The sequence below is a fragment of the Equus quagga genome, unplaced genomic scaffold (assembly GCF_021613505.1).
Source record: "Equus quagga isolate Etosha38 unplaced genomic scaffold, UCLA_HA_Equagga_1.0 HiC_scaffold_35_RagTag, whole genome shotgun sequence".
NCBI lineage: Eukaryota > Metazoa > Chordata > Mammalia > Perissodactyla > Equidae > Equus > Equus quagga.
Genome location: NW_025793616.1, coordinates 993,196 through 1,261,514, shown reverse-complemented (window position 1 = coordinate 1,261,514; position 268,319 = coordinate 993,196). Strand labels below are relative to the sequence as shown.

General features: G+C 36.9%; 1 protein-coding gene across 1 annotated transcript; it reads right to left on the bottom strand.

The window, feature by feature from the left end:
- Positions 1–24,993: 24,993 nt before the first annotated feature.
- Positions 24,994–245,583, bottom strand: LOC124232230 (neuroligin-4, X-linked-like). Its single transcript, XM_046649192.1, has 6 exons — positions 244,831–245,583; positions 146,605–146,664; positions 142,916–143,068; positions 39,150–39,335; positions 33,881–34,670; positions 24,994–25,843 (listed from the first exon to the last, which is right to left on the bottom strand). The coding sequence occupies exons 1-6, from the start codon at positions 245,300–245,302 to the stop codon at positions 24,994–24,996; spliced, it is 2,511 nt and encodes an 836-aa protein (XP_046505148.1). The 5' UTR covers positions 245,303–245,583.
- Between the last annotated feature and the right edge of the window lie 22,736 nt (positions 245,584–268,319).

Here is a 268,319-nt window from a genome sequence, read left to right as displayed (position 1 = left end):
AACAATCTTGGCTCCACAAAATTATCTCAACTTACCACTGAGTTTACACATAACTCCTTTAATGAAATCTGTATAGATTGAAATGCCTTTGGCTAAAAGTAACTAAAATCTCTGGTTCAAAATGGCTTTAACTATGAGAACAATGTATTATCCTAGAAAGCACTAACTACCAAAGGGCTGCCACATTGACAAATCCACTTACTCAATGATATTTGCAAAGACTCATGCTCCTATCTTCTTTCCACTTTGCTGAGTTTCCACTTTGCCATGTTTCTCCTCAAGGGAAAGCTCCTTTCCTTTCCCAAGATGGCAGCCTCAGTCATACACACCATTTTGGGAAAATGTAATACATACCCATTTCACATAATGCCTAGGACTAGAATGGAAGCGATCTCCTCATACCTTTCCTAGAATCCCCCCAAAAGAAGTTACTTAAATTTTCCATTGGTTTGAGACTCTCACTCCTAAGGAATCTCAAAAAAGAATGGTGAGATCTCTGAGAATGGCTTACACCAAGAATAACCATTCTTCGATCAAAGGAGAGGGTCATGATTCTTTGGAACATGTTAGGATTGGGTTCATATTGAGAAATGCCAAAATCATGAAAGAATATCTTTTATTTGCCTCTTCAGATCCATTATCTATTCTTGTCTCTCCCTTGAGGCTGAACTCGATGGATTACATCAATGGGCTCCTCACATAGCTGGAAGCCGGGTTGGTAATTCTGATGGAAGTTTGCGGCAAGAAAAAGGAGGTCCCTGTTTCTAGATCTTTGAAGTGGCCTTTGCAGAATTTTTCAGAAGGTCACATCATAGCTACCTCCACTCAAAGCCTCCTCTTTCAGGCACTGATAGCCTCTCTTTGTTCATTTCTTTGGAGCCAGTAACAACTCTACTCCTGCTAGCCTTGGGTTCCAACATTAACACTTGTGGTTTCACTATTCCCTACAATGTTTTGTAAAGAAATCCCCCTGTGATGCCACCGACTACAAGAGTTCCTCCACAAAATGAAATGGGTCTGTCTTTATTTATAGTTTCTTGATCTTGGGTTTTGTGTCTTTCCTACTAAACTATAACTTGGAAGTACTCTATCTGAAGCCCATGATGTTCACATTTTTGTATGTATGTACTGGGCTTTTTGTAAAAGGCCACCTACTTTTTAGTTAAGGAATAATCATGGAGATACATGCCAATAAAGCTCTTAACCACAAGATGGAGTTTGTATATTGTTTCTTAAAGTTTAATATTGCTTATTATAAATATTTTAAAGTCACGTACATGTGTTATAGAGACTTGGCAACTGTACTGGAGTCAGCTTTACTGAGAAATATTGATTTATAAATATTCTTGGGGCTGGCTCCATGGCTGAGTTGTTAAGTTTGCATGCTCTGCTTTGGTGGCCCAGGGTTTTGCTGGTTCAGATCCTGGTCACAGACCTGGTACTGCTCATCAAGCCATGCTGAGATGACATCCTACATAGCAGAATTAGAAGGACTTACGAATAGAATATATAACTATATACTCAGGGCCTTTGGGGAGAAGAAGAAGAAAAAAATTGGCAACAGATGTTAGCTCAGGGCCAATCTTTAAGAAAAAGAGAAAGAAAAGAAATATTCCTCACTCATTACCTTTAAGCATCAATGTTTCCTGTATCTATAACTCTGAATATAATTCAGCTTAATTACCAAATTATTTACTGTTTAAAAGAGCTTTCAGAATCCATTCCATCACGACCTATAACTTAGGTATGGCATCTGTAGGGTATTACAAACAAAAAAAACCCATTGCTATACATTTACGTGAAAAATGTCTAAAATAATTGAGATGATAATCAATAGAATTAGCATTCAATATAAAATACACATTAGAACGCAAAGCTTAGAACAAATGTTAATAGAAATAAATAAAAGGAAATAATTATTCTAGGATTAATTTCCAGCCAAATAAATCAAGTTGCCTTGCTAGACTTAATGAATTCAAAATGCAGAGACCCTTATTTTGTGAGTAAATTAATATTAACTTTAAGGATTACTATGATAAAAAGGAGACCAATTGTATACACTGTAGAATTAAAGCCCACACAACAAAATCTAAACACTACCATCAAGGGAAATCATAAAATGAGGCCAAACAACCGATTTTAAGGCTTAAATTAACGTCATCTAACAAAAACATGTTCATATAACCAAAACATGATTAGTTTTTGGATCAAAAACTTTTGAGAACGTTTACAGAATATAAATTCTTGCTAAGGAGGTGAGTGATAAATGATTTGGAAGGGTTTTGGAGGAAATTACTTTTTAATGACAAAGACATGAGGAATGATTTCAAGGTTATTTCAGGCTCTGTTCTCTATTTTAACAATAGTTTAGAGAATAGGTTAATGTTAACTCTTGCTTGATTGGACCTAGACGTGGTTATAGATAAAGACAATACAGTAGAAAACAGCTGGAATTTATGTCAATCTGATAACTCTGAACTAGTTCAGGGGTCATTAAATGCTGTGTTAATCAGATGAATGTGCAACAGGCCTTTGAGATACTGTGCTGTGTTTAAGTAACACTTAAATCTTCTATTCTTCAATGTCACTTCTGAAATTCTGAGTGCAAAAAATCACTCTGTGTAATAAATTAATTTATTAATTACAGGAACTGGTGTGGATATGTCTCCAGCTTTTGTCCTTCAGAGGAAAATTCTGTTACACCAGAAATTATTATTGCCATTTTGGACTATCACATTCAACAAGCCCTGGTGTACATAAACCATTAGAACTGCCTTATATCTAGAAAGCAATTGGCAATCTTTTCTTTTAAGTGGTTAGATAGTAAACACATTTAGCTTTAGTTGCAAACTACTCAACTTTGCCATCTTAGTGAAAAGGCTACTGTAAATAATATGTAAACACATAGGTATAGCTGTGTTCCAATACAATTTTATTTATAAAAACAGTGAGTGGGTTGTATTTGGCCCCTGGGCCTGAGGTTGCAGAACCCTGATAGAGAAATTGCAAAAATCTACAATTCCAACATCATTTTGTTTTTATAAGAACTGGAAGTGGAATGGGAATTGCCTTGTTGATTAAAGAGAGTTGGAACTGGACCCTGTGCTCCATCAAAATGAGTGCTACGCATTTCCAAAGGAGGCTTTAATCTCTTATGTAATTTCAGGTATTATATGCTTACTCTCCGTAATTTCTGAAAAGCTCTTCAGTTTTCACTAAATTGCATTCTGAAATCAATCATGTGTTAAGACTTACTTGGAAGTACCTTTGAAGAAGTTCCAGTGATGAGTGTACTTTGCTGAATTTTCACAATATGTTGTAAAGACTGAATTGTATTCTTAATGTATTAGCAACCACTGAAGACAGGAACAAAGCACAAAGCAGTCAGTGCATTCTTGAAGACCAGGTTTCCCCAGATATCGTGCTACTGCATTATGTTTGCTAAAAGCTTGTCACCAAAGTTCCTATGACAGAGCAAGAAAGCACTAAGGGATCCATTTTTGATAAGGATGATCTGTCTTTGGAAAATTTTTTTTCTTGGGAGGTGGTAGTTTGTAAGCTCAAATGTGGAAGAAAAAAATAAAGCATTTTGGAATATGAACACTATTTTTAATAAATCCCAATTAGGAATATATTTGATTTATTTTTTGTTCAATATCTACCATTCCAAAATGTACTCCTTTTAACGTAAAGATATTATCAATATTCTCTTTAGCAAATACTATGGGTGAGAAACACAGGGCCTTTGGTTACTTTCACCCTTAAACTATTACTGTGCACCATGATATATCATATGTGTGTGTTTGTGTGTGTGTCTTCGTGTTTGGTTCAACTCCCCACTTCTGAACTCTCTTGAGAAAAGTATTCTTAGGCTGCTGGGATCTCTACCAACAAGTAGAGAGGCTCAGAGTTACCTTCAAATTATTTCTACTACAGTGACATTAGCACATATGAAAGTCCATCATCCTTGATTAAAACTAAGAACAGTCTTGACTTACACTTCAGAGTTCCTGCAGATCATGTTGAGTCTGAAATTTTACATTATACCCTCCTTTCTGGCTCCCGCTGGGGACATTTCCTCAGCATGTCACAGGAATTCTCCTCTCTTGGCTCGCCTCTTGGTTACTCCACCTATTATGATTAAACCAAGTAGACAATGAAATATAAATAAGTAGATTGGGTTATGTTTAAAGTTTTCAACCATGAGATATGTTGACATAATTTTACTAAGTTAAATCTTAGTTTTATTAGATTAAGAATGTGGAGATTCACAGTGCTAAAAATTATCAAATTATCATCCTCTTTCTCAACTTGATCTCTGGAATTTGAGAGAGAAAATAATCAGATGCTCTTTCTGCAGTTGGAGTATTGTGATGTTTTGAGGAGGAAAAATGGGCTCAGCTCTGTTATGCAAGGAATACTTGTGCCTGGCTGGTTTGGAACAAACCATGTGAGGGACTGGCCCAGTAGCACATTGGTTAAGTTCACAGGTTCCTCTTGGGTGATCTGGGGTTGGTTGGTTAGGATCCCAGGTGCAAACCTACACACTGCTTGTCAAGCTGTGTTGTGGCAGGCATCCCACATACAAAGTAGTGGAAGATGGGCACAGATGTTAGTTCGGGGCCAGTCTTCCTCAGCAAAAAGAGGGAGATTGGCAGCAGCTGTCAGTTCAGGGTAATCTTCCTCAAAAACTAAATATCAAAATGACTGTGTTGAATTTTAAACTTGTTCTCCTTTTATTGGTAAGACATATGGGGAATGGTCATGGTGATTTGCAGAATAAACCCACTTTTTAAATAGATCCATCTGCTAAACTTCAGAATCTGTGAATATGTTAAGTTGAGTGGCAGAATGGCATTGAGTTTGTCAATGGAATTAAAATTGTTAGCTGACCCAAAGATAAGGAGATTATACTGGAATATTTGAGTGGGTATGATGTGATCACTTCCCTAATACAGAAGAGGGAGACAGAAGTTAGAGTCACACAGACGACACTGTGAGAAAGATTCAAATGACCATGGTTGACTTTGAAGATGGAAGCAGCCATGAGCCCAGGAATGCAGGAAGCCTCTAAAATCTGGAAAGGGCATGGAAACATATTCTCACCTAGAACCCCAGGGAAGAAACTCAGAACTGCCAACATCTTGATTTTAGCCTTATGAGACATTCAGAATGCCAGAACAAGACATACACTTGTACTGGTTAAGACACTAAGTGTGTGGTAATTTGCTACAGCCACAACAGAAAATTAAAGCAGTCATCACTGAGCCTCATCCATGCCCTCACCTTCCCCCAGAGACAAAGGTTAATGATTCGGTGGTTGATGATGATGATGGAACGAGATGGGATGAGCTTCAAGGTGAATGAGGAAGGTAAAGTTATTTTCTACAGTGGAGAACTGTCTTTCTTATTTTCCTTTCTGGAATCACTCATCCACCCATTGAAATGACACTAGTTTCCTTCTAGTTACAATATTTCGTTAGGAATCTTTTTTACCTTATCATCAAGGGTTGAGTGAATGATTCAGTTAGGTCAACGTATTGATGTCTCCCATCTCACATCTATTAAATGGCTTATTAGTGGGAACAGACCATGGACTGAAGTAGATCTATCAGGAACAAGCAAACTCTGAGATATCTGTGAGCACAGCTCCAGGAGTTCAGGGCTCCAACTGAATGCTGCTTGGAAGGTCTTAAATAAACACCACCTGTGGAAAAAGGCTGCTAATAAGGTAAAAGACACAGGAGAGATGATTCTGACTTCCACTGAAGTTAATGAATTCAGTTTCATATGAATTTCATATAAAGGAAAAGCAGTCATGTGTAAATGTATTTTAGGCAGTAGAATTCACAGGACTGAAATTGAGGAGAATTCTGAGAATTTCAGATGGAATCTTAGGTACCTGCTATTTGCTAAAGTGAGTAGTACTGTTCTCAGTCAAGTTGGAGACATTCCTGGTGATGTTGTTCATCTGAGGTAGTGAAGGCCTATGATAGAAATCAAAAATGCATTCAAAGCTGTGCCTGATACATTTTTATGTCTGTCATCATTGGCTACCACTCACATTTGACTTCTCATAGTTAGTCCTGTCCTATGCAAATAAATTTTTATAATTTGGAAGAATGAATTTTACTGTAGCTTTGGATTAAACACAAAACAGTTCATCAGGATGAGAGTCAGATTATAACCACTGATGGGAGTTCTTGGCTGACTGTCACTAATCAACTCTTTATGTAGAGAGGATGGTATGCAAGATGTTCTCAGCAGCTCATTGGAGAAAACTTCTGGGTCTCATCTTGGTTCTATAAGTAACAAAAGGAGAAGTGAAAGTGAAGAATACGTAGATTGTTTCCTCTGGAACACTTGAATCTCATAGATCAGGCTGCTAGCCTTCCTGTATCTGGACCTTAGTCTCCTCCCTGTGGATTTGTACACTGCTTGTCTGGATTCTAAGGAAGATTACATAAATATTCAACGCATCATTTATGAAATGATGTTTTGAATGTAGTAGGAGAAAAACCTGGTTTTGTCCCTTGAAGAATCTCATTTTCTTTGCATTCAGAGAAGTGTTGATTGTTTAAAGAAAAGATTATTATCATAATGGTGATGATATTAATAATGGTGGTGGTGATAGTGATGGTGAGGAAGATAATGGTGATGATAATGGTAATGGTAGTGATAATGATGATGGTGATATGATGATAAAGATAATAACTGTGATGATGATTGTGGTAACGGTGATGGTGATGATAATGATAATGATAGTGATGATGATGATAATGGTGGTGATGATGATGATGATGACAATGATGATAAGTATTTGGCAAGGAAAGGGAAATGTATATATGTATATTCATTATATATATATATATATGTAAAATATGTATAGGAGGAGATGAGATAAAATGAGTAGAAAGTAATAGCCAAGAGAATTTAGGAAAAAAAGGAGTAGAATGAAGGAGGGAGGGTCCCATACTGTTAAATATTGCTTAGCACCCAGGAGAGAGCTCCCTAGATAGTGGTAGCATAAGCTGACCTGTTAATGCACACTTTTGTCTAATGTTTGGGCTTCTAGTTTTTCTGAGTGTTATTTACATTCCCCAGATGATGGCTTGTTAAAGTTTGTATTCCAAAATCAAAACCTTTGTGCTGAACACATTTACATATGTTTTGAAGCAAGCCGTTCAGCTGAGTAGAGAATCTCACAATATCCCTTGAGTGAATTACTTAGAACTTGGAGAGATCCTCTCTCTCCCCACTGTTTCTAATATCTTCAGAGTTTTGTTTGCCTCTCTTTGAGTTGACACTGTCATTGTAAAGTTTACTTGAGAACCTAAGAGAATATTGCCTATGTCTGCAGTAAAATATCTTTTTGATATACAAATTTGTAAGATGAATAGGTTTAAAAGACTCCCACAGTCTTAGTCCATACAGGATGCTATAACAGAATACCATAGATGGATTGGCTTGTAGACAGCAGAAATTTATTTCTCAAAGTTCTGGAGGCTGGGAAGTCCAAGATCAAAGTGCTGGCAGATTCTTTGTCTGATAACAGCAAAGCTTGTTTCTTCATTCACAAATAGCCATCTTCTCACTGTGTCCTCACATGTTGAAAGTAGTGAGGGATCTCTCTGAGGCCTCTTGTTTAAGGGCACTAATCCATCATGAGGCCTCCCCCCTTATGACCTAATTACTTCCCAAAAGCCTCACCTCCAAATACTGTCACGTTGGAGATTAGATTTCAACACATGAATTTTTGTGGAACACAAGTATTCAGTCTATACCACCCACTGAGCAGGCTCATTTATTTTGTAATTTCATTATACATCAAATATGTATATGTTATCCTCTCTTGCAAGAAGGAGTGACATCTTCATAATATAAGTTGTTAATGTGTTCAAAGAAATTGCTTCTTTCTTGGACAGCAGTGATTTCCTTTTAATCAGTACAAGAGAGCAGCTGTGAAAGGATGTCACTTTTGTTGTTAGACTCTGACTTCTTTCTTCCTAGCCCTCTTTCTATCACCTTCTCCACTTATAAGCTTTGATTAGTTAAGCACCCATGTCAGGGAGGTCCACACAACAGGGAAATTAGGGTAGCCCCTGGCCAATTGTAATAGACTAAATGCTTCTTTCTCCCTAAAATTCATATTGAAGCACTAACTCTCAATGTCATAGTATTTGAGGCAGAGGCTTGGAAAATAATTAGGTTTAGATGAGGTTGGGGTCACCATGATGAGTCATCATCCTTATAAGAAGAGAGACCAGAGCTCTCTCTCTCCACACACACAAACAAGAAATCGTGTGTGTACACAGTAATATGGTGGCCATCTGTATGTCAAGATAAGAAGACCAAGAATGAAACCCTACCTTCCAGACACCTTGATCTTGAGGCTTTCATGAGGCTATGAATAAAATCTGGAACAAACTTATGCAGATAGTGATTATGCTCCTTTAATCAAACTTACTCTGGTAGGTGATAGCACTCAATAAAACATTAAATATTTCCCTTCCTTTGGAGTTAAAATCTCTTGTTCATTATGGCTATATAAGGTGAATGCAACTAACTACGTCAGAATCATATAGAACTGAATCATGACGAGAGAGCTTAACTCACTTTAGCCCATTAAATAGCAAAGGAGACTCTGTTCTCATTTATATTTCAGTGGGATCTATCTGTGCAGACCACAAATGTCATTACTGGCATTTATCAGGAGGATAAGAAGAGATGTTAAGAAAGAGGAAGAGGGCAGTTTCTTTCAACTATTGCAAAAGGCAGGAGGAGAGTTGGTCTAAAATTTCAGCACAAATGATTTAAGGAAATTTCATTAAAAAAATTGGCATGAGGAAGTGTGGCCAAGTTCTGGGAATCTCCATTGTGAGTTATGTGGAAACAATAACTCATTCATTTTCAACTTCAATTTGATAAAAAAATGAAAGATGTATCATTGCCATTACTCATTGAATAAAAATAGATGTTGAACGATATTAAAGTTTTCTATCATACAGTTTCAGATTATAAACTGTAAACTTAAGAAACAGAAAGAAAAGTTAACTTAAATTCCAAAGAGTTAGTCTGAGAGAAATCAATGAATAGGTAAAGTTATACTTGGCCCCTGCTTCCTTACTCCATTTCAATACATTTGCTAAAATTATGATGAGAAACTAGAAAATAATTGAAGAAATTAATTCATGTGAGAATAATTTTTCAGTAACTTTGAAACTTAAAAGAGGGCCATTGAGAGGAAGTAGTTTCTCATGAAAGTGTCCACTTGTTAATAATGTGATGTCAGACATATGTGTCTTATCAATCGGAATAGGAGATGGGGGCAGGGCTTTCTTCAGTGCTCTGCCCTAGTAACAAACAACGTGATCAAAAATACTGTTTCAAAGGAGTTACTAAGTTAAAGGAATCATCCCATGGCCATTATAAAAATAAAAGCCTATCATGATAACTTTATTTTCTTGCAAGCATGGATTATTCTATCATGAAACAACAGATTACACTGTTGCTATCTGTCCAATTCAAAACTGCATCAAAACATGGCATATTGTAATAATTTGGCTTTCTCAGTCCATCCATGATCCAAAAGTCATACTTGTGTACAATTTTGAAAAAAGCTAATTTGATTTAGGAATGAATATAGTCACCAGGACAGCGGAAGTATACATAGCTGTATTTTATAAACATCTCTTGTGTGTTCATACTTAATCACCATGCCCGTTGAGTTAACCTTCTTCCATTTACTCAAATTTAGTTCTCCCACTAAAAGAAACTTTAAGGGTAGATTCATTCAGCAATAACAAGACAGAAATCCCCATTAAAAAAAAAAAATCATGAACTAAGGATTTGAGTAGACATTTCTCCAAAGAAGAAATAGAAATGGCTGCTAAACGCATAAAAAGATGCTCAATATTGTTAGTCAACAGGGAAGTGCAAATCAAAACTACAGACCCAGGGTGGCTGAAACTTAACAGCAACAAAAAAAGATGGCAATGTGTTGACAAGGATATAGAGAAATTAGAATTCTGATACAGAATTGTACTGGTGGGAATAGAAAACGGGGCAGTTGTTTTAGAAAGCAATTTGGCAGTTCCTCACAATGTTAAATTCTGAATCCTCCACTTCCACATACTACTTGAACAATGAGTTTATTTAGAAATGACATCTAGGCTCTTCTGACTCTGGTGGCAAGGCCTTATTCTCTGGGTTTTAAATACCATATACTCTTGACCCTTGTGAATTTTACCTCTTCTCTGAGCTCTGTTGTCAGACACTTGACCTAAGCACTCAGATATCTCACAGGAGTTCCTATTTCTCATATATACAACAGATATTTTGATTTCTTCACTGGAGTCCTCTCCTCCCTTCCTAATGACAAGAATGCATACTTGCTTCTGGTCATTAGTAAACTTTTGGTGTATTCCCTTCCATACTGGCTGTTGTCCATCCAATAGCAAGCCCCTAAGCTTCCGCGCCCACAACGTATGTGAAAACCATTTGTTTCTCTTCTTCTGTATCATTTCATGCAAGCAACCTCTTCTCCTCATGGGACTGCTGCCTTGACTTTAAACTTATCATCTCACTGCCCATTTTGCCCTCCCTACTCATCTTCTGACCTTTGCATTGCTTTCTTGAACTGTTGATGCATGCCTCATGTCACCATTCTGTTTAAACCAGTCTTTCCCTGGTGACTTTATAGGAATGTATCAGTCTCTCACCAGGACTACAAGGTCATAGATTTGGCTCCTGCTCACATTTGCAATCTCACCATTTGACTCACCCTCTCCCTCTGTACTCCAGTCCCCGAAAATTTCCTTCAGTTCTTTTTTTTTTAAAAAAAGATTGGCCCTGAGCTAACATCTGTTGCCAATACTCTTTTTATCCTTCTTCTCCCTACAGCCCCTCAGTAGCTAGTGGTATATTCTAGTTGCAGGTTGCTCTATGTGGGCCGCTGCCTCGGCACGCTCCGATAAGTGGTGCCATGTCCCTGCCCAGGAACTGTACCAGAGAAATCCTGGGCTACTGAAGTAGGGTGCACAAATTCAACCATTTGGCCATAGGGCCAGCCCCTCCTTCAGTTCTTCTTCAGTTCTCTGTAGAGATCCTGACCTCCTCTAATGAGTCCCCTTGTGTTTAGGCATTTCCTCCCTCCCTGCCGCTAAACATTTACGAGATGGTCTCCTTTCCATCCTTCGGAATTCAGGTCTGCCAAACTGTCACTTATCCTGGACAGTTCCAGTCCAAGTATGCAAGCCACTCACCTATTTTATTCCATCACCAAATCCTGTACAATTCAGAACACCTCAGTTTGAAACTGTGATTATTTCTCCTAATTCCTGTATACCTTCCTGTATACCTTCTCCACCACCTGCAAACTCTTCTTTTCTCTGAAACTGAGTGTGTCCCAGATGCTAGCATGAAATGAGGCACATAAAAATTACTAAATAAATATCGCCTGAACAGACTGATTTTAAGAAACAGCCTTTGGTATAAATCTTTTAACTCTTCAGGACTTTAGCCTCCTCAGCTGTAAGAACAAGAACATCTCCTAAAGGAGCACAGGAGTCAGTATAATCTAACGTAGTATGGAATTTCCAATGAAAACTGTAACCAAAACTAGGCATTAGAGATTTTATGGAACACAATCTTTCATATGATGCAAAATCCATGTGTCCCAATTGAGTATTTTACAGACGTAATTCAATTCACTCAAGAGCCATAGTTAAGAATGACATATTTGTGTATATTCCCCTTCCCATCATTTTGAAATAATAATAATCTTTTCCTAGAACCAATTTTACAATAAATAAATACAATAATTCTCCAATTTGTGTTTAAAGCAGTGAAAATTCCCCAATTTGAGATGCTGCAAATTCCCAATATGTTATTTTGGAGATTTTTTTTTTTTAAGTTTTGCAGGATGTACCATGAATCCAAGAACAATAACAAAATAGATGTTTGTATACTTTTGTCAAAAGTTCTACTTTGCTGCTGATTGAGAGTAAAATCCAAATTGAGTTGTTGCTTCTGTTTCCTCTGGGAAATTGAATGAAAGAAGTAATCATTGTGCTGGAAGGAATTCTACAAAACCATAGGATTGTCCTCTTTAAAATAAGGTCAACTGTTATATGGCTCTATAAGCAGTATGGTAGTAAGTGCCTTAATAAAGCCTCTGGAAATATCGATGGAAAGCCTTGTCACCCAAGTTATATTTCCCATGTCAACACACTCCCTGTGTCGCATTATCCACCATCCTTTTGTCATCTTTTCCACCTCAAGCTTTCACTGTCTGCAGACAGAGAATGGATAACACCACCTACTGGGTCACTTGCATGGCTTCACAGAACACATTGCATTTATTTGTGCTTTTTCTCTGTAAAAATATTTTTTTCTGGTTATAATATTGATACACATGGAGTCAAAAACTAGGGAAAGCTAAATACATTTATCTTATTATTTACATTATTTATATGACATTATTTATATCATAATCCTAAAAGCATATGAGTGAGGAAAAGAAGAATGTAAGTAACTTATCCAACATTAAACAGCCAGTAAATATGGGAGCTGGAAATTGAAATTAGTCTGGTTTGAGACCAAGTTGTCTCATCTCACACATGAGAGAAGAAGTGGATGAAGAGATAGTCACAGTCTAATGTTCTTATAATAACACCTTTTCAAAGACCCTGATCAACTTCATAGAAAGAATTTTTAATGGCTTTGTGAAACATATATATATGTAAAATGGTATAATGTCTATATTTATATTAATAAATAAATAATATAGATTTATTTATATATTCACAGATATAAACACATATTCATTTACCATATACATATATGTTTTAAACATACCACACACACATGACTTCGCCATACATAATACAGTCTGAGTATATGTGTCTGTATGTGTGTACACCCTCAGCCAGTAAAAATATTTTCTAGAACAATGAGCAGAATTTAGCTCTTGGTTTTCCTCCAAGAAACAATAAAGATGTAGACCCAACTCCATTGAGGAAAATTGGCCTCAGTGCTATAACCTTTTTACATTCACAAGTAATATCTATTATGTTGCTAGAACAAGGATGTAAAAATGAGAGATTTGCTACATTGGGCGTCAACTTATCTCTAACCTGGTATTTATTCGGCTTTGATGGAGGCATGATGCCGTTATCTCAACCAGAAGTTTCAACAAGATGCTAATATTAAAAGACGAACTCTGCACCCCAAGTATCTTCTTTTATCGTATTCGTATAGGCTTAAGTTATTTTGAAATAAAGGATAAAGCTTGTGCCTCATTCAAATAGAACAAGGAGAGTAAAGATTTATGTTCAAATACTGTCCATAGCATTTACAAAAGTAAATCAGCACAAATACACAATTGCTAATGTTTCAAAAGAAAAGTTTATATGCTCCAAAGACCTTATTTTTCCCCACAGTAATTGGGTATGAATGTGTATATGTATACTGCATATATGTGGGTGTGTAAGCAATATACGACCTGTATTACATAGTATATATGTGTCAGTATTTTAGTATAATATATGAATATATAATTTAATTTTATATGGTATAGCCAGTATAACAGTATGATATATATGTACACATATATAGTATACTATATATGAATATATATGTATGCACACATACATAAATACTTCTTACTGATCAAGAAATTTAAGGAAAAGATTCTAATCACTCTTTGTTCCATAAAAATCTTGCAAATCAAATATATACAAATCATATATTTCTCCATCTCATCACTTCTTTTTATCCTTCCAGGGAGATTATTAGGATTTAAACGTTCTCATATAGTGTGTATGTGTGTGTACATGTGTCTGATAATCATGCTGATGAAATTTTAGCAATTTCTCTTTAACAGTCACATCTGTTTCCTTTAAGATTAGATGTACCATGTGTGAAATGCCTCCTGCCTATTCAATACATCTTTCTCCTAGTTTGCATAGTAGCCTCCCCTAAATCTAGTTCAGTATTATATTCTAAGTGTTCTCATACTCTCTTTTTCCTTACAGTGTGTCTGCACAGTATCCCAAGAAGTGTCTTTCCTCCAAAGGGAGATAAAGAAAACATGCTCTGGTATTTCTTATATATTCCCCCAGGACCTAGTTGAGCGCTAGATATAAAGATACCAAATGAATAGAGAAAAAATGAAAAACAAATGATGTCAGATTGTTAGAAGAGTTCCTAGAAGTTCCAGGATAGAGTGACAATACCACTTTCTTGAAATACTCTCTGGGAAAAAATTTGAAAAAGAATCAGATAACGTAGGACCTTATGAGATTATGAGTTTATAATAAATTCTCAAATCTGCCATTTTGTTTTATCTTTAAGTGGATCCTGGGGTGAAAGCAGGGCAAACACTGTCCCTCATTAGCTGATAAATGCATGGAAGTTAATTAACTTGTCTAAGGTTGCTTGACCTTTATTTGGCCAGTGGAGGAGAAAAGTCAAGGCTCCCTGATTTTGGTCCATGCCTCCTGATGCCTCAGTCTTATTCAGATATCCCTTGAAGGTTAACTAATTAGCTTCCTTAGCACAATGCTCCACTACTTTCCCTTGGGAGGTTGAGTGTATATTTATTCCCACTCATGATAAAGGAATACTGCTTTTATTTTACTTATTGATGTTTCTCTTGTGCTTATGCATTGATAATAGAAAATACATGTTCTCAAATTGTTGGCCTTATTTACTATTCTGCAAGAAAATGCCTCGTCATTTACTCTTCTGTGCACACATTTTAAGAAAGACCAGTGAGACCACTGTTGGTATCAGCATCCACTCCAGCCAAGAAACACAGTACCTATGTTCCTTATCTTAGGCTGCAAAGAAATTTCCATTCATAGCTCGGTCCTAAATAAGGGATCAAAGTAGTGCCGCAGTGAGGTGCATTTTTCTTTTTTTCTCTCATTGGCACACTACAGATTAGATAGTCTCTACTATGTATGCAAAGGGAGGAGGCTAACAGCTGGGTTTAGACTGAAAACATGCATAGGAAAAACAGATTTTCTGCATAGCAATATTTAATATAGAAAACGGCATTTCAAGAACTGACTGTTAACACTCTACCTTGCTAGTACATTAGGCTAGCATTAACTGCGTGTGTTTTGTTTTTTCATTAAAATGTAAAAGATGTTGTTCAGACTACAAACTGCATTACACTTTCTCTTCAACACACTTCTCTTCAGACCACTTTTGACACACATCCATTCCAACAAATTTGCAGTCCTCTCCAATCTGATTCTTCTGGCTGGAGGAAGTGGCCTTCTAGTCCAAACTGGATTTGTTATTGGAAAGAAGAAATGGACAGATGGCCTACTTTTCTTCTCTGTCATTTTGACCCACCACTGTTCTTATGCAGTAATCACTTAAAATTTAGGATGAAACAGAATAAGGTTCATGACAAGTTTACAAGTATTCCTCATACAAAACTCCATTCTGAGGTGATTTTATTATTACAGTTCAAAAGAAAATAAAAAGAAATATGCTATTTCAAGTAGGGTGTGTTTTAGGATGTAGAAAAATGATGTGAAGTGCAGAGAACAGAAACATAGGTTTGGATTTTGTAGAGGTAGAATATTCAGCCAGAATACTACCCATAAGGAGTTCAAAGAAATGTTAATTGAAGGGATAAAGTATCACTGTTATCCACTTATTTCTAATTTCTTCTCTTAGGTACCCTTCATTGGAGCTCATGATATTAATGAAGCACATCAACACACTACAACAGGAATAAAATCTAGGGGTAAGGGAGGAGTTATGAAATCTACGAGCATCCAAATAGTGCTTGATTTGTGAAGAATCTTTGTGTGTAAATGATGATTTTTCTTTGATTTTGGATGTTCTTGAAAGTTAAAGAGATCTGCCAAATGAGGGTCATTACGAAGATAAACTGCACCTAGACCAGGAAACTTCAATCAGGAATGCTCCTTTTCTGGCTCTCTCTCTGCTTCTTCCTTCCTTCTCCTCCCAAGGCTGTGTGTTTTCTTCCAAATCATGACATCTTGCATTTGAATTGATCTTGCAACTGTAGATACCCTAACCAAAAGTCATTGAATCTCTCTGCCTTCACCTGTACTTCAAACACACCCATTCTGTATTCCTGTTCTGTTTTTATTGTGAGAGTCACTCATTGATCTGGATCATCATCATTATTATTATTATCACCATTATTATTTTGTAATGGAGGTATTGAGCTTTTCTAACTGAGCCTTCCACAAGCTATACCAATGGGGAAAAAGAATTGACTTTTGAAAAACTGATTAAAGCTGAGAAAATCCGCCCCCACTTCCTCACACACACAATGCCTACTCTCCCTCTCTATTAAGACAGGAAATAAAAGAAATAAAATACGCATGAAATTGAAATGTTGTCCCAAATTACATTGAATTCAAGACAATTACTATACCATACAACTGTGTAGAGGTGTAGCAGGGGGGCTCCCATCTACGATAAATAAGTGTGATGTGGGCTCAGTCATACACTGTTTACTAAACGGATCACTGTGGTATTTGCTTATATTAATTGTAGGTGGATTGATAAAATAATGAAAGTCAAATTTCTGCTGAGAATTCATAGAAATATCGTATTATGTGGTTCAAATTTTTCTCTCAAGTAGGCAGTCAATAGAGCATGCTTTGGTCAATGAGAGAATTAAATATAAGGCAGCTATTGCTTCTTCATGTAAACACCAAGATGAGAATCCATACATTCTAGGAAACTTGGCTCCAAAATGTATGCTTTTTCTATTAAATTATTTCTCCAAGAGTTCCTAGTGTTCAAATTTTTTCAAAGAATCCATAAATCCGAGCGTTCAAAATCCTTTTGAAGACAATGGTAAATGTAAGATTTAATTTTCATGGCCACAATGAAAGTCACATTTCCTCTGATTTTGTACGCTAAAACACCTACAAATATGGCATAAGTTTGAAGTCACAGACTATTTCTTCTACATCAGAGAAGTCAAAATCATCCATTTCTCTCTTCAGCCTATTGCTGGAACAACATTTCCAGGGGCCATTTTAGTCAATAACTGTCATCTGCTAATTTTTTTATAACAGGAATGGCAATATGTTTTTCCAGAACACACAAATCATCCAGCACTCACATACTTTTGAAAGACATGATGTTGGTTGTTATTTTTGTCATCCCAATAATCAGTACAAAATACAAAATATTTCCTCTCCTCATTACCTATCTTACATATTCCCCCAAATGAAGCAAGAGGCATGTCTTAAAATGTTAGTTTGTGCCTTATTTCTGTTAATGCATAGGATACATGTAAAACTGATTGCAGAACAACTTGGAAGAACAAGCTTAAAATGTCTTACGTGATGGGTAGCATTTAGGTCTGTAAAAAAAATGTAACCAAAGGAAGTCAAATGTAACCAGATGCCCTGCAAATTTCTCTTTCTATAAGGACTATGCCAGCACATAAATTAGAATGGCAGACGTAGGGAGAGACAGGATGGAAAACACCACACATAAATACACGATAGACGTTAAAGGGTGATTAATTTTCCTAAATGACAACTTAAACAAAACTAGTTTCTTTTCCAGAAACTTGCATCTGGTCTCAGTCAGGGTCTGATTGTTATTCCAATGCTCTCAGGACAGTAGAAGGAGCTTCAGAAACAATCATGCAGATTAGCTACTGAAAGCAGATCAGACAATAAGGATGCTTGATGTGGCATAAATCTGGGGAATTGGCGTTTCTGCTGCACTTGCATGGGGACAGCTCAGTGCCTTGGGCTCAAGGGGTTCTTCTCATAGCCACATACTTCAAAAGCATGTGCTGAGGCTATTTAGGTAGCCAGTACAGGAAAATCTCTGGCTAAAATCAGGTTTCTCTTTGCTCTCACATCATTCAAATGTCACTTCTTTCAAAATCTAATTTTATCACACGTTTGGTAAACCTTCTGCAGAGGCACGCTTTTTTTTTTCCTATGTGATAAATTATTTACATGATGTGATATTATTATTCCTATATTATTCCTACTTGATAAATTTGACCGTCTCTCCATTTTACTCTGCATCGTTAATTTGTCAACTTCCATCTTCTGTATTCACCCATTCAGGTGAGATACAGGTAGAGCAAGCATTGGAAAATGTTATTTCAGCAAAAATTAGATCCTAGTGTTTAATCACACAAAATGAACCTAATATCATAAGAAAAACAACAGGCAAAACAGATAAATTGCTTTTTAAAATAAACTGATACTCTATAAGATTCTACATGTATTCTGAACCTAACGAGCTTGTGTGTACCAGTGTGTGTGGGTGGGTGGGTGTGTACGTGAAAAGAGTTTTAAAAGTTAAAGCTATCTGTTTTCTCAAGGCATGGAGAGATGATGGTGTTTTGGTTTTGTCTTTGTTTTTTTATTTTCCACAATTCCTCCAGGGGACATATGTTTCTCTACTAACCAGGTACATTAGAGAATAGCTGATGAGCACTCAAGAGCAAAACAGATTTTACACTGAAGCATAATAATGCTTCTAATATTTGAATTTGGCATGATCTGATTTCCCAGCTTCCTACTTTCCCATGGGACTTGTTTAGAGGTGTATTTTGAGGTACCAGCAATGTATCTTCCCATTTCATTCCTATATTAACAGAAACACTCAAGTCCCATTTCTTCCTACATCAACAGAAACACTCAGTCCTGCATTCAGGACCTGGCAGGAGGGGCTTAGAAGAATTTTCCTTCCAAGGCTTCTCCCAGCCATAACCCATGGCCATTTTTCTCAATTAGGAACAATCCACAGCCAGTCCTATTGGGAGCTTACGACCTCAGGAGCTAGTCTTAAGACTTCCCTTTAGTAGACTCCAACTGTTCCTTACAATGAGGCTTTTCTCCTTTTTTGACCAAATTTGGACCAGCAGACAGTCTCTCCCATTTTCTGTAAAGCTCTGGCCTCCAGGAAATACAATTTTTTGTAAATTTCCTAAGAATTTATGCTGATAGTCACTTTATAGAAAGGTAGGGTTGTGAAAGACATTCCTTTGTATATCCATTTCTTTACTATATGATAATGATAATCTGCAGAGAAAGTATCACATTTACTTCTCTTTCAGAATCTAGAGTGTTTTCCTCTTAATCAGGCAGACCAAAAGATATAAGGTAATGAGTACATTTTGAGGAAGTTCTGAGAGAGGAAAAATAGCCCTGGCATCTGACTGTTAGTAACTAGCCTGATAAGCAATGGCTAAGTCATGGGGGACCCTGCTCCATCTAAAAATAATTCAACATAATATCACATGAAGATAGTTCACAATCATCAAGAGATAAGACAAAAACAGGGACAGTCTGTAGCCACTAAAAGTGACCCAACATCGTATTTTATTCCAGTATATCTTTACTGGTAACTCTAGCCATCGTCTGTTCCTCTCACTTCTTGGATAAAGTTAATGATATCCAGTTATCCAGATAGCAACCAATCGAGAACAAATTCTTGCTCCATTTAGCCCTTCTACAACCACCCAGTATAAGCCAAAGCTCTTGTCTATCCCGTTTGAACAACACACCTAGGTAGCTCACTGTCTTTGTGTTTGCTCTGCCTTGGTGGCAAGAAGCTACCAAAGTTGACTACAAATGTGCTCAGGGTTGTCTTCAATCATTGCAGTTTGTCAGTTCTAGGATATGCAGCTTTAAATTTTTCTTTTTACTTTTTGCTCTCACTTCTATCCCTGTCCCCACCACCACTGAAAGGATGATATTAACTCATTTCTCCAACAGATTACTCTAGCTGCCCACTTAATTACTTTCTCTGCACCTAGGAACTTCTGATTCAGACCATCCCCAAGGCTACTTCTGGAGTGAAGCTTCTAGAATCTTTCTTCACAAAATACTTGGGGATAGTTGGAGACCAGTAAGATCTTTCTTTCTTTGAGGGCTTCTTGAAAATGTGGAAACTCTTGCCCACTCAATCTCTGCTGAATCAGAACCTGTACTGTAGCCCAATGTCCAGCACATTCTTGGAAGAGTAACACTTGAAACGTCCTGCTAACTATCAGAAATATGCTCACACCACTTTTGTGCAATCTTGCACTGCCTCCTTCTTGAATTCAGGAGAATGTGCAAACTCCATGTCTTATGATTTGAGGCATTTTATCAGCTGAATGATACGCATGTCATTGCCTACACCTTTCCAAACAACACCTTTCATTTTCCAGCCATGACAAAAAAGCCATGGTTCCCCAAACTTCCTAAGTCTTCACTTGAAAGTCACTATTTCTGTCTTCCCAGACCATCCACAATTCTTGTTGCATCAGCGTGGACTCTCACATATTTGGAGACATATGGTTTGGAGTAGCATTATACAGAATGCTCTCCACTCCTCCCCAGTGAAGTTGAGGGGCTGTATCTATACTTCTGTTGAGTACCATCTCCAACAGCTACTGCCACTATCATTGCTCTACTTGTCTGTTTTCCACTTTGAGTTCTAGAATGGAAAATCTTTTTATTTTTTTATATTTTTGAGGGAGATTAGCCTTGAGCTAATATCTGCCACCAATCCTCTTTTTTGCTGAGGAAGACTAGCCCTGAGCTAATATCCATGACCATCTTCCTCTACTTTATATGTGGTATGCCTGCCACTGCATGGCTGATGAGCGGTGCCTTGTCCGCACTGGGATCTGAACCGGGGAACCTTGGGCCGCTGAAGCCGAACATGCGAACTTAACCGCTGTGACTTGGGGCTGGCACCTTTTTATATCATCTTTAACACCAGCCCTACCACAGGGTTGGGATGATAGAGATGCTGGGTAAAAGTTTACTGAATGAATTAATGAGTGAGTGAATGAATTTATACATTTTTACCATTCCTCAAGTTATTCAGAACGGCCAAGAATGCATCAAACAGTGAAAAATAGAGTGACTCCCCCTCTACCTAAAATTTACTACAGATTCAATTTTAAATCTATGAAAATTTCCATAAAATATGTATGTACATTATATATATGTACATACTTATAAATACTGTTATATTTATAAAATATTTATATAAATATTCACATATTTATTTAGATATAATATATATGTATGTGATATATGTATATTTACATATGCGTTATCTATATAATCATATATACATAGAAGTAACATACATATATTTACTGTATATAATATATAAAATATGTATATAAATAAATGTAGAAAATATATATTACATATTGTATGCTATACACATATGTGATTTTATATATAAATAACTATATACAAATGTTTCATATAAATAAAGTTATATCATATATTTTATATCGTTTCTATATTTATTTATAATTATAAGTATAATTATGTTTTGGACAAAAAATATAATATATTGATTATTATATTATAAAAACTTTAAATAATATAAAATATATATTACTAAATTATTATTGAAATAGTATATATTTATTATTATTATTTATATATCATTCAATAATAATAATATATACCTGTGTGCCTTACACACAGGAAATGACTTGAGTCCAATATCTAAAACAACTCAGAGTTCAAATATAGTAGAAAGTCTCAGTATTTGCTGTTTTTCTTTGTCTTATAATTAGCTAGTAATACCATGACATACATAAACTTGACTTAGCAGTTTTTGCCATATCTCTTAGGTTTAGGCTCTGAAGATGCACTATCTTGCTTTGAATCTAAGTTCTGCTTCCTCACAGCTTACAGTTTCTGATTCTCAACTTATTCAGTTGTCAAATAGGAGACATACAGGTGACCGTCGATTAGGGCCATTGTGAATTTCAAGTTAGATGAGGAATGGTTACATGTACAGTGAGGGCTCCACAAATTAGCTCTCATTGATGTGATAGTAATTTTCTGCCTCTTGAGTTTTATTTGGTAGAATTTCTTGCTATCACTTGAAGATTTACTCAGATATGGCTCTCTGAAAACTTTAAGGCACTTTATGTCAAAGACAATTCAAGTGATATAAGCACGGACTGTGTTAGAAGTAATGAATCCAAGTGTTCCGTTTCAGTCAACATCTTATCATGAGTTTCACCATCCAGGCCTTCCTTTTCCAGGATCAGGACAGTAGAACTTCCCCAACAGTGGCACAAAAACTGTGCCAGGACAGAGCATAAGAAATCCATCTATTACCGACTGAGTTTTCTGTTTATAGGCTATGTGAGATAAATCACTTAGCTTTTTAAAATGATAAGGGTATTCAAAGAAGGAAAAAGCAAATAAAATAGGCCACCTCCAAAAAGGAACGGACGCATAATTATTTGCACAAGCATTATAAAATACTGTGATGCTTTATTATTAAAAATGTTGCTGAAAAGTTTATACATTTGCGTCCAGCCATATATATCTGGTATCATTACTTAAGGCAAAATTTAAAAAGAATTTCAAAGTAATAAGCAAAAAACTCATTAAAACCCTGCGTGCCTCTAAGGTCAAGAATAAAAGCCTAGGAAAGTTTTTTTGTTTTTTGCTTATTTTTTTCTCTTTCTGATAGATAGCAAGTATATTTTATTCTCATAGAACTCTATGAAGATTCGATAACTTCTTTCCATGTAGAAATAAGATATCATTTAAGGGGCACTAAATTGCTTTTGATCATAATCCTTTGTAAAAGCTAAAGTTATTCACTTGACAAGGAATCTTTTCTTTTTCCTTATCCAAATGTCACAAACCTGATACATTACTGTGCATATTGCTAGCAGAAGACAATTGGAAATACTAAAGAGATATGGGAATTCACATTAAAAACACACTGGACCAAACTTGATGCCAAGCATCACTTCCTTTGTGGTTTCGTGGAGAGCCTATTTGCCATAGCCCAGCTGGGGTAATACATAGCTTGCAGAAATGGCCTGACAATAGCTTTAGAAAATGATGAATGGGGTACAAAAATCCTATCATGACACCTTTAGCTGCAAGAAGACAGTGTTGCTCCACTGTATGCAAAGTTGGGATTATAATATTTCATGTATGCATACGTAGAGAATCACTCTCAAATTTAAACCAAGATAAACAACCGAATTTATTGTGTGACTTTTAGATACATTTCTAAGAACTATCTTTCTGCAGGGCATTTTTAGATACTCTGATATATATCACTACAGTTCTGGGTTAGGTGTTCTGTATGCAAAGGTGTGTGACGGGGCAAGGAAGTTGTTCTACCTTTGGAGAATGCCCAATTCAGCAGTGACTTTTAAGACTGGGTTTCTAGAATAACCACAGTCAAGCCCAGACACATTATCTTCAAACATCTTTGGCTACTATTTCCTGGAGTTGCAATAATTTTTAAAAGATGAATATAAAGTAATCATTGTTATTAATTTTCCTTCCATTTTATGACATTGAAAATATTCCTTAAAGAAAATTAAAGAACAATGAATAGATGACAAGGTGTTGGAGGATAAATCTGTGTCCCATGTTGCCAATTTATAATGGATGATTAATTTCCGCATATTATCCTGACAATGAAATTATCCAAACTTCCTGGAAAACCCATGCAAAACAAATTTAATGTTCTGTCTTTTTTGTTTTCTCTCTATAATATTCATTGATTGGTGACTGATACACAAACCCACAAAAAAGTAATATTTTCAGACAAGCATATGTTTTATCCCATAAATGATATAAAGAATAAAAAACTCTCCTTACTGATAAATAAGGGACTTAGTGCTTCAAAAGAAAAGGAAAGACACATGCTCCCCTTCAATCTGATTAGCTAAACTGAGCAGATACTTCACCAGCCAAACATTTTTGCAGCTGCTGGGGAACACAGAGACCTATTTGGTTGGCAGGGCAAGGCCCAACCAAAGGCAAGCTTTCTTTCCTTTTTGGCAGGGCACTAGGGTGGGAGGCAACTCTTCCTAAACATGTTCATAAAACAGGACTACTGAAGGAAATTTGCATTTTGTTTTTCCTGCTGTCGCTCTGCATATGTGTGTCTGTAAATCAAAAACTTCAAAGAGAGTCCACATTGGGGATCCATCTTTGTGTTGCAATTTCATGAAGGCTTAACACACAAAAATAAGTTTCCTATAAAAGCAGTCTCCTAAAAATGCTGTCACATGCACTTGTGCAACCTCAAAAGGGATAGAGCCCAGTCATACAGAGGGTCAGAACCTCCTGTGTGACACCACATCTTCCTACAAATGAAATGTGTTAGAAAACCCTGTGTCTTCGTTTACCACAAGTAATTAAGAAGGAAATCCTCCTTTGTCATGGAGGAAACAAAGGTGATACGACTAATGTATATACATATATTTATATACATACAGACAACAACAGAAAGCATTATCTTGCTAAAAGCTCTTTCAAACTGAAAGTACCAATAAAACCTTTTTTGTTTTTGTTTTTCCTGTGTGTTTTTGTTTAAACTCATAGCTGTAAAGGTTTTTTCTTTCTTTTACAAAGTTTCTTAAATATAGTTCAGGCTAGCAGAACATCTCTTTGCACAGAACTATACACATGTTGCTGCATAGTTCTTTTAGTTTAATAATAAAATTTCAAGTTTTTCTCTTTCTAGATTACAGCTCGATATGCCGAGTAAAAGCCCATAAACTCTTTCTTGACTTAAGTAGAGCCATCCATCATATGGCACATAAAGGACATTTTTCCAATCATAATTAAAAAAAGAAAAAAAATTGTCCCTGGCTGAGTTCCAGAAGTGTCAGCTTCTATTGATATGTTGGAAACAGGAAACATCCAGGTCCTTGAAATGGTGATGTTCTAGTCACACTAAGTGTTTGCTGGAGTGGTGGAGATCTTAAAGCAGTATTATAACAGCAATATATACTTTTAACATTTCATAGGGTCAGAAGTTGATGTTGTCATACTGGGAAATGCCAATGGGATGGGTCTGCAGGGACACAATGATGGCCCTTTTGCTTTTTTTCCTAAGTCAGTTGGATGAAAAACATTCCTTTTGTTGAGGTGTTGCTTCTCTCTTTCTTTCTCTCTTTGATGTCGCTGAAGGGAGGAGAAGAGGGAAGGGAGGAGAACAGCAAAGCTATACTCTAGTGGTTGAATGTCCATGGGGTAAATTTGTACTGTTTTGCCCTCCACTGAAGGTATTGAAAGCATGCAAAGGCTGCATCCCCGTCAGTGTGTTTGGAATCATGGTGATGGTGTTTGGTGTCATAAGTGGGATGTCATCTGGGGACCTGCGCAGTGTAAGAGTGTAGTCTGGTGGACAGGTGAGCCTCAGTGTGTCATGAGCTTGGAGGGATTCACACTCTTGATCGTGCTCCAGCTGTTTCATCTGCAGTGACATGATCTCTTCATTCTGGATGTGAGCAAGGTCATTCGTTGTATTTCTCTGGGGACTGGGACGCCTGTGAGTCTCATGGCGTCTCTTGTCCTTCTTGTAGTACAGCGCAGCAAATGCCAAAATGTTGAGGAAGAGTAACGATGCCCCTACGGCGATGGTGACACTTAATTCAGTGGAATAATCCCGTTTGGTTTCGATGAGGACAGTTGTGTCTTCCGGCCCTGTTTTATGAGGGTCCTTGGAGTGTTTGGGATTGTTAGCAGGAGTGATTGCTGGGCGTTTGGTTGTTGGCCATATCTTGGCAGGAGATCTCCGGTTTCCATAGGGAAAGGAGGTCATGTCAGGAGGAGGGACCTTTGTGGTTGTTGAAACATATTGGAATATCTCATTCAAGTTGTGCAAGTGAGGGACAAGTTCTAACCAGAAAGCCACTTTTGTAGCTCGATAGTGATCCCTCACTCTCGGTTTCAGGCCAATATGCAGATATAGCTGGTCTTTGGGGTTATACTTGGACCAGGCCACTTCCTCAAAGCGATTGGGTTTTGTGTGAATGAACTTGGTATCCTGAGGAACTGGCTGATTAGGGTCACTGAAGTCAGAAGGAAGAGAAAAGAGAAAGAAGGTCACATTCTTCCATGTGTGTTAAGTAAATCTCTTAATCAAATAAACCAGGAAATTATGATTACCTAATCAAACATGTGTATTGATGAGCACCAAGTACCCAAGTAGCAATAGATACATTCTGCTTTCATCCAAACAAGGCTACCATTTTGTCTTTCTCTTAAAATCTCCTCTAAACTTTATTTTAAAAATAATTTCTCTTGGAATTTTTTAACATTTTTGCTACTTTTTAATGTATCAAGTTACCTTCAACAATCAAGAAGGAAAACAAAATTAATCTAAGAAAAATTTTGGTCTCTCAACTTTAACTACTTTTAAGTCATAAATTCCAACCAACAGTGATTGGCCCCCCAAGGACATTTGGCAATGTCTAGAGATATTTTTGATTGTCGTAAATGGAGAGCAGTGTTATGATGGGTAGATGCCAGGGGCACTGCTGAACATTCTTCAGTACAGGACAGCACCTCACAAGCAATGAAGTATTCAATCCCAAATGTCAATAGCGTTGAAATTGAGACATCATCATTTAGAGGCTATTGCTCAAAGAGTGGGCATTCTCTTTCATGCTCAAGAATTGCTGCTGGGGTCACTGAATAGATATTGCAGTTTTGACAACTAAACTACATGTTAAAAATCCAATCAGAATAGGCTTTTGTAATTAAAAAATGCTAATAAATAGAAATATGGATTATTTGTTTCTTCTCTGTTTGAAAGAGAAATACCTATATCCTTGAAAATCTTTTCAAGACTGAGTCATGTAAGGGTCAAATAACATTCCACCAATTCTAAGAATTTTGGTAAGATAGTACTTTTAGATGTGGTGAAGTTAACATGTTTAGGACAAATAACACAATTCAAGAAACTGAGGGGTTTTGTAGATGTTAAGTGTGTTTGGCAATTATGAACCAAAGATTCGTCTTACTATTTATGTAAGTGAGCACAGACAGAAGTAGAATCATTAAAATTAAAAGATAGTCCACAAAACATGGTGCTTTAAACATCTTTGCAACCAACTCTTTCAAGTTAACAAACAACTACCCAAAGATATTGAATTCTTGTTTCTTCTATTTTTCTGTGATTGTTAAAGTGAACTGTAAAACACATGTCATCTTAATGTTTATTTGATTAAAAAATTTGAGACTATACTTGGAAAATGTCCCCTGGGGATAGGATTGAACATTCAGATGCGATGTGCAGACCCAGAACAAGCTGAAGTTGCAGCACCTAAATCTGTTTCTCTGGGTACTGTAACTTCTACCTTCTGGGTAACAACTTCTTGGCTTCACTTTTATGAAGTTGCCTCCAGCCACTGACTATTTGCTCATATGCCATCAAGCTGGGGTCTAGAAGGTCCTACCTGAAAATCTCAAGGTTATAGACATTACCAGGCATTGTGCAGGCTACAAACAATATACTTGACCAACATGTGCAACATCTGTTAAAGGAAGGACTTTAGTCCCTGTTGGATGCTCCCCAATTCACTTCTATGTATTAACCTCTGCTGCTCTCTCTTTACAGCTGTGAGATCTTGAGCAAGTTCTTTAGCCTCTCCCAACTTAACCTTCCTCACCTATAGAGTAGAGAAGAATATTGGGATTGGAAGCGATAAAGGTTAAGTAGTAACTGCCAAATTCCTGGCATACAGTAAGAGCTTAATAAACATCAACCCCTTCTGCCAATACGTAAATTAGAATACCTAAAAACTGCTTAGGGAAAGAGGACTATAAAGTAATACACTGTCCATAGCCACAGTATATATATTGTATTATACACTGTACTACATATTATATATACTATATACTGTATAAAAGTATACTGTATACTTCAGCACACAGCTGTATGCTGGATATGCATATAGAGATACACAGACATATGATATAAAATATGATTATATGTCTGGTATAGCAGAAAAAGAAAATTTACCTCATAACTGAGTATGCACCAACTGCTCAACTTTTATTTTACTAAAAGGATAAAAAAATAAAATATAAAATCACAGGTCCTAACTCCATGAGCTTTCTTATTTCTGTGTTCTTTTAGTAACATTAATGTATTTAAAAATAATCTGATTTTGATTTACTTTCTAAATCCTTATATGTTTTTCAAAAATGTTGGATTCAGTACGACACCTTGTTTCTTTTATTTGAGTCTTCTAAAATAAATTTTTGAAAAATTTCTATTTAATTGGAATCTGCTACGGCAATATTTCTGATCAATTTGCACTGCTCTAAAAGCAATGAAAGGCAGTGAGGATTCCTACTGTTGACATTTTATTGAGGAGCAAACATCTGGGAAAGAGAGTGTTCTGTTCATGTAGATGTTAAGCTATTTGTGACAGAATTTAGTGTATATTTGAAAGGCAAAGAAACAATTTATTTTGCTCTCAAAGAATAGAGTAAAGGGTTTTGAAAATCTAGATAAGTAAGCTTTAGCCAGATACAAACTATCTATTAAAGCTCTTGGAGATGCAGTCAGAAGCCATAAACCAAGATAAATTCACAAAGCTTACGAAAATCCATCATTTTCCCTTGTCAAACACTCCAAAGACAGTAAGATCTCTAAGTGTGATATCAGTGTCTTGTTTCTAGACTTCACTTCAGCTATGGTATGTTTTAATTCCCATGAGTAAAACTGATGATTATAACGAATAAGGACAGAAAGAAACAGATATATTTTCTCCCCCTAGAAAAAGGCTTCATGCATATTTTCATCCATATTTCCCAACGCCTAACACAAACATTTTCACCTGTCATATTTCATTTGAGACACCACCTTGGCAGTGGATAGTTAAATGTGTTTCCAAGATTTTGTGGTTCATTTTGTTTGCTAGAGATAGGCAATACGATTGATTTCTTTAAATGTATCAGTAACCCTTCTGACATGCTCCTAAATAGTATAAGGTTCTCCTTACATGTGAAAAAAATGTCATGCTTGACTCTTTCTTACTGACCTCTAAGAACACTACCCTATGCATCAAGAATATGTGTTCAGTGACTCCTGTACAACAGGTGGAGATGTTCTTTCATTCAGCTCAAAAAACTTTTTGGCAATAAAGGTACCTTTAAAACCCAGATTCATGCTGCAACTCTCTCTATGCCATTCTCCCTAAGTGCCTCTTTCTTGGTTTTGCAAAGATTTTGCAAAGGTTGAATATAAATTGATCATAGGCTACCAGAAAATTCAAAAGTAGAGATGCCATCTGAAAGCATATGTACACCAAAGTCCTGAGAACAAAGTCAAAAAATTGACATTTACATTGGTTTCATTGACCATTGCAAAACTATCCTTCCATCTCTGACTTCCAGTAGCATTTAAGGCCTTTGCTATATAATGCATCTTTTGATTGCTTAAAGTGCTACTCATGACCATGTCTTCTATAGAGGTAAAGTTTCTCTCTCGTTCCCTTTTTATGCACTTCTTCCCACAAAGATCTCAAATTGCATTGATGTTTGATAAATGAGCACTTTAATTCTATGGTCTGATCAGGTCTCATTTCCAAAGAAATTTTATATGACACAGATTTTAATTCTTTAAAGTTAAAGAATTAAATTTAAAGCCTTTCTGTAAATTTTGGAATCAGTTTTACCTTTTTCTTGACATTATTTCTCATTTATCAAACTCTCCAAGTCAGCCTTATTTCTATACCAGTACTTCAAGTCTTGGCCTACATTGTTCTTTTCCAGCAACATTTTGTTTAGTCTTTTAACCTGGATTGTCGAATCAGCCTCCAGGCTACAAAGGAACTCTCTTCTGTCCTTCCTCCTTTCTCATGCTTTTCCTCCCTTCTTTCTCTTTTCCTCTCTCTCTCTCTTTCCTCTCTCTTCCTTCCTTTCTTGCATCCGTCCTTCTTTCCTTCTCCTTCCCTCTCTCTCTCCTCTCTCTTTCTACCTTTCTCCTTCCTTTTCTTCTTTCTCTCCTTCCATGACTTCCACGTACACATTCCCAAGATTATTTTTCTGTACTCAAAAAAACACACAAAAAGTTAGCATAACATATGTACGTACATTTAAACCTAGAGATAAGGTCAGAACCACCAACTTTGGCGTGTATGAAAAAAAGCATCAGTGTATACTTCATCTTAGCAAATGTATGCACAATTAGGAACATCTCAGTGCTATTTGTGAGGTGTAGAAGACTTGAAGTCCCAGCAAATGATAAAGCAAGTCCTAACGCAACACAATCCTGTCTCTGAAGCAATGTGTTGTGATAGATGATAGCAAGATATTCTTATGATCAAACTCCTGTCTCTCTTGTGCTTACAGTGAGCATTTGATGTTACTGATGTGTCCCCTCATATTCTGTGAGTCATGCCCTGAGTCTGTGTTCTAAAAAACAGAGTTAAGCATTTCACCTGACATAAAGATATATTATTTATCCTATGCTGTTCCCTTACTGGAACCATTTTGGCTCATTTTCCTCAAGTGGACCACAGTGAAGCTTTCCCCCAGGGACAAGGATATCCTCCTCTGCACAGGGCTGATCAGGCCACTGCCCTATTTAAAATAAATAACTAGCAACTACCTTGTGAGCTGTCTCAACCCCTGACAAATACCTAAATCACTAGACTCTGTCCATCAGGTCAATTCCTTGTTTTCTTATTAGACCAATAGCCATTGCAACGATTTCCCCTATTTCCTTAAATTTGAAATTGCACTTTGCATTGCACATTAGAGGAAGTTCTGAGTGTCTCTCTTTAAGGATGACTTGGGTCATCCCAAAGACCTTCCAAATGAATTAATAAAATTCACTGCACTGATATCCCTAAGCATGATTTCAGCTCTGCTGCACATGGACTGCAGGAACAAAAATAGCTCCCATTTGGATAAAGTCCAGATTCTTCAGACCAACATCCAAGGCCCTCCATCATCTATATCCTGTTCCCTCAGTAAGGTCCTAGCTGAAGTTTTAGAATCTGGTGCAATCAAAACTATTCCTTCAAATTGAAGTCCTTTCTCTTTCCCCATCTGTTCCAACTACTTTAACACCTTTATGAAAACCAAAAGTACCCTAAACACTTACCACTAATGGACACATGAATATATTTGGTCAGTGAGTGATCTCAGGCTATTTGACTCTCCATGTTCATGTTCCTCAAGTGAGGGGTATGAACAATATGCAACAGGCAAAGTGATTTTAGGAAAAAGAGTTAGGGCATTAAAAAGCATTCAATAGCTGAATATTTTCAGGCCTGGTTCAGTCTTTGATAAGTCCTGGTCAAAGTATCCTTTTTTTTTCTTTTTTTAAAGATTTTATTTTTTCCTTTTTCTCCCCAAAGCCCCCCGGTACATAGTTGTGTATTCTTCGTTGTGGGTTCTTCTAGTTGTGGCATGTGGGACGCTGCCTCAGCATGGTCTGATGAGCAGTGCCATGTCCGCGCCCAGGATTCGAACCAACGAAACACTGGGCCGCCTGCAGTGGAGTGCGCGAACTTAACCACTCGGCCACGGGGCCAGCCCCTCAAAGTATCCATTTTGATGCTAGCTGTTCTTTATCATCTGATGACACTAATTAATTTCTTTTATATTTTCCTGTCTTCCCCCTCCCCCCCTTATTTGTTTTAAGCAGATTAGCCCTGAGAAACATCTGTTGCCAATCCTCCTCTTTTTATTGAGGAAGACTGGCCTTGAGCTGACATCCGTGCCTGTCTTCCTCTACTTTATATGTGGGATGCCTGCCACTGCATGGCTTGACAGAGTGCGTAAGTCTACTCCCAGGATCTGAACTGATGAACCAGGGCTGGCAAAACCGAATGTGCATACTTAACTGCTGCACCACTGGACTGGCCCCAATCTTTTCCTTTCTTTTAATGATGAGAAAGCATCAGCCTCAGAGGCTTTGGCAGGCAAGGAGAGCTAAAGACAATTTAATGGCTTTCTTTGGATTTCACAATTTTTTAAATTGTTGAGTTAAATTGATAATGAATGATACTAGCTTTCCATTTAAGAAAATCATATAAAATTTATTTCCAACACATGTAAGGGGCAAAAAAGTATGTGGCTTTAACAAAAGTAAGTGATGATGGTCTCTTTAGATAGCATGTAAAGAATGATATGTTTGGACACCAGGGTAGTAAAGAAAGAATGGCACCACAATGGTTTGGGAAATGCCCATAGGATCTTTTTGCTTTGAGAGAATGCAAAGCTTTGAAGGGCAGGCATCACACGTCTGAGTTCTGCAACACAATTGGGCTGGGTCTTGCCTTTAAAAGGTGTTATGAGTTGAACTCTTTACCTCTCAAATTAAGATGTGCTGAAGTCCTAACACTAGTCCCTGAGAATGTGAATTTATTGGAAACAGGGTCATTGCAGATGTAACTAGTCAAGATAAGATGAGTTCATACTAGATTAGGATGGACATCTAAATCAATAGGACTGGTACCCTTCTAAGAAGACAACTATCTAAAGACAGACACACAGAAAGACTGTCGTGATGGCAGAGGCAGAGACTGGAGTGATGTAGCTGCAAGTCAAGCAATGCTAAAGATTGCCAGTAAAGCTCCAAATCTAAGACTCATGGAAATATTCCCCTACAGGTTTTAGAGGGAACTCAGCCCTGCCAGAATCTTCATTTTGGACTTCTGCCATCCTGAAATGGGAAATAACAAATTTCTGTTGTTTTACACCACACAGTTTTTGCTACTTTGTTATAGCATTTTTAGGAAAGTTATAAACAAGAGTTACTAAAAATACTTGTTGACTTCACTTCAGTCATTTCCCTGTCAATGAAAGAACCCACTGATGACAGGCAAACCTCTCTCCTAAATGAGTATAACTTCTCCCTTCTCTGCTGCCCCTGAGAGAAACTTTCTTTAACCAAATTTTTAAAATCTGGTGGTTCAAAGTGACCATCCATACAATATATTTTCCACTCAAGAAACATGACATATTTTTATTAAGACAAAAAATATTCTGAAACCGTTTCCCACCAAAGAATATTTGGAATCACTGTAAAGAAAGGTACTGCTACACTCCTGAGCATAGGAACCTTCGGCATTTCCCAATCCTCTCAGGTAGAGCTTCATAAAGCTTTGCCACTGCAGGGCTGCTGCAGTGGGGAGCCTAAATCCACCATCCAGTATTCTACAGGTAGATTTACCACCCCTCAGAGCTAGGAGCATCTTCATTTTTAATTAAGTACAGGAGGCTCAACGTTAATGACAGAAGCACATGCAAGTATAACAGAATGATACCTCATTAATTTCCAGTTACGTTATTAGACAAGAGAAAATGAAAAGATACCATGATATTTGTAGCTATATAAGATGTTGGGGAGTCTTTTCTCTCATTATTTGCAAAGAATCTCCTCAGTAGAATACCAGTGGACCCTGTTATATGTGTAGCCCTTGTATATTTTCTACTACATTTAACCAATGATCTTTCCTTGGATATATAAATAGATAGATTGATATCTTGCAAATATAAATATATATATAATTTATATTTATTTATGAAAGAAATGTATATAAATGATTTATAAGTGAATAAATATATTTGTAAGGATATGTATACATATGACATAAATCTCATAATTATAGAGAAAAACTATATGGATATAGTGATATAAATATACGTACACACATATATACACACATGCATTATTTCTCTTCAGTTATAATGTAATTTATTTCATTCCTGTGGCTACACAGTAAGCACAATTTTACATGTGGCATGTGTGTTTTGATAACTGTTACCAAATGAGATAAAGTCCTATTTAGATTTGAAACTCTGGGATTAGCTTTCAATTGTATTGCCAAGTATGTCTAAATCCTGCCCCAGCAGGTAGGCAACACAGAATTTTCAATATGCAACTAGTGCTCTAGTAAAAATCTGGTTTGACAGAAAAGAATTTAGGTGAAAAAAAAACAAGGGCCCAAAATTTTGGGGAAAAATGACAGCTATTGTGTGTGCCTGTGAACTGTGGGGTATTCAGTCATGGAAACACACTTATATAGAGGAATCAGACAAACTACAAGGAGGGAGATAACCTGATGTGGAGAAGAACATACCCAGTTTTGGCAAAATTTGTCCAGTATGTCATGACCACTGCACTGAGCATGACATCATTCTTAGAGAAGTTACAGCTGAAAAGTTCAGTAGGGCCAATCATGGGGATCCCAAAGACATAGGGTACTTCATCGCCATGGGCTGAGTCTGCCCAGCTGGGCTTCATTTCACTTTGGCAGTGGTGGTAGAAGGCATAGAAATATGTTGGAGACCCATACTGAGCGTGCAGGTCAGCTGTGGCCACAGCAGGGGCCACCCACTGGTGATCAGTAAAGAGAGCTACCAGAGTTTTCCGTCGAGTTTCGGGATTTTCCTTATCTGCCCAGTCTGTGTACATGAATTTGATAGTCTCCCTCAAGGTGTCTTTCCCCTCTGGATAGCCATAAAGGTTGTCCACAAAGTTGGACACAGAGAAGTCAAAGTCATTGGGCGTCACGCCATCTTCATTGTCTACAATGCCGTCAACAAACTTCAAGCCTTCCCCCTGGTTGATGCCAAGCATGATGTCATAATTAAGGAATTCCCCCTGCTCCATCAGAATCTGAGGGTCGTCTGGAATGACATCCCCATCGATAACAGGACCAAAGGAAATGTGGTACGTAGCTGGGGTGATGGTCTGCTGAATAAGCTCTTTGTAGTTCTTATTCTGAAGGCATTCTACCATGTCCGTGGTATCCAGCATGTTGCAGCCAACTCTATCTGCCAATATCCTAGTGTACTTGGCAGGCTGATAGTTCACTGCCCAGCTGGACAAGGCAGTCCCACTCTGGATGATCGCCTTCTGGAACAGACCTGCAGGTGCAAAATTGTGGACATGCAAATGAAAACCCAAAAGATAGAAAAGCAGCTTTTACTTAGCAAAGAATGCTCTGATTGTCTCTCAGGCATGTGAATTTCTGGATACAGTGGCATTCAGCTCTTTCAGGATCTCTTTTATTCATTTCCATCTCATTTTCCCTACCCTCTCCCTCCTGCTGGACATTGTTTTTATAAGATGTTCTTACACACACACACACACAAATGCTGCTTAAGAAAATGAAATTTCATTTACATTTTCACTGCAGTAAAAACATGCAATATCTTTATCCTTTCACAATTCAGTGTAGTCCTTGCTTCTTCATCCCCAGATGTTATAAATAAAGCCTCTCAGACCAATCACATCTCTTGCCCCCTAAAAATAAGCTTTGTGGCAATAAGAGGTCAAAGGACATTTGTTTCACTGGCAAAACCACATACCACTTCATTACAGGAAAAAAAAAAATTCACTGAAATCAATTTCAGGGTATAAATGTAGGGATGTATTTCTATTTCCACCCTCAATATATTGGTGGTATTAAAATTTTATAGCTAAAATAAATTTCCTATTTCTACATATATCCTGACTTGAATGTCCAACTAAAATGTGTTTTTCAGAAATTTATTCATTTCAGAATTGTGTCAAATCAAAACCTAGACTTTTGTATAATTTATTCTGTCATATTTTTAAAAGATCTTTTTGGTGAGAAACTTGAAAAATCTTGAACAATTTTGAAGAAGAAAATTTTTTTTTAAAGATTTTTATTTTTTTCCTTTTTCTCCCAAAGACCCCTGGCGCATAGTTGTATATTTTGGTTGTGGATCCTTCTAGTTGTGGCATGTGGGATGCCACCTCAGCGTGGCTTGATGAGCAGTGCGACTTCCACACCCAGGATTCAAACTTACAAAACACTGGGCCACCTGCAGTGGAGCACATGAACTTAACCACTCAGCCACAGGGTCGACCCCTTGAAGAGGAAAATTTGAGGAGTAAAATTCTGTTTAGCTTAAAATTGTCAGTCAGATCAGTCTACTGCATAAATGTCTTGAAGTAAAAAGATAAAAACAAAACTGTATTTGTAACTACTATAGGACAAGAGACAATGGACTATAAAATCATGGCCTTCAATTTTGTATCTCTTCCTGCGCTTTCCTTGAATTCCAGCATGATCTAGCTCTGATGTCTCATTAGTTGCTGGAAGAATAAAGCATTCAGCTGGGAGACCACAAGTTCACACCCTGTCAATTTTTAAGGTAATGTAAGCAGTCGAGTATGAGGAAAACATGATTGCAATCAGGAAGATGTGATTCTAAATACTGGAGGATTGCCCAAAGATGACACACAAAACTGAGACTTTAAATTGATCTGGATTTGCCCGACACGTCATCAAAGTCATTTGGGGGTCAATTCCTCAGTGTTTATAATTCTGTTTGAAAAGTGCAAGTATTGACTTGTGTGTTTGGCGCTAAAGATTCATGTTTTAGGGCACTTTAAGGAAATGATGTCAATATTTGGTCTATTGAAGACATTCATAAAGTAAAACAACCAGAATTAGGAAAATGCTGCTAGAGGTTACGTTTTTTCCCTCACTCACAACTATTGGCCATAAGTGAGCTGGCAATACAGATATTGTGGTACGTTAGGGAAGTGGTATAACCCCTGATAAAACTCAAAAAATCAAATAAGGAGAAAAAAATCACCTATAATTCATGCTGGAAAATACAAGCAACCTTAAGATTTTATTGTAAATCTTTCTTGGCTATTCTCCCCACTGCATTGTTATGTTTTGCAAAACTGTGTCCAACATACGCATAGCTTTTACATCGTATTTTCCAGGTTATTGTATATTGTGCTTAAACACGATCCTTAAAACAGCCATCGTTCCTGTGAATAAAAGTACTTGTTCTTTATAACTTTGTCTTTTTCGTCTTTTAGCTTTGAATTTTATTCATTGCTAGGAGAATAGGGTGGTGAATATTTTCTTAAAAATATCTTTTCTCATGTGTATGCTGATTTGGTTAGACTATATTGTGAGAAGTGAAATTCCCAAGGCCAAGCATCTAGGAATTTTTGTAATTCTTGATTCTGTTGCTGGTTTGTTTTTGAAAAGCTGCTTTGCAGAAATGAGCCATGCAAGGCATTGTCTCAGAGTATAATCATTTCCAATCTGTTGATTTAAGTAATTAACACTCTTCCTCTAATTAGTTTTGGCTCATGAGTGTTTGATTACTACTGAAGTTGATCCAGACTACCGTTTAAATCTAGAACTGTGATTGTATTGATTGAGAAAGTCTATTTTCTAAAATGCTATAGAAATCAATATTATCAATGATTCAACTGATTATCCAGTTTCCTTTATTTTTAAATAAAGGATTAATGTAACTATAAGCATTTAATTCCAACTCTCTTTAGCCATTGTGAAATAATCTCTCACCCTTGATTTGGCTGACGGTTCCTTGTCTGTTTCCTGCACCAAGCATCCTATTGAAATGTGAGTTGTGAGTATCATTACTAGGCTGAAAATCTACTTGTCAAATCAGTGTCTATGATTAGTTAAAATTTTTACTCCAGGTTAACATTTTTATTTTCTTGGACCTGCTGAATCCCTTCAGAGGAGATGTGAAGCTCAACAACATAAGTTGAAAGTCAAAAAGCAGATGGTAAGTGAAATTCCAATTATGAGAGGAAATCCATTTCTCTGTTCACAGATATTCATGAATCCATAAGCCAGTTTATTCCATCTAGAAGATCAAGAGTACCCTTCACTCTTCCCCAGTTTTTAATAGTTAAATAAAAATAGTGGGAATAGGTGTGAATCCAGATTTAGGAAGTCTAGTTTCTTCTCTGGCTCTATAATGTGCTGTGTGACCTCAGGCAGGTCATGTAACCTCTCTGAACCTCAATTTCGTTTTCTTTAAATAACAGTTTTGGAGTAGATGAGTTGAGAGTTTCCCATCAGTGCTGCAATTCTTTGATTGTATTTTGTTAGAAGGCTACAGAATTTTTTATTTTTATTTTTTACCTTTTGATCGCTTTTGTAAGACTCTTCAAAGAAAAACTAATTCCTTTGAAGTTTCAAGTGCTTTTGATGTAAATGGTTCAAATGGGTATGGTATAATTCCAAACCATCCAATGACGCAGAAGGAAATATAACATAACCTTGATGATTTAGATTCTTATTAGGATACTCATTTATACTTGCCAAGCTATCCCAGGGCTGGGATTTCCTGTTTCGTATTTTGTGGGGAGAGCCAATAACACTTATTACAGTGTTTCCAGAACCAACTACATCAAACTTCTATTGACTCCTTTTTTAAATCTCTCATCTGGTATTGCTTGGAACTTCCATCACAACTGGACAAGAAGCAATTACCTTGAGTTAGTTCCTGGGTAAAAATCTCAGGCTCCACTGCAGGGCTGTGGAGTACATTGAATTTTACTTCTAAATGTATTGCATGACTAGTCTGAATTTTCATTATATTCATATGTTTTTGCTTTTAACCCTCCTTCTGCTTTGCTATCAGCAGTTTGTCCAGGATATTAGCAAGGCCATGGTGGTGGGGGATGGGGGAGTATGGAACATCTACAGAGGTAAGAATAAGGAAGTGGACCTGGTGGTCACATCCACGCTCTGCATGCTGGCCCCACCAAACAAGCCTCTCAGTTCCTTATGCCTCTAGCTTCCAGTTAGGTCCCTTGCTGTAAATTATGTTTCCCCGTAAAAGAGAGAGAGAAATGGAAACACTACTGTCTACTTCTACATGAATACAACATGTTCTTAATATTTCCAGAAGATTTCAACAATAAACATTGATCAGAGAAGTGACTTTTAAAATCCTATGAGAACAAGCCTTGTTTATTACAGAATCTCCAAATCTGCATCTATTATACACATACTGTGGATACTCTTTCAGATTATATTTACCAAGTTGAAATTAGAAATTAATAAATTTTAATTTATTGGTTGACCAAACAATGTCAGAAAGGCAAAACAACGTGTTGGCCTTTCTAAAGAAGTTATTTTGCTCCAACTGTTGTAACCAACACCTAAGTGTCAGAAATTGTCATAAATGTTAAAATAATTAACAATATTGTACTGTATATTTGCAAGTTGCTAAGATAGTAGATCTCAAAAGTTCCTATCACAAGAAAAAAAATGCTTTGTAATTATATCTGGTGAGGGATGTTAACTTTTTCTGATAATTTCTCAACATATATAAATAGTAAATCATTATATTGCACACCTGAGACTACTATGTTACAGGTCCTTTACATCTCAGTTTTTAAAAAATGGGAAGAAAGCCAAGAAGAGAATGTGAATACATGTCTTTTGCAGCATTTTCTGTGGAGTTTTCAAGAGACTTATGGCAACCTCACCTGGTTCGCATATTGAACCAGGCACCTTGGATGTGAACTGTGTGAGTTCATTCCTTGGTCCTGATGGTCACTGGCCCACATGAGGCTGCCTTTATTACCTTCTGAATAGTGGGACAAGGTCAAGAGACTGACACAAGAGGCTCCCGCCCCAGAGCCAAAGATGGTCACCCTCTTGGGATCCCCACCAAAGGCTCCAACGTTCTCCTCGATCCACCGTAGCGCTTGGATTTGATCCAGGAGTCCATAGTTGCCTTTAGCTGCCTGGTCACCAGTACTCAAAAACCCTACAAGAGAACACAGGATATTTTAGACTGTCAATCATAGAAAGCACGTGAACATTGTCAAATAAAAATGGCAAGTAATAGGATATATTGGAATATATAAGGAAGCCATTTTGGTGTAAACCTAATTCGGCCTGACCTCGTCTTTCCAAAAGGGCCTGACCGAGGCCATTGAGCACGCATTGTTTACCTGCTTTAGAGATTCCCTATGGCAACAGCAAAAGGCCCTGGAGATAAAGGTGCAACTTCCCTCCTCCTCCCAAGGTTGGCATCTCCTTAAGGATTAAGCATCTTTCCTTAGGCTAGAAACTGATTGCTGCGCTCACCTGTGAACGCCCAGCTCCAGACAATAGGCTTGCCTCCTGCTACACCCACAAAGATAGCAGACCCACTACCTGCTGTGTGCATCAAGTGCTGTGCAGACAGGGCAATCTTGTGACTATTGTGGGAGGGACATTTCAATCGTATGTAAAGCACTCTCTTTAGGAGCATATAACCATTCTGTACACCTCATTTCTTTGGTGCCCTTTCTTCCTTCGGGAAGAAAGGCCCCGGGCCATGGTCCTCAGATTTCAGCTCAGAATAAAGTCACCCAAATTTTCATTTACAGATTGGTTGTGGATTATTTTCTTCGACAACATTGCCACTATCTGAAAAGATACTTCATGGTTGACATCGTTCGTTCTTTTTTTTCCTATTGCAGGGGAGGAAGACATTTCCTCTTCCCAATTGTGGGTTCGTCTGGCCAGAGAACGAATTAAATTCACATGAGACAGAATAGCAAGAGAAAATTAAACAAAGATTTATGAGGAACCATGGCCTGGGGCCTTTGTTCCCAAAGGAAGAAAGGGCACGGAAGAAGTGGGGTACACAGAGTGCTTATACCCGCCCAAACAGGTTGTTTCACATACGGTTGAAATGTCCCTTTTACAATAGTCATGAGGCTGCTCTGTCAGCACAGTGCTTGATGGAAAGGGCAGATAGGTCTGCTGTCTCAGTGAACGCCGCAGGGTGGCAGGTGTGTTGTCTGGGGCTGGCGGGTCACAGATGAGTTCTGCAATTGGTTCCCAGCCTAAAGAAAGATGCTTAATCTTTAAGGAGATGCCAGCGTTGGGAGGGGGAGGGAAGTCAGATACAGGAGGTTAGCAGACGAGCACAATAAAATGCAGATTTAAGTCCTTGCCTTTGGTATTGATTAAGAGTTTCTGGAAAGAAGGTCATCTCCTTTCTTCTTCCTGGTACAGAGAGGGAGGCACCTTTTACAGATAGAGATTTACCTTACAAGTGTAAATGTGTCCTAACAAAGGGGAAGTTCCATTCCTCAGAGCCTCCTTCCCTGTCCCAGTTTATCAAAAGCAATCAGCCTCAAATAATCCTGATGCCAAAGAGACATATCTTGGGGTGGCCAATTTCAGGACCCTACAAGAGACACACACTCTCTTACTCAGATTCGGAACTATAAATATTTTCTAAAGCATTCTCCAAGTTTAAATTATTGAACAATCTTTAATCCGACTTTATGTCCAAATCTGCCTTGGATAAGCCTTCTGAAAAAGAAAGTTATAAAGTTTTTACCATTTCACATTCTTATTTGCCCCTACCCAAAACATACAATTATGGTAATTTATTTTTCTTTCCATGCCATTCACTCATTTAAATTAATGCTTATTAAGGTCCTCTGGCCACCTGCTGCAGTGTGTATATGAAGATAACACTGATTCAGGCCCTCAAATAGTGTAAATAGAACCAATTCCTTCATACACATCCCAAAGAAAGCTGACAGCATGCCAAGATGCTCTTGATGGTCAGCTCCTAAAAGCTAAAACATAATCAGTAAAGGATGAAGCCATATGCCAACTGAGGGGGTAAGCCTTCCTTCCCTGAGCTTTCCTGGGCACCTGTGGAAAATGCTCTATGTGAGCCAAGAGGGGATCAGAAATGAGTGGCCTGACGCAAAAGAAAGCAGCAGGAAGGGGTTTTTTGTTCTGAAATTACAATAAGGGAGACACAATCTTCTGGATTTTCAAATACAGGCAAGATGATAACTATCAGATTATACATTTACGGCACATCCCACAGATGCAGCTCTCTCTGAAATTCACAGGGATTGATGTAAGAGTAGCTATGATTAGTAGAAATGTTCAGACTCTACCAACCCCTCCCTTAATTAGTGATTACTAACTAGTGTTTCATGCCAGGGAATGTTCTATTGCTCCAATATTCATCACTAAACCTTTTATACAGTTTCTCACAAAATGAATCAGGCTTTGCTTGGGAGAAAAGCCCTTTTCATGAGGTTTTATGTCTGAAAGGGCTAATAATGGCAGTTTAGATGTCATGTACTAACCACAAGAGAAGCCTCTCTTCCCCCATTAAGGAAAGAGGTGATGAATTCTTAAAGCCTCCAGTAATTTTCTGGCAAAATTCTTCTGTCTTTAATTCACCTCCCCTCTGTCCACCTCTCTTCCTCTCTCAATCTCTCAGAATGAGTAGGTGAAGATTTGCCACATAGGTAAATAACTAGCCTTTATTAATCAGAACCGCTCCTCCCTTGTGAAACATGACTATTGTAGCCTCTCAAATGGCAGTCTGCTTATCTTTCACACTCTTGCAAATTTTAGTTCTTCTAACAGCATCCTATTTAAAAGTTTGATCTTTGCAATTCTGAATTCCTTCCAAAATGCCTGAGGGAAAAAGCTCTCCGCGCATCTCTGAAGTTTAACAAATGAGTATGGTTTTATTGAAACTGGTGTTTTCCATAGTTTCTGCCATGGAATCTTCATTTACTACAACATCCAGAGATTTTTTTTTCTTCTCTTTGAGTCTAGATGGTCAATAGAGCAGAGTTTCTATTGCAGGTACAGAATGAATGCAAGCAATTTTATTTTCTTCATGAAAGCAAATTTCTTTCCTATTCTGATTGTCAAAATATGGTGGTTGAAATAATCCAGACATATGATGTGTGTGTGTGTTTTCTAGCATGGAATCCTATGAACAACAAACTGATAGCTGCTGATCAATTTGGAAAGTGGCCACAAACCCCACCAGAGATAAGTGCTAACAGAAACTTCTTTATAAGTCTGTTTCCAGGGAAGGATGTAAATTCGCATACATACTCCAGATGAATTAATGGAAACAATCCCCTGTCTGGAAAACAAAAGAGATTTTAAACAAATGTCTCCTTTTATTGACAAGTATGCTTGGCTCTAAACCCTGTAAGCATTTCAGCTGATGAAACATTTGGTTTTTGAGATGTCTCTGAAATGAAGCTTGTAAATCATCAACCTCTCCACTCCAAAGGACTGAGTGATGAAGAGACATACAAAAGTGACCATTTAAATTTAGACATATTAGTGAATAGACATGCTCAGTTTCATTCAACGCACTGCAAGGAACAAAAATATATATATATACACACAAGAGATAGGCTCAGTCATTGTCGGTGATTTTAAAATGTATTTCATGGAAAAGATGCCTAAAAAACAGAAGTCATGGGCCAGTCCAGTGGCACAGTGGTTAAGTTCACATGTTCCACTTTGGCAGCCCAAGGTTCATGGGTTCAGATACTAGGCACAGACCTACACACCACTTGTCAAGCCATATTGTAGTGGCATCCCACATACAAAATGAAGAAAGACTGGCATGAATTTTATCGCAGGGCCAGTCTTCCTTGCCAAACAAAAACAAAAACAAAAACACCCAAACAACAAAAGCAAAACAGAAGTCACATTTCCCCCCTGTATGTTGAATGAAATGGGTGTCATGTAAAGATTAACATTCTATGTGGTCTTAAGATTGTTACTAGAATGGAGAAAGCATCAGGTTTTTGTGCTAGGTAATCATAATCTAAAGGCTTTTTGTTCTTTTGAATAGCAAGTCACATGGCTTTCCATGCACTGCAAATCAGTGCTAAGAAGTATCTCTATTTTTAGTTTTTATATTTCTTTAAAATGACATGACTAATAGCTGACCCTCCTTCTATTATTTCTAATTATCACATCAATATTGCACGAGATCAAATTCTCTTTCCAATGGCAGTAGGATAAATCTAAGACAATTACGAAGGACACCAGATTTCTACAGCACAAGTTTCCAAACTTGGGGCCTGTTCAATTATTAATGTGATTTCTTGCATTATTTTTATAAAGTGTATTATGTCCCCACACAATTATTTAGAGTGAGGCTATGAAGGAGTTTCAAAGAACTTTAGTTGAAAGTATATTAATTCACAAAACTAAAATCGATTATATTCTGGAAACGAATATAAAGTAATAAAGTTTATTACACAATATAGATCAAAATATTAAGAGAATGGTTAAATAAGTTTCACAGTGATAAAAGTTTGGGAATGGCCAGTCTACAACCAAAATCCCCTTGAGCCAACTTTAGATTCCTTTCAATGCACAACCTCATACTTAAACATTTCTCCAGATTTGTTGATGGCTTTCATTCAATTGGTTGAGTTTCTTAAATTCAGCCTTTTGGGCTTATTTATTAAATAGCCCATACACTTTGTCACTCCTCTGAGTCCACATCCCTGTTCCTTAGATAAGAACTTAAACTCACTCCTTCATCCTTGCTGCTTCTAATGCATTTCCACAGCCACAATCTAATCATGCCACTCCCTAATGAATAAAGATTGACAAAATCTATGAAAATCAGAACTTGAAGCCTTTGGACCCAGAAGTTCTATTTCTATGACTTCTTTCTACAAGAAAATCTTTATTTGAATGTACAAAAATAGCTTCCCAAGGATCTAAAATTTTTATTGATTGTAAATTGGGAGACAAGGGATAACAGCTGTCACACTTTCCTCAAAAAGCAGATTTGTTGCTTGAATTCTGTTGGTTGAATCCACGTGATGGGAGGTTTTTATTTGGTATAAAATGATAAGAAGTTATTATATGTGTGGACATAGAAACACACATAAGATTGCTCAAGAGAAAACAGTGAGTTGCTGAGTGTCATGTCATATGATCCCATTTTTATTAGCATAATAAAATGAGTTTGTAAGATATAAACTCTAGAAAGAAATCAGAATTAAGAGTGTTTATTTCTAGGAGTGTGGTTATAGAGGATTTTCACAATTTTAAATATCTGTTTACATTCTGTTCACAATTTATAGGTCCTTCTTTAGGAAGCATACACATGCATACACCCACAACATATCAATTGTGTTTTAAAGTCAAACTCATTAGTGGAACTTCCAAGGCCACTCCTTGTGGTCCCATCTCCACATCTCTGGCCCTACACATACCTGTTAGTTGACAAATCTACCACAGTATTTGTGAACTGCTCCCAGGTTATGCTTTGCACTCTATATCTCTTTGCCCTTTTCCATGCAGTCTCCTACACTGAGAATGATCTTTGTAGGACTGCCATGAGACTGTAAATGGCCTTGCATACACTGCCAAAATGTCTCTTCCTTCTGTAGATATGGCTTTACCCCAAGCTGCAACACAGTGCCTCCTGTAGACCAACCTCATCACCTGCCTGGTCCAAGGCACTACCATTTCATCTCTTTCCCTCCACCAATGCAGATCCCTTTTCATAAATTTCCTGATTGTCTCCATTCTCTCAACACAATAAATGCTTTAAATGAATTTCTATAATAGAGCATACTATTTTATATGAAAGATATCTGCTTGTAGGTCAGTAGCAGAATTATTGCTTGTGCTGGATTCAAAGTCTACAATGAAGCCTCAGCCATGTTACTTAAGATTTAAAGCCTGAATCTTTTCAAATGTGAAATTGAGAGGAATAACTATTCCAAAGAAGTGCTGGGAACTCATTGGACAACACACAGAAAAAAACATTGTGCCTGGTGTACAGTGTTAACTCAAAAATGGTCATCGAATAGACTGACTTCCTTGATATCAGAAACACTGCTATTTATTTCTGTTTACCTACACATAGTAAGCACTAAGAGGTGTCATTAGAATAAATGAAATGGGTCAATAGAGAAAATTGATTACTGGTCTACTTAGACTCTGCCATTAAGATTATGCAGATGATAAAGACAGCTATATGTTCTCTGACTGCAGATACTACTTGTGAATAATTTTGGATAAAGGTGATCCATATTTATTTTGGAAGGCAAAAAACTATATTACAACTTTTGCTTATGCTGTGAAAATTACGGACATGCTTATTCAACCAACATATATTTTGTGCCCGCAATGACCCAAGCAATGTACTAAATGCTGGGGAAAAATGATCCTTTATTTGAGTGAGTTTCCATGGATATCTTGAGAAATTACACAAAAGTTCTTTTTACATTTGTAAGCTTCAATTTGTTAAATGTTTTCAGCAATATGTTAAATATTGATATTTCAAACAATCTTTAAACATTAGAGATGAGAGTTACATTTTTTGCCATCAAAATATACTTATAAAACACACGTAAGATACATATTTTGTAGCTTTATGGTATTCAGTGCACTGTAAAGTGCCTGTAGGAAAAAAGTTGACTTATACAACACTATGTTACAAATATGAAACATAACTTTCATAACTCCTTTTTTCTTTTTCCAAAGATTGGCACCTGAGCTAACAACGGTTGCTAAGCCTTTTTTTTGCTTTTCTTCTTCCTCTTCCCAAAGCCCCCCAGTACATAGCTGTATATTGTAGTTGTAGGTCCTTCTTGTTGTGTTGTGGAACACTGCCTCAGTATGGCCTGATGAGCAGTGCCATGTCTGTGCCCAGATTCCGAACAGGGGGAACCCTGGGCCTCCAAAGCCCAGTGAGCGAAGTGAACCACTGGGCCATGGGGCCAGCCCCCGTAACTCCTTTTAAAGTGCACTAATTCAAAATATGTTGCTCTGTTTTGATATACTCTTCTATCCTCAACTGCACAACAAGCATGGTGATAGTGATGGTGGTCTTTTCTAGTACTTACAGTTAGACGCTATCTATGGACAGACAAGAATTAATTTGTTTTTATTTTTCCATAAGATAATCAAAACTGAATGAAATAAGGACAGTATATTCTTTTTCAACTTTGTTGAAATCCAACATCATCTACCAGCTCACAGATTCTTCTTCGGACCCATAAATATTCCCAAGCTTTCCAACATTGGTTTTCTCTGGCAAACTTGAAGCATAGTTAAGAAGATTTTTTAATTGAGAAAAATAGAGATCCTAGATGAAATAACACATATATGAGTAATAATTAAATTTGATGACATATAAAACAACATAAAATCCCAATGGAATTTTCACTTTCAGTAATAGAAAGGTTATTGAAGAAGATGATATTTTCCAGAAATGAGAGGGCAAATAGTGCAAATATTTTTCGTGTATCACAGGCTAAAATTGTCCTTTTGGTTGAGTGCTTTAACCATGCTTTCTGCCTTATTAAGTTCTCAGTTATATATTATGTTCATAAATGTTCTAAGATGAATGTTTTTGTAAAGTCCTTGCTATTTTTCTTTCCAAAGATGGCATAGCTCACATGCCCCTCACTCTCAAGTTCCAGTTACCCTCAACCAAAATGCATACTTGGGATGCCCTTTCCAAGCCTCACTAACATAGCTTTTTCCTTCCAGACTTGAAATGTTGTCTGATTTTGAGACTGTGGAAATTAGAACAGGGTTCCCCAAGTGCTGGTATGAGATCTTTGAAATTCTGCTTTCACTAAACATGAGAGACTCTTGATTTGTGAGCAGCTACAAAATCCCATTGTATCTCTTACTTACTAATGCTTATTGTCATAATTGCCATTATTTTGTCATTTTTGATAATTCTGTCCTAATGAGGCTTGGAGATGCAGGGAAAGATTTGCTGAGAAATTTGAATGGCAAGGACTAAGATTCCTCTCTGAAAATTAACATAAAAAACATTAAATAGATAACATATCAGAGCAGATACAGGCAAATTCATCTCAAAAAGAGGATAACTCTCTGTTCTTAAAAAAAGACTCAGCTTTAAACAACTCTCATTGTGCTGTTTGTCCACCTAAAAACTTTTACCTCACAAACGTTCATGGGCTTAAACAAAGAAATTATTCAGATTCAAAAACATTCACTCTTCTGTGTTCAGACAGGACGTGGAGTCCTGTTTGGTCCCTTGAATTTTGTCCATTACTCTTGAGTTCAACAAAATATCATTAATCTTCCAATAGCCAAAAAGTAGAGGCAGAACAAGTTGGAGACAAATGAGGAAAAAGTTCATATTTTATACTAATGAAAGTGTAATTGGAATAAAATATTTAACAGGCATATGGGGTTAATTTATGGCTCATTCAACACATCTTTATGGGTGCCTATAATATCCCAAGCACTAATTGTCCTTATGGTGAAAACACAGGAATGAATGGTATAAACTATATCTTTAAATGCCTGGAACTCTTATTCTATCATGGGTAGATAATAAACAAGTAAAAATTAGATCGTATGGTATTCTAGTTTACTATTGCTGCTTGTGGTAACAAATTACCACAAACCTAGTGTCTTAAAAACATATATTTCTTGTGTTAACACTTTTTGATTTCAGAAGACTAAAATGTATTTAGAGGGATAAGTCCTTCTGGCTTCTCTTACAGACAATGTGCTGCTTTCTTTTTCCATCTTCTAGGGGCCACCACATCCCTTGACTCATAGTTCCATCTTCCATCTTCCAAGTCAGTAATATAGCATCTTCTCTCCTCTGTGAACTCTGCTCCCAGCTTCAGATATTTTCTGGTTCTGACCCTCCAGCCTTCCTCTGGTAAAGAGCTTTTTGATTAAATTGTACCCACCTGGATACCTAAGGACGATCTTTCATCTCAAAAGCCTTGTCTTAATACATCTACAAAATCTCTCTGACCACATAAGGTTTACCACATAATCCCTCTTAACATATATTCCCAGGTTCTGGAGATTTGGATGTGGATATAGGTAGGGGGCTGTTGTGCTGTCTCTCACAGCTTGCTTGCCTTATGCTGGCTGAGGTTGGTACGTTACCAACAGTTCTATGACTACAAGAGGCTAGTTGAATCCAATGCAGGATTCTTTGAACTCCATGGTCGTATTTTCACATCTGCCACCATCACAAAAGGAAAATGTTAGTAAAACTCATTCAAACAATGCCCTGGAATGAGAGACCAGATGAATGTGAAAGGGCTTCATGTATTATAACGTTCCGTGTAAATGTGAGTTGCTATTCTTAATTTGTGCAGGAAAATATTTATTAAGGGCTTAGTGGTCATGATGATTATGAAAAGACAGCCAATAGCCTGTTTTGTTTAATTTACCTTTAGCCAAAGGCACAATCCCTTTTTTTTAAAGTAGTGAGAATTTACCCAATTTAAAGTGCTTTGGTATACAAGAAGCATTTCAAACATACTATACTTAAAATATCTTTTAGTTAAAATAAAGAAATAGGTGTGTGTGTATCAAACAATTTCAAAGCATAAAGCACAGATTCGTTTCACAACCACAACAGTCTTAAGGATGCCAAACTTGACAGACAAGGGTAGAAAGAGCTAAAAATAGAGACTCAGAGGGAAACATGTTCAATGGATTTCCCCTGGTGCTTCAGTCTGACGACTCCAAGCTGCATCTCAATATCTGACTCAGCCACATGGAAAATGAACCAGAGAAAGAGGTGCCACTGAGAACCTCCAGGGGCAGGTGTTATTTTCTCCTGAACTCATTTATTAGGGGGAGCTCTGCATCCTGCATTGTGTTAAGTGGATGAGCTGGGGCCATCCTCTCCTAGCCCACATGGTGCTTTGTCAGGCAGTCTGGGCTATCTCAGAATGTGGGTGAAGGGTACATCAGCAAGATTGTGGGTTCTCAGTAAAAATGGAAACATGTGGGCTCCATCCCAGACCACAGAATCAGAATCTCTGGTGGTACGATCAGGGAGTAGATACTAAAAATCAAAAGTGATTCCCAATTTGAGGAGAGCCATCTCTGTAATCGCATTTAGCAGCTGTAGCTTTCTGGGATTGATCTTTTAAGAATAAACTTAGAACATCCCAGATTAGTATTTTTCAAGGTAGGCAGTGATTACACATAATGGGCAGGGTCGCCCTTTAGGGAGGTCGTCTCAGAGGTCAGTATATTATTCTTAATGTCATGGGTGAATCTGCCAGCTTCTACAAAGGAAAAGCACGCAAAGCCTTCCTTCACTGCCTCCTCTTTTATCACTGACCCCGAAACAGCTCTTTATAAAGAGGCAGAAGGAAAAGGGAAAAGGTTTTTGTTGCTAGACATATAAAAATACTGGAACCCAATGTGTTTCTCTCTCTCTCTCTTTCCTTTTTGTGTTTTTCTTTTTGCTTCATGTGTCAGAAATTGTGTAGTCAAATTTATGTTCAACTAGGGTATCTGAACGTCTCTGTTCCTTTTGTCTCTATGTGATGGACTGTGCTCTGTTTTATTTGGGGTAAAGATGTATGGAGTACCATACTCTTGTGCTGTCTCAAACTGTCCTTAAATTAAGCTAAAGTTATATGAAGATATATATATATATATATATATATATATATATATACACACACACATACACACACACACACACAGATATAGATATGATAAGGTGTATACATATATATGTATATTTATGTGTGTACTATACATTTTGTTGTTTTTATCATTTCTAAGTGTACAGTTCAATGGGGTTAGATACACTCACAATGATGTGCAATCATCACCACTGTATATTTCCAAAAGTTTCTCATCACCCCAGTTAGAAACTCTCTAGCTATGTAGCAATAAGACCCCACTGGGGAAATACTTTGAATCATGGTACCCATATGAAGAGTTACCTACACACTGAGATAAATACATTTAATGAAGCATGACACCTGTATATAATCACCAATGCCACACTCCTACCATTTCTACTTGCAATGGACTGAATATTTTTGTTCTGTCCAAAATTCATATGTTGAAATCCTAACCCCCAGTGTGATAATATTAGAAGACTGGACCTTTGGGATGTGACTAGGTCGTGAGGCTGGAGCCCTTATGAATGGAATTACTGTTCTTATAAGAAGAGGACACAGAAATAGCCATGTGAAGATACAACAAGAAGTCCCCAGTCCTCACTCTGGATCTACAAAGGGTTCTTACCAGAACCCAAGCATGCTGGAACCCTGATCTTCCATCCCATAGAATTGTGACAAATAAATGTCTTATTCACAAATCACCCAGTCTATGGTATTCTGTCATATTATGCCTAAACAGACAAGGACACTATGACTGCTCTTGCTGGCCAGGAGATCTGAACATACATTTTTCTGAGGAAGAGCAAACATTCTTTAAAACTTACACAGTAGAACTCCGCTCAGAAGACCACTTAAAATTATTTTGTTGTTATTGTTGTTGCTGTTTTGTAGTCTACATTTACATAAGTAAAGCAAGTGTGAAGTGTGTTTACCTTAAGAGTAGAGACAGAAGCGAATTATGGGAAACAGAATACATTTTGTCAGGGCCAGCCTGGTGGCGCATCAGTTAAGTCCACATGTTCTGCTTCGGTGGCCCGGGGTTTGCTAGTTCAGATCCTGGGTGAGGACATGGCACCTCTTGGCAAAAGCCATGCTGTGGTAGGCATCCCACATATAAAGTAGAGGAAGATGGGCATGGAGGTTAGCTCAGGGCCAGTCTCCCTCAGCAAAAAGAGGAGGATTGGCAGTAGTTAGCCCAGGGCTAATCTTGCTCAAAAAGAAAAAAAAAGAATGTGTTTTGTCTAATTATCCAAGAGTGATTTAATTGATAAAAATCAAATAATATTCACTACCTTAGTGAAGCCGCAGGTCAGCCAAGATGCTTCTCCAACAACAGCAATTTGCTCAATGTGGAATCATGGCTAAATTTCAATTTGATGTCTCTGAAACAAGGCATTCCGTTCACTTTCCAATAAAGATCCCATTATGTTGAACATATTTTTTTTTTCATAGCTAGCTTCTAGACTCTTACACTTTTAGATGCTGTCAAGCTAAGTAATACATTGGAAAAGAAACTCTCTAAAATGGAAAAGAAACTCTCTAATTGACCATCACATTTAAGTATAAACTTCAAATAACACTTAACTGCCTTTTGCAAAACATCTTATAATCTACAAAATCTTTTTTACACATTATCTTATTTAATTGTGTCACTGAAACCAAGGATACTTTCAGTCACCAATACTTCAGCTTCCTTGGTTATGTTTGTGGCTGAACACATATATTATTTTAAGAGCATTGGGTAGCTCCAAATAGATGAATAACAATGAGTTGTTTCATAAGTAAACAGCTGATTCTCAGCCAAGTTTTTTTACACTCTTCTTCCCTGAGCTCAGATTTCTTATCTGATAAACTGGGTTAAAAGATTTTTTCTCTACCCTCCACATCTACACCAAACATTGTGAGATCTTTTAAGAAATACTCATACTTTAGCCCCAGGGGTAGAGATTCTGAATTAGTTTTTTGGGGGTAGAGTGTAGGCACATGTATTTTTTTTCAAATTTCACAAGAAATTTTAATGAAAAACAAGTAATATGGTCTACACAAATAGAGAGACAGCAAATACAAATAATGACATTGTCTCTTCTGTAATAAAATCTTTCCATTTTCTTATGTCATTTATACTTTATAAAAATTAGGTAAATATTCCTGTCCAGCTAAGTTTCTCAAAGTTTCACATAAAATCACCAGGAAGTCTTGTGAACACAAATGACACAGAGCAGACCCTACAGACCCTACCCAAGATTTCAGATTTAGGAGATCTGGGGTGGCAAGGAGAAATGTGCATTTCTAACAAGCAGCCAGTGTGATATCACCGGTAGTCTGTGAACCATGTTTTGATGATCACTGTTACAGAATATCTTGAGTTGTAGAATGGGCTGAATGATTCTTAATCATGCCTTGTATTTCATCCTACTGTATTTCCTATAAACTAGTATTTAATTCACAGGTTTGATTAGATTCACATTGTCCTTTGTGGGCATGAATACTTCATAGGAAATGTGCTGTACTTCATATTGTATCCCATAAGAAATTATATGGTGCCCAATTGTCTTATTATTTATTATCTTAAGAGTGATTTATAATTGTATTCAGGTGGCAACTAATCACACTGTATATTTTAAAAACCTGCTATGTTTCAACGGATGCTTTACAAACTATTGGTGATGATCTCCTTGATCTATGACTACATTTTGGGTTTCATAAATGGTGATTGCATGATATCACTTCTTCATTTATTAACTAGAATATCACTTTGACTCCTAAAGTTTTGTAGTTTTCTGAAATTCAGTATTTACAGGGAAAGTGAGAGAAAAGCATGATTCTTTTATTTTTCAATATTTAGAGAAATGTGATGTGTCCTAGTACTGTGATCAATGAGTACTTTTTTAGGGTAGTTTTAGGTTCACAGCAATTTTGAGAAGAAAGAACATAAATTTCCCCTATACCTCATGCCCCGAGACATTCACAGCCTTCCCTACCATCAACATCACTCACTAGAGTGATATCTTTCTCACCAACGATGGACCTACACTGACACATCACCATCACCCAAAGGTCATAGTTTACCTTGGTGTTCACTCTTGGTGTTGTACATTCTATGGATCTTGACAAATGTAGTATGATATAAATCCACCATTATAGTACCATAGAGAATATTTTGACTGCCCTAAAATTCCTCTGTGCTCTCCCTATTCACCCTTCCCGCCTCCCAATGCCTGGCAAATATGGATCTTTTACTGTCTCCGTAGTTTTGCCTTTTATTGAATGGCATAGAGTTGAAATGCTGCCTATTCAGATGGGATTGTTTCATTTAGTAACATGCATTTAAGGTTCCTGCATGTCTTTAAAGGGCTTGATAGCTCATTTCTTTTTAGCATGGAATAGTATTCCATTGTCTGGATGGATCACAGTTAATTTATACATTCAACTCTTGAAGACCTTCTTGGTTGCTTCCAAGTTTTAGTAATTATGAATAAATCCACTATAAACATCCATTTGAAGGTTTTTGTGTAGACTAAAGTTTTCAGCCTGTTTGGGTAAGAACCCAGGAGGGCAATTGCTGGATCAGATGGTAAGCATGTGGTTAGTTTTGTAAGAAACTGGTAAACTATCTTCAAAAGTGTCTATACCATTTTGCATTTGCACCAGCAATAAATGAGAATTTGTGCTGCTCCACATCCTCACCAACATTTGCTGTTGTCAATTTTCTGTATTATGGTCATTCTAATACATGTGTAGAACTATCTCATGGCAGTTTTAGTTTGCATTTTCCTGATGACATATGATGTCGACCACCATTTCATATGCTTATTTGCCTGTATATCTTCTTTGGTGAGGTGTCTGTTAAGGTCATTGGACCATAATGTTTTCTTATTGTTAAGTTTTGAGAGTACTTTTTAATCAGTGAGTTTTTATGTGAGTACCATGCTGAATGCATAGGTTGTTAAATACTTTTCTTGTTTCAGTTCAGCACACATATTATTCTTAGGGTTGTTGAAATTGTCCCATTGTGGCCAATGAGGGTCCTTAGACTTGACTTTTAGGGTCCTTGTACTTCTACTGTTTTCTTGTTTTATATATATACTTATACATATACATACAGATGTATATATCCAAATGCATATGCATATTAACTACGGTTTTATTTTGCTGAAATAATTTTCTGCTTTGTGCTCTTTGAAATTTGAAACTTATGGCATTAATGATTTATTGTTTAAGCAATCAGACAATTAGAAAAATATAAAATATCATGCCTCAAGGAAGAAGATATCATTGGAAATGGAATTCAGACAAATAGATCACACCTAAGGTATTTTATGATCTTGGAATATTTTCAGGAAGCAAAAAAAGGAACTAAAAGGATTGCTGTTGAGTTTCTGCAGCCAACTTTTGATCAACTGTACTTTCTGTAGCAAATCTGGGAAACCTTTGGGAGCAAATTATCTGTGGAGATGTAGCATGTGTCAACAAAGTTTAAGAAAAAATCATTAAGCATTAAGTTTGAAATTCAGCTTAAAGCAAATTTTCTATTTTATATGTTTTTCTAGCAGATGGATAGTATCAGTGAATCAATATTATTCTTGCCCATCTTCTCATAATTGTACCAAGGGGAGCATAAAGGTAGGTAAAAGAGAATTTACATGAATTCTTGCAGCAATAAAGCAGATCCTTCAATAAGTTATTACTCCTAACGTGAGTCTGTGAACTCAATATGACTCACATCTGTGTTACTTCCACCACCAGCAACCTGATAACAATTCTATTCTCTATCTTTAAGGCATCATTTGAGCTACTGTTTAAATTTCCCCAGGCATAGTGGAGGTTCCCACTAGATGTCCTACTTTCCTCTAAAACTCAGAGTTAAGCTAAACATCTTTCTTCCCCTCTACTGGTCTTCTTTGTGTCCCTATGAGTCCATATCACATAAGACACATATTTCACATACGACATGTGTCCGTGTCACAACCATGTTCCTAGCTCCCAGGTTGAAGCATTTGATTTTTCAAACATTCTATCTATTTATATTTTTGGCACTGTTTCTCTTTTTAAAGCCCCAATATTTGGTTAACATTTGGATGACACTTCTTTTTACCTTTAAAGCTTTTATTGCATCCATCCCTTTCTTTCCATTCCCACACTCATCTCTAACTCCAGAGAAAAGAGTTTTATCTACACTTTTATCACTTCCTGGTTAATTCGTTGCCCGCTACCCTATTCTAAATTTCCTGAATGTCGAGGCTTTTTTGTCACACACTAAATCTTGCTTACAACTTATTTTTCTCAGAATTTTTTAATAGTTGGATGTAAACTACTATGTAAACAAGGTTAAGCTCCCAGTCTTGTCTTACAAAGCCATACACACAATCTTTTCTTACCTAATATTTGTTCACTATTCCTCCTCTGTTAAACCATATTTGTCTTGTAAACTATATATTTTTAAAGTCCTATTAAGTGCATTTTGTGCTCTCGTTAAATGGATGTTAAGTTAATAAATAAATATCCTCTTAACAGGTGACCAGTGACCCTGTTTCCCTTCCAAATAGTCACTTTTACTCCACTGAAGTGATTTGAGTGGAGGAAGGGAATAGGAGTTGATTAAGAGGATGGCAGAGGTGATTAAATTTATAAGGATGTACACATATTAGACACTGCATGCTTGCTAGATTCATTTGTTTTTCAATAGACAAGGATTATGTTTGAAATGTTATTCATTGATTATACAACAATGTACTTAGCAAGAATGTGTGGCATACCACCATGGCAGTGACATCCAGCCAAAAATAGTGTCTCTGAGCTCTACAGAAGCCCAAGAGTACCATACCTTCCAGATAATATGGACAGAGGTTGCTAACATGAAATGGGAATCCCCTTTCAAAAACGTCATCTTAGCCTTGTCATAAAGTTGACAACTTTTTATCTTACTTGAGCTACTAATTAATCTGTTGAGTGGAAAATGCAGTGCATATTATTTGTCAAAATTTGTTTTAGAGACACAACCTTGTCTATTTTGAAAGACAATGTATACAAGATTTGGGGATAAACTATTGTATATTAACTTTTGTTTAATAGGTACCTTGTTATATATCCCAAAATTTTGTTAGCTGTAAACATGTAGCTTATTGATAATTTATAAAATTTATCATAAGCTAATATGTATAATCAGGAAATTGTTTGAGAAGACTCATTGAGTAGGCTTTTCTCTGTAGTTATAGGCTGGAATAAATCAATTCTTAGCCTAATATAATGTAGATATAGATTTTCTGAACAGAGTGCCTGGGGGTTGACTGGCAATAAGAAGTATAAGTGACAATTTACAATTCTTAAGTTATCAGAGGGCTAAATAAGCACTACTACAAGTGGGTCCATGGATCCACAAAGACCACGTCACGTGAGGGCCAGTTAGATATGCAAATCCTTGGGTCCCACCCCAGAGATACTGAATCCAAATTTTGGAGGATGGGCCCAAGAATCTGCATTTCAACAAGCCCTTCAGGAGATTTCAATAAAATACTGAAGCATGAAAAGCATTCATATAGAATGTATTGATCATAGAAATAATTATAACCCAAAATGATGAATCTGCATAAATATATTAAGCCACTTGACAAATAAACAGAGTATAGTTCCATTAACTAGATAAAAGATTTCAGAAAGAATGTCCTCAGACTTGTGAATACATATGACTGACTATATTCTGTGCTGTTGGGGGAAGCAGGATGCTCCCTCTTCCATTACCTGAAACTGATATTTGTATGAGGTCAGAGGGAATGAGCTGCAGGATAGCCATCTATCAATACACATTTCTCAATCTGAAAAAGGTCATTTACCAATATCCTACTGCAAATACTGTACTTATGGTATGACATTAGAAGCTTTTCCTCTAAAGACCTAAGAAGTCAAAGATACACTGCCCCATTTCTAGTCAACATTGTATTCAGATGCCCTAGCCAGTTCTGTTAAAAAAAGAAAAAAAAGTGTGATAGAAAATGAGGATAGGAAATAGTACTTATTGATCCTGATAAGTCATATTCTCTATTACATATGAAATCCAACAGAATTTAAAAATATCAAAATTAACGACAACATTAATAAGGTTTCTAGAAAGAACATCAACATATGAAAGCCAATATTATTTCTGTGTATCAGCAACAGAGTTTAGCAAAAAAAAATTTTTAAAGATGTCATTTAGCAAAGCAACAAAAGGTAAAAGACATCAAACAGTTGTACAAGGCCTATTTGGAGAAAATGTAAGACTACTTGTTAAAACTTTTCATCAAAAAATTTTGTCAAATATTGTCCAAAATTTTTCAAAGCTCATGGAATTGTGGACTTAAAATAAGTGAACTCTGTATGTAAATTGTATTTTTAAAACGACGTGGAAGTTTACTGTTGCCTGATTAAAAAATAAAAATAAAATTTAGAAAATTGCTAGTTCAGTGAATCGAAAGAACAATGGAAACTCATATGCTTTCTTTGGAGGATAAATGTGTCCAACCATTTAAAAAGTTTTCGTGTTAGTATGTATACCTAAATAGGCACATAAAATATAGTACAGTAAATCTCTTTCTAGGAAAAGAAATGTGCATTTTTTCAACAAGGGGCAAGCACAAATTGTTCATGGCTGCAATGTTTACAAAAAGCCCAGTTTCAGAAAAAGAGTGAAATATATTGTAGTGTGACCATAAGATGGGGTTCTATATAGTATCAAGCATAAATGAACTACAGTTTCAAGTATCACAATGACTGAAAAGCAAAAATAGTGTATTCAATGAAAAATGCCTGGTGAAGGAGAATATATAATGATCCAATTTATAAAATACCAACAACAGACCAAATTTAATGCATGATTAGGATCATGCTGGTAGTGACAATTTTGCAGCATTAAAACTTAGTAAAAAAGGAAAATGATAAGCAAGATTCAGAAAGGTAATTATCCTAGGGTACAACAAAACGGTACAGTTTAGAAGGGAGAAGGGATGGATCGAAAAATCTTCACTGTATTCTAATTGTATTTCAGATTTGGTACAGAGAGATATGCATTTAATTATTCATGCCTATGTATGAAATATTCCCTAATAGTAAAAGAGAAAAAAAAAACCCTAAAATTGGCTTAAAAAGCTGGAACCAGGACCACAAGAAGCAGCTAGAGGTATAACAAAGATAAATCCTTTCTGTATTTCAGGTCAAATCCAGCAGTTCAAAAACCAGCCTAATCACCAACCTTAATTTTTTCAATCCTAAGAAAGCAATGTGTTTAAATTTGTGATCTAGTTCCACATAAAATAATTGTTTATCTGGAATGAAGAAAATATGTATTGTAATCATTTAAGAGTCTTATATCAAAGGCTATTTCTCAGTGACTAGAACAAGTGAATCTAAACAATTAAGTCTCAGTTAGAATTTATAAAGGCATTTATCAAAATGGGTTTTAAAACTAATGTTTAACCATTCTCAGTTGCCATAGCTGGAGAAATTATTATTTACTGTAAATTTGGCCAGTGATTTCCAGACATAACTGGACACTTAGGACGTGTTTGAAAGAAATTTTTCAGCTAAACCTCCTAGAGATTCTGACCTATTGACTGTGCTGCTAGATTGGTAGATGGTAATTATTCAGTTTGCAAGCATAGCTAAGAGAAACCATACATCTTCTAAGCAGATTCACCTGTGTATGCAGAACTATCTTAATAGAGGCACAATTTTATTATCATTTTTGACACAGAGAAGCAAAACTCCTCTATGGAAAGAACTGACTTCCGCATAGTTTTTCCTTTTTTTTCTTTTTTGTGAGCAAGTTTGACCCTGAGCTAAAAACTGTTGCCAATCTTCTGCTTATTAGTTGAGGAAGATTGTCGCCGAGCTAACATCTGTGCCAATCTCCCCAATCTCCCCTTATTTTATGTGGAATGCCACCACAGCATAGCTTGATGAGTGGTGCTAGATTCCCATAAGGGATCTAAACCTGTGAACCCTAGGATACTGATGCAGAGTCCATGAAATTAACCACTTTGCCACTGGGCCAGCCACCATGGTATTGTTTCTTAAACCTCAAGCGGCAGAAGGTGAATTCCAGAAGAAGAGCAGCTTATAAATCTGCTTTAGCAGGTCAGTGAGTTTGATAAGTTGGAAGATGAAACATTCAGAAGAAAATCCCCAGTTTTAGAATGCCCAAAATGCAGTTATCAGAAGGGCTAGCAGATGTTCAATTTGGAAGGTTTATCTTCCCATTCGTATGATAAAATCCTCCCAGTTTCTCTTCAAATTATTAGTTAAACCAAATAAACACCACACACACCTCTTTATACACAGTTGTGTGGCTTCCTTTATAAATTGAGAACCTGTGAGTTTCTCATGTTGGTACCCAAGGTGGAAAACACACCACACATAAATGGAAGTAGAGAAAATTGGCTCCAGAAATAGCCATGTTAACCAGAGTCCTCATCCTTGTTCTACAAGAAATTTGGAGAAACGTCTGGGGAGGAGTTAGAACATCCACATGGAGTGAATCTTGGACTTGAGTCAGTGCTCTCTCCATCCACTAAGAGAATGTCCATTCCACTGGGCCAGATATCTGGGTGTCTTCTGCTCATGGCTGTATCCAGGTGCCTAGCATGGTGCCTGGTATACCACTGGTAGTCCATAAATATTTGTTGAATGAGTGGATTTTCGGGGACACAGAAGCCCACAATTATCCCTTGATCACACAATTACGTAATTGGGAAGATCACAGGTCAAGCCACATGTATTTCACCTTGACGTTTTTACAGAGGTCAACCATGAAACTTCAAAATTTGGTTCTCTAGGAGCTGAGGCTTTTTCCAGAACTACTTGTGAGAGTTTGTCCAAGTCTGTGGCATGTGTAGAGCTGCAGGCTGCAAGTTACATATCCAGCCTCCAGGACCAAGACACTCATTTGCTCATTTGAGTGTTAAGGACAGATTTTGGGTTCAGATTAGTGGGTAGGCAGGGTCAGAGATTGGGTTCAAGTTTCGGTTTGGATTATGATTCAAGTGAGAAAAAGGTTTTGAGTATGGATTTGGAATCCTGTCTAGGCTGGTTCATTGCCAAGAGTCAAGGCGTGAAAGGTAAAGCATGGAAGATCAAGAATCAAAGGTTAAAAGAGGTTTTGAGTATGGATTCAGATTCAAGTTACGGTAAGTTTATGTTTCTGATTGGATGTTGTGTTAGGACCAAAGGTCAGTGTTAAGATCAAGGGCTCATATCCATGTTAAGGACAGAGGTCAAAGGTTAGGACTAGGATCAAAGGCCATAGACGAGAGGCTCTCTTTGGGAGCTGGGTTTGAGTCAGGAGTCAATAGTTAAGTGTTATAGTCAAAGGTCCAGGGTAAATTCAAAAGTTTATGTTAAACTTAGTAGAGGGAGTTGGTTGACCTGAGGTTGGGTTCAGATTTGGGTTCAAGTTCAAGTTTGGGTAGGATAAATTTTCATACCCAGTTTCCAATTAGAATTTGAAAATGGCATTGAGTTCAGGTCCAAATTCACTGTTTGCGGTCATGAGTCAATTCCACGATCAAGACTCAAGGGGACAAAGTCCATGGCTTTGCTTCAAGGGTGCATCTTCTGGTTAGAGTTGGTAAGTATAGTTTTCAGATTTGGGTTCTGCTTAAGTGTCAGAGTCAGTGTTCACATCAGGGGTCAAAAGGTCAGGTTTCATATGATAGGGGTTACTGTCAAGAGTCAAAAGTCAGAAGCAGGGTAAATAACTTGCATTTAATTTAGGGATAGGTTTCACATTTGAGTCTGGGTTTTTGTAGATGCAAATTCAAACTTTACATATATATTTTTTATTGTAGTAAAATACCCACATAAAGCATAAAGTTTACCACTTTAACCATTTTAAATGTACAGTTTAGTAGCATTAAATGCCTTCACAGTGCTGTGCAACTATCACCCTGTCTACTTCAGGAACTTTTCCATCACTGCATATGCCAACCCAGTATACTTTACCTTTCTGTATGTCCATAAAGTAGACAAGTGTGCATACACTTGATCTAGATATATAAGCAAACAAAATGTACAAGTGAGAATATATGAATATATACATATGCATACAGATGTATACCCATATATAGGTGTGCCTATATACACATATTCTTATTCATTCATTCAATCATCATTTATTTTTTTTAAAGTATGAAATGATAATAAATGACCATTTCTTTAGGCAAAGACATCATTTGTATCTTTCATGTGTTCTGCTAGTGTAAACAAACCAAAGGTCAATGTAAAGAGAAAATTTATAAATGCATTTCCAGTGTCCCAGTATTAGGATTTACTTGAAAGCCCATAAAAGGTGTGTATAAGTGCATATTACACCCATTGCTAAAGATTGCCTCCTTACAGAACTAACTTTCTAGCTGGTAGGATGTTTCCAAATCTCTAAATTCCTCCCAGGAGAATTCTATTCCGGGATTACAGTTTTTCACAAAGTTTGGTTGTCTTTTATTCAACACTCTGACATAGACACATAAGTGGATGAAAATATATAAACATAACAGGTTTTGCTACTTCTGCAAATGGGAAATGCATAGACTGAGCTGGATCCCAGCAGATATACTAGAATACATGTATAAGGGGCAGAGACAGGGGCATGAGAGTCAAGTAGCTCAGGAGATTTGCAAGAGTTGACAGGAAATTTGCAAAACACTGCACACAGAGGAAGTGAAGGGGCAGAAGTCTTTCCTATAAATATGTAAATATTTAAATTTAGGAGTGCCAAAATATTTACAATAAGGATATTGTGAAAAATCTGATGACTCAGATGAGGCAAACACACATAGGCACACATACAGATACATAGACACATGAAATCTCTGTAGCCCTCAGAGAGTTGGTCTAGAGTCAGTTTGCTCTCTTACTTAAAAACAGGTCAAGACACTCATACTCCATCAAGTAAATTGGCTAAATTACTCTATTTACACAATGTCCATTTCCTGACATCTTTTGTGCTCCTAAACCAAAATTTACTTTTTTAATAATCTTTTCCCCAACAATCCCTTATTATTGGATGGTTGATCTCTTTCCACATTTCTGTTCATAAAAAGAATGCAGAGGTTATTAAGCTTTTCTCTTTTCCATGAGTTTTTTCTAATTATGGCTTTCAGTCATAATGATACGAGAGATAAGAATCCCCGTAGATGTTCTCAGTTTCCAGCTATGTTCCAAAATTAAAGTAACACAAGAAAAGAAATGTCAGGAAGAATAACCTAAAATAATTTGGTTTACTTAGCAACACTAATCGATTAGGATGTGGTGCACCAGCAAGCTACCCTGTTTTATATACCTGGGGCTCCTTCTGCTTGGATGTTAATTTTTTGAAGTCTTCCCTGGATGCTTATGTTTCCCTCCCAGGTAAGAGCATTGAAATACAGATGGAACCCCAAACTCACTTGAGAATGGTCAAGTACAGGTAGAAAAATCCAAAATGTCATCTCATCACATTTCCTACCTCAGCTCAGCCATCTGGAAGGTGATGAGACCACACTGTTGCAACATTAAATACACCAAAATACATTGTTTCTCATATATTTTTTCTATTAAAGGCTGCATTTCATTTAGGAAAAAACGTCATCTCTAATACTCATTTACAGAAATAAAAGTCATGCTTTTCAAGGACTAAATAAGAACCCATAACTTTATTTTAAATTTATTCTACTCTTTTATACCAGTGGTGGATTTAAATATCACTTTCATATCTTATAACCAAATTTGTATTATTATTTCTATTTTAGTCTAATTCTTAATTGAACTGAAATGTAAGACAGAATTTTTGAGGGCTAAATAGATCAATCAAATACTACCTTAGAGTTCATCTTCAATTTACTCTCTTATGGGAATCTTATTTTGTTTCCTTTAGTATAAAATCTTTTACAGGGCCAGCCCAATGGCCTAGTGGGTAAAGTCACACACACTGCTTTGGGCCCGAGCTTTGCCAGTTCGTGTCCTAGGAATCCTGGGTGCAGACCTACGTATCGTTTACCAAGCCATGCTATGGCAGGCATCCCACATATAAAGTAGAGGAAGATGGGGATATATGTTAGTTCAGGGCCAATCTTCCTCAGCAAAAAGAGGAGGATTGGTGGCAGATGTTAGCTCAGGGCTGGTCTTCCTAAAAAATAAATAAATAAATACAAAAAATAAAATGGCTTACTTGCTATTGTGCTATAGATAAATGAGGGAAAAATGTGGAATCATATCCTTGTGAAGATTTGGTGCTGCAAAGGATTTCTATTAATGTTCAATAGACTAACAGGAAGATATAACATGAGTTCACTGCTTAGATCCATTCTCTAGAAAAAAATATATATTCTTTTTAGCTGAGCAAAATGAGATCTACAATCAGAAATTACTTTAAAACAATTTCTTCCACTACTCTACTATGACCGACCATGGCACTGGAGAGGCTACTAAAACATAAAACACAAGAACAGTAAATCAACAAGGCCAGGCTATTGCTTGAGAAGTCTACTTCAGATGGCACAAGGTCACAGAAATCTTACATTGAGAAACAAAGATACAGACACATGTCTGCTAACAACATGACAGAGAAATATTCTGAAAAATGGGTCATTAGGTGATATCAACATTATGTGCACATAATAGAATGTACTTACACAAACCTAGAAGGTGTAGCCTATTACAATCCTAGGCTATATTGGAAAAGTCTTATGGAACCACCATTGTGTATGGGGTCTGTTGTGGATGGAAATATTGATGGACAGTGCATGACTGGATGATATACTAACACTTTTGAAATTTTTATTATGAGAGCTAGTTTAAAGACAGACCATTTCATACTCAAAGCATTTCCTAAGAAATTCCAATTAGAGAGTCAGAATGGCCTAAGCAAGAACCCAAATCAGCAAATTAATACAAGGGAAAACAAATATCAGAAAATTTCTGTCTATCACTTTGAGTTTTACAAGTTCGCTGTACTTACCCAGCTGTCTCAGGTTGCAATACACTTTGAATGCCACAGGTAAGGACATAGATAGAAGTTAATGGGACAATAAATCTGAAATTCAGTGAGGAAACATTGTAAATATTAACAGTGGATATCTGGGTTGGAACGTTAGAAAAAACTCATTGTAAATTTCTTCCTAAGAACATAGGACTGCCAAAGAATAGGATGCTCTCTAAAGGTCTCTCCTTGTTCTTCCATGTGATTGCAAGCTGATTAAAAATGCAAAGGCTATCAAAATGCTGATTTGTGAAAATGTATCCACCTTTCATTCACAGCTGGAAACTGAAGGGAAGAAAATTTAACCTGTTATTATCCAAAGGAATGGAGGAAACAATACAGGAATTCAAGGGAACTCAGTTATCAACACCCTTTACTGTGAGATGAAAATTGCACCCTAAATAGAAATATGGGTGTAACAAGTGCTGTATCACCAGAGTCAGTCAATTTCAGGGTGCAGAATTTTGAGAAAAAGGAAGTGCCTAATAATTGACAAGAAAGTTAAGAGATAAAAGGATCTTGGTGTTTTGAGTCTCTTAAATAAGAAAAGACAAGTAATTGGGGTTGTGGTCAGCCACATCAGAGATGAGTGGATAATTTATTTGTCCCTGACTCTAGGCAGTACCACGTGAGGATTATTGCTTAGACTGGGACAGGATGTGAAAATAATGGCAAAACCTTCCTCCATTGGGCTTTTCTTAGGGGAGTCTACTGGGTGAGTAGAGACTAGGCTGGTCTGGTGGGTGCCTAAAGCCAGTTGTCAAAGGTGTTTCAACTAATGTCAACAGTGGTTAATATAGAGGAATAGTAAGCAGAATTCTAAAGACCCCTCCCCAAGATTCTTGTTCCCCTGGTTACTCAAACATGAAGGTAGATTGTGAAGGGGCATTATAAATGTAATTAATGGTATTAAGCAGCTGATTTCAAGGTAAGCAGATGATTTTGGAGTGTCCAAGTGAGTCCAGTGTAATCACATGACTGTTAAAAGCAAAAATGGAGACAGGACAGTCAGTCAGAGAGATGCAACAGAAGATGGACAAGGAGAGAAGAGCCAGAAGGTACATCAGAACAATTCAAATCATTAGAGGCTACCATGTGGCTTTGAAGATAGTGGAAGGGGGCCAGGAAACAAGGATGGCATAGGGCCTCCAGAAGATGAAAATGACCCAGACCAAAAGCCACCAAGCAAACAGGAACCTTAACCACTTGGAACTGAACTCAGCCAACAAACCTAGTGTTCCTAGAAGTCATTAATCCCTCCAGTCTCAAATAAGGAACATAGCCAAGCCCACAGGTTGATTTAGACTTTGTGAAGCTTGACATAGAAAACAACCCAAGTGACTCAGAATTCTGCTCTACAGAATTGGAAGGTAAAAAACTTGCGTTTTTTTTTAAGCCACAAAGTGCAGATTTATTTGTTACAGTAGCCACAGCAAATTCATAGATGGAAGTACAGGCAGTGCTAATCCTGTGGAATAACTTCAAGTTGCAAAGGATGGGATTTGGAGGAATTACTGTTGGAAATTCTCAGAAATATCCTTCCAGGAATTCTGAGACTCTTAGTATCCACTGGGTAATGAATTTTCCTTGTAAGTTAAAGACACAATTTAAATACATAGAGTGACCATTTCTTACTAAATCACTGTGCCTACCCAATAAGATATCCACCCTGATGGAAAATGAATAACATGCATATCACCAGGTTGCCATAATTGTTTACAAATAGAACTATCCCATTACTGTATGCCTAACTGGTCATCCCTGGACTACATCTACAGGTACTGAAATAAGTCAGGTGGGTTTCAGAGGAAATCTGGGTACCATCTCTCACCATAAAGGTCATAAATGCATGATTCCATTTCTTCTCTACTTGATGGAGGAGGCCCAGAATTTCAGTGAAGAAGTCTGACTATTTTGGGGGCAACCTCCTGTGTCAACCCCATTTTTGAGTGAACGACTGTAGCTCAGATCACCTGACTCATCCATGAAATTTCTGTTAGGTTACAATGCGAAGAGTGGCTGTCAGTCTAACCCAGGGTGGAAGTCTTCCCTAATTTCTGCAGAACTCACAAAGAGTAGTGTTCCAAAACCCAGAGGACAATTCTGTATTTGTTGTAGTGGAGCAGTGAGCTGCTTTATGCTCTTGTTTGAGGCTGTCTTCTCCTGGCTGCCTTCACTCCTACCCTTCAACAGCACCACTGAGCAGCACCCTAAAGCTGCCCTTCCTAATCAGTTCACTTCAAAACAAACAAGTATAGCACACAAATCAACATTGATTAGGAATATAGCTGCATCAGTGTATATCACCCCAATCTCAGAAACTCTCTTGGTTTGAAAGAAGAAATCAGCCAAAGGAGAAACACACCAAAGCTCTTTTTAAGCATTAGTTTAAGCAGGACAATAGCAAATAGCATGGGAAAAACAATCAATTTGAAGCCAGAAGATAAAATTTAGGTCCCCATCTTGTTGATTAATGGCTAAGAACTCCTGGCAGGTTATGAAATCATTTTTTATCACGTAAAATATGAGGGTAATAATAATACTTTCACCACAAAGTTTTTGTTGAGGACAAAATGGGGAAAAAGACATGAGAAAGCATACTCAACGCCATAAACCCTCTGAAAGTGTTACCAATTAAAAGCATTAAAATAACCATTAAACCATTGAACCATTAAAATAAAAAGCAGGACTGACAATAATAAAAAAGGAGAAAGAATACTAGAAAATGTACTGGCATCCCTCTTTACTGTCCAATATTTAAGAGATATAATAAGTAATGATAAATTCGAAGTAGAGGGAAAAAGACAAGCTTATGAAAAAGCAGGATAATGCTGTGAGAAGACAAGTATAGTAGTAAACAGTTTAGAGGATCACTGGAGGCAGTGACAAGATTTATGAGTTAGGTCTGCAAGCATCCTCATAAGAAACCACTCTGAGGAAGCACTAATATTGAACTCACTGGGAATGACACTGAAGCAGAGGTACAGCATGATTCAAACTCCCAGACTATAATAAAATGGCATATGCTTCAGAAAGGAAAAGTGACATGTGATTCATTTTGTGAAAGGTTCCAGCAGAAGAATGTGGGCTGCCTGAATGCCTTGTTGGTCAGCTTGGAGCAATCAAATTTGGAAGTGAGTTTACTGAGGGTTAAAATGAATTTGACCTTAAAACACAACAGCATACAAACAAATATACCATTTCAGGGTCATGGTGCTTGTGTTGAATCAGGAAACAGGTGTCCCCAGAGAATGTAGTGGGTACCACATTGTAATTAACGTGGGAGATTCTAGGAAATAACTTGACTGATATTCATCTCTCTGTTCCAACCAGACGTTGCACAAACACACAGGAACATATCACTCATGAATTCTATACAATCAAGAGTTTATTTCTCCCCATTATCACTTTTTAAATCATGCATAAACCGTGTAAAGAAAAAGCAATCCATGCTGTACTTTGTGTTCATTCATGTTATCCAAGACCAGTAATCCTCAACTTTGGCACTATCAATGTTTGAAGATGGATAATGTTTTGTCATGGGGGTTGTCCTGGGCATTACAGCAGCATTCCTTGTCTCTGCCCTCTAGATTTCAATAGTACCCCTCCTTCCCTCTAAATGGGGCAACCAAACTTGTCTCAAGATATTGACAGACTTCTCTGGTGAGGAACCACTCCCAAGACAATTAGACATCTATTTATCAACTGTACTCTGGTAACTGCATTTTCATAAATGTACCTATCCTTTATTGAAAGTGTCGAATACTATTAGACAACTCAATTCTTTTTATAGACTTGGCCGTAAAGAAAAAGTAAGAGAGTATGACAGTACTGTGCATAGAGAATCAAATTAATAAATAGTGCTTCTATGATTTCTAAAAAATTCACTCAGGTAGGAAACATAGCAAAGCCAAAAGAAGTGGGGAGAGAGGAAGATTGACTTATTATAAGCACAAGTAATAAAAAAAGAATTGGACATTAGAGAGTGTCCTGAGGTGAAACTTAAAAAGAAAGTACATAAATATAGTGGATAGAGATATGTCATTTAGGATTAGGCAAGGATTCAGAAGCATAAGGGAAAAATTCCAGTGTTCCAGTCCGAGGTACAAAATGCATTGAAATTCATAAAAAGTATGAAAAAAGAAAATCCAAAATTCTTTAGAGAAAGAAAAGTAGGTTCAAGTGACTTTAAACCCTAGGGATGGCTTGATATTGGGGGCAGAAGATCTGCATTCCATGCAGGGAAAGAAGGTATAATGCAGATATAATGACATTTTGATGTAGCAGTCATTTTTCAGAGGCTGATGGCATTTCATATACATAATATATCACATAGATCATATAAAAACACACGTGTGTATGTGTTTGAGATGGTCAAATAGGGAAGTAATACAATTTATGAAAAGAAATGAACATTCTTCAGGAAGATATAGATGTCCTATCTTTATGTATGTCTTATCATTAGAATGCAGATGTTTGCAGAATCACTTGAGCTTGAAGATGGAAATAAGTGTCTGTAAGTAGAAAATGAAATAAAAGTGTAACTTAAATGCCTCTTAGGCAGATAGAGATTGAAAAGAACTTGAAGGATATTTTCTAATTTAGAAAACACCTGAGAATAGGTGGGAATGAACTGAACAAAAGAATAAGTAGACAGATGCATACTAATAGAAATGAAAGAAAACTAGTTTAAAATTTACTCTGAAAGGTAAGATATCAACAAACTGCACATTATATAAATTATTATTTTCTATGGAAATATTTTTTGCAAAATTCATAAGGTAAAGATAGATCTTTATATGACTTAATGGAAAATGCATGGATTACAAGACAAAATGAAAATGGCATTGACAGTTTACATTTAAGACTAACCAAAAGAAATCTATTATTATAATTTCACCTTTCACCTTTTGCTATATAATGGTACTTATACTGTACTAAGACTACAAACAACATAAACCTCTGAAATTCATGTTATCTGTCATGCTCCTTAGTAACTTCTAATGACAAATATGTTTATTGAGATGCCAATTTTTTATTTTAAAAGACAAATACAAGTTTAAACAACATTGTCCAATGCAAAACACTATAGTTTTCTTTCCTGCAAGAGACTGGATAAATGACTATCTCACTGAGTTCTCTTTATCTATACCATTTTACCAGCCTCCAATTTTCTTCCCTGCCTTTCAATCTGCCATATAATCCCAGAGCCAACATCCTATATTTTACATTTTTGTTAGGACAGCACATCACTTCTGGTTTCAATTTCTGTTCTGTTTAGCTAATGTTGTGTAACAAACCATCCTAAAATGTGAGGCTTAAGGCAGCAGTTTATGATTATCTGTCATGATTCTGTGGGATGTCTGGGCTCAAGCAGGAAATTCACTCTTGAGATCTCCCAGATTCTTCTAATCAGCTAGAATCTGTGGATGGAATCATTTGAGGGCTCAAGGAGGTGAGATGCCCAGGATGGCACACTCGCTTGGCTGGCAGGTAATTTTGGCTGTTAACTGAGAGGGCAGCTGAGGTTATCTGTGGGAACATGACACATGGCTCCTTATTTGGTTTGAACATCTTACAATTTGGTGTCTGGATTCCAATAGAAAGTGTCCCAAGAGGTAGCATTCTAAATGGCTTGAATAGGAACTGCATGGTTCCCAAAGAAGCTACCGAATCCAGCCACAGAAGGCCCAGCATCTTACTTCCAGAACATTTTACTGGTGGAGAACACCACTGAGACCAGCATAAAATGCAAACAGAGATGGTTCAACTGCACTTCTAAGTTGGGAAAGTAGACGAATATTTTGTGTCAATTTCTATCTATCACACCCAGTACGTTAAATCTGTTTAATCACTGTCATGATTCTGATAGATGGTAACAGAGCCTATAAGAAGAATTCACCTATTGACTCAGATAAACAGAATGCTGTGATCAATTAGTGATCTCTAACAGGTACAAGGACAACTGGCCTATCATTTGAAGACACTGATTTACTCTAAAGTTATCCCTGTATACACAGTGAACTTGAGAGTACAGATGAGTGATTGGCTCCCAAACTTCCTAAAATCATATGTGAAATCATACATACATTGTTGATCAAGAATAGAACCCATGGGGCCAGCTTGGTGGCATAGTGATTAAGTTTGTATGCTCCACTTTAACAGCCTGGGGTTTTTGTGTTCAGATCCCAGGCACAGATCTAGATACTGCTCATCAAGCCATGCTGTGTCAGCATCCCACATAAAACACAGAGGATGACTGGCAACAGATGTTTGGTCACAGCCAATCATTCTCATGGAAAAAAAAAAAAAAAAAAAAGGAATCCAATCCTCCATCAAGTAACCATGTGTGTTTCAACATGCTACATTAACCATAAATTTTAACTGCAATACTCTTGAAATATTTTAGATTAATTTCTATAGTAGTAATAAGGATACAGATAGAACTTGACATGAGTTAATGATTCTTTTTTTAAAGATTTTATTTTTCCTTTTTCTCCCCAAAGCCCCCCAGTACATAGTTGTATATTCTTCGTTGTGGGTCCTTTTAGTTGTAGCATGTGGGACGCTGCCTCAGCGTGGTTTGATGAGCAGTGCCATGTCCATGCCCAGGATTCGAACCAACGAAACACTGGGCAGCCTGCAGCAGAGCGCACAGACTTAACCACTCGGCCACGGGGCCAGCCCCGAGTTAATGATTTTTTTATAAATAAAACGTACACAACAGTATACACGGTCATCCATTACATTAGCAGATGCAATTTTTCATACTTCAACTCAATGAATGGAGTTTATACCTATTATGTTTTAGGCTCTGATCTAGGTATGACGGTTGGATGGATAGTGAAAAAGGGAGGCACTATGCATCATGGAGTTTACAACACAGAACAGAAGCCAGATATATACTAGAGACCAAAGGCATAGGAAAGCTGAAGTAGATGTACAAGGTGTTTGGAGGTTTAGTCCAGAAAACCTAAGGTACGGAGAATGAAGGAAAGATGACATGGATAGACGCAAATTGGCTTAACAAGAAATAGATCACTGTGAGTCTTGAACAAAATACATTAGAAGGAATACCAAATTATAAAGGTGATGCAAAGACATAAATGAGTTTTGATTATCTATTGTTTAAAAGATCATTTGGCTTTTCTAGAAGCCAATTAATTTGATGGGGCAGGAGACTATGTCTAGAAACGAATTAAGACATTGTAGCTGAGGTGTAAGTGAGAAGGGATGATAATGCTGGAGGTAGTCAGACTCTAATACCATGTTTTCCAATATGGTAGCCATAACAACATGTTTTTATTGAGCCCTTGAAATGTGTCTCATTTCAAAATGTGAAATATTTTAAGTGTAAAATATACTCTCAATATCAAGTATTTAGTAAAAATATGCAAAATATATAATTAATAATTTTGTCTCTATTACACATTAAGTTAATATTTTGGAAATATTAGGATAAACTAAACATATTATTAAAATTAATCCTACTGCTTTCTTTTTACTCTCTTTAATGTCTCTAATAGAAAATTAAAAATTACATGGGTAGTTCATACAACATGTTATAGGACATTGCTACTCTGGAAGAAATTTGTGGTTCTTAGATGTGCTGGTTTTCTATGGTTTGCAAAGGTTTCCAGATATAAATAAATTTTACAGGTTAATGCGTGTCACATAATGTCGGTCTATTTCCAGAAACTTTGGTGCTGATAATTTTTCTATATGAGAAGGAAATGGAAGCTCATAACAATAAAGGCTCCAAACTCATCTAAACAATGTGTGAATGGGAGCCCCTTGTGCTGAGCAAACAGTCCACAAAAGTGTGCTGTGGAGGATGATGGAGAATTTCTGAAATTGTTTATGCTCTTCAATCACTGTGACCCTGACACTTCTTATCATAACATGAACTATGGAAGTGATTGGAATGTTTTCTGATCTGCCTTCACTCTGGCAAAAACAATTAGCATTCTCCTGTATCCAAAATAATGTGTTTATTTCTTTCTTGATAGTGAAATTTACAATGATTCACAGTGTTTTGAACTAATTATTCTTTTACAGAGGATGGTCATACACTCATACATATGTATGAGTATTATCTGCTCCAAATTCTCAGTTACCAGGAATGTCATATTTGTTTATGGATTAATAAAACAAGAGCTTCCTCCTACTCCAAGATTTCGTAAGAATCTGGACCTTTGCCTTTCCTTTTTCTACTCCAGAATCCAAAAGCAAAGACTTGATTCATTTTTTATGACTTTTGAGCAATGTAACAATTTATCACATGAACCAAGAAAATTAGAAATACAAAGCAGTTTGTTTATCCTACCTGGCGGGCAGAGAATTGAATTTAGACAAATTAAACCCTGCTCTCCCTAGTCTGTTGGAAGGGAGAATGGTTTTGTTGACCAGTACATGACTTAGTGTTTGTGGATGACTCCATCCCTTCCCGGTATTTCCTACTAACAAGTCCAACCTCACTACTTCCCCAAATGCTTCAAGATGGGACTTCTGAAGTCCTGCCAGAGCAAGCAGAATGAAGCCTGACAATTAACTCCTGAATTTAGCATCTGAGAGCTCAACAGTTAATTTGGCAAGAGGAGTTTGATGAAGTGGTAAGGGATATATACTGATTGAAGTAGATTCAAGGGACAATATGAGGAGAGTAACTGAGACCTCAGGAGAACTCTTCAAAGAGTAGGAGACTTATGTTGTGAGAACAAAGAAATTGGGCCACAATGGGTAAGCAAAGCAAGGTAAAGTATAGTCAGGCACTGCAACATGATATTTTGGTCATTGATGGACTTCTTATATGATGATGGTGCCATTACATTAGTACCATATAACTTAATTGTGTGGTAGGGTATACTTTCAAGGTTTGTGCAAGTACAATCTATGATGTTCACATAATGAAATTGCCTAACAATGCATTTATTAGTACATATCCCCATCATTAAGGGACACACGACTGTATCCACAAATGGGAAAAATAAGAGAATGCTTATGTGGTGTTAGGTATGTCCAGTGGATATAAAGAAATAGATGATGTAGGATTTGAGGAAGGTTAGTGACAGCAATGTTTTTGAGTAAATGCAAGAAGGATAGGGGTTCCTACATAAGAGCATCCATGATTGAGTCTCTTTTCCTGTATTTATTGCATATTATTATACTGGGTGGCTGATAGATGTCTTTGTGAATGGGTGTTTATAATAGTAACATATATGCCACACAACAAATTATATTTTAGTGTGACTTATTCCAATTTCTCTGAAAACAGTAATATAGGAATGGTACCAAGGTGTATCAAAGTTCCCTGTTACATTTACTAATCTGTATTTGTTAAATTGATTAAAGCCATCTATTTTAAGAAATTGACTCCTATGCTTGAGGCTGCTGGCAAGTCTGACATCTGTAAGACAGGCTTGCAGGCTGAAAGCTCAGGTCAGATTTGATGCTGTAGACTTGAGGCAGAATTCTTTCTTCTTTGAAATATCTCTAGTTTTGTAATTAAGGACATATCTAATTAGATGAAGTCCACACACATTATACAGGGTGATATGCTTTACCTGAGTCAACTGATGTTAGGTATTAATGACATCTATAGGACACCTTCACAACACCACCTAGATTAGTGTTTGATTAGGTAACTGGGTACTACAGTCTAACCAAGATGTCACATACAGTTGAGCATCAGCCAGGATCAAAATGAAAGTTCCTTTGTTATAAGTAAGCTGTCCAAACTTGGATGCTGCTGGCCAGTTATTAACCAATACTGCATAAATAAATGCCTGCTGATTTTCACCTTGAAGTTTGCAATGACAGACCATACATCCAAGTGCAAAGAACATGCTACACTATACCCCTAAAGTAAATGTGTATCTGCCCCACACTCTATATTTAACTTTCATTTTTCCAATGTTATGTTGCAAATCTGGTAAAATCTCTGCCTATTTTTCTGCTGATAGGTTGACAGAGCAACAGTGGTAACCTTGGTGTACTCGTATTGATAATGTAAAGTCCCTGCCTGCCAGTCATGAGCTCAGTGATATTCTGAGAGATGTTTTGGGGACCATTTTAACTACTAGATATCTTTGAAAGCCTGGTAGGGGGAACTCCATCAAAAAATTGTGTCAAAGACACCATTGTGTTTATTTGAGGAGCACCTTCTAGAATTAAAACTTGAGAGCTTGCTTTTTCTTTTTTTCTTTTTTTTCCTGAGGAAGCATAGCCCTGAGCTAACAACTGTGCTAATCTTCTGTTTTGTATGTGGGATGTCACCAGAGTGTGGCTGGTGATCCAAACCCACATACCTGACCATCGAAGTGGAGCGTGGGGCTTAATGCACCACAGGGCTGGCCTGGAGAGTTTTCTATTTTAAATTAAATGTTCCAAATTCTGTTGACTATATGGGAATGTTGCTCTTCTCTCTTTCTAGTTTGGTAATGTAGTGAACAATTTTTATACTGGGAGCAAAAAGGTATTGCACCACTTGGCATATGTTTCACCATTGTGTCATCACCCATGATAGAAATGTCCTGAGGAGGCTGAAGGCAGACCATAGCCTGATGGTCTCACTCCTCTTTCCTGGAATGTGAGTTGGAATGAAAGTGAAGATGCTATGTTTGCCAACAGATGGGGCCCTGGAGAGACTCTGGTGGATAATGGCCATAGGCACTCAACTTAACAAAGTTATAATTTATGACCATGCCACAGAGCTTGGAGAAGAAGAGAGTATTGATGTTTTGCCAGGGATTCCAGGCAATGTGGACACGTGTTGTGAAAACTCAAATTCTGAACTCCATTTCCTCTTTAGTTATCTGGGAAATCTAGAGAGAAAACAAATTTTCTGGAGATTGTGAGGTATTTGGGGAATAGAAATGACTGAAGAATCAGCACATAGTATTCGTAATTCTTAGCCAGATGTTCCCAAGTTACTATTTCTCGGCTTCTCTCTCTCTTGCCTTACAAGTTCCTCAACTGGTAGCTGAGTTTTAAAAGAAATAGAAGCCATCTGTGACTCGTTTAGACTCCAACACTTCAAAAGTAGTTGGGGATTATTTGTGCCCTTTTTCTTCCTTCCTTTTAATATCCATTTTTATATTTTAATTGGATATACACAAGCAAATATCACAAGGGCAAGCTTCAAACAATACTACGATTTTACCAACTGCTGTCTTTAGATTCCTATCAGCAGTTGGCCACTCTTCTATCAGATAACTTGCTAGTGATTTTTTTAACCATTAAAATGCAGAAATATAAAATATGTCATAGGTGCTTTGAAAACTGATAAAAGTGTTGATTAATTCAATCAGGTATTTACAATACAAGATTATTCTAAAGCAAAATGTACAAACTTGGAAAGGTGTCTTTTGACTTTAGCACATCTAAAGCAGACCCTACTATTAAGAGTTTATCAAATTTTTTTAATGTTTCACAAATGAAAATACTTGCCATCTGGCAACACCTCCAAATTTAGCTCAAAACACCCAGCTTCTACTGTAACAATCCCTTTAGTAGCATAAAAGTGCCCTTTCTTTATCAATAACCGATAGAGAAATAGTTCACCGATTTTAGCCACAGCTGATGTGTCAGGCAACAAAATAAAAATATCCATTACTGACGAGAATTTCAAAGCCTACTCTTGTACAGATAGATATTTAAAGCTTTAGTATCATCTAAAATATATCTAATCATATAAATAAATATATTCTTTAAGAAGTAAACTATTTGCTGAACCAGTAGAAAAGAATGATAACTTCTATGCCTATAGGGAAGAAAAAAAAATTAGGCTCAGTATTAGTATGTCAGAGGAAACAAGTCCAGTCAAATAAAAACCAGTTTCTGGGGTTAGCCCAGTGACAGTGGTTAAGTTTGCTTGCTCTGCTTCTGCTGCTCCAAGTTTGTGGTTCAGATCCCGGCTGTGGACCTAGCACCGGTCATCAAGCCACACTGTGGCAGTGTCCCACATACAATCGAGGAAGATCGGCACAGGTGTTAGTTTATCAAGAGTCTTTCTCAAGCAAAAAGACAAGGAGGAAGATTGGCAACAAATGTTAGCTCAGGGCCAATTTTTGTCACTAAACAAACAAACAAAAAAACAAAAAAAACCCCAGTTGCCTGTGCTAGAATCAAAAGACACTCTGAAATAATAACCCAATATAATATAATACAAAACAGCCAAATAGTAACAGAGAAATATTTAGTTGAGCATTAACAAAATTTTAAAAATACTATTCTTTCAGAAACTCCTGTTATAACATTACTCTAGCAAAGAAAACTGTGTTAAACTCTCATTCCTAGTAATACCAGTCTTAAAAATTGAAAGCATTTCAATATTTATTAAATTAAAAAGTGGAATACAAGATAAAACAACAGAAAAAATCTTCTCTAAGGGCAGACTTACATACCACACTGCTCAACGAGATTTTAAAAAATGCTGCTTGTATAGTATATTTGTTTGCAATATGAGACAAGATATTTTCAAACAGTCAGGACATGAAAAGCATCCAGAGTCTAAGGAAATGAGCAAATTGTAGCCATGTGCCTTCTGAATATTGTCACCATGTACCCTTTCCTGCATATCATGAATAATGACTCCCACAACGCTGGAAATTAAACTGGAGAAAATAGTATGATCACTGGGATTTAAAAAAAAGAAAATTTTAGGAAGGAGTGAAAGTTTTAAAGATTATAGCATGAAAGTTAAAAGAGGTTGTGCTGATGTTTAGACCAGCAAACCTATTCTAAGACAAACACACATCAGGTATGTCACAAGAAGACAAGTTACCATTTAGTCCTGGTGTTTTTGGGGGCGGGGTAATGGCTATAAATTATATGTTGGGTAGAAACTGAACGAATGAGAAAAAAATTGGCAGTGATGGAACAAACTAAGAATCACCCAGACTGTCTCTCCCTCTCTCCTTCTCTCTCTCTTCTTGTCCTTTGATCACTTGAAATGTGCAAAGAATTAGTAGATTAAGCAACACCCAGAAACCATGGAGGCAGGACACACAATTTTCCGTGGGGAAGTAGACAAAACCTTTGAAAAACTTACATAAAGTGAGTAAACAATCCACTGTGTATTAGTTTTAGATGAGTACAAATTTAAACATGACAAACTATATCCTGATCTGTTTTACTCGTTTATTTCGTTATTGTATCTAACAGACACTTGAAGAGAAAGCCACTTTAGACAGAAAAGAACTGCCAGTTTTGCCATCCTATTATTGGCATTTCTTGTTGGTATTGTTTGTTAAAACATAAGAAAAACCAGTGTGTGTGTAAAGGGAGGAAATAGAGGGCGGCAAAGGGATACAGAGAGGAAGATAGAGAGAGAGAGAGGCAGAAAGAGACAAAGAAAGAAACAGAGACCCAGAAAGAGAGACAAAGAGAAAAAAATTAGTCATTTGTAAAGGACTCCTCAAAACTGCTTTCTCATGCATCCACAAGCATCCTTCCCAAGCCCTGGTTTTCAACAAATGCGAATTACTGACAAAAATCCAATACAGTCTACAACCACCTGTTTTAATGCACAAATAAATAAAATATTAATATATGCTTTATGTCTTCCTCTATTTGGCAAGGATCCTGCTTTCAAATGTTGCCAACATTAGCATCAGAATTCCAGGGAGAAACCACAGCGAAGAGTAGGGCCCAGATTTAAGATTTTTGAGGTATTTACATATGTATGTTTCACTAACTCTCACATTTAACGTATATGACATTAAGATATTGCCTTTGCATCAATATGTTCAGTATCAAAGCCCCCACAGTATTTCGCTCATTTGTTTTGCATGTTTTTGCTTAGGAAGAAAACTTGTCGTGATATAAAATATTCATTCAAACATTCTGAATTTCACACCGCTTCCCCACCAGTATCTCTCATATGTACACTAAAACATCCATTGGTCAGTTCTGCCTGATTTTCCAATCCTATTATTGGACCAAACAGAGCAAGTTACTGGTGAAGTAAAATTGCACATCTTGTAAAGATGGCAGGATTTAGTGAAGTTAACTAGAGAGCTGCAATCACCTGCTGAACTACTGAAAAACAGAGATGTAGATGAGTCACAAGTCACGCCCAAAAAGCAAACTGTGTCAACAGGGACAAAACAGCACTCAGTCACTGTGGGTTGTCTAAGAATTTTCATATAGTTTCATGTATAACTTAACTTTTCTTAAATACGAGAAAACTTAATTCCAGACTTAGAGTTTTGTCTGTCCCAAAGCATTTGAGACCAAATTTTTCCCTATGATAGAGAGAAATAGAAGGCCAACATTTTCCCTATGATGGAGGAAAATAAAGTGCTGGTTCTTCTCTTACTTTTAATGTGAGTTCCTTTTAAATAGGCTTTTTCTGGTTTTCATTACCCCGGGGTAAAGAAAATCACTTTTATACATTTAATATAACAATACTTTTTGTCTTTTCTCCCTCAAGAAAAAGTTTATATTTTACCAATGTTGTATACATCTGATGGACATGGGGAAAGCAGGTACAACAAGTCCTGAAAAATTCCCTCAAACTCAGTCTGTTGATAGTGGAGGGCATGGAGACTGAGGGGAAAAGATGAACATTTCTACAAAAAGAGCATACAAGCATTTGACAAGGGTATGTTAAATTCCAGAACTTTCACAGACTTCTGGACAAAAAGGAAGAGTATATTATTAAATTTATCAGACTAAGTTTAAACAGATATTATTTTCCCTAAAATCAGAGTTATTTCTATACCTATCTATCTACCCATCTATTGATCTATGTATTTGTCTATACGTACATCCACCCATCCACTCATCTGTTCCTCCACCCATCCATTCATTCAACTATCCATCCATTTCTCTTTCCATCTATCATTAAATGGAGGCAATGGAGACTGAGCAAGAACATGTAGAATGACTAGCATTGCAGAATGATTTTAACACTACATAATCCCAAACCCCCCTTTAAGTGCCATTAAGTGGATAAAAGCATGTTCTTGCTACCTGAGGTCTGAGGAGCTATGCTAAGGACATGGACTGTATGGCTGTTGCAGATCACACTGAATGCTTAACATATTATTAGCATTACCTTAAATATGGTTTTCCAAAATCATTAGGCCTCCTAAATTTTTAACGGAACATGAGTATTTGTACCATTTTGGCTCTTATTAAACATGGGTATCTTATCTCTTCCTTGAATTTAATTTTCTTCTTGTTCTTGCTTTGTCATGGTTTATTTAAGATGTGCCTATAGAAAATATAAGCAGGATGTCCCTATCCAGACAACATATTTGAGAAAGCCAACAGATATAATATATTGCAATTTTATGCAAACTGGATAAGTTTCATTAGATTTAGCCCCCAGGACCACCCAGGGTCAAACTGTAAAGTCAATGTTGTGAAGCTCCCTAAGCCAATTTTTTATGTGCAATTCTTAGGTTCATTTTGCTAGGTAATGGAATCCCCAGATGACAAAGGAGGCAAAGGTTAGTTGATCTTCCCCTCCACCCATATTCCATCCTATAATTCTTGAACCCAAATCTGTCATACATAGATGTTAGACTCCCTTGCAGAAACAAAACGTTTATGTGAATTGTTCTACAAACTTTCAAGAGATTCAATCTCTATCTTTTAAATCCTCTAACTCCCAAATCTCTGAGGACAGTAACAGTAGTGTTTTTTGAACTTTACAGTAGAGACCCAAAAATGAGAAATTCTCCTTAGTCAATGGATTTGCAAAGAACTAGTGGGAGTGATGGCATGGGTGTTGGGGTCCATGTCAAAGATATGGACAGCCCAGGATTTATATACCTTAACCATGCAAACTACAGAGATCATCTCTAAAATATTTTGGCCAATTCATATATCTTGAATATATTTAATTTTACCAATGAAAGTCCATCCTAACATTCATTATGACATGGCAAGTAATTCACGTCTCATGGAATGCATTTCTCACATGCTAATTACAAGCAGCTCAGTTGATTGCAACAGTGATAGCTGAAGGACCAGGGTATGAATTTTCTGATGTAGGGTTAGCTGACCACTCATGGAGTGTGGACATGCCATTAAAATAATAGTATCTTCCTTAAAATAAGCAGCACGTGCATAATATCATACTGTCTATGCTGGTTTTTTATTTTTTATCAACTTCTCTTTCAGGTTTATATATACCCTGTGTTTCACATCATAAAAACTACAGGGCATGAGACAAGGGTGGCAAATAAAACTGTCAGATGCTCCTTTAAAACCTAAATTTGAAATTTTGCAGGGGTTGGGGCTCAAGACCCGCAAGAGTGTTTTTGTTGTTTTCTTGGTTGTTATGTTCCCTGTATTGTCATGATTACATTTCTACTCCAAGGCACTACAAGCCTTCCTTGATAAAAGTCAGTCTGCATTTTATTGATAACAAAACAAGTTACCTATGGAGACCTGAGGTAATTAGCAATATATGTCCAATTTATTCCAGTGACAATATAATGTAGGTCATTGAGTTTGTAAGAGGAAGCAGCTTCTAATTATTATAGAATTTTCACAAAGTGCAACAGTATAGAAGGAATATTTTCATTGTAACATTGCCCATAAACAGAGAAGCAGTAAAGTAAATATAATATATCCATTAAGTTGAATATTAAGAAATTCTTCAAAATTATTTACTTCTATAAAATTCCCTCCTAAGATATAGATTATTTGTGAATAAAGCAAGTTCCAGAGCTGTATAAATAACATGGTTGCAAATTTGCAAAAAGACACCAAACCAATTCTGTATAAATGCACAAATGTGTGCTGGTGTGTGGTGTTACTGTACAAAAGCTGCATATGTTCAAGGAAAAGTCAGAAAAAATATGCAGAAAAGGCCAATGGAGGAACTTAAATGTGTTGTATTGCATTTCTGTATTGTTAGAACATGTTAAGGACTGAATATATTTTAAAGGACTCAGTACAATAATATCATAATGGCAGTTAGAGGTAATGAGCTATGGGAATGCCAAAGGATGTCCTGTTTTGATTGAGAATGAAGAAGAGTTTATCCTTTTTTGCTGGTTGTCTCTTAAACATTAAGTAAAATAATATAAACTGTAGGTCAGAAGCTGAATTTAGTATCTCTTCTATTTCCACATTAATTGGTAGCCTTTCAAAGATATGATACTTTAAACCAAAGTAATATCAAAATTGAGCAGAATTTCAAGTAAAATAGCCTATCAGAAGGGGAGGTTTTTACAAAGCAAGTCTATATTCATTTTTTAAAAGATGGCTTCATTTCATATCATTCCTAGTCAGGTTGCCATCTGAACCTTGTCATATGTTCCAAGAATTAGTTCATTATTAGTGTAAATTTTGTACCAATTTGCAGTTTCATATTTTACTGTGTTGTTTTCCATAACTTACAATATCATTTCAAAACTATTTTTTCCTGAAAGTGTTTAAACTTTTCACGTTAGCAATGTTTCAGACTTTAGGGGGGGATTTTTATTGTGTATAAATGTGCAATAATGCTATAGACTCTTCCTTGTGAAAATTTTGAATAATGATTTTTGTAACAAGAGGTTGGCTTTCAGAATATAACAGATATTTGGTTGACTTATAATAACAAAAATGAAAAGCTTTTGAAGTTCTCAGTAGAAACCATTTGTCACTTTATTAATAGAACCTTTGACTTTTAAAGTAGTTCTTATTAAAATAAATTATAAAAATTCCTTCAGAATTTCAGGTTTGTTTTCAACAGGGATAGATACGCTTTTAAAGACATGCTAAATTCTTGAATTTGAAATTTGAATAGAAAACCTACAACAGGCTGGATGGGTATCAAATCTATATTTTAACACCCTATCCTTTTAAGATCTAAAAATTAGAATGTCAACTTGTTTTATATTAGGTTCCATGACATTTTCTGAAATCTTCAATTCCATAAAAGTCAGCACAGCCATTTACATAAGATACAGGAGTTTAGAAAGAAAAAGCTAATTCTGATTTACTAAAATGTCAATGTCAATTTGAAATTCTATTATGGTTTGGAAAGAAGTTCTTCTCTGTGGATACTGAAAAAGATGAATCATTTCAAAGTTTACCCATAGGTTTACATTTTTTTTTAACCTGTGAGGTATCTTGACTTATCATCTAAAAGTCTTACAACAAACACAAACAATATTATGTTGAACTACTCAAAGGTAGTAGCCAAAGATGGGCTTAATTCAACAATGGATGAATACATAAGAAAGCAACGCCTCTCCGAGATATATGATAAGCCAAACAAAGAAATTTGAAAGGGTCATTCTCATTTCACTCCATGCTATCTTATATCTGTTTTCTCTTTTGTTCTGTATCAGGTTACTCTGTCTCTATGTTCACGTAAATATGAATCAAAAGCTCATTTTGTCTTGAATTCTAGGAAAAGGAGGTCCCAAACAATAATATCAACAAACATAGTACTTAACTATATTAGCCAATAAGATAATCCAAACTACATGACATTAAGTATTTATATATGTTTCCATTGAAAAGGAAAGCAGGGAGTCAAATAGATTATAATAATGCCTAATGCTCGGGTACCAGAACTCTCTAGTCAACGTGTGTGTAAATTGGATGAACCTCTTGATGCTCCATCTTATAAGGTAGGTAGGACAGGGGTCATTGCACTAGAAAAGTAGCAGAATATGTCACCCCGGGATACTGTCTTGGGCATAGGGATTACTTTGAGCTGATTCTTTTGAGAAATAGCAGACTAGAAGCTCTAAACATTGAATCTAAATTACTCTTTTCTTAAGGAAATTTACATTTATAAGGGTAATCTCCATTTGTAAGGGTGTCTCTCTCCCCATACCTGAAAGACAAGGATGGCTCAAATTCACAAGAAATTCTCATCAATGGAGAAGGCACCAAGTTAAATCTGAAAAATAAACCTTAATTTTCCTGGTCACCTCCCATAACTGGCATCCCCTACAAGCTTCTTTCATTTGCATTCAGCTGAGGATGGTATTTAAACCTGAATTCTAAGACACCTCTTGCAATTACATATTTCCCTGGTTATCTCTCATACGTATATGAGGTATACTTATCAACAAACTTCTGTTTGTTTCACCTCTTAGTCTGTCTTTTTTTACTGTAGTGGCCCCAGCCAAGAACTCAGAGGGTAAAGGGGAAAAAAATGATTTTCTGCTTCCCTACACACTCATTTTAAGACCAAGAGACCAAGTTCTGAGATATTGGGTAACTTTCCCAAGATCATATGAAGTCAGAGATGAGACTGTAGGGGATGAGAATTTGCCATCCAAAAGTATATCTCTTTGGCTTGATTTTTTTTTAAGGAAGATTAGTCCTGAGCTAACATCTGCCACCAACCCTCCTCTTTTTGCTGAGGAAGACTGGCCCTGAGCTAACATCTCTGCCCATCTTCCTCTATTTTATACGGGATGCCTGCCACAGCATGGCTTCCAAAGCAGTGCATAGGCCTACACCTGGGATCCAAACTGGTGCACCCTGGGCCACAAAGCAAAACGTGTGAACTTAACTGCTGCACCACTGGGCTAGCTCCTTGCTTGATTATTTTTAAGAACAAAAGACTGAAAGAATTTTTGACATTTGCTATAATTGCCTACAAGAATTTAATATAGAAGACTTGTTCCAGGAAGGAGCTAATACCATGGGAAAATTATAGTATAATATCAACTAGGTGTTGTAGACAGGGAGGCACTAACAAGGCCCATTTTTATCAAAAGTCTCCCTCTGGGATCTCATTGTCTATAGACGCCCACCAACAAACATTTGTTTTTCAAACATTTGCTTTTCCATCTCCAGGTGAACTGCCTTCCTCCCTTTTAACGTCCCAAACCACTACCCCCAACATCTTCCATTGTGTTTAGCTGAAGATGGTATTTAAGGTGGTTGGTTTGGCCATTCTGGCCAATCAGTTTTCCTGGCTTTCTCCCATAGAGAAATGTTATCAAACTTTGTCTGATATTCTCCTGTTATTCGTTCTCATGTCAATTAAATTCTTAGACCACCCAGAAAGATCTAAAGTTTAGACAAATGGTTCTTCCTAACACACAAGAGGTACAGCAATTTCAAAGCTACACTTTTGCCTGTGTATCAGGAGAGAAATAACACTATGTAAATTTGTTTTCTGTATAAAGAATAACAGATAAGTAATAATTGGATAACTAAAAACATAGTGGAGTATATTTTAAAAGAGTTTTAATATTTCCATAGCTTCCCTCTGACAACTTCTTAGCCCTCTAAAGAATGTTTTTAAAACAAAGATAAAGGAAGATTTATTTTAAGATGAACACACATAACTGCATTTAATAGACTGTGCAGGGAATACCATCTACAGTGGCAGAGGAGGGCAGCAATCCCAGTCCTAGATAACTTTTTGGGCGTGAAAACATAAATGAGAGGAAATTCCTTCCGTGGAGGAATCCTCAATTTCAATGGCTGGTAGTACATTTAGCTTATGGAAGTGTCCAGCATAAATCACTAAAATACAATGCAAAGTTACCAAAATAACAATCACTATACTGTATGCTTAGAATAGTATAATTTATTCTAGTCCTAGGTATCCTAAAACAGATTACAACTAAAATAACAGCTGGCTGCCACGTAAACAACGACATAAGAAAAAGTGAGGAAAGTTTGAACTGGCAAATTAATGCCTCCAAAAAGAATGCAGTCCTGCCATTGTTTTTCACTTTAGATGTGGGCTTTTTGTACTAACGTGTAAGAAAGATGACATAGATAGCTCTACTACTGCAATGCAACTTCAAAAAGAAGAGATAATTTATAGAAAAGGCCTTCAGTAATAATAGTTAAAATTTATAAAACTATGAGAATTTCCCCATTATCTATAGGACATTGTTTAATAAACATAGAACACTAAATAGGTCCAAATCAATTATATGTAGCTGTGTTACATGGACCATGAGGGTAATAAACAAATATGGTGAGTTGAAGGAAGACCTGGGCCAGGCTTAGTTGAAATGTCTCTTAAGAACATTCTGTATAGAGGGCCGGCCTTGTGGCTCCGTGGATAAAATTGCAGATGCTCTGCTCTGGTGGTCTGTGTTTGTAGGTTCAGATCAGCCATGCTGTGGAGACATTCCACATACAAGTTGATGAAGACTGATACAGATGTTAGCTCAGGGCTAACCTCCCTCAATCAAAATAAAAGAAAAAAGGAGGATGGATTGGCAATGGATGTTAGCTCAGGGCAAATCTCTCTTATAAAAAAAAGAAAGCACATCCTATGTAACTGCAATAGACTGAATGTATTGTGTCTCCTCTAAAGTTCATGTATAGAAACCTATTTCTCCAATGTGAGGCTATTTGGAGACAGAGCCATTTGGAGGTGATCAAGTCATGAAGGTGGAGACTTTATGAATGAGATTAGTGTTCTTTTAAAAGAAACACCAGGTAGCTCCCTCATCTCTTCCACTATATGAGGGCACAAGGAGAATTCAAGCCTTTATGAAACAGGAAGTGGAATCTCACTAGGCACTGAATCTGCCAGCCTCTTTGTCTTGGACTTCCACCTTCCAGAACTGTGGGAAATAAATTTGTGTTATTCATAAGCCAACCTGTCTATGGTATACTGTTATAGCGGTCTGAACAGACTAAGACACTAATTAAATGCTTTATCAGCATGAGAAAGAACTATAATAGGCCCATAATTTCCGTACAGTGAGTGCCTACAGCAGTGTTTGGCACATTTGACAATTAGCAGTCAATATATGGCATCACACAACAGGATTCTAATCTCTACATCGACCATGTTTTGTTTTGGGGGTACCCTAAAACATCAAGAGGAAAGCACTGTGGTGCAGGTACTTTATTTGGATGGAGGAAAATGTCAATTAAAGTAGCATGCATTAACATGTTTCTAATATGGCCAACTGGAGCTCAGTTCCTCGGGGAAATCTCTGAGGAACTCTGTAGAATGCACCTCAGAATTGCTCCAGGGTATAACAAGAAGGAGGCTAAATAAGGCATTTCTCTACCTGCACTTTTGATTTAGAGCCACCTCTCAACCACGCTGGTGTTATTTCCACTGCACTTCTGGGTTGTGCCTGCATATGATATAGTCATCAACAGCTTCAGAGGGAGCACTGTAAAAAGAGACCACTAGGGTACACGTTTTTTGAGTGTATGATGGTATGATAGTGAAATGTTGTGTTGAAACTGTCCACCAGGAAGGTGCTGAAATCAAGGCAGAGAGATGACTGGTAGACTACATGACTTGCCTAACAAATTTTTTCTCTTACAGGCATAATTACATTAGGTAAGTGCTAAAATGGAACCTGGGAGAAGGTAGTCACTGACCCAAATTCAAACTTTTAGTAATTGAGGCAACTTCATTTCAAAGTAATGTTTTAACAACTCAACGTAAAATGTGACCTCCACAAGGTAAAGGTGCATTAGGTATGCAGGCATTTTAAATAGTGCCACCGAGTTTCAGTGTCTCTGAATGACATGGAAAATTCTATATGTGTTACTCAAATCCCATAAAAATCCAAGAAGAATCTCCTCATCCCTGTATGACTAGACTTTAGTTTTAATATCTTTTTCAGCTAATAAAATTTGATGCTTCCTTGACTGTGAGGAGCCTGGGGAGGAATACATCAACGTGTAAAGAAAAACAAGCTACATGCCAAGGTCCCTGAAAATGTTATTGATCATTGATTAACTTCACAAAAACTAAAAGGTATGGCTTTGAAATTTTCTTCATAGTAGCTGTAAAAAAAAAAAAAAAATCCAGCAACATTTGTTCGTTGGGACTCTTCAAATGGTAAAATGTGATATATACTTTATTTCTATTACTCTTTTTCATATGCTGTCATAAAATAATACATGCAGTTGGGATCGTAAAGAAACAGATTATGAGAGTGAGTAAGAAGCTGAGTCATGCATCAGCTTCACTCAAATATTAATACTCACTTAGTAAACTAATAATTTTGATTTTCCACTCACACAGCTTAACTTTTCAGGCCATTCTCTGAAGTTTCTTTACAAATCTTTTCTGGCCCTAGGCCTTACAGCACTTGAAAATTCACAGAAAGAATAGATTTGCCATACAATATGTAAATATTATACTTACAGCATAAATGAAATAGCCAAAGAGTACACTGTACCTCGAAAGCTGTGATTAACCTGATAAACGAATGGCAATCAATAGAATATATTGGAGTATATAAGGAAACTATTTGCTTTAAAACTAATTCAGCCTGACCTTGTTTTTGCAAAAGGGCCTGACATGTCCATTGAGCAGGTCTTGTATATGTGCTTTATGTATTTACTATGTACCAAAGACAAGAACAAATGCCCTTAATAAAAATGCAACTTCCCCACACTGGCATTTCCTTAAGGATAAGTATTTTTCCCTAGGCTAGGGATGGATTGCTGTGCTCATCCTGTAACCACCTAGCTCAGGACAACTGAATTGCTATGTGCTGTGTCCATCGAGACAGCAGACCTACTACCTGATATGTGAATAACTGTGCTGTGCCAGCTAGGCAATCTCAAGACTGTTGTAAAAGGGACACTCCAATCACATGTGATTGCTCTTTGATGGTATATAACCACTCCGTACACCCCAATTCTTTCGTCCCCTTCCTTCATTGAGGAAGGAATCCCCTGGGCTAATGCTTACATATGGCTCATAACAAACTCACCCAAATTTTGACTTATAGATTGGTAATGGATTATTTTTGTTGACATACATTATACCAGATTGGCCTGTTATTATCAATAAACAAATATGCTTAAAACCAAATAAATACAGACAAATGTCTACATGTTACATTTAAATATATTCTTCAAAAATGCTTTTGTGCCATGTCAAAGGAGATAAAAGTATGACAACTATATAGAAAAGTTTAATTTTGAAATGATTGCTTTAAGAGAGTTTTGCAAACTAAAGTAGAACATACATGATTTAGTAAAATGTTAAAGTTCACTGAATTTCCAGAATCCAAACTAAATTTCTTTGGGCAATTGGTCATGGCACAAACTGTATATTAGGAAAGACTGTTGGTTATTTAAAACTTGACTATTTATTACTTGGAGGGAAAAGGCAGCCTTGTGATAAAAACTACATCTGAAAGTGGAGGAAAATATCTAGGATCATTTCCATTTTTCCTTTTTCCATAAAACACAGTATCACTGCACATTTTTCATCACAACCATAAATACGGAAGGCTGATCACCATGAATGCCATAAAGGTGTCTAACAAACTGGGGATAAATTCAGTCTGTTCTCTGAGAAAAAGCTAGCAAGGACTTGGACTGAGAGAATGAGGCCATTTTATCAGGAAGGAAGAGATAAGATACTACTCATGTAGGGTAAGTTTGATGCAATTGAGGTCTTCCATTCAATCCTTTCTAGTGCCTTAATGCAGGACAAAAAACTAATTTTTATAGCAGAAAGTATTGAGGGTTTAGTTAAAAACATTATAAAACTGATGATGTCAGCAGAATTTTATTTAAATCTTCATTATGCAATTCACTTTTTTTTTTTTATAAACCATCTAAGAGCTTTAACATGTTTCATTCTAAAAGCCCCATGTAGGGATAGGATAGGAGAAAGGTGTTTCTTTTCCCTCTGTATCCTGGCCCCCCACATCTGGTTTGTTCTGTGTGTGTTTCTTAGCAGCACATGAGAACTCCCTTATAACCTCCCAAGACCAAAAGCTAAGGAAGCTGAAGGAATTCAGAAAAAATGAAGTCATTCTACACCTTCTCCTTGTGGGCATGAAACCTCCTTGTCACTCATTCTTGCTCACAGGAGTCAAATGTCCACAGTTCTAAGACAAGTTTGCATTTTTATCTGTATCAGTAGTGCCATGCCTGGGTATCACTCATGGGATAGACACAGACACACAGACTGACTTCATCTCCTCATGCCTCAGAAACACACCCAAAGAAAAGCACTTGGAATTCACACAGAAAAAAATAATTCCCTGTAAAAATTTAAATGCTAGCTGTGAAGTATCATCAAGGGGCTGCTTACTTTTTGCTATTCCCAGGTATTGAAGGAGGTGTGATTTGCTAATGATCTGACTGCGCTTCCATCACACAACATCACTAGACTCTCCTGTCTTTACATTCTTAACTCCTGGAAGTCTAAAATTTACAGACCTGAAAATTGACTTGCAGTCTGGGTTGGATATCAGTGAGCATTTAAACCTGCTCTTGCCTCCAGATGGCAAAAGTTCATTTATCAATATGCATCCCCATAAGACTGTGACATGAGTCTTTGAGAGGAGGAGAAGCCACAAGCTTAGTGCCTGATCAATATTTTTTTGTCAATGAAGGAATAAATAAATTATGCTAAAAGGAAATTGGAAAAGCCCCCCATGTGGGAATTTATTCTGACTCTTGGATCACTTTACTATCCTCCTCTGGATGTTTCATTCTTCTCTGAAAGAACTGGGAATAGGAATAAACACTAAATGGACATTTGGATAGAAAATAAGCTTAGGGGAAAATAAGCTTAGGGGGAAACTGATCTTGCTTGCCCCTTCCTTCTTCAAAGTGTATGCTTTTAATGTGGGTTCATGTATTTTCAATTTGCCTACATGTCCTAACACTTTCTTCATTTTGTTTATACCAGTTGGATATGGCTAAGTTACCTTTGATTGTCATAGTGATCAGGACACATAACCCCAAAATATGGCACCTTGGCACATTGAATATTTTAAGCTCAAGGGATTGAGAAAGTGGCAGAAGCAGGAAGGTCACTCTGACCTCTCCTACCCCTTTCCCCTGAAACAGGTCAAAAGACCCTCATATGAGAGTTGCCCTCTCTATCTCTGGAGGAGAGGCTCATCCTTATCTCTGAAGACAATAGGATGCCAAGAAAGAATCCCAACAAACACGTCTTGCTAAATTTCCCCAAGTTTACTACACTTACCTCTCATTCCTTAACCTGTCATATTCCTCCATGACTGCACACTGTTCAGGAAACTCAGCACAAAATACTCAGGTTCAACTGTTTCTTCAAGTCTTCCTTTTCTTAGGAAGGTTCCTACATCTCATAAAACTTGTACTAACTAAACCCATATGCTTTTTTCCCATTCATCTGTCTTTGTCAGTTTAATTTTCAAACTCAGACAGGGACCATAAGAGGGTTGAGTAAAACCTCTTCCTCCCCTACAACTGAATGTTTGTGTGTGTATATATTACCTAAAATTTCAACAAATTTGAAAATAAAATCAATTCATATGAATGAATTCCTGCATCTGAGTGATCTTAGTAGTCCCTGGGGAGCTTATGAAATCTGACTTCCAAACATCCAGGAAAGAACAGATTGTCATTTTTAAAAAGGTACATTTTTAAATGACTAAGTTGTTCTGGACCTTATAAGGTCCAACCCATGAGATTTAGAGGCAGTTGAAGAATGTACAGGAAGTGCCATTCTTGATTCAGCAGGATCACCAACACAGAGCTGTGCCAGAGGGACCCTCACTCACTCAACATTTGAGGTTGCCCAAACTTTTGGGGAATTACCCTTTTGTCCTCTTCCACAGCTCCATCCACCTCTTCTCTCCAGACCTAACTTTGCCGTTGCTGTTACCTCAATGCCAACATGGAGTAATTTCACATGAATAGAATGACTGAGAAAGAAAATAAACATGTATTTTGAAGACCTTTCCAGGTAACAATAACTAAATTCTAAGAGAATCTTTGTCTCCTACTGGTCTCAATAGGAGTTTCTTCCTCTCTCTCCAGGAATCAAAGCATTTTCCATCAGAGTCTACACCATGTTCATTCCATAGATTTCTAAGAGGTCTTTTAACTACAATTCATTAATTAGCATCTTTCTAGGCAATCAATACAGATTTTACTTTGTTCCTCAAGCAATTTATAAAATCCTGTCTCTTCTTTAAGATTTTTTTCTCTTCTCTGGATCTAATAAGAAGACTCCTTCAGCTCTACCTCAGGAAAGGCACTCTACTTACCTTCCAAGTTTGAGTAATATGAATGACATATTTACATTTAATAATGTGTGTGTGTTAGCTGACTAGAAGATTCTGCTTTCAGCTGTAGCTTTTAACCTTGATAAGCCACAGCCATACTTTAATTCAATTTTCAAACAATATAATTAGCAATAATTAGAGCAATGATGATTGGGGAGGTTTTGATATTAAAACCTGGACTTAAAGAATATTAGAATGGCAAAGAACCAGAGCTTCAATTCACTCTAACTCCTCTTCCAAAATGAGAATCCTCTTTGTGCCATCTTGACTACTATTTGTTCATGTGCTGTTTAAATACCCCCAGTGATAGAGAATTTGCTGTCCCCTGAAGAAGTCTATCCCATGGCTGGAGAGCTCAATTATTAGAAATAATTGATATTTACTAGAAATAACTAATAAATATTAGTAATAATTATTAGGCATACAATTCATATTGTTAGGAATAATTACAGGAGACTTCATAGACCAGAGATAATCTTAGCATGGCTCCCCCAAATAATGGACGAATCATCCATGATTCGGCCTGTCGTTTACTTCCAAAAATCACTGTTGCCTAGATATTTGGATCATTTGTCTCATACACCAGATCAAAGCATCTCAGCAGATGAACTTTCCTGTCCTTTGAGGTGAATAATACCAAAGCTGAACAATGAGATCCTCTTCATAGGCACCCTCAGTGGGCCCACTCTCCTTCTCAGACTCTATCTGTTTCTTGCTCTGTGCTTTTCAGACAAACTGTTGAGCTTCAGGCCCATGTTTCTGAAACCTGGAAAAATTATAATGAATCGTGTCCACTGAGTCTTAAAAAAACATGAAGTTGCATTTGCAATGATTTTCAACCAGCTACCAGAAACCTGAAGTCATGTGTGTGAATCATCACCTCCTTTTTGACTTTAAAACAGTGCTTAAGAGAAGGATCAAGTCACAGTAGATTCAAGGATAATGCACTGTATTTTCATTTCCAAGAAATGCCCTCAGAAGGTAGATGTTAATTTAGCAAATGGAAGTACACAGATAGAGATGTCAACTGTGAGTCCTATCAGCCACAATTTCCTCAATGACACTTTCCTTTTTGAAGGGGATGACACATTTCATTAATCAGTTTCATCTCACTGAAGATAGCCTCAGTTGGATATGATTTGCACAATAATAGACATGACTGGTTTGGGGGAAATTATATTGAACAGAATTGCACTTTAAACAGCCTTCTTCCTATTTCCATTCAGCCTGTTCCATTCTGGGTCAAAGGGGTGAAAATATTAATTAAATAAAAACATGTGTCCTGAAAACAAAGACCATTCTTAGTAGTTGGAAAAGTGAAATAGGACATTTGTTCAATAGCAGAACTTTGATTTGTTTAATTAGAATGTTTTCCCTTCCATCAAACTCAAGCTCATCCTTAAAGGAAATGAACTGATTTCTGCACTGTCAGCAATTTGAAAAAATCTGTCAGATAATGACAATCTAGAGAATTGCATGAACACTGACGAATGGTAAAATACTTTAACAAACAGAAGTAGTGTATAAAGGTAACACTCTAAACACACATTGGTGTATGTGTGTGCACATGTGTATATGTGTGCAGGTATGTGTGTCCACATCGCCTTATGCTATTCACTGATTCATTACCAGGTCTTCAGACTTAAGAGACAAAAATGCAAACTACCAAACTAAGAATAAACAATTTAGAACATGTATACCATTTATCGTATTGAGTTCACACACATCTAGTCACTCTGTGCCTTCCCAAACTCCATGTATTTTCTTGCATTTACTCATGGAAACTGGTATTTTGCAGGTTTTTTTGCCCTGAGCTAACATCCATTGCCAATACTCCTCTTTTTTTTGCCTGAGGAGTTTAGCCCTGAGCTAATATCCAAGCAATCTTCCTCTATTTTGTAAGTGGGTTGCAACCACAGAATAGCTGATGAATGGCATAAGTCTACACCCGGGAACCAAACCCACAAATCTGGCTCGCTGAAGAGTGGTGCACTGAAATTTACTAATCAGGCCATGGGGCCGGCCCTTGAAACTGGTATTTTGAGACTAACTCCTTACTGTTATCCCTCCTATACTAAGACATGAAAGATTAGTCACTAGAAGTCCAAAAAAAGAGCTTACCATATACCTAAACAATAGTCTTTCATGAAACATATTAAAAGAAAAAAATTGGCAAAGAATTAAAGTTAACATAAAATTAATAAAGTTAATACGTCAACTGTATCTACTGCCTATTCTGGGAAAACTTGAATATATGATTCTTGTCAATTAAGAAGTCTACACACATGTTTGCTGATATACCAAATAGAAACAGAAACCCCTGAAAAGAATCCTCAGTCTGTGCAGGTGGTCACATCCATGGTTGGCTCTGCCAGAGTAACGGTGAGAAACCTAAGAAATCTCATGTCTGGATGAAAGAGTGCCATATTATCTCTGCATTAGATAACCATGTAAACATGTGTTTCTTAGTTCCTGCCAGTACTTGTGTCAGCATCCATCTACCATTAATCCCCTGCCCCCTATTGTGACAGCACAGAGCAGGGAAAGTATGCAGAGGAAAAGAAAACTTTCACAGAGGGGAAAGGTTTTAAAGATGACAAAACAAGATGACTGGTGAGCAGGCTTTAGAAGAAGACACTGGCCTATTTGTGTAGGAACGTACCTCCCTGACTGGAGTTAAGCTGTTAACTCTAGGAGAGTGGGGTGCATAATAAGAGGTATTATTTTAATCCCTATGGCAACTGGCAGTGACAGATGGGAGGCACAAGGAGGAAGAAGACACTACAGATGAAGTCTAAAACTGAGTTATAGTTCTGTGCTTATAATGTGTAATCTTGCTCAGGCTATTAAATATTTCTGTATCTCAGTTTCCCCATCTGTACAAGTAGAGTATATTTCAGAGTAAGATTACAAGAATCACATACAATACTCTTGGTTGAAAATCCTTAGAAATCTGTACAACTGAACACCAATATGAGGTGCAGTTGTTTTTAAGAGTAAATGCCATCAACCAAAGGGACATAAATGATTTTTACTTGGTTCTACATAAAAAACATAATTTATAGGAAAGTCAGCTGTAGTAACTGAGATAAGAGATCATTAAGTTTTCAACATATATGAAATGATTAGGTTTCAAATATATAAACAGCTCCCACAAACCAATAATAGAAATTTAAATTACACTATGAAAAATGAGCAATGGAAAGTGACACCTACAGGGATTTTAAACACGTGAACAGATTAACCTAATTTATACAAAAGGAACAAACTAAAATTATTATTGATCTACTGGGTAGACAAGGGGTCAGCAAACTATGGTCCCCAAGCCAAACCTGGCCTACCATCAGCTTTCGTAAATAAAGATTTATTGGAACAAAGCCACATCCATTCATTTACAAATTGTCTATGGCTGCTGTCACACTACAGTGGCAGATATGTGTAGTTGAGACAGAAACCACAAGTCTAAAATATTTACTCTCTGGCCCTTTACAGAAAGTTTGCTGACTTGGGATAGACACAAGCTACACGTTTTATAATACTGTGTGTTGGTAACAACGTGGTGAAGATGTACTTTCATATGTTGTGGTTAAGCTAAATTATTTAAACCTCTTAAAACCAATATTCCCACAGCTATATAAATTTAAAATAGCTATGAAATCCAACCCCTACACAAAGGTGCATGAAGTTTCTTTTTACTGTTTCCTGTTTTATAGCAGCAAGTGTTTGGAAACAACCTAAATGTCCAACCATGGCAGGCCAGCCAATGAATTGTGGTCTGTCTATATAGTGACTGTCATAGGACCTTTCTGTAATGAGGTAGATTCGTATGTCAAAATTTTATATTAATAAGCAGAAAAGGCAAAATATAAAGGATGATGTATTGCACTGACATTTAAATGCTATTTAGAAATGAATGTCTCCAGAAGGATCCTCTACACAAAAGGAACAGTGGTGGTTTCTAGGAGAACTGAATGAAAGGTGCATTGGAGTGCAGGCAGATCATTGTCCATACGCCTTGTGTTATACTGGAGTTTTAACCACGGGTACAATTAATTTTTCAGAAATAAGAACAAATACCTGGTCTGCTTAAAGGAAAAGCAGTTCAGGTCTTAACATCTGAAACACATTTGTGGATGCAGTGAAAATGGCAGGCTTAAGAAATAGTACATAAAAGAAAGACAGGGCAGGCCAATACAAAGTCATGGAATGAGTAAACGGAGGTAACATTACAGCTGGGGAGGTTTAAAGGAAAGTAAGAAAAGAGGAAAGGGATACTATGAAATTAAAGAGAAAATGAGCACAGGAATATTCCCTTCCCCAAATCATTTTGACTGACATAATGATAAATTTAAATTTCTTCGGCAGCATATAGTGGATCAACAATTAAAACAATTAAGCTGAGTCCATGCCAGTTCAAATTAACCAGAGGGGAAAAAGGTGTGTTTGTGGGCAACAGACTACCAATGAATCAAAATCCCCTGAAATATTGCAAAGATGTTGCACAAAATGAATTAGTTATAATTTAAAAGGTGTAGAAGGCTCATCATTCTACATGAGCCATCTTAGTAGAATTAACATTAGCAATTACTTAGGAAGACTAAATATTATATAAATTGCTTCACAAATGGTAAATATTGTTACATGTTTTATAAAAAGTGGCTGTTTTCTATTTCTTAGATGAAACTTCGTAGTTTTTAACTGTTTATTTTTTGTATTAGGGCAAGACTTTAACTGAAGCAATGAGCATGTCCTAGCTGCAGAATCCCTCCCTCTTTACTTTTCCCTTCTCCTAGAGCACACACTACCCACGAACAAAGCCAACTCCAGTCATTCCTGAGCCCACAACTGAACTCTGCCTTGGGGAACATATGTTGGCAAAAGAAAGAACAGGCAATTAAAAACCCAAGCAAACACAAAGCAACATCCATGCATTACTATGTAATTTCAAACAAAAAGTAGCTTCTGGTAGGCATCTTCCCTGAGGTTAATAATTACAATGTTTCCCAAAAAATAAAAATCTATTTTTATGATGCTACATTTAAGGTATAGACACATGAAGCTGTCCTTCAATTTTTTAAAATGTGTCCAATATCATTCCCTCGTACCTTTCTCATGAATATGAAGAATATTAGTAAACACATTTTAAAAAGATCTACATTTTCCTAAATAATTGGTCTTACATAGGGGAGCACTAAATTTACTTTAACAACACTAAAGAGAAATGTCCAACATTTTCCCATAAATCCATCTCTGTTCTAGTGAAGAAAAATTGCCTTTTATAAGGTAAATGATTACACAATTTAATTTGTTTTCTGTTTAATTACATACAGTCTACAAAAGAGAATGGAATAAAAGTAAAATTGTTTCACTATTCATTAGTTTCTAGATATGCCAGCCCTTATGGTGAGATTGAGGATTAAAAGAAATACTTGCTGATTTTATACTCCAATAAAGCTGGAAAAAAAAAATGCTATCAGGAATACAAGTACATATCCACACATATTGAGGAGAAGATTTCTTACTCAAAAATTTAACCAATATTCCTAGATAAATAAGTAATTTTCAAATAAACTAGACACTCTGGAATTAAAAAACATATTCTCTAAAAGATTCCTGATTATCACTGATTATCACCTACTTTGTGCAATGTTTTTATCCTCAAAATATTTCAAACTGTTTAACTTCTGAATCCATCTCACCCCAAAATTCTTGAAGCAATAATTACAACTGGATTTCAAAACAAAATTCGAAAAAAAAGCACATGATCAAGCATACTATCAATAGCATGCTGTATGCTAATTTTTGTGGATGATATTTTTAAATGTTAAGAAAGCAGAAAATTTGATTGGAAAAATTAACCACTTTTTTGGGTAAAAAACAGATTTAGTACTTAAGAATATTTATCTCTATTTAAAGAGTCTATGTTGATGTTGTTTTAATAGTTCACGCTGCATAATTTGAGGCTAGAAATAAATACTTATTGAATGCAATTCTTGTCACATAAAAACATAGTTTGAATCCTTTCACTGAAGCTACATGGTTCCCCATCTGCCCCAAGGATATTTTTCAATGATGATTCCCTGTCTGAAATTTCTTTAAAGTTTGACTTGTTCGGAGTAAGATTGCCTATTTAATGCCTGTAAAATGTAATAGTAATTTGCTGAATTCTGAACTACTCAAGAGAATATAGCTGCAATAAAATATTTTACATTATCTTTTTAAATTGTTATCTCCTACCTTCTGATTTGTGCTAAAATTAGAAGAAATCAGATATCTAGATCTTGTAGTAGCAGACCAGTAATTCAAACCAATGCCCTTATTGAGAACAAATTAAAATTTGCATGATTAAAACAATCTTTAAAAACATGGCAATGCTAAAGCATCCTTAGTGATTACAACCCCAAAATTCACAAGAAAGTGATGATCCAGGTAGCCAGACCACAAGGACACCCAGTGCACAAAGCAGCTTTTCCAATCTAGAAGAAAACCTTTTCCAATCTAGAAGAAAGTGCTGTAAGGGGCCAATGTCAAACCCCAGTGTCTGCTGAAGGCCTGCAATCTGATAAGTTCTCCTTAACATTTTTCTCTTTCTGTGGGTTTCACCCTCAGGTCGAGCATGAAATCCAAGAAAATTCAGGTTGCAGGGGCCTGCAGGCCACCTCAACAACCACTAAATAGTTCAGACAACAGCAGGTCATGATAGATGAATGAATCTTGAATTGCAGTGGATATGGGTTGTCTGCCCTGTAGGAAGATGTCATTAACCCAAGTATCAAGAGAATTAGTGAAATAGAATATAGGTCTGGAGAAAAGATAATTCAGAATGAAGCTTAAAAATAAAATTATATGAAAATACAAAAGTAAGGATAAAAACGGAGTCACAGGGATAAAGTCTAAGCCATCTTCAAGTAGCCTACCAATAAGAGAGATGAAGGAAAATATAGCAGCAATATTTTCAGAGGTAATAGCTGAGCAATCTCAGAACTTAAAAAAAACACCATTTAAAAAGGTAACCACAATGAGATATCACCTCACACTTGCCAGAATAGCTATTATGAAAAAGACAGGAAGTAATAAGTGTTGTTGAGAATGTGGACAAAAGGAAAGCCTTGTGCATTGTTGTTGGGAATGTAAATTGATGCAATCACTATAGAGAACAATATACAGGTTCTTCAAAAAATTAAAAATAGGGCTGGCCCTGTGGCTGAGTGGTTAAGTTCATGTGTTTCACTTTGGCCCAGGGTTTTGCCAGATCAGACAGTGGGTACATACTAGCACCGTTCATCAAGGCTAGTTGAGTTAGTATTGCACATGGAAGAACTAGAAGGATCGAAAACTAGGATGTACAACTATGTACTGGAGGGCTTTGGGGAGAAGCAGAAGATGGAGGAGAAGAAGGAGAAGTAGAAGTAGAAACTTCACAAAAGATTTTAGCTCAGGGTCAGTCTTCAAAAATATAAAAATAAAAATAGGACTACCATATGATCCAGCAATACCACTTCTAGGTATTTATCTGAAGAAAATTACTAGTTCAAAAAGATATATGCACTTCTATGTTCATTGCAGCATTATTTATAATAGCCAAGATATGGAAGCAACCTAAATGTTCATTGGTAGATGAATGAATAAAGAAGATATACACATACACACAATGGAATATTAGTCAGCCATAAAAAAGAACGAAATCTTCACATTTGTGAAAATTTGGATGAGTTCTATAGGGTATGATGCTAAGTGAAATAAGCCAGACAGAGAAAGAATACCATATGATTTCCCTTAGCTATGGAATCCAAAAAAAACAAAACAAATAAACAAAACAAACAGAAACAGATTTATAGATATAGAGAACAAATTGGTGGCTGCCAGAGGAGAGGGAAGTGGTGGGTCTAAATGGTTGAGAGGGATAAGAGGCACAAACTTCCAGTCATGAAATAAATAACTTATGGGAATCTAATGTACAGCATAGAGGTTATAGTCAGTAATATTTTAATAGCTTTATATGATGGCAGATGATTATTAGTCATATTAGGGTGATCATTTTGTAATGTAAATAAAGGTGAAATCACTGTGTTATACACCAGAAATAATACAATATCATATGTCAATTATACTTCAACTTTAACAAAGTTGAATGTAATTAAGGAATTTTAATCAGACAAATTAAAAACATATGACACCTAGTTGCAACACAGTAAAACTGCAGAAACACAAAGGTAAACAGTTGTAGAAGCATCCATGGGACTGAGATGTAGACAATGCACTATTTTCAAAGGAGTGACTATTAAACTCCGCTAAATTCTCTATAACAGCAATGGAATCCAGAGAATAGAATGATTTCTACGATGGCAGAAGGGAAATATTTGAAAATTAAATTTCAGTGAGGATGTTCTTCAGGAGAAGAGTATGATAAAGACATTTTCAGACAAGTTAACAGAGGTTTTCAACAGCTCATATGCTCTGAAAACACTTTTTAGGTCATCAGATTTTTTTAAGAGCAGGCTCACAGATAGAATTAGAGGCAGAAGGAGCAAAGTGATATAACTGTGGGGATATCAAAATAAGTGTTGACTAAATTAAATAAACACACGTTTGCTATTAGATATGTAACAAATACAAAAAATCAAATGGGAGTAGTAGTAGACAAGTTCGGTGGATGAAGATGGAGCTTCTGGTGCCCAGGGTTTTGCTGGTTTGGGTCCTGCAAGCAGACATGGCACTACTCGTCAGGCCACATTCAGGCGGCATCCCACATGCCACAACTAGAGGCACTCATAACTAAAATATACAACTATGTACTGGGAGGATTTGGGGAGAAAAAGCAGAAAAAAAGAGAAGATTGGCAAAAGTTGTTAGCTCATGTGCCAATCTTTAAAAAAAATATATATAAGAACAGTAGCTAACAACAAGTTAAATCAACACATGGTAGAGTGAAGAATCAAACCTAAAGTTAGTGGTTGAAAGTACAATCAAAAAGATAAACTAATGAGTTCTACCCACCAAAAAGTGAAGACACACATATCCTGGGAATAAAAATAAAGAACACCACTGTAAATAGATACAAGATAATTATTAACTTCTGTAATTTGATGACTTTGAAATTTTAAAAGAAATGGAAAAACTTCCAGAAGAATATAACTTAACAAAAGTGACTCAAAAATAAATAGAAAACCTGAATGATCTCATAACCATTTAAGGTATCAAATTGTTTGTTAAGACTCATGCCAAAAGAAAACTCTGTGCATAAATGGCTGCACTTGTAGTTCCAGAAAACACTGAGGAAGAAATATTCCCAATGATAAACTCTCCAATTATGTATAAGAAAAAGACGTATTCATCAATTTGCTGTAGAATAGTGTAACATGCATCCCAACGCAGCAAGAAATAAGATTAAAAAAAGGTTAAGCCAAGTCACTCATGACTAATATTCAGCAACATATAGAAAGCATAATAGACTGCTACCAAGTTGGCTTTATTCCAAACTACGAAGTTTCATTAAACTAGAATATGTAAATATATTCTATATATTCTGTAGAGAGATACAGATTTATATCAGACAAAATTAATATAGGATCAGAGTAAGGTAAAAAATAGGACCAACTCATTACATGTAGAAAAAAAATCATAATAAAATGCAACATCTTTTTACAAATATTTTAACAAACAAAGAATGGAAGGGAACTTCTCCTGAAAAAATTCTCAGGTAAGAGTCTTTGGTAGGTAGCATCCCAGCTCATTAAATGTTTGAAACACTGTCTTTAAAGTCAGAATCAAAAGAAGGAAATACCAGAATCTGTTTCTATTTGGCATTGAGCTGGAGGCCTTAGTTATTGCAGTAGGGTGAGAAAAGGAAACATGTATAAAAATAGTAAAGGAAATATCAAAACTGTTTTTATGCACAGATGAAATGTGTGCATGTAGAAAACCCCAAACAATAACAACAGTTAATAAATAAATTTGCTGTTTATACAATTAATATTAAAAAAAAATCTTGCATTTTGTAGTTCAGCAATAACAGTAAAGATTTTAAAAAGATAAACACTAATGATAGTTCTGAAAACATCAATTCCCACAAATCAGTTAAGCTGTGTGCAAGAGATTTATTCAGAACACTGTAAAATATTACTGAGAAAAAAATAGAAATACCTACATAAGTGTTAAGGATATCCCGTTTTTGTGAATTTTTCTATCAAATTAAAACATATCCAATAAGGCTGATCTGCCCAAAATGTTAATTCAATTCTTAATTAAAAGTCATATATTTGTTTGTTTCTTCTTCTAAGAGAAAATCGTAATGTTTATACAAATCTGCAAAGCTTTCAAACAGAAAAGAATAACTGTGTACAAGTTAAAACAATCTATTTTTCTGCAATCTTAATTATTTTTCATTTCCTAACAGTTGTAAGTTAATCATTTGAAAATAAAATACAATAAACTTAAGAAAAAGAAAAAATGCGAATCTTCAAAAATAGGTATAACTCTCTTTAAAAAAGAACAAGAAGAAAAATCTTGTTATACCGTATATTATGAATTATTATAAATACAGTGTTTAAGAAAATATGAACTTGGCACAGAGTTAGACAAAGAAACCAACAGAAGTTTAGAGATATGGGATACATCTTTTTAAAAATAAACGCTACTGAGATATTTAATTGACTACATGGAAAAATAAACTGTACACTCATACAATACAGAAGTATCAACTCTCTGTGGATTTTTAACATCAAAGACAAAAATAAACTGCTTGAAGGTAATACAGAAAGATGTGCCCCTCTCTCTGGATAGGAAAAGATAGTTTAAACAAAACTCCAAAATTACTAATCCTAAAGCAAAATATTCTAAAGTAAATATGTTAATTTTAAGAACTTTAGCTCATGAAAGGACGTCAATAAGCAGTTGAAAGGGGAGCCAGAGGGTATAAGATATTTGCTCTATATTTTGTTGCATAATTGTTGGAGCACTCTAACCAAAACAAAGCAAAAGAAAAAAATAGACAACCCAATAGAAAAATTGGTAAAAGACAGACACTTCACCAAACATGAAATACAAATGGCCAATAGATATCTGGAAACATCAAGAAACAACAAATTACAATTCCATGAGTTTCCACACACACCCGCTAGATTGGAAAAAAAGATAAAATTTAGGTCCGCCAAATCTTTGTGCAGATTTCACATCACTGCTGAAAACATTTATTTCCATATTGGAAAAGAGGTCAGCCTTGTCTAAACTAGAAAAGATTTAAACCAGCAATTCCATAACAAGTATTTGCCTCAGAAAATCTGTACTTATGAAAAATGAGGATGTGTATCCAAGAATGGTTATAACACCACTGTTTGCAAAAGTCAAGGCTGGAAATAATACACATATCTATTAACAATAAAAAGGAGGAATACCTTTTGATACATCCATACAATGTAATACGCCTCAAGAATTAAAAGGAGTGCAGTAGTTCTACATAAAGCAACAGAAACAGACTTTAAAAACATAATTGCACGTGAAAAGAATACCTCAGAAAAGAATATAAGGTTCCATTTGTTTAAAGTTCCCAAACACGTAAAATTTAACTATGTGATTTGGGGATGTCTATACTGATGGGAAAAGTATAAGGGAAAGAAAGGAAGTGATTTGCATAAAAGTCAGAATAATGCTCATCACCTGAGCAGGGAAAGAGCTATGACAGAATGAGTCAGGTACTTCTGTGAAGACTGAGACATTCCATTTCTTGACAGGGTTAATGGTTACTGGAATATTTGTTTTATGTTTTTATGTTGCACCAAACATTGATGCTGTATGAACTTTTCTATCTGTGTGCTATATTTCAGAGTTATTTTATTTTTAAATTAGTGTGAAACTAACTGCAATGTAAATGTTGACCAATTTACCTTCTACATCTGTATTTGTAGCTTCTCAAGGGTGTCTGTAAATTGTGCATCTTGCCCTTGAAGTAAATACAGTCAGGAACATCGCCACATCACTGGAGAGCTGTTCACACTAAGGGAGGAATCGTGGAATGACAATTCTGTCCTCCACAGCCAAAGAATCAGGAGAGATATTGGGGAGCTCCCATGTAATTTCCCAGGCCCTTCAGGCATTCCTGGGTTTGCATTCTTTCCTACAAGACCAGCAGTGATTGAGTGCCCTGAATCCCCTCATCCCCAGATGTCAAACTACCCTATAAATAGAGCTGTCTATTCATACTTCCACACCCATACTCTTGTCCATTGTGTTGTCTGAGTTGTATACGGCAGTTATTTTTTCTTGTTATATGTCTGCACGTACAATAATTGATTGGTACTTCCTAAGGAAAGTTTAGACAAATTGCTATTGTATCTTTAGCAATTCCTCTAGCCACATGAAATATTCAGTTATTTCTATCGAGACAATGTTATCAATTTTTAACTATTCAAAGGCACATTCAATAGAAAGCAGATTACCTAGGTTTTAAAATTGAGCTGGCACCTTCATTGTTTATTGGTGACTGTGTAACCGGACAAAATTACTTTGTAGATGCATTGAACAGTCAGGAACCATTTCATCAAACAGATTTTTAAAAGGTGAGGCTTCAAAGGGGCTTTCTCAAAATAAGTATAGTAGAAATAATAAGTCCATATGAATGCTGTCCCTTGGAATGGTCAATTTGGAAAGCTGTTTATGTGGCACTTAGGTTACTTAAAATATTTTGATTTTCTCTTTTCAATGTTCCTTAAGAATTAGTTGAAACAAGCTTACATTTATTTATATCCGTACCTTGTTTTTGAATTAGAATTGCATTATACCATGAGGTCACTGACCTTACTCAACAGAATCTTGGCTCTTCCCAAATATAAATCCCTCCTTAAGGATTAAGAGCTACCTCACAGCAAGATATTAAAAATAGGTTAGCATGGTCTCTGAAGCAATTTAAAGTGAGCAGAAACATAAAGTTTGAGCAGTCTTATTGTATTAGTATATTGCCTTCAAAGTGACTAATTTGTATATAATCATGCTCATTTGGAGTGTATAATTTCTGATACACTTGCCAAATTATATCAGTCTAATTATGTAACAGTCAGCACTCATATACCTTCAATGTTTCACTATTATTAATTTCCCAACTATCATCATCTTTCAGTAGATGAATGGATAAATAAACTGTGGTACCTCTAGAGAACAGAATATTATACAGCACTAAAAAGAAATGAGACATCAAACCACGGGAAGACATGGTAGAACATTAAATGAACATGGCTAAGTGAAAGAAGCCAATCTGAAAAGGCTACATACTATATGATTCCAACTACAGGACATTTTGGAAAAGACAAAACTATGGAGACAGTAAAATGGTCAGTGGTTGCCAGACATTAGAGTAGAGGGAGGCATGAATAGGCAGAGAAAAGAGAAATTTTAAGGCTATGAAACTACACTATATGATGTTATCATGATGGATAGATGTCATTATACATTAGTTCAAACCCACAGAATGTACAATACCAAGAGTGAACCCTAATGTAAATAATGACTTTTGAATGATAATGAGGTGCCAATGCAGGTTCATCAATTGCAACAAATGTCCCACTGTAGTGGGGGCTGTTGTTAGGCAGGGAGGCTGTGCACATGTAGGGGCAGGGGGTCTATGGAAAATCTCTGTACTTTCCTCTCAATTTTCTTGTAAATCCAAAACTGCTCTAAAAAATTAAATCTTTAAAAAACCCAAACATGTGAACACCAGACTTTGAGGGAAATGGAGATCTGAAGGAAACAAAAATAAGTCTCAAATAATCCCTGAATATACAGTGAGTATTTTGGGAATAAGAGAAAATGGTGTATCTATTACGCAAACGATGCTATGAAAACAGTTCCCCACAAAATTCTTAATTTTTTTAATATTACAATTACAATTTTATTTTATTTTAAAATTGTTTAAATTTCATTTTAAAATTTTAAAAATTAAAGAGGTACACTAGTTGGACATAAAAATTAAGCAGAATGTCAATTTTGTAGAGAGTAATACAAAAAATCTGAGAAAGTTAGAAAAATAATTAAATAGTTTAAATATCCAACTTATAGAATTTGGGAGATTTTTTAAGACAGGAGTGTAAAAAATAGATAGAAATTGCCAAGAAAAAAAATAAACCAGAACATTTCCCAATATGACAGGGAATGAGTCTCTAAATGGAGAAGTACTGTCTTCTGTTCATAAAAACCTCGCACCTACTTACACCACACTGGAATTTCTGAAAGAAGGTTAAGCCAAAGATCTTGATGTTTCAAAAAAGAAAACCTAATGCAAACTAAAGTAATTTACATATGAAGAAAGAGAATCAGAATTACATAAGAGGGGCCGGCCCAGTGGCTCATTAAGTACCCATGCTCTGCTTTGGCTGCCCGGGGTTCCCAGTTTGGATCCCTGGTGTGGACATGGCACTGCTTGCACACCATGCTGTGGTAGGTGGCCCACATATAAAGTAGAGGAAGATGGGTAAGAATGTTAGCTCAGGGCCAGGCTTCCTCAGCAAAAAGAGGAGGACTGACAGATGCTAGCTCAGGGCTGATCTTCCCCGCCCCCCCCCCAAAAAAATTATGTAATATATAAACAAGACAAGACCATGGACATATTCATTCTGACTTTCACACATGTGCTATTTCAACCATTTATTCTTTTATTCAGCAAATCTTTGCTGAAGACCTGGTAGGTTCCAAAGACTGATTTAGACACAGAGGACAAGGCAGAATATAATCTGATCAAGTTAGGTTAAACAATGAGTACATTAACAAGTAAGTATATAGTGTGCTGAGTGTGATGGATACAGGGTAAGGGAGGCAAGGGTCTAGGGAGCCTTTAGCTGATAAAATCCCTCCTGTAGAATGATTACAATTAGATACATCTCTGGCCAGGTAATACAGCTCCACAAACACATGGCTTACAGAGCCAGTCGAGGGCTGAATGTCAGGCTTGTTCCCTTAGGCTCCTGCCTTTCCACAGTACATAGACTGAACAAGCTTAGGTGCCTGCAGGTGTTCGTTTCTATGTATACTCTTTTTATTATTTCAAATTGCAAGAAGAGTGATTCTATTTGAGTTGCAGCATAATTTGCCTATCACCAAAACAGCAAGTCTGGGATCGCTTGCAATGAAAACACACATTTATGGAGCAGTTCTAGAATCAGGAGTCATGGCCCAGAATTCAGGGGTGAAATATGTTACCATCTCCCTAAAAGATTGGCACCTGTTTTAGGGTGGCATTCAGATCTAAGGTAGGAAAAAGTAAGAAGAAAGTGGAAATGGTCATTTATTTGTTTATTTGTAAGGGAACAAATTCAGACAAGACATTGTTCTTGTTAGGGACTGCCTCCTGTCTGCTCCACACATGCCTTAATATAAACAAAGTGGAAGCCTACCTCTCAGAGGCCAGCAAAGTGAGAGGATGGTGGCAAACTTTCTATTTACCTCTGATTTTCAGCTTATTCCTGAAAGGATAGGCAGATCTGTATGGCCATGGTACCTGCAGCTGACAGCTATGCTAGGAGATTCCATGAACTATTATGTTGATGAGCAAGACAGAAATAGATCAGGCAAGGGGTGAAATCACTGCACTAGAGACCTGCTAGTAAATAACTTGTCTTCCTCAGGATGTAGTTGTTCAGAGGAAGACATGAAGATTATATCCATCAGTGATAATAACAGTAAACAAGTGTGACTGGTGACAGCCATTGATTAAAATCCTGAGAAGACACGGAACATCTATTGTGGCTGATAATGCTACTTAGTTATAATTGAAACAGATGAGAAAGAACTACTAATTCCATGTCCAATGTGAAGACAGGCTTCTGTTTTGTTATTGTACCTTCACTTTAATTTCCTTACAGTTAATAATTTGATTCCATGTAATGAATAGGTCAAAAGGCAGGAAAAGAGAATTTTAATACATTTTGACTAGTTGGATTCTTTGACAACAGATGGGCTGCCTCATGAGAGATGCAGTTTTGTGAACAAAGGATCCTTACATGGACCTGTTCTTGCTATCTCAGTATACTCTAAGTCCCAAAGCAGACAACAGAATGCTATGAACAGTAGTGCTTACTCTTGGCCAAACACTCCTATAAACTGCATTGTCATCTAATCTAATTATCTTTACTGGTAGACCTTATGAGGCATTGAGAAACAAACAAAAAAAAACTAAGGTTTGTCAGACACAGAAAGATTAACTAACTTTCCCAAGATCCAGACAGAGATAGAAGTGCCCAAGCTAGGATTCAAATCCAGGGAGTATGGCTTCAAAATCTGTCCTATTGGTTCCTGAAGTTTCAAAACTTCCTCCGGGAAGGTGCTTAATGGGCACCAGTAAACATCCCCATATCTAAAACAAGGTTTCTCAACTTCAACAGTAGTGACATCATGGATTGAATGACCATTATTAAGGGCTATTCTGTGAATGGAAGGATGTTTAGCAGCATCCTTGGTTCTCTAGCCACTAGATGACTCTCCCTGACTTCAAATTGTGACAACCAAAAACGCCTCCACACATATCCAAATCTCCCTTTGGAGGAAAACTCATCCCAAGTTGAGAGCTAATGGCCTAGAATAATCATCCAATAAATGAGTAGGACAATGCTTTGACTTAGAGCATGTTGGCACTGTTGACTTTTGGAATCAGATAAGTTTTTTGGGGAGTTGTCCTGTGAACTGAAGGATGTTTTGAAGCATCCCTGGCATCCACCTGATGGATGACAGTAGCCCTCTCCACTCTCATACTGACAACCAGAAATGTCTCCCAACATTGTCAACCTGTGGGAGGCACAATCACCCATGGAAGAGAGCCATGGTTCTTAATCAAGGAGATAGTCCAAAGATACAAAACTTTCTAAGAGTCTTAAGCCTGGCTCTTCCATCTTTAACTCATCAGCCTCATTCAGGTTTTAACAGACAGAGAAAAGAATATGCCAGGGAGCGGGGCGGTTTAAGACTCTGGGGGGTTCCTAGAGAGGGGGCCCTGTGAGCTGTTATGGTGATGGAGCCAAAGATGGACCTTCTAAAAAGAAGCCTTCTTTGGTCATCTAGAAACAGACACTGCTCAAGAGAAACAACTCTAAAGACGAGGTTAGTCCAAATGGATAGATCCATCAGAACAAAGTTATGGATGGGAGTCTTCATTAGAAGAGAATTAACCCAGGTCAAATGAACTGCAGTTGGTAGGACCCACCACAGAACCCTGGAAATCATAAATGCCTCTAAAGTAAAATTCAGTTGTAGACAACTACTGTTCTCAGAGGATGGAAGCTCAGATTTTAACTCTACAGGTCATGTAAGTTTGCCTTTTTTCCTCATTTCCACTCTCCTCTTGACGAAGAAAGAAGTCAACATCACCCTCTTTTTGCTGAATATTTGCCCAATCTTTGTCTGGTGCCAGAAATGAAAGTGAAAAAAAGAAGAGACAGGAGTGACATGAGCAGCACAGCAGAGTGAGCAGTTTTCTTTGTCTCTCCCTCTTCGAACTACAAATAATTGGACATTCATTGGTCAACAAATGATATCCACACAGCACCTCAGGGCACCTGAGGGAACCGTGCTGCTATACTCGGAAGGTGAATGGACTCCCCTCCACCGATGGAGGTGGAGATAGGTGAAAAGTCTCTGACGAGCAGACAGGCTAGTGCCTTCAAGTGACTCTCTACCTGCCGATACGCTCATAGCATTGCCATGGTACTGAGGGCAGGCACGTGCAGCCACAAGGAAAGCCTCTGCTCAGTGTTTGTGGACAGGCCTGGTAATCACAAGGCTGGGAGGACCCGGGGCAGAAGTAGCACAGCTGGGTGAGATAACCACAGGCTGCAGTAGATAGCTCTGCTGTGCCCTATAGAGGACAAGTGAGGTCCTTCAAGACCTGATGGTTGCAGAGCTGTGAGTCTAAGTGAACCTGCTCCCGACCACTGTGAAAGCTCATAACACCACTGCAGACCCTAAGGAGGGAGTGTGTCTAGGTGGTCTGCAAGAGCAGGCAGCAGCAACCTGAAACCACCTTGTTGCTGTCCCCACAGCTCATGAGAGACCCTACAGGGTCCCTGCAATCACGAGGAGAAGCCTAGTCTGAGTCAGGGACAGCTGATAGGGATCCTGGTCAGTGAAGATTACATAGCTACTGCCCCCTCCTCCACCAGTAGAAGCAAGTGGAAGCATAACCAAATTCTGTCTCTGGGCTGAGGCATAAATCCATACCATCAAGCAGTACAAAAAATATATTAAGTCTCGAGAACAGAATGAAAATGACAAGTACCCAGAAAACAATCTCAAAGACACTGCAATCTATAACCTAACAACAATGAATTCAAAACAGCTATCATTAAAAAAATCTCAATGAGTTAAAAGACAATATACATAGACAACTCAATAAGTTCAGGAGTTTTGTTACAAAAGAGCTTGACAGTAAAAGAAAAACCAATCAGAAATGTTGTAGATGAAGAACACAATGGAGGAGATTAAGAAAAATCTGGACTATCTGGAAAGTAAAGTCGATAACACGGAAGACAGAATTAGCAATTTGCAGGACAGAAATATAAATATCTGACTCATTTAGGAAATGAAATATAAGGACTATAGGTATCACAGAGGAAGAAGAGAAGGAGAACAGGGCAGAAAGCTTGTTCAAAGAAATAATGGCTGAGAACTTCCCAAACCTGGGGAAAGAGATGGAACTCCACATGACAGAAGCTAATAGATCTCCAAACTTAATCAATGTAAAAAGACCAACCCCAAGGCGTATAGTGATGAAGCTTGCAAAAGTCAACGACAGAGAAAATATTAAGGGAAGTGAAGCAGAAGAAAATAACCTACAAAAGAACCCCCATAAGGCTTCCAGCAGATATCTCAGCAGATACCTTACCAGCTAGAAGAGAGTGGAATGATATATTCAAGACTCTGAAGGACAAAATCTTGCAGCCAAGAATACTGTCCAGTGAAAATATCCTTCAAATATGATGGAGAAATAAAAACTTTCCCAGATAAACAAAAGTTAAGGGAGTTCATCACCACATGACCCCCACTACAAGAAATGCTCAGGAAGACCCTCATACCTGAAAAAAAGAAAAGAAAAGGGGTTACAAAACCCAGAGCTAAGGAGATAAGTAGAAAGACAAAATCAGAATGTTGCAGCTTTCCATCAGAACAGGTTAGCAAAGGCTAAGTAGAACATTAAAGATAAAAGGAAGGGAAACACCAAGAATAAATATAGTCTTGTCATTTTAACCACAAACTCACTACACAAGAATGAAGAAAAAAAAAAAAAGATCTGACAATAACAACCCAGAAGGGGAAGAGGCAAGGGATGGAACAGTTTAATCTAAGGAAATAAGAGGCTATCAGAAAATGGACTATCTCATCTATGAGGTGTTTTATACAAACCACATGGTAACCACTAAACAAACAAAAAGAATAAGGACGCAAATTACAAATAAGAAGAAAGCCAATATAGAAAGCTACCTACCTGAATTGGTAGTCCAAAATTCATGGGACAAGAAACAAAGGAAATGCAAGAGAAGTGGAGAACAAGCAATAAAAAGGCAGCATTAGGCCCCCACATTTCAATAATCACTCTAAATGTAAATGGATTGAACTCTCAAATCAAAAGACACAAAGTGGCAGGATGGCTTAAGAAACAACACCCAACCATATGGTGCCTCCAGGAAACATACCTCAGCCCCAAAGACACACACAGACTTAGAGTGAGGGATAGAGGATGATACTGCAAGCTGATAATGAACATAAGAAAGCAGATGTTACCATACTTATATCAGAAAAATTGAACTTCAAGGCAAAACAGGTAAAGAGAGACAATGAGGGGCAGTTTATAATGATAAAAGGAACACTCCACCAAGAAGACATAATACTTATAAATATATATGTACCAAACACAGGCACACCAAAGTACATAAAGCAACTATTAACAAAACTAAAAGGAGATATTAACAACAATACAATAATATTAAGGGACCTCAATCCACCCCACTAACACCAATGGATAGCTTATCCAGACAGAAAGTCAACAAAGAAATTGTAATATTAAATGATAAACTAGACCAGATGGACTTAATAGATATATATAGAACACTCCATCCAAAAACAGCAGGTTACACATTCTTCCCAAGTGCACATGGAACATTCTCAAGGATAGACCATATGTTGGGCAACAAAGCAAGCCTCAACGAATTCAAGAGGGTCAAAATAAAATCAAGCATCTTTTCTGACCATAATACTATGAAACTAGAAATCAACTACATGAATAAAATTGAGAAAGGGGCAAAAATGTGGACATTAAACAACCTGCTACCAAACAACCAATGGATCATTGAAGTAATTCAAGGAAAAATCAAACATTATCTGGAGACAAATGAAAATGAAACCATTCCTTACCAACTCATTTGGGATGCAGGAAAAGCAGTCCAAAGCGGGAAATTCATTGCAATGCAGGCTCACCTCAATAAACAAAAAAAATCTCAGGTAAGCAATCTCAAACGACTCCTAACAGAATTAGAAAAAGAACAACAAACAAAGCCAAACTCACTAGAAGGAGGGAAATAATAAAAATTAGAGTAAAAATAGATGAAATTGAAACAAACAAAACAGTAGAAAGGATCAATGAAACAAATAGCTGATTCTTTGAGAAAATAAACAAACATGACAAACTTTAGCCAGGCTCACTAAGAAAAAAAGAGAGAATACTCAAATAAATAAAATTAGAAATGAAAGAGGAGAAATCACAACAGATATCACAGAAATGCAAAAGATTATAGGAGAACATTATGAAAAATTATACGCCATCAAATTGGACAACCTAGAAGAAATGGATAAATTCTTAGACTCTTACCACATCCCAAAACTGAAGCAGGAAGAAATAGAGAGTCTGAATAGATCAATCAAAGAAATTGAAACAGTCATCAAAAACCTCCCAAAAAATAAAGGTCCAGGAGCAGATGGCTTCTCTGGAGAATTCTACCAAACCTTCAAAGAAGATTTAATACCTATCCTTCTCAAACTATTCCAGAAAATTGAGGAAGATGGAGCACTTCCTAACACATTCGATAAAGCCAACATCACCTTCATCCAAAAACCAGATGAGGACAAGAAAAAGAAGGAAAACTACAGGCCAATATCACTGATGATATTATGAACATCGATGCAAAAATCCTCAACAAAATTCCTGCAAACCGAATACAAGGATACATTAAAAAGATCACACACCATGATGAAGTGAGATTTATACCAGGGATACAGGTATTGTTCATCCACAAGTCAATCAACATGATACACCACATTAACAAAATGAGAAACAAAAACCGTATGATCATCTCAATAGATAGAGAGAAAGCATTCAACAAGATGCAACATCCATTTATGATAAAAACTCTCAATAAAATGCATATAGAAGGAAATTACCTCAACATAAAAAAGGCCATATATGACAAACCCACAGCCAACATCATACTCAATGGGCAAAAAATGAAAGCCATAACTCTGAGAACAGTAACAAGACAAAGGTGTCTACTCCCACCATTCTTATTCAACACTGTATGAGAGTTTTGGGCCAGAATAATTAGGTAGGAAAAAGAAATAAAAGGAATCCAAATAGGCGATGAAAAAGTGACACTCCTGCTCTTTGCAGATGACATGATCTTATATATAGAAAACACCAAAGAGTTCATTGGAAAACTGTTAGAAATAATCAAGAGCTTCAGTAAAGTTGCAGAGTATAAAATCAACTTACATAAACCAATAGCATTTCTATAATAATGAATTAACAGCAAAAGAACTCAAGAACACAATCCCATTCACAATCACAACAAAAAGAATAAAATACCTTTGGGTAAATTTAACCAAGCAAGTGGAAGAGCCATACGACGAAAACCACAAGACTTTCCAGAAAGAAATTGATGTCGACATAAAGAGATGGAAAGACCTTCCATGCACATGGATTGGAAGCATAAAGATAGTAAACATAGTTAACATGTCCCTACTACCTACATCAATCTACAGATTCAATGCAATCCCAATCAGAATCCCAGTGACATTCTTTACAGAAATAGAACAAAGAATCCTAAAATTCATAAGGAGCAACAGAGGACCCCAAATTGTTAAAGAAACCTGAGAAAAAAGAACAAAGCTGGAGGCATCACAATCCCTGACTTCAAAACATACTACAAAGCTACAGTAATCCAAACTGCATGGTATTGGTACAAAAACAGGGGCACAGATCAATGGAACAGAACTGAAAACCCAGAAATAAAACCACACATCTATGCACAGCTAATGTTTGACAAAAGAGCTGAGGGCCTACAATGGAGAAAAGAAAGTCTTTTCAACAAACGATGCTGGAAAAACTGGACAGCCACATGTAAAAGAATGAGCATTGACCATTCTTTTTCACCATTCACAAAAATAAACTAAAAATGGATCAAAGACCTAAAGGTAAGACCTGAAACCGTAAGGCTTCTAGAAGAAAATATAAACAGTACACTCTTTGACTGCAGTATCGAAAGGATCTTTTCAGACGCAATGTCTTCTCAGACAAGGGAAACAACAGAATGAATAAACAAATGGGACTGGATCAGACTAAAGTGCTTCTTCAATGAAAGGGAAAACAGGATCGAAACGAAAAAACAACCCACCACTTGGGGAAAAGTATTTGCAAGTCACATATCAGACAAAGGGTTAATCTCCATAATATATAAAGAACTCACACAGCTGAATGAGAAAAAGTCAAACAACCTGATCAAAAAATGGGTAGGGGACATGAACAGACACTTCTCCAAAGAAGATATAAGGATGGCCAATGGACACATGAAAAGATGCTCAATATCACTAATCATCAGGGAAATGCAAATCAAAACTACACTAAGATATCACCTTACACCTGTTAGAATGGCAAAAATATCCAAAATCAAGAGTGACAAATGTTGGAGAGGTTGTGGAGAAGTAGGAACCCCCATACACTGTTGGTGGGGCTACAAACTGGTGCAGCCACTATGGAAAACTGTTGCTGACGAAATGAATACACGATCACTGGTTGCTGTGCAGTAGTCTTCTCCTCTATATCCCGAGCTAGCCGGGCTCTTTATTCTTCTAGCCCCTAAACAAAGCCGGCCTTTTGCCAAAGCAGTGAGTCAGCGACCTAAACCTGTGCAAGCGTCCCAAAATAATGACCTTTCCCCTACACATCTGTTCATAACAGGTTCCTTCATAATGTTTCAAACTCCCAAGATCCCAGGCTTGCTCCTTTTGAGGAGCTGTTAAAACATTCTTGTTTGCAAGCAATGTTTTCCCTGGGGCCTTGTGAGTTCACCAGGCAGAACATTCTGTTTGCAGAAAAGTCCAGCCAGTCTTGTGGATGTCTCGCGTGCAAGAACAGCCACATTTCATGCCAGGTCTCATTCAGAAAACAGTACAGAGATTTCTCAAAAAATTAAAAATAGAAACACCATATGACCCACCCATCCCACTAGTGCGTATCTATCCAAAGAGCTTGAAACCAGCCATTCCAAAAGTCCCATGCACCCCTATGTTAATATCAGCATTATTTACAATAGCCGAGACATGGATGCAACCTAACTACCCATCAATTGATATTTGGATAAAGAAGATATGGTAATACATACAATGGAATGCTACTTAGCCATAAAAATGATAAAACCGTACCATTCACAACAACATGTATGGACCTTGAGGGTATTATGTTGAGTGAAATAAGCCAGATAGGAAAGACAATCTGTATCACTCCACTCATGTAGTAGTTAAACATGTAGACAAAGAGAACTGATTAGTGGCTACCAGGGGAAATGGGAGGTGGGGGGTGGGCCCAAAGGGTGAAGTGGTGCACCTGCAACATGACTGACAATAATGTACAACTGAAATTTCACAGGGTTGTAGACTATCATAACCTTAAGAAAAAGTTAGAAAAAAAAAAAGAGAGAGAGAGAGAAACTGCGGTAGACTGAATTGGATAGTTCTGATCTGTGAGTGGCTAGAATTGCTATGCCTCATGCCTGCTATTTCAAAGATGAGGAAGCAGTCTACAGAATGCATTGAAATTTAAGCTATGGAAAATATAAATTTCCTTATCACTTAACCTATACTGAATAGCATTAGTTTTTACTTTACTGGAAACTGTTTTGGGTATCTATCTACAGGAGGATGGATAACTACTAACTACTAATGGGGTACTTTACACCAGACACCTACTAAGCACTGAGGGTTGGAATAAGACAACCCATGTGGTCCCTTGAATACCTTAGTCTCCTTTTAGCTGTCTTTTTAACATAATTATAATAAAGATTATATATCCCTCAACAAAACCAAACTGGTGGCTGTGTTGTGTCTTCTGCTATGTAGAATCTCACCATCAGACCTACCCATGAGACCTAGTAGTACAAGGATAATTTCATGTATCCTATGTCCCTTCTCTAAGATGCTTAGCAGATCTACAGAGACCATGAGATTGTCAGCTCAGTGGGAAAAGCCTCCAATATTCTGGCTAAGCTCTATAGAATGTCTTGCCTCCAACAGGGCTTATAAATAATTCTACCTGTTGGCAACATGGGAATCATGATGCAGACACTAGGGATGGCTGGATGGCAGACAGATAACACATTCACTATATTTTCACAATCCTTGTGAGCTAAGCACACTTATTGAGTGTCTCAATTCTAAAAATGTCTGAAGATGTACATATCATCACTATGTGTGTACATACCACTACTAAGAACTTAGTAAATCAGCAATAACAAAAATCATACCTTCTTTTTCTTTATTCTGTTTTTGGAAGATCAGCCCTGAGCTAACATCTGTTGTCAATCTTCCTCCTTTTTTATTTTCTCACCCTCCCCAAAGTCCCAAATGTAACATGAGTGCTAATGCATTTTGCAAAGTGGAAACTGAGTTCTGTAGTGTATAGCTGGAGAGGTCTGATCTCATCTAGGTAAGATGCTGACCAACAGCAAGACTTGGCCAGAGTTTAGGAATGAAGAGTGTATTTGGCTTTACCTAATACATAGATACTGGTTTGGGAACCAGCTGGCAAATGAACTGATGCTGAAGACAAAGGACACAAATTTTAGCGGACAGGACAAAAGAATTCTAAGGAGCTCCATGTAAAACACCAAAGATGCTCAACTTCAAAGAAGCTATGTTTGAGGGGGCATCAAGAAAGTGCTTCAATGAACAGGATTGGGCATCAGGCAGGGGTGGAACATCAGGTGGCTCTAGAATGAAAACAATGCATCTTGTTCTTTTGATCAGCAAGTGTCCCTTCTGATTTCCCCAACATCTACACCAATGACCATCTCCTTTTTTCTGAGACCTTGGATTGTAGCTCTTAATTCAAGAGGAAGTCAATATGCACCCGCTGTTTACACAAATCCATGAAGGCAGTGCCATCTATCAGACTGTATTTCTGTGAATGAAACCCTCTGTCTTATACTTAAAATTTATGTAAGCCTAGAACATACCTTTATTCATCATGCATTACATGCATAGATAGATAAAAGCATCCTGTCAAAGTGAAAAATAGTTAACCATCAAAGTGGCAACTGAGTTACTTCCAAAAGGATTCCCTCAAAAGTCAGACCCAGTTTAGTCTTCAAGACAGTGCCTTCATTGACATAAAGAAAAAGAAATCAAAATGAAATCAATAAAGCTTATCTGATGTCTACAGTTGTCCTAGAATCTCAGTTCTCAGCCTGTGGTTCAGGGTAGCCCCCTCAAGGTAAGAGTCTATCTTGGATGAATGTGTCTGGGACTTCCCTTTCGTCCTTACTTTTCGTCCAGCTTTTGCTGCCAAGTCCAATTTCTGTTATTTTTCTCCCCACTCCAGTCACTTAATTACTGGAAGATACCAGAGGGAGAAAGATCTATTTCCCACAGCAATGGGCTATGGGATGTGATTCATGGGATAAGGAAAAACCATTCTTTTGAAGCTGTGTCAGAGGTAATTAGAGAGTGACATTTTCAAGTACAATGTCCAAAGAATCCAACCCTGTGGACCTGCCCTCAGAAATAACAGTAAAAATCCAGGTCTCTTTTGTAACAGTTAATGAGGCAGGACCATGGAGGAGAACAGATAGTAATTGTATAGATGATAATTTCCTCGTAAAGATTTATCATGTTTATGCAAAAAGCCTGAAAGAAAATACTGTGTAATAAGATAATGTGGTTATTACAAGTCCAATTTGTTGCTCCTGTATAAGTTGTATGGGACTTGAAATTCTTTTTCTTGGAGTGTCTACTTTTTTAGGTGGTGGGAGAAAGTGTTGGATTATACAGAGTCAGATGCTGAGAATATTATATATGTATGTCATATATATATAAATATATTCTATTTAATATATAAAATATATATACATTGATATATTATATATAAATACATTTTATATGCATACATATAAAATGTACAAAATATGCAAAATATAAGATGTTATATATGAATTATACATACACAGATATATAAGAAGGCTCAGGAAAGTGTTATATGTATTAATAAACATTATATATATTTTATATATATTACTTGGAAAAAATATACATTTTATATATATATATACACTACATATTGTCATATATACATATATATGTATGTATATTTAATATATATGCTATATATTTATATATACATGTATGTATATATAGTATATATACCTATACATAAGTTCATATAGTATATATAGCATCTAGACATATATGCATATATATCTACATATATATATACAAAATTTTCCCAGTCTTCTGCCTGAGCTACTATTTCTTCTACAGTCTACTGAAATACCCTAACTTCTGCAACCTACTCTTAATTTACTACCCAAAAATATGTCCCTGCACAAAACAATTTCCTCTTACCTGCAGCTGGATCATGAACATTCTCATATGCAATGGGATAGAGAAAGGAGAGGCTTGGAGCTGGTCCTGTGGGAGTCAGGTGTGAGCACTGATGAATCATTCTAGTGGCTCTGTGTGGAACAGGCATGAGAGGGATGTGTTTGGAGAATAAAAAGGACCCATTTAAAAGGATGTTGATATTAGATTGTGTGGGAAGACGGACAAGGGAAGAGGGTGGAGAGGTGCAGGCAGGGTAGGGAGGAGGGAGAGACTGCATGAACACCCAGAAACTAAAATCTGCACTTTGGAATTCTTTCTCACAAGCTGTAAGTGGCTTTAAAAAGTTTGCTGAATTTTCATAACTAGAAAGAAATTGCAAAAAGGATAAAAGTAAAGTCTTTACTTTCATCCAGAGATGTGATCTGTGAATACAGGGATTTATAGTTTACATTCTTTTTAATAGATATAAATATTATTTAAATATGAAATTAAGATCACATAATATACACTGATTAATTTGAATTAATAAATTATTAAAAATTATTTTATTGGTTTCAAGTTGTCTTACAATGTGTAAATTTTAGGTGTACTTCACTACACTATTTTGGCTTTTTAAAACTTGGATGCATATTTTGAAAATTTTCTTTTGTTTTTCTAACTTGGTAGTCTTTCTCCAGTAAAAGTCTCTTAAAACTCCCTTTATCTCATGGAAAAACATAAATTAACAAAATTGAACCAAGAAAAAGTTAGAATACTTAGAGCAATAACCAGAAAGAGTGAGGGATTGGGGGTGGGGAGAGTGGAATGAAAAAGTTATCAAAGAATTATCTACAATAAATTCTTTTAGGTCTAGACCCATTTTGACAGACGACCCCTTTCAAAGTGTGGAATCATTCCATGTAAAGTACTGCGGAACATTGAAAGGAAGAAGAGTTTGAATGACAAAAATTTTAATTCCTTTTGTCAAGGACTAGCCAAGTATATGATTTGGGGCATATGACTCATGCTATTCAAACTTGGGTTTAACCACTGTAAAATTAAGATAGAAATAATCGCTAAAATTTATTTAGCCTTTGCTTGTGGCAGGCATCCTTATGAGCAATTTCTGTGTAATAACTATTTTAATTCTCACAGAGAATAAAAGAAGTTTTATTATCTACATTCTACCGATAAGAAAATGAGGCCCAGAGAGGGTAAGTAAATTTCTCAGTGTCACAGAGCTCATGAGGCCATAACACAATACCAATCTTACCACAGGTAAAGGCAAAAAGTTGGGGAGAGACACTTTTGAGCTGCCCCAATCTACCTTTGCTTAATGCTACATCTTGAAGCTATTTGGATTTCTTCTGATATTCTGTGTAACACACTCTTATTTAGGAATCTCAACATATAAAATCTGATGCGGATCTTTTTATCATATGCCCTATAGTGCCTTTTAAGAACAGTTTTATTCAAACACATTTCTCAGAACTAGCACTATTTGTAAAGAACTCTTTACTAACACTATTCCAAGGTGCAAAAATGACTTCCTATCAAATTAAAATATGTTAAAATGTTTTGAAAATGTGCCGAAAAATTATTTCCAGTTTCTCATGATTCATCAAAGCATAGTGGATTTTTTTTCTCCAGAAGCTAAAGTAGAATAATCCTGTGTCAGTTGCATTACAAAAATATAGAAAACAAAAATCAAAAAACAGATAATTTTGTTGGCCTAATTATTTAGAAAATATGAGATTCTTGACAACAAATAAATGTAAAATAAATAGATAAGTCGATATAGCAAGCAGTTTTAAAAATATTTTACCATAAATAAACATTTTACATGGTGCATTTAGAATCTTTGGTTTTAATTGTCATAGTCCCATTTTAACAAAACGCAAGTACATATATCTGTATCAGGGGATTATGTTGAAAACTCTGCATAATTTGCCTTCACAGTGCTGTAGAAATTACTGTGTCTTTCTGCCTTCTATTCATGAACACACTCTTCTCCCTGCTTATAGAGAAGGCTTCCCAGCAACAGTTTCTAGCACTGAGCTTTAAAGTAAAGAAAAATCCTAACTGGCACCAAGGTGGTGCTGACCCAACCCTCACTTCTCCCATCGATCTTTCCTCATTAGTCAGGAGCAGCTGGTTCTGCAAGAGGAGAAATATGTACATAGTTCTTTCTACATTTTTCCCACTAGTGCTATTTGCTCACCAGCCCTGCTTACACTTTGAACACTCCTCTGATTGCATAAGCTCTCCCAGCATTGTTTAAATGTGATAGGAATATTTATCACGCTAAGGAAACCTCAGTATAAAGTTCTGTGTCTAAGAATCTTAAAGCTGCCAATCACCTTGTTTCCTAATCCAGTCGTCTTAAAATCTTTAAGCATATTTTTGATGACCTAAGCTATACTAATATTTTTTAAATAGTTATACTATTATTGTCGTTTTCACAACCTTGTCCAAGACGAGCTGTGTTAACTCACCAGAAATAAGAGAACATAGGATTAACTTGTTGGATAATTAAAGTTTACTTGTATACGCTTCTGGCTTTCAAAAACTAGAATCACATACAATTGAAATCTAATGTTAAATGCATGAGAATCAGGTCTAATGACTGAAAGTAAATTCCAAGATTTCTTTTGTCCATATTATTCTTTTGCATTTCATGTTGTTCTTTAAACTTAAAGAGTACAAATCAAATGCACATGAACGTATCCTTTGGCTTTCAAGTGTATGTATAATATCTGCATGTTGCAATATTCTTGCCAGCTCTTGTTGAATGTCAGACCCTTCTCCAGAAAGTTGCTGACAAGTAGTGGTTGCCATTGGAAGGAAACAAGAAGTAGAAGAAAGAGGTAGTTGTACAGAACTCAGCCAAGGCTCTGCAGTTAATGTGGTACCTTCAACCTAGGAAGACTTGCCCCAAATTGTCAAAATCAGAGAACAAATTGTTCAGTATTGTCAGGTCTTAATCAGCCACAGAAAATACAACAATAACATGAAAAGTCAAAGACACTAGTATTGACCATCCCCATCCAAGCAAGGTCCCGGAAAGTGGTGGTCTGTGGTGTACATGGTACTCATAATACCCTCATCCCTAGAACGCAGGTGTCACCTGCCAATCAGTTATGGCAGTGCATTCCCTCGTGAAATCTGCAAATCTCTTTTTTCAGCATACTTCAATTCTAAGGTAGGTCTGATTAAAATTAGAGCCTGCCAGAGCATGTGCTGACCATGCATGATGTCTCATTTCTGCAACAATTATAATTTTGGGTTTCAGTTTCTTAGACAAAATCTAGCTCTTAATAGTCTATACTCCACTCAAAAGTCTCTGTTGAGACTTCAGCACTGCCTCCTGCTTCCATGGGCCTTGGGATATGTTTCTCAGATTATTCCATTCTCAGTTATCCAAGAAAGAGAAAAGCAGTCCATGATAACAGGCTGCTGGCCAGATGCTACCACTCAAGCATGACTGGGTACCGGCTTTGCCCATACAGCTAGGCTGTAGTATTCTCCTGTGGAACATACACCATTTCATGGGACAGCAACATCAGGCAAAACCACTAAATGATATTCAATGGTTCTTTGCCAGTTACAGCATAGGCCCCATCCAATTTTTCCTCCTTTTTGATAACCATCACAGAATTACCCCCATTTCCTAACAGTCTCCACTCCAAAGCCACAATTAGCTTCCTTGGATCTTCCTATATTCACATATGCAAGCCCACAATCCTATAAGTCCTTCCTGGCCCTCTTATTAAACAACTCCAATGGTGTGCATTCTCCCTTGTTGCAATAACAATCCCAACTTTGTTCAAGTAGAGAGCTATCTTTAGTAGCATCTGTTTGAAGACCACTGATATACCATCTGAGAAAATAAAGATAATAATGTTCTCGTAGGGTTTTTGTAAGAATGAAATACGATAATATTTGCAACTACTGGAGAAAGCTCTTGGAAGTTACCCAATGGGGGACAAATATGGTATTATTCTTAGTATATGAGTCTATGGAGAAATGTGTTAGCTGCTATTTGCATCCTTAAGTGAAATAAATCTACTGTATGTTGGGGACAAGAAAACACACTTGCCCACAGAATCTACAGGATCTCACAAGCTGTTTTAAACTCACCAAAAATTATGCCACTTAGTGAGGTCCTCTCACTCAGCTTTTCTCTAACATCAAACTTTCTCTCAAATTTTGACACAAATTAATTAGAACATGTGCTATACATAGCCCAAAGCATTAGCATCAACTCTATAGATGATACTATATTCTTGCTGAGATTAACACATGCAGGACAGCTCCTACATCTTCCAGCAGGCTCTGTAATATTAAGGCAAATGGTTTGATTAATTAGAGAAGAAGCGTAAGGGCCCTAAGTTTATAAAATAAGGTTTTTTACCTAAAAAAAAAAGTCCTGGCTGACCACAACTACTAAGGAAACATGTCTGAATAGTTCCCACGTGGCTCTGGAGTTAAACCACTTGGATTCCAGTTACATCTCCCAAGATCACAGCTAGGTTGCTACTGGGAATGCACTCAACCCCTCTGAGACATGGGGTACTGTTTGGTAAAGGAAAGAAAATGGCATCTTCTCTTTTTATTGTTTTTGTGGACTGAATGGAACATCAAAAGCAAAGATCCTTACAACAGGACTGGGTGAAAGAGTGGAAGATGTCATTATAATTAGTACTCAGTGTTAACATAATTTTGAAACACTTAAGGCTGTAGCTATTCCTTCTTAGACTTTGCTATGTATCATAGGCTTCAAGAAGGTAGATATCATCAAAAATAAAAAGAGAAAATCCTTTTTACTAAATAATTTTACCATACAAAAAGCAAGCAAGTTATCATAAAGGGGGTGGTTAATTACTTTGTCTGTTAGAGGATATAAATTATAACATTCTAATGTATTGAGTTGGAATATACACAAAATATGTAAACTTTAAAAAAAATCTTAATAAGTTAGCATAGCAAGGATGTTATAATATTATTGATTATTGGGATGTTTTTGCCTTTTTGTTGTTGTTTTGTTTTAACTTTTTGTTTCTCATTGGAATCTTTCTCCCTAAAAAATATTTTGGACATTGTGTCTTTTTTAGACTGTCAAGTCGTGCATAATTTTTAGTAAATCATGTTAATTGTGTTATAGTTTTTTCATTCTCATCTATCTAACCTGAAATTTCTATAATGTCTGTTTGATTTGGCCAGCAAACCCATACAGGCAGCAAAATTTCTTCACTCTTATCTTTTCGTCTCTTTAGATCAGATAGACATCTTAATTTTTAGAATAAAGATCAATTCCATCTTGGAATACAGTTTGGTAAATTCAAACATATGCTATCCATGCCCCTTCACAGGCATTCTACAAGTTTACATGATGAGTCTGACATATGGATTGTGTCTGAGAGGGAACCTTCAAATACTTGGCAGGCACTGAGCATTCAGGAAATACTGAATGCTGACTCAGATAATAGTTAAGTACATCTAAAAGGATGTTTTATCCAAAGAAATCTCCTGCCACAGCATACCAGGATTCTCATCTATGAAATGACTTCAAGATTCATCCTCTTACTTCTGAGCAAGAAGACATTCTAAACTTTGATTTTTAACCCCAGAAATATTTACGTGTATGGTGCTCTTGAGTGAAATCAGCAGGAGCATTTAGCCATGCAAAAGTTACCATGTAAACTATGTAAACCAAACCAAAGGGAGTGAAGAGATAATAGGGCCTATAGTTAATATAGAATAGGTAGAAATACGTGTGGTTCACTTTTCATACTTCACTAAGAAATAGTATAATCTAATGTGACTTAATATGAAAGATACAGGCTATCATCAAGAGAAGAGAGTCCTAAATTTCTTACAGCAAATTACTGATTCATGGATCACGATTATAGACAGTAATGAGATGTCCACCCGCTGAATGTGGGCTCTGATGAAAGGAATATTTGCTTGTTTTAGATCTGAGAACATTGAAGTAAAAAGTGTTTCATTTGGGGATAAAAAATCCACATCCCTGATGTGGACCCTCTCCGAAACAACTAGAAGAATGACTGGAGACCCTGGAAAATTTTTTGACAGCTATGGACTTTGAACATGAAAACCACCAAATGTATGTTGAGGTAAGCACCATGTCTTGCCAGAGTCCTTGGGAAGGCAAATTAGTGGCTAATTAAACTGAGTATAAACCAAAACCCTGTGAAAGAAATTAAGTGGATACTTTTTGATATGCACATGACGAGATCTAATTTACCTCCTGAAATGTCCAGTTTAATCTTGATGCTTCAGTCTGACACTCATTTTAGGTGGTCTACATTTATCTGGAAAGAGCTTTATTCTGTAAATCTTTGGAAACAGAAAACACAGGGAACAAGAACTTCATTAGACCCAAGAGTTTTCTGTTTTTAAAACCCATCTCGTGCTGGCCCGGGCAGAAAGAGCAAATTGGCATTGCTTAATGTTAAGTGATACACATCCAAAACAGAGTACATTACATTCTATTTTCTTATTGTGGAAGTTGTTAGATTTTGTTTTATAACGTTGTTTTAAGACAAAGGCAAATTTCACAAAATGTTCACTTCACTTCTAAAGGATAGGGAATATATAAAATTAATTAGCTAAGAAATTTGTGAAGAACTAACAGGATATGTGTTTGTTTATTTGCTGCATTGAGCTGGAGGCTCCCTAACATCAGAGAACATATGCAGTTAGTTGCCTCTTACAAACCATCATGCCACATGGTAGGAACTCAACAGGAATTTGTGTTAAATGCATGAGAGGAGACTTAAAACAATTAAACATTTTTAAAAACTTGAAACAAACTTTTTGTGTTCCACACCAAAAGCAAATACAAAACTGCATTTATTGATAATGAAAGCTGTCTTTCTTTATGGACTCATGTTCATTTACAGTAGAACCATATTTAAATAAAATTGAAGGGAATGATGAAGACAAAATATGTCACAATGTCCTAGATGTTTCTCAAAATGGATACTATTCATTTAGATGAGAATGAAAGTATCCCTAGTCAAAAATAGAGGGAAGTATTTCAGGCACATCTACTCATGGAAAAAATACAAGGTATACCAGGGAAATGGAACCAACAATGTTTCATTTGATGCCATGGTAGAAGAAGCGGTAGAAAAGGAAATGAGAAAGAAATGAGAGAAGCATAAAGAGTGGGTGAACAAGTGCTTTTCTTTCTCTATCACTTAACATTAAGCAATGCCAATTTGCTCTTTCTGCCCGGGCCAGCACGAGATGGGTTTTAAAAACAGAAAACTCTTGGGTCTAATGAAGTTCTTGTTCCCTGTGTTTTCTGTTTCCAAAGATTTACAGAATAAAGCTCTTTCCAGATAAATGTAGACCACCTAAAATGAGTGTCAGACTGAAGCATCAAGATTAAACTGGACATTTCAGGAGGTAAATTAGATCTCGTCATGTGCATATCAAAAAGTATCCACTGTCAGGCTAGGATTTCAGTCTGGCAAAAAAATGGCATTTGGATCAAGGGTTAGACATTTCAGGAACCACTCAAGATTACATATCCTGATATAACAATATAGTTGCCATTTTCAGTTATATTTTACCTTCAGACTACTAGTGAAGGTTTTTAAAAAATTTTTGTTTAAAAAGCAAATACTTCACAAGAGTCACACCAAAAATCCAAGACAAAGCTATGATGCAGATCCTGTAATGATGAATATACCCTGGATTCTCTTACTGTATGATGCACTATAGTGTTGCATTTGCAAATGAAATGCATTCTTACAAAAAAATGGACAATTACATTTCTTGGGCAATGATATTTAAGGTCATGTCAACAGTGGCTAAGACCACTAAACATGTCTTAAGTGAGTACCAAGTGTCCTAGGTTATTATAAAAGTTTTTGAGATGTGATGCATCTCTAAATGGCAGTCTTTGTTCTCCTAAAGTAGCATTTATGCTCTGGTGTGGAGCCCTGATGGTTGTCCTCAGGGCCCAATTGGCCATGGCTAGCTCTTATGTGGGAGGTCCTTGAACTGTTCTCAAGGCCATAGGTTAAAAATTATGAGAAATTAACTTGGGTTTAAGGGATGGAAATAGGGCCACCTTTTGTCTTACACTGATGTGAGGAAAGAAAATGCAAAGGCAAATTACTAATAGCTTAAGAAGCAACTGAAAATATGATAAAAATATAAATACTAAATCCAAAAGTGCAATAACAATTCTATTAATGAAAATCATCTATTTAGTCAAGAGTCACAAATTTTGTTATAACTCAAGTAAAGGTAAGTAGCAACTTTGGCATTTGGCTCAAAAACAGAATAATTTGAGGATTATTAAGAATATATTAAGAAAAGACAGAAAAGTCCAGATCAAAATTGAATCTCAAATGATGTTATCACTTTGAAAATAAGTTTATCTTCACAAATGGATTTCATTTGAATTCTGTTGCTGTTGAGGAATATTGCCCCGGAGCTAACACCTGTTGCCAATCTTCCTCTTTTTGCTTGAGGAAGATTGTTGCCTAGTTAACGTCTATGCCAGTCTTCCTCTATTTTGTATGTAGGATGCCATCTCAGAGTGCCTTGATGAGCAGTGCATAGGTCCACAGCCAGGATCCAAACTTGTGAACACTGGACTGCCAAAGTAGAGCATGAACTTAACCACTATGTCATCAGGTACGCTGCAATCCTGTGCTGTTTTACCGACCTTTATTTAAATGGTGCTTAACTGTGGCTTTGTAACAAGAAATTATATGGCATTAATAAATGACTAGCAAATTTCACTTTCCTTTCCTTTGTTAAAAGTTATCATTTTAATGAACTACAGGAAATGGATATGATGTGCTAACTACTGAAAGATGAGTTAAAACTCTTTCCCTTAAAGAATAATCCCTATTTTAAAATAATTAGTTAGGATACCACAACGTTTTTTTACCCCCAGAAACAGCAACAACTGTCCAATTGATATATATCAGTAAATGTTTAAAATCATGACTTTAGCAAGGCTGATGGTCATTTATATGTACAATTTGAGTTGACAATGAATTCATTGTTGATTCTTAAGGAATTAAAGTGAGGGTGAACAATGTTAAATACAAATAATCTGTACATTTTTTTCAAATTCTGAGCCATTTACATTTATGTGTAAGTCTAATAATTACAGTAAGAAAACACCATTTGCTAACAAAACAGCGGAAGCAGATGTAAAATGAAACATGTACGTGTGAGCCAGGGGCCCTATAAGTGGCATCCTCACAACATGGGAATGCTGCATGAATGCCTGATGGAATGGATAGGATTGACAAGTGGTTTTATATAAAATTATTTCTTTTCTACAAAGTCATAGCTTTAAGGAAATTTCTTAAATTAGGTCAATTTGAGGAGTTGACGTGGTAAAAGATAATGTTTGATGCTATGGTAAAAATGTCTCTGATTGTAGCAGAAAGGAAAAAAGAGATTCTTGGGGACAGTTTTGTTTTATTCATTTCAGGATGTTGTGGTGTCCGGACATGTTTTGTTTGTTTGTTGTTTTGTTTATTTATACGTTCCCTTTAAGAACTGGCTTCAAATGGAATCCTTTTATGAAATTTTAAAGAGGGCAGCTCAGTGAGGCATATGCCAGCTACAGACTTCATTTTTCCTGTATTGAGGTAAAATTCACGTAACATAGAATTAACCCTTTAAAAATGTACAATTGAGTGGCACACCAAAGGTTCCTTTTGCAGCCAGATTCACCCCCGACCTGAGGCATCTGCCCTCCATTAACAGAATAGACACCCCTGAATCATAACTCTCCATCTGTAGTCTTCTTCCATCATATCTCATCTCATATTTTAAATTGATGGAGATTTGGAGTTGAAACGTAATTCCAAATAAATCCCATGCATAATTATTCAAATGAGATAGAGAATCAAGAAGCAAAACAGCTATGATATTTCTAAACATAGATAAGGAACTGACATTTCCTCACTTGGTTCTTGGTTCAGTAAGAAGAATTCAAGACCACTGATACCAGGTTGATGTACAGGTAGGTATAATCTTAACTGTGAAGCACAGGTAAGTAACTGCAGAACTGGCACACACCTGGCAAGCCCCCGTGCCACTGTGTTGTTGGCTAACATGAGGAAAGACTTCTTTGCTGGCTGGTGAATGCTGCTGCCTCAAGCCCTGAGGAGTGATTCCTACTTGCTGTCCCCTCTCATAAGAACCCTTGAGGCCCGCCCCTGGATCTCCTTCATGATCCAGCAACCCAAAATGTTAATCCCTGGTTGAGTAAGTCTCAGGACTCAAATATACAGCCTTGCATCTCAAGAACTAATAGAAGGATTGGTAGGTTGATGCATGCACTGTCTCCTGCATTAAGTATTTTCATCATATATCTCAGTGATTTTTGTCTTTTGTCTTCACTACTTTATTCCCAATAGAAGGCATCATGTAGTAAACAGGAGGTTTTCAGTATATAAGTCATGAACAAATGAATGGATGAAATCCATCATATATTTTCCTTGGCAAAGCTAAGTTTGTAAGAGTAAGAAAAAAGTACCCTAACATCATTTAAGTTATACACACATAGCTCTCTTTTTTTCTCTCTCTCATTTTTTTTTAATTCAGGGCTCCCTATTAAACCTTCTGAACTTTGATTGCCAATTAATAACTGAAAGATGCCTTATCTATATTTTATTGACAGTTATGGGGAGTTAATGTCTTATGGTCAATGAATGAATTTGCACTGCAGTTTGGTCAAGGCTGGTCTTCCCCATAAGGCATATCAACTCCTGCTAAGCTAATAAATTTAGACTCCCAAGCCTACAGTGGCAGGACCAAATCCTCAATCAAGGTAAACTGGTTGAAATGAACCCATATTTGTAGACCGTTTGATGACACTCTGTCCTAGATATACTTCAACTATTACTGCATCCATAAGTCAGGTCAGTACAATGATTAGCCAGTCCTGAAAGATGGAGATAACAGTTGGGGTCAATATTGGATGGATTATCATGATAACACAGGACTTCAGGGATACAATAGATGGGCTGCCTGTTTGGGTAACAAGAATCATTATGCAAAATTGTACATAAGTGAGGTCAAGAACTAAGTTTTCGGAAACATAAATGGTAAGAAAGAGACAAAGGTGAGTTGCTGGTCTCCTTATCTGAAGTCAGCGTTATAAGTAATACAGAGCCCTTTTTCTTCAAAGTGCTGGTTGAAATTTCAAATGGAAATATCTTCTGGTTGGGTAGACGGATGCAAATGAATACTGAGTGAAAAGATCAGGGTGAGAGATGTGAATTGAAATGATGTCATCTTTGATGTGAGCATTGGATGCCTGGCAGCAAATGAACTCAAAAGAAGGATGAGTAGATCTGCAGATGACTGCAAGTGGAGAAAGTAAATTAGTAATGAAAACATTTTCAGCAAAGAAAATCCCAGGCCTGGATAGCCTGTCTGGTGAATCCTACCACTCACTTAATGGTGAATTAACACCAATCCTTCATACACTCTTTAAAAAGAAAGAAGAGGAGGGAACAATTCCCACTCATTCTGTGAGGAGAGTGGTATCCTGATACATAAAGCTGACAAAGATATCAACAGAAAAGAGCTGTATAGATTCCTCTTTGTATGAATATAGATGAAAAAATACCCCCCGAAAAAAAACTAGCAAACAAAATCCAGCAATATAGCAAAAGGATTATCACTGAGACCAAATGGGACTTATTCTGGAATGCAAGCTAGTTTAATATTTAAAAAAATGATTAATGTAACATATCATATCAGTAGAAAAAAGGACAAAAAGAACACGATAATATATTTTTTTATTTTTTTTATTTTTTTTTATTAATGTTATAATAGATTACAACCTTGTGAGATTTCAGTTGTACATTTTTGTTAGTCATGTTGTGGGTACACCACTTCCCCCTCTGTGCCCTCCCCCCACACCCTCCCCCGCTTTTCCCTGGTAACCACCGATCAGATCTCCTTATCAATATACTAAATTCCACCTATGAGTGGAGTCATATAGAGTTTGTCTTTCTCTGACTGGCTTATTTCGCTTAACATAATACCCTCGAGGTCCATCCACGTTGTTGTGAATGGGCCAATTTTGTCTTTTTTTATGGCTGAGTAGTATTCCATTGTGTATATATACCACATCTTCTTTATCCAATCATCAGTTTCTGGGCATGTAGGCTGGTTCCACATCTTGGCTATTGTAAATAATGCTGCGATGAACATAGGGGTGCAACGGACTCTTGAGATTTCTGATATCAGGTTCTTAGGATAGATACCCAGTAATGGGATGGCTGGGTCATAGGGTATTTCTATTTTTAACTTTTTGAGAAATCTCCATACTGTTTTCCATAGTGGCTGTACCAGTTTGCATTCCCACCAACAGTGTATGAGGGTTCCTTTTTCTCCACAACCTCTCCAACATTTGTCACTCTTGGTTTTGGATGTTTTTGCCAATCTAACGTGTGTAAGGTGATATCTTAGTGTAGTTTTGATTTGCATTTCCCTGATGATTAGCGATGATGAACATCTTTTCATGTGTCTATTGGCCATATTCATATCTTCTTTTGAGAAATGTCTGTTCATGTCCTCTGCCCATTTTTTGGTCGGGTTGTTTGTTTTTTTGTTGTTAAGCAGTGTGAGTTGTTTGTATATTATGGAGATTAACCCTTTGTCAGATAAGTGGCTTATGAATATTTTTTCCCAATTAGTGAGCTGTTTTTTTGTTTCAATCCTGTTTTCCCTTGCCTTGAAGAAGCTCTTTAGTCTGATGAAGTCCCATTTGTTTATTCTTTCTATTGTTTCCCTCAACTGAGGAGTTACAGTGTCCGAAAAGATTCTTTTGAAACTGATGTCAAAGAGTGTACTGCCTATATTCTCTTCCAAAAGACTTATTGTCTCAGGCCTAATCTTTAGGTCTTTGATCCATTTTGAGTTTATTTTGGTGTGTGGTGAAAAAGAATGGTCGATTTTCAATCTTTTGCATGTGGCTGTCCAGTTTTCCCAGCACCATTTGTTGAAGAGACTTTCTTTTCTCCATTGTAGGCCCTCTGCTCCTTTGACGAAGATTAGCTGTGCATAGATGTGTGGTTTTATCTCTGGGCTTTCAATTCTGTTCCATTGATCTGTGGACCTGTTTTTGTACCAGTACCATGCTGTTTTGATCACTGTAGCTTTGTAGTATGTTTTGAAATCGGGGATTGTGATTCCGCCGGCTTTGTTTTTCTTGCTCAGGATTGCTTTAGCAATTCGCGGTCTTTTGTTCCCCCATATGAATTTTAGGATTGTTTGTTCAATTTCTGTGAAGAATGTTCTTGGGATTCTGATTGGGATAGCATTGAATCTGTATATTGCTTTAGGTAGTATGGACATTTTAACTATGTTTATTCTTCCAATCCATGTGCAAGGAATGTCTTTCCATCTCTTTATGTCATCGTCAATTTCTTTCAAGTCTTGTAGTTTTCATTGTATAGATCCTTCACTTCCTTGGTTAAGTTTATCCCAAGGTATTTTATTCTTTTTGTTGTGATTGTGAATGGGATTGAGTTCTTGAGTTCTTGTTCTGTTAGTTCATTGTTAGTGTATAGAAATGCTACTGATTTATGCACGTTAATTTTATACCCTGCTACTTTCCTGTAGTTGTTGATTATTTCTAATAGTTTTTCTGTGGATTCTTTGGGGTTTTCTGTATATAAGATCATGTCGTCTGCAAACAACGAGAGTTTTACTTCTTCGTTACCTATTTGGATTCCTTTTATTTCTTTTTCCTGCCGAATTGCTCTGGCCAGCACCTCCAGTACTATGTTGAATAGGAGTGGTGAAAGTGGGCACCCTTGTCTTGTTCCTGTCCTCAGAGGGATGGCGTTCAGTTTTTGTCCAGTGAGTATGATGTTGGCTGTGGGTCTATCATATATGGCCTTTATTATGTTGAGGTACTTTCCTTCTATACCCATTTTATTGAGGGTTTTTATCATAAATGGGTGTTGGATCTTGTCGAATGCTTTCTCTGCATCTATTGAGATGATCATGTGGTTTTTGTTTTTCATTTTGTTGATGTAGTGTATCACGTTGATTGACTTGCGGATGTTGAACCATCCCTGTGTCCCTGGTATAAATCCCACTTGATCATGGTGTATAATCTTTTTGATGTATTGCTGTAATCGGTTCGCCAAAATTTTGTTGAGGATTTTTGCATCTATGTTCATCAGTGATACCGGCCTGTAGTTCTCCTTCTTTGTGTTGTCCTTGTCAGGTTTGGGGATCAGGGTGATGTTGGTTTCATAGAATGTGTTAGGGAGTTCTCCATCTTTCTCAATTTTCTGGAACAGTTTGAGGAGAATAGGTATTAAGTCTTCTTTGAATGTTTGGTAGAATTCTCCAGAGAAGCCGTCTGGTCCTGGACTCTTATTTTTGGGGAGGTTTTTGATTACCGTTTCTATTTCCTTACTTGTGATTGGCCTATTCAGATTCTCCATTTCTTCCTGATTCAGTTTGGGGAGATTGTAGGAGTCTAGGAATTTGTCCATTTCTTCCAGGTTGTTCAATTTGTTGGCATATAGTTTTTCATAGTATTCTCTTATGATCTCTTGTATTTCATTGGTATCTGTTGTGATTTCTCCTCTGTCATTCCTAATTTTATTAATTTGCGATTTCTCTCTTCTTTTCTTGGTGAGTCTGGCTAGGGGTTTGTCAATTTTGTTAATTCTTTCGAAGAACCAACTCTTTGTTTCACTGATCCTTTCTATTGTCTTTTTTGTTTCAATATCATTTATTTCTGCTCTTATTTTTATTATTTCCCTCCTCCTACTGACTCTGGGCTTTGTTTGTTCTTCTTTTTCTAGTTCTGTTAGGTGTCGTTTGAGGTTGCTTATGTGAGCTTTTTCTTGTTTAGTGAGGTGGGCCTGTATTGTGATGAATTTCCCTCTTAGGACTGCTTTTGCTGCATCCCAAATGTTTTGGTATGTCGTGTTCTCATTTTCATTAGTCTCCAGATAAAATTTGATTTCTTCTTTAATTTCTTCAATGATCCATTGTTTGTTGAGAAGTGTGTTGTTTAGTCTCCACATTTTTGCACCTTTCTCTGCTTTTTTCTTGTAGTTGATTTCTAGTTTAATAGCATTATGATCAGAAAAGATGCTTGATATTATTTCAACTCTCTTGTATTTATTGATGTTTGCTTTGGTTCCCAAAATATGGTCAATCCTTGAGAATGTTCCATGTGCACTTGAGAAGAATGTGTAACCTGCTGTTTTTGGATGAAGTGTTCTATATATATCTATTAAGTCCATTTGGTCTAATTTTTCATTTAATTCTATTATTTCCTTGTTGATTTTCTGTCTGGATGTTCTGTCCATTGGTGTTAATGGTGTGTTGAGGTCCCCTACTATTATTGTATTCTTGTTGATGTCTTCTTTTAGTTCTATTAAGAGTTGCTTTACAAATTTTGGTGCTCCTGTTTTGGGTGCGTATATATTTATAAGTGTTATGTCTTCTTGGTGGAGAGTCCCTTTTATCGTTATATACTGTCCCTCTTTGTCTTTCTTTATCTGTTTTTCTTTGAAATCTACCTTGTCTGATATTAGTATAGCGACGCCTGCTTTCTTTTGTTCATTATTAGCTTGGAGTATTGTTCTCCATCCCTTCACTCTGAGTCTGTGTTTGTCTTTGGGGCTGAGGTGTGTTTCCTGGAGGCAGCATATTGTTGGATCTTGTTCTTTGATCCATCCTGCCACTCTGTGTCTTTTGATTGGGGAGTTCAATCCATTTACATTTAGAGTGATTATTGAGATGTGGGGGCCTACCACTACCATTTTGTGTCTTGTATTCCGGTTTTCTTCAGTTTCCTTTGTTTCTCGTCCCATGGTTTAATCTGTTCTGATGTAGAGCTGCTACTCTCTGTTGTTGTCCTTCTACTTATCTCCTCTGCTCTTGGTTTTGTAGCCCCTTTCCTTTTTTGGATTTTTCAGGAATGAGGGTTTTCCTGAGGATTTCCTGAAGAGGAGGTTTTGTGGCAATGAACTCCCTTAATTTTTCTCTATCTACGAAAGTTTTTATTTCTCCATCGTATTTGAAGGATATTTTCGCTGGATAGAGAATTCTCGGCTGTAGATTTTTGTCCTTCAGATTTTTGAATATATCATTCCCCTCTCTTCTAGCCTGTAAAGTTTCTGCTGAGAAATCTGCTGATAGCCTGATGGGGGTTCCTTTGTAGGTTAGTTTCTTTTGCCTGGCTGTCCTTAGTATTTTCTCCTTGTCGTTGACTTTTGCTAGCTTCACTACTATATGGCGTGGAGTTGGTCTTCTTGCATTGATAAAGTTTGGAGATCTATTGGCTTCTGTCACCTGAAGATCCATCTCCCTCACCAGATTTGGGAAGTTCTCAGCCATTATTACTTTGAATAGGCTTTCTGCCCCTTTCTCCTTCTCTTCTCCCTCTGGTATACCTATAATCCTGACGTTGCATCTCCTAATTGTATCTGATAATTCTCGGAGAGTTTCTTCATTTCTTTTTAGTCTTGCTTCTCTCTCCTCCTCTGCCTGCAGCAATTCTATATTGCCATCTTCCAAATTGCTAATTCTTTCCTCCATATTATCGGCCCTACTGTTCAGAGCATCTAGATTTTTCTTAATCTCCTCTATTGTGTTCTTCATTTCCAATATTTCTGTTTGGTTCTTCTTTATCGTGTCAAACTCTTTTGTGACATAGCTCCTGAACTCGTTGAGTTGACGGTCAGAACTCTCTCTTAACTCATTGAGAATTTTAATGATGGCTGTTTTGAAGTCATCATCATTTAGGTTATATATCTCATTTTCTTTGGGATTGTTTTCTGTGTATTTGTTACTTTCTTTCTGTTCTGGAGATTTAATGTATTTTTTCATATTGCTTGATGTTGTTGATTTGTGCCTCCGCATGGAGATAGAGTTTAGTTGCTCCTTTCACTTGTTTCAGCTGCTGCGGTGGGGGAGCAGCTGTTTATACTGCACCAACCAGGAACCCTGTCCGCAGTTGCTAACTGGGCCTGGGCCCCTCCTCGTAGCCACAGTGGCCCTTTGGATTCCCTCCTCTGCTGTGGGGGCCGTCACAGGGGGGCTTCAGGCTGCTGGTGCCTACTGTTGCAGCCCACCTAGATGTGCTCTCTCCTTGGGGTCTGCAATGGTGTTATGGGCTTTTTCAGCGGCCAGGGGTGGGATCACTTATATTTGTCACTCCGTTGCTGTCGGCACCCACAAAATCTCAGTTTTCCTCTATGGGTCGCAGGAGAGCTATTGGCATCTTCTACAGTCTGTGGTTAGTACACCTAGCTATGCTGCTTTTGCCCTGGGGTCTTCCAGCCTTGTGGCTGGTGGCTGGGTGCCTTCTACTGGTGCTGTGCAGAGGCTTTCCCTAAGGCTGCTGTGAGCCTGTAGGGTTTCCCCCTAGGCTACGAAGCTGGGTCTCTGGAACTCCCCCCAGCCCCAGTCCTCTCCGAGATCTCCGGCTATCCCTAGTCCCACAGGGCGGGCAACGGCAGCTGGGGGTCGCCCCACCCTCTGGGATTCTCTCCGGGCCTCTGCCGGAGCCGTGATTGCTCGGCGTTGCCCCTCTGCTAATGGCAGACAGAGAGTTTTCTCTGCTGCCCGGGCGGAACTCCGGCGCTTCCCGTCCGGGTCGCAGAGCCGGCCTTTGAAACTTCCCCCAGCCCCGGTCCTCTCCGAGATCTCCGGCTATCCCTAGTCCCACGGGGTGGGCAACGGGCAGCTGGGGGTCGCCCCGCCCTCTGGGATTCTCTCTGGGCCTCTCCCAGAGCCGTGAATGCTCGGCGTGGCCCCTCTGCTAATGGCAGACAGAGAGTTTTGTCTGCTGCCCGGGCGGAACTCCCGCGCTTCCCCTCCGGGTCGCAGAGCCGGCCTTTGAAAGTTCCCCCAGCCTCGGTCCTCTCCGAGATCTCCGGCAATCCCTAGTCCCACGGGGTGGGCAACGGCAGCTGGGAGACCTCCATACCCTCAGCGACTCTCTCTGGGACCCTCCGGGCGCCGCAAACACCAGGCGGGGTCTCCCCGCCAATGGCGGGGAGAGACTCTCCCCACGGGCTCAGGTGTGCAACTCCAAAGTTTCCCTCTGCATTTAGGAGTAATTGCGGGGGGTTTAGGTAGGGTCTGGTCACCTGTTTCCACCGTCGCTCCTCTGTTGTGTGCTCGCTCCTGCCCTAGATGTGTGTAGATCCTCTGGGGGCGTCCGTTGGAAGAAAGCCGCTTGCGGGTACTAGGCTGCTCGTCGGGGTCGGAGAGTTTTCACCTATTTCCACATCCTCCCGGAGGAAAGTCCGTCCACCTTCCGATGTGTAGTCGCGTGGGTCTCTCAGACGTCCTGAGATGCTGTCTGGATATCCTTTGTCAAGTGATAAGTGTCCAAATAATTGTAGACTCGAAGGGGGAGAGACAAAGAGGACTACTCACAGCGCCATCTTGGATCTCCTCACTCAACACGATAATATATTTTAAAAAATCAAGTGAAAATGGATCAGGTCTAAAATAAGATCCGATAGTGTATAACTCTGAGAAAAAATATAGAAGTAACTTGGTGTGACCTTGGGTTAGGTAAAGACTTCTTTCACACTGCCCAATGAACAAAAAGAAAAAACAGATACATTGAACTTTATCACAGTTAAAAAGATCTGTTCTCAAAGTCTACCAGCACAAAAGTAGGGGGTGGAAAATGGGAGTAGTGGTGCCAGCCCAGTGGCATAACCGCAAAGTTTGTGTGCTCCACTTTGGTGACAAAGGGTTCGTGGGTTCAGATTCCGCATGTAGACCTATGTAGGACGCATGAAGTCGTGCTGTGGCTACATCCCACATACAAAATAGAAGATTGCCGGATATGGTGGCTTAGCAGCAATCTTCCTGACCAAAAAAAAAAAAAAAAACAGAGAGAGAGGGAGAAAAAGAAAAAGGAGTCAATATTTGAAAATTGTATATCTGATAAAGATAATGTATCCAAAACATGTTATTACAAACAAAAAACTAAAAAACACAACTTACAATTCAATACTAAAAAGATAAATACCCCAATAAAAATTGCACAAAGGATTTGACTGGAGAGTTCTCCACGGAAGATAGACAAATAGCCAGTATGTATGAGAAAACATGCTTAATATCAGTAGGCATCAGAGAAATGCACACAATACTACTTTATACCCACAAAGATGGTTATCATCAAAAAGATAGACAAGAACAAGTGCTAGTGAGGTTGTGGAGAAATTAGAGGACTTATGCTGGTAGAAATGGAAAATAGTCCAGCCACTTTAGAAAAGAATTTGGAAGTTACTCAAACAGTTAACCGGAGTTGTCATAGGAGACAGAAAGAAAAAAAAAATGAATGGATTAAAAAAAAGTCATATCCATATAACGGATTATTATTTGGTCATAAAAAATTATATAGTACTGATACTTGCCACAAAATGAGTGAACTTGAAAACATATTACTCAGTGAAAGAACTCTGAAACAAAAGACTACAAATCATACAATTGCATTTATGTGCAATGAACAGAAAAAGCAAATTCATCAAGACAGAAAGTATATTACTAGTTTCCTAAGTCTGGGGACTGATATATAGAACAGGTATTGAGTTTTCCTTTGGAAGGATGATAATGTTCAAAAATTAGATGACATTGATGGTGGTGCCACTTGATGTATATACCAAAGGTCATTGAATTGTACCCTTTATGTTTTTTATTTTTATTTTTTGAGAAAGATTAGCCCTGAGATAACATCTGCTGCCAATCCTCCTCTTTCTGCTGAGGAAGACAGGCCCTAGTCCAACATCCATGCTCATCTTCCTCTCTTTTGTATGTGGGACGCCTGCCACAGCATCACTTGGCAAGTGGTGCATAGGTGGACACCCAGGATCCAAACCAGTGAATCCTGGGCCGCCAAAGTAGAATGTGTGAACTTTTAACCCCTGCGCCACTGGGCCGGCCCCCTGAATTGTACACTTTAAATGCATACGTTGTATAGAAGCTATTTTAAATAAAGCACTTGGACAATGAAAATATGGAAGTGGAGACAAAACCAATCAGTCATTCACATGTTAAGGATACCAAGATTAAGTTTGATTGAGGATGCAGTAAAGGCCATTAAAACTATTTGGAGCACCAGAAAATATGCTTATGACATATGAGTGGCCCTTGAGAGAGCAGTTTTGATGAAATGTGATTAAAAGGGTGGAAGCTGGTTAACCTGGCATGAAAAGGGAATAAATAGACAAGGTATAACTAAAAACTGGCACTATGAAAAATAGAGATGCAGAAGTGACAAGGCAGTTTGCTTAAGATTCTTTTTGGGAAACATGTGAAGGAGACCAGAACAGCGAAGGTGGCCAGACCATTATAGCATGCATATAGCTCAAGTCTTGCAAATTTTAGTTCAAATGTTCTTCCTGCTGTGCATATAGACTGCCTTTATTTCAAACCATTTCTGTCTTATATTCAAAGATATGATGTGAATTCACCTAACTGGGTTTAGGCTATGACCAATGGCTGACCTTAAAGAGAAAGGCAATAGAATGGGTACTAGCAGTTAGATATCCAACTTGATGATAAAGCATTAGATCCATGGTGCCCAAGAGCTTTGATGTGACAAAAGACATTATTGGGGCAGATACCACCATCACTATGTACCACAGTCGACTGTCAATAATGATTTGATGGAAATGAATCGGCAACCAAGGACATGCTTCAGAGGACGTGCTTTGAGGAACAGAAGAATACACTGTAAGCATCATGTCACACTTTTTAATCTATATCAAGAGTAAGCACCCTCTGACATCTTTTGTGAAATTATAGAAGCTAAACCTGATGCATAAGTGGCATTCAGTTTCCTAATTCATTATGTAGTTTACCTGATCTGTATTTGACACCGGCTGGCCAGGCTGGAGGTGAGATCTTTGGGTTTTCTTAGACCAGGGTTCTCATCTCAGCTCTGACTCCAACAAGCTGTATCACTGTGAGTCCATTCCATCACCTCTTAGCCTTTGTTTCCTCTTAAGTAAGATAAAGGAACCCTTCCAAGGAAGTTTATGAGGATTAAGGGAAGTAACATCTACAGCAATCTATTGCTGGCCACACTGCAGGCTCTCAATGAGTTGGTGATAAAGTTTATAGAAAGGATTGTTTTGAAGCAAAAATAACATAATTCAGGGGCCAGCCTGGTGGCGTAGAGGTTAAAGTTCACACATTCTGCTTTAGTGGCCTGGGGTTCACCCATTCACATGCCAGGTGAGGACCTATGAACCACTTGTCAAGCAATGCTGTGGCAGACATCCTACATATAAAGTGAAGGAAGATGGGCATGGATGTTAGCTCAGGGCCAATCTTCCTCAGCAAAAAGAGGAGGATTGGCAGCAGATGTTATCTCAGGGCTAATCTTTCTCAAAAAATAATAATAATAAAATAACAATAATAATAATAACATAAAGCAGGCATGAGGCATCAAATTGTGGGATGACCCAATAAGTAATACCGTATGAGCTAAACTGAAATCAATATTTGATTGGAGGTAGAATCAGGCAACTGAAGCTGTAAAGATGGGCAAATTGGAGACAATTAATGAGGGAAGTGGTAGTAAGAGCTACAAATAAATAAATCCCAGGTATTTCCATCAGGAAACATCAGTGAGGAGATTTATCTTTTGTATCACAAGGCTTTGGACAATCATCATGAAAAAAAAAATAAGAGGCAGATTTGACAGGATATCAAGTTTTGGGTGTATATGCCTTCCGAATGACGAAGATGTATAGGAAATATGCTTGTAAAAGAGCATCTTTCTTGAAAATAAATGGAACAGCAGTTAAATCATTAGACTTATGTGAATATAAATAATTACCTTATAGGTATAATCATACATCTCAATATGCCTGAGCCAATCCCAATTTATTAATAGCATATTAATAACTCTCAAAGTGTCCTAGATTTGACAATAAATTATATAGCCAATAGCTAGAAGATTATGTTGCACAGTTCTGATTAGAGAAAAGATTCATATTTCAAAAAGCAAGCATGGTGGCCGGTCTGGTGATGTAATGGTCAAGTTCTCACACTCTGTTTCAGTGCCTGGGGTTCACAGACTCAGATCCCAGGCATGGATCTAGCACTGCTCATCAAGCCATGCTAAGATGGCATCATACATAAAACAGAGAAAGATTGGCAACAGATGTTAGCTGAGTGACATTCTTCTTCACACACATATACAAAATGCAAGCATGAAGATACTCTCGTTTATTTCACGTTACAAGCATCTTGTATTTATTTATTATTTGTTTCAATTAAGGTGGTTCAGTTTGGATGATGGTATTGGATAGATATTAGCCATTACATATTTGGCAAGTTTCAATTAAATCTGTGGATCAACAGTGATAGTAACACAATATCCAGAGATATCGATAGAATTGGAAATTATATGATGATGGGTGTACTGGTTGCCAGTAATGGGCTACGAAACTTCACAAACACAAACCCATTGGATCTGTATACTGTATGTATAATAACCTTGCAAGGGAGAAAATGCTGCCACCTTCTAGAAAGACTCAGAGGAAAATGAGCTGACTTCCTCAGTGTCACGCAAAAGACATGGAGTTGAGGGAACATTCATTTCTGTCCCCTCCTGAATTCTATGTTTCTTCCATGACAGCATCCTGCTTCCATTTTTACCATAATTCATCTTTGTAGCCCTCTCTATTAGGTAGGAAAACAACATTTGTTACTCAATAAAAAATAATAATCTCAAACAATATTTTTCCACTCTTTGAACAGAAAAATAGCATTTATGCATCCATTACTTTGAAGAAAAAACTCGACCAATAGCTCAACATTTTGCTAAAAACATATGCATTCATATCAAAAGCACTAATTGCAATAATCATCATCATAAATATTGTGCCATTTTATTTGATTTATTTGACCACTTTTTCAAATATGTGAAGACACATGGTGTAAAAACATTTTTGAAGGGCTAGCCCAGTGGCATAGTGGTTAAGTTCATCTTCTCCACTTAGGTGGCCCAGGGTTCACAGTTTTGGATCCCAGTTGCAGACTTAGCACTGTTCATCAAGCCACTCTCTGGCCCATCCCACATAAAATAGAGGAAGATTGTCACAGACATTATCTCAGGGCCAATCTTCCTCTCCCAAATTTTTAAACAATAGCAATAAAAATAAAATATTTTAGAGACCAATAACAGTGATTTACTGCAAGGAAAATGAAAATGCTGCCTAACAGTTTTCAACAGGACAGTAGGAAAGGCAAGATCCATGATGGAGATAAACTAAGTCACATTTTAAAATTTGTATCACCATGTATAAGCAGTACAGCAGGCACATTTCACTCCATCGAATAAAAAGGGGTCTGTGGTGTTCTCTGTGGTTCCACAGTAGCTCATTTCCAAGATGTAAATAGACTGGCAGAGAGATGCTAAACTGCTTCTTTTATTTCTATGCCACCTCTCTCATAGCTCTCTGTTATCTTACCATTATTTTTCTTTTAACTCTAAGTAGCAAAAGGTAGACAAAATTTTTCAATGATAAAAGTTTTAAAACCAAGCACACTTTTTCTTTTTAAATTAAGATGCATATAATTCCCAGAGGACTTTTCCAGATCTTCACATAACTCATGAATGGGCAAAAGTGAGAAGAGAGTGCCACGTAAAGCTACTGAATACGGTTGGGCTTTAGAGGGGAAAAATCAATTTTTTTTGAAATCTAACCTTTTAAGTAACATCCACACATCATACACACAAGAAAACATTTTGTTATTCGAACAAACTAAGAATTTGATCAATGTCCAGTGCTTCACTCAGTAAACAGTGCCCAGAGCTCCTCCTTGTTTTGATGATGCTACACAAGATCTGGCACATTACCTTTTTTGAAAGGGCTGTGTGCAGCCCCCAACACATGGCTGTCTGTCCCTACCTCTTTGTTACAACGGACTTTTTGTAAAAGATCAGGAAACCAGATTTCCTGTTTGAAACACTACTGGCCAAAGCAACTAGCCAGAAGTCTCCGGAAAATATTCGGAGAGGCACGCAATCATCACTCTGCCACATAAATGAAAATTGCTCCACAAAGGTCTGTCTCATAGAACCTATAAAATATGAAAAAGAAATAAAATCATGAAATGAGAATGCCCTTGACTCTAAGCCTTTTTGTTTTCTTTAATGTAAAACCCAACAAAGAATTTCAAGGACTCTATTAATGCTTCAAGAGATACAACTTAGAAAACATCTATGGAAGACTTGCATTTCTCAATTAGAAATACATTTTCACTACTCACCCCGTTCCTGGGGTCTTTCATAGGTGAATATTTTCACATGAATGAAAAAAAATGCTCATGATAAAATTAAAACATCATTGAAAACAAACCATTCTTGGTAATATTTGCCTATTTGGAGAAAACATTTTCAATCATATTTCTTGTTTGACAGACCTCCGTAAGTCTTTTTTATTTTATTTTTTATATTTTACTGATCCCACTCTGTGACATACACAACCCACTCATAATCACATTGTTAAAAACTTGATTTTCTGCACCATTTCAATGCATTTTTGCCTTAAAAATAAACATCTTTTTACATAGGCCAATGAAAATTATTCTTGAACAGTACGAGAGAAGGAAAAAAGACAAAAGAAGGCAAATCTCAAAATATTACCCCCAAATATTTATTTTCCCTTGCCCCTATTAGACAACAATAAATTAAACATCAAAACAATGGAGAGCCACTCCTGAATTTCCATGCACTTAGCCCATATCCTTCAACTGTAAATCACAAAATGTTACAAATTCAATGAGTTAAGTTCCGTTGCATGCAAATTCAATTGCCACATGTAAACACACAGCAATTCTTCAAGGCCCAACACACAGATAATCAGTTACATAATTAGGTAAATTATTTTCCTACACACAACTAATTAACCTACCTACACAAGCATAAAGGAAAGCTAACATCTATCTCTTACCAAATTATCACCCATTGCCAAATATGTTACCATACACATCACCTAAGTGTGTTCACTCCACAGAGCTATGTCAGCTAATAAAGTCTCCATTCTTCCCACAGAAAGAAAAGTAGTTTCAATAAAATTTCATTTGAATTTGATGACTTTGGAAGCTGCATTTGTTTGAGGAGAGATTGGGGTGAAAGAAATTTTCTGGATGAGTAAATATTCCTGGATTTAAAACTGCATACTAAAAAACAGACTGCACAGGCATGCAAGTATTAAGAGGAACAGACAAATCCTAACATGTGAAGTGAGCACTGTGAAGTAGAATTTCCTAGGAGCTGGAGTAAGGTAATTCCAAACAGTGAGTCCCAACAAGATAAACATCAAGACTTCATCCCTGCCTCTTGGACAGTCATTTGCATGACAGAATCACTCACCTAAAATCCCCAGCCGGTAGTTAATAGTTATCACGATGACGTTCCCATAGCTTGCCAGAATGCTGCCGTCAATCATATTGCCGGTACCCTCCATATAAGATCCGCCGTGGATATAGACCATAACTGGCTTCTTACTGTTCTGATCATGGGTGTCTGGAAAAAGAGCCAGATGTGGAAATACAATAAAGAATCATACTGATTACCTGACATTAAACAAAGGGCAAAGGGTACTGCTTACTTGTCCTAGCTTTGACTTGAATCAAACCCATGTCTAGTTTTGAACTATACACCTTGATAAAATTGCCTAAGGAAAATGGTCAATGTTATTATATTTTTTACAGAGAGAAATGATATTTTGAGAAGCATGTAGACATCTGAAGTAGTATGTATGCAAACGCATGTATCTAAAACACTAAAAATTAAAGGATTTAGATGAAATACTTATTTCCTAATTGGTGCTCAAACCTAAAAGCTGACTTAAATTGAAGAAGCACATGGCATCCGTTAAAAGATATATTTTCATTTATTTTTATTATAAGTGCCATCTTCAGTAAAAGGTGAGTTTACAGATTTGTTTTCAACTTGATAGGAACAAAAGAGGAAGAGTGAAACTATAAATTCTCATTACAGGATAGACGGTGACAGCAAACAATCAATGGTCACAAATTACAAAGAGGAAAGAAATCTGAAAAAGTGAAAACAAAACAAAACAAGATGTCCAAGCAAGTGGTTTTGCTCTAGCTGACTGATTGTAATATCCCAACATATTAAGGTGATAAAAAGAAAAGAGATGTGATAGAAATAGCACAAGATTGCAAGCTCAAGGCGACATTATTGAATGCTATATATTTTCACAGGGAATATAAACTCATTGTGATTTGCAACCAGTGAGTACTCTTAGCAATTACTTTATTATTTTATTGAACAATGATGTAAAAACAATATTTTGAAATGATCTGTGATGATAAAAATTCAGACACCGTTTGTCCATTTTAGAGGCTTCTTTCTGAAAATTTTATGATTTAACAATCTACCTATTGTTCATCATCCCATAGGCTTACATTTAATGTTTAAGAAGACTGACATCAACTATAATTACTTATGGATATATATCTATATATATATATACTTATATATGTCTGTATAAGTGTGTATAAATAATTTAAATATCTGTATGTTACCAAAAGAAAACCAAATTTACCCATGTACATTAATTTTCACTTTTTTGTTTTTTAAAGAAGATTAGCCCTGAGCTAACATCTGCCAACAATCCTCCTCTTTTTTGCTGAGGAAGATTGGCCCCAAGCTAACATCTATGCCCAGCTTCCTCCATTTTACATGTGGGATGTCTGCCACAGCATGGCTTGATAATGGGTGCTAGGTCCACGCCTGGGATCAGAATCTGCGAACCCCAGCAGCCAAAGTGGAACATGTGAACTTAACTGCTGTGCCTCTGGGCCAGCCACAATTTTCACTTTTTTATTCAACAGAGTTTTTATTATCCTAATTCAATAAGACACTTTTGAATTATCATAAATGAATTTAAGAAAATGAACCACTATCATATGGACAGTAACTACTAATAAAATGAACTATGATCATGATTTCAAAATGCGTTCATTAGGTGTCACAATATGGTGTACAGAAGGCAGGAGAAACCCCCTGGTCACAGTCAAGTACAGAAAAAGAGTGTCAAGCTGCCAATATGTCTGCAGATAGTTAATCCACTGCAGGAGAACTTCTCTTATTTTCCCACATAAAATTCAAATGAGAGGAAAAATCCTTTATTAATCATTTATTCATCGTAAGCTCTGTGGAATTTTTAAATAAACTGCTGTTTCTAGAAAGTGTGGTGTTTGCAGGATCCACTTGTCTCTCTGGCCCTTACTTTGCTGTTTTTGCCTTTATTTATTCTACCATTACCTACTGGTGGCTATCCATCATGGAAAGGAAATAAGTAGAGATTTTGAGGGTTGCTTTAAGGAGTTTCCTCGGAAAAATTTTAGGTTAACTTCTCTTACCTTCTGAGACACACAGAACAACTTTCTCCTGAACTTGAGGAAGTAGTAAAAAGATGCCGTATTAATTCAAAGTTAAAAAAAAAAGTCACAGGTCATTGGTATTACATGAAAACTAGATGGCATTTTAATGGTAATAAAGTTGCACTGAGAGCATTGCAAAAACAGATGCTACTCATCAAAAGGAAATATACTATAAAGAGTGAAGAACAAGACGCAAATTACATCCTTAGATGGTTTACACCATCTCTTATGAGGATAAGGAGAAGAGTTTTATACCTATATATATGAATACTGATAGAACACTGCAGGTGTTTTGGAACTCTCACCAAAGGAGAGGGTAGCTGCTGAATCAGGCACAGAATGTGCTAATGTGACCCCATCCAAAGATCTTGCTTAGAGAGCTGCTAGAGGAAGGGAAAGCCCTGTGAATGCAGGTAAAAAATAAAAGAAAATAATAATAATGTTAAGAGAAGACTAGGCATGAAAACAAAATTGGCAAATCTTTTCTTGGAGAGCCATTGATTTATGAAAGACATCAAAGAGGGGAGTAAAAAGAAGCCAATGATAAAAACGCACTTTCAGGAAGATTTTGGTTCCTGACAAGTTTAACTCACCACTCATTCTTCTTTAAATTGCCTTTCAGCCTGAGTACCACAGGTTCATCAAGAGGCCTCATCCTCTAACTTAAATAAATGAAGATCCATACATTTTACTACTCAGATGGGAGAAGTGTACTTCCACGCATCCTAGAAAGCTTTCCCAGCAAGTGAAGTCTTATGTTAGACTTTGTTTCTTTTCTTTCTTTATTCTGCTGAAGGAGTAGGATAGGATGTGCTGGTGGCCCCTTAGATGCCATGTATCTTCTATCTTTTAAAAAAGAATCAATTTACTTCTCATGGATAATTTGTCAAGCAATTTGGGATCCTTCAAGAAGAAAGTTTCCATAGTAACCAAACATTTTGGGGGGAAAAAAGTGTTTTCAAAATAGCCATGGTGTTAACAGAAAGTTGCACAGAGGTAGCTTTTTGGCCTTGTTCAGTTATTTGCTATCCCTATTTATTTTCTTTAAATGCCACTAAAAGGCAGTCCGAAAAGAAACCACCTCTCATTCAAACATTTTTTGAATATATTTCAGTGTGACTCAGGGAAGATTCTTTTGGAAAGCTATTTTGGAATCAGTATGTTTGAAAAAAAGACAAAGACTAAAATGTCAGTTCCCAAAGCAGTCCTACCAAGGTGTCTCAAAGAGTTTGTTAGTTCACAGAAGGAATGAAGAAGACTGAAGATCCAAAATACAATATTAACTTACAAAATGGCATTTGGAAGGAAAAAATGAAAGTATACATGCATGCTTTAAAATTCCATTGTCTCTTCTTGTGATCAAACCAAAAAGTAAAAAGAAAAAAGAAAAAGGTGGTGTTCCTTGTGATAGCATTTTCTTACTTCATATTCAGAAACAACATTTATACATCTTCTCATACGTGATTTGCAATCATTGACATGGTCATTGAGATTAAAAATGACAATAGTTTCAAACAAAACGAAAATAAAGAACACCAAAGTGCACTCATTTCAGAGAAGGGGAGGAAAAGGAGATGGAAATAATAATAATAAAAAATAGATATAACATCATGCATCAGTATTGAGCTTTGAAAAATCAAAAAATACCTTCATCTTCACCACGGTCTTTACTTGTTATACCATCTGCATTTTTCTTTGTGTTGGCTCCTGGGTCATATTGAGAAGGGAAAAAAGAGAATTCAAAAACAACAGGTTTGCAAAAAAATCACAAGAGAGAGAGCTACTACCCAGTAAAAGAAAAAAACTAATAACGTCACACAAAAAGTTGCAACTTCTTACATCTGAATTTCAAAAAAAATGGGTGATGCAAAATACACATAAACATAAATATGTCAAAAAGAACAAATTCAAAATGCTACTTGCAAAAATATTAGATATCCAGTGAAAATGCAGTTTGGAGATTAAAATGATACTACTGCCCCAAAAAAGCCAAGGTGAATTTTAAAAAAATTATTAAAAAAGAGATTTCCCACATTCTTAAGAGAAATGCATATGAAGTATTCAACGTTCTTCTAATTTTAACATGTTATAAACTAGATAAATTTTTGAAATGTCACAGACACAATTTGGTTAGGAAATTCTGTAATGTAATGTACATTTAAACAGTAAACATGGAAGAACTTTAATGACAATATCTCAAAATCAACATTAGTTTCATGGTAAGAACTTAAAAACACACTGTTTCAAATAAAAATCAGAAATATCACTAGTTAATTTAAATCACAAAGATTCACCTCTCACCAGTGGTTAGAGAAGACTACCCATTATTCACTCCTGTTGTGTACTATAAAAAAATCTACCACTTTCAGTAAGTATTAAGACAAAACTACAAATCATGTTGTCTGTTCCTGAAACACTTAGTAAATATTTGAATGTTATTGCTATTTGAATTTGTAAAAAACCGAAAACCAAAGTCACCTACCTTGATCATAAGCCTCATAGAAATTTCAGTGTAGGCAAAATGCAGGAAGGGTCCCTTAACCACACCAAAAGACTCTCATATGTTCTCTGTATGCAGCACACCATTTTTGCTTTTATGTTTTTCAGATACAAGAGGCCAAAACATTTATTATCAGTTGAAGTATTTAGATAATTGACTTAATCGTCTTCTATTATAGACAAACACAGCCCAGGTATGCGTATCCCAGTTCCTACAAATTGAACTGTCAATCAATCAAACCATCTTTGCCTTCCTACAGGTGCTAGGTTATGTGAATTAAGGGAGAGGAGAAACATTAGGTGTCATCCACAACACTTGTGTCTGAAAACTGTCCTTCAGTTCTACATAATACAAAGGAGCTTAACTATGTTTTGAAACCAACATTTGAAATTGCTGTTTTCATAGGTCAAGTAAGAGTTGAATATTGTCAATTTCAGGTGGCTTAACACTTTTTAAGAAGCAGACCTGGGTGGGTAGGAAAGCTGATGCATTGTATTTGATTTTGGTGGTTTAAATATTTCCACCGTGAACAATTCCAAGCTACCAAATAAAGTCATTTAAGACAGATCCGGGAACAGGTGCCCAGGATCCCTTGAGACTTCAGCATACCATGAGTTTTACCCAATCTGCCTAAAATAGAATCCTGTAGGAAACACATTTCTCCTTACAGCAAATTAATTTCCAATTCTGTAGAATATATCAGGACACTGATGTGTTAATCTATTATGGTCATTATCTTGATACTGAAATCTATTCATGTCCAAGAATTCTACTGCATTTAAATATCCTAAAAGAAACTTTTAAAAACATGAATATCCATCACATTAGCCTGACTGTCTTCTGAGTTGTTTTTGTCAGGATTTAGAACTATAAAACCTATTTCAAAGATCACTTGTGGACTGAATTTATGACTGAACGGTGTAAAAAAATCTAAAAGAGATGCCTTTCCTAGAGAAACAGGCTACATGGATATATAACAAAGCCATTTGTGTTAGAAAACAAGTCCCTCTCTTTTCTGAAAAACATTTCAATTGTTTCATGGAGGAAGATTTTAAGTTTCTCTAGAAACGTGTCACATCTTTCATTAAAAGTGAAAAGATTTTCAAAAAATTAAAGGCGTACTTAAAAGTCCTGGAAAAGATTTGGGAGAGAATGTGTTCCATGATTAAGCTGATTCCCTCCAAGAAAATGTGTTCATTTACAGTTTGACCATGTCTCCTTATCACAGCCTTCCAGAAAACATGCAGTCAAAATTGAGAAAGTCCTTCTTTAATTATTACTCCATACCTGGACTACGCCTTTCCTATGAGCCTGACCTTGTACTCCTGCCGTCTTCTGAATTTTCTCCTCATAAGTCTCTTTTCTCTTCCATGCTGCAGCTGGAAGCACAGAAGGGTGAACACTGGCCCAAACAAAGGGCATTCTGTAAGATCTGGGGTGAGTTAAATGCCAGAACTCTTTCCCAAGACCCAGTTCTCAAGGTTTTCAGGATCATCAGCAGTGTACAACATTTGAGTACATAATCTGAAATACTTCTGGGGGCAGGATGAGAGGCAGTGCCCAGGCAAACTTCCCAACAGACAAAGCAAAATACTCTAAATGTCTGTGATGCTTTTACACTTTTTATAACATGGTTACATCACTGATTAAGTAACAATCCAGGCTAATCTACCCTTTCTTTGATTCTTTAACTAATTCCTTCGTTAACCCAAGTGTAGTTTTCGACAGCTTTACTGAGGTATTATTTACACACCATAAGATCAGCTAGCCCAAGACTAAAATTCAGTGATTTTTTAATTCAATTAATGGATTTGGGCAACCATCAGCATAATCCAATTTTGTAGCATCTCTATCACCCCCAAAAGACTTCTGGTGTCCAATTGAAGATACTGCATATTTCCACCCTCAGTCTCACTAATCAAGTTTCTGTCTTCAGCGATTTGCCATTTATCAGCATCTTATATAAATGATAAATGGTAACTATAATGTGTAGGCTTTTGTGTCTGGCTTCTTTCACTTCATGTAATGTTTTCAAAGTCTTTCCATGTTATAGTACTCATCAGTACTTCATTTACTTTAGAGTCATGCACCTCGTAAGGCTGTCTCAGTCCATGGTGGACTGCATATATGATGGTGGTCTCATAAGATGAGTACCATACAGACTATGCCATCCATATTTGTGTAGTAGGCTATACACTCCATGATGTTTTCACAATGATGAAATCAGCTGACTAAGCATTTCTCAGAACATATCCCCATCATTCATTAAGTGACACATGACTAACATGGACAAATAATGTTCTGCTGTATGGATACACCAAATTTTGTTTATCCATTCGTCTGTTGATGGCCATTTGTACTGTTTCCACTTGGTGGCTATGATGAATAATGCTGCTATGAACATTTGTGTACAATTAGTATAATTTTTTTTTTGTATGGACGTATATTTTCATTTCTCTTGGGTAGATATCTAGGAGTGGAATTGCTATTTCATATGGCAAATTTATGTTTAATGTTTTCAGAAATTGCCAGACTGTTTTCCAAATCAGCTGCATCCTTATACTTTCCCATCAGCACTGTAAATATGTTCTAATTTCTCCACCTCCTACCCAAGACTTTTTCACTATCTTTTTTATTATTGCCATCCTAATGGGGGTGGAATGGTGTCTCACTGTAGTTTTATTTTGCAGTAAGATAAGGCCTTAAACACGCTCAGTATCTTCTCAGGTACTATCTCCTATGCTATAGACTATTGAAATATTTTACCCATTTTTAAAATTGGATTCTTTGTTTTTTATTATTAAATTCTAAGAGTTCTTAATGTTATTTTAGAGGCAAGTCATTTACCAGAAATACCATTTGCAAATCTTTTCTCCAAGTCTGAGGCTTCTCTTTTGGTTTTCTCAGTGGTATCTTTTGAAGTGCTAAAGCTTTTAATTTTGATGTGGTCTAATTTATTGATTGTTTTCTCCCAAAGCTTAGATAACATGTCTAAGAAATTTTTGCCTAGCCCAAGGACCCAAAGATTTTCTCTTATGTTTTTTCCTAAATCTTTCATGTATTTTGACTTAATTTTGGTGTATGATATGAAATAAGGGTTGACATTCTTCTTTTTGCATGTGGATATCCAACTGTCCAGACCATTTACTGAAACATTAAACTTTCCTCATTGAAGTGTTCTAACACTGCTGTTGAAAGTCAATTGACTATAAATGTGAGTGTTTATTTCTGGATTCTTTAAATATATTCCATTCTATATTTCTATCCACATGAGTACCCTACTGTGTTCATGACTACATCTTTACAGTACATTTTAAAACAGGGACTGATACATCCTCCAACTTTCTTCTGCTTTTTCAAGATAGTTTGGTTGTTCTAGATCCTCTGCCCTTACATACAAATTTTTGAAGGAGTTTGCCAATTGAAGCAAAAACATTTGCTGAGATTTTGATAGAAATTATTTGCCAAACCAACACTTAAAGTAAATTTATATAGCAGAGCCTGACCCCGAAACATAATTAGATATTGCCTTTAATGTTCTATGTATATTTAGTTTTTCATCCTTTTGTTCTTTTTCAACAAGCTGCTGCAATATTTGTCCTCTCAAATGTAACTTATCAAATGACCTAAAAACAAACCGAGCTCTCCTGTATATTTAATTTAGTTATAATCAGGAACTATGTAATACAGATACTAGAGAACACAGGGAAAGAGATTGTGCTAGAATTTATTCCAGAGTAAAGCAATCTTGTGTCTTCCAAAAAAGCCATTTTAAAATCCACACAAGCTATTAACTTTCTCCTCCCTCTCCAGGGCTGCACCTTCCACAAAATGCCAGAATAATACTCCTTTCTATGTAACAATTAACATCTCCATCAAACCTCAGCGGGTAAATGGTTTTAAATATTAAAGGAAATATTTAAACAACTCCAAACAAAAGTATAGCCAGTTCATTATTAACATTTCAATGTGGTTTTATAAATAAAATATCTCAATATCCCTGATCCTGAAGGATGTTCATTCTTTTTTATACCTGTTCTTCTAATGTTTCTCAGTTAGTGCTTTATCTACTTCACTTTCAAAAGTCAAACTATTTAAAATAGTACTTTGTATCCTAAATACAACGTGAACACTTTGTAGAGAATTCAGAAAAGGTAGACCACAGTGAAGGAGAAAACAATGTCAATGTAAAGCTTCATAGTCATGGATACTGCTCTTCACATTTTGAGGCAGGAAAGTAATTTCCTAATTCTCCTTTTTAATATATATTGTTTGTTTTCATTTATGTATATAAAACATCAAATAAAGTTGTGATACAGTGTTATGTGATTACATTCTCTATGCAAAAATATGAAGAAATGATAGAAAATAGAAAACCTTTAGAATTATTGCTCTTAACGTGAGATATCGTACTAAAAAAATGTATTTAGTGGTTCACATTTTTTGTTTATTTTATATTTTTTGGGGCTCTTAAGAGGGCAAATTCCAAGTTTAACTTTGCCTTGTTACTCTAAATACAAAAAGGGCATTTCTAAGCTAAATATCTTATTTTCAATACACTGGACATTGTGGAATGGGTTATAAGGAAAATAAACCCTTTCTTGGAAATTATAGATATGTGTGGGATTGATTAGTTTGTCAATAGGCCACAGAGGAAAATTCCTTTAATTTTCTAATCCAGTACTAGGAGGACACCAGGGCGTACTAGTAAACCCATTCCTTCTACAAACCTGTACCGACACTTTAAATATGCTGGCCATGGATAGGAGAGGAAGCAGAAAAATGTACTAATTATTTAAATTACTTAAAAACTTCACATATAAATTTTAACGTAAGTTCTAACCTCCTCTGGAACATAGCACAGTGAATCTGAAAGATAACGTGGAACATTTTATCTGTGGCTTTTACCCAATGCATATGCATCTTGAAAAATTGGCTTCTTAGAGAATGGTGCAATTTCTGCATTTGAAGTCATCAGCATAGCTGACATATTCCTTCACTTTCTTTTAATGAAATCATAGCACCTGAACAAGACCAAGTTTCACTCTTAACAATAATATTATGTAAAGCTGGGAAGCCTGTCTAATGCAGACTTTAACAAAGAGGCTTCCTGGAAACCAGCATTGGGAATGAACTCTCTTTTGTTATATGCCCTGGAAATGCAGGACCTTAAGATTTGCCACCAGTAGTGAAGTCCATTGTTTTGTAATGTGGGAGGAAGGTCTTTGGTGACTAGAAAGCTTTAGGACAAAGAACATCTAGAAGCTGAGAGTATGGAAATTGATATGTTTCAGGTCATTTGTAGAGATATACTTTGAAAAAATTTCAAAAAGCCATCCCTAATTTTGAAGACCTCTGCTCCAGGATATATAAAGAGATATGGAATTGCTGAGTCATAGGGTATGGTCTTGAGGTCAAATATCTATGATTCATTGCACAGATATTTATACTGTGACTCCTAGGTGCTGGACATTTTGCCAGCAAAATATCTAGCACATGTAAGTCACATGATAATTATCTGTAGGAAGAATTATGGTTATTTGACCTCAAGACCATATGTACTACAAGCAGAGGTACTTGTCATAACATCTATGAAGAATAATAAATACTGGTGAGAGAAGTATAGACTCTTCTGTGTACTGTGTACACCTAATTCTCTCCACGTAGTGTGTACAGCTAACTCAAGTATGGAAATCAGATGTTGCATTCTCTTATCTGATTTTTAGAATTGATATTAGATTGTAATTTGTCATCACAATTTATCTTGGGTTATCATTTCAGGAGAATTGAAGGCATATATTTGTGACTAAAGTAAAAACAAGGTCTAATTCTTTGTGATTTTCTGCTAGCTAAAAAATGCTTCAGTGCCATCATGAAAATAATAGGATTTTTGGGGGGATCCATTTTCTTCTTTTTCTCTGACTGGCTTTGGAGGATAAACTGAGAAAAATGAAAATAATAATTTTTCTTTCTTATTTTGCTGGAACTAGGAAGAAGTGATTTCCTACTTCCTTTTCTAGGAATCAAACTAAATCTAAAAGTTTATAGGTCTCTGATTTATGTCTGTGCCTCTTATTATAATCTCAAGGCATTACATGGCCTATGTAAGCATTTTTGTTGTGAATTTTGTTATCAAAATGTTTCTGTTCTCAGGAATAAGAGACAAATCCTATTAGATTTATATGAGTTGCCCTCATTTTTATAAAACTTTCAGCTGCTAGAATATATTACCACCCTAAACAATATCTTTCAGCTTGACATTAAATCACAATATACTTAAAATCTAGAGCTAATTTAATACTGAATTATGCTAGATTTTTTCAGGGGTCTTTATTTAGAAAATTCATGTTGAAATTGAAATTGGCTTTTATTTGCCCTGAGACACCTCCTGAAAGATTGTATTAAGAACAGACTCAAAACAATAACTCTATAGATATGTGTGTACATATGTATATATTACATAAATATATACATATTATATTCTTGCCATGAGATTCTGGAATATTTTCAGTTCGGTTGCATATATTTACAGATAAAAAGCTTTCTGTAATCAGAACATAGACTGCTGACTAATGGAGTGAATATCTATGCCATGTGACTTTTTGCTATGTGAGACAGGAATTATAGGGAGCTGGAACATTAGATGTGTCCTCCCTTTGCTGTCTATGTGAGGAATAAAGTGTCTACATCTCAGAGTAGCTCTTCTCTCTTTAACAATCAAATCAGTCAAGTGTCTTCAGCTTTCCTCACCTGTGTGTGTGACGGGGGGAACTAGTGTGTAGTCACTCCAAAAAGCAAAATTAGTGTAGATTTAGGCAAATTCATCCCAAACTTCACATTCTGAGTCTGTCATGCCAGAAAATTCAAAATCAAATGACCCCAATTAAGGCCCCTAGAGATATTGTTTTTAAGAATCACAAGGTCAGTCAAGTCATTGGAATGTAGTGTATTCTTACTGCAGATATGACTTTTTGCCATTTTATCCACTCTTGAACTTAGCTGATTTGCCACAATAGAACTATTCATGTTCTGTTCACTTAGAACTAATGGATGTAGAAAAATAAGCAACAAACATGTCAACAAGAAAACAAACTTAAAGGAAGTGTTTCTCATCCATCTTCAGTGTGATTATGTTCACTTTCAGTCAACACACTCTGTGCAAAGGGCTCTGTTTGTTGTTCAGAGTATCCCAAGCACTTCCCTGGGGAATTATGATACATTCCCCACCTGCTAACATCAGTTTTGGCCAAAAGAATGTGAATGCAAGAGACATATGTCACTCCTGAGCTGGACTATTATGAGTCATCACATTTATGCCATCGTGTTTCCCTCCATAACTAAATCAACATGTCTGGGATGGGGCTATCCCTTCAAGCCTTGGTCTTGGAAAGAAGAGCACATAGACTAACCAATCATCCCCAAATTGACACAAACTTTATAGAAGAGAAATAAGTTTCTGTTGTTTTTCTCAAGCTGCTAAGATTTTGGAGTATTTTGTTACAACTGCACAACTTAGACTAAGTTGGCTGTTAGAGCTATTTACTTCTCTCCTTGAGGCACTCATTCGTACACATACACATAAACATACACGCACACACAGCCACATATACACACTCAGCCACATGCACACTCCACTACAAGCACACTCTAGCACATAGGCTCCAACATTGTAAAATATACTTCCATCAAAGACATAATTTTAGATCAACTTGATGGCTTTCCATTTAGTGCATGTGCATGTCTCATTTATGTATTAGCTCCATAATTTTGTTTACCTGTCTTATTTATATATTAGCTCCATAATTTTGTTTATGTGTTAGAGAAAACTAACATTTTTGTACTTGGCACTAACTTTCATGTGACTATCGTGCAATAAAAAAATGAGAATGACAACATAGAGTATGAAGTACCTAAATATTTATGATGAGTAGGCAAAATACTATTATGATTACACGCTAAAATAAAGGCTGGGGAAATTTCAACTATTTCCTTTCATCTAATCATGAGGAAGTTTCTTAAGTAAGAAGGAGCTTAAAAGAATCACATGTCCAGAAATAGCACACACAACTCTCCTTCAAATCTTCAGGTTCTCCAGGAACATGTAACTATTGTCTTTCATGTAGCAAGAGTTACGAAAACTTTCTTGGCTCGTATTATTGCTGGTAGTGCTATTGTTTTTCATGGTTACCCAAATATTTACTGCACTTTTCTGCCTCCCAGATTTTGCTCATGCAGCATTCTCTTACTAGCTTCTGAAACTATGACTGCTCTAAACTCCCTGTCCTCAAACTCACTATCTAACTTTGAAAACCTTTGAACACCCAGTCCAAGTATGAGCAACTCCATTGCATGTTCCTCAGGTTCTACGCCTCAGGAGGAAGTCATCTCTTCATTAATGTGCTCCAAAAACATTTTTTGAGTGTCCCTGCGTACACTCTGACTTGCCTGTCAATTATGTGGGCATGTCAATTACATGCACCACACACTCCAAGGACTGAAGTGTATATGGATTCTTTACTGTGCAACAAAAATCACTCATCTGAGAAAGACCTTGATCAGGGAGGTGCTGAAGTGAATGCTTGCTGTGTTAGCACTAAGCCAGTCATAATCACTCCTATTTCAGATGGGTCAATGTTGATAAGAATGAAGGTAAAATTTTTGTAAATTAAAACCCCAATCAAGTTTTAAATTCAAGATTTCAAGGCATTTTCATTGATATTACAGTTCAGGAGCTTCAAAATCTCTCCAGGATTCAAAAAAGTGAGGTATGATATCTGCATTTTTTTTTCTGTTTCTGCTGAATAAATGTAAATTTTAGGATGGTTTTAGATTTACAGAAAAATTGTCAAGATAGCACAGGGGGTTGCCACATGCATGATACCCAATTCCCTCTGTTATTAACATCTAGCATTAGTCTAGTACATTTGTCACAACTACTGAGCTGATATTCAAATATGTTAATTAATTAAAGGCCATACTTTGTTCAAATAGCCTTAATAATGTCCTTTTTTTACCATCCCAGAATCCTACACTCCATTTCAGTCATCAGGTCTCTTTAATCTCTTCTTGGCTGTGACAGTTTCTCAGACTTTCCTTGTTTTCAGTTACCTTGAGAGTTTTGAAAAGTTCTTGCCAGCCATTTTGTGGAATATCCCACAAATGGGGCTTGTATGATGTTTTGCACGATTAGACTGGGATTATGAAATTTTGGGAGGAAGCCCACAGATGTAAAAGGCCCTCCTCATCAGTTAATATCAAGGGTGCATATCATCAACATGATTTATCACTGTTGATGTGGACTTGATCTCCTGGCTGAGATGTACTTGTCAGCTTTCTCCCCCACAAAGTTACTCCATATCTCCCCCTTTCAATATTGTACTCTTTGGAAGGAAGTCAGCATGCACGGCCAAACCTATCATTGCTCCATCACCTTAGGGGAAAGGATCTACATAAATTACTTGGAATGCTTCTCCATGAGATATTTGTCTCATCTCCCCCATGGTAGGAAGAATAATGTGACTCCTTCCTCAAAAGATCCACACCCTACTCCTCAGAACCTGTGAAGATGATATCATAGATGGCATCAGGGAATTAAATCTGCAGATGCATTTAGGAGTTATGATTAGCTGACCTTTAAATAAGGAAATTATCCCAGATTATCTAGGTGGCTCCAATGTAATCACAAGTCTCCTTTAGAGTGGAAGAAGGAGGGAGAAGTGAATCAGTGTCAGAGAGAGACTAGAATATGTGATACTGCTGGTTTTGCAGATCAAGAAGGGGGCAATTCACCAAGGAATGAAGATTGTCTCTGTAAATTGAAAAACACGAGGAATACATTTCCCCCTAGATCCTCCCAAAGGAAATTAATCCTGCAAATTGTTCTAGCTTTGGTCAGGGAGAAAGTTGGCTTCTGAGCTTTTTCAATATAGCCCATCATTGTGGGTTTTTTTTTTTTTAGCACTTCCTTGCTTTCTGTCACTACAAGATGCTCCAGGATCATATTGTATATTTCCTTTCCCATTTCTTGAATCAAACATTTCTCTAAAGAGGCCAGTTCTTTTTACCTGACACCTGCATTTTACAGGTCAAGAAGCTGAAGGAGATCAAATGAGATGACTTGCCTAAACTATGAAAGAACTAGTTGGTGACCCAGCTGATGTTTACATAATAGGCTTTACAGTATACAATGGTGCACATAAAACATGCTAGTTGATGATAGAATGAAATGTTCACTCTCCTTTCTTTCATTCTACTAGTCGTTCTGTTACTACAAGTGATTTCATTATGACACTATTGTTTAGTAAATGGCAATATTTGCTTCATACATGGAGGGAACTGCTCCATACACCTTGTAACCATCTGAAAAATTATCAGGAATATTTTTGCCCCCACTGTACGTGTGAGATGACTGTAGCAAAGAAAGCTTAAGTAATTTGGTCCAGGAGATCAAACTGCCACAGCTTGGGAATTCAAATCCAGAACCTAATGTGTCATGGTGACACAATGTCAGCTTTTTAGCAAAAAGTGAAAAGTATTTTATGCAAGGTGGTAGGTTAGTCTCCACTAAGGTGATTTTGTCTTGTTACCCTCAAAATAAATTATAAAACAAGGAGAAGAATAAGCCATTGACTGTGTGCTAGGATCTTTGGTGTAGTAAAGGAAACAAAAATTATATGGTGAAACAAATAAGGAGATGAAGGACAACTGGTGTTCAGGGAAAGGCAGAAATTAGGTGTCGGAAATTGTGGTGGAGAAGAGTGATGATGTTCTGGAAGAAGAGAACAAGAGTAAATGAAAGAGACCTGTGTGACTCAGGGTTGGTCTCTTACTCATCAGAATATCATTTATGAAATATAGCACAATCCTTAGGGAGGATTATGGCATTGAACTTGAAGAAAATATTTGTGTTTTGGATATAGTCCTACATGTTAGTGGTAAAGAGGTTTTTAAGTTATTGCAAGATACTGACCCCAAGGATGCATAATCCTTTGGTAAGGCTATATTCATAAGAGACTATCCAGCTTTATTAAACATGTGCTGATAACATCTAATTTACCTGAACTTTAATAATCATATATATTTACATTAGCATTTTATTGCTTCAGAAAATTATACTGTGTGCTGATTGTATGATGGGGTTTTCTTTATTACAAATGTTTAATCTCATAGGTTTAATGAGTCTAAGCCAATCAATTCATTCTATTGTAAATCCATCAAGCATTTACTTTGGGCCAAGATGTGAGCTTAATATCTCTCTAGGTGTTTACAGATTAATGCTAAACGAATTCTACTTTTAAAAGTGTGTTATTTTGAGATCCACATACTAAGTTATTGCTAGCTTAATAATTTCATTTCTTTGATAATTATATGCAATTTGAGGTATTTAGGAAAATCTTATCAGTTTATAGATTCCGTTTTTTGTTGTTATTACTATTACTTTTGTTGAAGAAATAGGGAATACTTAAATCCAGGTCAAAATATTTAACAGCATGAATAAGAATGAACAAGAAAGAGGTAAATAGTGTTCAAATATGCTCAAATGCTAATCTTTCACCAGGAAAACCCATGTTTCCTCCCATGCCCATAGTGCTTGCTGGTCAATATCCCAACTAGGTTTCAAGATTTAAGTAGAATCTCTTTTCTGTAGGGTCCTCTTTTAAAAAGCAACTTCCCAATATAGTCTTGGTGCAGCATCATCTGATGTGAATTTTCCAACTATAATACTCATGAAAACAAAGGAAAAGTTGTGAATATCACTGCAGACTCAGAGCAGCAAAAAATCTAAGGCTATATATGTTGGGTTTCTATTAATCCCATTAATGAGGATGAAGTGTGTTCAGTCTACGAAAGGATCTTCTTATGCCATTACAACATTGGGAATTGTGTACCAACCTGATAGGAAATAAATTTGGGAATAATTGGGTTGCCACTCCCCACATATACACTCAGTCACATATCCCAGAGATTAAGCGTCCCTCTGTACAAATAAGAAAACCCAGTTAAATGGATATGACCTAGACCTGCAAAGATCATGGAAGAGTCATCCTTTGATTACTTTACATTATATGCGAAATGTAATAGGACACCAATCACTTGATTAGGGTGTGCTATATAACATTCTTTCTCAGCTAACCTGAGTGAAATATTCTCCTGCTGGCTTTGAAGAAGTAACCTGCCATGTGGTAAAGGAGCTGCTGGCAGCCACTAGGAGCTGAGAGTAGACTTCATTGACAGCCAGGGATAAAGTGGGACCTCAATCTTACAAGCACAAGGAACTGAAATCAGTCAACACCTGCGTGAACTTGGAAGAAGACCATGGGCTCCAGAAAGGAAGGCAGCCTAGCTGATACCTCAATTGTACCTTTGTGGGACCCTGAGGAGAGAACCTAGCTAAGATATGCCCAAATTCCTGACTGACAAAAAGTGTGAGATAATAAGTGAACTTTGTTGTAAGCTACTAAATTTGTGGTAATTTATTACACAGCCATAGAAAATTAATACACAGGGGCAGCTGTGGTAGTCCTTTAAAGTGCATGCGGGGCTGGCCTGGTGGTGTAGTGCTAAAGTTCGCACACTCTACTTCAACAGCCTGGAGTTCACTGATTCAGATTCTGGATGAGGACTTAGGCACTGCTTATGAAGCCATGCTGTGGCAGGCATCCCACATGTAATGGAGAGGAAGATGGGCACAGATATTGGCTCAGGTCAATCTTCCTCAGCAAAAAGGAGGAGGTTTGGCAGTGCATGTTAGCTCAGGGCTAATCTTCCTCAAAAAAATAAAATAAAGTGGATGTATACTTTGTCATATATTCTCCCTCTCTCTCTGACTGCCATCTCAAGTTATATAAGGAATTTGTTTAGCCAACCCCATTATTTCCCTCAAATTCCAGGTAATGTGTTTTCTGTTAAAGACTCATGGAAGGCAGGACTTAAAGGAATGCCAGCGAGCACCTGCTAACCATCTGGAGTAAAGTGGTGTGCATGGTCATTTGGCCTGCCTGTCAGCTGTCATCCTGCAGCATGGAGGCAGCACCACAGAAAGAATTCCCATCTGTTCAAAACACACCCCAAAGGCCACCTCCATCTCTGCAATCCCAAGTGTGCATGTGCCTATTTCTTTATTAGAGTTAAAGAACATTATATATTCCATATTCCATGATATAACAATTACTTCCAAATACAAAGCAGATGAGGGGGCATAGCCACCATGAAGTTATTTCTGAGCACATGCATAAATTCCATATAAGCTGTTGATAAATCAAATTATAATATTATTGAGAAATGAAAGCAGTGACTGGTTTCTGTCTTAGTTTTCCTTGACATTTTGAAAATCTTTCTGTGATGTGCCTTGGTTGTTTTTCTTTGCTTCCTTCCCCCTCCTTTTTTTTTTTTAATTGAAGTTATGATAGTTTACAACATTGTGAAATTTCAGTTTTACATTATTATTTGTTAGTCATTTTACAGGTGCACTCCTTCACCCTTTGTGCTCACCCCGCACTCCCCTTCCCCCTGGTAACCGATAAACTGTTCTCTGTGTTCATGTGTTTGTTTATCTTCCACATATGAGTGGAATCATACAGAGTCTGTCTTTGTCTACCTGGCTTATTTCACTTAACATAATACCCTCAAGGTCCATCCATGTTGTTGTGAGTGGGAAAATTTTGTCATTTTTTTATGGCTGAGTAGTATTCCATTGTGTATATAAACTGTATTTTCTTTATCCAGTCATCAGTCGATGGTCACTTAGGTTTCTTCTACATCTTAGCTATTGTGAATAATGCTGTAATAAACATAGGGGTGCAAGAAACATAGGGATTCATAAGTCTTTTGAATTGCTGATTTCAAGTTCTTTGGATAGATACCCAGTAGTGGAACAGCTGGGTCATACGATATTTCTAATTTTAATTTTTTGAGAAATCTCCATACTGTGTCCCATAGTGGCTGCCCCAGTTTGCAGTCCTACCAGCACTGTATGAGGGTTCCTTTTTCTCCACAACCTCTCCAACATTGCTATTTTTTGTCTCGGTTATTATAACCATTCTAATGGCTGTAAGGTGATGTCTTAGAATAGTTTTGAGTTGCATTTCCTTGATGATCAGGGATGATAAGCACATTTTCATGTGCCTATTGGCCATCCATATAACTTCTTTGGAGAAATGTCTGTCTCCCCTGCCCTTTTTTTCCCCTCCCCTTTATTCACTTCTGTCCATCTGCATGGGTTCCAGGTTCCCCTCATTGAGATGCAATGCTCACCAGGATAAACACCCTCCATATTGCATGTGGAATGAATTATAAAGGCTGGAAAGACCAGGACTGAGGTCAGTAAAAGAAAGAGGTTTCCCATGAGACTGCATGCTGCCTTGTCTGCCAAGCCCAACTATGTCCTTTTGGTCTGTAAAAATAGAAATCTGGACTAAGAAGGGATGCTTCAGTGATGATGCAGCAATTATATTCATGCTCAGATGGCATGTACGTAGAGTAATAACTTGGTAAGGAGCAAGAATTCCTGCTTACAGCATGAATTCCGAAGGAACACAAATCATTCATTTAGCAGCTTGTGAGCAATTTGGAAAGACTGTGTTTTTACACTTGTTCATGCAGCAGACTGGTACTCAAGAGAATGCTGGCACAGGGCATCGCAGAGCTGTGGCAAGCATCCCCAGCCTTGCACATATGGAGGCAGGTAGACAGCTCTGTTCCACTCAGATGGCACACAAGCATCACGTAAATGAGGAGAAAAAGAGGGTTTTTTATAAAGATCAAATCCCTGTGCTTACAGGTGTATGACTCTACATTTCCATCCAGAGAAATGGCAACCTCCCTGATCAAAACATAATTTCATCACTATGGAGATCATTTAGAAAACACCACCAAATTTTCTAACAGCATTCCATAATGATGTTATGAATGAAGTGTAAAAGATTTGTAATAATGTGTGGTGACTGAGGCAATTACTTCCTGATGCTCCTTTTTAATAGCAGTGGAAGCATCCAACTGAAACAGAATATTTCTGCTTTGAATAGTTTATTTAGCTTGCCATTTTTTGAAACCTTCCTAAGGAAAGCAAGCCAGGTGCTGAAAGATAAACAATCTAAATTTTTGGAGGAGCCAGAACACTGCCCTTTCTTCTATCATTAGTGTAAAATAGTGCCACCTTTGTATTCCAACCCAATATTTGGAAAGAGAGAAATGATCTCTGACAACAGAAACTAAAAATCAACAGGTCCCATGTCCTATTAACATTGGTTAGGAAGTAATAATTATTTGCAAATACAGTCTTTTGGGCTGCCACTTAGTAAAAAGGGAGTTAATACAAACAATAATTTTAATTTTTGTCCCCAAATTAGAGTATCCTATATTCTTAGGAAGAATAGCAAGTTAGTTGCATTCTAAATCTCATCATATTTAACCATAGATCAAACAGCATGCATTTCATTTGACCTATTCCTCCAATAATAGTTTTAGAACTCCTGGATGACGATAAAAGCACAAACTGGAAAACAACAGTTAGAGAGGAAGTGAGTTTTGACTGTGGATCTTTATAGTAATGCTATGCCAGATAAAACTGCTCAGCTTGCATTTCTCTGCAGGCTTCTGGGTTCTCTCATGGCACCAAGAGAACAACCTTCAGTTTTCCAACAGGAATCAGTCAACATCATTCAGGTTTGAGAAGATTCAGCCACTTTGCTGTCTGAAGCAGACACACACCACAGTAATAGAAAGCTGGTGGCCAGCCGCTAAACTCCTTACTGAGAGAAAAAAACTCTCACTGCCTATAACTCTTGAGCATCTGGCATTTGTCCTCTCTCCTCCCACCTTCTTGGAAGTCTAAATCCAGACAAATGAAAGTATCCATTTCCCCATTTTACTATTGTAGTCCTATTTACTAAACAATGGACCCTGTTGATGTAAATTGCCTGTTCCCAATATTAAACTTCTCAAATGTCAACACTATACTATTGTGCATGATGGATTCAGGAATTTTTTTTTCATAACATATTCCTATTTAATTAAACCAAACTGAAGCGTTTCAATGCCAATAAAAACCTATAACTTTGAGTGGACAATTTCATTTTGTGGAAAGATGGGTAAATGGGATCACGTGATCAATATTATCCTAAGGGATTTAAAATAAAGCAAAGCTCAATGTTATGCAAGTGACCACTTTTTGTTTTGGTTTGTTTGCTCTAAAGGAAAAAGAGTCAACCTGCCTATCAGAATTGACTGAAAACGTGTTAATTGGACAGCTAAATAAATAGGTGTAACATGCACTATTGTTTTCAAACCAAACAATTGGGAAGAGATGACAGAAGACCAGCCAAAAATGAATTTGCATCTTTTATTGAGATATTATGAGTTGACAGCCTGAGTAAAATGGAGCAGATTTTGACCAGTCTACTGTGAAGGTAAATTCTATTAATGAATCTAACATGTATTGCTTTGTATACCAAGTTACAAAATACCTCATATGTTACCAAGAAAAGGAGTCTCTTGACAAAAATCAGAAGGAATAGATGACCAACCTCTTATACAAGCAAATGTCAGCAGTAATTATATCAGCCTAAAGATCAACAAATTCTTTAGCTACAGGGGAGGGACTTCAGTGATTCAATGAGTATTTTTAACGATACAGACTTAATGAAGTGAAGCAGCATAGGAAAACAAAACAGTATAAGCCACTTAGGTCGAATAGGTACATTATCAACGATGCTGATTTAAAACGTTAGGTTATTTGAATAAATAGATGGTATTCTCACAGGATCTTATTTGAAAACATAGAGTATGCCAAAAAGCAGCTTCATCATGTTGAATAACGTGCATATGTAGCTAGGTTTTGCCAGCTTTTGAAAAGAGCTCCAGAAACCTAGTCATAGGAAAATGGATTTTGTTTGCAATCTAGAGGTTGTTTGATTCTGAAGAATCAGGATAGGAGAGTACAAACTGCACTGGGATTGCCAGACCGCAAACAACTCTCAAGTATGCCAAGGCTGACATGACCAGCAGATAACGCAGACAAAAAATATAGTGGGGATGAAAACCATGAAGAGGCTCAAAATCATTTAGAATAAGTGAATTCATATTAATAATTCGTTAAGCAGATTAACTTACAAAGTGCCTATGTAAGGATAACAGTTCTTAGCAACATTCTGTGACCACTGCTGCAGACCAGCAGGCTAGTTTAACTTCATGCATCCCCAGGTAGCCTCATAGTTCTCATTTTAATACAACCTACTTACCTTTTTATGATAATTAATGAAATGATGTGACCTAATGGAAGATGTTACATAAAGGGACAGAATTATTATGCCTCCCCCCAAAAAAGGAATCCGTGATTGCCAAATGAGTAGAATAAAAAGTGAAAGTCAACAATAAAATGCCTCTAGAGGAACCAAAAGAAATTTAGCAGTTAAAATGTAAGATTTTAGTTAAAGACTATATAAGTTCCTTCCTATAGAAGTTTCACTGTAATAGGTCTGATCAACTCATCATCACAAGATGAAACTGGTGCATACGGGGTAATGAACATTTTGAAATTTGAAATATTAGAAAAAGATGTTATAGACACATTGAAACTGTCCAATGAGGCACAGAATATTAGGGTTTTTGGGAGGGTTTTAGGTATCATAGTCATACTGAATAGAAAAAGAGGTCTTTTAGTAAACTATTAAGTTAAAATATATGAGTGTAAATATACACATAAATACATGTAATAATTGAAGCATTGATAACTTGGATATATGGCAAATTTCAGTTTTCATCTCTGTGACAGATTTTTAATAGTCACCATTTGATGTGGACAATTTTGATGTTGACAATGTGTTCAAAATATTCAACTATGTGAGAAAGAAAAAATGAATATATGTTTCCCTAAATTTACCACAAGTAGATCATTAAGAACTCCAGGAAAATTAAGTATCTGATCAAAACACAAAAGCAATGGAATATGGAAGAAAACATTACTATGTTTAAATCCTGCTAGTTAAATCTCTACTTGCATATTTTGCAGGTTTATAAAAATGACGCATTCATTGCTAGGGATTTTTATTTTTAACGTAAGAAAAGCAAAGGGAATATTGTCTTTTTTTAGGAAAAGACATCTAATTAACAGTTATTTAAAAAATAAAGGACTGATGTGACAATTCAGTACGTTAATGTATTTGTCTATAAGTAAAATCAATAAACCTGATTCTAAACATATAAGATAAATTATAAGCACTGAACTTTAATATCAGATATTTTGTCTACGTAGACAATATGAAGTTCTATGCCAATTTCATACCCTGTTTAAAAATAACAAAAGACTTCAGTGAAAATATACAACTGAACTTGCTATAGGGTTAATATGATGGATGTGTTTACCTTCAGTAAAGGGTGAATCATTAAGGATTTAGTGTTAAGTGTATTCCACACATACCTGACCTTGGTTTATTGAGAGATGAATCATGGAGATATTTTATAGTGAAGAAAACACAAGGAACCCATATGAGACTATTGATCAAAGTAAATTCAATTTTGGAATTAGCTCAAAAATGTGCACTGGACCACAGCAGACTTAAGAATATGGAAGGCTCATACCCTGCTGGCAAGAATGAAAACTGGTGAAGCCACTATGGAAAACTGTGGATATTTCTCAAAAAATTAAAAATACAAATACAGTATGATCCAGCTGTTACACTTCTAGGTATTTATCCAAAGAACATGAAAACACTAATTTGAAAAGATGTTTGCACCCCTATATTCATTGCCGTATTACTCACAATAGCCAAGAGTTGGAAGCTACCCAAGTGCCCACCAATGGATGAATGAATAAAGAAGATGTGGTATTTATATACAGTGGAATACTACGCAGCCATAAACAAAGACAAAAAGCATGCCATTTGCTACAACATGGATGGAACTTGAGGGTATTATGCTAAGCAAAATTTGTCAGACAGAGAAAGACAACCTATGGTTTCACTCATTTGTGGAAGATAAACACAGAAATAAGGAGAACAGATTGGTGATTACCAGAGAGGAAGGGGGTTGAGAAAGGGTGAAATGGGTACAGGGTACATATGTATACATATGGTGACAGGTGGAAACTAGACTTTTGGTGGTGAACATGATGCAGTCTATACAGAAGCTATACAGAAGATATACACCTGAAATTTATGCAATGTTATAAGGCAATGTGACCTGAATAAATTATTTTTCAAAAAAAGAATGTGGTGTGGAGTTACTATTGTATATCCGGGCAAATTCCAGGAAGGCAATGAAGGTGATTTTATTTTGATGGTAGCTATAATTCACCCAGTAGTAAATGGAAATTCATAGAATCTCTGAATCAATCTCCCCTTTTATGGGATAAAGCATTCCCTGATAAACGAATAGAAGCCTAAACAACCATTCAGAGGAATAATATCAAACTCAGCTAACACTGGTTACAGGATAATATGAGAGAGGCACAAGGCACCCCCTGACAATTTCAGCCCACACTGATGATGTTTCCTTTAATCTTTTATTATTGTGTAAAATCTACAGTCAACACCTTAAAACATCTTTGTTACCTTAGTCTCTAATTGTCTACCCCACACATGCCAGCAGCTATTATACATTGTCTTATTCCTTAATTGCAGTCTTGATGGTTTTCAAGACTTGAAGCTTCTCGTGAGCTGTATCAAAACCTGTGCTACTTTTTGTAGCAATGGCCTTACCTGCACAGCACAATCTATTTTCTAGAAGTATTTTCTGCTTGATGATAATTAAATGTCACAACACTCCATGAGTTTTGAAGAGAGCAACCCAAACTTTAGCTGAGAGACCAAAATAAGATCTTGACCCAAAATGATCATAACTTAAGCCAGCCACTTATTTCCTGAGAAAATACATTTTTTGCTACTCTCTTTCTCAACCATATATGGTTTTCCAGTCATATCTTATTTAATCTTTGATCACACCAAGTAATTTCTTTTCAACATGGCACAAGGACTTTTCCTGAGCCAAGAAATTTCAAGAAAATATATAATAGTTTGTCAGTCAACCCAATGATTATATAACTGCTTAATCTCACCACTCTTGGGCATAAATTGAAGAAATAATGAATTTCTTCCATTTTAACTTATAATTATCTGAAGGACCAAGTTTTAACATGGAGGCCACAAACCTATACACTATCTTCTTTCCCTTTCCACTACTTTTGTTTCAAGAATCTATATGGCTCCCATTTCAGGACAGACAGTGAAAGTTGTTCTAACCCACACATGGAGAATTTAGTGGAAAACAGGCAACTCAGTAATTCATTTTTGAGCCATTAGACCCTAGACACACAGTCAGAATTCTGTGCAAGCTAGAAAATCTGTTTTTATTTTTTTTTATCATTGCCAAGATGGGGACAGTGATTGTCTGATCTTTATTTCTTAGGGTCACAGAATAACAGCCTTGCAGATACCATTCCATTCATCCCTCCTAATTCTTGATTCCTATGTGGCAAAACCCTAATCCTGGTGTAATCCATCTTTCCATCCAGTGCACACATGCACCTTCGCTAATGAACACAGAAGAAGGAAAACATTGACCCATGATGGCCAATCTCACTTTAAAATTATGACCACAAATCTGCAGTAGGTTCATTCCGGACATCATACTAAATTTCCTTAATAAATTTCTCTTAAAGCTTCCCTATACAACTTACACCTTCTACTGCCTCCTCTGGTCCTAATTCCCAGTCCCATCTTCAATGTTTGTGTATGATCTCACTTCCTACTACACTGAAAAAATTTTAATAATTTGAAGAGAAGATCCATAAACCCTCATCAACCTTTATTTGTCTTTATACCAATGACTACCTCAGCTTCTGTGCTCCCCTCCTTTCACTGTAGGTAAAGAGTAGGAACACAGTCTAAGGCTAACTGTCACATCAAATCCCATCAACTCTTGCCAACCCAACAATAAAAGACACCCCTCTTACTATAATATAATTGTTTTCCTCTTGTGGTATATTGTGTTATTGTTCAAAGTACCTTCCACCCATCTCTGTGGGAGAAATATATACTGAACATGTTTGATGGCAGGCTTGGCCATAAGACTTGCAGTGTCTCTCCCTGGGAAGAGTTTTACTGCCTAATCTCAGGGACATCAGGTATGCCTATTTGATTTGATTTAGTCAATAGTGCATGAATGGGATTTAACGGTGCCACTTCTGAAAGAAAACCTTGAGAACTCTGATGTGGTTCTGCCATGTTTTCTTTCCCTTTTGCCATAAAATCAGAAATGTGTCTGTCCCATGAGACTGTGTCCTAGAATGACGAAGAGATACAGAAGAGCCATAGCCATTCCCTGAAGAATATGTGACTTGAGAGATAGATCAACCTTTGTGATGCATGTCAGTGACATTTTAGGGATATTTGTTAATGCAGTACAAGTTAAACTAAACCGAAACACCATGCCTCTAGATCATTTCTACAGCATACAGACATGCTGTGAGACTTTCCATCTTAAAAGAAATAGAGTGAGTTTCTCTTGGGTCTATATATCCCTCCAACAATTGCATATTTCTGTACTTCTTTATAGACAATCTCCTCAAAATTGCTTCCTGTACATATATCCAATTCTACAACTCCTGTTTTCTATTAAACTTACTCTATCCAGGCTGCACCCAGCACTCCACTAATATTACTAGTGCTCTAGTAAAAGTTACCAATACCTCCAGACTGCTATGATCATAAGCTCCAGGCTTAGCCTTTTGTTATTTCTCTTCTCTGTCTTTAGAACTCTCCTGACATCATCACACCTTCTGATCTTAAATATCATCTGAGCAGACCAACATTTTTCTCTTTAGCACTTATCTCTCCCTTGAACTGTAGACTCAGACATCCACTCATCTATAGTATATGCCTCATTTGGTTCTCATATACATTTCAAAACCAAACTATCAAGTCTCAACTCATCCTCAAGATTCTCTCCACCAGCCCCTTTTCCAATTTCACTTGTGAGCATTGTTTCCTTTCCCACACTCACATCAAAAACTTTGGACTTCATTCTTTACTCCACAGTCCATATCTAAATCACTGGCAAAGCTTATTTTGAAAAACGTAAAAAAATCCAGGCACTTTTTGCAATCCACTGCTCCAATGTGCAGTCATAGTTTCTCATGTTGACTCTTGCTTTAGCCTTCTAACCAGTCTCTTGCTTTCTGCTCTTGCCTGTATGGGATAATCTCAATAAGGCAGCTAAAGTGGTCCTTTAAATACAACCCCCCTAGTCACTCCTCTGCTGAAATTGCTCCAATTGTTCTCCTTTTGTTCTCAGAATTAAAGTCAAAGTTCTTCACGACCTCGTTGCACTTCGATCTCTGTCACTTGCTCTCATTAATTGGTCTTCCGCAACAAGACAGGGCCTTTGCACTGGCCATTCAATTGGCCTGACACCTTCCTTGTATATCATAATGGTTTCTTCCCTCAACTCTTGCAATTCTTTACTCATGTTTTTCCTTCTCAGTGAGGTCTATGTTGACCGTTGTAATTCTGATTCTCTGTACCTTCTTTTATGTTTTCATAGCATTCATCACTTTCCAAGATAATACATAACTTATCTAATTCTTAGGTTCATTTTCCATTCCCTTATAGAACATAAATTGCAAGAGGCAGGACATTTTGTTTATTGAGTACATTGTTGCATCTACATTGCTTAGAACAATACCTGACATGTGGTAGGCACTAAAATATTAATTGAAAGAAACAATCAATGGTAAAATCAAATTTTAAAAGATACTGTACTTTGAATATTTTTTGGAATTATACAATATTGTACCGATGTGTACAGTGTAAAAAATGTTCAAAAATCTTAAGGAATAAACTATTTGAAAGGTCAAATTTTCAGGTTAGTTGAAAGAGAGTCATTTAAGGGTAAATCTAGAAAATGAACAGAACATGCTTCATCAAACACAAAAATACTTGAGAAGATCTTCCAAAGTTATTGAAGCAGAATTCAGATGGCAGCTTCCAGTCCTGTGGGTGGCTTTGACTAGATTTGCTCATTGGCTCCGTTTTTGTCACACGTGAACTGATCTTCCATTTTCTTTTATTTCTTGTCTATTTTTGTCTAATTTTACATGCCAACTGTGAATCTATATTCTTCCTGAACAGTTGTTTATCAGTATGATTAACTGCATAAACTCTATGGTCTTATAAGATTTGTTCCTTTATTTCTGCCACCTCCACCCTATCCTGTGCCTTCTTCTCTCCAACTTCATCCTTTTAGAGCCTTAAAAGTCTCTGATTCCTAAAAAGTTTTTGAAAGCTGGGTCTGAGTTTGCCAAGATTTTATTATCTCTTATTCTGCAGTACTGTGGGTCAGTAATGAAGCTACACATCTGAGAAAGGCTTTGAATGATTATGAAGGCAATCTCTGTCTTTCACAGGAGGACAAATGTTCACATTGCCTCAGAAACACGTGAACCTGTGCTGTTTCTCGTAGTTTCCAGAAGAGACATTATGACATTTTTCCGGGAGCCATACCATCCCAGGAAACACACTTATAATCATCTCATCTTAAAACCAGGGAGAGAGGGGCATGCTGTGAGCCAAAGACAGAGACCATGAGGGGAGAGAGAGGAGAGATGTTTAGGTGAAGTCTGTGTGCATGTGGATTTGTGGGGACATCTGTAGAAAGAAGGACTATTACTGTAGTTGACAGGAAAGATAGGACATGTCCAGTGGAAGAAGGCAGAAATACATGTGGACAATCAAAAGATGAATTGAAAACTACTAGGAGACAAATGGATTGGCAATGAGAAAGAAGTTATCATTGCTTCTCTTTTAAAACTAGAACATGTTCATTATGGAACTTTAGGAAATACAGAAAAGTAAAAATTAAAAGAAAGGACTACAGGTAATTGAACTGCACACAATAACCACTTTTATGTTTTATCATCTAAGTTTCTTGGGAGGAGAGTGGAAGATTTTAGACTTAACTAATTGAATATTTGAATATGATTCCTACCACACAGCTAGGGTTTTCCCTTTAAAGCTAAATTTTGAGAAATTTTGCTTTGGTATACTAACAAACAGAATCTGTTCTTTCTAAAAAGAAAAAGAAAAACAAAAACCTTCATCCAAAACACATAAAATGGATTAGAAAACATGGCCTCAATTATTTGGTATCTAAATTTTCCTTTTGTATTTCTTAGCACATGGAGATTTTTTGGTTTGTTTTTAAGAGAGCTATAAAGTATTTAAATTTCTGATTTAGAAATGTCAAGAAGAAAGCTCATGCCAATAACAGAATAAAACATGAATAAACAGAATAAAACATGCCAAACATTTACTCCAATTATATGCTTATATAGGAAAATAAACTAGATGGTTTAAACAAATTATTATAATCTTAAGATTGATAATTGTCTGTCACTTTTTAAATGACAATATTTATGTCAGGTTTAATATTTAGTTTCCTCACACATCTTAAGGGTTTTTAGCAAGGTATCTTTTTTTTTGAGGAAGATTTGCCCTGAGCTAACTCCTTCCAATCCTCTTTTTGCTGAGGAAGGCTGGTCCTGAGCTAACATCCATGCCCATCTTCCTCCACTTTATATGTTGGACACCTACTGGCATGGCATGCCAAGCAGTGCCATGTCCATACCCAGGATCTGAACTGGTGAACCCCAGGCCATGGAACTGGAATGTGCGCACTTAAAAAGTGCGCCACCTGGCTGGCCCCTCTGTGTTTTAACCGTGCTACGTTATGCGTGGTGTGAGTCATTGATGTTCAGGATGGTTCTGCTGAGAGATGTAACACATTCTCTACATTTCTTCTTCCTCAGAGATTATCTTTGCTTATCAATAGCCTCTACTTTTTTAGACATTCAGTGTCCTATTATTTTTATCCTTTGCAATTCTCTTTCTTCCATATTCTTAGCCCACATTCAGGCCATACACTTTAATGTTGGTCTCATAGTCTACCTATTATCTCCTGTACTGTCTCCTGTGCATGCCTTCTTCAGATTCTCACTGTTTTTTCCATGAGTGTGCCACTTTAATATCACCTTTCACTGTTTAAATACTGACCAAGACAATAAACAAGCAAATTCATCCAATTTTTATTAAGTAAAATCTTAGAGGACATGTCATTTTCAGGCATCACTCACCAGCTCATCACTGACATTCTGGAGTTATCCATAAAGGGACATAGCTTTCTGGTGAGTGATAGCTTCCTTTGTTGATGTGTACTGCAGGGAGATATCTTGTGGTCTTCCTATCCCTCAGAGATGCCCATTCTCATTTCCATCATCCCTTTATTCTTGGCTTTTTCTGGTTGCTTGGATTGTTTCTTTTCTTCCATCTTACCTTTGCTCTATCATTTTCATATAATGGTGTTGCCCTAGTACCTTGATGCCAGAGAGGACACACACACAAACACACTCCTTCATTCTGATATTTCAGTTGGCTTGAGCCCATTAGAGTAGAATTCCACTGCATCGTTGTTTGTTTCTTTGCTATCCAGTTCTACACCAGGTCATGGCATATCTCCAAGGCTTTTCCCAGGCAGGCTAGCTCTCCCTCATACAATTACCTCGTATCACAGACCTCTGCCCTCTCCGTTCACATGGCATGATATGGAGGGTTTGGAATGACCTGCATTTCATGTTATCATTTTTATGATGCCATAAATTTCTAATCATCATTCTGTTTGCAAAAATTTAAAACATATGGATACAAAGGGTGAACATGCTCATGTTGGAACTGCTCATTTAAATGAACACTGAAATGATAATCTTCCTCACTTGTTTTATTGGATTCTGTAACGCTCCAAAGCTAAGGAGAAAAGAAACTGACTTTGGCTCCATTTATTTTGATTAAAAACTAAACCAAAAGAAATGTCCTTTTTAAAATCCCAAAATAGTCAGTGGCTCATGCACACAGCTTTACGACATTTTGCCCTCTCTGCAATCCATGTTTTGAAATCCAGTCTATTTGTGTTTGTCACACAATTTTATGTTGGCCTGTAAAATCTTCTCTCTGATTAAAGTCTACAGTCTTAGTAAGGGAGTATTTGGCAGCATGGAATGGAAAGCCAAAACTTAGGATTTTAAAAAAGAAGAAAGAGACTTATTTTTAAGCTGACAAGAAGGTCACAAGAGATGATTGTAGGTCAGCTGCTCAACAATGCCTACAGGACCCCAGGCCATATCTTTCTCTCATCACACCTCCATGCTTGGCAGTTGAGTTTACATCCGTGTCCTCATGCTTGCTGCTCCTGATCTTATGTCCATCTTATGATGAACATGTAATTCACCCAAATCCAGGTAATGTGAAGGGAGGTAGTTGGTGCAAGATGTTCAGGTCTCTTTTATTAGAAGAAAGAAAGTTTGCTTAGAAAGAGTGCCTATAACAGTCCACAGGTATTTGCTTGGCCACATTCATCACTGATGCTGCTCTGTACCACAGACAGGTTGGGAAAGTATATTGGGCCAGCTGCCCAAGGTCTGTCTAGTTCTTAGGACTGCTTTGCTCTAAATAGGAAATTCCATTTTAATGCTTGAAGGTCAGTGAACTAGGATTCAATCATTTTTCTAAATTAGCGCATCCTTCCTCTGAAAGTAACAGCGTAGATGAACACTGCATCACAAAAGCATGAAGCTAAATTACACAGATTTATTTAACATCCAGGAATGAAAGACATACAGTTATGTGCTAAGGAAGACACAGAAGAATTAAAGATAGTTCTTGTGCTAAAAATGGAAGAGATAAGACTTAAGAAAATGAAAAGTTGAATAAAGATTAAATAGAAATGAAGATCCAGACAAGAAAACATTATGAAAGAATTAATAACCATCAAAAGTAATTGTACAGTTAATTGGTGTTACAAAGTGAAAGATCAATAATTAATATCAATTTTTCCCCATAGATTTCAAATCTCAGAGATTAATCTCACAGAAAGTAAAACTGAAAATTTAAGCAATGCAGCAACAGTTTAATAAAAATCAGCTGGAATATATAATGATCTGTAGCTCATTCAGAAATATAATCTATAAACCAATTTTTATCCTTTTAGAGAGGGTTACATGAGTTACACTCATACTGTTTGTGACTATAACAAGACATGCCCTTTGGTGAGGTGAGAACTTTCGTGTGAAAATTTAGAATAATTTTCTACATACTGAAATGTAAAATGAGAATTTTCTGGATACCTGACATAAGATATTCCTCATGGTTATACATCTGTAAGATAATTAAATAACTGATGGAAAATAATGATGTAGGAATGAATGATGTATGAATCCAATAAGACGAAAAGTCACTACAATAATCAACTTAAGCTATATTTTTTTAAGCTTTTTTCACAGATATCTGATAGCACACTTCTTGTTAAAATAAGACAATGTCCCTATTCTTGAGATGTTTCCAAATTAGAAGGATAGGTCAATAGCAAAAATAACACCATTGTCAACAAACAAACAAAAATGAATATAACAATAAAAAAAGCATGTGAAAGATTTTAGAAACACAAGTTAGATATTAAGTCTGTTAAAAAGCTAAAGAGCTTATGCTGAAAATTCAGCTATTTCCTAGATATTAATACAACATATTTGAATGTATTATTCTTTTGATTTAATAGAGATTTCCAATAAACTTGGGCAGAGAAACTGTATCTTTGAGGGAAAACTTTGAGATATTCATATGAAACAGTTTTTACCTCAGCTCATATGAAATCTTTGCATAAGAGAGTAAGAAACCATGAGTTACCCAAGGCATCATGTTTTCATGACGACTAAGAAGATGACAACCGTAGCCAAGAGATGGTATCCATCCATGGTCTTTATGGATTATTTTCATGTTTTGAATCACTGTGGTGGTGGTAGGAGGGAAAAATATGTGCATTTGAGATTAACCTAAAAGTAAAGGTTTCGTAACAATAGTAAAATGTGCATCTAGAACAAAATCTAAAAGCAGTGAAGAAAAAAGTTGTCCAATAGAGAATTGCTCCTACCATGATGTCAAAATGAACTGAGATGCATGTGGTGAAGTTCCATCCATTTGCAGTTTTGTTCTGCTTCCCATTATGGTGAGTAAGACAGAAGAGAAGCCTTAATCAGGTTGATATCATTGAGATCCTGGACACAGACAGGTTCTCTGCAGCTTGCCAAATACCGTGACATCTCTTAAATGCATTTTGGCTGGAGAAGTCTCCATATGTCTATTGAAATCATGCTCTCACTTTGTCATGAGCAAGATTTGAATTTTAACAGGGAGAACAGGGCCCTTTGGCCAACATCATCAATGAGGATACTCAAAGTGTGCTTTATAAATGATAGCCTGGCTGCTTGAAAGCATAAAAGCAGCATCTGGGTGCCTTTTCTGCAGTTCAAGGATTTGGCTTGTCCATGCAACACCTCCATTATAAATTCAGTACCATGGAGGGCTGATGGCTACTCAAGAGACTACAAAATCACCTACAGCAAACTCATGTTCTTTTTTTTTCATGAATTAAGATCAGCACTAGTCCAAGTGATGGCATGGAGGGCATGTGTTTCCTCTCACTTTAGGGACTATAAGTGAAAGTTGAGATAGAGTTCTCTGATCTTTGAGGCAGGTTTTGTGTATGAACATCTAGATGTCAGGGATATTTATCTTCAGCTTGTCTTCTTCCCCTCCCCTCCACCACCATGAAATGAATGGAAATACTTAAGGTTCTGGCTATGAGATTTTGAATTGGGACTAATAATCCTACAAAGATTCTATTTCTAGAGAACTGTTCCATTTTTCTGGCCATCAGATTGTCTTTAAGCTTGCTTTGAGTTATCTGCTAATCCCAGAACCTCATCCTGATTTGTGTGCATGCATTAGCCTCCCATCAGTATCTGCCTTTACCCCACACACTCTCTTGCTGCTGTCACATTGAGTCCACCTTTGGGATGTCCTGCGCATTTATCCTTTCTCCATTCCACTACTGCCAAATCTCTTGTTAACTCTGTCTCATCCCTCACTGAACTTCTGCCATAAGCTCCTAAACTGAAGTCTCCAACTTCCTCTCCTCCACCTTTGTCCATGCTATGGAGCACTGATAGACTCATCTCTCTAGAAACTAGGGCCAGTCATACCTACAGATTAAGAACAAACTCTTCACTCACATAATCACTGTACGTTAGGTCGTTCCAAAACCTCGCCTCAGGTTCACTTTCTGCTTCATCCTGAAACATACTCTGCTTCAGATAACAAGGTCCCCTTGTTCTGCCCAAATTATGCCTCACACTTTCTTGTTCTGACACCTTGCTTGTAATATTCCCTCAACTGCCATGCTCAATGGCTCTTCTCTCACATCTCTATTAGGAACCAGTTAAAACAGCATCTCTTTTATGATTCCTTTTCTAATGCACAATCTAAACAGAATTAAGCCTCCTCTGTATCCACACAGCACAAGTCCAGATTCAACCCCTTGCCTTGTGTGGGAATTAATGATAGCCATGATTTATTCTTCTTACAGTAGAAATTGAATTTTTACTTTTCCCCTATGGCACATATTACAAAGTTTTGTACATATTTGGAGGTCAATAAATATTTGCTGTTGGAATGAATTAATAAATATACAGAATGACAACACTAGCACCAAGCTCATATATTTAAAATTAGGGTAAATTAGAATTAGGCTTAAGATTTATGGTGTAATCTAGCATCAACCAAGATGGTGAAATTTTGCCTACAAGACAAATGCTATACCTGCCAAATTAGTGTCACTGTATACAAACAAAATAAAAGAGATACTCAGGGAGGGGAATTTATTGTGGAGAAGGAAGATGAGTAAGGCAAGGTATGTATCCTTAAGAAGTACATGATATAGCAGAGGGGCAAAATACACAACAGTGAGATGACTGGGGACAGTTATTAGATAATATATAAGACATTGCATCACAAACTGGGAAAAAGTAAAACAAGACAGACTAAAAAATTAAAAAGCACATGGTGAGAGAAAGTCAAGAAAGACTATTGCAAAAGTTAAATGTTGAGCTGGTTTTTAGAAGTGATTACTGAGGAAGAAATAAAGAGTTTCTCAAGCAGGAAGAAGCTTTAGAGATGAAACTAATTGGTAAGTTAGTATTCTATGACATGAACTCTGATCTGTGTTTTTTCATGCCCAGGAGGGTCTTTTTAGGTTCAAGTGACCACGCAAGATCACAAGACAACTAAAGATTACTAAGGTGCCAGCCAACCAGAAGGTATAGGACAGGATGCTGAGCTTCTCAGCAGAGCTGTTGCAGGTATCTGGGAGCTATCTGATCCACAGGTGACAGCTCTGATGCAAAGAGAGAAGATCTCTACCAGATCTACATCCATTGGGTTAGGTTCCCCTTGGCGTAGATGCCTCAGGATTCACCAGAGCTAATATCTCCTGTAAATACCTTATAAGTAGAGCTTCCAGGGAACTGAGGCAGGGAGAAGAATATGTTTCCCCATAGGAAACACAACAGTTATAAAAGACATTGCCCTCAGGGAAGCCTAAGATTGTGGCTTCCCCACTGGGTTCTTTTAGTTCTTTTTGGTCTTCCCAGGCCAGATGCAATTTACAAAATTGGTCATCATCTTTATACTAAGCCAAAGGCCCAAGATCATTGTTGCCAACCTCTTCATCTGGTTGAAAGGTGAACAGAGCCACACAAAGGTCAGATTCTCATGCAGCATCTTGCTACCATTCAACCTGCAGATACTCTTCATGGGCATGTTGGAGCCCATTAAGTCAACACAGAAATGGTAGACAGTAAGAACAACTATCAAAATTATACAGATTAACAACTAAGAATCCGAGAGAGGAAGGTGATAGCCCTTGACTACACAGAAGAAAACAATGAAATCAGGAACCAAGAGTGAAACCTAGATGTCTGACTACAGAGCTCATATTATTCATATTGATTCAGGGAGATCCACTGGTAAAGTTACGGGAAAAATACCCAGGAAAAAAGTGTGATGTAAGGACTGGAAGACCACAGCAAAGGGAATGTTAGTAGCTAAACAATCATTTCTGGAGAGTTTGCTGCATGCCAGGCACAGGATTTGCACATCACAGCCCATAATTGTATAGCCAAGACAGTCATTGAGGCAATTAATACCATGCAAATAAGAACCTTAGGAAGGTAATAAGAAAGAGGCACTTGAGTTGACATGTATACCCCCGATCAATGTGGAGACAGAAAGCTTCCAGAGAAGGTTGTATACATTCAGAACCTTAAAGGAAAGGCTCTGAAGTCTGGCAGGATGCTGACTTGCTCTTCATCAACTTGCTCACCAGAGATGGAGATGGAATTTGATGCTGTTAAAAGTAGGCAACCATTGAAGTGTTTTGAGTAGGAAAGAAAGGTGACCACTTCTGTATTTTCTAAAGATAACTCTAGGTAAGTTACCAAAGATGTAGACTCCAGAGAAGGAAACACGGCAATCATACAGAACAAAGACAATTGGAACTGGAACTGAGGCAGGGAGAAGAATATGGGGAGGAGACATGATAACTGCGGTACATTTATTAGTAATCGGAAGCTACCATGGTTTTTCTTCCCTCATGAACTAGTAATTCCAGACAGAAACATGAAATCTTCCCAGACTTAGCTCCTTCTTTCACGCCCAACACCCATCAGTAAAATCAGTCTCCAAGCCTGGCCAGTTCTACCTGCAAAATTTCTCCATAAGTCTGATTTTAATGTGATGTCATGATATCTACACTACAGGTTGAAATAATGGCTCAGCATTTGAGAGTCTGGGGGAAGATAGAACAGATATTGGTTACACTTTATAAAATATTACAGTGAAATTCATGCTTTGCATCACAGAGCTTTTAAAATGTAAATAAAGAGCAACAAAAAGCAGCTTAATAAATAGCCCCATAAACTGGCTTTACATCAATCCTATCAAAATCAGCCACAACTATTACAAATACAAAGTCACACATGACCACACAATAAATCAAAAGGGCTTAATGGATTATCATTTTGGATTAAAGAGGTTATGCATGAATCTGGCAATTTTTCTAGTTATTCTGATGCATTGTTTTAGTGTACCATGGAAGCAAGCATCTTTCGTATGTTGAATGCTCCAAGTCTGCCCACTTCTTAAAAGTTAAACTTGGCTGATCCATAATGGAACAAATGGTCTGGGACCAGAGTTGTGATCCTCTCCTTACCAACTCGGAGATGAATTCTGGGTGATACTTTGTCTCTGAATACACTCTACTATGTGGTTTGAAGAAAGTTCCAGATGAAGACACTAAGCATGCTCAACCTCACTCATTATTTCACCACTGAAATAAAATACTAATAAATTAGACTAACCCTATGGGTCTTTCTTATTTCCTAGACACAGGCAAATAAGGAAATATGAAGTCCCTTTGGCTAATGCTCTTGGGTTCTTAATACCATTGCTTCTTGGTATTTTGTGTGTTCACTTTGAATGAGTGCCAATAAAACTTGAGGAACTATTTTTAGCACCAAATCTGATCAGACTCTAAAAGAAAAAAGTACTAAATAATGTTTTTATACGTACAATATGTTCTTGCATTAAAATTCCAAATTTGACAAATTTTTAAACCATTTTCCTTTTACTCCCATGTACCCTTTAAATATAAAAAGTGATATACCACCTGCATTCCTGACATTTGCACAGGTGTGTATTCGAAAAAGTTCATGTTCAAATATTGGTAACTAACACAGGTAAATTTATACCATGCTGTCTGCATATATTTTTACACAATCTTTTTTCATAACTAACTTTAGCATCCATATTATCACATTTCAAAATTTTACCATTTTGTAGACCAAAATTACCTAATTTCTCTTAAAATGTTGCCTGATAAAACTTTTTTTCCTAGCATTAAATAGGAATTGCCTTTTGTTTTTTTCTCTCATCTACTTCTCTCCTATTTCAGAAACATCTAACTATTTATCCACCTACCCACCAACTCAACTAAAATGGAAATCAGTACAGAAGTTTCGCTTATGGAAAGATGAGGATTCATTGGAAGATACTTCTTTCCAGGTTCTGTGTATTTTTCTTTGCTTGGCAAATGATAAGAGGCTGTTGATTGTAGTCCATCACCAGCTTTGGAAACTGCAAATGGGATTTCTAGCAATGCATCCCCCCTTCTAATTCCACCAGTAACAAGGAACAATCGTCTCCCTGGAGCATGATGCTGAATTATTACTGTTAATTTTATTAAATTTTAGCAAACTTGCAAAGCTCTTTCATATGGCAAAAAAAAAAAAAAAAACAATGTTGAGGACACAATATCTATCTAGGATGTATGTGTCTGGCTCTTTGCACTGCTGTTTTTTTTATCTTTCCCCTACCACCTTAAATTCCTCATCCTCAAAGAGATCTGCCCTGGTCACGCAATCCCCATCACCCACATCAGTTACTCTCACAGTTCTTATTTTCCTCACAGCTCTGATCAGAGTCTGATATTCTGTTCTTAACGGATTTGTTTACTTGTATATCTTCTTCCTCCCAAAATAAGGTGAGGGAAGGATATTTGTGTATCCTGTTTACTACTGGGCCGTAAGATTCCAGAACAATGGTTCATCAACATCCAGTGAATGAATGAATGAAGGAGTGAATGGATCAGTAAGTGGAAGGACCTCTATCAGGCTCATTTAACTCCCTCTCATGCCTCTTTGTTGTCTCCACTATAGGGGGCTCTTCTCCTGAACAACTGGTCCTCCTGCTCTAACATCTGATCTCTTGTGACATCTAGCACCTCACTACTGCATATATCTGTCCTTCCTTGCCAGTTGGTTGTGGTGGGGGATTAAAGGGACAGAGTTGTTCCCGTGGCAACTAAGAAGACCTACTCTAATAATATTATCACAGCAAGGCATCCACATTAATTTGCAGCATTTTATCCACTGAGCCCAGCAACTGAGATGAGACTCACGATTTTCTAATTAATAACAAATTACAAGTACAGTATTGAGAATTTTTAAATGACATTGAAACCACTCATGGTGTTTTTCTGTTGCTCCCTTGGTAATTGTCTAAGTGTAGCTGACTGAGGTAAATTAAATGGTGGACATGCCCTAGTAAAGAGAATTGAAGTGTATTCTCCCTTTTCATCATGGTATGATGAATGGTATGCTAGGGTATGATAGTATGATGTCAACAGAATGTAACTGTAGCCCAAGAGTATACCTTTTGTAAAGGCTCTTATTCCCAGTCTTTATCTGAAGACTGCTGAGTCATTTACCTGCCCTAATTCTCAGTTTCCATGTCTATAAATTGGAGGTAAATGATAATAGTATCACCTTCTGGCCCTACTGAGAAGACTGAACAAGTTACAGCTTACTTTGTCTACTCAAATGTCACCTAGCAGAGACACCTGTCTTGAGCTCCTCATGTAATCTAGCTCCTCCTCAATTGCTGCCAACCCCCATCCTGCTTTAATGATCATAAGAGTTGATTATCATCACTTGACTGATTTATATTCCTGAGCCTGCTTTTTTGATTTCATTTCCCTACATTAGAACATGCACACCATAACAGCAGGGAGCTATTATTGATAAATTATAGTTCTATCTTCAGTATTGGTCACATAGTAGGGACTAATTAGACACTTGTTTAATAGAGAATGAATACCCTAAGGCATGTCCTTATATCTAGCACACAGTAAACACTCAATAGATATGAGCTGTTACTGATGTGCTTAAAACACCAAGGAGACCATCAGCATCATGCTTTATCACCCAAGGGGCAATGTACACTTCTACAAATCCTAACCACAACCCTATGAGGTCTCATTATCCTCATTTTCCAAAGAGTTGCATTAACTCACTCTGGATCACCAAGATTAGATTTCAAATGAGCTGTGTTGGACTCAAAAGTACTTCTTCTTCATGTGAAAAGCCTTTCTGATATCAACCCTCTTCTCTACAGAGTTGAGTGAGGACATGAAGCAGATATATCCCTTGTCTTTTTGAAGAGCTTTCTATTTAGGAGGAGAGACATGTGAATGTGTGAAAACATATAGTATGAGCTATATGAAAATGACAATATTTGACAGTTTCAAGTCCAAATAAATGGCAATTCCACATGGTTCAATCTCATATATACTAAGAAGAAATTCTTCTTATGTTCCAAGTGAATGGCCATGACACTGAAAATCCAAATCAGGGATTCTTTATCTTTTCTGGGTCACAGGCTTCTTTGAAGAGACATTCCTCTCAATGGAAAATACATTCTCACCTTCTCAAAAATGTGCTATATGAATTGGGAGTGGAGGTGGGGTTTTCTGCCCCTTGGGCATCTATGGCTCTTACCTGAAGAACATCTGATTCCAAAGATGCAAAATTTTCTTAAGCTTGACCTAAAAGTGATATAGGAAATGTTCATGGTCTCAGACTTTTAGGAATAATTGGAAATTTTAAATTTAAACAAAAGTAGTACATAGCTGTTTTCTGATCTAAATGTACTTTCAAGGGATTGGTAAGATTATTTGTAGCCGTTCAGGCAATATTGAACAAAATCAAACTCTCTATTATTTGGAAGTAATATACTTAGCTTGGAAACTCTCCCAGGAAAATAACAATAGTGAGTTTCCTTAGAAAGCAAACTGACACAAATGATACAAGATTATAGCATTTAATATAATAGTCAAGACTTGATAAACAATTGTCTGGATGTCTCAAATCTCACAAACACAAAAAGTGGCTGTGCAATAGCGGGTATTACAGGAACATCTTGGGCAAGAATTTCAGATTTCAGACCAGAGGCTTTTCCCTAATCCTTCACTTCTCTGCTACCAGTTACTCATTTACCCACAGGTATGAGCCACATCTTTAAGATGAGGTTTAAATTACATGATCTCTATAGATGTTGGTAGATGAACCGTCCACTGTTAGCATATCTTTTCAGAACAGTTGGACACACAGCTGTGTAAGTCAATCTGGGTTATCTTGTTCCTCCTGTGGTCGAATAGAAAAGAACCCTCTCTTCCACCATCTCATGGTTCTTGTAATGACACCCTACCTCCAGTACACATTAGTTTCACAGTGAACCACTTGGATATGTAGGTGACCAGCCTGTGGAGCCTGGCCAGGCCAGAAGGGAGGAAAGAACGCAGGACACAAGATAGTGATAAGAATTTTCATTCCTCAGATCTCCTGTCCATGGAGAAGGGAGCATGAAGGCATAGATACAGATGTGTGGGTTTGTTAATATATATATTTATAATTACCCCAGATATATACACATATAGGTGAGTTGATGGGGTGTGTCTTTAGAAACTTGACTTAATGGGTGTTATCTGTCAAAATAAACTCCTAAGAGTGAATATAAGAATCACCACTAAAGCAAAAAGTCATCCTATATGCTATGGAATAAGAAAAAGTTATAAATGTAGTAGTAACACTCTCTATTTGGTGGTCATATGCATACTTTAATGAGCAACATGTATAGCGTCTGAAATTCTTTTCTTTTTTCCTAGGTTATATTTGTTCTGATTAGTTTTATTGGAATGCATTTTGAAGTCTGTTGAGTCTAAAAAAAATTAAGCTTATAAAAAGAAAAAGCCATCTGATAAACTAAAATAAAGACTAATTGAAACTAATTAACACAGTAGATGTGCTTTTGGCTTAGATTCTCAGAACTAAAGCTTTTGAACTTTTGTTCTACTCAACAGCATGATTAGCAGGTTTTCTTAACCCTTTTCTTAACTAACAGAAAGAAAATACAAGGATGGCAGAATAGCAAATATGACAGCTGGTCTACCGCATAGTGGAGAGGTAGCTGATGCTCCCTCCAAAACCCAGGGATCACTTGATACTGTTTGCTACAATGGAAGGTTCTTGATTCCCTCCTGGCTGGTAAAGCCCAAGTGTCAGGGTGAGAATGTGTGTCTGAGCAGGACCTTCTTCTCATTTGGCAGGTCCACTAGACAACATGATGCTATCAATAAGAGGAAAGGTTTTGCATCATCCTCAGGGATAGAAGCTGGGAGAGAAGCAACTATCCAAGGAAAAGCATTGCCCATGTCAAGAGCACAAAATGATGCTGGGTCTGGAAGGCATGCCATCATCTCAGTAGGCAAGGATGCTTACCTCAGCACCCTGCCCACGTTCTAAAAACAAGAAACCAATATGAAGAACAGTGAACTCAAGAGGAGTAAAATACAATGTGATACAAGAGAAATGAAAAAGTACATGACTTATCTTCCAAGATTGGGATTATGTGGCCAATGTACATTTGTGACCACAGGGAATTTTTATCAAAGATCAAGAAGAAATGCCAAGAGACTGCCCACATTTCTTCAGCTATACTATGATGCATAAAGCCTTGGGCCCATTCATGTCTCATTCTCTGTTAAATCCTCAACACTTTGCACAAATGGGACAAATATAAATATTTTTAATAACACATTGAATAATTTCCAAAGATAAAAAATTATCCCCTTTTGGTCTGAACTCACCCAGGCAATCTGTTGCTCTAATATTCTGTAATTTAGCAAACAGTCATCTCCTTCATGCATTTGTCAATCCAGAAATTGTTTGCTAGGGAATAGTGAGAAAGAGAGAAGCTAAGCCTCAGAAACACAAAGATATGCCAAAATATTCTTATATATTTACTCTCCAAAAAAATGAAAAGTGGAAAAAACATTTTTACTGGATCTAATAAATGACTAGCACCTTCCCAGATTGAGAGTGGGGAGGAAGACACTTGGGTACAGCTTGTGAGAAGTAAGACTTTGGGGTGTATAGGAGAGGCAGGGTGTGCTCACGGAACTATGAGCTGTTCATTTGCAAGGGTGTGAGCACAGGATACATGGAAGACAGTGGAGGGATCTCATGCTGGAAAATGGAGACAGGGGCAAATTTTAAAGATAATTCTGTATTTGCTTAAGGATCTTAGATTCTCCCAAGTTGTAGACACAGAGCCACTAGAGGGGTCTGGTCATGATTTTTTGTTTGTTAATTGGCACCTGAACTAAGATCTGTTGCCAATCTTCTTTTTTATTTTTACTTCTTCATCTCCCTAAAGCCCCCCACTACATAGCTGTATATTCTAGTTGTAGGTCCTTCTAGTTATGCTATGTGGGATGCCACCTCAGCATGGCCTGATGAGTGGTGCCATGTCTGTGCCTAGGATCTGAACCAGAGAAACGCAGAGCCACTGAAGCAGAGCACGTGAACTTAACCACTCGGCCATGAGAGGGTTCAAAGACAGGAATAGGTTTCAGAGGAAAAGAATCTGTCCACATTTGGACATGCTGAGTTTGGAATGTCAATGTGACATTCAAACAGAGGTTTCTAATAGGAGTTAAAAATACAAACTCTGTAACTGATTTTACTGGTCTGGGCTGGAAATAAAGACAAGAAATCATTCACACAGAGGTTTCTGAAGCTATGTGGGTATATTGAATTAGTCAGAAACAAAATATAGAGAAGAGAATGGAGTCCAGAACAAAATATTGGAGAGGCCAATATATAACAATGAAAGGAGAATTAAGTGAAGAAGGACCTCTTAGAGTTGTGGAATAGAAAGAGAACACAGTGATACAATGAAAACTGAGGATTGAGGACTGAACAAAAGCACAAGTGCCCACAAAAATGAGATAAGACCATGACTAAGGTGTTTCCATTGGGTTTGCAATGCAGATATTACTGGTCTTACCATAGGAGGGTTATTTAGCCATGAGGTTGAAGAGGATTAAAAATCAGTATTGGGGAACTGGAGGAGGAAAAAGAAAGTAAAATTTCCCATTTCAAGAAATGTGACTATTAATGGAAGGAGGAAGATATGTCAGAATTCAAGAGGTAGACAGGGGTGAGGCTGTTTAGGATCGGAAAAATGGATGGCCAATGGACAGGGAAGAAATACGTGAGTTGGCGGTCTGAGTTAACTTCTAGATCACAGTCGGGATGTTAAGCCCTGCCAAGATTCTGGAAGAGAGGAGAGATGTGGGTACAAATCAATTTGTATCATTTGAATGTGTTGTGCTAACTAGTTTTGGGAAGTTCCTTCTTAAGGAGTTCTTTGTTTTCTATATGAAAAAGGAGAAAACCAGTGTTTTTTGATTAAAACCAAAGTAGAAAGAAGTAAAACACCTCAATAGATGTCATGGGAAATGGAAATAAAAGCTGATGAGAGGAGAGCTTAAATGGATTGCAGGCAATCCATAAGATCTCTACTGTTTCTGGAAAGCACCTATTGATAGAGCAGTCAATCCATGCTGTGATTCCAATACCCCCAGCAGTACTATGGGACCAAAGAATCTGATATGTGAGTGGACATAGAGCTGGAGGGTGGCCTGTTGAGCTTAACCCAAGGAGAGAAGGGAATTGAGTGTGTCCATGAGAGTTCAAGTCAGATCATGTTTTCTATGCCAGATATTTGGTGGCTGAAAGGAGAGTCAGTTCTCAGGGAGTTACAAGGCTTGATGGGAGATCTACCAAAGCTGAAGGGAAGGAGCCATATCTGGAAGACCAGAAGGTTCAGCTTATGTCCAGAATTTCACAGTGTTAAGAATTCAGACTGGAACATGCACTTCAGTGATTACTTCCTGCCTGACAAATGAAGGCTCAGCTCCACTGTTGTTTAAGGGCTTAGCAACAGGAAAAGGGGAAGCTTGAGGAATGATAAGATCCCAGTGATGATCTGGGAGATGGCTCTTGAAAGGAGCTGAAGTCTTGTAAATAGAGAAGACCAAGAAGCTTACATTCTTCCATTCTTTTTGGGTCATTTCAGTCAATGCTTGTTTTGCAGCTGTAACACTGATGCTTCAATAGCCATATTCAGAGACAGATCTGCCAGATCCACACTCATCTTTCATCCTGTATGACAGAAGAGCCCTTGCCTCAAATATTTATGTTATAGGGAGGTTTTTGGCATTTATTGTTACTTGGGATTATGCTAACCAGAACTCACACTGTTTTCCCAGGTGGGGAAAAGACGTGGTTTACTCAGGCTTATGTAATGTTTTCTGACACATTTTCAGTATCCCATCTAATGACATCCTTATCTCAGTGGACCATAGCAGCACACTGCATCTGGCATAGAGCAGAAGCTAAAATAATTTATCCAAGGTTGATGATGTGAATCAAGCTGGTGTCTTCAAAAAACCATCTACAGCTGATTCTGGTCTCCTTCTCAGGGAGATTGATTGACAACTTAACACCATTTTTCTTTAACAGGTTAGAGACAGGCAAAGGGCAAGTTTGAGGGGCAGCCCACACACTGCAAGGTTAGTCTGTAATAGGGCGAGGCTGTCCCTCAGGGGTTTAGAGGAATAGCATTCAACTTGTAAGTGCTCTGCCACTTAGTTCCACCACTATTTAATTACTGTCAGTTTCTGAGATGTTGCATAGGATTACAAATGGTATTTCATGGTGCTGTTGTAAAAATCAGGCAAGAAAACTCACATCATCACTAAAAAGTGAACTATTATTATTGTTGTTATCGTGATTGCTATTGTCTGTTGGAGGGCAAATTATGATTCCATAAAGCGCGGATGGAATCTGTCAAGCATACTGGTTGCTAATGGAATTATAATGAGCAAGTACATGTTCACTTTATCATTTACTTTTTTTAAAGATTGGCACCTGAGCTATCTGTCACCAATCTTTTTTTGTTGTTGTTCTGCTTTTTCTCCCCAAATCCCCCCAGTACATAATTGTATATTTTCGTTGTGGGTCCTTCTAGTTGTGGCATGTAGGATGCCACATCAGTGCTGCCTGACAAGTAGTGCCAAGTCTGCACCCAGAATCCTAACCAGAGAAACCCTGGGCCACCGAAGGGGAGCACGTGAACTTAACTACTTGGCCACAGGGCCTCCCCCAATGCTCACTTAACTTTGATCTCAAAGTTAAACAGTCTTGGGTGAGGCCAGGAAATAAGGTTTAGGGAAGAAAGAAAATGTTTTCATGTGTAATACCTGCTTCTAGGATATGAAATATAATGTTTGAGAAGAAAGATGTTATAAATGATATACGATATCACTCATTTCTCTGAGAGGCTTCTCCCAACCCCAAAAAAAGCAACTCATAATAAAAAATGTAACAATAAAGCAGAACAATCTACAAGCCATATATCCCTGTGAGTCAATTGTCCTGTAAGAACACACCACAGGAAAGTTTCTGGAACTTCTGAGATCCCTTGCCAAAATCTCAAAATTGGGCTCATGGGTATAATCACTTTAACAACTCATCAATCATTCTCTCAAATGTTAAGGAGCTGGTTATATTTGTTTCAATGTATGGCTTTCTTCCATGCAAGGCAACTTCGACCAAAGGGATTTGAATAAATATTATCTCATCTGTTGAGTCCAAATCCTGAACTGTTATTCCTCCCTAACATTGAAAACATCTGCTTTCCCCATGGTTTCTCATGCGCACATGGATCTGCACAGCTTTCAGAAAGATTAAAAAAAAAATTGACACATGGTGAAGAATTAAAAAAAAATGCAAAGGTGTAGGAATGATTATATTTTTCATATTCTCTGCCAATTCCTACCTCTCCAATGCACTGTACCTTACTTCCCTGCTCATAGGTGAACACTGTTAATTTGTTTGTTTCTGAACTTTTTTCTGGGCAGTGACACACATGTATTTATACACATATATGCACACATGATAAACATTTTAAATACATATGTTTACCCACATGCACATGTATGCATACATACAAATACACTTATGTGTGCATATTCATGTATATATATGTATGCATATATGCAAGTATCTAATATATGCATATAAGGATTTAAGAGGTTTATGTGAATATTATGTTTCTTCAAGTTTGCTTTGCTTCTTCCCTTTTACATGAAAAGTAGTTTTACGTTAGAAGTGTATGCAATAATTCATTTACTCATTCCCTTGATGAGAGAAATTTCAGCAGCAATGAGCATCTACATACATGCATGCTATAGACTGAATGTATGTGTCCCCTCCAAACTCATATACTGAAATCTTAACCCCCAAGAGGATGATCTTAAGACATGTGACATTTGGAAGGTAATTAGGTCATCATGATAGAGCCCTCATTAATGGGATTAGTTCCCTTATAAAAGAGACCCCACAGAGCTCCTTCCAAATCCTGTCATGTGAGGACACAAAGAAAAGATTGCCATTTATCAACCAGGAGTGAGGCTCTCATCAGACACTGAATCTGGTGGCCTTTAATCTTGAACTTCCAGCCTTCTAATCTATGAGAAATAAATTTCTGTTGTTTAAGTGACCCACTCTTGTTATTTTCATTATAGCAGTTCAAAAGTAATGAGAAAATGCATCTTTGTGCTTATGTATGTAGAGTAAGAGAAAGAATTGCTGGAGAGGTAAATGAGTATCTATTTAAATCTTAATACAGAACACCCAATTACTTTCAAAATACTCCATCAATTCACCCTCCAACTATCAAATTATGAGAGTGGTCATTTGACTACGGCCACAGGTAAGTTAACTAGTTTTGCCTTTCAGCCAAGCAAAAGTATAATAAAATAAAAATTCACTTGTCTTTCTTTAAATATGAGTGTGTTTGGGTATTTCTACTAATGACTTTCAGATATTTTATTTCATCAACTATGAACTTCCTTAGTAATTCTGATGAGTAATTTGCAAGTTATCTGACTACATATGTTTTGGTCGTAATTAATTTCTCACTTTATTCTCAATTTGCTGTTCTTATCTATGCACAATTTCTGTATCTTAAATACAGCATTTCCATGCCTACAATTCACACTGGCAAAGGCATTTTGCACAAGCAAAAATTTGAAAATCCATGAAATGAGAAAGGTGAAAAATGATTCCCTTTGGAAATGGCCAAAAATGCCAAGTAAAGCAGTCTCATTTTCTATGTGACATTTGTCATGCTCCATGCACGCAACATTTTAAATTGCACATCTGACCTTTTTAACAATAGCAGGAAATGCCAAGAGAAAATCCAAAGCTCTTCATTTTCTCTTTCAAGCCCCTCTAGAAGCCATTTTTCATGGTCCATAGCTAGACTTTATATAAACTGTCAACGTGCCTGAAACAAGTCATCAAAATCCAAACAGTACACCATCCAAGGGAACATCATACACAAGTATGGCACCATTTGGGAGATCTTGTTCTCCTCTCCTTTTATTCAGGAATTGTACTGCCTAACACTACATGAGTCTATGTCATAATAAAGAAATCAACACAATACATTATTATGTGGTAAAAATCATGCAAATTCTTCTACTACCATTTTCACAACAGAATTATTTCCACTACAATATTAGTTTACTAGAGAAGGAAAGGGTTGCGTAAGTCTTTAAACACTGACCCTCAGGAGTTAAAACTGGAAAGGAAAAATAAACTTCCATTTTCTCCATACAAGCACCATATTGACTATTTTCTGTTCAGCTTTTTAACCAAAGTAAAAATAGATGGCTCTTGAGTTTTGAATATGCTTAATGGTAATGTAAAAAGAATATATAAAGCCAACTTCAGATAGATGATGATTTTAAATTAGTGAACTTGTGTCTACAACAAATTTAAGGGGGTGGAACTCATAGCATACAATGAAGAATATGAAAATGTACAGTCATTTACATTTGGGTACACTTCATAAGGAAAGTAAAATATTTTCACTTTAAAAATTGTTAGATTTAAAAACTAATGAATTCAAATGAAATGTTAAGAAGTACCTCTCATTTATTCCTACTACCAGTTTTAGGGACAATAGATTTGTGATTCCACATATTTGATGTTAAAGTAATTTAAACAATTTTTTAAGTGTTAAAAAATAAAATATCATGATATGAGATCTAAAATGTGAATTTTCTTGGGACATTAAGGACAACAAATATCTTTAAAAATTGTGAAAGTTCTCTTTGGAAAACATATCTTGACAATAATTTTGTCAAAAGTGTATATTCAATATTTCTTTTTCCTGTACGTATTTAGACTTTCAACTCATGAAGCTACAGCATCAGTGGAAGCATTAAGATTCTTATTTGATATAAACTGACCACAAAATGCAACCATCCTGATAATTCCTACAATTCTAACAATAAGAATCCCAGGGATGTGAATTCTCAAAGATAATCATATTCAGAGTAAAGAAATAAGTCACTCTCTTGGTAATTGGCAGGATAGTGCTCTAAGATCTCTTTTGATACTTGACTATAACAAATCAAATTAAAGTTTTAGGTTATTTTTTTCATGAGAAATATACTGAAGAGATATCATCTTACAAAATCAAAGTATGTTGTGACTAATGGCACATCCTTCTCAAATACACAGCAGCCTTTGTTACAATACTAACTGATGAACATCTGAAAGTCCACAAAACATTAATTTTAAAGCTAAATTACTTCCACTACCTTCTTTTCCTCATTTCCGGAGGAAGATGACTGCATCTACTTTGCTCACTCAGAAGTGCACCAATCTCTCCCACCCCCAAACATGGCACACCATCACTCACTGTGTGCTACCCTGTTTTTGCTCATGTAAAGCACAGTACCTGCCTCCTGCTCTGTGCTTGCCCTCTGTTCTTTCCATGGAACTCATTTCCACTTGTTCATCAAAACATGAATCAGCCATGAAATCTCAGATAGCATATGGTGCCATTTGTCTGTCCCAACAGCTCTTATTACACAGATCCATCATACAATTTATAACACAATACCTAGATGGCTCTCAGCTATAGCAATGTCTTTATCTGTTTCATGCCCAAACTCCCTGCCCTACCCAGTGTCTGGCTCACAGAAAGTGCTGCAGAAACATCTGTTGTGTTGGTTTTGGTTTCTCACAAGGATTAGTCATGATTTAAGTGAAAATAAAGTTATTAAACCATCTTTCAGTTGTGAGCAAAATGCTTTGCTTATATAGGTAGAAAGTAAATAAGTGTTTCCTCCAAGAATAAAAGTGAGGGAATTGCTTCTTTCTGAAATGTTCACTGCAAGATACCACTTATATAACACGGCACTGGGGTCCCTTTCATCAGAGACAGTGATGTAACTCATGGAAATGGCATGCACACATCACAGGGCATGTATGACGTACAGGGACATCTGTTTGGTTTTATCATTTAATCAGTCCAGTCCATTGCTCTCAGCTCAATGAAAAATTTGGTTTATCTCCATCATCCAATTGTCTATTTTACAATTTCAAAGCTTGCCTTTTGTTGTTTTTGCTGTGCACTTAAAAATATGGCAGCATGCAAGTAACATTTAGACATGCAAAAACATGCAAATTTCTGTACCATGTTTTAGAATTTTCTATTAACTAAAGTTACTTTACTAAAATGTTATATTTTAAGATATTATTTATCATTCATATTATAATTTATTGGGCAATATTGATATATAGTTATGTTATTGTTATACATGAATTGCTCATTATTATATTGAAATAATTATCTGAGTAATACTGTGAAATCAGAGGATGCTTGCCGTGAGTAAAATAGTGTTCAACATTGTATAATCATGAGAGGTTGCCAAGGTCCCTAAATCATTTCTCTAATTTTCTTTTCAAATACATATCATAATACTCATTAACATTTAATATGTGATTTTTATATTAAAATATTTGTCCTTATTTCTTCCTACCTACATCAATTATTGATGCTATCATATTTAAATCACTATTTCTTGAGTAATATTTTATGCCAAACATTGCTCTCAGAGGATGCCTGCCATGAAGGCAATAGCTTCCAAAATCACAAATCATGAGGTTGCATGTAGTAAAAGACAACGCTGTTTACAATCTCAGTTCAGTTGGAAATATAGAAGAGGAACAACTCTCTATGTGTACCTCCACTTGCGTCACTTGTAACTGTCCAGTGGTTTTTATTTTTTTGGTCAAGTATTTCCCATGCAGGTAGGTGATTTAGAAAGAAAATATGGAGGGATTCCACTTAACTTTCCATTTCCTTTCCCAAATTCTAAATAACTTGATAACATGTCTCTGATTTCTTTTCCAATTATCTCTCAAATGGCTCCATCTGCTTCTCTCCATCTTGGCCATTCAGGTCCAGGCTACTAGCCTCTCTCTGCTAGATAAGAGTGCCCTGTGGATTAGAGACCCATTCTCTTCGTCTCATCACTCCCCAGAGAAATCTATCAAAAGCAAAAAAAAACTCTCAAAAGGAATGAAATTTTTCATATATTGACACAATATACAGTCTCTAAAAGTGACTTTTCCTTACAGAATATTAAGGAGATTTTATTAATGTTCGAATGTTTGCCTTATAAATTAGCCATCATTCAAAATCAATACTGGTTGAGTTTCATTCATGAAAAAAATGCCATAACATTTTTAATGCTATTTCTTTTCTCATCCTCCTTTTTCAGAGTAGTATTTATTATTACAACATTCATCTGTATTCCCGCCAACTGCGTAATACTGTAAAACCCCTTTTCATGAAGCCTGTTTTCTCATGGACCTGTAGTATAGACTAAGAGAGAGCCCAGCTCTCTCAGAAAAAAAGATTGTCTCACAGAATAAGAACATAAGAGAAGTGGCTTTCACAACAGGGTAGATGTATCTCAGTTCTCTCTGTCTCACGTCCTTTCTTCCTCTCTTTCCTTTCTTCCTACCCTCCTTTTTTTCCCTCCTTCCTTCTACCCTTTCCTCCCTTCCTTCTCTCCCTCCATCCTTTCTTTATTACTTCCTTTCCTCTGTCTTCCCTTCCTCTGCTCCTTTCTCCCTTCTTCCCATCCCTCTTCTGTCCCTTTCCTTCTTTCCCTCTAACCCTCTCTCTTTTTCCTAATATGGTGAAATCTGCTCAAAGGAATATCTTCCAGTTACATCATCAGCAGATAAAACAACACTCTAAGAGACCCTCCCTATAAAGAATAATTACACCTTGATAAGACAGGCTGTTGGTGAATTTCTGGGTTTACTCAGTAAAAGAATGTCCAAGATTGATCTCCTCCACACTGTGCTCATCCAACAGTGTGAACTAAAGAATACTTGAGTTTCCTATGTAATGCAACAACTGGGTAAGGGAGTTTGCTCTCTGGGACCATGTCCATAGTTGCACTGACATGAGGACATAGGATCAGACAGCTGTAGGACAGCAAAATCAGTAAAAAAAAAAAAAAAAAAAAATGGGGGAACTCTAGCAAGGTGGAGAAAGTCTCAAGAGTATTGCTCTGGTTGTAGAAGGATGGGATTCTGAAGATTCCTTCACCCTTATTCCAGCCAGCTAGCCTCTCTGTATGACTCCAGAGCAAATCTACAGAATCCCAAATCTGAGAAACATGGTTTAATAAGATGAGGAGAAGTTAAAGACTAAAAATGAAGAAAAACAGTCAGAGTGAGCTCTTACTTCATGCCACAAATATATACCACAATCTTTATGATTTGTAAAACAATGCATTTATCACTCTCAAAAGAGTCCATGTCACTCATCAGTTCTCAGATGCACACACACAATAGCTTAGCAATTGCATACATTTCAAATCAATTCAAATTAAGGCTTCAAAAAATGACACATGTCCTCAAATTAGATCTCTCTGCAGACTCTACTTTAAGAATCAACATCTCCCATTTCAAATCTGTGAGTGACAATGTTCAGTTGTTTGCAAACTAACTTTGGAAAGGAAAAAAGGTAAAAAAGAAAAACCTCAGTAGTGAAGAATTGGTAAGGTTAAACTAAAGTTTGGGGGAAAATATAAGCCAATTCAAATAGAAAAGTATAAGGTATTAGAAGAAAATTGACACACATTTGAGAATCATTATTTTTGTCCAGCAAAAGTCTTCTGACTGAGAATATAGACTCCCTAGGGCAGTGACTATAGCTTACTTGTCTTTGCATGTCCAAGGTCTGTAAGTAGGTTAGATAGTCCATTTATCCTCTGACCACCAAGACTCTTGATGATACATTTGGCACCACAGGTCTACCACTGGTGATCTGAAACCCTTGAGAATGAGTATGCTTTGTGGTAAAGGGAGGCAATTTAGAATTTCAGATTTTTACATTTATTATGCAACACCCCCAGAAAAACCTAGAACTTCATTCCACAATCAAATTAATTAATATTTCCTCTGCAAAGTATATAAATGTCCAACCCAAGAAGGAAAATGAAGGTCAAGTTTTGCCCCCAAATGACTTATGAAAACATTTTCATGTTTTGGACTGGTTTTGACTCTCATATTGTGGACAACAGAATCTGGATCTATACATATCATGATCTCCATTAGCCAGTCCTAAAACAGCATGCAAAACACGGACCCAAGGGCATCCCAGTTAGAAAAAGAGTTTTAGGTTATGTTCATTGAAGTTGGTTAACACATCGATACTGGAAACCCATGAATGCTAGATGGTATCAATTATGATGAATGTGATTAGTTGGTTAGATAATATGAACCTTCTCCAACCATGCTGTAAATATGAACATCTCCAATTATACAATAAATATATAAAGAGGTGGGGAGCAGCAGTGTTCAAGAACACTGACATCCCTTTCACCACTTCCTGTATTTGAGTCCCTGAACCAAATATGGAACCACCTGAATTTCAACTTTGGTCAAATGGAAAAGAACACACGGACCAGAGGACCCCAAGAACAGTGTTATTCATTCAAAATGGCCTGATTTCATAACCCCAACTTCACCATGTTTAAGAGTGTTGAGCATAATAAATACTTGAGCAACAGTAGTTGATGTTATTGTTGTTATGTTAATAATATCATTGTCATCTGTTAACACATTTTATCACGACCCAGAATACTAGATGTGGAATCAGAAGACCAGGGCTTACATCCTATCACATCTCATTTCCTTACTTCTCCTGGAAAAACTGATTTCCTTAAGAACATCTCCTCCTTGGCTTCCTCAGGTCTATGACTCGGCAGTTCTTCAGGAGGTGGTGGCAAAGAAAAGGAGAAGAATATGCATTTTGTCTCTGTGACTCAGAAGTTGGCTGAGTTTTCAGAGGATATTTGAAACACTTGAACTTCAGGCAGAAATTTCATTTCTCTTTAAGACAAGTCAGTAATTAGAATAATTTGAAAGAGAGTATTTTCTCTAAAGCTGGGCTTGCTTGGCTATAATTTTTGGCCATAATCAAATAAATCCCTCAGTATAATGTTCTCTCACTTCTATCAAACCATCAGCTGAAATATCAGAAGAACTTTTGATCTAGATTTTGCCCAAAATAGGGAGCTAGGAACCAGCAGCTATGGCAGCTTTCCAGGAACAGAGGTATGGCTTTCCTAAGCTGGATGGTGACATGATCAAACAGAATCATCAATCTCTTTCAGGCAAAAATCTGCAGACACTTGGAAAAAACTGAGGAACTCTTGAAAACCATTGTGGTTCAAATAACCTAAATATTGATATGTGGTCTTATTTTTTATCCTTTCCTTACTAACATAGACATGGTCTCACTGATTTAGGGATAAGTAAATGATGAGCTTAAATTTAACAAAAGAACCTTTAAGATCTTGATGTACTTTGACCCAAGCTCTACCACAGCAGCAGGGCTTTGGTTTCTCTTGGCTATACTGAATGCCTCCTGGCCATGATGGCTCATTCCAGCCATTCTTGTGGTGATTAGGGCTGCCATAAAGCACTAGCTTTATCAATGTGTAATATTACCTCACATCTTCCAACATGCCTATTGTTTCCTGTCCTGAGTTTTCTCTGATGCCTGATTGGGAACACCTGCAAAAACCTACTTAGCATTCCCCGAAAAGCTTGGGGAGATTAACCACAGTGGACTAATAGGAGATGAAAGCTGATGAGTAAATGGTTATTCCACTTTTACCCTGGAAAGGAAGCCCTGAGACACACAGCATAAAGATTTTCAGACAGGTCCACTGGGTCAAGCAGCAGCCAGTCAATTAATGCAATTCTCAGTTGTTTCTTGCTCCTTCCCTACTTGATCCCTCATCCCTATTCTTGGTGTATTATTAGTAATAAACATGTACAAAAGTTTTCTTTAGCCTTCTGCTTTTAGGAGAATGTAGATTAAGAAAATACTTTGCAGGTTGGAATTTTCAGCACGTATTTCCATCAAAATGGAGAATCAAAATGGATTGGATTTCCAATGTGACAAGCATGCAGCCATGTCAAACACGCAAGTCTAATTTTGCCTTCAACTTCCAGGCAAACAATAGGACACTTCTCAGTGAAATTTACTTTCCACAGAACTTGTTTTCTTTTTACTGAACTTGCATAATATTGGAAGTTAGTTTCTCATAAAGTGATTATTAATTTGTGTATTCCAAATAAGAACAAAGGTAACATAATGCTTAGTTAGGAAATCAATTTTCCATACAATAAAAGGAATTGACTCTAGAATTTAGTGTGTAGGTTTTCAATGCATGGCCATTTCCTCCCTACTCATCCTTCATGTTTTTGGTCAAAACTATGCTTCCTCCAGGAAGTCATCCATGTTCTCCTAGATCAGTTCAGATGTTGCTACTTAGGCCTGTCACTGTTTTAAACAGCATAAGACAAACCTCATTTTAAACTCATCTTATGTATTGTCTCTCTTCCCCTTTACCAAGAACTCTAATACCCTATGTATCACACAGAGAATGTTATAAAACTTCAAAGATAAAGTAACATCTGGCCACAATCAATTTTCCATACAATGAAAGGACTCTTATGCTCTAAATGTTGAGTACACCATTGAATCACATAAAATATAGGATTATGTAAGGATGAGGTGAATAAATGAGAGCAAGAACTGCAGGAAGGAAGGGTGGGAGCTAACAATGATATGACACAACCTTTATCATTATGGGCAGTGTTGTCAGCTTTCCTGTTTTAGTTGATTAGCTAATCCTAATGGATATAAGAATTTATGAACTGATTCATTCCTCTTTTAAATTTTCTGATCTCTAACTTTTTGGTCCATCAATTATAAACCCAGACTTTCAACAGTGGAAACATAAGATATGCATGTATCACACGTACACTTTGGGTTTATTCTCTGAGCAGTCTGGATGAAAACAACAACAAAAACAAACAAGCAAATAAAAAGGCAGAGTATGCAAACATGTTAGCTGATTCTATTGCATACCTCTGATTCAAAACTATTGCTTTATTTTGCGAGAGCAAGCCTTTTCCAAGTCTGTTGGGACCAAGTCTGCTAAGTAGAGGGGGATCCCAAATGGAAGATTTCAGAAATAAGGCAGGTTAGTGGATCTGAATTCCAGCAACCCCTGACAGGTAAATGTGTCATGGAACTGGCCAGTCAAGCAGCTGAAAAACACTTTTCAGATGCAGAAAAGGAAAAACACAATGCTTCACTTTGTCAGATGAGGGGCTGTGGATGCAGTACTCTTTCTTTCTTCCATCTTCTGATAAGTTATATGGAAAGGTAAAAGTGCAGCCCCAAGGCAGACACTAAAATCCTATGGAGAATTACAGTCATATTTGTATTAGCAAACAAATGTGTTCCAGAGATGGATGATGCCATCAGAAGCTTTGCATACAGGTGCAAAGCAAATCTAGGGGGAGGGAGGTGTAGCTTTCATGGTAGGTTATCCCAGTCCCATGGCACCGTAGGGGATTCCCCAGGGATCTCCTCTGCATACTGAAGTTCCTCTGCCATCATGCTCCCTATCTATGTAAGATACTCCTGCCCATAAACAGAAGCCTGACAAGGAAAGAAACTAGATATTCTCTCATTCATAGAGAGCTGAGCTGTCAGAGCCCTGGGTGTCTCTGAGTTACTCTACACTGGGCGCAGATCCTACAGGAAGCAGATACCCCATCAGGTTCATGCTTCCTAATATGCTGCTCTAGACAGAGGCACACTTCATCCCAGGAAAATACTTAATTGTAGAATGCTAAGGTAGCAAAGGAGTTGTAGAGAACATCATTTTGAAAGCGCTTTCTATACAGGGAGAAACTGTCAGAAGAAACAGTCTCACTAGGAGCAGCACATCTGGATAGAAATCCTGGAAAGAAAGAAATGCAGTTACCCATGGAGGTGCTTGTAATGTCCCTCAGGACAAATAGATTCTGTGTACCTTTCGGAGCCATGGTTCCCAACTCTTAAAGTGTGTCCTGTTAGGTATAATCTTGAATAAAAGGACTTCGGAGGGACTGGGAATGGAAATGAAAGCCAATGACAAAGACTGCATAGATTTCAACCTTAACATCACCAATTCCTGAGTCTGTGCAGAGGGAGGACTCAAGGTATGAATCATAAACAGCACCACTGAAAGCCAATACCCCAAGGGCTGTGAGGGGAGCATAGCTATTCCAACTAGCAAAGCAAATACGTTGCAAAAACCACAAGAGAGGTGAGGTCTTAAAATGATCCAAATGAAGGGCAACGGGCCATTCCCTATCATTATCACTTTCAGATTTATGAAGTGTTGTTGATTTCTTTATTCAGTTATATTTCAGGGAAAGTAAAAATATATGAAAGAGCTTTCATAGATCCATTCAAGTCCAAAATACCCCTAATCTAATATATGCCATTAAATCTTAAATTCATCATATATAAATTATCATACACAGGGATTTTTAGAAATCTAACTATAGCCATAAAAGGAAAGAATATTGTAAATATTTGTTTAAATCTTCAGAGTAACAAGATAGCCCCTAGTTTTTAGAAAAGTAATTTGAACTAAGCAAGCTGGAGTATGAGTAAGTGCACAGATAACCTAGTTTCTTGGAAATAAAGATAAATTAGAAAATACTGAGGTCCTAAAATGTGACATATCATTTTCTTTTGCTGGCCTATCACCTAGATAAATAACAGCATGTTTAGTGCTCAAAAATGAAAAGTTTTCAGTTTTAGATTGTTTCCTAAATCCTGCTGCAGATAAATAACATAATATAAAATTATAACCCAATATACAAAATAAATATCTATGAGTCCATAGTGATAAAAGTAAATGATTGAATAAATAAATAAATGGGAGAAAATGGACATGTCACTCATGAAGAATAACATCATATTATTTATGATACTCTGTCCTCAAGGAGGGAAAGCATAAATCTCCTCTGAAGTGTGGGCTGCACATTAGCAAATTATTTCCAAAGAGGACAACATAGAGAGGGGGGAAATGTCACTTTGTGGTGGAGAACCTGAAAGACAAGACCTCATCCAGGTAATCAAGGTCATCATTGGTGACATGTCACATTGATGATAGTGCCCACCCTTGACATGGTGTGATCATAAGGACATTTGACCTCTATGGTCTTCCTCCCAAAACTCATAACCCCAAGCTCATCATGAGGAACATAGCACATGAACCCAAATTGAGCAATATTCTACAAAATACATGGCCAATCCTCCTCAAATCTATCAAGATCACAAAAGACAAGGAGAGAAGAGAAATTATGACAGCTAAGAGGAGTCTAAGGAGATATGACAACTAAATGTAATGTAGGATCCTGGAACAAAACAACACAATAAATAAAAACTGAGGAAGCCCAAATAATGTGTGGTCTTTAGTCAATACTAATGTATAAATATTGATTAATTAGATGTGTCAAATCTATAATAGTAATGCATGTTAACAATAGAGGAATCTGGGTGAAGTACATGGAAAATCTATACTAGCTTCCCAACTTTTTTGTAAATCTAAAATTTAAAATGGAAAGTTTATTTTAAAAACTACCATAGATATTATTTTCTCAGCAGTGTAACTCATACATTATTTGTTCAGGAGAGTAATTCATATATATATATATATATATATATATATATATGAATTTAAAAGAAATATATTGGGGGCTGTCCTGGTGGTGCAGTGGTTAAGTTTGTAAGCTCTGCTTCAGCAGCCTGGGGCTCCCCAGTTCGGATCCTGGGTGTGGACATGGCTTCAGTTGTCAAGCCATGCTGTGGTAGGCACCCCATATATAAAGTAGAGGAATATGGGCATTGATGTGAGCTCAGGGGCCATCTTCCTCAGCAAAAAAAGGAGTATTGGTAGCAGAAATTAGCTCAGGGCTAATCTTCCTCACAAAAAGAAATAAAAATAAAAAAATAAAAGAAATACATATACATTCTTTAAAATTTTCAACTCAAATAATTTAGTAAAAAAGAAATCTAAGAATGCAAAGTACTAGATCTTGTCAAGATGGCAGTTTAGGCAGACTCTGAACTCACCTCTTCCCATGAACACAACCAGGTTACAAATATTCTTGTAAACATTGCCCCAGAGAGAACTAAAAACTGGATAAAAAGAACTCCCACGACAAGGGACAGTGCTGACCGAGGAAGAAGATGCAGAAATTCCTTCTGGAGAGAAAAAAGTCACCTTTGTGAGATGAGGAGCTTCACAGCTGAGCAGCAGCAATCCTAAGTTGTGCAGCCCTCTCTGGAGGAGTAAAGACCTGAGCGGAGGTGCATTGCCTCCACAAGAATTCTTCAGACTCAGCACTACTGGGTGGAGTCTCATAACATCTGGTTTTGCTGGCTATTAACTACAACAGGGAATACTCCCAGAAAAGCAACCTAAAGTCGCCAGAAAGAAAGGTGCACAGTCCTTTTGTGAAGAGACTCACCTGGAAGGTTCTGGGTGCATTTCAGTGACAGGTGAGAGCTCTCTGGGGATTGCAACATTGGTAGCAGCCATTATTGTCACCTAGTACATGAGTGCTGACACAGATACCGGCAGATGTCGTTGAAGTTCTTCACCTGACCTGTTAGCCCAGGGTTCTGCCAGATGCACTAGAGTGCAGATTTAATCCAGTTCATCCAGGGCAGGCAGCCCATCCTGGAGACTAGCCCACCAAACAGTAAGCCCTACAGCTACTTGTCAGTCTGCATATACAGGGTGCTTTGTCCTCTGCAGGCAGCCAAGTGTGTCTGCCTCTGTGGGGAAGGGCCTGTGTGCGGAACAGGTGAAATGTGTGTGTGTGTGGGGGGGTGTTGTAGAGAGTGAACAAGACTCTGCAGTGAGACTGGGTACTATCCAGGTGGTCAGGACATGTGCATGGGCCAGGACTGTGTTGATGGTATGTGTGGACCAGTGGGGGGTAGGGCTTAACAGGGGCAGGAGACCCATGCTTCACAAACTGCCACAAAGGGGATCAGCCCTGCCTTCCAAAGCATGCAAGAAATGGGTGCTCCTATCCCTGAGGCAATGCCTATGAAGCTGCAATCCTAAGATAGCTGACAACAGCTTTGCAGGCCTGAAGCCTACAGCAACAGTAAGCCCCTAAGCCTAATAACCAGCCACTTTGGGTGCCTACTCACTTAATAGAAAAACTGCAACAGGAGTGTGCTATTAGACCTTACATCCAAGGGTGCTGTGTCTCCTTAACTCAATTTACAAACAGGCAGTCAGGTGGGGAGAGCCTAGACTCCCTGGGTACCTGCAGTAAGAACAACCCTGCCACTGCAGAAGGATGCATGTAGCCCACACAGGGGTTGCTCCTGGAACATTTGGAACTGGTGAGACAAGGGAAGCACAGTGCTGTGACTCAAAAGGCATCTCTTACATAAGGCCACTTCTCCAAAGTCAGGAGACACAGGAGACTCATCTAATACATAGATATACGCACAGAGAAGATGCATAATGAGGAGGCAAGGAAATATGTTCCAAGCAAGGCAACAGGACAAAACCATAGAAAAAGAATTAAATGAAACAGAAATAAGCCATCTACCTAACAAGAGTTCAAACAAAAACTCAAAAGGTTGCTCACTGATCTTAGGAGAAGACTGGGTGAACACAGTGATAATGTCAACAAAGAACTGGAAAATATAAAAAAGAACCAATCATAAATGAAGAATACAAGACTGGAAATGAAAAATTCACCAGAGGGACTCAATAGCAGAGTAGATGATACAGAAGAATGCATCAGTAAGCTAGATGAAAGACTGGAGGAAATGTAGTCTTTCAGATAAAGAGATAAAACAGATAAGAAAAATTAAGAAGAAGGAGAATAGTGTAAGGGACCTCTGAGACAACATCAGTCACACTAACTTTTATATTATACATGTTCCAGAAGGAGAAGAGAGAGACAAAGTGAAAGAGACTCTATTTGAATAAATAATAGCTGAAAATTTTCCTAACATAAGGAAGGAAACAGACATCCAAGTACAGGAAGCACAGGGAGAACTAGACAAGAAAAACCCAAGGAGTCTCACATCAAGACACATTATAATTAAAATGTCCAAAGTTGATAACAAAGAGAGAATCCTAAAAACTGCAAGAAAAAGGCAAGACATGACATACAAAGGAAAACCCATAAGGCTATCAGCAGACTTCTCAGTCAAAAACAGACAGGATAGAGGAGAGTGTCACAACATACTTAAAGTGCTGAAAGGAGAAAGACCTACAACCAAGACTACTCTATCCATCGTTTGTCATTCAGATTGGAAGGAGAGATAGAGTTTCCCAGACAAGCAAAAATTAAAGGAGTTTATCACCAATAAACCAGTTCTACAAGACATGCTGAAGGGACTTATTTAAGTTGGAAAGAGAAGACCATAAATAGCACTGAAAATTATCAAAAAAAAAAACCCAGATAAATTAGGCAATAAAATTACTGGTTAAGCTAAAAATACAGTAAAGGTAGCAGATCAACAAACTATGAAGATAATATGAAGGTTAAAAGACAAAAGTACTAAATTACCTGTTTCATTGGTAAGAGGGTAATGGATAGACACACACAAAATAAGAGGTTAGATATAATTTCAAAAAGATAAAATGTTGGAGGAGGGGAGTTAAAGATTAGAGCTTTTAGAAAGAGGTCAAACTAAACAGACTATCAACTCAATATAGATTGCTGTATGCATAGAATATTATATATGAACTTCATGGTAATTGCAAACCAGAAAGCTATAATAAATAAACAAATAAGTATGAGAAACAAAATCAAACATACTCCTAAAGAAAGCCATCAAACTATAAGGGAAGTGAGAAAGATAAGAAGAAAGGAACAGAGAAGAAATACTAAAACACCCAGAGAAAAAGTAAAAAATGGCAACAAAGATGTATTTATCAATAGATATATTAGATGTCAATGGACTAAATGCTCCAATCAAAAGGCATAAGGTGGCTGATTGGATAAAACAAACCAAGATCCATATATATGTTACATACAAGAGACGCATTTCACACCTAAAGACACTCACAAACTGAAAGTGAAAGGATGGAAAAAAAATACTCCATGCAAATGACAAAGAAAAAAAGCTGGCGTAGCAATACTTATATCAGACAAAATAGAATTTAAAACAAAAGCTGTAAGAAACAAAGAAGGGCACTACATAACAATAAAGGGAACAGTCCAACAATAGGATATAACAATTGTAAATATCTATTCACCCAACATAAGAATACCTAAATATATAAAGCAATTATTAACAGACATGAACAGAGAAATAGACAGTAACATAACAATAATAGGGGGCTTTAACACTCCAGTTACACCAATGGATAGATCATCCAAACATCATTAAAGAAGCATTGGCCTTAAATGACATATTAGACCAGATAGACTTCGTAGAGAGAGAGATATATAGAAAATTCCATCCAGAAACCAAAGAATACACATTCTTTTCAAATGTACATGCAACATTCTCCAGGATTGATCACATATTAGGACAGAAAACAAGTCTGAATGAATTGAAGAAATAATACCAAACATCTTTTCTGCCTACAAAGGTATGAATCTGGAAATGAACTATAGGAAGAAAATCAGAAAAGCCACAAATATGTGGAGATTAAACCAAATGCTACTGAAAAACAATTGGGTCAATGAAGAAATAAAGGAGAAATCAAAAAACACCTGGAGGCAAATAAAAATGAAAATAAGATATATATCCTGTACAAAATCTATAGGATTCAGCACAATTAGTTCTAAGAGGGAAGTTTATAGGAATTCAACAACAAATAGGAATTCTATTTATAGGAATTCTATTTATAGGAATTCTCAACAAATGACAAAAATCCCAAATAAACAATCTAACAACGCACCTAAAGGAACTGGAAAAAGAAGAACAAAGAAAGCCCAAAGTCAGCAGAAGGAAGGAAACAATAAAAATCAGAGCAGAAGTAAATGACATAGAGACTAAAATATTAATGAATTCAAGAGCTGGCTCTTTGAATAGATAAAGAAAATTGAAAAACCCTTAGCTAGACCCACCAAGAAAAAGGACAGAAGGCTCAAATAAATAAAATAGAAATGAAAGGGGAGAAATTACAACAGACACCTCAGAAATGCAAAAAATTATAGGAGAATACTATGAAAAGCTATTTGCCAACAGATTGGATAATCTAGAAGAAATGGATAAATTCTTAGAATCATATAACCTTTCAAAACTGGACCAAGAAGAAGTAGAGAATTTGACTATACCAATCATCAGTAAAGAGATTGAAACAGTAATCAGAAACCTCCCCCAAAACAGAAGTCCACTACCAGATAGCTTCCCTAGTGAATTCTACCAAACATCCAAATAAGATTTAATATCTATCCTTCTCAAACTCTTCCAAAAACTTGAAGAGCAGGGAAAGATTTCTAACTCATTCTATGAAGCCAACATTATCCTGATACCAAAACCACACAAGGACAACACAAAAAAAGAAAATTAGAGGCCAACATGGATGAACATCAATGCCAAAATCCTCAAGAAAATATTAGCAAATTGAATACAATAACACATTAAAAAGATCATATATCATGATCAAGTGGGTTTTATTCCAGGGATGCAAGGATGGTTCAGCATCCACAAATCAATCAACATGATATGCCACATTAATAAAATGAAGAATAAAAAGCACATAATCATCTCAATAGATGCAAAGAAAACATTTAACAAGATACAGCATACATTTATGATAAAACCTCTAAGTAAAATGAGTATAGAAGGAAAATACCTGAACATAATAAAGGCTATATATGACAAACCCACAGCTAATATCATTCTCAATGGAGAAAAACTGAAAGCTGTCACTCTAAGAACAAGAAACAGAAGACTGCCCACTTTCACCATTCTTATGTAACATAGTATTGGAAGTCCTAGCCAAAGAAATCAGAAAAGAAAAAGAAATAAAAGGATCCAAACTGGAAAAGAAGAAGTGAAACTGTCACTCTTCACACATGATATGATTTTATATATAGAAAACCATAAAGAATCCACAAAAAACCTTGTGGAAATAATAAATGAATACAGCCAAGTGGCAGGATAGAAAATCGACATGCAAAAATCAGTTGCATTTCTATACACTGAAAATGAAGTATTAGAAAAGAAAAATTAAGAATACAATTCCATTTTCACTTGAAACAAAAAGAATAAAATACCTAGAAATAAGCTTAACAAAAAGGAGTAGGATCTGTACACCCAAAACTATAAAACATTGTTGAAAGAAATCGAAGAAGACACAAAGAAATGGAAAGATATTCCATGCTCTTGGATTGGAAGAATTAGCATAGAATACCCATACTTCCTAAAGCAATATATAGATTCAATTCAATCTCTATCAAAGTTCCATAATTTTTCACAGAAATAGAACAAAGAATCCTAAAATGTATATGTTAACAACAAAAGGCCCCTAATGGCCAAGAGAATCCTGAGAATAAAGAACAAAGCAGGAGGTATCACACTCCCAGATTTCAAAACATACTACAAAGTGATAGTACCAATACAGCATGGTACTGGCACAAAAACAGACACATAGATCAGTGGAATAGAATCAAGAGCCCAGAAATAAACTCATACATATATGGACATCCAATTTTCAACAAGGGAGCCGAGATCATACAAGGAAGATGGAAAATCTCTTCAATAAATTGTGTTGGGAAAACTGGACAGCCGCATGCAAAAGAATGAAAGTAGATCACTAGCTTACACCGTGCACAAAAATCAACTGAAAATGGATTAAAGTCTTGAATGTAAGATCTGAAACCATGAAACTTCTCGAAGAAAACATAGGCAGAACGTTCTTCGACATTGGTCTTAGCAGCATATTTTCAAATGCCATGTCTGACTGGACAAAGCAAACGACAGAAAAAATAAACAAATGGGATTACATCAAACTAAAAAGCTTCTGCACAACAAACACAATAATCAACAAAATGAAAATACACTCTTAGAATTGGGAGAAGGTACTTGCAAACCATATATCAGATAAGGGGTTAATAACCAAACTACACAAAGAACTCATACATCTCAACAACAAAAACTAATCCCCAATTAAAAAATAGGCAAAAGGTCTGAACAGAGTTTTTTCCAGAGAAGACATAGATCACCAACAGGCACACGAAAAGATTTTCAACATCATTAACTATCAAGAAAATGAAAATCAAAACAAAAACTACAATGAGATATCACCTGACTTCCATGTGAATGGCTGTAATTAACAAGACAGGAAACAATAAGTGTTGGAGAGGATGTGGGGAGAAGAGAACCCTCCTACAGTGCTGGTGTGAGGGCAAACTCGTGCAGTCATTATGGAAAACAGTATGGAACTTCCTCAGGAAATAAAGAATAGATCTACTGTATGATGCAGCTATTCCACTGCTGGACATTTATCCAAAGAACTTGAAAACACAATGCATAAAGATATAAGCATGCCAAGTTAATTGCAGGATTATTCACGATAGGCAAAACTTGGAAGCAACATAGTCACTCAGCAAGAGACGAACCAATAAGAAGATGTGGTATATATAACAATTGAATACTACTCAGCCATAAGAAATGATAAAATCTGGACATAGAACTTCAGGGTATTAAGCTAAGTGATGTCGGAGGGAGATACTCAAATACCATATGCTCTCACTTATAAGTAGAAGATAAAAACAATGACAAACAATTACGTGGAGACAGAGATTAGATTGGTGGTTACCAGAAGGAAAAAGGGGAAGGAGGAGGTCAAAGGGAGTGATTACCCATGTGTGTGGTGATGTATTGTAGTCTTTGGGTGGTTAACATGGTGTAATCCGTACAGAAATAAAAGTACATAATGATGTACACCTGAAATTTATATAATGTTATAAACCAATGTTACTGCAATAAAATTTAAAAAAAAAATAAGAAAAACAGTAAAATAAAATAACTTGGAAACATAGAGAAACAATCAAACAAAAATCCTAAAATTATCACAGAAAGAAGAAAAGTGTCTTTCTTCTCTATTTTGTGTCTATATAAGATGATGGATTTTAACTAAATTTATTATAATAATCATTTCACAATATATATGTCAAGTCGTTATACTTAAACTTATACAGTGTTGTATGTCAATGACGTCTCAAAACTGGGAACAAAGTCTTTTCAAAAAAAAGGAAAGTACTGAAAAAAGTATTTATAAAGGAAACTGGTAGTTCAAGTTTTTTAACTTACTTCATGTTCCTGACAGATAGGAAAATTGTAAGAATTTACCAGTTTGCAATAAATCTCAAATCCTGAAACTTTAAAATTAGCCAAGACTTATACCATATAGCATCATCAGGGTCCTTTATAATGTTCTGCTTGGACTGGTTACTAAGGGTTAATTCATATTGGGATATGGCTGTTTCTCAAAAATATATATATGATATGATTAACAGATGCAGTTGAAGAATCTCTCCGTATCTGAGTTATTGTAGATTTCTACAGAATTAGAGTTCCTTCTATTAGACCAATGCATATTAAAGTTTTCTAAATTTTCATATTCCCTCTGTTTCTTTTAGCTTACTGAATAATGATAGATTTAAAGCCTGAGAGACTTTAAATAACTTTTGGCCCAAAGGGTGTAGGAAGGAATAGTCTTAGCAGGATATCAGTCATTTTTATTTACTTATTGACTATATATTTACTTATGGAATTTAGTGAGACAGATTCTGATATCTAGCTCTTGTTCATTCTGTGAGACAAAGCCATATTTGTTTTGAGACATTCCCATATGGATCATTACAAAACAAGGTTGCCTTTTAAGCCACATCCTCTCATTTTCTCTCACGTATGCAGTATCGCAACTTAGTTAAACTGCTAATTTAATGGAAAGCTCTTAACAAGAACTAGACTCTGTAAAATCTCTTCCCATCCAAGCAGCAAATACACACACACAAAATTCCAACATCTGATGTGTTAAATTATTGAAGTTTAATTTTCTCGTAATTATTTACTTTTTTCCTTTGTTGTTGTAATCAGAGTCAGGTAAACTAAATATTAAATCATACAACCTTTTTCTGAATGCATACAATTTCTAAAATGAAGTTATGGTGGTATAGTTGTGTGGTGACTGAAGGTAGACAACTTGATTGTTAATTATTTTATCCTAGGGGAAATTCAGTAAACATTCTTGCCAGCTTTCTAAAGCTCTACCTTCTCAGAAAGCATCACTGTAATCCTGCAAATCATCCAAACTCTCCTGATAAGATGCTACACAGCAGCTTCTTTTATTAAATTCTGAAAAGCTATCCATAACAGAAATAAAAACCAGTCATCATGTCTCCAATTGATGCCGTTTATAACATACTTTAAAAAATCAATCCATTTTCTAAAGTGGGTCTTCATCACCACTAAGTGGTTTCTGGGAAGAAAAAAATTAAAAATAAAGCCTGTGTGATGAAAGAAGTGTATTCTTTTACGGGCAATTGGCAGAAAGGACTGATTATTCAGCCTCAGGTGTATGAGGACACATTTTTTTTGGGAGAGGACATAGGACTGGGAGAAAAGCAGATGAATTTTACATGATCACAGCAGTACATACAAGAATAAAGTCATGCTCTATCTTGAAAATATAGCATGTGTCATTTTGATAAAAAGCTTAAAAAGGAAATTGTGTTCAGTGCATGCATTTCTATAACAGAGTTTATAGAACACTTGTGCTATTTTAGTTGAACTTGGGTGAAAATATAGCCCCATTCTCAGGGATTTCAAGTCTCCTTGGAGAGAGAGACAAGTCCAACCAAGACCTAGCATCCCAATGATGAAGGGGAAGCTGGACCAGTAGAAACTGTGAAAAGGCATTCTAGGAATAGGAACACACAGAGACCAATAAAAAGTAAACAAAACAAAAAAACAAACACACAGATGGATGGTGCCCATAGTGAAGGAAATGTTTTGGGAAGTAGGGAGTTGAAAAGGACAAGGCAGGCATTTTGGAATTCTACAGACTGTCTCCAAGGAACATTCAGGATCATCCTTGCAACAAGCACATCTGATTGGTTAAACCTCAAGACACATCACCTGTTTGAAATGTCCAGTAGCTTCATGTAAGCTGTCAGGATGCATAATAAAGTCTTCAGTAATGTGGTCCTACCCTCTGCTACAGCTCTATCATGCACCCCATCTCTCTTTGCTCAAGGAGCAAGGTGTGAATGGGGAAATGCACTTGTTGAGTTAGGGTAATTTTTACAAAATAATAAAGAAGATAAGGAACACTCTGAAAGATCAGATGTGGAATTCACACATCCACATTCAATTGACAAGTATTTACTGACCCTTAGTAAGTGCCAAGAAGTTGTCCAGTTCTGGAGATATGAGTTTTACAGTTAGCATATTTCATTTTTCTATGTGTATGTGTGTGTTTGAGAGAGAGATTTTAATCACTATTACTGTGGTCTAATGGACTAATGCATTTATTTCTGAATGCCAAATAGTAAATACAGTTTGGTTTGATTTTTTTGGGTTTGGTTTTCCCACACTAGAAACCACTGACTTTTCTTTCTTATTTTGTGAAGGCATTATCACCTAACCAATTGTGCTATGGCAACAGTTAATAATATCGGCTATTCACCATAAGAAGCTCACCTTCATTTCCACATTCCTTTATCCTACCTTAACTGCGTCACATCTGCCCACCTCTAGGTTAGGTTTCATGATCCAGTCAATGGCTTGGATTCCTCACTTCCTGAATCTTGAGTCTGCTTACTTATGCATCATCACCTGTTGCTGGTTCAACCCAACTCCTGCCACTCCAGGACATGGGCAAGAGGACATGGTGGACAAAAACCTCCAACCATTGAGACTCATTTTAAGGCTTATCACACTGCACTCTATCAGTCCATCTCCTAGATGATTACTTAACACCTTCTAGTCTCTTTTGAGCTCCTCCACAACTAACACTCAGCTGTAGACCCAAGAACATAAAATCAGGCAGGAGAACATTTCTCCAAACTCCCACCAGCTAAGTCTCCTACGTCTCAGGCAAGATTCTGTTTTCCCTCTTTCCCTGGGCATGGATGGAAAAGTCCATACTTCTTTCCAAGCTCCCCAATCCACTGGAGAATCCAACCCATTAACCTCAGTGACAATGCCCTGCAGTGGTCCCTTTCATCCTGTATCTTAACTCCCTCTCTTTGTGTGGTCTTACACAAAACATTAACCACACAGTAACATTTTGTAAATTTAAAAACCTCCCACAAACCCACATTTCCTGAAGCTACTGAGTATCCCATCTCTCTGCTTCCATTTACAGAACAATTCCTTAAAATGATTTACTCTAGCTCCTTTTCTCTGCACTCTAGAGCCCACTTTGAACAACCTTTGGCCCTAACATTCCATTGAAATAGCTCCTGCCATGTCACTGTGACCTTCAACTGATTCTCTCAGCGGTCAGTTATTCATTATCTCAGATTACTATATTCAGCAGCACCATTTAGCACAGCCAATCTTTTTTTCTTGAAGTGCATAGACATAGCTGTCAGACTATGTTCTGTTGTTCCCTCTTGATCTTCACCCAATACCACACTCCGTGTATCACCTCCATCTCCCCAGAGTAGAGGACATGGTCTGACCAATCAGCTGTGAGTGGATGTGGCACATTGCTCATGTGAGCTGAAGCTTAAAGAACTGTTGCACATCTCCCCTCTGCTAAGAGCCAAGTCTCCTCTGTTTGGGTGGTTGCCCCAGCTAGGATGCTGGAATGAGCAAGTCATGGAACAGGAGCAGAGCTAACACCAATCCATCACTGGGGTGCAACACACCCCTCAAATGAACCTTTCATATTGCCCATAATTGAGATGTTGGTTTTTGGTTAATACAGTATATCCCTAGTGTCCATCTGTCTGTCTGTGTCTCTCTCTCTTTACCTCTCCATTCCTCCTTTTCTTCTCCATTCTCTTCCTCCTTCTCCTTCTCTTTCTTCTACTACACTCACTTCTATATTGACATTCATTTCTCCTGTAAATCTGATTCAACCCCATAACTTTATGTCCCATCTACTTTATGATGTCTCCTGATTGTGCATCTCAATCCTAGACCTCTCTCTTCAGGTTCACACTCCTATACCCAGCTATCACCAGACATCTCTTACTGGCTGTCCTTCATTTGTAAATCCATCTTCCTATTCCTCACCCTACACTGTTCCACCTACAATCTTCCTGTCCTCAAGCAACACCATCCTTCCAGATACTCTGGCCATTGGAACTATAGTCAGTTTTGAGTTAACGCTTTCTCTTTCCTTCCACATCCCATCTATCATCAATCTGTTGATTCTTCCCTTGAAATATTCCCAAAATCTGAACACTTCTCACCTGTTTGCTACTCACCATCACTTCTTAAATGCATTTCTACACAGGTTACTTAAATGGTCTTCCTCAATGTTCCAATACCACCTCATAACTCGTTTTCCAACCAGAACTCAGAATGATCCAATAAAACTGTAAGTCATGGTTTGTCACTCTTCTGTTCAAAATTATGTTGTGGTTCCCATCTCCATCACTGAAAACCTAAAGTCTTTCAATGGTCGACAAGGTCTTGCATGGTCTGATGCCTACATCTCTACTTGCATCTCCACCACTCTGCACTCATTCTGTCAGCTCCAGCCACACTAGTCTCTTTGATATTTCTTGAACACATCAAGGTCTCCACTTCTTCAAGTTCTTTGCACATGTTGTTCCCTATTTCTAAAAAATGTTTCCCTTATTTTCTTCAGAGCCCTCAGCAGAACCTCCACTGACCTCTGTACTTAAAATAACAATTGTGTCAGCCCATTTCTCTCACTCCTTGTCTACTTTAATCTGAATTATTTTCCTCCACAGAAGAAATTACTATCTAAAATACTAGATATTTGCCTATTTATTCATTTAAATTCATTAAAAGGAGGGATGTTGCCTCTGTGGTCTATTATTTTACTACTGATAAAATTGTCTGGTTCATAGTAGGTGTTCAATAAACATTTGTTGAATGAATGATTGAATGCCTATGCTTAGGAATAAAGTAGCTCAAAGATAGAAGCCTCTAAGAATATAGGAATTCTTATTATATCCGGTATTTACTTGGATAATTAAACATATACATTAAGTGTTGACAAGAACATCAACAGAAATATTTACTAAGTACTCGGTGAGATGAGCTGGTTGATATGAAAATTTTTGAGTCAATACTTGCTGTTGAATTACTGATTTTATAAACAAAACAAACTCATGTGGATGCAAAACAGCTACAGGAGAAAGCGCATAAATTCAGAGAAGCTTTCAGAAAAGAATACAAGAATCAGATAAGAATGTAGGAGAAAAAACCAGGCAACACACATCCAACCTGAATGTTGTGGACACATTAGGGATTGAGGGGGAGTATGGCTATGAGGTAAAGTGAATGCCATGTTGAAGGCAACAGCCACTCCTTATCCCTAGTCTCCTGTTGGCTGAGTGTTGCCAAATCTCACGTATTTTCAAGAGCTTTTATAAATGTGGATTTTCTGGCAAAAATTTCCAGCTTCTAAATATGGCTAGAAATTTTAATTTTGTAGAACACTTTTCAGGGCCTGCAAAGTCACAAATACCTCTGTATTACACTGTTAGGGCACCATTCTATTTATATTACCATTGGCAGTGCCATCCTATTTATTATGAGGATAACAACATGCTTCTTCTCGCTGATTCTAAAATTTGATATGAACATTTGCTATACAAAACAGAGGCAAGAACCAAGACCTTAAGTAAATATGGGCAGTCCTGAGCCGGATAAATTAAAGGCCAATCCCCATAATGATGAGCATCTTTAATGCAAACGCTGTGTGAGTTGTCATCACACACTCAGCAACTAACAAGATTTATTTGTCACCTAAACAAAAAAAAAAACGAAAAGAAGTCATTGAATGAAAGAAAAGTACTGAAACTAGGTCAGTTCCTTGGTAGCTCAGTCAAGTCATTTGAAGCCTCATTATGGTTAATAAAATTAGGAACTACTAGCATAATTAAAGACCTCCCATGAGTCAGGTACTGTGCTTGGGATTTCCATAAATTATCTCAGGAATTCTTACAACAGCTCTGTGAAGTAGGTGCCTCTATTATTTGCCACTCTACCCATCACATAACCCAGGCTTCCTGAAGGTAAGTAGCCTGTTGAATGTTGTAGCTGAAAGAGCAATAGATTGTATTCAAAATTTGGCTCTCTCACTGCATTGTCCCTGCGCAGAAAACTCTACTGGCTTCTTTTATTTAAAGCAAGACTCTAGTGAGCTTATTAATCAGATTTTGTAGCACAGATCCCATTATGAAGGGAAAATCAAAGTAAGTACTTTTATGATATCAGGGCAGCAAGGAAGAAGAAGGAAACCATAAACAAAACAGAAGTGAGAGTGAAAAATCCGCAGTTGTTTGATTTGGACCAAGAAACAGGTCCAAGAAACTTTAGAAAATACAGTTGGCCCTACAGACATCTCCAATAGTAAATAATATCCTTGATGACAAACTTTCACCAATAAGTCCTATATCCTTTGTTACTTCTGTCTCAGGAAACATGAGTGTATTTTTAAATGATTTACAAAGAGCTTCATCCAAAATCTTACAATATAGGGAAAATTCTGCTTAAAGTCTAAGGCATGTAAAAAAATCTAATTGAAATAAAAAGCTGTTATTCTAAGAGTTTCAGGTAGAAGAAATCACATGGTATATCACAGCCTGGATTTGAACATATAATCTTTTAGAATGTACAGTGTTCTTTCTGTTGAGATTACTGTATGACTAAAATCCACTACGTTATTACGTCTCAATAAAAAGACTTTCCCAAGTTAAAGTCAGGTCTTTGAGATTGTCATATGTCTTTAAATGAGAGATACATGGAAACCAACAAGGAGCCAATGATAAAAATTCACCTAGACCTCAGGAAAACGTCAGGTTCTGGTGCCTTGAAAACAATTGGCAATTGAAAAGCCCCAGTCTGCTGTAGATTTGTTAGCCCACAAGTTAACAATAACATATGGAGATGGAGCAAGAGGTTGTGAGATAATATTCTTGGAGCCAGAAATAATTCAGTCTTTTTCTTTAAAGACATCTGGAAATGGCTTCCTTTATTTGCAGAAATAGTGATGCTTCAAAACCACTCCAGTCACAGAACTTCCCACTTCATTTTCTGAACAAGCTACCTAAATTCCTGTCTCTGTTTCTTTGATAAAACTAGTTACCTTTTTATGAAACCACTACAAAAATTGAGAAACTCTTGGAGGCAGAAATAGGAGTCGAGTTCCTTCACACAGCAAAGACCTGGAAAGATAGCCACCTTCTTGCTTCTAATAGATAGGTGATAAAGAGCTTTCTGACTGTGTATCTTATTTCTCCCTCACTGTGTGGGTAGATCACTGCTTTTCCTATCAGCGCGATTCTGAATCAGGAAGTTTATGGTGCAGACCTAGGAAAACCAAAGGTCCAGAGGTTCTGGTAGCTCAGTAGACATCTGCTATTACACTGGAGTGTGAATTTTATGGCAGTGAAAGAGTAAGGCTGGCAAATCCTTTACTATTCTAAGTGTCATACATATATTAGGATGAGCATTTACAACTGTTAAGAATGTACTGAGACAAGAGCTTGTCTGTGGATAGGGAAGATGGAAAGGGAGGAAAGAATATAAAGTTATTGGTTCAGGAACTAGAACTAGAATTTCAGAGGCACTTCTTGAGGGACCCCTCTCTCGCCTCAATAAAATAGAGGCATTAAATGGAGAGCAGATCTTTTGGCTGGCCAATGAACCTGAATTATCTGCCAAGATGTCTGCTGGCCCCAAGGAAATAAGTGATAAAACTCACAGTAAGTGTTTGGGAGCCAGCCAGGATCACAAATATTAAAAACAAATAGAATAATCTATTTATTAGAAAAATGAATGACCCAAATAAATAAATATAAGGAAAGCAACATAAGTTTATTAAATGTCCCCCACCGGCTTGAGAGAGAATGATGGCAATAGGAAGCTGGCAAACTATTATGAAGAAGTTCAAGAGAGATACCAGGGAGGAAAAATCAAATTGTTCGATTGAAAAACAGACCAAAATGGAAGAATTGAGTCAAGGAATGCACATGTGGGTCAAAAAATAGAGGCATTTTCCCAAAGGTTATCTGGCAGAGAGAAATGGGGGGAAAAGTCCTCTAAATGCCAAAATATGAAGGACATAAGTGTCACTCTTTGTCTAAGAGGAGATTCATAAAGAGAGAGCAACAGAGTTTAAAAGGCTGAGAGGAAGAATATTAGAAATAACATTAGAATTTCCAAAGAGTAAAGAAAAATGTAAGGCATAAAATTAAAAACACTCACAAATTAAAGAACATGTTTATTTAAAAAAAATAAACAAACAACTTCTGGAGCTACTAGCATGATTTTTAAGAACATTAAATACACACAAAATGTGTTTAAATCTTCTAGTGAGAAAAAAGCAGATGATGTGCAAAGGAAGAAGAATTAAGCTAATAAGGGCTTTTTCACACCAACACAGGATAGGAAAAGCTACACAGGGTACAAATGGCATGTTACTTTCAACAAGATAGAGGTAGAGGAAGCCAGCCTAGAATTTTACATACAGTGAAACTATCTTTTAAATGCAAAAGAGAATGAAGGTATGAAAAGTATTACAAAATTTACAACATTAAAATCTCTTTGCTTAAAAACTCTTGGAGTGATTTATTTCCACGAAAAGAGAAGTGAATGCAGAATACTGAAATATAACAATGACATTCCAGAATATAGCACAGAGGAAAATTTCATGAATCCAAATTATAAGAAGGAAAAAACCAAACAGAAAAAGGAGTTGTGTAACAATGAAGTTAGCAATAGAAACTTAAGTTTATACAATCAAAGTTAGGAAAAGAAAGGAAATAAATAAAAATCCAGCAAGCATGGTAAACAGAAAATATAAAATAAAACTGCCTATGTGAGCTTTATAATAACAGTAATTGTAAAAATTTAAGTAGGATAAATGGATAAAGTAGGATTATAAATAGCTTTGGCAACATATTGTTGACAATAGGTATACTTAAAACAAAAGGCTACAGAAACTTGAAAATGAAGAAATTAAAAATATAAAATATAAGAAGTATATGATTGGAAAAATATCTGGGATGCAACTTAATGTCAGAAAAAATTGCAAATTTCATAATTGGCTATTAAATAATGGGAGAGGAAATAGAAGCTTAAAAATATTTGACTAGCATATTTATGTAAGTCCCTTATGATAAAGCCTCAAATCATGTAAAAAGTAAATAACACATATTATATGTGTATATGAACTACATATGATATATGTTACTAAATAGTAATGTATTTATCATTGACTTATAAATAATTGTATATTATTTCTAAATGTTTTAATACTGGATTTATATTTATACTTTATATGTATTTTGTATAAAGTACATACAATATATGTCTTTAGTTATTTGATATATAATACACAACACACTTGTAAATTACTTATTTTTATAAATATTATTATACTTATATATTACATATTAATATATTATATATTAATTATTAAGCTAAAAGAACTGTAAGAAACAATAAAATATTATAAGAAATTAAAATAGCGTCTTCTTGAAACGGATAGACTTAGGAAAGGAAGAATAGTAATCAAAGATATATAATACTTGAGTAATCCAATTAAGTGTGAACTGATAGATATATATGGAAATCTATGTTGCCCAAAACACCCACTTATGTATTTGTAAACATGCATATGCATGCATATATACATGTATGTGTGTGCACAGCTTTCAAGATATGCAGAATGTTTATGAAATGTACTGTTCATAAATTCTACTTTCAAGAAGTAACATCATACAGCAAATATATTCTTTGATTCATAACTCAATAGAATTAGAAATCAGTAGTTTAAAATATGCCATAAAAATGTTACAACACTAAATATATATATGTATAGTTTTACGTGTGTATGTAGGTGTATATAATATATACACATATATGCGTGTGTAAATTCGTGTGTGTATATACAACTTCATGCTAAAGAAAACACAAAATACTTGGAATCCAATGATAATTTAGGCACCACATGTGAAAATTTGTCAGACAAGTCTAAAGAAATCCTTACAGAGATAATTAAAACTTGAAATACATTTACAAAATAGCAAGAAAGACTAGAATAAATGAACAATGAAGGCAAATTCAAAAGCTAGAATAACAGAAACAGAATAAATCCAAGTAAATAAAAAATAAGATATGATAATTATAAGGGCAAATATGTAAAATATGGAACAAAAAACCAGGCAAGTTAATTAGCCAAATGAAACCTACTTTATTGAAAAGCTTAAGAATATAAACAAATTTTTGTCAAGACTGATTGAGCAAAATCAAAAAATAATGAAAATAATTGAAAGAGAAGGAAATTACTTAGTCCCAAATAAAATAAAAATTTAGTATTTTAATGATATAAGCACTGATGCTAATGAAAACTAAATTTAAATAAATACTAAAGAAAAAGTAATAAACAAACACAAGTAAATGGATCTAAATAAATTAACTAAAGACTACTAATAGTACAAAATAGTCACAAAAATTTCCCACATAAAAACTCACCAGCCAAAATAATTTTCAGGCAATTTCTAATAGTCTTTCAAAAAATATAAAATGAAAGAGAACAGCCAAAATATGTTTATAAGATTAGTTTACCTTAGATCTGAAAAGCAAAAAAAGACTATACAAGATCAGAAAACCAAATTTAGAAATCAAAACAAATTCAAATTCAAATCAAACTCACTTATGAATGTAGAAAGATGTAGATGTCCTAAATGAAATATTAACTAGTGGAATCTAATAGAGAACTGACTAATTTTTGAGACTTCAACATTATGATCAAAATGGGGTTGTTTCCAAAATGCCCTAATAGGAAAAAATTATTACATGATTGAACCAGGTGAATAGAAAAAAGAGATGAATCATATGACCATCTATAGAAATCTCAAATATTTGATAATATCCAATGCCTAATTCTGATGTTTAAAAATTTAACAACCTACCAGAGTCCTGAAAATTGAAGGTAATTTCTTTTATGTGATAATGGCCATTTGCCAAAAATCTCTAGCCAACATCACAGTTATCAAAGAGCATTACAGTCATCTCCCATGAAATCATGAAAAGTAACATCAGTTTGCACCAATATAGTTAAAGACACCATGGATTTCCTGTGTCAATGCAATGACACAAGGCATAAAGGAAATGAAAACTATAGATGTTCAAAAGAAACAGAGAAAATGGTCATTATTTGTACATAGTGTCATCATTTTTATGGAATCCACAAAATTTAATAGATAAGCTGCTGGAAATAATAGAAAATCCAAAAAGATGGCTGATTATGTAATCAAGGTACCAAAAATCAAGATATTCTCCTATACCAGAAGTAGGAAATGACATCAAAAGTAAGATACTATTGGGGCCAGCCTGGTGGCATAGTGGTTAAGTTTGCATTCTTCATCACGGGGGCCTGGGATTTGCATGTTCGGATCCCAGGCATGGATCTAGCACTGCTTGTCAAGCCACTCTGTAGAGGCATCCCACATAAAATAGAAGATCGCACAGATGTTAGCTCAGTGACAATCTACCTCAAGCAAAAAGAGGAAGATTGCTGAAGGAGACGTCAGTGTCATGGTGGAGTGAGCTTGCTCAGACTCTTTTCCTCCAACATACAACCAAAAGGAGAAAACATATTCCAACAGAAAATATCCTCCCAGCGCAGGAATCCTCAGAGAGACATGGCAGCTAAACAACACAATGGAGGTTGGAAAGGCTGGAGTGCCCCTCAGAGCAGCTGGAATGGGGTAAGAGAGAACTGTGCTCCCTCCCCTGAAGACTGGGATCGCTGCCACTGGGCCCTCCATTAGGGAAGGAGTAAGGGAGGGATTGCAAATCCACAGGATCACCCAGGACTCCCTAGAGCACTTGCAGCCTAGACGGAAGGAAGCCCTCTAACAGGGCAAAGCTTTACAGGGGGTGAGCTCATCAAGCCAAGATCCCAAGAGACCAGATACCAACAGCTGATTGGGAAAACAGGAAAGGCAGGCAAGAGAAAGTTGCCCCCCCAACCTGTGCCTGTCCTGAAGCACAGGTTCAACCATCTTAGCTGCAGGCACAGGGCTCAGAATATGTGGCTCTTGGCCCCCATCCAGTGGCAATAGGCTGTAACTGAAACTGAATAATATTACAGTGGGAAAAACCCATAATTTCATCATAAAGCAGTCACCAAAACTCCAGATCAGAGAGAAAATAAGAAGTACCCAGAACTCAGTCCTGAAGACTCAGAAATGAGTAACTTAAATGACAATGAATTCAGCATAGCTATCGTCAAAATCTCAGTGAGGTAAAAGAGAATATAGAGAAACAATTCAACGAATTCAGGAGCTACTTCACAAATGAGATTGAAATTATAAAGAAAAATCAGTCAGGAATACTAGAGGTGAAAGACACAATGGGAGTGAGAAAACAAAATACAGATTTCCTGAATAATTGTGTGGACACCATGGAGGAGCAAATCAGCATAATCGAAGATAGACATGTTTTATGGGTCCAGACAGAGGAGGAGAGAGAACTGAGACTAAAAAGAAATGAAGAAATTCTCCAAGAAATATGAAAATCAATGAGGAAATGCAACATAGGAATTATAGGTATCCTAGATGGTGAAGAGAAGGAGAGAAGGAGCAGAAAGCGTGTTCAAAGAAATAATGCCAGAGAAATTCCCAAATTTAGGGAGTGAGAGGATTGTGGAGGAAGCTTTTAATAGCTATCCTTTTCCATCTATACCAAAAAATTAGGGAGGATGGAACACTTCCTAACATTCTATGAGGCCAACATCACTCTGATACCAAAGCCTGACAAGGACAGCAGAAAAAAGGAGAACCACAGGCCAATATCACTGATGACCATAGAGGCAAAAATTCTCAACAAAATTTTGGCAACCTGAATTCAGCAATTCATCAAAAGGACCATACATCCTGATCAAGTGGGATTCATACCAGGGACACAGGGATGGTTCAACATCCACAAATCAATCAACATGATACACTACATCAACAAATTAAGGAAGAAAAACCACATGGTCATCTCAATAGATGCAGAGAAGGCATTTGACAAGATCCAACAGCCATTTATAATAAAAATTCTTAAGAAAATGGGGATAGAAGGAAATTATCTCAACATAATGAAGGCCATATATGACAAACCCACAGCCAACATCATATTCAATGGGCAAAACATGAGCACCATCCCTCTGAGAACAGGAATGAGAAAAGGATGCCCTTTATCACCACTCTTATTCAACATAGTACCGGAGGTTTTAGCCAGAGCAATTAGACAAGAGAAAGGAATAAAAGGAATCCTAATAGGGAGTGAAGAAGTGAAACTCTCACTGTTTGCAGATGACGTGATCTTATATATAGAAAACCCCAAAGAATCCATTGGAAAACTACTAGAAATAATCAGTAACTACAGCAAAGTTTCAGGGTATAAAGTCAACTTACATAAATCAGTAGCATGTCTATACTCTAACAATGAACTAACAGAAAAAGAACTCAAGAACACAATACCATTCACAATTGCAACAAAAAGAATAAAATACCTTGGGGTAAATTTAAACAAGGAAGAGAAAGACCTATACAACAAAAACTAGAAGACTTTCCTGAAAGAAACTGATGATGACATAAGGAGATAGAAAGACATTCCATGCCCATGGATTGAAAGAATAAACATAGTTAAAATGTCCATATGACCTAACACAATCTACAGATTCATTGCAATCCCAATCAAAATTCCAATGACATTCTTTTCAGAAATAGAACAAAGAATCCTAAAACTAGTATGGGGAAACAAAAGACTGCAAATTGCTAAATTAATCCTAAAAAAAGAACAAATCTGGAGGTATCACAATCTCTGACTTCAAAGCATACTGCAAAGCTACAGTAATCAAAACAACATGCTACTGATTCAAAAAGAGGTGCACAGATCAATGTAACAGATCTGAAACCCCAGAAATAAAACCACACATCTATGGACAACCAATCCCTGACAAAGGAGCTGAGGGCATACAATGGAGAAAAGAAAGCCTCGTCAACAAAGGGTGCTGGGAAAACTGGACAGCTATGTGTAAAAGAATGAAAATTCACCATTATTTTTCACCAATCACAAAAATAAACTCAAAATGGATCAAAGACGTAAATTTAAGACCTGAAACCATAAGGTTTCTAGAAGAAAATGTTGGCAGTACACTCTTTGACATCAGTATTAAAAGCATCTTTTCAGACACCGTGTCTTCTCAGACAAGGTAAACAATAGAAAGAATAAACAAATGGAAATTCATCAGACTAAAGACCTTCTTCAAGGCAAGGGAAAACATGATTGAAACAAAAGAAAACCCCACTAATTGGGAAAAAAATATTTGCATGTCATATATCCAACAAAGATTTAATCTCCATAATATGTAAAGAACTCTCACAACTCAACAAAAAATCAAACAACATGATCAAAAAATGGGCAGGGGACATTAACAGACATTTCTCCAAAGAAGATAGCCAATAGGCACATGAAGAGATGTTCATCATCACTGATCATCAGGGAAAGGCAAATCAAAACTACATTAAGATATCACCTTACTCCCATTAGAATGGCAAAAATAACCAAAACAAAAAGTAACAAATGTTGGAGAAGTTGTGGAGAAAAAGGGACCCTCATACACTGCTCATGGGAATGCACACCAGTGCAGCCACTATGGAAAACAGTATGGAGATTCCTCAAAAAAATAAAAATAGAACTACCATACGATCCAGCTATCCGACTACTGGGTATCTATCCAAAGAACTTGAAGTCAGCAATTCCAAAAGTCCCATGCACCCCAATGTTCATTGCAGCATCATTTACAGTAGCCAAGACATGGAAGAAACCTAAGTGCCCATCAACAGATGATTGGATAAAGAAGACAGGGTATACATATACCATGGAATACTACTCAGCCATAAAAAGGATAAAATTGTCCCATTCACAACAACATGGATGGAGGGTATTGAGAGTATTATGTTAAGTGAAATAAGCCAGATAGCAAAGACAGTCTCTGTATGACTCCACTGCTATCTGGAAGTTAAACATGTAGACAAATAGAACAGATTAGTGTCTACCAGGGGAAAGAGGGGTTGGTGGGTGTGTACCAAGGTTGAAGTGGTGCACCTACAACATGACTGACAAACAGTAATGTACAACTGAAATTTCACAAGGTTGTAAACTATCATAATCTCAATAAAAAGTTTAAAAAAATTAAAAATAGACGAAGATTGGCAATAGATGTTTGCTCAGGGACAATCTACCTAGAGGAAAAAGAAGAAGATTGGTAACAGGTGTTATCTAAGGGCCAATCTCCCTACCTCCTGCCCTAAAATGAGATACTATTTACAAAAAAAAATTAATTAACACCTAATTTTAACAAAGCTAACATTAGCTATCAATAAGTGGTAAACTACATCAATTTACGAATGGGACAACCTGAATTTGGAAAGATATCTGTTCTTCCTAAACTAACGTTTCAATCAATACAACTCCCAGGAAAGATGGCAGAATTTTGCAGAATTTGATGTGGTGATTACAAGTAGTTATAAAATAATAAATATCTACAAAAAGCAAAGAGAACGTTGAAGAAGAAAAACATAGGGTTATTTGTACTATCTGGTTCACGTTTTGCCCTACTGTGAAAACAGACTTGATAAATGCGTGAGACCAACTATAAAGCCTACAGATTTCCCTGTGTATGTGTGCTGGATGTATTGGGTTATTTTTTGGCAGGCTCCTTTGAGGTTTTCTCTCTCTCAGTTCCACACTGCTCTCTGCCTTGTATACAGAGGGAATCATTCTTGTGTCTGGCTTTCCCTGCACTTCATTTATGAGAGATATTGGCAGGCAGTCTGGAAGGCAGAAGGAGAGGAAAGTATGTACAACTTCTAGTTCCCCTCCCTGGCAGGTAGTGTTACCTCAGTGGGTATTCATAACTCACAGAAGGGCTCCTTAATTTGGCTACCTCAGGGATACTCTATCACCCATGCTGATTTCCCTATATCCTTATAGCCCCCACTTTCAGTATTCTCCTTTTTGTGTCATCTTTTCCTATCAGGACTGTGGTTGACACCAAAAAGAATACATTGTTTGCCTTATGTATCAAAAACATGGGCTCACATTTTGGAGAAAAATAGCTTTAGATCCTATCTCATACCATATACTCAAAAACAAATTCTGCATAGATTAAAAAAGCGTATATGAACTCTAATACTCATAGAAAATTAGGCAGGAGAACATTTTTGTGATCTTGTAGTTGATCAGGATTTCTTGAATATGTCCTACTTGGAAAAAGACCTTAGGAAGAAAAAAATGTTGAAGGATTTTTGCTGAATCAAAACTATTGATTTTTGTTTCAACCAAGGGCATCAGAAGTGGTGATAATGGACGAGGGACAGATGGGAGAAGACATTTGCAATGTGTAAAACTAAAGATGATTTTTTAAACGAGAGCACCCTCACCTGTGTGTCAGGCCCTGTGTATGTCTTAGCTCGGTTAAGAGAATAGAGAAATGGGGTCTAGGGAAGCTGGTGTAGCCTGGAGGGCTCCTCCTGCCCTCAACAGCATCTTCTGTTTATACATACACTGTAAATATTCTCAACACATAATGTGCCAATCTGTCATCATCTTCTATTCTTGTCATAACATGAAATAAAACTGCAAAGTTCTGGAGTAAATTATGCAAGAGAACTTTAAAAGACTGCAAGTCCAATAGAAAATAATACGATTATGATATTTTTAGATACTACACTCAATATTTCCCCATGTCAGTAAATATTGTCTTATAAAGAAATTTTAATGGCTGGTATTCCATCCTTTCATTGTATCTTTAATTACGTTACAAATTCCAGGCTGTTAAAAAATGTTGCATCTTTTTTCTTTTGCTATCAGGAGCACTGGACAATGAGAATCCCTATACATGCTTCCTTCTGCATGTGTCCAATTACCTCCTGAGGATAAACTTTCTTGAAGTGAAAGGTATTTCTGGTAAATTTAAGACATTTGTTACCAATTGCCATGATTTATCCCAGAAAGATGAGAACCATTTTCAAACCTGGTAGCATTACATGAGTTGGCATTTCACTGCATGTACAGCTAATGGTGTTTTAAATAATAGTGATTTTATGAAATGGAAGAGGGAAAGGTTCTGTAAAGTAAAACAGCTGCAGAGAAAACTGAAACCACTGGTCTAATATTTATGCTGTGATTCACATAAATTTAACAGATAATCATCGTCAACTTTACTTTTTGTGTCCCTGCCCTTAGGAGCTTGGAAGACTCATAGGACGAATGCAACGCATGCCTGTCCATAGAATACTACTTCTGGTGGGTTCAGAAGGTAAGCATGACACTTAAGCATGAACAAATGAAGATCAATGCAGGGGACACTTAATTGGCAGCAGAGACAGGAGGTACCTTTGAGTTCTAAGAATCAGGAAAGACATTTTGGAAACAAGTTTAGTTGAACCCGTTCATTGATGCTTGATTTTGCCTGCACACATTTACCAGCTAAAGAGACTAATAGGTAGCCCTAATCACAGTGCGTTTTCCAAACCACTAAATTCACAGACAGCAGACTGCATTGTAGCCAGGTCTTCAGCTTGTCCTTATTTTTGCAACATTTCTCCCCCTCCATTACAAGACAACTAGTATTGTGTAGGAGTTGCATTTCTGTGCTTGAAAGAAAGCTCTGCTAACTTCATGGATTTCTAACAAGGGCAGATGATAGTCTAAGCCTATGGTGAGAACCTCTGGCAAAAATGTATGTTAACCTTCCAAGATCCAATAAGAGAGTATTTAAAAACAAACAACCACCACAACAAACAGCAAATACAAAACCAAGTCATATGAAGACACAGAGGCCTGACAATTTTTTTAATTTAAATGTTAAAAAAGTATTTTGCTATCAAATGCATTGTTTTCAATTTCTATGCCAATTGTTAAAAAAAAAAAAGATAGCTGATCATTAAATCATTCACTATTCCCCGTTGCTTTCTGAAAATGTTAATCTTAATCAGAGTCTCTCTCAGTCCTTCATATAACAACGTTATTCTATTTAACCACATGGAGATTCCACAAGAAATCTTGTGAAATGGAGAAAAGTCCCTCATGTGAATGCAATATTTTTGTTGTTATTTAAAAAGGCACACACTGAGGTCAAAAGCTTGTGTAACGTGAACAGCTTTTAACAAGAGGCTTTCTTTTCATTTTTAAGATTCTGTGCTTCAGATTTTTCCCATTAAACTCTGCTGCTGGTGGCATTAATTCTGCTTCATGTGCTCCAAATAAATCATTGCAGCTCCATTCTCCTGACTTTTCTGTAAATCTGGTGACAATGATGTTAATTGTGCATGAGAAATATATTAAAACTGTAAACTATATTTTTGAGCAGGATGCGAGAAAGAAATCTAAAGTAACAGAACAAATACTTTCTTTTGTCTGTATTTGACTAGAGGCCATTATATTAAAAGCACAAAATTACAGCCTGTTTTCATCAGTTAGGTCTATTCTTTGGTTCTAGAATCTAATCAAGAACATATAAAATGTATTACAAATCCCATATTAATGACCACTGACTGTGTTAATAGTCATGGAAGGTTCTCTTTTCATGGTGCTTTCTTCAGGATATTCTGGTATGTAGACCTTTTTGTACAGATTGTATATAAAATGGCCACAATATTTCTTTTTAATGTTTTCTTCTACCTATAATCATGGCATAGAGGAAGAAGATCATAGGGAATTGTCTGTCGCTTCCTAATGGTAACCGCTAAATTTTGCTTTACCGTCCATGCAGCAGTAAATAGATTATTTTTTTTCTACAAAGGATGAAAGATTGATCTTTAATGTTTAAATGGACCTGTGGATACTCTCTTATCATCTTGCTACACCACTTAACTTCAGACACATTGATATAATTTTTTTACAACCCAACTTAGGAAGCAGAATGAACCACTCACTGTATTTACCAGTAGACATAGTCAAACCAAGATTAAAAGTAACAAGTAATGGAGAACAAGTATTCCTATTTCCCTTGTATTTGCTACTCTCTCCTTATTTGAATGTTCCATTTCTTGACCAACTAGCTTGCCAAGCTAATCATCTGATAAACGAAGCCTCTGGTCAATTTGTTGGATATTCAAGTCCATTCTTACTTCTTTGATGGCTCTTAGGAAAAGGAGATGCCACAACCTAAATAAATAAATCTTTCAAGCTCAGAAATTCAGGCATCAAGACAAGATAACATAGGGGAGATCACTGCTCCATAATAAATCAAATTACACCATCTAGATGTTAATTTAGGTAAAACTGAGCAAGTTAACAAATAAGTGGCAGTCTCAGTAATTAAGCTTCAAATGCAAATCACAGCTTGTCATTCAACTGTTCAAAATGTTCCTTCGTGGGACTCGAGCTGTCCACAAGATAATTCCTAAACAGGATAAATAATATAATACATGCAAATTGCCTTTTGTGATGCCTAGCACTCTAGCAAGTGGTCAAGAAATGTTGGATGCTCTTCCCTTCACTGTCCTGTTGGAGACAGTTTGGTCTCAATCTGCTTATGTAGGAATTCATCTCATTGGTCCATACTCTTCTGCACCTTCAGTGTTCTGAAAGCACTCCAGTGGGTGGATACCAGGGAGAATGCTGAACATAGTCCACCACATAGGACAGCTCCTCTCAACAGATAATGTCAATAGTTCCAAGCTTGAGATATGTCAACAGAGCTGAGTGTGAGAAAGAGGGACATGAACACAGATATCTCAAACACTTTGTCATCACTAAAATTTTAGGAAAGTATGCATTAATCCATGAGGAATACTGACTTTAAAAACATTAGACCTAAATATATGTTCTGCACATATAGTTTTTGTTGTTGTTGTTGTTGATACGTAAAGTTATATTAAGAATTCTTGCAAAGATGACTGACAAGACAGTATTCCAGAAAGAATGGAGTGAGGTGATGCTCACATTCCAGGTGACGTATTCTCCTATTAGCACCCACCCCACTTCTAAAGGGTTGTGGATAAAATGTGATGCATATATAGAGACAATTAAATCTTATTTGCACCTCATATTGACCCAGGTACAAGACATGTATAGATCTTTAATATGTGAAACAGAAGTGCTTCCTGATATCTTGTTATCCTTACAGTAACATACCAGCCCTGCAACACTCCAAAAGTCATGTTTGCATATCAACTTCTGACATATCTTATTTAATCATTTACAACTTAAGACTATATGACTGATGGAGCCATGGATTATGCATGTTTGAAGGGATCTTTGAGGTTGTGTAACAATGAAGGATCAGGTCTACAATTGGTTCCAGATGTGTCACAGGACATCCAGCTACCAATGACTGAGGCAGGATCCAAACACAGATTTCACACTCCTCAGTTCCTTCATGGTCAAGGAGTCCTAAGGAGATCCCTATGTCAACAGTCAGGAGAAGATGTGCCCCTCGTCTCTCACTTTCCTCCTCTTATAGCTCCAGCCTATTACATGTCAAGTTCTGGATTTGCTGGAGCCTGTGCAGACATTAGATAATTATACTACTTTCCTGGCTGTTTTAGCCATAGAAGGACCATGACTACTTCTGGATAGACCCACTTTAGAACCTGGATGCATAAGCTGTGGTCAAGAATGTAGAATAATTCAAGGCAGATTGGTTGTATTCTCTGGCTTCAACTCTCCAGTTACAGTAAACCTGCTCCTGTCATTTAAATATTATTTGTAAGCATGTGGTTACATGCAATAGACGAAAGTAGGCTGCATAGTGCTGCATTCCATGAATATATCATAACTTACCACTTACTTGTTTTTATTTATCTTTTTCTTCCCCTATGATAAATAATACTGAAATGAAAATTCTTAGGCATTTACCTCTAGCAGCATTTAAAAAATTATTTCATTACAATTGATTCCTTGAGGCAGAACTACTGATTCAAAAGTGATGGACATTTTCTTTTGTCCATACTACCTAAAGCAATCTACAGATTCAACATAATCCCTCTCAGAATCCCAATGGCGTTCTTCATGGAAATAGAACAAAGAATCCTAAAACTCCTATGGAGCAACAAGAGATCCTGAATAGCTAAGGCAATTCTGATAAAAAAGAACAAAGCTGGAGGCATTACAATCCCTGACTTCAAAATTTACTACAAAGCTCTCATACAGACAGCATGATATTGGTACAAAAATAGACACAGAGATCAATGGAACACAACTGAAAGTCCAGAAATAAAACTACACATTAACAGACAGCTAATCTTTGACAAAGGAGCTAGAAATACATAATGGAGAAAGGAAAATCTCTTCAACAAGTGGTGTAGGGAAAACTGGACCACCACAGGAAAAAGAATGAAAGTAGACCATTATCTTTTGCCACACACAAAAATTAACTCAAAATGGATTAAAGATTTGAAGGTAAGACGTGAAACCATAAAGCTCCAGAAGGAAAATGTAAGCAGTACACTCTGCCATCAGTCTTAGACGGATGTTTTTGAATACCATGTCTACTTGAGCAAGGGAAACAAAAACAAATAAGTAAACAAATGGGACTTCATCAGACAAGAGCTTCTGCAAAGCAAAGGAAATCAGGAACAAAAGAAAAAGACAACTCAACAACTGGGAGAAAATATTTTCAAATCATATATCCAACAAGCAGTTAACGTCCAAAATATATACATAACTCATACAACTCAACAACAAAAAAACAAACAGTGCAATCAAAAAACAAGCAGAGGATATTAACAGACGTTTTTACAAAGAAGATATACAGATGGCCAACAGGCACATGAAAAAATATTCAATAACACAAATCATCAGGGAAATGCAAGTCAAAACTACACTGAGATATCACCTTACACTTGTCAGAATAACTATAATCACTAAGACAAAAATAACAAATGTTGGAGAGGATGTGGAGAAAAGGGAGCCCTCATACACTGCCGGTGGAAATACAAACTGGTGTAGCCATTATGGAAAACAGTAAGGAGACTTCTCAAAAAACTAAAAATAGAAATACCATATGATCCAGCTATCCTACTACTGGGTGTTTATCCAAAGAACTTGAAATCTATAATTCAAAGAGACTTACACACACCTATGTTCATTGCAGCATTATTCACAATAGCCAAGAGGTAAAAGCAACCCAAGTGCCCATCAACTAATGAACGGAGAAAGAAGATGTTGTGTATATAAATAATATGACACTATTCGGCCATGAAAAGACAAAATCATCCCATTTACAACAACATGGACAGACCTTCAGGGTATTGTGTTAAGCAAAATAAGCCTGACAGAGAAAGACAAACACCATATGATTTCACTCATATTTGGAACATAAATTAACACATGGGCAAAGAGAATAGATAAGTGGTACCAGATGGGAAGAGGGTAGGGGTTTGGCACATTGGGTAAAGGGGCACATTTATATGGTGATGGACAAAGAATAATGTACAACTGAAGTTTCACAATGTTATAAACTATTATGACCTCAATAATTTTTTTTTTTAAGTTATGGACATTTTTTAGTCTTCTCACAGATACTGCTATGTTGCTTTTCCAAAAAACTGTATACTAATTTACAAAAATGCCTACACAACAAGTCACATATGCACACACTCTTCAACAAGGAATATTGTTTTGTTATGCCTTTGCCAATATTATAGGTGAAGTGGTGTTTCCTTTTAGTAAGATTCATTTAATTATTCTTAAGGAAATTACATAAGAGAGAAAAAGACTTCATACAAATTCTTGTTTTTCCTTTTAGAAACTGTGTAATTTAGGGTAAAGGCTGAACCACTCCTGGCTTTACTGTTTCTGTTTGTGACATAGCACTCTGGAGAACAATTAGGTACACTCACTGATAGAAGATGCACAAGCTTTTAGTGTCTGTTGTACAAAACTCACTCACTGAACACTAGCTAACATTATTCTTATTACCATCACCATTATCAAAGCCATCCTACCTCTCTCACCATCACTATCATCGTTAAATCATCACAACCATTACCATTGCCAACATCATCATTACTAACATCCCCACTGCGATCACCATCAACATCATCACTACCATCAAAATCATCATTACTGTTACTATTACCATTGTCATCCTCATCAATAACTATATTTTTTCATCTATGAGTTGGTTGTGTCCTTTGGCCATTCGGCTGTTAGTTTTTTTTTAAGTTGATTTGATTTTAAAGATCTATGGCTAATAATCCCTTGTTGCTTGTCTTTTAATTTGATTCCCTACAGAGACACTTCACAAGTAATTGATTTGGGAGGTCACTCCAGAAAGTGACCCTGGGTCTAGCACTAGATGGACCACAATTCTTTTAGTGGGTTTCCTGATGTTTTTCCTATTTTTTTCCCAATAGCAGAAAGAAGTATTTGTTTATGTTTGGTTTAAGAATGCTTCAGGTTCAATTTTCTGAGTTCTTGTTTATGACCATTTTTCATATCATTATGCATATTATTTATGTGACTAGTTCTATAAATACAACTATTATTGTTATACATAAACAAATATTGTTATGACTCATATAAAAATCTTTGTCAGCATCACCTTCAGGGTCATTAAATTGCAGATTATTGGGGCTCAACCCCAGAACTAATGAATCAGTGTGGGGATGGATGGAGTTTGGGAATATGCATAGGAAAAAGTTCCTGGTGAGTTTGAGAACAACTGCTCTATGGCCTGAAACTGTGGACTCTGCCCTTCATGTATGTGTGTTAACCATAACATACCCAAATCAAATGGCTTTGTGAAGGTATGACTTTACGTTAAAGGTCACCAAACTTTTTCCTACAAAGATGACAATAATAAATATTTTAGACTTTGTGAGCCATAGGATGTCTTTTGCACCTACTCAACTCTGCCATCATAGTATGGATACAGCCTCAGAAAATATGTTAATAAATTGGTGTGGTGGTGTTCCCTTAACCATTTTTGCAAAAACAGATAGGATGATGGATTCACCTGATGAGTCACATTGTCCACTACTGCTTCATGTCTCTAAAAGAACATGAGGTCCTCTTTTTAGCTGAACACTTGTCCTTCTTGGGCATCTCAACTTGTATAAGATCACAACTGTCAATATTCTCCATGGCTCAGCATGTTGCCATGCAATTAAGTGACCACAGATAGTGAATGCACTTCAGATGATTGGCTAATCAAGGACTTCAAATTCACTCACTTGGTGTCTTAGAGGATGCTCAGCTAAGAGAATCGACATTAACATTAGCCTTCAGACTCCATCCTTAAAAATGCAGTTCCCTTCTCCTGAAATCTACCTCCCCCCAGCAATTCAGTCAGTTACTGTCCTTCATATTTCTACTTAGTGTATTACAATCCTCTGAATTTGGTGAACGTTGGCCTCACAGATGTCCGCATATCTCTCCACCTTGCTCTATCAGAGCATTGATTATATTAAATGGTGACTCCAGTTAGCTGTCCATCTTCCCCTATAAGATCTGCAAGAGAAGGGATGGACTACATTCAGCAAAGTGGCCTGACAGTTAGAACGTGCTCAGTAAGTATTCACAGAATCAATTAATAAATGTATAAACCACGCTTTTGCTCATATTAGGGGCTCATACAGAAGGAAGTGTTCACAAACAAGCCAAAGAAACTCAGTGAAGTAAGGGTGCTGGTGATGCCTCCTGGGATTTACAGAGCTGCATGAGAACTGAAGACCAGGTTTTATCATCCCCTGAGAACCTGCCCACCTCAGACTCTCAGAAAGAAGCCCAGTGAGCAGAAGGAAGAAGCTGATGATTTCCTGTGCTTCTTGCAGAATTCCCTTCGAGAGAACTGGATGCCACCTTGTCAGTCATTTTCCCAGTGCCCTACAATGCACATCATCCTGAGCCCACCCCTTATTGAAATCTTAGGCTTAAATTTGTCCAAATTCAATTTTACTTCTTCCAGATCAAATCTCTAAATTGGCTGATGCTCAGCAAATCTAACCTTTTCGCTATGCCTCTTAAAAGAAGCAGTTGGGGGAGAGGGGCTGGCCTGATGGCATAGTGGTTGAGTTCACATGCTCCACTTCAGCTGCCCAGGGTTTGTGGATTCAGATTCTGGATGTGGACCTACACACCACTTGTCAAGCCATGCTATGATGGCATCTCATATATAAAATAGGGAAAGATTGGCTACAGATGTTAGCTCAGTGACAATCTTCTTCACAAAATAAAAAAATAAAGAAATGGTGGGCTCAGTACGGTCTACTCTGTTCTAAATAGCCTCACTCATTTCAGGTCAAGTATCCCATCTGGAGTTATAGCTCATGCTACCCCTACTTTACCATAAGGCCATCTTCCAGACCCAGAATTCTCTCTGGAGTGAGATACCCAATGTGGCACTGCCTCAAGGATGTCCGAGTATAAAATTCCTGATCTGCTAGATGTTCTTGCCAATTGATCACTACATGTCACTAGGAGGTCTAAATATTTACAACACAATAGCAACACTAACAACTATAAGCAAGGCCTATCATTTTAAATTTCCACATTTTTCTTTTTAGCTGAAAGGAAAGAAAGCTTTTGCTACCATTCTCATCTCCTATGCCATGAAGGAATACCAGTCTTTCTTCTCTGCTTACTGTACCTAATATGCGAGATGACAGTGGACATCAATGGGTTTTGTCTGTTTAGCATTCAGTTTTCGTATAGGGAACTGCCTTTTCCACATCTACCTTAGGTTAGTTGTGTTGGACTCAACCATCTGTCTCCCCATCCAGAAATGTGTACCTATCCCAGGCCACACCAATCCAAGGGACAACTCTTTCCCCTCAATATGGAAATTGGTTGAGGGTTGGCATGCAACCCAAATTGAGCCAATAGCATCTCCCCAGGCCAATGAGCTTCTCAAGCTCAGAGGTAATCACAGGGAAGTGATCATTTTTGCCTCCACATGGAGACAGCCTCACTGAGAAGAAAGCCAACTCAGATGAAGAAAGATAGACCAAAAGTGCCAAGTTTCTTATGAGAATGATTCAGATCTAAGAACATTTTTGAAGCTTCATCCACTACTAGAATCCTCAGTACATTGAGGCAATGAATTCCTCTTTTCCTCTTAAGTGAATTCAACTTGAATTTCTTTCACTTGCCATGAAATAATTCTGATGTAATAACAGCTAAGTCTCAAAATACATATTCCTCCAATCAGAGACATGATATCTATGTGGAACTTGAGACATAATTTGGCCAACTCTTGAAATCCATTCATTTTACATATCATGTTGCATTAGTTACTGAGTGTTCTGTAACAAATCACTACAAACCTAATGGCTTAAAACTCCATATATATTTATGACAGTTTCTCTCTATCAGACATATAGGCATAGCTTAACTGGGTTCTCTCTTTCAGGGTCTCTCAAGAGGCTTCAATGAAGATTTACCCACTGCTGGGGTCTCATCTGCAATCTGAGTGACTGGGCAAGATCCCCTTCCAAGCTCACATGGCTGACAGCAGGATTCAATTCTTTGTCCCCTGCTGGACTCAATGCCTCAGTTCTTTGCTGGCTATTGGTCAGATGCATCCCTTGGTTTTTTGGAATCAGGACCTTTCCAACATGGCAGCTTGTTCCATAAAAGCATGAAAACCAAGAAGGCAATAGAAAGGAACTGCTTGTAAGACACAAGTTCTAAGCTTCTGTAATGTAATCATGAAAGTGATGTCCCATCACCTCTATCATATTCTAGTAGTTGAAAGCCAGTTCTACTTCCTGCCAACATGTAAGTGGAGGGGATTCCACAAGACCATGCATACCAGGAGACAAGGTGAATGGAAGGCCATGATGGAGTCTGCCCACCACAGACATAACTGAGAGTAGTCATGGTGACAATTAGAACTTGCCAAGGAGAGATGTTGAGATTCCTTAGGGCCTGCCAGAGATGGATTAGATGTCTCAGAGGAAACAGTTGGGCTGCTGCATAACCTAAAGTTGATTCTCAAAGAAGGGAAGGAGGTGAGGGGTGGAGTTGTAGAATCATCTCTTTCTCAGGAACAAGAGTTCAGTAGAAGAATGTTATATTGATTTCGTGGCTCATTAATGCAGTCTTTCTGTTGGAAAATCACTGCCTTAGGTGACTGGAAACCAAGACCTTCTTTTCTTGTGAGTCAGGAGACTCTCAAGGGTGTCAAGAAGGCTTCCCCAAGAAGAGAGCAGAGGGCATTGACAGATGATTTTAGGAATTAAGAATACAGACAACCCCTATTCTGCTTCTCCTGTCCTAGATAGGATGTGCAGATAATATACAGATAATCCAGGTTGTATGAGATTCCTAGGGCTATGGTAATAAATTACTACAAACTGGGTGGCTTAAAACAACAAGAATTAACTGTCTCACAGTTCTGTAGGACATACATCTAAAATTAAGGATTCAGCAGGGCTGGTTCCTTCAGTAGGATGTGAGGGAGAATATGTTCCATGTCTCTCTCTCAGTTCTTAATTTCTGGTGCTTTCCACCAACTCTTGGTGTTCCCTGACTTTAGATGCATCAATCCAGTCTCTGCCTCCATCTTCACATGGTGTTCTCCTCATTTATCTCTGTCTGTCTTCCTATCCATGTCTCTTCACCTAGAGACACTAGTCAAAATGGGTTTAGGGTCGTTGCTAGTACAATATAACCTCATCTTACATTGATCATACCTTTAAAAATCCTATTTCCAAATAAGGTGACATTCATAGGTACAGGAATTTAAGACTTCAACGTATCTTTCTAGGGGACACAATTCAACCCATAACACAGGTCAACTCAAAACCTATGACAAGAGAAAAGTTTGAAGGATTAATAGCCATGCCATGGTCTATAAAAGTTTCGTACTGATGTTCTGCAGTCTTAGAATAACAGATTCAAATCTCATAAACCCCAAATTCCTTGCAGGATAGGACCTCATAATACCTCTTCATAGATAATCTTTTTAAAATAATGATGATGATAATGATGATGATAAGAAACAACTATAAAGCCTTAAGTTGAATAAAATGCTGGAAGAAGCTTGTTTGCCCCTAAGTCTACAGAAACCCTTCTAAGATGATGCACTGAACTCTTCCAACATGTGAACTTCAACTAATTTCTTGGAAATGATGACATCTCCAATAAATCAAAGTATAGTTGGTTGCATTTAAAAACAGGTAACCCATTGCTTTCTTGAAACTACAAACCAATTAGTTTCTTGGCCGTTATATCACATTTTTCTGCTGTCTTCCATTGTGACACTTCTGGGGCTTTGTATTTCAGGGAAATATGCAACAAATAGAATTTTACCTGGCTGCACAACAGTCCATGTCCTGTGAGGGAATCTGAGACACTAGTGGCCTATCACTTTATCCTAGAGTATGTGGACACTTGGTCACAGAAAGCAGAGGGATGACATTTTCTTTTACTTTCTAAATCACATTGTAAGTTATGACATTACCTCTTTAAAAAAGTATGAAAACGTGTCTTCAGGCTTCGTATAGATGATGCAAGACGCTAATGCATTTGCCAAATAAAAAAATCTAACGTAAACTCTGAGTATGTTCACAACATACACTGTGATGAAGGAGAACAAATACATCCTATTGGTGGACATCAGCAGATATTGTTGGTAGTAAGATATCCATATAAGAATAAGATAATCAAATTATAGCCTATCCACAGTAAACCAGGAAGGAGGATGAAAGCGTCTCAATGTCACTTGCAGGAGGAAATTAAGGCTGTTGAAGATGCTTGCAAAAGACTGTAGGGGAGGAACATAATATCTTGCCTTCAAAGATTTCCAAAGCAATAGAGTTGCAGAGAAATGAAACGTCAAAATTGCTTCACGTATGTTGATCCATTCATTCATTCGTTCCAAACATTTAAGCGGATGATTCATTCATTTATTTCACAAATGTACCCCTGCCTTCAAAAGGCTTTATAGTCTACTAGGCGGTGTAGACTTGTAAAATAAAGATTGGACTGAAACTTTGGAACACAGCAGAATATGTTTTCTCTGGTTAGGGTTTCTGAGTATTGATGAACAGGGAAATATTGCATTGTGAGAGTTTGCAACTCAAGTTCCTATTTTGAACAGTAATATCACTTATGGTAAGCACTGTCTAGCAAATTTGGTTTTTAATACATTCTAGGTCATTTGGACTTGTACAAATCCTGAAAATAATTCTAAATTGCAGGTGGAATTAAATCAAAATTTATAGGAATGGAAAATGATGAATGCAAGGGAAAATTCTCTGCTTTAGAGAACCGTTTTGCTAAATTATCCAAACGGGGATAATTCATACAAGCCAAATAGCACTGTTCTAAACATACATAATTCCTAAATCCGAAATAAGATTATTATTCTGTTTTCAAGCTGCTGAAATCTTTTTAGCTAGGAGACAGAAGCATGTTATCAGAAACCTACTGTGGCTTAAGTGTGTTCACAAAATACTAAATTCTTTTCGATTATTCCTTGTCAAGGAGATATTTACTTAATAATCTTTCATAACTATCTTCACTTACAAGCTACATCTATAAAACGTCAAATTTCCAACTGACAGATGAAAACAGGAATTATTTAATTATTTTCATGTAGTTGCATGGTGATGCTGATTGGTTAAAATACCTATCTCACTGTATTAAATTGGTTAAGTTTTAGTTTTTCACATAGATTTTGCTGCTATCTGCATACAGTTGGACTACTTTTCATTTGACAAGAAGACAAAGGAAAGTAATTTCTCCGTTATCTCACATAAAAGACTAGTACTATTGTCTTTGGATGTTCTAAGTTATTCTTCCAAGAAAGGAATATTAAAGCTTTCTTGATTAGTTTCTGTAAGTCACATAGGATGCTAAAAATCCATTTCACAATTTAAGCTGAAAAAGACAAAGTTTAGGAATAAAGTAGAACAGACTGGTTCTCTGCTCTTTCAAAAATTTCTATTCCCTCTAAATTCCCTTTTGTTAAAGCCATACTCAGAACTTTCACAAATGATGGTCCTTTGCTCCCATTTCTTAACCTGAACACTCTACTACCATAATAAATAGTTGTTATAGACGATATACATTTATTATGTGCTAGATTAATAAACATATTTGATCAAAGTATGAATGTGAAATTTAGTTCAAATGTTCTAGTTCTCTTTTCTATTATTAATTATGTTCCACTAACATCAGACTACAGAGAGGTTATATGTGCAGGACAGTAGACTAACCACCTCCCAGTATACCCCCATTTTACATACAAGGAAACTGAGGCATGTAAGAGCTGAGTAGCTAGTGCAATATCATTCAACTGACAAGGGGACAAGCTGGCATTTGAACACAGGCAGGCAGGTTCTTAACCATTCCTCTAGGCTGAGCTTGTGGAGTGAACCAAATTTACATTAGAAAGGGGAGAGAAAATATATCTGCACCCCCAAGTTCATTGCAGCATTATTACATCAGCCAGGACATGGAATCAACCTATGTGTCCATGGATGAATGAATGAATAAATAACTTGTGGCATATATATATACAATGGAATATTATTCCACCATAAAAAGGAAGGAAATCCTGTTATTTGTGACAATATGGATGGACCATGAGGACACTATACTAAGTGAAGTAAGTCAGACAGAGCAAGACAAATACTGTATGATATCACTTATGTGAGGAATCTAAAAAAAATAATCATAATAAAAGAGATCAGATTTTTGCTTACTAGTGGGGAGGGGGTGGGAAAATTGGATGAAGGTGGCTGAAGATACAAACTTCAAGTAATGAGATAAACTAGTCCTGGGGATGTAATGTACAGCATGGTGACTATAGTGAGCACAGCTGTATGATGTGTAGAAAAATTGTTGAGTGTATATCCTAAGAGTTCGCTTCATGAGAAAAACATTTATTTTATTTTTTCGCTTTCTTGTTTTACTGTATCTATAGGAGATAATGAAATACTACTCAGCCAGAAAAAAAAGGCAAATTCCTCCCATTTGCAATAACATGGAAGCACCTAGAGGGAATTATGCTAAGTGACATAAGCCAGTCTGAGAAAGACAAACACACATGATTTCACTCATATGTGGAATATGAACAAGTACTTCGACAAAGAAAACAGTTCAGGGGTTACCAGGAGAAAGGAGATGGGGGGTGAGCCCTGGGGATTAAGAGGAACACTTACGTGATGACAGTCAAGAAATAATGTACAACTGAAATCTCACATTGATAGAAACTATAACGTACTCAATTAATAAAAATAGTCATGAGTACCTATCATGTACCAGCTATGCTTTAGATGTTGGGACTGCAACAGAGACAAGAATTCCTAATTTTGAGAGACAGACACTTATTGTAGGCAAAATAATGACTCCCCAAAGATGCACAAATCTAATCCCTGGAATCTGTGAATATGTTACATTATACGGCTAAAATGAATTAAAGTTGCAGATGGAATTATATTTGCTTATCAATTGACCTTAAAATAAAAATAAATCCTGGATTATCATGGTGGGCCCAGTATTTAATGACAAAAGCCCTTAGTTATGGAAGAGAGAGGAAAAAGATGAGATTAGAGTCAGAATAGAGCAATGCAGGAAAGACACAGCTGGCCATTGTTCGCTTTGAGGATGAGTGAGAGCAGGAGTCAAGGAATCTGATTATTTCTTCATGATGGAGTGTCCCTTTGATCATTATATATTGTCCCTCTTTGTCTCTCTTTACCTGCCTTATCTTAAAGTCTACTTTGTCTGATATAAATATTGGGAACACTACTTTCTTTCCTTTGCCGTTAGCTTGGAGTGTTGTCTTCCACCCCTTCACTCTGAGCCTGTGTTTGTCCTTGGAGCTGAGATGTGTTTCCTGGAGGCAGCGAATTGTTGGATCTTGTTCTTTAATCAGTCTCACCACTCTGTGTCTTTTTAGTAGAGAGTTCAATCCGTTTACATTGAGGGTGATTATTGACGTGTGAGGCCTTAATGCTGTCATTCTGTTACTTGTTTTCCAGTTTTCCTGTGTGCCCTTTGTTTCTCGTCCTGTGTGTTTTGGTCTACCCATTGTATTAGGTAGTTTTTTTATGCTGTGTTTCTTTGTTTTTTCCTAATTTATTTTTTGTGTCTCTCTTCTGCTTTTTAGTTTAGTGGCTACCCTGAAGTTTGCATTCAAAATATCACGTATAAGATAGTCCATTTTCTGATGGCCTTTTCCTTGGTCTCAACTGATTCAGTCCCTTTCCTCCTCCCCTCTTAAGTTATTATTCTCTTGTCTTATTCCAACTTGTGCTGTGAGTTTGTGGTTAAAGTGACAAGATTGTCTTTGTTTTTGGTGTTTTCCTTCCATTTAGCCTAATGCTATAGTGGAATATCTGCTATCCTATTCTGATTCTGTCTACCTATTTATCTCCTCACTCTATGTTTTATGATCCATTTCTCCCTTTTTCATTTTTTCAGGTATGAGGGCCTTCTTGAGGATTTCTTGTAGGGGAGTCTCATATCTACGTAGTGCCTTAGCTTTTGTTTGTTGGGGAAAGATTTAATTTCTCCCTCATATCTGAAGATCTTTTTGTTGGATAGAGTATTCTTGGCTGAAGATTTTTATCTTTTAAAGATTTGAACATGTCATTCCAATCTCTCCTAGCTTGTAAAGTTTCTTCAGAGAAATCTGCTGAAAGCCATATAGGGGTTACTTTGCAGGTTATTTTCTTCTGCCTTGCATTCCAGAGTATTCTTTCTTTGTCATTCAATTTTGCCAGTTTTACTACTATATTCCTTGCAGTAGGTCTTTTTCCATTGACAAATCTAGGAGATCTGGAAGCTTCCTCCATACACATTCCCCTATATTTGAGAAGTTCTCTGCTATTATTTCTTGAATGTGCTTTCTGCTCCATTCTCCTTCTCTTCACCATCTTGAATACCTATAATTCTTATGTTGCATTTTCTCATTGAGTTAGATATTTCTTGGGGAGTTTATTTCTTTTCAGTCTTAGTTCTCTCTCCTCCTCTGTCTGGAGCATTTCAATATGTCTATCTTCGATTATGCTGATTTGCTCCACTATGATGTCCACTCGAGCATTCAGGGAATCCTTATTTTGCTGCATATTTTCTATTGTGTCTTTCAACTCTAGTATTTCTGATTGATTCTTCTTTATAGTTTCAATATCCCTTATGAAGTAGCTCCTGAACTCATTAAATTGTTTCTCTATATTCTGTTTTACCTCCTTGAATTTTTTGAGCATAGCTAGTTTGAATTCATTCTCACTTAGCTTACATATTTCTGTGTCCTCAGGACTGAGTTCTAGGTGCTTATCATTTTCTCTCTGGTCTGGAGATTTGATGCAGTCTCTGATGTTGGAAGGTTGGCTCTTTCTCATTCTGATATTATTTGGTTGAAATTACAGCCTATCGCCACTGGGGGGAGTCAAGAGCCATGTAATCTCATCCCTCCCCCTTTAGCCAAGATGGGGCAGTGTAGGTGGGAGGAGGTGCGCTTTCTTCAGAGTGCAGTCTGGGATTTCTCACTCAGCTCTTGCTATCTGGTCTCCTGGCATCTTGGCTTGATGAGATCACCCTGTGTGAAAGCTTTCACCCCATTGGAGCCCTTCCCTCTAGATTGCAAGGGCCTGTGGGAGTCCTGCATGATTCTGACAATGCACAACCCCTCTCCCACTCCTTCCCTCACAGAGCTTTCTGTGGCAGCAATCCAAGTCTTTGGGGGCGAGGGGAGTGAAGATCTCTCTTACTCCATTCCAGCTCCTCCGAGGGTGGCTCCAGGCTTTCTGTCCTCTATTCTGTGGCTGTGTCTCTCCAAGGATTTTGTATTCTTAGGGTATCTTCTGTTGGAATATGGTTGCTCCTTTTTGTTGTTTGTTGGAGGGGCGAGAGGCCTGGGCAAGCTCACTCTGCCATGACAGTGACATCAGTCCTACTCATGACTATTTTTGGTAGAAGTGAAGTTGTGCTTGCTCATTACCCTCATCTTCTAATCAATTCAGAAAGAAAGATAAATCCAAAAAGTGGAATAGCAGGTGGAATTTTAAATTCCAAATTTCCAATATTACTCTCTACACTGTTAATTAAATGCATTGAAATGATTAAGTCCAGTGACAAGACAGTCCCTAAAGGAAAGTCTTTGGAGGAGTCAGCAGGACACCACAATTTCAATGTATTATTACAGAAGTGGAGTTTATTCATTTAGTGAATAAGTAATAGCTAAATATCTAAACTTCCACATTGATTCTCAAAGTGATGTAAATATCTTTAAAAAAAAGTAGAAAACTCCCAAACCATTAGGCTGTGATTTATTGTTTGTGCAAACATAAAGGCATGTAGCTTCACTCACAAGGAAAATTCCAATATTTACATACTATAGGGGAAGAGATTCTACCTTTTCAACCCCTATTGGATTTCTTATTTCTCTTGTCAAGATCACATGAGATATTAAATGCAAAAGTGCTCTTAATAACCTAAAGATGTAAACAAGTGGCAATGGGTTTATTCTTAAGTGTATATTGCTTTTCCATTAGGTGGCAGTTTTCGCATTTTTACATTCCCAAATGTCTATTAAATACTGAACCACAATGAAATAGTCAAATTGTTTATGGTTTCAATTCACACAATTGCACATCTACGGTTCTGTCATCAAGGAATTTATTGATTTTTATTCATAGGTGGCTTAATTTGGTCAACCTCTCTCAGAGGGCAGCATTCTATTTGAAGTGCATTCATTGTTCATGGGGTTAGCTCTATAATGTCCCCAACTGCTAGACACTGTATATCAAATATACTATGAAAGCAATTTTAAACCTTTATCCTGTTTTGTTTCTTTGCCCTTTCTTTCTGTCTTTCCTTCTTTATATTTTATATTTGAACAGTTTATTATGAGAAAAATCATGACCCAGGTGCTTCTGAAATGAGAAATCTAATTGGTTTTGGATGAGGTTATCCATCTTCTCACATTATGTACAAAGCAGCTACTCAGGGACTGTTCCACACTGAGGCAGCTCGGTGCACTGCAAGTAAGTACAGCAGCCAAATGTCAGTTTAACTCCTTGAATCACATTCAGGCCTTCATTTTACAAGATAATTGTGTGATCTCTTACCATAACGACAAGGCCACATGCCCAAAGCTACTAATGTAATGAAGCACAATCCTTTAATTTGTTTCCCTGGGCATTCTTTGTGATTTCACTAACAGACGGCCCCAGCTCAGTATTTCATGACACTACACTTAACCTACTATCTAGCATTTACATGGAGAAAGAACAATATGGCAGATGGGATACAATTTTGGAGATCAGTGAATAAGGTGATCATATATTTCTCACTTTCAGCCAGATCTCCCTGAAAAGCATTTTTCAAGGACTAAAAGGGGGGAAAAAAAGAAAAGTAATTTCTCCATCAGAGTTACAAAGGACGCACTTTAGTTTCCATAGTACGTGATGTCTATGATTCCTGCAAATTACTTCTTTAAATTCCAGTAAGATTTCACTCTATGCTTCTTTCTCCTTGCCTAAAAGTAGCCTCTAGAAATGGTAAATGAGTAATGTGATATCATTGCAGCATAAGTTTAATCTGGTTAGTCTTTATGAAAGTTTTAATTTGAAATATAAATGGACAAGAAAATACTCAAATTTTACACGAATTATATTAGTTAATATTAACATTATTGTTTTTACAGATTTTCACTGTTGTGTTATCATAAAGAAATAGGCCATTTTGTTCAAGAAAGCACATGATTTTCTAATTGAGCTAGAATTATCTGACAATATATGTTTGACATTTGATAGCATGAATATTGGAAGAAAACAGGGCCCAAATTTATGTTAAAAACATGGATTCTAAACAATGAAATCCAACCATTTTAAGCAATACACTTTACTTGTCTATTTAAAACAATCAGGGCTTCCTTTCAAGACTTAAACAAAAAAAAAGAGGGCTAAAATCTTAAGATATTAAAGCAAAAGGAACCATTCCTTAGTTTTTAGTTTAGCTTGAGCATGATAATGTTCTTAATTCTATTATTTTCTGTAGATTTATTCCTTAGAGATGATTCAGGTATAACATATAAAGTTACATGTTCGCACTGGATATCATCTGCAAATAAGCACAATAACAGCGCTAACAAGCCAATATATGACAATAATGCAGTCCTTAATTATACTACTGTCCATCTACTAGATGCTCATTTAATAGAAGTGGGAAAAATAATAAGTTACAGCCATCGCTGTCTTCATAATATTAAAAAATAAATAAATGGCTTATGGAAAATACCATGCACTGGTCATTATGAAACCCTCTTGGCAAATATCTCTGAGATTGAGCAGATGTAGTTTTCTGTTTAAATAAAGCACTTACCATCCTCTGTGGGCACATAGATGTTTAAGTAAAGGCAATCTTCATTTTGATCTTGCACATAATTCATTAAAGTATCCAAATTAGCAGTAAACCATATGGGCAGCATATCGTGTAATAGAGACCTCTCATCCAGGTTTTGGGGGCACACAGCAGCAAACTGGGTGGCATTTCGAACCCCAGTCCATGAAGATGGGGGTTCTGGGGGCTGAAACCGTCTCTCTCCAGTGGGAGGTGAGGCATAAGGGACCCCCAAGTATTGCTCAACTGGACCCAAAATCTCATTGGGCAATGGTATTCTTAGGCCCCGGATTTTGCCATAATTTGTGTTGATGACTGGATACTTTGCCTGGCTGTCAATGAGTGTGAACTTAATGGCAAGAGCAGTTATCCACAGAAGAACATTGGAGTTCAACATGACGCACACTGGGGTGCAGAGCAATGGAAACCATAACAGTCCCTTGGCTCTTGGCATTGTTCACTTCCACATTCAGAGATGTCTGTGGAATATAACTCCAAGCAAACAAAGCTGTGAAGCAAGCCAGTGAAGAGAGAAGGCTTTCCAGGGAGCAAAAGATCCAGGAGAGGTGATGGACTTGCTAGGAAGCCTCTCAGCTGTGTCACAGGCGGAGCCCAATGTTAAGAACAAACGCAGTGGATTTTTTTACAGCGCATTACAAGAGAGCAGCTCTCCTTTAATCGGGAATTGTATTCCAGCAAGAGGAAGTCTCCAGGAAGCAGAGACCATCCAACTCTTTCCAAGAGCAGTGATTCCTTATGCAAACTCCAAGGCAGAGCAGTCAGCCTAGTGGGAAAAGAAAACAGATAAGGATAATGAAGCCAATAGCTGCCACCTAAGCCATTTGCTGTCTCTTCCGTGCAACTCTTATCATCACTCAGTGAAATTCCCACTAAATGATGAATTTGTATAGCTGTGACTCCAAGTAGTAGAATCTAGCAAGAATATCACTTGTTTTACTTCTTGGTATGTGCCCATCACCTGAAACAATGCCTGACATTTAAGAAACACTCACCAATCTGCATTGAGTGAATAAACAAATCCCCAAAACTTATATATATTATGCAATAACTATAATGACATCTCCACTATTATTTACAAGGTTCGCCCATCGATGGATAGGTACTTACAAATCACTGTTTCTTAGATGTTTAAGGGAACTCACTTTTTGTAAAATGATATGTGTGGAGCTCATTTTCTGGGACAGGGAAAATGGAAACCTGTATCTGGGCCAACTGGCTTCATGACATGGTTATTTATCATATAACACAAAGGGAATATCACCTAATGGAGAGAGTGTAGACTTTGGCTACTAATCCTTCTTGCGCTTCTCAATGGCATGTATTTTTAGGCTACATACACCAATCCCCTAAATCTCAGCTTCCCTGTAAAACACTGAACAAGATGGCACTCTTCAAGTAGATGCTTTGTAGTACTTGTCACATCAAGACATCATCCATAATTAACAGTGTTGATACAATTCTCTTGACTTTCTTCACTTGACTTGCATGCCTTCAAGTGTAAACCCTGCAGCCCATTTAAAAAGCTTATGGTACACTTGAGTCTGGGAGAAGTCAAAAGTTAAAGACTCATCTCCTCTATTTTTCTCAGCATAGATCCTACAACTCTTACTAGATAAATCATTCTTCCCATGACATTGAAGAATGTTGTGCGTGAGTGAAGGGTATGGTAAATGATCCATTAGGGACAGAAAATATTTCAGTAGGTGTTACAAGGAGTGTACCTCTAAGTGCAGCATTCTTCAAGCCCAAAATACACAAATACGTTTTTAAGTACGTTGTAGGAATTGAGAGTAGATCTGGCTAGACTATAAATTTGCATTTCCTTTAAGTGAACAGTTGAACGGAATATGTCAAACAGCTAACATTTTTTTGGAGGAACATTAGCTCTGAACTAACATTTGCTGCCAATCCTCCTCTTAGGAAGACTGGCCCCAAGCTATGCCACAGCATGGCTTGCCAAGCAGTGCTATGTACACACCTGGGATCGGAACAGGAGAACCCCGGCTGCCCAAGCGGAATGTGTGACCTTAACTGCTGCACAACCAAGAAGACTCAAACATCTAATTTTTTAAAAAATGAAACATACTGGAGTTGGATCTATCGTGGAGCTATAGCAGATTTGAGGGAAATTCTGTGGTCTATGACAACCTGGAGAAGAGTTGAGAACAGGCTCTAAAAACCTGGATTGCAACATTGACAGCAAAAAATAGCATTATGCCAAATGTCTGATTTATGTGTTTGCTTCTATCTTTGAATTCTCCCATGAACAACTTTGGATTTCTGTCACACTGTGATCCAATTTCTGAATAATTAAGAGGGAGACAAGAACAAGAAAGGGATGATTGCATGTTTGGAATCTTTCATTTTCATGAAAGCCCTTCTGCTTTTGAACCCAGATTAGTTCTTCTTTCTCTAGCCTTCCTCAACAACAATAGAAGACACCATTAAATTCTGATTCTGATAGACTTGGGTCCTCAAATGCTATCTTTCTGAGCTGTGGGTGAGTTGACCTCCCTGAGCTTTAGATAAATGATGTGTCATACCTTCTCCATGGGGCTGTGGAAAACAGGAAGTGAGACAATATGCAAAGGTGCAAGGCAGAGAAAATACACACTCAATAAATACCAAACACTGGGATTTTGGACACAGACCTGCTCAAAAACTCCCAGATATAGGGACAAAATGCACAGGCTCTGGAGTCGGCCCAATGCAGGCGTCAAACCAGTCTAGAGCAAGGAATTTTAAATTCTTTCAACCTGTGTGGAGATTAAATGAAAGTCCACACAAATCACCTCACTTTCCTTAGAATGCAGAGTTCAGAAAAGGTAGAATTCAGCTGGTGGAATTTTCCCAGGGCTTACAGAGTCCATTCCATGAGGAACTCTGGCCCACTCCATCAATGCTCCAAGTCACTGTGGATGACAATATCTGCAAGTCACATACCCATTATGACTGCCCAAGTCGGGTCACACCTAGACTTTGTGCTTCTATTGTATGATCAAATCTCTCCTCAGTCTAAACCCACCTACCCCCTTGATTCTGAGGGCTAGAGATGGATCATGACTCAGCAGAATATAAGAGGAGTTGTCTAGGGGCAACTGAGCACTTACCACATCTAGGCTAAGCATTCATAACACTCGTAAATTCAGAGCTATCTTATTTATTTCCTCATTTTTTGAAATTTGGCTAATTTGCATAAAAGTAATACAATCGAAAGTCCATGGTTTTTCAACCTCAGCACAGTTAACATTTTGGACCATGTAGTTCTTTGTGGTGGGGGCTGTCTTGCGCACGACAGGATGTTTAGCAGCATCCATGGTCTCCACCTGTTAGATGCCAGGAGCACTCCTCTCCTGGTTTTTTGCTTTTTGCTTTTTTGGGTTTTTTTTTGGTGAAAAAGATTCATCCTGACCTAATATCTGTTGCCAATCCTCCTCTTTTTTGCTTGATGAAGATTAGCCATGAGCTAACATCTGTGCCAATCTTCTTCCATTTTGTATGTGAGACACTACCATAGCATGGCTGAGAAGTGGAGAAGGTCTGTGCCCAACACCCGAACCAACAAACCTGGGCTGCCAAAGCAGAGCATGTGGAATTTTAACCTCTTGGCCATGGGGCTGGGCCCCATCTCTCCCAGTTTTTTTTTTTTTGAGGATGATTAGCCCTGAGCTGATGTCTACCACCAATCCTCCGCTTTTTGCTGAGGACAACTGACCTGAGCTAACATCTGCGACCATCTTCCTCTATTTTATATGTGGGATGCCTGCCATAGAAGAGCCTGCTAAGCAGTACATAGGTCCTCACCCAGGATCCAAAGCTGCAAATCCTGGCCACAGAAGTGGGATGCATGAATTTAACTGCTGCGCCACCAGGCTGGCTCGCGCTCTCCCGCTTTTAACAATCAAAAATGTCTCCAAACATTGCTAAATGACTCCAGGGGACAAAGTGACCCCAGGGTCAGAACCACAGGTCTAAGTCATCAAGTATGGAATTACAGTGGCCACATAAATGATTCAAGCATCTGTGGGCACATTTAAAGATTATACTTAATGGCAAAGATATGTGTTCGTGTGTGTGTGTGTGTGTGTGTGTGCATTATATTCAAATATTTGGCAACTTTAAAAGTTTTAGCATTACAAGTAACGAAGATTTTGAAAATAAACCTATTAAATAAGCATTACCAGCATTATCATCATTTAAATGTCATTATCATAATCATTTAAAAAAATCAGTATAAATTTGACCAACCAATAAACTTGGAGCCCAAAAAAGAAATAAAATACTTCCCATGTAAGCTTCACATACTGAAAAAGATTTCATAAGAGGTGAAATGTTATTATTTAATATATATTATATGATACATTAATTTGTATGTTACATATATTTTATATAATCTATATTTAATTTTCCTAAAATAAAATGCAGATACTACAAAAAGTATTCTCTGAATAAAAAATTTTAAGAGAAAAAGTAAAACCCATAACTTCATTGAATACATAGAATTTGGGAGTTAAGAAAGACTTCATAGCATGTTTTCTCTGCAAAGTTTGCACAAACAGTAATATCTGAGTGGCATTTCAACTTGATTTATGACTTGATTGGGTATTTTAGATGATTCTCAAGAGGGCATTCATTCTCTCTGAGGCTGAAACCACTCAAGCTTAATAGTCAAAATAAAAGTTGCAATAGATTTTTCCCCGAAGTGCACATCACTCAAATTGAGATTGGTTTAATTTTAAAATGTATATTTAATTTATGTGAGCCTGGTGAAATTTATTTTGTTATTTTGGCCTCATTAGGAATAAAATCCCATCTCCCACGTGTTTGTGGTCTTAGCCTTCTGTGGCTGTGAAACATGCACATTAGAATACAGCAAACTTTGTGGATGCATCTTCAAAAAAAAAAAAAATGAGGTGGAACCACCTTTCCCCTAGTGTTTTTCTCAGCCACATCCTGGGACTCACTGAAGTATCTAATGCCAAGGTGCTGCTGACAACAAGAAGAACTTGGAAAATTCACTTTCAATAGCATTCTGAAGCATCAGGAAAACAAAAACAGCCGATCCTGCTCTGTGCCCAAATTAATGAGCTTGCATAACAATCCTCCTGTATTTCCTGTTTTCCAGGAAAGCTTATTATAGCTATTTCCAAAACTCTGCAATCTGCAGACATCTCTGGTTTTTCCTTTTCTTTTGTTTCTGGTGAGAACACCAATATTTTATGGTACCTAAGTGGGATGTAGTTCATCTTTTATCTTAGAACCTGGAGCTCCATACTGAGGTGGCACTCTGCACCTGTTATCTACATGCACAACCTATGCTCTGTGCAGGAGTATTTGGCATACCAAACACAAACACTCACCCTCCCTCAGTCTCTACCCAAGAGTCACTTGATGTGGCAGTCAGCCGATTAGTATATTTTTGCGTATGTTTTAATATTCTGGTCTTGACTTTAGCTCCCAGATGAGCAAGTTTACAATCCATTGTTTTTGGTCAAATCTGAAAGTTCCTTGCACATTCATCTGTGTAGTTCCTATTGGTTCTAAAAATCAGATAAAATAAAAACCCAGCATTTTCAAAAATGAATTTAGATGTAAATAAAGTAATTGGAGAATAAAATAAACATGCCAAATGTACTATCTTCAAGGTAGTATTGTGCCCAGTTGGGGCTCAAGCCACGATCTCATTCAACTCCCCCAACATTTCTGTCCTTCCATTGAAGTTTAATGGGTTGGGAACATATTCGAGCCACAGTAGTAAGAAGTGGGGTTTTCAAGAAGAGGCAGAATGCAGAGTAAATCCAGGAGAAAGACTTAATGGATTATATGTGATTCTGTCAATACCGCTTGGATAGAGAGATACTCCATAGATAGTAGATCAAAGAGATGATCAAGAATAAAACACAGATGTTTCTAGAACAAACTAAGTGGATAACAGTACCCTACAGTGGCCACAGGAATAAGGAAATGCCAAAACTTAGTCACAGATAAGTATTTCATAAATATCACTATTCTATGTTAGAGGAACACTGTGGGAGGAAATTCACAATTTCATGAGAAGGTAGGAGTCTACCTTCTCATGAAAGTATCCCTAACAATGCTTCTTGTTTGCTTATTCATCTTCTGCACATTTGAAGTTAGCACAACAAAGGGCACATTTTGAAAGCTCATTAAATGCTTGACTTTCTGTGTCTAAACTATTACCCAACATGATTTCCAAATCTAAGTCAAATAACTTGCATATATCTCAAGAGTTTGTGTCTCTCATCAAATTCAGTTGTATTTCTTCAAGGTCAAACTATAATATCTCCAAGAACATTGTCAGTTACATTGTGGTGCTTCTAAAAATGTCACTTATGAGCCCCTCGAAATGCCTCTATACTTTTGTTCCATATTTGAATAATTAGTACCATTATTTTTTAGTTATTCAGGCTAAGTGCAAAGCTGCATTCAATGGCTGTCCTTCTACGGTTCCTTACACAGTAAGTCTTCAAATCTGCCCAGGGTCTTTACATGGCACAAGACGCTTGACCTCATTCACTGTTGGTAAAATTTAGAAGAGATTGCAAGGCATTAGCAAAAATTCAAAACACTAATGGTACCAAGTATTGAGCAAAGATGTGGAGTGACTAGAACATCCATGCCATGCTGTGGAAATTAGTGCTTACAGTAACTCAGTTGGAAAGCAGTTTTGTGTAACATGGGAAAGTCATACATGCAGAAGACTAAGGTGCAGATACACACACACAAACACATGCACACACACATGTATATGTATAAACATACATACTACATAGTCTACATCTCTACTCTAGAGCTTCTTGAATATTTGTGTCAGGAGACATGCACAGGAATTTCCATTTGTAGCCATAGTCAAAATAGCATCAGAATTGGAATAACTTTAATATGCTTGCATATTAAAACAGAATACCATACAACAGCAAAAAATGAATAAAATACAGATCATATAACAAAGTGGATAAATCTCAAAAATTAAAAGCAAGTCATGGAAGAACACGTGGCGTGATTTTATTCATATAATATTATATAAAACTCAACAGTCTGTTGCTTGGGGCTATACTTGTGCTAAAATATAAAAGTAGCAATGGTATTATTAAAAAAAAATTCTAGAATAGCAGCTGCCTCTGAGAAACAGAATGGAAACAATTCACATGGCTATACAAAGATATTGGTAGTTTCTATTTTGTAATCTGGTAGTGGATATGTTTGTTTAATTTTTATATTTAAATATATATATTTTTTGTGCAATTTTTGAGTAAGTTTTTTACAGTGCAAAGTCTAATTGAGATTCATGTCTATGTAGGTTTGATTCAGGAACTTTATTACCCATGAACTATCAAAATATCTTAAATTTAAAAATTGAAGGAAAAATATAAACTGCTTTCTCCAAGGTTATGTTAGAAGCCCAAGGAAAGGGACGATCCCCCCACATATACCATAAAAGCAGCAACTTTCTGACAGCATCACTAAAACAGAAAATCAGATCACCTAAGTCTGCTACTGGCTTGGTCACTAATTAGCCAGGTGACCTTTGGCACATCATTTAGTGCCCAGGGCTTCAGCTCCTTGGACTGCACTGTGGGGGTGTGGACCAAGTGACCTCTTCAGTTGCCCTCAGCCTAAGAATTCCCTGAGACCTCAGACTATTATCCTTGGAACAGAGTGTACATGAAATACAGAAGCCAGTGGGAACAGAAAATTCTCCAGTGTGGTGGGAAGACATAACTTAAGAGAGATAACTGGTACTGAAGAACATGAGAAGGCTTATTGTGTCAGAAATAGCTAGAACTAGTCTTCAAGCCATATTCTTAAAAAATATGTTTTTCAATTCCACACAGCATGTATTAACACACTACAAAAATGTCATCAAATTTTCATTTACCTGAATTTTACATCAAGAATCAGAATGAATGTTGTCTGTTTCCCAATATTCATTGATTCATTATACTAGTTGTACTATACAAATGATCCACTCCCTTATTCTCATATCTAACTATATGGAATTATTTCACAAAAGTTTGCACTTGAATTTAATATATATATATATATAAAAACACAATTGCATGTATATATATAAATATATATGTCTTCATCCAAACTAATAATAATAATATTATGTGTGTATGCCTGTATCTCAAAACTAACCCACTGAAATATTAAGCTCCTTAGGTTCAGGAATTATGCCTTCTCCATTCTTTGTACACCCCACAGTGCCATATTCATTGCCCTTTGTGTTGCAGATAGTCTTGAAACATGTTAAATGCGATGCTGATTATTCATTTTCAGATAAATGGCTCCAAATATGAGCAATCTGAAAAACAGTAAGCTCATGCACAAACTGATAGGCACAAAAACACCTACTCATTCATGTATTACTTATCTGGGAGGCAGTGTGTGGCAATGGTTAAGAACATGTCCTGAGGACTCGGATTCCTCAGATTCAAGCCTTGGATCTAACTTTAATTCCATCAGCAACCACAGAGAAGGCCATAAACCATCAATGTCTTTATTTTCTTATCTATTTGATGGTCATAGTTATAGGATGTAACTTATGAATATTACTGCATGTGCTATTTTATGTGTGTCGGAATAAACACACATCTGTAAATATATACACATATAATTACATATGCATATAAATACACATATGCATGTCTATGTGTATATAAACATATATAAAATTAGAACAAGACATATCCTCCAAATAAATGCTAGCTAATTAGAATTACTCACTGGTTCTACTAAATGCTTCCACTCTGAAATCCACTGTGGTAAATATAGATACATCAAACAAATTCTCATCTAAATGTTGTCTACACTCTGGTTGATGAGGTAAAAGCTGTACTTAAATTACCTCAATTAGGCAAGCATGTGGTCCTTTTCCTCCCATGCACCCTCTTACTGTGGAACAGCGGGCTTGTGCAGAATGGGATTTGGGATAATGTGTCTAAGACATGTGTTTAAAATTTTAGCCATGTAGAGAGATTCTACATATCTACACATCTGCAAAGGGGTTCTGTAAGATAGTAACCAAGGAGTTAAGCATTGAAATTCAAGAATGTGAATACCAGCCTATCAAGATCTATAAAGTTGGAAAGATGAGACTAGAAGGAAGGGTCACAGTTACTTCCTAAATGTTTATATTCATTCCTAGAGAAAGAGCAATCAAAGGGCACAGATTACGCATGATTAATACATGGAAAAGAGAAAGTTTTCAGCAAAGCTTACTAAATTAACAGGGAAAGAAAAGATGCAAAAGGAAGTCAGAAGAAAACTGGAGAGCAAAGGCAGAAAAATTAGCAAGGTCACGATTCATGATGTTCTCCTTAGCTCATCTCCTGTTGGTGCCATGGTAAACTCCTACAGCCACCATCAGCTACACTCACTTTCCCAATAAAAACTTCCTTTGGGCCCTATCTTGCACCTGATGTTTTTTGCCTATAAGAAGTTCATCACGAAGAGAGAGTCTTGGATTCCCTCTTTGACACAGCAGTAGAAAGTCTTAGAGTCTCTGGCACTTTACAAGTTTCAGCCAATTCCAATGAAACCTAACTTAAAAAAAGAGTTCAGATCCGGATCTGAAGATATCTTTGTCAGTGTCTCTGAAAGCATAGTAAGGAATCCGAGATTCCAGTTCTTTCTAAGACTATTAACCTTAAAAGACTTTCTTATAGCTATATAAGGTAGGCATAAATGATCTTGATCATTGAAAAGAACATTTAAGAGAGAGGAGAAGTTGAGTGAGCTCTCCTGCAAAGGAAATCTGCCAGTTTGTGTAAAAGAAGAGTGGTCCATTTATAAACAGCACAGTTTGACATGGAGTTAGTACTTTAGAGGTGGTGGGACCACCTTCTCTAATTCAGGATCTGCATATAGATGGTTGAACACTTGGACTCTTTGAGGTCAGTATGGACAAGAAGAACTGTGTACTCCCAAGTGGGAGATAACAAGAACCAGTTGAGGGATAATGGTAAATCACTGTGGGCCTTTGATAAGTAGCTTTGAAACTGCTGTTTGTAGTCTCTACAAACGTACTGTGTAATGTACAAAATGGAGAACGTCTTCAGAATGTTTCCCAAGACACTGTCCATGACCCAAAGACCAATTCAATCTTATGTAACCCCTGCAGGAGTTCCACACTTTTTCTCTGAAGCATGTATCCTATTAGCCTATAGGGTAAATCAATCTCATAGGGAAGGCTGTTTCATTTCATATGGAACACACTGTATTGTGGAAAAATTACTATTTCACTGCGATACTCACCCTGATATTTCCCACTCTACTCTCAATTGTTTCTGAAGGAATAGGGTCATTGGAAATGACAAAGCAATTCGTTTATAAGTTGTAGGGCTCCAGGTTACTTAACAATGTTTTTTGTATGCATTTTACCTTCTGAGCATGACTCTGTACAAGCTCTCAGGAAAAGCATGATTTGTCTTCAGTCTAGAACCCCACCATCTCCACCCATCCTCCAAAATGTTTCCTCTGCATTCCCCCAAATGGGAATATTATTTCATGAAAAACAGACACTTTTCCAGTGATTGAGACAATCCAGAGAGGTTTTCTGTCTTGGGATCAGAATCTAACTGAGTTGGACTTTCCATCTCTTGGAAATGACTGAGGCTTCCAAGATCTGCAAAAGAAGAAAGGAGCTGCTCTTGAAAAACTTTGTGTTTCACATTAGCATGGGAAGGGGAACCAGGAGGAAAAAAACAGGTGTGAAAGGAAGGAGAAGTTTCAGGAAGGAATGAAAGAATAAGAGGTTTGAAGTCAAGAGACAGAATCAGGACCAAGCCAAGAATGTCTGTCAGGACTCAAAGGCATCTCCTTGTAGAACTACTTGCGATGACTTACGAACATTATAACAAGGCAAAATTCATTTAAATGTATTTTGCCAATAAAGATAGTAAATAGCATTAAGTGATAACTGCTCTTGAGACTTTAAAGTGTTTTTACTAAAAATGATAGGAAGATTTAATCTTTTCCTTACTTAGTAAGAAGATTCCTTCCTTTCTTTTTTGACACAAAAAGAATTCTCGTACTTTATCATCTGTATTGGAACCTAATTATTCTCAGATATCTCACCTTGGGCAGAATTCCTACCTACACATGCAGGTTTTAAAAATAAAATCTGAATAAAATAAATAACTCTTTCCTCTTCCTATGTCAAAATTCAGAGGAATTCTCTCTCCAGAGTCTATGACCTCTACTCCCACCAAGATGTCCTGTAATAGAACAAATTGGTTCTACAAACTATAATAGATAAGAGAAATTCCATCTTTGTTTTCACTAAATATGAACTGAAATTTAGTATCTGGTTCAATGATGAATGTAGGTGTAACAGACACACATACACATTCACTAATAATAGAAATCTCTGAAACTTTGCCTCTAGTAGAAATCACATAAATTTTTATATTAAATAAATGTGATTGCAGATATCTCTAGTTACTGTTTTTACTAACCATGACTGAAATTGTGACACTTATGAGCCTCTTAATGATATCTTATTATTTAATACACAATAAAGAAACACGTATACTACTGTGGCACATTTAAAAATACCTTGATAACTATCTCAATAAAACTGGCTTCCTTTTAAGCTTACTTTATTTTATGACTCAAACACATTATTTTTAGAAAGGATATATATTTTTTACCAAAGGTGTGTGACACATACACACACACACACACACACACACACACACGCAACTCCCAAAGCGCACATGGCTGAGAACACTTGACTAATTGGCAAACTGTTGACACCACCTGCATTTCCAAACATCATGACCTGGTGTGTACAGCAATGTTAAGAGGACAGATTTCTGCTAGTGGATAAGGAGGATGTGGTGCTGGGTAAATGAAGATCACCTACTCAAATATCTTGTACAAGGCTTCTCTGGCTCTTGTTCCCTCCATTTGGAAGATAAGCCCTTTAGCGTAAGTATTCCATGAGAAAGAACGGCCCTTACCTCCTCTTGGTGGTCTTTCTTTGCTCTGGTTAGATGCTTCCAGGTGAGGGAAGTCTTCATGGGCATTACTCTCCAGAGACCCTTGGTGTTACCTGAGAGCACATCAGCTTGGTTTCCCTAGAAGCCAAAGCTGTGCCTGCAACAAGTGACTCATAGGAACAATGGAGATTCTCTTATTCAGGAAATTAAACAGCTATCTATGTCACCTGACTACAGAAGGGGCAGGGATCATCTCCAAGTCCAGGGCACCTCCAACTTCTGGAATGATTCTTGGAAAGACATGGTCCTTCTTTCTCTGAACTAAGATCACCTAAATTTCAAACCTGAAACTTGAAAATAAAGGAATGTTAAATAGTAATGTATCTTTCTAATCATAGATACATAGAAAACCATAGCTAATATGAATTTCCATTCAAAACAGCACAGATTAATGAAGGAAGAGAACATAACAGAAGGAGCAAAGTGAATTAATTTACCATTGGATGCTGTGTACCCAGAAGGAGTCTCTAGTCATTAAAGACATGAAGAAGAATTTCAGGGATACAGAGGACCAATGGAGGCATGCGTAATCCCCATTCCTTCTCCATAACCATCCTAACTATTCCACTGGTTCCATTTCTAAAAGGAAATATGAAAAAGGCTCAAGGTTGCATACATTTTGGAGTATTTCATTCCTAATGGCAAAATCTTGAAACTCTAAAAGTGTAGGTGTTATCATTTGCCTCTCTTCTGATTTGTAACCTGTATCACATCCTTTCTGAATCTTAAAACTGCCTCCAGCTGTCTTAAATATATAAATTGGAAGATTTATTTCTCCCAGTCATCTCTTTCTGTACGGGTAAGGAGATAAAAAGGTAGATCTTTTTTTCCCTACAGTAATCTAACGTCACAGATTTTCTGCAATTAATGCTTTACTTTGCTATTTTCAGACCTTCTATTAAGAGCTATTCTTTCACTCTGGCCTATTCCTGCTATACCCATTACACCCAATTAAATCCTCTGCCATGACTGTTCTGTTTCCTACATGTTTAATTATCCCTTAACAAGTCTCTGTAACGGCATGTCCTTTTCAATTATCCCATCCTGGACAGTGTCACCAAGAGGATGTGATACACAAAAATCCTGATGTTAAATTATCATCTGGCAAATTCCCTCACATGGAAATCTACCAATGGGTAGGATACTGTTTTAAGACTAAATTCTTAAGGCAACTTCAAATACTGGAGTGCCAGGTGCTGATTGCATCAAGGAGGTTTTAAAACAACAAATGCAAAAGGATTTGCCATGAAGTATGTCCTTTGAATTAATTAGGTCATTACGAAAACATAAAGAATTTGTGGCAGCCCAGATATCTAGCTTCAATATGTACTAGCAAATCAACTTCACTTGTTTGTGTGTGTCTGTGTGTATGTGTGAGTGTGTGTGTGTGTGTGTGTGTGTAGCTGTTTCTCCAAGATTTTTACAGACTAGGTTAAAATTACAAGCTTTCTTCCAATGAGGTCATTTTAATGTTTAATTTTATTTCAAAAATTAAGAGCTTGTAGAAATAGACTAAAGAAAATCAAAAATTCATTATCTTTAAGTATATTGTAAAAGAGTAAATTTAGGAAGCCAAAACTCACAATAGGTAAAGAAAAATCAAATGAGGCAGGATGGAGACATGGCTCTCCATCAGAGGAGAACTTCACTTGGAAAATGGATAGTTTTCCACAACATAGGAAAGGATCTCAAAGCAGGACAGAACAGAGGCATCTCTAATAGAGATGGGAACAAATGAATAAGTTCTATTGACATCAATCATCAGAAAAACAGATTCAAGGATAAGATCAACTCATATAGCCAGCTCTAAATGACAGTACTACATGGATTTAATGAGTTTGCTTCTCCTAGGATAAAAGTGACTCTACAAAAATGAATGCATTTATAAACAACTCTCTTCTTGTTGAATAACATAAAGACCTACACCCTGTCTGATGTTTATTGGAAGATACATTGTAGAAAGGTAGACTATGCTAGCTGCAAAAGACAAAGTGTTCTATTGATAATGACCTGTGCGTACTGGTACGAACTCAATCCTCCTTCCTGTAGAAGCATGGGAAATGCCATATTATAATGAATGAACATTTGGCTTCAATAAAAGAATCCTTGACCACTGAACAAATCTCCAGAGCTAATAATGATGTCCCTGGCCCTTGAGTTAAAGGACCACATGAAATTAGACCAACAGAATTCACAGAAGTCCTCCAAGGACCCACTTAGGATGAATGCCAGGGAACCGCAAATTGAGAAAATTATATTTAATTCAACTTCATTTGTGGTTACAGAAATAGGAGAAAGTGCAACAATTAAATCAGAATAGCACCAATGACCATGAATAATGTGCTTCCTGTAGGTGACACAGAGCACTCTGCTAAACAAGAATATTCTGTTACTTCTATTAAAAAGAAAAAAAGTAAAACAACCCAAAAATGCTTTTTGAGAGAAGTATTAGGTCATTTTTAAGTGGTTATAGCCTTTCTATAAAGAACACATCATATTATAAGAAAAGAATGATGAACTTTGTTCAATGTGCATCTTTATCTATTTGTTAACAGAAAGCTTGTATCTAGGTGAAGGGAATACTGATGATATTTTAACACAATAATCCATCCCACTGTACAGCCATGCTTTTCAAACTCTGCTACATGTTAGAGTCCTTGGGGAGAACGGAGAAAAATCTTCCTGCCCAGGTTGCATTGCAGACCAAGTGAGTCAGAATCTCTGCAGGAACAAAGCACAGGTCAACGTTGGTGAAATTCTCCAGGGGATTCTAATGGACAGCAAATTTGCAAAATGTTGCTTTAGAGCGGGGTATTACCCTACACATGCCACAAAATTTGGTCCTTATTTATTTTTCTCCTACAAAATTTTATTTCAACTAAGAAAGACTCACATGAAATCTTCAAAGCCAGACTACAAGTATTATTTAAATAGTAGCAATAACATTAAACAGCAAATTCCTGCCCCAAGATACATCCCCTCCCCCCATGACTATGCTTGCCTCCATGGACAAACACTTTTAGTTCTCTTACCTTTTCCTCTAAAAATATGTTCCAACATGGTTCTAAATAATATTTTATGCTACTTTTTCTTCATATATTATTTTAAGGTGTTATCTAGAAATTATCTGTGGGCAACCACTGCCATGTTGGCATCTTCCCTGCCCTTTCCAATAGAGTTACAGCACTATTTTGGTTTTGTCACTCTTCAATGTTAACTTTATTACCATGAAATTAATGGTCAGTCTTGAACCAAGCTTTGTACTCTAAGATGTAAAATCTCCTTTGTTGAATAACCTGCTTTATCTGAGGACAATAATGTCCTCATATTTTCATTTTCATGTTTTCTCCACATCTATTATTCAAGTTTTCTTTCTTTCTTTCTTTTTGGTATGGAAGATTTGCCCTGACCTAACATCCGTTGACAATCTTCCTCTTTTTGTTGGAGAAGGTTAGCCCTGACCTAAGCTCCGTGCCCATCTTCATCTATTTTATTTGGGTGACCACCACAGCATGGCTAACAAGTTGTATAGGTCAGTGTCCAGGATCTGAACATATGAACCCCTTTCCACTGAAACACAGCACACCCAAATTAACCACTATGCCACACGGCCAGACATGCTCAACTTTTCTCAGTGCACCAACAGAACTAAAACCCATCTCAAGTACTTTATAGATAGAGATTTAAGCCTTTATAGATAGAGATTTCCTTCTCAGGCACATGTGTTTCATGAAGGTTGATGTCAATAAGTTTGTGTTGCCTTCTATAGGATCTGTACCCAAAGAACTGAGGTCAGTTGGCTGGTCTGCAGAGAAGTGGGCACTTCTATATGCCTCCTCCCCTTTGTGTGTTTTCCACATTAGCAAGGTTATCCTAAAAATAGGCCTGATTAATCCCTTTGGAAAACACGTTGTCATTGTCTTTGGAGGAATAATCTTGCTAAGTGTGTTCTCATTCCCGATGTACATAATAGTTTTAGAATTCAAGAAAAAGGGTAGCTTCTTCTCTTTTACAGGATAATCAAGTATATTCTCAGCAATTGCACTCCTTGGTATTTACCTCAAAGAGTTGAAAACTTAAGTTGATACAGAAACCTGCACACAGATATTTATAGCATCTCTAATCATCATTGCCAAAACTTAGAAGCAACGTAGATGCCCTTCAGTAGCTTGACAAATAGAAATGGCAAACAATAGGATATATTGGAGTATATGAGGAAGCCATTTAGCATAAACCTAATTCAGCCTGACTTTGTTTTTCCAAAAGGGGCTGACATGGCCATTCAGCATGCATTGTCTATCTGCTTTAAACATTTACTATGGCAAGAACAAATGCCCTTAAGATATAGGTGCAACTTCTCCCCACATTGGCATTTCCTTAAGGATAAGTATCTTTCCTTAGGCTAGGAACTGATTGCTGTGCTCACTTTTGACCACCCAGTTCATCTGTGACCACCCAGGTCAAGACAGCAGACCTGCTACCCTGCTGTGACCACAGAGACAGCAGACCTACCTGCTGTGTCCATCAATCTCTGTGCTGACAGAACAATCTCATGACTATTGTAAAAGGGACCTTTCAATCATATGTGAAACATCCTCTTTGGGGGTGTATAAACACTCTGTACACCCCACTTCTTTGGGGCCATTTCTTCCTTTGGGAAGAAAGGCCCCGGGCCATGGCCCTCACATTTTAGCTCAGAATGAACACACCCAAACTGTCATTTATAGATTTGTTATGGATTATTTTCATTGACAAGGTTAATGGATAAATACACTGTGATACGTCTAGACAATGGAATATTATTCAGTGCTGAAAAGAAAAGAGCTATCAAGGCATAAAAACACATAAAGGAATCTCACATGCATATTAATTAAGTAAAGAAACCAATCTGAAAAGACTACATACTGTATGATTTCAACCCTCTGACAATCTGCAAAGGGCAAAACCATGAACAAAGTAAAGAGATCAGTGGTTGTCCAGAGGTTGAGGAGGGAGGGAGGGATAAATAGGTAGAACACAGAGGAAATTTAGGACAGAGAAAATACTCTGGATGATGCTATAATGATGGATACTTGTCTTTATACATATGTCCAAACCCATGGAAAGTACAACACTGAAAGTGAACCCTAATGTAAACTATGGACTTTGGGAGATTATGTGTCAATGTAGATTCATCCTTGGTAAAAAAAAAAAAAAAAAAAAAAAAAGTATCCTCTGAAGGGAGATGTTGATAATGAGGGAGGTGTGCTTGTGTCAGGGCAGAGAGTATATGGAAACTCTCTATACATTCCTCTCAATTTTGCTGTGAACTTAACTGTTCTAAAAAAAAAATGTTAATTTAAAAGAAACTATCATATAAATACAAAAAATAGTTCTTACATAAACAGAGTACTTATGTCCCCCAGAAATCAGCATTATATTGGAGGCGTTAATTACACGGCAACAGACTTCCAAGCTGAACACAAGGTTTTCTCATTTACTGTACAAAGCTATCCTGTGAGAACAACATCACTCTACCCACTTTGCAGAGAATAAAATGGATAGTCTAAGAAATTGAGACCTGTCCAAGGAGACAGAAGTCATGCCACTTTAGTTTTTCTAAATTCTGTGATCTTAACCACTAGGGTATAAATTCCTTCCAGTATTATCTTTCCAGTATAATTTCCAGTATCTTACCCATATATCTTTCCAGTATACTTCATAGTAGAGCTGAAATGATTAAATATAGTTCCTCGGTATTAACCGAGCTTTAAATTTTCTGGTGCCTCTGAACACTCTTTTAAGTTAAAGGGTATTTGGCAGCATTCATATAAAAGGTTGCTGACTTTACATGAAACCCTCAATTTAATTGAGTTCTTAAAATACATCAGCAAATATGAATATTTTAGATCAAAGTCACAATCTTTGAAACAAAAAGTATTACTGAGAAAGTTTCCTTTTGCATTGTGGAAATATTATATATGTTTATGTAACCAATAAACTCATTTCTGATGTCATGATCAAAGTGTTTGCAAAGCTGAGAAAGGATATTCTCAGTAAATCTTAAGCATTTCATCCCCTGCACATCCTGAGTTTGGATAATCATAAGAGGTCTTTTTGTTCTCATAATTCATGGAAAATTTCTATGTCATCCAGGGACAAAAGAGCATCCTCTAAATTCATATTTTGAGGAAGTTGGTACCTGATCTTCCTGCTCAACAAAAAATTCAAGACGCCAAACTTGTTCAAATCAGATTAATATTTTGATAATTGTTTCACTCTCCATGTTAATTGCACATTGTTTTCCCCTCCTTTTTCTAATCCATTGCCTTGTACCTGTTCCTTCATGTTGAATGTTAATAGTCAGCTTCAATTTTTGATTCACAAGGATCTGAGGTAAATATCTGCCCTGCCCCTGACCTAGCACAAAACCCCAGAACATTGCACTCCTGGCTTCACTGTGTCAGCCCCAACTTCCGCATGGCTGCATCACTTAGCTACCCCACAACCTTGAGTAAGTTATTTAACATTCAGTGTTTAGTTCCTTCAGCTGTCAAATGAAGATAGTAATTGTGTGGTAGACAGAATAATGATCCCCCAAAGATGCCAGTTTGTGAATCCCCGGAACCTGTGAATATGTTACTTTACATGGAAAAGGGGGATAAAGTTGTAGGTTGAATAACAGATGATAATTAGCCGACCTTCAAATAGGGAGATGATCCTAGATTATCTAAGTGGACCCAATGGAATCACATGGGCCCTTATAAATGAAAGAGGGAGAGAGAAGAGAAGGAACCAGAGTGATGGTAGCATGAGGACTCAAACCACTGGCTTTGAAGTTAGGGGAAGGGGGCCATGAGCCAAGGAAAGCAGATAATCTCTAAAACCTTGAAAAGGAAAGAAACGCATTCTCCCCTAGAATCTGAGCTGAAATACAAAATTGCTGACAAATTCACTTTAGCCTTTTGAGATTCATTTTGGACTTCTGAACTCCAGCACTTTAAGATAATAAATTTATGGTGTCTTAAGCTACTGACTTTGTTGCAACAACCATAGGAAACTAATACTAATGGTAATTACTGGGTAGAGTGGTTGATATGATTGCATTTGTATACAAAAAGAACTTGAAACAGGTCCCAGCCCAGAGAGGAGCTTTATAATTGTCAACCTGTGCTAGCATTGATAAACCAAAGAGACAGTGCTGAATTCATGAGGCAGAATGATAAGGCAGCAAAGTGAAAAGGGAAATAGTGATATTTCCAGTCATACATCTACCCTTATAGTATGCATTTAAAAATATCCCATTCTGTCTATCCTTGTGTTGATTACACCATCTAGATGTGGGTTTATTTATAATTCTAGTCAATTGTCAAATATCAGCAGGCTACTAGAGAATCTTGTCCTTTAAACGCAAAAAATTGCTTACTGGTGGTAGGAGCTCTAGAACTTTCTGAAGAATATCAAGGCGCACCTCAAAGTTCATAACCCAGTAACTGAGAAGTGGGAAGATAACAGAATTCAGATGATTTCTTGGAGCTAGCATGTCTTAGCTTTCTCCTTATGTGTTTTCAAATATAGCTAGGGCTTGTATGACTGCCTGAGATAAAATGCAGAAGCCCATTTTTTGTCACACAAATGTAGAAAACTGGTGACTCCAAAAAAAACTTTCTTGGGTACAGATGAAGATATGCAACCATAATTCTATGTTAAAAAAACATCTAAGAAGTGTGGTTAACCCATATTGATTATATGACATAATTTAGTACAATTAAACGCTATCAAATTCTGATACTTGACTAAAATTTACAATGTGTTTTGCTGTAAATAGAAGTGGATTCATATCTGCATTAACAATATATTTTGTCACTCTGAACTCCTTGCAGGAAGGCACCATCACCTATAATCCTTTTGTATGCAATGGACAAGACAATCATGGAAGAAGAGCCCACAGTGATTTTTCCGGTAACCTTTCCACTCCTTTATACCTCAGTTTCTACCTATGGAAAATGGACAGGGTATATCTGCCTAACTTGTTGGCCAAATCAAATATAATCATGAAAATGAAGAGAAGTTTGAATTATGTAAAGGAACAAGTGCACATGTAATTATTCTAGTGAGCACTGACTATTTCATTTATTTAAAATAAAGTATTGCAACGTACTGATGGCCACCATCATGACCATGGTGCAAATCATTTGCATCACGCATAGAGTTCAAAAGGGCATAGTAAAAATACCTTCTTCATTGAGTTATCCAAAAAGTGAGTAAAATATAGAAATGCTAAGCTTGTATTGACCTTTTTTCGTGGTGTATCTGTGTATGTGCTCAGATAGTTCACATAACTCATGTAAAACAGTAACCTAAATTCCATGGTCCTGGCAAAGATATAATATTGACTCAATCCTTTGAAGTCCTAAATTAAGAAAGCTCTATTCACAAATAACTAAAAACGACCTAACTACTGATTATGGCATAACAAAGAAAAGAAAAGGCATATTTTTTTTCACAAATGTTACAAAACATTAACACAGCCAAGGGTGAAATAATAAGGCTTAATTCATTTCGTCTTACCAGCGAGATTATTCCAGACACAAAGGACTGGAGTATTCTAAATTTCGACCATCTCCTGTGAGTGTCAAGGATCTTGAGTGAGTCATTTACTTAAAAAGCAAAAAGAAGATAGTAGGCTAAAATGTAGACTACTGCTACTTATATCTTCTTTTTTCAGCAGTCCGAAAAGGAGAGAAACCTAGATGTGAGAACTTCATGGTGTGCATGTAGGTGTCTTGGTCTGATACCTGGATGCCTGTGTGCTGACTTTGATGTCATAATGTGATCACTGTTTGGTTCTTACCAAAGTGCAGGGCTGTAACTGATTTCATTGTTCTCAGTGTTGATCACTTGCCCCATGAATTTCAACCTCTCAAGTCCAACAGTTGGAGGAAGCAAGTGTTCTCTCAACTAATAAGGCAATTCAAAATCACAGAGATACCACCAATGTTCAAGTTCAAGGCTTGTACAGAAAGAGGATGGAGACAGAGCTGGCTTTTCCTTGCTTGCAAAGCTGTGATGTGGGGTCTCTTATCCTTTCCTTCTGTTTAAATACAATTCCTTATAACTCCTCATGATCCAAGAGTTAAGATGCTGAAGACAAGGACAACTATTGCCTTTTTAGAGTTTGTAGGCAGTGATTGATGAGTTAATATCCTGTCACTAAGATCCTTTCAAGTTTTCAAAAAACTTACCTCATTTAACCAAAGAAAAACAAACATGTAGCTTTAAGGAATGCATCAGCTTAGAAGACTTTAAACAAAAAACCTATGAGAGATCAAAAGTACCACGTGCATTTTCACATGCGAGAGCCCTAAACTAAATCTTCCTTTATGAAACTACACCAAGATACAAAGTAATATTAAAGCATACAAATGTACTGTTGAATGCATCACTTTATTGTAGGTAACAAACACTGAATACATTCATCTATGTTTTATAAACACAGAAATTAGCAGCTGAACAATGTTAAGAAAAATAAAAATCTTTGGCTATACCAGTCCTCAAAAAACGAAAAAGAAAAAATGAGATCAAAGTTGCTATAAACTCTAGTTAAGCCATCCTCCACATGACTTTCACAAGTTCTAAGTTGCTGACAGCAATTTTTCTTAATGTGCACTTTCATTTTCTGGTGTTATATTGAAAGCATTACTATTTAGTATTTTCCCTGGAGTGGAGTAATATCTACCATGCAAGATTATCAGTTCATTTCCACTAGGCTACAAATGTCTTCAAGTAAAAGGAAAGTAAAGCATTCTTTAGGGAAAACGATACTGCATTGGGAGGCACCAATATTTTCTTTCTCTCATTCTAAGTATGGGCAATGATAACTCCCTGTGCTCAGGATGGAACTTAATTTTAACCCTTCTTTGGTGCACCAACTGCTCTGAGGAACATGAGGATGGGCTCTTGTAGAATGAGCACCATTCAGGTCATTGGACACTTGCCCTCTTTTGACAACTGTGTGTGAATGTTAACAAATTTTATCAGATGGTACAAAGAGCCCTCAAGTATTTCATGACTTCTTCTAAACACAGAGGTACACATACTATAAAACTAATACAAATAAATTTCTAAGAAATTTACTAAAAAGTAGTGAAACTATCTCTAAGCACAGTCTTAATCTTAACACATTATAATTTTGATTCAATACATAATTTTTGACTATCTAGGGGTACTGCATCAGATGCAGTGGTGGTCACAGTAACACATAGTATTTCCCACGCTCAAAGGATTTTTAGTCTAAGACAGAAGTAAGACATGTAAATAAAAGGGTGGGCGAATGGTTATGATGGAGGTGCTCTCTTCAATAACTGATTATAGAGGAGGAGGAAGGCTTCCCTGAGAAGGGATGTTAAGGTGATGTGGAGTCCTAAGGCTGAACTGCATTTTTCAGGAACTCAGCTGCAGGAAGGAAGTTCAGCTGAGACGGGGGAGGGGGCAGCATTGCAAGAGACATGGAGGTCTGAAACTGAATACTGCTGGTTCTGGAAGATTCTGAATTTTTCAACATGCCTGTGACAGAGGACATGTGGTGGTATGTCAGAAACTATGTAGAGTAAGGAGCCTGGTGTCAAATCATCAAAGGCCATTCCAGTGGTACCCAGTCTTTGTTCACACAATGGATGGTCTTGAAAACACACTCTCCAACAAGTACAGGGGATGAAATTCCAAAGAGAGATGAGCGAGGAAGAAGGAAGGGGTAAAGGGAAGAAGGGAAGTAAAGAGGACTCTGGCAAAGATACTGGAGACTGGAGACTGAGAAGCAATCACCAGGGAGGTAATAAGAAACAAGAGTGTTGTCAAGAGATGGAGGAGAGCATTCCAAGGAAGGGGATGGATGTCACGAGGTCATTGAAGAGAACAGATGAGATGCATCTACTGGTTCTCACAATCATAAGATCACAGTATACTGAGTGTGGTAGGGTGAATAATGGCCCCCAAAGTCATCCACTTCTGGATCCCCATATTTCCAGTGAATATGTAACCTTCATGGCAAACAAACTTTGCAGATGTGGTTAAATTAAGGGTCTTGCAATGGGGAGATGATTCTGGGCTAGTAAGTATCCAATGTACTTACTAGGCTCCATAAAGTATGGAGGCAGGGTCAGATTAAGAGAAGCAGATGTGACAACAGAAGCAGAGATAAAAGGTGATGTGATTAGGGACCACAAGCCAAGAAATGCCAGCAGCCTCTAGAAACTAGAAAAGGCAAGGAAATGGATTCTCCCCTGTAGCTTCCAGAAGGAACTATCCCTGCTGATACTGCTTTTGGCCCTGTAAGACTCATTTCAGACATGTGACCTCCCGAACTGTATTTATTAATGTGTGCTGCTCAAACCATTAAGTTTGTGATCATTTGTGACAACAGCAATAGGAAACTAATATATC

Excerpts from the sequence above, each read along its gene's own strand:
- LOC124232230 (XM_046649192.1), bottom strand. The coding sequence starts at position 245,302 with ATGCCAAGAGCCAAGGGACTGTTATGGTTTCCATTGCTCTGCACCCCA. Across the intron at positions 146,665-244,830 it reads CTATGTGCCCACAGAGGATG|GAGCCAACACAAAGAAAAAT; the intron begins GTAAGTGCTTTA and ends AATATGACCCAG. Across the intron at positions 39,336-142,915 it reads CTACCGGCTGGGGATTTTAG|GGTTTTTGAGTACTGGTGAC; the intron begins GTGAGTGATTCT and ends GTTCTCTTGTAG.